Below are 241709 nucleotides of genomic sequence, written 5' to 3'. Positions count from 1 at the left end.
AAAGCGAGATGAGCACCGCAACCCCAGAGTTGTCTGTGACTGGACTTAACTGTCCTTTACCTTTACCTTTAAGATGGTATAGTATTGCATCCTAGCTGTATGTCTGACTAAGCCACCCAGAGTGGCTGGGGAAGCCCAGCCAGATGGGTGGGAAAAAAATAATAAAATTATCATTGTCATCATCATCATCATCATCCCCATTCCGTTCTGGTACATTTGAAGCCACTTTGTCTGGTGCATAGGTGAAAAGAATATTTTGATATTGTAATATACAATACAGCGATGCATGTAGATGTACAGCCCGTGGGAATCCTCTGCTTCCCCTGCAAATTACCAGTGCCTTTAGCAAAAACATCCAAAAGTTTTACTGATTTTAGTGCAGCTTCCAGCTGTTCTAAATGTTGGACTATACAACACCAGCAGAGGGCAGTAGATATCCAGACTTCGATCCTGCAGATGAAGGCATAAAACAGTTTTGTCTCTCTGGCGTGATTTTGCACTAAATCACTGCTATTGTAGTTTAAAAAGTTATTTCAGTATGGGTCTCTTTGCCTTTGGGAAAAGTGCTTGGTATCCCCAATGAAGAAAGTAAGAAGTCTTTATTGCAATTGCTCAGAAAGTGAAACTACCTTTAGCTTCATTCTTAATGCAGCTTTAACTTTGCAGAAGTATTCATGCACTAAAAAAGTGAAGTTTGTACAATTTCCTAAACTGCAATGAAGAGGCCAATTAGTTGGAAAGGTAGTTGTATTTTACATAAGCCCTTCTGGCTTCCACTCTTTCCAAACACTTGAGGAATGAAATTATCACCCCTCTTTTATTGTCCATTCCGAGTCGCCCAGCCACTGCCATAGAGTCCTTTCTCTTGGCAGATCAAGATGAGCAGGTGACAGCAAAGGTTGCAAGGTTTTTAGCTGGGAGAATCAGAATAAGATCCACAATTTGACTGTTGATTCATAACCCTAACATGTATTTTATATAATTGACTTTTTATTTCTGTTCTTTGTATATCGTATTGTTGTTTTATTGCTATGGCCGATGGCTGACGCAAATAAAGATTAATTCATCCATCCATCCATCCATCCATTCATTACATAAGCCTCTTTGCGGTGGAGAGGAGGAGTACGGTCTGAGTACAGTCTGTATTTCTATCGTTAAGAGCAGCAAAAAAACCCCTCCTTAATTGTGCTGTGCTTTTCGTGTTTCGACGTGTTGTGAAGTAACGTGTTGCGGCTTGCACGAGAATTGGTGGGGTAGATTGAGTTGTCACAACCCTCAGTATCTGGGCAAAGGGAGAGAGCGCCTGCGCGCCAACAAGATGCCCTGTGCGCTTCGACCGCCTCACAACAGCGACCCGCCAAGTCCCAAGCGCGCCTCGCGCGCCTCCTCGACTGCCGAGGCTCCAGAGCCAAGAGCGGGAGCGCGCGCGCACCGTGCGCCCTTCCCCCAGAGGGGCGGGGCCGGGGAAGGCGGAGGAAGCTGCTCGGGCCAGGTAAGCGGAAAGTGCGCTCGCGCGCTGCTACGTGCGCTGTTCCGGGTGGGAGGTTTGCAACGCCGGTGTGTTGCGGGGTCTCCCTGTCCCCGCCCCCCCATCCCTCCCTCCGGAAGCTGCTCCGGCCCTTTGTGGATGCCACCTCGGAGGAATGTGGCCCGCCGAACAGAGGAAGCTGCCTTATACCGGGTCTGAGCATAGGCCCATGTAATTTTGTGTTGTCCGCACGGTTTGCAAGCAGCTGTCCAGGGTTTGGGTCTCTCTCCCAGGTTTGCTGAGCCTGGGAATGGATCGTCTGCGTTCAGACGTCAGGGCTGTCGCCTATTTTTGTTTTGTTTTCCCTGGCAGGCTAAAGTGGGCTTGCCAAGGAGTTGTTTGAGAGGCAGAACTTCAAATATCCCCTGCCCCGAGCATGGAGATGCAATGGCTAAAATGACCAGAAGAAACAGAAATCAGGAAAACCAAAATGTTAATAAGGAATTGGGAAAATATATAACTTTTCTTAAAGACCACTGTAAACAGTTAAAATCGTTAGTAGGATTGGAATATCACTTGTAGTTTAATGGTGAATTTTGGATACAATGGAGAGATAAAAGATTTGGATTATTATAAAAGATGCAGGAGGAAATGATTAACAATAGGACTCACAAAGGGGAGGAGGGAAGTAAAAGAGATTCATTGGAATCTTGTTTTTATGTTGTATGTTGAATATGTGACTGTAAAATTTTAATCTGAAAAACCAAATAAATACATTTAAAGAACTTCTAATATTTTATCCCCGAGCATGGAGATACAGTGAGGGTGGAAGTTGCCACTGGTTGGCATTTGCCAACTAGTTTTCAGATGTTTGAAAGCTTCCCCATAGAAGTGGGAAACTTTTTCCTTTCTTTTCTTTCTAGCTTGAAGTTTAAGTCTCTGTGGAAGTCACACTGACACTGAAGAAGCCTTTCCCCCTGTGGGTATATGTGAATGAAAGAGTGACTTATGGATGCTAATAAATTGTGGCGGAAGGTACTCTGCACATTCTTAAGGGCCCTCTCTGCTTCACATTATGCAAGCAGAGTATTGGCAGCAGGCTCTGGAGCTCTGCTTTTGCTTGCACACACCCAATCTGTTCCCTCCATTTGACACTGCGAGCCTTGCTTTCTGTACAAGGAGCAAATGAAGAACAGCAATCTTTGAAGAGGTTCTAAATGTGACACGACTCAAGAATCACTATGTCTAAAAGTATTGAGGGACAAATGGTTTTCCTCTCAATGATTGTCATGCTTTTATTATGTTGGCAAGTGGCTTTACGGTCATTCAGTTTTTTACATGGGTGGAGTTAAGAATTCTGCAAACAGCATTTTGTAAAGTCTACCTGATAAAATGTAGGAGCCCCGGGATTCCATGTTTGTATAACTAGGATTCAGCACACCCTCGAATCACCGTTTGCTGGGTTTTTGTTGCCAAGCCCACTGTTTTTCTTCTTCCTATCAGCTGAACAGCTCCCATGAGATGCATTTTGCATTTGGTTGTGTTCTATGCTTGGTAGACAGTCTCTACTGTGGCCTTATGAAAGCTGAAATACCTATCACAGTATTCTGTGCTTAAAAGATATCACAGGGTGCAATTATTAACACTTCAATTACATAATGTACAGATGTTCTATGTTTACTTAAAGGTAAGCCCCAGTGAGCTCAGTGAGTGAATAAGATTACAAGCCCTTTTTATTTTATGTAGTTAAAAGGTTTGCACTCTGCATTTTTGCCCTTAAAGAACCACAGTGTGTTAATCACTATTGAAGGTGCAAACATTGCAATGACATTCGTATCTAGCGTTCTATGAAACATTTTATAGAATAGGTTTTGAGAAAGACCCTGTGTCATCTGAGAAATTATCTGAATCGGAGCTCTTCTGTTATACTTCTGCCCTTAATACAATTCTGTAGTGGCTGTAGAAAAGATGAATCTGCTTCTTTCATTACAGGATCTGAAATGTCTTACAAAAAAGTTTTCATGACTAGAGCTAATTGTATAGAAAACCTGCTCTCTGAAAAAAAATACGAAGATATTGGAAGTCATCTTGTGTATCTTGAAACTGTTGACATGACTGTAGACTGTCTACAGGAAACAGATATTGCCAAAGCTGTGTTTAGAATCCTCAAGAACTGTCCCTCTGTGGTACTGAAAAATAAGGCAAAGCATTTACTATCGAAGTGGAAAACACTTTATAAGCATCATTACAATCAATGCATACAAATTAAGCCAATATTACCTGATAATGCAAAAGAAGATTCTGATCCCCTTAACGTAGTCCTGGCGGATGCAAACACTTCTGGAAAACCGAATCAGCATGAGATGTTAGGCCCTGCCAGTTCCAAGAGTTGCCTGCTATCAGAAAACCATCCACAAGATACTGGAAGTAATGTGCAAAAAGACAACGCAATTCAGCCTGCACTTCAAGAGCATGTGAGTTCTGTTAGTGAAACAAGCCCATTTCAGGTTCATACTACAGCTATGAGATGCAAATGTATAGAGCTTCTTTATGAAGCTTTGATTGACTCAACAAGTAATGCAAGTGAAAAGCACCACAAGATTGCTGAAGAAGTTGAACAACATATCTTTGTACTTCATGCTAAAAACGACAGAAAATACAAAAACTGCATCCGAAGCAAAGTTTCTAACTTGAAGAATCCAAAAAATGCTCACTTAAAACGTAACTTGCTTCTAGGGACTTTGAATCCTAAGACATTTGCTGAGATGTCCACAATGGAAATGGCACATGATGAACTAAAGCAGCTCAGAGCTTCGTATACAGAATCATCTGTTCTGGAGCATCAGCTCCCCCAAAGCATCAGTGGGACACATACAGACAAAATAAAATGTAGACGCTGTGAAAAATTTGATTGCACTGTTACTGCAATTGCCAGGGGAGCTCTTTTCCTTCCTGGTTGGGTACGAAATGCAAATCCAGATGAACAAATGATGACTTATGTAATTTGTAATGAATGTGGAGAGCAGTGGTACCACAGCAGATGGATTTGTTTGTGATTATGCATCCTTTAATCCCTACATCTTCAGAGGAGATAAGTATTAAATATGAAATTACCAAAGTACAGCTATCTGAATAAGGAATATTTAAAGTGCTGTAATGTTTGGTAATGCAATAAAAAGTGGATGAGCGTTATGAAGCAAAATGGTTATAAAGCTATTTGAGAGATCAAAGTTTAAGTTGCCTTAAACTATGTTTAATATTAAGTAATATTGTGTTTTAATATTAATGTTGTGTTTTAATTGTTGTAAAAAGTAAATTGTTGTAACCTGCCCTGGAACCTTAGGGTGAAGGGCAGGTAAATAAATTGCAATATTAAATATTATTAATAAATCAGAATATGACTCAGTACTCCCCACTTCTTAATTAAGACTGATGTCACTATAATCATTTTCAAGCATATATTTGTTAAAACTTTTATCAAGACTGATTTTTAAAATCTAGCAAATCTGTACTCATTTTATGTAATACTGGACCAAAATACAGGAAGGAGTTTTATGAACTTTAGAAACACAAATTGAAGTCCTAACCCCTTAGCTTTTTTCCCCATGGAGTGGTAGCTCAAAGATGCAAAATAGAATAAGAAGCATTTGGGAGCAGGGATGGCGTCCTTGTAATGTGGCAAGACAAGGATCCTGTATTTTGCCAAAGTGGTGTGGTTGCCTTGACAATGGAGATATAACTTCCCCTCCATATCAGTTCAAACTGAGGACAAAGGAATGGCTTTGTCATGTAGCCAGAGTTTTTAAGTTATGTTGTGCTTCCTTGTTCACTACAGGATTGGTTGGGATCGCAATAAAGAAGGAAGCCTTTAAAATGGTATGGAAAGATCAAAAGTAAGAGAAAAGCAAAAGGAGCCCTGAAACTTCTGAGTGTGGAAATTCAGCACAGCACTTATTTTACATATTGTCAAGCTCTTATCTGGAGCATTTGTACTTTTGTGATGGATCTGAGAGACAGATTCCAGATTTTGCTGATATATCAACCATACCACTGTCCTTCAGTTTCCCTTCTAGAATTGGCAGAAGTAGTTTTGAGTACGGTGTTGGAAACTGCCAAAATTATTGTTCTGGAGGATCTCGACATTCTCACTGAGGCTGTCTTAGGACTTACTTCATGACCACTGTGACACTCATGGGTGTATTTTAGCCTGTTATACACACTCAGCAGGGTGTACTTTGGAGTTCATGTTTTTCAACTGATCAAGTTTTTTGTAATTTGAAGATTGAAGGGGGTTACTTTGAACCTATTGTCAAGGTCAGATCACTTCCTTGTGGGGCTTAGCCAACAAACCAGAATAAGAGACCTTGATTTTAAGAGGTTAGCATGGCATGGTTGGTGCTATGATTCAGCATCATGACTCAATTTCATAGCTACAGCTCTTGCTCCACATTCAAAGTTGGCTGCACCATTAGACGAGAGTGAATTTATTAAAAAAGGTAAAGGACCCCTAACAGTTATGTCCAGTCACAGATGACTCTGGGGTTGTGGCGCTCATCTCGCTTTACAGGCCGAGGGAGCTAGCGTTTGTCCGCAGTTTTTCTGAGTCACGTGGCCAGCATGACTAAGTCACTTCTGGCGAAACCAGAGCAGTGCACGGAAACGCCGTTTACGTTCTCGCCAGAGCAGTACCTATTTATCTACTTGCACTTTTTGGCGTGCTTTCAAACTGCTAGGTTGGCAGGAGCTGGGACCAAGCAACGGGAGCTCACCCCGTCGTGGGGATTTGAACCACTGACCTTCTGATCGGCAAGCCCAAGAGGCTCAGTGGTTTAGACCACAGCGCCACCTGCATCCCTTAAACAGAGTGCTTATAATGAAAAGTGGAAGGAGACAGTGTTAAGCTGTAAGCTTTCTTGCAGGACCAGCGCGGTGGATTTAGGGCACTGGAAGTGGTGTGTTTGCAAGGGCTGGGGAGGAGGGCATCGAATGGCCTCGCACAGGGCAGCATATTACCAATGGACACCCCTGCCTAGACATTTTAGCACCTGAGGTGAACCCACAAAATGCTGTGTCCCTCTTCCCACCAGGGAAGAAGGGGTGAGTGAAGATCTACAACAGGCCTTTGACTAATTAAACAACCAATGGCCAATGTGTGGGTTTTAATGTTTTTGTTTGTTACTGTGTTATGCATTTTTGTGTTTTGGTATTGTAAGCTGCCCTGAGATCCTTAGAGGAAGGGTGATATAGAAATCCAATAAATAATAAACAGGAACAAGGGAAAAATGAAGAGCTATATTGGAATATGCCACCCCTATAGATCCTGCCATCTCACCTTGCCTCATGGGTGGGCTGGCTCTGCATTCCTGTTATATAATAAGCAACAGAAGAGATGCTTTATGTTTTAACCAATGATGTGTCTAAATGTTTTTTCTTTGCCACGGTTGCTCTTACCATCTGAACCATGCACCCGAGAAGCATATGCTTTCGTCCTGAACTATGTTTTTTCACATCATTATTCCAGTGCTTAATCTTAGCAAAATAAATATGCACTGCTTAATATTCTCTAGCATGCTATGTCATGGAGCATAAGTGAATGTCCCAAATGTCTAACAAATGATGCTGCAAAGGGCATCTTACGTTCTTCAGAAAAAGGAACTGAGTGTCCTGTCCCTGATTCTTCTTCACAGCTCACTTACGCTCGTGCTGACTGGCATTCAACCTCCTGATGAATTGTAATTACATGAAACAGCTGAATTACAATTCATCAAGAGGTTCAGTGCTGTGACTTGTGGACTGAATAAAGACGTTAGATTATCACACTGCATATGTTAATTTGTTTTCTAGTGCCAGGACATCTGTGTTAACAGTAACCTTTTTGTGTGAATGGCCAGTGTTAGAATCATAGACCTTGTGGGCTGTCTAGTCCAGGGGTTGGCAAAGTTTGTGCGGCTTGGGCCAGTTCAGTCCCGCAGACGCAGCGGTGGGCCGGAGTGTGTGCATGCATGCACACGCAAATGCTATTTCCGGCGCAGAGGAATCGTGCACAGCTTCCCATTGGCTGCAGGAGCTTCCTGCAGCCAATGGGAAGCCAGCCAGCATCGCAGAAGGCAGTCCCCGCTCTGCTCCGTGCCGGTTTAGTGCGGCGCACAGGAGCCGACCGAGCAGGTGGCAGGGGTCCCCAAGCAAGCGGTGGGGGTCCATGGGCCAGTTAAACAACCCCATGGGGCGCTTGTGGCGCATGGGCCTTAGGTTGCCGACCCCTGGTCTAGTCCAACCCCCTGCAATGCAGGAATCTTGACTAAAGAAGCCATGGCTATTCAACCTCTGCTTAAAACCTGACCTGATGTTAGTCACATAATTCTCACCATATGTACTTTTCTGCATTTCATTTTCCTCTGACTTGACTGCTTACAATCCCTTTTCCTTTCTTTCTCTGTGTATACCTGCAACACAGGATGGCACTTTATATATTTGATGAAGTGGTCTGTAGTCCATGACAACTTCTGCTATAATAAATTGGTAGTCTCCACGGTGCCACAAAACCCTTTCAGCCATTGAGACATCATTATCACTATTTTGCAGATATGAACCTGAAATCGAAAGTGTGTTTTTACTTACTACTGCATATAAACGGTCATTAGCTTCTTGTAGTCATTATTTGAGGAAAGAAAATGTTAAGTCCATGTGAGTTCATTTAGGCTGCATCCCATTCCCAATTAATGTTTAAATTCAGTTGCGCTAACTAGAATTAATTTATTTGAACTCAGTTGATGGGAATCCAATTGGACAATATGACTAGGTAAACAAAGGGTTTCATCGTCAATTTGTAGGCATCCTTCCAAGGCTCTGAATGTAAACGTGAAGGGCAAATATTTGTTGAATATTTGAAAACAGACTTGAGGAACCCCAGTATTGCTTAATATTGTAAATAGATTATTCAGGTACTGCAAACAGGTAATTGGCAACAGGTTGTTGTTGCTTTTTTATAAAAAAAAATCCCCAGAAAGCAAAATCTGGATAAAATAGAGACAGTCATTTTGATACCAACTATGCCAAGTGGGGGGGGGGGGGGAATATTGCATGAGGAAACACCAATCTCACAATAAACAGTCATCTGCAAGCAGCCAGAAAGGGGGAAAGTTGAGAACTGCCTTTGGGGGAAAACTTTGAATGAGTGATCTGATGGGAGATGAACCAGGTAAGACCGCAGTTGTTGACATTTAAACCAAGAGGAAGTCAACAGTGCCAACAACTGCATAACACTGAAGGTGGATGAGGACAGACAGAGGAGAGGCCTTTTTCCAGCCCCGCAGCTTATGGGAAAAGGGGCAGCCCATTTCAAGTGCCACAGACAATACTACGGACAAATACGTTGCTGCTGCTAAGTGGCATTTCCCGTGAAATGGTGACTCTACCCCGGGGTGGGGCGTGAGAAGCAAGGGGGGGGAGGCCCCTCTCTCTCCCTAGCAACAGCCCCTCCCTAGCAACAGCCAGCCCGCCCGCTCCGGACGGAGTTGCGGCTGCCCTTCCCCTGGCGTCACGTGAACGCCAGGCCCCGCCCCCGTGGCGCAGCCTCCGCCATGTTGTTTTTTTCTCCTCCGAAGCGGCCCCTCCCCCACCACCCCTGGCACCTTTGCGAACGGCGGCTGCGGGTGACTCGGAGAGCCTCGTCCTCGCCCCTCGCCGCCTTCGTGGTAGGTAGGTGGGCGCGAGCGAGCGCCGGGCCCCTTTCCTCGGGGCGGCGGGTGGAAAGGAGGAGGAGGAGGAGGAAGACGGCTTTCGGGGGGACACGGGGGGCTTTACGGGACTGGGCTAGCAGCAGGCTCGTGCCTTGCTTGCTGGGGAGGGATGCTGCAGGGCTGCTCTGGTTCTGCTTCTGGGCTTTTGGGTGGCTGGGGTCTCCCCTTGTTGCAAAAAAGGGAGCGAGCGACTCCTCCCACCCCCCAAAAAAACCCCCGAGTGGTTGTTTTGCAGGGTAAGCAAGCCGAGTTTAAATCGCTTCCTCAGGCTACCCAGCCGTGCAATGGGTATATATGCTTCATTGATTTTAAGCCCGTGGTAGGACTGCGGTCCTAGAGAGGGGGGCGTTGTTGTTTTGTGGGGTGGTGTCGGGGTCCGCACCTTTCGCCATGGGCTCGTTTCCTGCGCAACGACGAGAGGGGCTTTTCCCTATAGAGGTGCTTCGTGAAACTTCCTCGGAGGAGGAGGGGGGGGCTGGGGTCTCAGGCGGCTGATGCTGCCCGCCTGTTTTCCTGCCTGACTTGCAAAAGGTGGCGTGATTAAAGGTCCCGTGATGGAGAGGCAGGCGGCGGCGGCTCGCTTGAGAAATAGCTGCTCTTCTATACTTATCGGCTGGCACATGACCAGTTTCTCCCTAGGGCAGTTTCTCAGAACTGATTAAAGTCACTGGACTGCTCAAAAGACAGCTCCGCTTTTTATGTATGTCCCCTTTGTCTGCCTTCATTTTTCTGGCGCTTTTCATGTGGAAAATCCCCGTACCTTCCCATTTGAGGATGATGTATGATACCATTTATTTGGCTGCTCTTCTGGTTTTTTGTGAACAAACTCTTCCTACCTGTGCATGAAAACAAAGAGCTTTTGCTTTATGCTTGTCCAGTGCCAAATGAGATGAAGTACTGGGTCTGTCTAGCTGTGTGGCAAATAACTGCTGTGGGTTGGTTTAAAACTGTTAAGATTTTTTTGGTTGTTTCTGTCATATGGAAGAACAGGGAAATGTAGGATGTTTGTCCTTAGCAAGGATAAGAGTTTCGAAACAGTTTTTTCCAGAACATTGCGTAAAAGTAATTCTTGATTGTGTTGGAAAGCCACTTGAATGAAGGTGAAACTTTGTGGTATGTAAAGGACTACCCTGAGTGCTGCTTAACTTCAAAATTCTTCAAGACACAATGGTCTGACTTAAGTTTCTCTAGCCCTGTTTTCTGAGCCTGTAACTGAACAGCTCTGGTTTCCTTGTGTCCGAGGAATAGTTGTCCTAGGGTGAAGAAGCTTTGTAGATAAACTTCATTATGCCAAAACTGCCAGTGAAGGATATCCTACTGTTTTCCTAGGCTGCTTAGTACATTGCCTCACTGTAACCTACAGTTAAAAAGTACTTCCTTATACTTAAGCTAACCTTGCCTGTCTGCAACTTAAATCTAAAATTGGAGGGAAAATATTTTATGTCAACTTCTAAAAAAATCTCTGAAAAGATCAAGCTGCGGGGGTGGGGGAAGATCCCACTTTAAAATTGCACAAATCACTAATGCAGGGGCGAGGTGGGGTGTCAGGAGGCCGACAAACCTATTGCTAAAGTTGTGTCATACAACCAGGAGTGGGGAGGTGCTTGTTTTCTTGAACACGTGACACTTAGTTCCTGCTGCTTAAAGAATGTTTATGTGTGTCTGCAGTATTCATTTGTGGATAGAATTTGTATTTGTTTAGTACATTTTTAGCCCACCTTCATTTCATCATGGAACTTATGGTGTCTTCCCATGGAGTTTCTAGGCACTGACCAGACCCAGACCTGCCTCGTTTCAGCAGGGTTGCCATATCATCTTTTCCCAGCTGTACATATTTTTAAATTGTATCTTACATATTTAGAAATTGCCGCACAACCAGAAGCTATTGAAGTGGTGTACAATAAGATAAAGTGAGTTAAAATACAAAAGATAGGCTCCAAAAAGACTAAACCTGATTCTACAATTGTAGAATTAATATTCCATAAAATGACTGAGTCATTTGTGGGAAAGCTTAAACTAAAACATCTTCAGTCCCTCCCCCACCTAAATATCAAGATGTTAGGCCACTTTCAAATTTCAGATGGTTACTGATTCCACTGGGCTGGAGCAGCAACACCACAGTGTGAGCAGGTCTGTGCCAGCCATTGTAATTTCACCAGTATTTTTATTGGAAGCTCTGACTCGTGGAATTCAGTCATGAGGAGGGAAAAGGAATCTAATAGTAGGCACAAAAGCTATTATAGATAAAATAGATTTGAAAAAATGCTTAAGCCTTTGGGGAAGCTTTGAGGAACAGGTTCTGATGTGTAAAGGGCTGCATCAAGTTTTGCTTAATTTCACCAGAAGGACAAAAACCTTCTGGTTTTAGATTTTTATGGTCCTATTTTCCGAGTCAGTGATTAAATAGCTTTAAATTCCTGTAATGTGTGCCGTTTGCTCTCCACGTCTAGTGTGTGTTTATACTGTGTGTTTATAGCTGGCCAAGGAGTTTGTGATATGGTACAGGTAGTATGTTGGGCCTTAACTTTCTAGTCCCTCTAAGTAGTGCTTCTTGAAAAACTAGTGCAGCTCTTCAGTTTTTAAGTTCCTCTGGAATAGCTTGATCCAGAAAAGAGGGAGATGATGGTGGTGAATGGGACCTTGTGATCTGATGAGGTAAGGTTACATGCTGCTGATAGGATTTTCTTATCTATGAGAGACCAGGCTTGCACCATGGGAATCTGTAAATCCAGCTTTCTTCTTGAAGCATGACTGGACGGTTTCAATTAGTGCTATCAGATTTGCCTATCAAGAAAAACACATAAGCTATAATCCTGCACATGTATGACTTAAGTTCCTCTTTAACTTCAGTGGGAACTTAGAAACCCAACAGACATCACTGTTTTAAATATTCCTATACACTCATGCGTGTTTCTAGCTTTATTTGGTATTAAATTAGACATTCATAAATAAATGGACCGAAACCCCAGATCTCACTTTAAAAAGAGTCCAGCACACCTGATAGCTGGTATTCTGAATTTCAAAGTAATCCTAACCCCTAGCTTTCAGTAGTCAAACATACTTGTTTACATACTTTACAGAACATGTGAAGTACAGTACTTTGACTGCCTTTAAAGTAAATCTCATTTAAAAAATAATTTGGTGCTACAGAATATATTGTTATAAGCTGAAATTACAAAGCACCCTTGAAGTGATTTGTAAGTAGTTAGATATTTTTTTTTACACCGGGGGTAAAATAATATAGTGGGTTAAAGTTAATTCCCCCAACACTGAATTACCTTTCATACCCCACACCCCTGCAAAGTGCCTTTCTACTACTACTGCATCTGGTTACTTGAACAAAGTTTGATAAGAGAAGCAATAAGGCTATAGACCTGAAACATGAACAGTCATACAGCCTAATCCTGTCAATGATTACTCAAGAAGTACTACGATTTTAATTAAACTGAGGCTGCAGTGCTGTGATTTGGTACGGCTTTCTTTTGGGAAGACATGTATAGATTTGTGTTTTTATTTCCAGGTATATAATCACTTACATTAAAAAGGCATAAGAACCAGACTATAAAGAATTAAATGCTTGGAATAACATGAAAACCAATAGTTTCTTCAGAAAGGTGGAGTGCAATATCTAAAAATAATAATGTATTTTTTTTAAAAAAACCTACCTTTAAAGGTAAAAACATCAGGGAGGTTGACAAAACATTAAATGGCTAAATTTATATGAAATGCGGTCAGCTCAAATGATGGCATTAAAATAACATTCCAAATCAAAATACAATATGATCCGTACTTTGGAGGGGACAGTCTAATATATGTAAATCTGTTGATGCTTATGCTAAAATTTACATATTTGCAGTGTAGCATGCGCTTTAAGTGAAATTGTAGAGCAGGGGTGGGGCTCCTATAGTCTTCCAGTTGTATCAGTCCCCCAAAACCATGGTCAGTGGTAGCAATGATGGGATCTGTAGGCCAGCAACTTCTGGAGGGCCAAAGTTTCCCCACCTGTTGTAGAGACTTGCTTGAACCTTTTTGGTTTATACTAAGAAGACACTTCTTCTGTTTGTGATTCTGTCCTGTGTGTCCAGTCTTTTTCATATCTGCCTTGCCCAGCACAAGAGCTCAGTGTCTGTGACTGGACTCCCAAAGCTGTTCAGTTTTGCCTGTGTAGTTGGCATTACCTATATAAGTCAATTCTTAAAATAATGCGCCCACATTTTTTTTTATATAGAAAATGCACCTCTTTCTGTTCTGTTCTGCTCTGCTTCCCCCAAACATCAACTTACTAGCATACAGTGAAAGCATACCTTGGTTTTCTGCTTCCTCTTTTCCATCTAGTTATTCTAAAAGCAGCATGTGAACGTTTCACTTCCTCAAAAAAAGGGGGGGGGGTTAAGATTACCATGATTACACAATAACTTATTATTTTCCAAGTAATCTTAAAGAGGGGGGGATATTCTGTGATCGAGCTACTGCCACTTCCTAAGCCCTGCTGGCTTGCTCTGGCCAGGGGGTGTGGGAGTTTGGCTTTTTTTGTTCTTCTCTAATTTTGACACTTAAAAAAAGTTTTCCTCCTAAAAACACAAATGGGAGGGGATATATAGGGCATGTTGGTGGAATGAAGGCTTTTTGGATCCCTGCAGATCCAGGGGCTTTTGTGATCTGCCCACTTTCAAGCTTTCCTACCAGAGATACACCTCCAATGTTATACCTGCACCTACTGAGCTTTCTGTGGGTGTACTAGGTGATCCTCCTGAGATGTACGTGTTTTCCTGTCTGCAGGCCTCTCCACTGGTAAGAGTGGCACACTACATCTAAAGGCACTTTTGCTGGTGTACGGACTTAGTAGTTGTTGAGGTTTTTTAAAGTGCATGGCATTACTGTGTCTAAAAGTGAATACAATGTCTCTCTTTTTTACAGGTGTTGGATTACAATGACTGAACAGTAAGGGTAGCTTATTTGGTAAGTGTTTCATATGCTTGTAATATTAGATGTCTTCTGCATTTCTAAAATTTCAAGTAGAGGAATGATTGAGGGGAGGAGGGTGTACCAGGAAATATGGCAGAGGTGGTTGCTTGGCAGAATACTGGTAAATCCCAGAAATTTCCCTTTAAACAGTTGTTAGGAACTGTTCATATTACCACTGTTTTCTGAGATGCTTCATGACGATGAGGTCAGTTCAAAAGCAGGATGGAGTTAGTTTAACAGTGGTCATGGTGGTTGTAAGATGTCTGAGTGAATGGAGAAGAGAGCAAGCCTGATCTTATACTGGCAGCCTGGCTGTTAGCATGCAGTCAGTTTGTATAGCATGATAATTTCTCATGCACAGAATGATTTTAGTATAATTAAAATCAATCTACTCCTGCCAACCTAGCAGTTCGAAAGCATGTCAAAGTGCAAGTAGATAAATAGGTACCGCTCTGACGGGAAGGTAAACGGCGTTTCCGTGCGCTGCTCTGGTTCGCCAGAAGTGGCTGAGTCATGCTGGCCACATGACCCGGAAGCTGTACGCTGGCTCCCTCGGCCAATAAAGCGAGATGGGCGCCGCAACCCCAGAGTTGGTCACGACTGGACCAAATGGTCAGGGGTCCCTTTACCTTTACCATTTGTGACTAAACTTTAGAAAGCAACTAAAGTGCCCTTGATTTAATCACTACCATTTACAGCAGGCCTTTAGAATATAGTAGAACAGCTTTATCTGTATATGTTGTTGCTTACAGTTATATTGCATTTTAATCTGTTATTTTTGAACTGATTTTAATGGATGAATTTGTGAATATTGCTAGCCTCGCCTCTTTTGTGAGGAAAGGCCAGTTATAATAAATAAGTAAACCCCATATCAAATAGATATTTGTGTAACAAGTTGGAATTTCTTTGTATGAACTAGATCTGTTCTATTTTGCAGAACTGGATATAAGAAAATATCTGTTCTTGAAGCAACAATGTCAGCAAAATCAACGCTTCTTAAAGTAATCCTCCTTGGTGATGGAGGAGTGGGCAAGAGTTCGATTATGAACAGATACGTCACTAACAAGTTTGACACAGAGCTGTTCCACACAATAGGTGTCGAGTTTTTAAATAAAGACCTGGAAGTGGATGGACACTTTGTCACAATGCAGATATGGGACACGGCTGGTCAAGAACGTTTTAGGAGCTTGCGGACTCCTTTCTATAGAGGTTCTGATTGCTGCCTTCTCACTTTCAGCGTAGATGACTCTCAGAGCTTCCAGAATCTGGGCAATTGGAAGAAAGAATTCATTTACTATGCAGATGTCAAAGAGCCTGAAACGTTTCCTTTTGTGATACTGGGAAACAAAGTTGATATTAGCGAGAGGCAAGTGTCTACAGAAGAAGTCCAGAACTGGTGCAGGAACAACGGCAACCATCCTTACTTTGAAACCAGTGCAAAAGATGCCATTAATGTTGCTGCAGCCTTTGAGGAAGCTGTTCGAAGAGTTCTTGCCACTGATGATAGGTCAGATCACTTGATTCAAACTGATACAGTAAACCTTCACCGGAAGCCCAAGCCTAGCTCATCATGCTGTTGACTATTTTGTTTTATTTTCCAGCCATATATAGTTCTAACTTAACTTGAAGTAATAATAGATCAAATATGATTCAGTGGGTGCCACTCTAATATATTAAAACTGTAACATTCTACTGCTTTATGTGTCGGCAGAGGAAAGCTTATTTTCAATAAGTCGCCTGTTACTATGTTAGTGGAGTCTGACATCTGGGAAGGTACCAGCTGAAGAGTTGATTTAATTTAAATGTGTCATTTGAAAATTAATAAATTATATAATAAAACTTGAAAGTTCTAGAAGCACTACTTGGGAGGACTTGTTCTGAACTTCAGATGCAGAATAGATTTTTTTATATGTACATATATATTTTTATGAGATCACCAGCCCATGTTTTGCTTCACTAAAACCCTTTTTTCATAAAGCAGTAATGGTAGGTGATAGGGTCTTGTTCTAGTTCTCATCTTTAAAGTGATTTTTCTTTTAAAAAAAAATCAAAGCTAATATAAGTATTTTAAGGGCTTTTGCTATTTGCCTAGTGTCACTGAATTGCCTGTAGATTTTATGTTAGGAAATAAACCTGCATACATGGAGCCTGCCTGGTTGTGTCTTCCTGCCCCTTTCATCTGTAATTGATTTCTATAAGGTTGGAGAACATATCAAGAGTTTTCAAAAGAAGGGGCTTAATGTCGCTCCTCATTGATACTAAAATTTCCCTTTGGCATGGTTTTAATCTTAATTATGTATTGTCAATCTTAAATAGTTGTTTATCCTGGCCCCAGTGGGCAGTTACTTGGATTGCAGGGTTTAAGGTTTTGAGTGAGAAAGCATTCAATAATTTTTTGTAGCAACATTTTTAAAAGTTAGAGCTGCAATCCTGTGCACACTTATCTTGAGAGTAATCTGTATTGGAAGCAATGTGACTAACTCTTGAGTAAACACAGGATTCTGCTGCAAGTTGCTTCAGTATGAGAGATGGTTGAAAGGTTCACAGCCTTTCTCATTGAGCAGTTTTCCATGGCATTATCTTAAGCAGCTGAAGTAGGTTTGAATACCACAATGTTTGATACCAGCGAAGCTGAACCTGTGCTCTCCAGAGGTTGTTGGACTACAACTCCCATCAGCCCTGCCCACACTGGCTGGGGCTGATGGGAGTTGAACTCAAACATCTGGAGAGCCAGATTCCCCACTCCAGGCACTCCCTTTTGTTAGATTGCTTTTTGGATGGATAACATCCATTCTCAGGCAGTTGTTGCAGCACAGTGCGAGAAAGGGCAGCTTGGACTTAGGATGAGAACTTTTCACTCATTCCTTATGCCTTAGGCAAATCTTCTCATAAGCATTAAAAGAGCAGTTGCCTTCAACTGCTTGCTCGTGACTTCATACAAATTATTTGATCTTGATCTATGGGGCTTTCTGTACTTTGATCAACTGAAAATAGAGCTGTGGCTGGAGATTTGGGCCATGCTTAATGGGCAGCATTAAAAAAGGGCATATGATCTGAACTACTCTCACACACATGCTAGACAAGTATGTGGCTGGATGGTTGAGTAGAGAAGTTATTTTGCTATACCACTTGTGTGGAAGCGCTATACTTTTTGCCGGGGTACTCACTATGCAAGATGCCTTATTGCCATTAGCTTTGTGAAGTTATTAAAAATGAATGCTGTTTAATGTGATAAACATCTCAGAGGGCCAATATGCTAATGTTATCAGTGAAAACAGAAACACAGCATAACTTGTGGGAGGGTGACACTTCCTCAGAAGGTTTCCTATCACCCACCCATCTGCCTAACATCAGTGCAGGAAGGATCCTACAGACCTTTGAGCTGCAGGTTGACAAGGAGCTCATGTACTTATTCCAGTGAAAATATTGTCAAAGTACAGGTTTGTGGACACTAGGCAGAATTCAGCAGAGGGGGTGAAAACTAGAGTGTGCTGGTATATGGCTGGGTGGAAAAGGAAACCATCTCTTTATCAGTAAATATGACCTACAGGGCTTCATTACTGTTCAGACTTATTTTAGTGTTTAAACTCGAGAGCATAAGTAATGACAGAAATGTGTGTGCGCGCGTACACACACTTTTGAAAAAAAATCGCTAACGTTCCTCAAATAAGATGTTTCCCAGAAAATAGTGACCCTACAAGTATGTGTTAACCTGGAGTGGTATTCAGTTAAGTTTTACTCAACACAGACCTATTGAAATCAATGGACCTAGCTTATAATTTCAGTGGGTCCACTCGAGTAAAATTTTGTTGAATACCACCCTCAGTCTTGTGCCCATTTATAATGGGCTGTACCCAGTGCTGCCATTTTGCTTGCACAACAGACTCTTGCTTGTAAAACAGCAACTTTCTCCTCTCCTGAAGCCCCTCATGCATTCTCCAAAATTGATCCAGCAGATTAGTGGGTAGTGGGGAGAGGAAGCAGAAGTTCTGTTGCATGAGCAGAGCACTGCCTGCACAGTTTTGGGTGCCAGCCATAGTGTGTGTTCTTGAACAACACAATGTCACAGAATCCTTGGGCCATATGGTTTTGTGACTTGTGTTACTGTAATTCAGAGAGCTCTGAAGTACAGTGGTGCCTCGCAAGACGAAATTAATTCATTCCGCGAGTTTTGTCGTCTTGCAATTTTTTCGTCTTGCGAAGCACGGTGTCGGAAAAGTTTTGGAAAAGCTTCAAAAATCACCAAAGTCTTCAAAAACCTCAAAAAAGGCTACCACACCGCGTGCTATGAGTTGCTCCTCGAAGTCAAGTCGCAACTGTATTAACGGTGTTAAGAAAAAGGAAACAAACTTGCAAGACGTTTCCGTCTTGCGAAGCAAGCCCATAGGGAAAATCGTCTTGCGAAGCAGCTCAAAAAACAAAAAACCCTTTCGTCTTGTGAGTTTTCCGTCTTGCGAGGCATTCGTCTTGCGAGGTACCACTGTATTATGACTTGTGCTAGTTATCCAAGGCTTTTTCTACATATACTAAAGAAAAGAGACCTACATGGTTAAAGACACAGCATACTCTGTACTGCTGAATACTTCCTCCTGTTAAATTACAACATACCCAAGACAGCAGTTAATATCAGAATAGTTTAATGAACTGAAAGACTTAATGACCCATTCAGAGAGCATCAATGCATATAATATTATAAATTTACATTTTATTTGGAATGTTAATTCAGAATCTCTGCAAATGAATCAAACATCACATATGTTATCCTATCACTTCAGTATGTTTATCGTGAAATGTAACCACTCAGTAGGAATGTAGCACAATGAAACTTCAACAGGCTTAAGCAAATTCTTAAGTAAAACATATAAATGAGTTATTTAATATAAGGCTTTAGTGAGAGCCAGACTACCTATAGATGTTTTTGGCTTTCTTCCTTACTCTTTTCCAGGCTAAGGCTATATGGTCTTTCATATATAGTACACATCACTGATGTCAAAGTTAGAGGATTAAGAATACAGGCTATTCAATCTACCTAGAATAGGACTGGATAGTGCTTAACTTGATTGGATTGTTCCCAATATAATATGCGTATTATAGAAAACAAAGTAGTGGGATTTAGTTCTGACCTTTTAAATTTCAGTTTAGTTGCTTGGTGTTAATACTTTGAGTAAAAACTTGAGCAGCAAGTTACTACAAATAAGTTTTACAGGCAAAACACATCACTGTCTTTGCATCCTGTTGCTTCATTCACATGTGCACGTGATAATGAAGTCACTTGTAAGCAAATAGTGTGTTTCTGCCCAACTATGTGCTCAATTATTCCAATAAAATGGTAGCAAGTTGAACTGAGGCGATTCACTTGAAACTATGTGTTTCGGGGTAGTTGTGTTTCTGTTCTGCTATCCACACCTTTTTCATTTCAACACACCATTCTGGTATCTGGTTAGTCTTAATACTGACATAGCCCTGAACTGAATGCTTTCACACTGATCAAAAAATCCTGAGGCCTGGCTTGCTTTAGTTATTAAAAAAAAACCTAGGTTCTTCATTTAACCTTTTGCCAAGCTAGCGGAGGTGCTGCTTTAAATATTTAATTTTAAAAATTAATTTTGATATATACAAATGTTTTATAGCTAGAGTGATCACCTATAATAAAGACATCTGTTAGGCTCCTGAAATTGGTTTTCATACAAGGTAATAGATAACCTTAAGTGGTTTGTTTTTTTTAAATATAGATTAGCCTTTATAGGTTCAGAAATGTCAGATATACAGCAGGCTATTTAGGTTCTAATACAGTTATAGTAACTCAACTTAAAAGATGCTTTTTCCCAAGAAACTGGACTTTTCTGTCAAATGCAGTTGATCGAATCTGAGAATTCTGTTCATAAAATGGATTCATCGCAAACTGAGGAAAGAAATTAACATAGTGAGAACATATTAGTAATTAAGACATGCCAAAAAAGGTCTAGGCTGAACCACTTTGAGTGGCTCAGTTCACACATACAGCTAAGCCAAATTACAGCCACTTTGCTCCTCTGCCATTCCTGCTGCTGTGAGCTAGGCCATAGTTTGGTTTAGTATGTTACCTGAATCCAGTCTTGTGATTTATCTTGCTCTAGACAAACTGCAAAGTATTGCTCTTTGCTTACAGCTCATGGTTTGTCTGGAGCAAGACAAACCATGAGCCCAGGTTTGCACATACTATGCCAAACCATGGCTTAGCGCACAACAGGAGGAGAATGGTTTTTGTTTAGTGTTGCTTGTGAATCAGGTAAATATAACTATTCAGTTGATGAGTTTTTTTTTAGAAAAGGAAAATTCAACACTGCATGAGGGTAATTCCTCTTCCAACTGAATATCTCCAAAATCTTCACAGTATTCCCCAAACCATGAAGCAGATTTTGGTGTACACAGGGGCTAGTGAGAGAAGTCCCACTATGCAAGCAAAAGTCTCTACTACAGGTGGGCACAACTATTTCCCTCTATGATCAACCATCTCCAAATACTTTTTAGACAGTAAGTTAATGTCAGGATCTACATGACTGCTCTAGCCATATGTAGCTGTCTGATACCACCCTAGTTTGTACTTCATATTAAACCATAGTTTAAAACAAACTATGGTGTAATGTGAACACACAGCATGCTGCTGCAGAGTTCTCCACTTCTCCCCTGCTTCTGTGCCACCATTGTGAAAAACTACAGGTTTGCTATGATATATGAACCCAGGCCTGTTTCTTTCCAAACAAACCATGAGCACAATCTAAGCTTTTCGGCAGCATGGACTGGCATGGTGTGCATTCACAAGTCATAGTTTAATGCAATGTGTGAAGTGAGCTATTGTATTCTTTCTGTCTTTGCTTCTTGTTACTGAAAAGCGAAGTAAGTGCAGATCATTTGTTTCTCCTGTGAAAACCTGGCAGGAAAGAAGGGGTGTGCATACAACTCCTTCCCTCCTATGACACATGTTGCTTCCTAGCATAAGTCACTGACACATTTCAGAAGAGGTCCAGCTTGCCTTCCTGTATTGTCAACACAACTTGTTATACCTGTGCTGTGGAATCTCCCTTTCCATCACTTTGGGGGCGGGGCAGGGGGCAGTCCTTGTAACATAAGCCTAAATATGTCATCCTTTATAATATAAACATGCTAAACAGCAATTTACACTTCCTTCTAAATGCGGTTCTGCTCATAGACTTGACAAGTAACTGCTAATTAACCTCCTCTAGGTAAAAATTGAATAAGATAGGGTGCCTTTTCCAGACCAAGAATCCCAATATTAGTACTGCATAGCTTCCTATATAGTGGTACCAAGGTTTGTGAACTTAATCTGTTCTGGAAGTCCATTCTTAAACTGAAACCGTTCTTAAACTGAGGCGCGCTTTGCCTAATGAGGCCTCCCGCTGCCGGTGCCCTTCCACTGTTCGGATTCCATTCTTAGACTGAGGTCAAGTTCGTAAACTAGGGCACTACTTCCGGTTTTGCAGAGTTCATAAACAGGGCGGTTCTTAAACCAAGGTACCACTGTATTAGCACAGATAAGAGTTGATCAATGAGGGAAGACATAGGGCTCTCCAGCTGTTGCTGGGTTACAACTCCCATCATCCCTGACCATTAGCTGTGGTTCTTGCGCTAATGGGAGCTGTAGTTCAACAACAGCCAGAGGGCACAATGCTAGCTACCTCTATTATGGATACTTACCTTTATATACAAGTCATAGACATCACTAAAGAAGTTTTTGATTCCATCTTCTTGCCTTACATCATGAAGCATTATAAATCTCATATGTAGAACAAATTAAGAAAATAACCACTTTTTTCACATTAGGGGCTGCCTAGGGGTTTTACCAACCACCCTTCCTTTATCCCTTTTGATTTCTTTCCTCTCACATCTTGCCCCCAGTCACACCCTGTACTCCCTGTCACTTATTGGGGGCAGCAGGTATGTGTGGATAAAGGGGAAGAAAGGCCACCACCCCCACTCCTGCCAGTAGCCCTAACTGGCTGTCACTCACTTCTATCAGGCATGCACACTAGATTATCATCATGAAGACAGACCAGTGCAAGTACAATATAGAGATAAAGGTACTAAGTCAGACTAAACCTGAGGGTCCCCTAATTTGATTCCTGAACTAAAAGGGAATTGCCTAGATTTGTAGTATGTGAAACAGATGGCAGACATAAGCCAAGTAAGAAGGTCAAGATGGCCTAAGCAAGTGGGCAATAACATTTGGAAATATGAAATCATACTTCCATTGGGTACAAATTGAAGGGCCGCTTGTGTGACCCAAAAACAACTTTTAATCCTCTCCAGATGGCACCATGTATTTCAGTTCATAGTTGCCTCCCATTCTCAAATGAATACACTCTGGTTCTGCATTAGCTCAAAATGAATCATATCCATTTATCCCTTTTATTAACTACAGAACAAAAAATGCTCTAAAACGGGTGGGGAACCTATTTGACTACAGCCAATTCCTTATTATCTGCCTTACTTATTGGCTTAAAAGGGGAGCACGGGGAGACTCACAAAGCCTTTTCTAGGTCTCCCCATGCTTCCTCTTTAAGCCTCTGAAATCAGGGACTGAAAGAGGAAGGGGAGAAACTTGCAAAAGGCTTTAAGAGCCTCCAGAAGGCTCAAAGAGGAGTGTAGGAGCTGTCACAAAACCTTTGCAAAAGGCTCTTTGAAGTATGGTAAATGAACAAGCTACTTCAAGGGACCTTTTTGCACAAGGCTTTGATCCAAATTCAGTTGATGAGCAGGGATTAAATCCTGCTTTCTTGGCTGTGCCATCTTGTTCCCTACTGGGAACAGAATCCTGCAGCTAAGGTAGGACACCATCAGTGATGTCAGCTGATGGACATGGTTTGGAGAAATTGGACCCCTTGGCAAATTGGACCTCTTGGCAGACCAAGACATGCCCACAAGTTGGAGGTTCCAGCAAAAAAGGATATGTCCTGCTGTGACAAAAGCAGAAACAAACCATTCATTAAACTTGTCCACAGTCTTCAGGTACATATTATTAGACAGCCACATGTTCTCATCTACTAGGTCAAGAGCAGCATGAGCTATGAACTGATTGAGATGGCGATGGTCATCCTGAAAAAAACAACAAAACTGAGTATGGCATATAATAACTTTCTGTGATGCACTGCAAAATGTAATATACATTTGGCCAGTAATGCATCAGATATGCAGACAGTATTCGTTCTGCCTCCATAAAATGTTAAGCCAGTGTATGACTAGATGCTGAATCAGCCTGATTTGGGGGGTGAAGTGGGGCTGGAGGGGAGGGAAAAGGGAGGAATCAAGCATCAATCAGATATATAGGCACTACCCCAACATAAGGACAGTAACATTTTCAGTGGCAGCAAATTTAATTAGAAACCAACTATTAACATCAAATTAATACAGACCTTGAGCTACCGGCTTTCTGGACTTAGACATGCTCATGACTATGTAAAAATTCAGTATTTATACAAAAATTTGCACCTTAGACTCTACTTTACCAGCTGGTAGAAATTCCATTTCAAACACTGGATTATCATGGTGACCCACAATTACAAAGTAGAAGCTTCCAGACATGATTAAGATATTCCTCCTGAAAAAGAGCATAGATAATACAGCTGAAGTCTGAAAAAGAGCATAGATGATACAGCTGAAGACTCAAGCTGGTCTTCCTCTCCATCCTTCTTTCCTAATTAGCTATGCTTTCCTCTGGACCACACTAGTGAGGCAAAGAGCGGAGTCTTGTTGTATGGGCAAGCCCAGAACCTCTGTTCACACTGCCCAGGCTTGCATCCTGTGGAGGTCACTTTAGTGCTGCAAACGCAGCAGTTAACTTCACCCCTGAAGGCACACTCCATTGTATCTCCAAGCAGACCGATACCAACAACAAAAAGAGAAGAGACTCTTGATTTCAGGGTCGTGAGTTCGAACCCCACATTGGCCTAAAAGATTCCTGCAAATCACAGGGGCTAGAATAGATGACCCTCGTGGTCCTTTCCAACTATGCAATTATATGATTCTATCATCCTGGCAGACATTCAGGCCTCAGGGTGAGTGGGCATGAACCGCACAGAACCTCAATGGGGAACCACCGGTGTCCCCCATTAATGCCTCTACCCTCGACCGTTCAGCAGGGACCAGTTTTACTATTTCCCAAACAGACGTTTTAACAGGAGTAGGAAGAAGAGGTTTTACCTGAGGTCCAGAAAGCAGATATAGGAAAAGGAGAAAACAGAAGGCAGCGAGGCGCTCCTCCCCAAAACATCCGGCGCAGAGTGATGTCGTCATAGAGACCAGCCCCTTTTATTGGTTGATTCTGATGGGTTGGTCTCTCAGCGGCGAGTTGTCGCGAGGGTTCTGGAATAGCGACGTGCTTGGCTGAGCGCTAGTAACCGCGGCAACGAGAGCGAGCGAGAGCCTTGAAGCGGCGGTTGGGAGCGAGTGGCCGTTGGGAATGGGGGCGGGACCTTGAGAAGCGCGTCTGCGCGAGGCCGTTGGAAGAAGCTCTCGTCGTGCGGCCGGCCGCCGCCTCCCTTTTTCTCGGTGTGTTTCCTGCCCGTGTCAGAAGTTCCCCGCTCTCCTCGCCACAAAATAGACCCTGAAACTCGGAAGGAGGAGCCGAGAAGGGCCCCGCCGCTTCGCCTCAGGAGCTGTGCCCGGCCGGGTTCCTGAAGCGCCTCTCCTTGACCAGAGAAGCGTAGCCGCTGCCTTTCGCAGCCGCCTTCGCGATACGACCAGGCGGGCGGGGAGCGGAGTGCGCTTCTCGAGGCCGGCCAGAAAGCAGGCGGGGCGCGAAAGGTCTAGCAAAGAGGTGGGCTAGTAGGAAGGGTCGTTTAAAAAAGAACACGGAAGAGAATGTGCTCTGGACTGCGCGCAACTCGCATTGTTATTATTGGTATTATTTATAAGGTGTCTGAAGTTTGCTAGGGACTACAACAAAGGTCGGGAGACTCAACCTGCAGACTAGCTTACTCCCTAGTTCGTTTCACAATTGAACAGCACTGCATTGGGGAATGTGTAGGAAACGGGAAAAACCCTGGCGTTGCCCACTGCTAACATGGCCTGTATTAAATTGGGTTGCATCTAGTAGTTAAATGAAATAGGCAGCTCGTATACTTGCAGCTGTGACAACAGCTCCTCCTCCAGGGCAAGAAGATGTATTTTCTTTCTCTTTATTTCCCCACTCCCCTTTTACAAGGGCAGTGGATGGCGATAACAGGGAGGCAAACTTCCTTACAGGATGAGCTGTTTGACAGAGGAGCATATTGTCTCAGGAGGTGGTGGTGCATGCACATAGCCAGGATTTATTGGGGGGGGGGGGTATACGTTAGGCGGCAGAATTAAGCTAGCTGTGATGTGATTGGTCAGTTAAGTATTTGTATTTTCTTGATTTAGGGGTAGCAGCTGCCTCTCCTTGGCTACGCCTATGGTGGTGATGAGTTCTTGTAGGTGTTTAAGTAGAGATGGCTGTCACAGGTGTTGTAATCCTTCATTCCTGATCTGGTGTTGAGCAGGTCTAGACGACATCTCAGATTCCTTTCAGTTCTGTTATTCTAGAATCTTAAAACAATTGTGTCACCACATACGTCAATTTTCTGTTGATTCTGAATGTTATACACAGGCAAAACAACCTGAGTCGGCCCTGGGAGGCTGGTCACAACAAATTCTCAATTACACCCACAGGCTTGCCAACTAGGATGAAAAGCAGTGCTTAGAAACAGATATGAAAGCTAGGAGATAAATGGCACCTTAAACCTAGGTTATGGGCACAACAACGGAATGTCTAGGCCTGCTTTTTAAAAAAAGAATACAAAGCTGAAAATGAATGAACTACAGCAAAAATAATTCTGTTCATTTTTCACATGGTGTCTTGTCCTTATCCTGCCAACCCCCCTAGTATTCTTAAGAGGGTCTCTCTTCCAGTCTTCAGAGAGTAGCTGGAAGTGGGGAGGCAGAAAAAAGTCCTCCTCTCCTTCCACTCTGCAGTTCTAATCTGAAATCCTAGGCACAGCACTGTGCCCAGAGCCCAGAAACTGCTTGCTCTAATGAATTTCCCTGTCACAAAATGTGCCTAGAACAATGGGAGTTTCTAACACTGATGAAAAGGGAGGTGGGGTTTTTGCTCTAAGCTGCCATAGCAGAGAGGCACAAATCAGCCCCTCTCCAGAGAGTGGATAGGACTAAGATCCAGTGAATCCTACCCCACCCCTTGTAGTGCCCATTTCAGGCCTCATGCTGGCTACTCTCTGGCAACACAACTGGCAGAAGCATTGCTATATTTACCACAGCTGTATAATGCAAGGGTTGACTTCGTTGTGACACTGGTCAACCCACCCATTGGGAATTGAGCCTATTATATCTGCTGTACTGGCCTAATCCCCACTTCTGTTTCTTGAGCATTTTAGAATGTGAAAGAATATTGGGTGGGGGGATGGAATGTTACGTACATTTTGTGCACAGTAAAAGTGAGCGTGTTTTAATGTATGGTCCTAAGTATATTTATTCAGAAGTCACTGAATTCTATGGGCCTTGTTCCTTGGTAAACACATATAGGACTGCATTCTTGTTCTATTTTAGGGGCATTCAAAGTGTGCTTTTGATGTATCGGTCGTTTCATTCATACAGAATATAACATTAAAGAATCATGTGCATTAAAGAAACAAAATAATTATAGAAAGTTCATTAGGCTGTTTCAGACTTCAATAAGGCACCCTTCTTTAATTATGATGTGTGCTTCAATCCTATCTTCAACCTTCCTTGCTTCTGTTACCCTTTATGCTGCCTCAATCCCTAGTCAATCTCCTTGCAAACCAATTTTAAAATTTCCATCCCATTGGGATCGAACCTATTCATATAATTTTGAGACCTGCATTTTTTTAAATGGACGAGTCTCCAGTTCTTTGCCATTGCAGTTTCAATGCTTTGAATAGAACAGCTGGCAACAGAAAAACATAGGAAAGTGTCTTAGGTATATAACTAATCATGTCTGTTTACTTCCTTTGTTGAATACTGTTTTTGTAAGTACCAGGATGTTTGTTGATGGTAAATGTGAGCTACACTTCATTGATAGCCCTGCATTTGCAACTCAAATAAACATGTTGATTTGATGCATGCTGCTAAGAATCACTTAAGATTTTGAAATTCGGGGTTTTGATATGCAATTATTAAAAGGCTGGCAACATTTCTGTTACCATGGCTTGTGTTTTTGGTTGTCTGCAAAAATAGCAATATTGTTTTCTCATGTTTTCAGATCCTAATGTCTTCAGATGAATTTCCAGCTCTGTCACAAGATGAACTCAGGAGAAGACTATATCAGACATTTAAGAGCCGAGGTGTTTTGGATTCACTTAAGGTATTTGATATAATTAAGCAATATTAAAATAAGGGTTTTAATTTATTAAGCAGTATTTATACCCTGCCTACTCACTGAAATTCTCAAGGCAGCTTTCAATATATTTAAAGCACAATAAAGTAGACATTGATACAGTAGTCACAACTGTAGGGCAAAGGTGTATGTATATAAGCCATGAAATTATGAGATATGTTGAAATAAATATTACTGCCAGATTTTCTCTTGATGTATTGCTTGACTGTTCAATGCGTAAAGCATTATACACACCAGTGTAACACAAGGTTTCAGTGCACTTAACATATCAAAGTCTTAAACTTTTTTCAATTTATTTAATGTTTCTTTTTCACTTTTTCTTCTAGAAATCCCAGATAACAATAATATAATTTTTTCTTTGTGCCAGACACAGCTTCGAAACCAGCTCATACATGATCTAATGAATCCCATTTTAAGTGGAAAAATTCAGCCACAAGCTGTTTCTAGTGAATGCAGTTCATTGTTAATTGGTGCTTCTAACAGTCTGGTGGCAGATCACCTGCGCAGATGTGGCTATGAATATTCACTGTCTGTCTTCTATCCAGAAAGTGGATTAGAAAAGGATAAGGTAAGTACCATCTTTTGAAGGATGTGTTAAATTATGCTCAGTATGTAAATGAAGTCCTGTTTATCCAGTGCAGTTATTACATTGTCTATCAACTTATCTAGACCATCTTTAGTCCAAAAATGCATTTGTCATTTTTTACTAAGTAAGTAAGTAAGTGTGGCCCAGTAGCAGATCCCAGCTATCTTGCTGAATACCAGTATACACACACACACACACACCGGGCCATGCACACATTGACCCCCTAGAATCCTCAAACAACACCACCACCCCAGAAGCATAATAGTGTGTGTGTGTGTGTGTGTGTGTGTACATTCATTTCATATGTAACTACAAACAGTCCAAAAGTGGGTGTGTGAAAGCCTGTTGACTTGCCAGCAGCAGGAGACAGAAGGATCTGTTTCTGCTAGGGTCAGGCCTTTAATTAGTCTTGGAAATCTCAGGAAGAAGACATTATGGGTATGTACAGCAGGATCAGGTTCATCTGTGTAGGGCAGGCACCCCCAAACTCGGCCCTCCAGATGTTTTGGGACTACAATTCCCATCACTCCTGACCACAGGTCCTATTAACGATGGATGATGGGAGCTGTAGTCCCAAAACTTCTGGAGGGTCGAGTTTGGGAATGCCTGATGTAGGGTCTTCTTTCCAGTGCCTACTGAAGGTCAAATGGTCCCACAAAACATCTAAAGTACAGAGAAGAAACCACTTCAGAATGAATGCTGCTGATTGCAAAGTTAATTACAGTTTGATCAGCCAGCTTAGAAGCAGTCTGAGGTATGTTATGGTAAATTCTAGGAAAGACTTTGTGCATGCATGACTGAGTGACTGTTTCTGAGCCTCTGAAGGTGAGACATTGTGTATGTGTGAACTACTGTGTGTTTGTGTATGATTATAAGACTCAATGCGAATCATTGTGAAACTGTGTTAACTTCTGAGTGCCTATGTGTTTGACTGCAAAAGTGTGTATGATGGCATGCAATAATTGACCTTGATACAAACAGTGAAGGTATATGTGACATCCCAATCATTATCTCATTTTGATTTTGTTGGCTTAGTTGTTTAACTTTTTGTTTTGACAATATGGATTGTCAAATGTATAATTGAGAATTATCCGGTTTCTTTATCTCCTTATAAAGGCGCTCACCATGCAAGATTTACTACAGCTGATAAGGATCAATCCAAAGACTGATCTTTACAAAGCACTGGTAAAATAATCTTATTTCTGGCAATTTTATTTTTTGTTAAGCATTGGGTAGATAAGAATGCAATCAAAATCCTCCACCTGTGCTGTGGAAGAGGGTTAGGATAAGGTGGTAGAGACCCTTTGCTGCACTGCTGCAAAGGCCCTACTGCGCTCTGTGGCGAGGGAAACTATTAGTGGTTGTTCTCTCATTGGCAGAAGCCTGCAGAAAAGCCCCAAAGGGAGTATTGTGGGATGCCGCCTGATCCTCAGACCCCTCTGGTGCACCTGCCTGGAATTCACACAGCAAAAAAGGGGGAAGGGTATGCCCCATAGCTTTTGCCCTGGCCAGTGGAAGTGGCAGGGCTTGGGACGTGGCAGCTACTTTGCAACTCTTCAGCTGGAGCTCGGGACTGCTGTATAAATTGACTAAATTATTTTTTTGTTTTTCCAGATTTCAGCTTCAGAAAAAGAGAATACAAAAGGTACATCTATAATGTACATATATCCTAAGTAAGTTCAGGTTGTAGGCCACAGTCCAAAGATATTGTGTGTGTTTAAAATTATGCACACGTGTTTAAACAATTTAATTAATTGTTTAAATAACAGTTAACTCAAAACTGGGTTTCACTCAAAACTTCCATGGTAGCTTATTTTTTTTTAATGTTAACAATAAAAGTACAGCAGTTAAAAACAGATGGAAACATTTGACATTAAAATAAGTGTCCAGTGGTTTCTTTGACATTTTCGCATAAGCAGATCCTGCTGCTGAAGAGGCAAGCTGCCGTTTGGAAGAGAGGAGTTTGAACAGCAACTTTGGATAGCATACATAAATATTTAGACAGAAAAGCAAAATAATTCACATTTTGTGGCCACCTGAAGCCTGTGTGCAGCAATATCAAAATATAATACAAATAGAAGAAAAAGTAGCATCAGTAGCCATCACAAACCTTGCTAAACTAAAATGTTTTCAGCATGTGCTGGAGTTGCCTCATTGTTGGCGCATGCCTTATTTCTAGGGATGACAATTTGGGAGAGTGGACACAGCCAGGGAAGGCCCTCTTCCTGGGTAGTCCAAGTGGATGTCTTCTGGCTGTGGCTTATCCCTGAGGGCCTCTGTAGGTGATGTTAGGGAATGGGCAGATTTGCATAGGTGAAGATGTTCACTTTGATAACCTGGTCCCAAATTGTTTAGGGCCTTATACGTTAATACCCAAAACTTGGTGCAGTAGCAAATTAGCCAGGGCAGATCCTTTAGAAATGGTGTTAGGTGTCTGTACCCACACATATCAATTAGTAACCTAACTGCTTCATTCCTCACAGCTTCTAGACCAATATTATGGCAGCCCCATGTAGAGAACATTGTATTAATAGAGTATTGAGGTTACCGGTGCTTGGGTCACTGCAGCAAGACTGTCTCTAGGAATGGCTGAAGCTGGTAGAAGACACTCATTTCCCCTGGAGCCACATGAGCTTCCAGTGTTAATGATGGATTCAGAAGCACCCCAATGTATGAACCAGCTATTGCAGAGCAAGTGCAACCTCATCTAGGCCAGGCAAAATGCCTAATTCCTGGACCTGGGGACCACCTACTCATAAGGCCTCCATCTTGCTGGGTTTGTTTATTGGCCCTCATCTAGTCCACCACTACTCTCAGTCACTGATTCTGAATTTGCACAGCTCCTGATTCAGATGTTACAGAGAAATAAGAAGCACTTAATGACCATTCCCCACAGCTTTATGTAGATGTTGAATAGTAGTGTGGACAAGATGGTTCCTTTCATAATTGCTAACAAACTTACCTAATGCTGTCTGTGGAACCAGCCCCACAAATAGTGGTAGCACTGCAGAAGATTGTCCCCTGCTCCCATCTTGCAAGGCCGAACCAGCAGGAAAGCATTGTTGATAGTATCAAAAGCAGCTGAGTGGTAGAGTAAGAGGGTTACACTCCCCTATCTCTCTCCTGATAAAGAGCAGGGTGATCAAGACCAATGGAGTCTCATAACCAGGCCTGAACCCAGACTAAAATGGGTCCAGATAACCTGCTTTCTCCAGGAGTACCTGGAACTGGGCAGCCAGCACACTCTCAATACCCATAATATGGGTGTTGGCAACCATATGTACATGTTCTATGTTTAAAATGTTTTACCTGTATTGAAATGTTTCAGATATTTTTAGTTGTTTTTTTAAAAAATATATTTTTATGTATTATTTGCTACCATAGGCTCTTTTTGAAGAAATTTTAAAAATAAGAGGGACGGCTTTTTTTCTTTAGAATTGTTCAACTTCCATTCTTTGGTACTCTTTTACTGTTGCAAAATAATATTTATTCCTTCTTGAGTTTGAAACTTGTCATTTGTTGGAAAAGAGATGTGTGATTAATGGCGTATCTCTAAGGCTTTCTTGTACAGATATTAACTGAACTGCTAGACCATAGCCTGCATAAGCAGATCTGCAACACAGAAACTCAGACCAGTCCCACACCTGGTAAAGAATCCCTTGGTAAGTGGAGTTACTGCAATTGCTTTATCCTCAGACTTTCTTAGCTATTTATATATTCAGCCTTAAGAAAGAGAATACTGTAGCATCTGTTCTGTAGCCTTGCTTTCATACTGCTTCTGACATAACTCCTTACTAACTGGAGTATATGTACAACTTTTTACCTTTAAAAAGCATATAATCCTTCAAAAAAGTTGGGAAAGCTTTTAGCTAAGAAGGAGTTGCACATATTTATATGTTGCAGTTTCTCAATGTGGATCAAAACATAATTATGGGTTCACATTTCAACACAATATGGTTGTGAGTTTTGTGCTTTGAGAGAAAACAGAAACATTGAAAATGGTGTCTTCCCTACAGAGAGTTCTCTGGAAAGATAGGTATGTGATTGCATAGGTATGTACTAGACTGGTCCAATGAATTTGCTACACCTAGCCAGCTGCACAAGTGTAGAACAAAAATAGCAGAATTATCCCCCCCCCCCCAAATAGTAATAATCTTGCAGGGTTAAAAAGTATACTAATGTATACACCAGTCACATCATCCTCTTCTACTTCCTGCACCTGCAGCCCAGGCATTCTCTCTATGGTTGTGGGAAATAGGTTATTTTCCATTTTAGCCATTGCAGAATACCCTTTATCATCACTGTACTGTATACTCCAAAACACTGCATAGGACAGAAAACATATTTCAGATGAACAGATCTAACACAAATGCAATACTAGCCCAAGCAATCTATTTATAGAATGGAAGTTAGGGTGGAATACAGATGCAATCTGGAGTACAGTGGCATCTATTTAAGCTGGACCATAGTTTCAGGCTGCTAGGCACCTGATTTATTTCTATATTGTTTTCTCTCTTTCATTTATTCCTTGGTGCTCTTTTTAGTAGAGGTTAGTCATAGCTTTATGCTTTCAGACCCTTTTCCCCCTCAGCAGAGGAAGGGGACCTATTAGTTTGGCCTTCCCTTGGAGGCTGATGGCTTCCAGGTAGCTCTTGGGGATTTTCCGACTCATATGACTGGTGCTTCTTTTGAGGCCCTGGCTAATTTGTGTAATATGTGAATGGTGCAGGCTGTTGACACAGTCAGTCACCATTGAGTGCCCTCTGTCACTTTTCAGTGGTTACTTCCTGCTTGTGGAATGCTCTCTAAAGGGACTTTTGTCTGGCGCAATATTTATCTGTTAGGCACCAGGCAAAGACTTTCTTTTAACCTAAGCTTTAGGTCATTAATTTGAAGATTTTGAAGTATTTGTGGGCTCTTTTGGGAGGGGGCAGGATCTGTAAGACATGTCTCTTATATCTATAGATGTGTGATTTGGGATGGGGGAGTTATTGATGGTGTTTATTGTAACTGGTTTTAGTATTTCTTCTTATGTTTCCATGAGTAAAGCAACCAATAAATATAAATCATCATTGGCATCATAGCATAATAAAATGAAGTAGGAGAGCTGGTCCCTCTAAAAATGTCAACAATGTAAATTTCTTTTGTTTAGTGTGATCACATTTAACGGAAAAATGCCTTTTATATATTTTTTCATAGCTGAGAAACTTCAACTGATTGATGAACAGTTTGCAGACATGTATCCTCAGTGCCACAAATCTGAATCGTTTGAAGTAAAACTTGCTGAATATAGAAAAGAGGTAGAACAGCAGCTTCAAGAGGAAATGTCTCAGAAGGTGAAGGGAAATGGGAGGAGAGGCAATGATGTTTTGTCAGTCTTAATGCAAATTTTCATGTGCCTATTTGATGCTTTTTTTAGTACAACAATTTACTTCTTCACAGAGTACACAAAATACATGAAGGAAAAGCAGAGGACAAACCTTTATTGAGCAAGACATGGCTGTTTACATTATGATTAGTTGGAGTAATCATAGGAATTAGTTGCAGGAACAACTAAATGCTCTGTCTCAGTTGCTTGCTCACTTAACGGCCAAACTTACATTAAACAGGAGATCTGTGATTAGATCACTTTGTCTTTAAAAACTATAGGAAGTGACTTGGATCAGGGCTATAATGTGGCTTAATCCTTGCATGCATCAGTGCTTGCTGCAAATGCCTGTTCACCCAACAGCTGCTTTTAGAAAAAAGAAAATTGGGAGATCTGATTAGTTGTAGAGCAGTGGATTTACCATGGTACTTTATCACATTCTTACACAGGAGGGATTTGCTAGTCACAAGAATTAGCCATCTACCTGTGATCTAATGTTTTTATGTGACAGTTGACACTTATAATTTTATTTTGAATGTCACAGTTGCAACACTTCAAAGAGGTTGAAATAGCCAAAATTAAGATGGACGAGAGAGCACAATCCCAGAAAGAGATTTCAGAGCTTCGTAAAGAATTTGAAAAAGTTCACAGAGCCAAGTCAGAGGCTCTAAGCTCTCGAGAAAGAAATGCTATTGAGAGGCTTCAGAAGCAGCAAGAGGTAATGTTTGAAAAAATTGAACTAAATAGAATGGAGGAGTTGGGAGGTTTTATCCTATATCAAGAGCCATACTGGGAAATATATTGGGAGTGACTATGTATTTTGCTTGTAGGTTACTTCTATGTATCTTCCATTGTGGTTTGTTCCTAATCTGCAATTTGTGCCGAAAAATGTGACCGCCTGCTATTAAAATGGACTGCATAAGTAATTGTGTGGGATGCTGTATTTGAAAAAGTGGAAATGCATCTTCCATGTCCTAATATTTGCGTCTTTTTCCCTTTGCACTGTTATCCACTGAAAAATAAAAAAATCATAGAACTCTTCCCATAACTCATAAGATACCTGCTTTACCTAGTTGTAGCTACTGCTAAGCCTTCTGGTAGTAACTAGTTTTATCAGCAAACTGCATAATGAAGTGCAGGCAGTTCCAGCAACCAGTTAACAATAGAATGCTAGTTGTGAATACAGCCTTCCAAATCTCATATAGAATATGCAGCTGTTGCTACATTTGGGGCTGCATATAATACAAATATGTTTTTTCCAATAGATTGATGCAAGGGAAATTTATCTGCAAAGGCAAAGCCTGCTGAAAGATATTGAAACAGTAAGATCCCGAGAGGCAGAACTGAAGCAGAGAATAGAAGCCTTTGAACTGTGAGTTGTTAAACATTCATATAACTTTAGTTGGGGGAAAACCGCATATTTTTCTTGGCCTTCTAAATGCTACAGTTAGTATGAAGCTTAATTTACTCTTATTTCATTAAATGTAATGTTACACCTCTAGAAACAGTATTATCCAGCTGCTTTTAGAGGCAGAATTGTTCCCTGTTAACTGAGTTTTATGGTGTTTCATGAAAAGTTGGCATTGCTTTGACAGTTTGTCTTGAAGTCAATACATTTTTTTGTTTTTTAATTAAACCATCTAGATACTGACAACAGTGCATGTTGATGTTTTGCCATTAGTCCTGATGTATATTTAGGAAAATATGGGTTTGTGAACTGCTTAGATGTTTTCCATCAAATAAGTATGTAACTTTAGTTAGTTAAATACATACAATAAATAATATTTAAGCATAGTTGCTCGGGAATCCATAATTAACTGATTAGGCAGTTTAAGTTTGTCGCCTTTTAATTCCCTTTCCCTCCCCTTCAGTTTAATGATAGATGAAAATCCCTCTGATTACCCAGAAGAGGGAGCTGGTGAACCTTTGAAATAGAGGAATAAGCTTCATCCTTGTAATTCCTTTACTTTCAGCATTTGCAGTCCTAAATAATTAGTTCGTGAGGCAGTGTTGTTCAAGATTTCCTGAAATCAGTAGTATATGTTCAACAGTAGGGTTGTCAGATTTAAGGCCTAATCTTTACCACAGCCCACATTTAAATCTGTCAGGGCTTGGTAACTATGCTGTAAACTATCTGACATACCAGTGATTGCTGCAGTATGCTTTAATACAGGTCTCTGTGCTCATGCTGTGCAGAGTGTGGAACTTGTAATTTGCCAGCATTTGCAGTCAAACTGGAATGGGTAATAGTGACCCTGGATTTATGGCAGAGTAGTTTAAGCTGCCAGGATGTTTTTTGTTTTGTTTTGACATAATGAAGAAATTTGGGGTGGGGAACAGTGCCATGTGGGAAGGAGATTAAGATTAAGATAAGTTTGGGATTGACTATGGGAAGTAGCATAGGTGCTGTTAAAAGTGGCTTTGCAAAGCACAGTGTGGGTGGAAGAGTTTGGATGGAGAGGGGTATTTGAAGAAGCTAACACCCAGCTTTACTGCTATTCTTGCTCTAAGCAACTGATTGGAAGGGTAGTTACAGAAGGGAACATTTGAATATGAAACTATTGTCCACATGATTAGCCATTGCTTTATAATATAATTATGGGAAATGTGGGGGTCTGAAGACTCATCTGAGTCACTTTAAACCTACCAAATAAAAACATAATAACAAATCAAATAGCAAACTTAGTTCATGTGTGGGTACTTAAGATGGCTGCATCCACATATGAGGGAGATGGTAGGAAGCTTGGTGAAAATTTCAAGGGTTGCAGGAGTACAAAAAAAGAGAGAACTTTTAAAAAAGAACTCTAATGGGGTGGCAGAATATCCATTTGCTTCTTATCTCAGCACCACCACTCCCCAAGAGGCCAGAATATTAATCCAATATTATTGTTCTGGCTGGCCAGGGTCTTGGACAAGAGTACTCCTAGGCACATGTTGAAGCATTTTGTTGTGAGTTCCACTGTAATAATAAGTTCCCCATCATGTTTCTGATGCTTCTGTCACGTGATTTGTTCTGTTAGGATTGTTTTATTGTGCATTTTCTTTCATTGCTTCAGAGCTCAAAACCTTCAAGAATCAAAAAATAAAACTGTAGAAGATGCACTTCGTCATCGAGAGGTAACTGTGAAGAACATTGAAGAGACTTACGACCAGAAACTAAAGAATGAACTCCTAAAGTAATTAATTTACCTGTCTCCTTCAGTGACTGCATATGATGCACATAGAAAAGTAGTCGCATAGTACAGACAGACATAATATACTAATAAGTGAAACATTTATGGAGCATTTTTATATACTAGGGATGTTTCTGTCAGTGTGATGGGAAGAGATGGAATTTGGAGCTCTTGCCCTATGGACAAGAGGAGAGTAATGGAAGCAGCAAGCCTATAGAGGTTTCTTGTTCATCCTCTTGCAATGACCTGAAACTCTACTAGGGCAGGGGTGACTAGTCCACAGGTCTTATTTGCTCCCCTATATTTTTTTGTACCGTACTTTTCCGTGTGTAAGATGCCCCCATGTATTAGATGCCCCCTATTTTGGAGGACTCAAATTTAAGAAAATGGGGGAGATGGCACAAAGTTGTTGAGCTTTTTGGGGGGGGCAGGATTACCCAGGGTTGTTGAGCTTTTTTTAATGCCAAAAATCGCTCACCCGCACGTACCTCTCGTCTGTTCCCTCGACAGCAGAAGCTGCCAATCGCCTGCCCAATTGCCGCAGCATTGGCCAGTAAACACCACCCATTGACACAGCAACCAGTAACATGCACAATAGCCACCTGACAGCCATGGCAGAAACCAGTCGAACGTACACCCTATGCACTCCCCTTGTATAAGATGACCCCCACTTTTTAGCATGATTTTTAAAGAGAAAAAGCTAGTCTACACAGAAAAGTACGGTACTTTACACATTGCCCATGCCCACCTCCATACTTCAGTCCCTGGAGTGCTGACCAAAGGGCAATGTGATCCTCTGCCTTAAAAAGGCTAGCAATTGCTGTTTTAGGGATTTAGATTTTAATTGGGAGATGCTCAAATATTCAATATTTAATCAGAAGATGCTCAGATGTTTGAACTCAGATTAAATTTTGTAGTGATGTCATGATTGAAGGAAATGCTGCTGGCCTCTTTCCTCCTGTGCCAAATTTGAACAAAAAGAAACCCAAGAGGGCCGTTTTAAGCAAGTTTCAATTGAGTTCATCTGCTTGGATTCAACTAGCTGTCAATTGTGTTTAGGACTATAATTTTATATATGGTTTCTACCTCTGATTTGTACCTGAAGATTGAACATGGTTAGTTATCCAGAATAAAGCTACTATGACTTCAGCTATAAAGACACATGGAATTGAAGCTGACAGTGCTTCAGTAATTTGGCAACACTTTGCAATGCTTTTTATTCCTAGGTATCAGCTTGAACTAAATGAAGAATACATAGCTAGAACCAAGAAAATTACTGAAGATGAGAAAAAAATTAAAGGTGTTTTTTATATCTATCTCTCTATTTTAAAAAACCCTACCACTCAAAAACAAATGTTTGACTTTTATTTAATGAAATATGTCTAATATAAAACTTTCCTGTTTTTGACCAGATAAAGCTATGCTTTTGCATGAAGAGACCATTTCCCTTAATTCAAAAAAGCAAGAATTTGAACATGCTATATCACATTCAAAAGAGCTTGAGGTAGCTAAGTTAAAATGTCTGTTTTAGCAATATATTTTTACTACCTTTATAATTCAGATAAATAAATTATCTAGTTATATCCTGTAAGAGGTCTACTAACCCCCCCCCCCTAATATGGTATTTATTTCCAGCTGGAAATAGATTCAGTCAAGGCTCAAGTTTTATTATTAAGCAAGCAAAATCAGTTGATGACAAAAAAACTGGAAGAAGTCTCAGATTATCCAACACTAAAAGAAGAGAAAATGGAACTTCAGGTGCAGAATAAGCTACTCAAACAACAGTTGGAAGAGGCGCGCAATGAAAACTTGGAACTCCGAGACAGTTAGTGTGAATCTAATATTCTTTGAAAAATTTTATTAGCAAGATTTGCAAAGAAAATACATTTTAGAAATGTAATATCATGTCTGCTCTTTTCATTGTTTCTCTGTGTTAAATGTCTATTTGTTTTTCTTTAGTGTTTCTGTCATAACTAAATGGGTTTTTCAGGGTTTTCATAGTGCTTCAGGAAGTAACTCCTAAAGTTCAAAACTACTTATCTGCACCTGTCTCTTTGCAAGACTGTCACTGGCACCTATTGAATAGTGACAATGACATCAATGGGCTTTCATTAAAATTGTGTTGCACAAGATATAAAATCTGTAGTAGCTAGCCAAAGGCTAAAGCATATGTGCTTTGCTGATTATATACAAATGACTGTGATTCAAGCAAGGAGCTAAAAAGATGACCTCAGATATAGAGGGACCTCCATGGGCTTGGTTATATGCCCTTATTATAAGTGGTGTATGTCAATGTGTATATTGTGTACTTGAGTGTTTTGATGCCCCAGAGGCTAAGATAGCCAAAAACACAGAACAAAGACTCAAGTTTTTGAAGAAGATTCACCAATAGGAGTTCATAAGGCCAAGTCCACTGTTTGCTCCTCTCCTTGGTTTGTTGTGCTGTGCTGTCCTCAGTATCCATTTTGATTTGTGCAAAACCCACATCATTGTTTTTATTATTATTGGATGGAATCTTATTAATCTTTTGTTAAGTCCTGATTAATGCTAAGAAGGATGTTCAGTGACTGCCTGCATCTAGGGCTTCCCAGGAGTTAAACCATTTGAATCATAGCATGGAACGCTAAAGAGTGTACAGTGGTACCTCTGGTTACGTACTTAATTCGTTCCAGAGGTCTGTTCTTAACCTGAAACTGTTCTTAACCTGAAGCACCACTTTAGCTAATGGGGCCCCCTGCTGCTGCTGCCACGCTGCCAGAGCACAATTTCTGTTCTCATCCTGAAGCAAAGTTCTTAACCCGAGGTACTATTTCTGGGTTAGCGGAGTCTGTAACCTGAAGCGTATGTAACCTGAGGTACCACTGTAGTTGGATGGTCTGCTACAGAGTATCTGTTTATCAGATGCAGTGTTTCCTGGCAAGATTAGATTTTAACTTATTCCTCCCTCCCCTCCTCTTTATAGAGTTGAGTCGGCCATCAGCTGAATATTTGGTCCTTGAGGCAGAGCTGAAAAGAGCAAAACATGCTAGGAAGCTTGAAGGTGAAGAATCTGACACTCATAAGCAGCTCTTGGAAAAACAGTTACAAAATGAGGTAAACTACCTTTTTGTTGTTGTTTACGCTAGTTCTTCTAAAAAACACTTTTTTTAACACAATATAATCACCATAAATTCATCAGCCACATTTTCCTCACTCCAAATTATTAAAGTCTAAAACCAATGTTAAAAAATACAGTCTGATCCTGCAAAAGTAGTGCACACCCTCTACACTTGTATTTGGTGCTGAATTGAGAACTCTTTGCATGACACTAAGTAAATTGTTAGTGTTGTAAATGCTTACTGCGCTAATATTATACTTGAGGAATTAGACAACTAAATCCTCCCAAATAAAGGCCAAGTGTAGACTCTACATTCATAGTCTTCATTTATCTAGATGAGGAACTGGTGCGCTCAAAATCAAAATATCTGTTTCTCTCTGTCTCCCTTCCACCAGTTCATTCATTTGAGACCTGGGGGGCTGATTGCTCATTTGTAACTATATGGATTAGTTGCTTCAGTGTGTTAAGAATGCTCTTGAATTAGTAAGGCATTTTGTCTCTGAAATCTTTTTAGATTGAACATTGTGTACAGCTGAAGACTCAGTTGTCGGAATGTGAAAATACTATCAGGAAGTTAAATGCCCAAATGGAAGACCTTAAGCTACAACTGAAACAGACACAGACAGGTTTGAAAAATCCTCTCCACTTTTGGGCTAACTCAATAAGATCAGGCTTTATTTAGAGCAATTTTATTTAAGCATTGGAGCAGATTGAAATAAAACACATGAAAAATGGCATGTATTGTTTTTTTTTGTAAAAGTCTGTTATTTGATATTGTGATTTTTTTAATTTAAAACATTTTTTATTATGGAGAAAGATCTTGACCCTATGTAGACAATATCTGACAGTTCAGAAACAGAATCAGCAAAGATTCTTGTGGCATCTTAAAGAATAACAGTTTATTATGGGTACAATTTCATGGACTAAAGGCTCCTTAATCAGAGCCAAGAAACGAAGAGAGTCCATGCAATTTTTAGCCAGAGACCTTCCATAACTATATTTTATTGCTCCCAACTCAGATTTTCTTATTTGCCCCCCTTCATTCCTTTCTGTTACACCATTCTTTGTTTGAAATCACAATTTCTGAAATCGAGTTAAGTCCAATTTAAATGTGGCTTTCTGTGTATTTGGTTGCCCCCCCCCCCCCCGCCTTGGGTACCTTACTATAGCTTTAAGAGACCTCATACTCCTCCTCAAATCTTGAAATGACTAGGCAAATACTTTCATTATACTTCTATATTTGGTTTTAAACATTTTATTCTTGTGTGTGTAACTGCCTTCTGCTGGTATAGGCAGCTCTTTGGATCTAACACTCTTCTTTTGTGGCTCTGACACTTTCAGCTTAATTTGAATATTTTCTGTGCATTTCGTTTGATCATACTAACTTTAAAAACCTGAAATAAACTTGAGGTTTTTTGCTATATTAAATCATGTTGGATTTGTGTGTAGAATAACTATATTAAAATGTAAGGTAAGTTCAGGTTTCATTTTTGCATGCTAATTATACAATGACCAAATCAAAATTTGTCTTAAATTGTTTTCTTTATCTCTATTAAATTCTTGCCTGTAGCATTAGAGAATGAAGTATATCGGAATCCAAAGCCCTCTTTGGTTGATCGTTCTGTCATTGACTTGTTTGGTGACAAGACTGTACCTCCTGATATTTATATAGATGGTGCTTTCCTGAAAACACAGCCAATGGCTGATTTTATTGGAATGGGAAATGGTACAAGCCCCAGACATCATCACCACGTGCTGAAATCTAACACTTCACAAGATTCTGATTTAGAATTTGTAGCTAATACAAAGGCTAGAATAAAAGAATTGGAGAGAGAAGCTGAATATTTAGAAGAGGCCTACAGGAGTTACCAATACAGAGCCATTCAAACCACAGCTGGCCCAGCAAAAACCACATTCTCTTCACCTATGGCAAGTAACTTTAACATGGCAACTCGCCAAAGACTTTGGTTTGCACAGGATGATCTATATTCCCAAGAAGTACCCTTTCACTGCCAAAAAAATAAAAGCTATAGATGGACACCAGGAAATGGGGATCACTTGAAAGATCATCTAACCCCTCCACGGAAGAAGTCTACTTCTAGACGTCTGTCTTCTACTCCTGTTTCCAAAGCAAAGAGAAATATTAGTAACAAGCTGTTTTCTGAAGGTAAGCAATCTGATATTCATGAATTATGAGTGAAGTTGTTGCTTTGTGTGGGTATCAGGAGCTACTGATATTAAGAGTTTTCTGCCGTGATGGTTCCTTCCCTTGGTCAATTTCTACTTGCTGCAAACATGGAAATGCTATTTTTCATTTAACCCCCTTTTAATGCCACACTATTTATCATTGAAACTGATAGTCTTTTACTTGCTGACTCTCTGTAGTCTGTGTGTGTGTGTGTGTGTGTGTGTGTGTGTACATACACACACACACACACACACGCACAGTATACTCTGATTGAACACACTCTTGCTCCTGCTATTTAATCAAAACATGGAGATAAACTTAAGTGAGAAGTACTGTGCAGATTTTTTTTTGTATTTTTTCCACAATGAACCAATTTTTTCTAATCTGAAAACCAGTGTTAGAGTACCAAGCCTATCTTTTAAGCACCCAAAGTCTTCCAATGTTCCTGTGTTTTTACCCCTCTTTAAAGTATTAAGTGTTTTGTTGCTTACAGTAGCTGTTCAGATACTATTGCACAGTAATATGTGGTTGCCTTCTGTTCTGCAGATACAGTTGCCTCATCTTTTGCTGCCCCTCATCAGAATGCAGACCAGCCTCTCTCCCCCATTCAAAGAACAGGCAACCTTTCATCTCCTGAACATGCTTCTAATATATCAGTTTCTTCTTCCCCAGCCTCCTGCAAACAAAAACTAAGGTAATGTTTATATAGGAGCGAAAGATCTTCAGCTATGTCATGTCCCATATTTGTGTGTTACCTGTTGATATCCGTAATCAAACGTTCTTCCAAGAGCATGGTTTATCCTCAGGCACTTCAGTAGTTACAGTATCTTTTTGTGTACTGCATTTTTAATACATTACAGAAACATGGAGCTATACCAAACATTTCCTAATCCCTTACACAAGCTGTGTGGTTTTTTTTGCTGCTGAAGGCTGTGCCCTTGCATTCAAAAAGAGATGGAGATAGTAGTGGGCCTCTAACATGCAGACTCGGGGGTAGTGGTGAGTGAGTAGAGGTTGCTTAACTTTTGTGGGTCTGTGGGTAAAACCTCAGTGCCTAGGACTTGCCGATCGTATGGTCGGCGGTTCGAATCCCGGCGGCGGGGTGAGCTCCCGTCGCTCTGTCCCAGCTCCTGCCCACCTAGCAGTTCGAAAGCACCCCTAAGTGCAAGTAGATAAATAGGGACCGCTTTATAGCGGGAAGGTAAACGGCATTTCCGTGCGCTGCGCTGGTGCTGGCTCGCCAGAGCAGCTTCGTCACGCTAACCACGTGACCCGGAAGTGTCTGCGGACAGCGCTGGCTCCCGGCCTCTTAAGCGAGATGAGCACGCAACCCCAGAGTCGGACACAACTGGCCCGTACGGGCAGGGGTACCTTTACCTTTATCCTGGCCATGTTCCACTTTGAGAGCTGTATCCCATAAGAGTTAGTGTGTTTGGTAATACTGCACCAAGAAGAAGGTAGAGAGTACTGTACAGTGGTATGCAAGTTGATAAAATGATGAGGCAACCTTGCTATTGTGAACATGAGATCATGATTTTAGATATTGGATGTTATGACTGAAATCTGAATTATTAGAACACTTGGACAGCATGGAAGCTGTCATCCAGACTGCAGAAAGGAACCTTGCTATGGTTTTCCCCCTCCATACAACCTTAACTCAGTTTTCTGATGGTTGATGCTGGCATAGGGAAGACTGTGCATAAACGCTCCTCCTACAAGAGCAAAACAAAGAGCTTTGATAAGCTTTTCTTGTAACTAATGTTCATGTCTTTGTATGTTATACCCATGGTGTGTTCTGCAGATGTGACATGGGACTATATTAACTTTACGTTTTAGAAACTTTTCTAAACTAAATATAATCATTTTCCTCCCATCTCCTTCCTTCCTTTTAGTCTTCAGCAGCAGCAAGGTCAAACTCAGGGTGTTAGTGACTCTGCAAAATCTGAGAGGCTCCTGTATAAAGACCTTGGAAATGATGACTCTGAGCTTGGAAATGATGAGACTGCCAGTAAATGTAAGTTTTTACTATATTTTTCAGAAAGAAGCAATGCAGATTTTTTTTTATCTGGGAGCCACCTTTTTTTTAAAGCCAGAAATTTCTTAAGTATGACTCTTGGGTTTTTTTTGGCTTTTCATAACTTCTCAACTTGTTCTAAGGAAATGGGGGTGCCTTTTAAGCCACCCCTTTTACCAGGCAACTGTGTAATGGTCTTAACATATAAAATGCATAGAACTGAAGCCTAGCCTAATCCTTGTGTATGTATGTGTGTAAATGTTAGTGGGAATGGTATTGGACATTGTATGACTTACACATTGGGCTTGGGAACCCACATTAGTAGAAAAGCAAAATATGCAGAAGCTGAAGCTGTACAGGTTATATTGGTTATATTGGTGAGGCCTTTGGGGAACTCTGGCACTCTTCTGATAGACATTTTAGTATATTTGATGTTTGCCACAACCTGGAAATGAAAAACTAGAGATAGTTTAAAACTGAGCTTTCCAAACTGTGTGTCGTAACACAGTGTGTTGGCTGCAGTGTGTAGTTGTGTCTCCTTGTGCTCCTTCCAGGGCTGGAAAGGGATTACTTTAACCTCCAGTTTGCTAGTAAAACTGAATTACTGTTTTGCAAAATGATGCATGTCTTAAATGTGTGTCACCAACATGAAAAGTTTGGAAAGCTCTGGTTTAAAACTTAGAAGATGTGATGTAAAATAATGAGATTTAATGAAAGTGAAAAATGTTTGAATTGGATAATGCACAGGGAAAACCAGTAAGTGCATGAAAGAGAGGGTTACAGCACTGGATATACAGTACAAACTATAATTTTGGTTGGACAGAACTATTGAGGGAGTGCAAATTAAAGCTTTGCCAAAAAAATAATAATATGCAACTATAACTTATTGGCTTGTGTTGCTTTCACACAGTTCCTTGTGTTGATTCTCTCAGTGTTTGTAGATGGATATGAAAGGATGGATGGGCACATGTGTACACATGTATACATTATCACTGGCATCAGAGGCTTGGCTGAGGGGGAGGGCATGGTATACAAAAAAATTGTAAGATGTGTGGCATGCTGCATGTGACAGGTACCTCAGACTAATCATCTGGATATTGAGCCTGTAAATTAGCCAGGTTATGTTTTGATATAATCTGTTTTGGGGATGGAGAACCTTTGGCACTTCAGATGGTGTTGGACTGTAACTCCCATAAGCCACAGCCTATGTGGCCATTGCTTATGGGTGATGACAGTTGTGGCCCTTCAGATGTTGCTGTTCCTTATAAAAACAAGATGTATATAATAACAGTAATGAAAAACCTGATATTAAAAGATAACAGACTGCTGCTTTCTGATAGAACCTGTTACAGTGATGTTTATGTATGGTGATAGAGGAATTGAAACAACTGGAGAGGGACATGATGCTTGCAAACCCTACCAAACACCAATAAACTCCAGCCTGAGAAGAGGCAAAACTATAGGAAACTTGAAAGTTTTGTTTTATGGAAGTGACTCAAATGCAACCAGCCCCCCCCCCCCCCATATTTTGCATTCATGCTTGTGTCTCATTGGTGGATTTTAATCCTACAAAGTCCACATTGAGTTGAAGCTGTTTTGACTCTTTGCTTAGGAAACATATTGTAAGAACTAGTTTCCAAGCCAGACAATCCCATGATTCTGATTAAAACAGCCCATTTGAAATTTCTTCATTCTTAGGGTAATGGTTGGCTTGGCCAAGAAGAGCACTTAATTAATGGCTTACACTTATGCATTCTGAACTCAGTCATTCCCACACTGTGTCCATTTCTTTGCCCTGCTTTGATAATTGCAGAATAATGAGGGCATTGTTCCTACTTCTCCTCTAGATCAAGAGGACATTCCAGAACAGCTCGAAAGCGATGTGTCACATCCATCTCACATTGTTAGTGGAAGCCATGTTCCGGCTACTGTGCCAGCAGCGGGCACTTCACAGCAGGACATAAGTGAGTTTTCAGTTCAAACAAGTGTGAATAGCCATTTTAGATGGCTTGTTTATCAAAGTATATGGAAACTGAAGCTTTTGCAGCATCTTGTCTGAAATACAGTAAATGGTATTATTTTAAACTGGCTACTGTCCATAACAGAATATCTTCATAATCTATATCAGTTTAGAGCTGCTTCTGTCAACTTAAGAACATAACTTTTAAGCTTCTCCATACCTGTAACAGGAAGGCACACAATTATGTTAGACATTTGAAAATAAGGCAACAAGGATAGAGGGCTTAACAGAGGAACCTAGGGGAACTCAAGATGGGTGGGGAGTGAGTCTGATAGTAACTATTCTCCCTGCATAGTGCACCACTTTCAACAATTTGTATGGAAAGATGGGGATTCCAGAGGGCAAATGTTGATAGAAACAGAAGCCCTATGAAGTAACATGTTTCTTGTTTGCATATTGGGGCAGTTGAAAGGGTAATATTTGTGACAGGGAGCCCTGCAGCAGTCCTCTTCTCAAGCCTGCTGTTTCTGTTAGACAGCTGAAACTGCTGTACTTGAAATTTTATTTTGCTTTGTGACATTTCAACAAAATGTACCCTAACTATTAATATATTTCTGTACCCTACTGCGCCATCATGATGACTAGGCACAGGTAGGTTTTCTGTAGCTTAGTGATCTTGCACAGTCTTATGTAGAGAGTTTATTGGGCAGCCATAGCGTTGGAAAATCATCAATATACAGTAAATGGAGGTAAAGGAAGCTGAATACAGTTTGTGCAGGACTTGACATATTCTGCTTCTCTGGATTATTAGTCTTTTCTATGCACTGTTAAGTACCTACAGTGGTGCCCCGCAAGACAAATGCCTCGCAAGACGAAAAACTCGCTAGACGAAAGGGTTTTCCGTTTTTTGAGTCGTTCCGCAAGACGAATTTCCCTATGGGCTTGCTTCGCAAGACGAAACGTCTTGCGAGTTCTTGCGAGTTTGTTTCCTTTTTCTTAAAGCCGCTAAGCCGTTAATAGCCGCTAAGCCGCTAATAGCCGTGCTTCACAAGACGAAAAAACCGCAAGACGAAGAGCTCGCGGAACGGATTAATTTCGTCTTGCGAGGCACCACTGTATCTGTTTGGAATAATATGGATCCATATACTTTAACTGTGTTTGATTTAATGCTTCAGAATACAAAACTGTCTTTCTTTGCTTAATACGTCCCTCTATGTATTAGGTGGAGCAGAAATAACAGCCCTGGAGAAACAAAAGCATCCTGAAGAACAGGAGGAAGAAGAAGGGGAGGAGGAGCAGGAGGAGCAAAAATGGGAAGAGAGGGAAGGAAAAAGGCAGCAAGAGAGGCAGGACACTTTGGAAAGAGAGCAAGGAGAACTGGAAAAAGCAAATGAAGAATTGGTAATGCATTTCAGAGTCTTGGTGATTTAAAATAGTTATTATAAACTAAAGAGTACTTTCTTTTTCTGGACTAGGCCTGTAGATATAGGCAGCCCCCCCCCCCCCATTTACATGCGTCCAGTATGTGTTTGATCTTGTAAATGCACATCACGCCGAACCCAAAAGTGACCTGGAAACGTCATAAAGACATCACTTAAAGGGTGGAATGGGGGTTTCAGTTATACGCAATTGAACCGATGAGCGCAGTGCCTTGGAACGTAACCCCTGTGTAAATGGGGGACTGCCTGTATAGACAACAGATTCTCAGAGGCAGTTTTGTGGAGTGGCCGTTGCCTGTAGTGTGCTGATAGAATTTCTGCAGAACTTGTTTTCCTTCCGGTGAACATTGATAGATCAGAAGCTATTTGCCACCTGCCATTTTAACACCATATTGATTTGCCAGGGATATGAGTAAGCTGCTGTAAAGCTGCATTAAATTGGGTTTTCCCTGCTCTATTATATCCCCACTATATCCCAACCACCCTGGTTGAACAGAAATCAAATTTATTATGTTGGATTATTCATAGTGCCTCAGTACTGGGAAAAGGAAAGTGTTTTACAAAAAAAGAACTGGACAACCTTTGAATACTTCCTTTTGGAAGAAGGAGATGGTTTATAGAGCAGCTATTTTTAAAGCTCTTTGTGCAGAATAGGAATTTTTATAAATGATCACTTCTGAGAGTATGCTGTCTTGGGGTGCTCTGATGATAGGAGGCTGCAGCCCTGCTACTTCTAACGGCAGGCTGGAGTCCTTCCCATCCAGTGGACTTCCTCATGAGGAACTAAGTGGTCAGCATTTCTTACCATTTCTGTAATAAAACCAAGATATGGCACATTAATCTGACACCACCAAAGATGGAAAGTAAACTGCATCAGTTGTTCTTAGTATATGTTCTGGGGAAAGAGGGACCAGTACAAACATTCTCTTGGAGAATTGACTTTTTAACAGTACTTTGCATTTAGCAAAGTTTTACTTTTTTATGCAAGTATTTCTAAACCACCATATAAAATATCTGGACTGTGTGTAACATTAAAGACATAAAACACCATTTGAGAAAGCAAAATACAGATAATGGTTAAGGTCACTGGCAAATCAAAAATTAAGCTGCTACAGTGAGCTTTCAACATTAATAAAAGGCCTTCAAGAGTCACCTGAAAGTCAATAGCAAGGGTGCCTGCTGAATCTGCTGGAAGAATGTTCTCTATAGCATGGGATTGCAACATCAAATGCCGAACTTCTGGTTGAGGCCAGTTGCACTTCTGTAAAATGGGGGATTTGATAATCAAATGTAGTTTAGTTCTGGTTGAAGTATGCCACTTCAAACAGAAGTGAAGATTTACCTTGTGTGTGAAGAGACATCATTATTGCAGGTAATTTGCTGCAACTAATTTTGTGCTGTTTCTTTTATAAGGATCTTAAAGGACTATATAAAAGTATAGGATGCTGAGTGTAGGTAGGATTATGTTACCAGTGAGCCACATTTAAGTGGAGCATTCCTTTCTTCTCTGTTAAAATGTTTTACGGCATTCATTCTTTGGTTTCATAAAAGTGTATGCAAGAGGCAGTGGAAACCAAGAAAAAGCATGAAGATGTGGCAGATTTGGAAACCATTATCTCAAAGTCTGAAGAGCATGGTGGTGATGCTATTCCTAATCCACTGGAAAAATACATGAAAATAATACAGCAGAATCGGGAGCAGGAGTTTGCAAATGAGGTGATGTTGTCCATTATTTTTACATCTAATGTCCTGGCTTTCTTCCATTATGGACCCCAAGGTGATATACATGTGGTTAATAGGAGGTATCCCATCTAGGTTCTGATCTGAACCAGATGTGCTTAGCGTCAGCAAGATGGTGGTTTAATGCACCTGAGATGTATCAGGTTTGGAACTCACATACTCCAATAACAATCTCAGTAGTTCCTTTGTCTTTTTCACACTGGACAAGCAAGCATGCAAGATAGCATGTACACAACCAACTAAAGAGTAGAACAAGATCCAATTAATTTAAAATGTTGAGGTCTAGCTTTTGTTGTATCAGAAACTTGGGATATAAAGTCTACCTAATGTTTACCCCACTTGAGATCATTTAATAGTGTATTGCCAAATTATTTCGGTTAATAACCAACAAAAATTTCCAACGTACTTGATTGTTGTTGCAAACCTTGTGGATATTTGCAGTTGAACTGATTCTTCTGCAGCTTGCTTTGCGGTTATCCAGAATTAACCATCTTCAGCTGAATTAATGATTAGCTTACAAGGACGGATTCCAAACCATCATACTTCCTTGATTACAGCTTTTTGGCTTAATGAGTCATGCTTCATGCATATACAATAAATTTCTAGTAGCCACACTTGAGTTCAGCTTGGCAAAACCTGCTGTTTATAGCTACACTTTTTTTGCTGTGTGATATCAAATTCAAAAAGGAACAGTAGAATGTTAGATCCTCTCTGTGCATCACAATATCTAGGACTGAATGCTGTAAGCGATCTGAACGAATCACTGGAAAGCGCTATCATTTGCTACTGTGGGGGTGGCTTACCTGTGGCCCTCCAGATGCTGTTGAACTCCCAACTCCTGGTCTGTGATAAGTAATAATAGGTATTTGTAGTACAGTAACAGTTGGAGGTTCCCCACATCTGTTCTACTGTTGATCTCTGTTAGCCATTTTGAATTGGTAATACGCAGTAATACCACTATAATTCCATCACGCTGCAGTACAGTGATCTCTACTTGGTCTTGTAACATACAAATTCTTGCATCAAACTACTTTCTTAATCTTTTATTCACTGATCACTTTTGACAAATACAAGATCATTTGAATTTGGCAATGATACTAGAAAAAATAGTGGGCAAATACTTAAGTGTGTACATTCTGGTTTAAAACAGTTTAAACATACAGGTTTCAGATTATCCACAGACCTATGGAGACCACAAAATTTTGTCTGGAAAAGGTCATACTATGGTAGAAAACCAATAACAGGACACGTGAAATATGCCAAACTAAAATTTCTGATAACAAATTCCATTACAAAGCTGTTCAGACATAAGCATGCTATTTCTGAAATAAAGACCAAAAAAACCCATTGCAGTCAATAAGATTGTGTCTCTATCAGTGGCTGTTTCAATTGGTTGAAAGCAGAGAGAAAAGACCACCAATTGCCATTTAGCACCTTCACTCCTAGAACTGACCCACTCCAGGAGCTATTCCACCTTGCCATGTACAAGCTAGAACATGAATGTGTGTGTTCGCCTTCATTCCCTCTCCCTTTTGCATTGTATCTGTTAGATGATAATGCATCGTGGCAGTGACCTGTCCTTTCTACTCTCTGTGTAGCACTTAGGGTAATTTTAAGTACCTATTCCTGTTTTTTTGAGTAGCAGTGGAATGTGGAGACCACACGAAAGCAACCAGTAACGACTTTCTTTTCTCTATTAGGACTTCAAGAAAGAAGCTGAAGTATTTTCTGAGAAACTCTCAGGTAGTGGAAAGGAGGACAGGTATGTATCTTGCTAGTGCTTGACATGTATGGTTCATATTTATTTTTGCTTTTTTATCAAGTGGGGCCTTTTTGCATTAAAACAAATCCTTTCCATTAAACACTTTTAATTGCATACTAATTACACTTGTCTGGTAATCTTTACTGTATTGCAGTTGAATTAAGATTTGTTAAAGTTTTAAAGCAAATGTCAAAAGAATGGATTGCATTCTAAGTTTATTTGAGCAGGTCTCTATTTATAGATTGTTTGTGATAGCAGATGTTGGGGAAGGAGATTTCACCACATCCCTATAAGTGTCCAAATTATCCCTCCCCCTAAAAAAACCTCCTCTAGATGATTGGGGGACTTATGATTTGATTTGTATGCTGTGTGAGGGAAGGGTAGATGAGAATCCTAAGAAGGAAGTGTATTAGACTGTTTCAAAATTCATTATTATCTGTGTTCCAGCTTTAGTGCTGCAGCCACTCTTCATGGAGAGCCTGATGATGATTTCTGGTGAATATCGATTAGCAGGGGCGACCTGACCAGAGAAGTGGACTTCTTTTTCATCAGAGGAAGCACCACAAACTAGGGTGAGATTCTGAACATTGGAATATTGCCATCTGCATAATTCAGGAAGAACATACTAAAAGTGAAACATTGCTGTTTGTTGGCACAAAGTTGCTATCAGTGCTACTGAAACAGTGTTTCAGAGAATTGCTTCCTACCTGAACAACCAATTTTACGTGTTTAAAATATGCCAGTACAATAAAGATAGCTTTTTATAGAGGCAGTGGGGGAAACAATCAAATCAGGTTGATTTACCTTGTTATACAAATGAATATTTTTTAAAAAATAAAGCGTCAGTCATAGAAAATTCTGTGTTTAAATCTATTTGAAATATTTTCTTCCAGAGTTTATATTACAGACTTTACAGATGATTGACCAGCTGTCTATATAAGCATAGCTCAGAGCTCTAGAATGAAAACAGTGTTTAGACATTTAAGTTTTGGGGTAATGTGCTTAAGCAGCTTTTGACTTTATTCAATAGTGATGCTACAATTTCCTGCTGCTGCACATCCTTTAGCTACTCTTTAAAAACAAACTAGGGCATCAGCAAGAGTTCAGTCAAGCACACTTTAAAAATTAAGTGCTTGTAATTGGGACTACTTCCTATTAAAAGTACATGGTATTGAAAATGATGATTTACACTATTATGACGTTTAAATTTTGGAAATGGTTGTCATAGTATGAAACTGGCCTGAAAAAGTGGGGCAACTGTGTCTGTACTCACTAAAATTGAATCATATTATCAACTCATTTTAGAGGAGAGTTCCTTGGGAAAGTGATGAAAGAATTAACCCACTTTACAAGCTTTGTAATTAGTGGGAAATGCTGGTACAGCTGAATCGATGGCACCTGATTTGTTGAAATGCCAGAGATTTTGGAAGTTGAAATATATCCTGGCTTCATGTAGTTTGACCACACTGCATTAAAATAATGAAACATAGTATAGATGGGAAACTTTTGCAGTGAGCTTATGAGAGACGCCAGGCATGCCTCAAGCAGTTCTCCTAAGACAAAGTTGAGCAAATAGTACTCTGATTCAAAATCAATTACTGAGAACAGGCCCTTACAGATGAGCATCTTTCAAAACACTTTTGCATATCTGTGTTTGCTAATTTGACTGCTCTCATTTCTTAAGAGACAGAAACTAACAAATTTATGTTTATGTCAAACTGTATCAAACCTGAACTGTGAAATACACTATTGTTGTTTTTTGCCCCAAAGGTAAACTAATAGTGGCAAATCCATATACCAAATAATGCGCACACTTTTTGAAAGTCAGACCCAGTCCAGAGGCACCCTAGCACTGAAGGATATCACATCTTGATAAGATGCAGGGAAAGATCTATCTTCCTATGTCCATTGGTTGCCATATTTTTCAGTAGATGCTAAAACTTCCAATTATGTGTCACCCAAACACTAGCTTTGGGATGGCTGTCTATACTGCTACAACTGTTTCAAAACCTTCTTAAAATAAGCATACACAAATATTGGTTCTATTATCTACAAATATTTATTGTAACACTTGGATATAACTACAGGAAGCCCTTGGCACTGATAGAAAATATTGATTCACGGTTAGGTTACAAAAATTTATACATAGCAAAATTTAATGCTCTTTACATAAAAAATATTAGACTACTTAAACAAAACTTCAAAAAACTCCCAGTAAATAGCTACATAGAATTAGAAAAGAATTAGGCTTTAAGACACTGTCCGTTACCTTTATGCAAACACTGGACTAGTAAGAACATCACCTGCATTGCTGTAGAAATTTGTTTCCTTCATGCAACAGGTAAAAACAAACACTAAGCTATTTTTTATCTGCTCTATATAGATTTTGCCTCTTTAAAAAGAAAGTCAGATTAGGCATGTAACAAACTCAAATGCAAGGTAATACCTGAAGTTTTTTCCACATTAATATTTTTTTCCTTTAAAAACTTTCTAAAGAAACATGTGCTTCCTTTATCTTTATACACTTCTGTATGAGCTACAGGAGCATGTTAATATTCAGCAAACGTTCAAAACTAATCAAACCACACATTAACATGGATGTATGACTTGACTTTTTTACTGATTTAAAACTCACTGATGTACTTAAAGTTTCTCCAACATTTATATAATTTTTTATTTTAAAAAAAGCACACCAAAGATACCATCACTAGTACTCAAGCTAGCACTGAATGTTTCTGAAAATGTTAGAAGGCAGATTTTGTGGGAAACACTTTTAAAATGGCACCCAATATTTTACTGAACACCAAATTTCTTAAAAGAGAAAACAAATAAGCACTGTCTATAAACGTGCTGAGCACCAAAATTGAGACGGGCGGTTGACCTGTGCTCTGTATGGCTATGGGTTTTTATGTTCTACAAATTGTTATCTGCTCACTTGAAACAATTATATCAGTATAATTTCAACAAGGTAACACTTTCTGCTTCGATAAAATACATGATAATGATCTCCCACTGCTATATAAATGCTTCAGACATTTATAGAAAATAAATATTAAGGCAAAGCTGACATTTATTTTCTGAGAAGGGGATCATTATCCTGATCCAAAGGTCTGTCTACATTCCATCAAATGGTATAAAATTAAAAGAAAACAAGCTCTGGGCAACAGTGCCCAGCTTACTCTGGTAAGTGCAGTAGAACAACAGTGGCTCATTACAGCATCAATAAAAAGGGAGTGGCTCAGAAAATAACACTTCTGGCATTTAGTCCACAAAATCCAGTTTTAATTTTGACAGAGACTGAATAAGATTATTTGTAACTTCCTGAAACCGTATCAAATAAGCACAACTATCAGTATTCAGAAGAAAGGGAATAACTAGTCATACTAGAATCTTAGTTACTTACATCTGTGTAATTATATACAGCCTTTAAAATCTTTTAGTCATTGCAGGGCTGGATACCAACTGTGGTAGCCTGTTTTGAAAGGAGCGTGTTCCTTCAATAATTCTTTTATAATTGCCAAGAGATATCCATAAAGATCCTTGACTTGGTAACATGTTTTTCTAAAGTGGCCTAGAGACAACCTCTCTCCCCTCCCCCCCCCCCCCCAATAAAACCCTCCAATCGCAGTGCTAAAGGAATGGAGGATATCCACTGCAAATTTTCCCTATGATCATGGCCCAGGAGCATGAATGTGAAGTTTTTATACTTCTGCATTTGCTTGGACATGCATCTGTTCTGCAGAGCAGCTGCTTGATGATTTGTCAGAGCTACAAAATTCTTCTGGCAAACATTTATGTGTAAGAATTGAGTTGCTCTTTGGACCGAGACTGGATATCCTGAAGCTCCTGTTCTTCTTTTGCTTTGATATCCTGGTAAGCCTGCATTTTGCTCGCATCCTTTAAGTAGGCCCAGTTAGAGGACAGTATCATGAGGAAGTGTATCTGGAAGAGAAGGGTGAGCATGATGGCTAGTGAGCATGTCAAGAGGCAAAGCAGGCAGCTAGTAAGATTAATTTTTAAAAGTTATTCTACATTATTAAATGTTAAAAAAGGCAAAGAGGCTTATTTCTAAAGATCTCTAGAATTTTGCATGCTTAATTCTACTAAGTAGGTACTGGCAAAAGTTAGTAGGAAATAGGAACAAAAGCAGTTAATGCGAAAGAACAACAGAAACGGAAAAGCTTTGAAAATACATTGCAAGTTTACATGCTAAAGCCTAGAAGAGCAACTCAAGATAAATCTGTGATCGTTTCTTCCTTTCCCTGTTTCTTCCCCCATCCTCTTGAGTAAAGGAAAATTGTAATGTGGAAATTTTATATAGTTATCCTCTTAGAAAAGTTGTGTCCCGCCATACTCACTGGGGCAAAAATAGTTTTATTTCTAAAATGCAGCTTTCTATATAAAAGGGTTTGCTTTGCGTGCTGCGTGGTTATACTTTGGAAGCTGATCACTGACAAATAAGTTAGTAGCACATAGCCTGTGCCACAAAAGTTGATCTTTTCTATTTCTCATAGGCCAGGGGTGCGGTGGAATGAACTTGTTTCCATGCTTTTGCTAGAGAACTGCATGGCTTTTGTTTCTTATTTTTTGGGGGGAAATGAAAATGTCAGCTAATGAAAAGAGTATTCTTCAATGAGCCTAATTAGTTGTCTCTCAAAACATTTGACCAGTAAAAACCCAAAGGGCTGGTGTTATACAGTAAAAATGAGAGGCAAATGTGTGGTACTTTAGAAGAGCACTTTGACAACAATCTAAAAGGTAGTCACTGACAGTTATCAAGAATCAAGCTTGTATCTTGTGTGTCATCTATTTGTAGAACAGATGCTTTATTATTTTTCAGATTAGTGAACAGCAGAGACAAAATAACTTATTACAGGCCCTTAATTGATCCAGTAATTATTTCAGAGATGATTGTTAGAAAAAAATATAGCTTGATGTTAAATGAAAGCCCTCCTTCCTTTAAAGGGATGATTTACAACATCACTGAAAATAACAATCTTCTCATAGTATAGAAAATAGCCAGCTCTCACCCACATCATTATTCATATACAAGAAATAAATTTGAATTAATCTAAAATGCTTAAAGATGCTTACTGAAGCTATTTACAATTTACTGTAACAAACTTCAAAAAAGCTAGACTCTTTAGTCTAGGGTGTCAGTGGTTTTTCAAGCTACACAGTGCAGCTCTTTACTGGGCTTATGCAATTTAGAATTTAGTGCAGCAATCTTCCCGACTCTTAAACTTCAAAACGGCATAGTTATATGTGGTAGCCATCATGTAGATCAGCTGGTGGAAGAGAACAAAACACAGCGTATAAGAGACAACAAATTCTACTGGCCTTTTAGGAAGTTCTTTGTGAAAATTTATACTGTGTCAGGCACGGATTTCAATGAGAGCTATGGCAAAAATGAATAGCTCTGCTTTACCCAAGCTATGTAAGGGCCCCTGGTTGTTTCAATGGGAAGTACATTGATAAATTATGACTTTAAATGAATTTGGCAACAGAAGATTGAAAGCAGGTTGCTGCAACAGTTCATTGACTATAAATGGGTCTTGTTTTTAATTAGACTAACTAGCTTCAGTACATTCAGGTACCTTTCATACTCCCCAAAAGACTTAAAGGAAGGAAAGACAGGAGTATTAATTAAAACTATTTTCAAAGGTAGGAAACCTCTGAAGTGTCCTGATGCCGGGAAGTTCTACATACTAATGGCAAAATAGCTATATCCAAAAATGCCATAAATTGGCCATGCAACAGGATGGAGGTAAACGAATAGCAAAAAACAACAAAACCAAAAGAACTATTTTAAAGCTTGCTTTGGTGCAAAGCTTTACTGGGAAATGTAAGCACTTGCCTGCTATTTGGAATATCCTGAGAAAACTACAATCAGGTGCCAACAAACACAAAAATTATTACTTAGTTTAAGTTAAACAATATTTTAAAGATTACATCTGAAAAGGGAATACGTGGTTATTTTATGAGAGAGAGGGGATGATGGTACTCACCAGGGCTATGACAGTAGCACCAGCTCCAGCACACGCCACAATGAACAGGTGGTAAGACAAATAGAACTATAACAGTAAAGAGGAAAATCATTGTCCTAGGAGCTCCATGGCACATTAACAAATATAACTCTCCGGAGGCTGCCTAGTGTGGAGGAAGGTCCGATTCCATGAGCCACTGCACCAACAAATATTTTTGAGGGGACGTAGTGAGTACTCTGCAAGTCCAATGTCAAAACCTATGGCACTTCAAGCTATTCAGACAAGGAGTCTGTGCCAGTGTTGCTGCAACATAACACTGCCAGTTGTACCTAAAGGTCAGGTTCCTTCACACAACTGTGAACACAGGTATGACATGATAGCATGGAAGAAGCCTAGTGGGAATCAGATTCTTCATACAAGAAACTTGCACTCATCTCTCTGATTGTGACTGGGGGGAAATGTTAGCCTCAGTAACTGGATGCTGGTCGCCTCATGTGCAGCTTATTCAGGGCAATTTTTATCCATGCCAGCCAAGAGAAAAGAATGAACAAATCCAAAATTATTATTCTGAGTGAGACTAGGGCCACCACCATGGCAGTTCCATCAGCACCACTCTATTAACATTATTCTAGCCCACAGTCGTAACTGAGGGATGCTCCACACATTTAAAAACCTGTGTACGCCCTGGTTTCCCACATGCATGGAATGACATGGAAGGCAGCATAATAAGGCAAACCTGCCCAACCTGCCTGGAATAGGTGCTTTTATAACTGGCAGCTGTGTGCTACTGCTTGTCACTGTAACTCAGTTGCAGTTAGAGAAACTGATCAGGAGGAGAGAGATGCTGTGGACCACAGCAGCCCAGTCAGCATGATGCCTTAGCAATAAAGATAGGAGACAGCCTATTCTGAGGGTACTATTTTTGCAGTTGTTCCTTATTCAAAGGAAGCCTGGCATATTAATTAAGCATTGATTACTTATCTATACGCTGTATCCTAGTGTTTACCATATTGATGTGTTTTATGCAAAATTGATGTGGCTTGATGAAATAATTTTTCAGCACTGTGTATTCCAGCTACTGAAGGGGTGGGAGGAGAAATACTGTTATCTCTTAACTGGCTATCCATAGAACCACTTAGCCTCACAAGTAGTGCAGACCTATATCCTCAGAATATTGTATCATTCATTCTGTATGATTAAGAAACCTTTTTTTTAAAAAAATAAATGGCATGAGCATTAATGTTTTTGCAGACCAATTGTTTATATTCCAGTTGTCAAGATATGCAAGACAAGCACCGGGTGTCGTAGTCTCGTTTACCTCAGGGGTGCTGCACATATCTGCTAATGCTGACCCACATGCCTTGCCAGGCACAGCATTCCAAGGGATGATACCTGAAGTTAAAATATCAAAAAGCCATTGTTAAAGCTGATAGCTGATGTCATTCTCCCTTCTGAAATCCATTTCCCTTCCCCACCTACACGCAAGTTGTGTTCCTTTAACAAGCACCCACACATTGACCAGTTCAATCTGGAGTTGGCACCAGCAAGTACAAAATCACTTAACAGTGTTCCCTTTCTACATCCAGGAGAGATTCTCCTTGCCAAGAGATGTTCTCAGATCTAGGATTCCCATATGGCGGACAAATGGTTGTTTTAGTCACTATGGACACTCTTCTTCTTTTTAATCACTGTCATATGCTGTGCTTCCTGACTCTATTGAATGGGCAAAGGGATTACTGAAAAGGGTGCTTGCATCTTTACAGGCTCTGCCTTAAACTTCGTGGATTGAGATTGCAATTGTGGTCAATTGCAGAGGAACTATTCAGAATTATCTCTGCAAGCCACTCTCCTCCTCCATTGCCTTATTAAAGCCTCTGTTCCTTTTCTTCATTACTGATCTTCAGGCCATTTTCTTCCTGGTGGAAGTATAGCATGTGACAGCAAAGTACCTCAACATATTGCACTATAGAAGATATTCATCAAATATATTCATCTTTGACCTTTTTGGGGGGTGGGGGGAGCTATACAGCAGTAGGTATGTGTATCAGAGTTATAAAACAATGGAGAAGTGTGTGGAGCACTAAGCCATGTGGAGTGAGAAAAACTATGAGCCAAGGTTTGGGCAACATGCCAACTCAACAGTCATGGCACAGCTCGCAGCAGCACAGAAGCAGCAGGACTAGAGGAGAACAGCTACTTTGTCTTGGAATCTCTATAAGTACTTCTATTGGCTTGTATCCAACTAAGTTGGATGAAAGTGAGTTGTGTCCATTAACTTCAATGGGTTTACTCTGAGAAGGACTAGCAGTGGATAAAAACCCCTTATTTCCCAGGCTCGCCTTTACTGTGCCCTCCCCACACATCTCATTTCCACCGGCCTTTCTGAAAGATTTGTATCCTTCTTTAGCCAATGCCAGAGGAAGTATGTTAGGAACCTTAAAATACCTGGAATCTGGATGGAACTTCTAGAAGTAAATTGACTCAACTTCTATTATGTGTTCAACTGCCCTGTGTTCTATTGCCCTTCCTTTTTGGAGGTGATCATGTCCCTCACTCCTAATCCCACACAAATAATCCCAGTCCCAGGGGAGGGTTGGGGCTAAACAGTATTTGTCACCAAATAAGCACTAATGATAGGAACAACTGCATAGTGTGTGTGATGTTAATCAGGTAAAAAAGATCTGGTCCCATAATGTGTGATTCTTGGGAGCACAAATCTAGACTCCTGTTCCTTCCTCACACTGTTCTGACAATGTATTTCCATTTCAAAACAAAAGGATAAATGAAACTGCTTTGCACAAGCACATACACAATTCACATTATTACAGAAATAGTAAGAATATGCAGATATATAGCTAAATTCAGGAGACTAGCATGGCAGGTTTTCAAACTATTTGGTGATGGGCTCAGGCTTGCTTAAGCAGTTTATTTTGCTGATTGTTTTATTATTAAGCCTGATAGCATAATGCGGATAACAGGCACAAAATCACTTTAGATAAATGACTTGCCAAATGCAGTTAAACTGGGTGCATCTGGAAAGAGGTCAGTGTAATCTGCATTAATTGAAAAAGTAATGACATGTTCAGAGACTCCACACTTGGTTGCTTTTTGGTTCATCTCATAAGGCTAAGACAAACCTGTTGAAGATAGGACAAGGAAAGAGGATAAAGCATTTAATCAGGATTAAAATAAGTACCGTATTGCCTGATATCCACACAGATCTGGTCTGCTGAAGCTGTCATATTTGCTGGGAGTGATCTGATGACTTCGCAAGTTGACCATATGTTATAGAACATGAAGACCGGCACAGCCGAGAAGCCAAAGACGCCAAGCCAGGCCACCCCCAGTACGTAGGTCAGGAAAACAAACTGAGGAGACAGGCACACATTTCTCACAGAAAACCCCTTTCTCATTAATTTAGGAAATCAAGGGTTAATCTCATTTACAGTACACACACTCCTGAATTTTAAAATCCAAGAGCATGTCACAGTCTCCATGTCTGATGTGAAGTCTCGGATTTTCACTCCATAGAGACGTTCCCTATAGCCCGTGTTGCGATGTTAAAAGCCTGACGTTTTAAGTAAGCAAAATAAAAAGCAGCCTGACTTTCCAAGCAGTAGTCATTCTGGGATGCTTTCTTTGTCATTGGAGTGGCACTTCATTACTGGGAACTGTGACTCCCTTACAGTATCTGTGGGTACCTCCCAATTCCTGCTGTACGCAATTAGGATAAGAGGGCATAGCTTCTAACAACAGGGAGTGCCAGCCTGCTGTCTCAGGTGAGCCAACTGAAAAGAATGTCATGCTTCAGCCAACTAAATTGGACCAAGAGATGGGGACAACTTAATTACATTTTGGTGGTGGTGGTGGGGGGGAATCTATAAAGTTAAAAATGAAGTGCTCTCAGTTAAGGGGGGGGAGAAATCCCCACCCCCCAAAAAAGCACAACCTGGCTGCCAAAAGCCCAACACTGGACAAAAACACACAATATATAATCGACATTTTTATGAATGGTGTTAATGAAAACTTTGACAGAACTGTGGCCCACTTAAAAGTTGTAATTTCTTGGAAGAATAAACTTGGTAAAAAAGAGGATTATGTCCAAATTATTTTTTCCTCATACCTCTCTCCAATAAAGTACTATTTGAGAGAGAAAAAGCAGGCAAAAAGCAGGGATAAGAAAACAAGCTAGAATTAATACCTAATTCTCTTGTGACCATTAAAGGGAGATGTATAGCCTCTGCTGTTTATGTGGATGACTAAGGTTCAACTGCTAGCATCTCTAGCTAGGGCTTTCTGAAAGCCTAGGACACTGCTTTCTTATCAAAGGCCAGCGTAAAGAGCTGGTGCAAACAACACTGTAGATAATGCTATGGACCACTGGAGTAGTGGCAATCCATATTCCTGCAATGGACTCACCATTCCACTGATGCAGCGGCCACAGATGGTTGTCTTGAATTCACCATGCAGCTCCTTCACAGCACTTGTTGTATAAAAGCCCTCCGCCAACAGGATAATTCCATACAAGAAAAAAAACGATGCAATGCCATAGATCACATACTGCATTAGTTTTATTCTGAGAAGGAAACAAACAGGGCAATCAGACTCTTGTCACTCTGAAATAAAGTCTCATTTCATAATCATCCGAGAGCACAAGGACAGAATGAACACCTTAGTGGTAAGTTCACAAGTGAGACCATTTACTAGTTGTGTAAAGAACCAGTGTAGTTGGTCATAATTTCCATCAGGTTGCAAGATTTGGCCTTGGACCATGCTCGTGGTTGAGGCTGAAAGGAATTCGTGTCTTCACCATATGGAGAGCAGCAGGTTGAGCAAGGCTGGTCTAGATTCTGATCCAGTTGCTCTTCTTTTAATGTTGACTTGTCAACTGGAACTGGTTAAGCTGTTGTAGATTTTAACCTCATCATATTCAAGAATAAAGGGAACCGGAGCAGATGGAGAAGCTGAATTTCACACACGAACTGAACTCGTCAGTCGAATCCTCAGATGAAAACATCTAGTATTTATTGCCCTTCTATACAGCTATTACACCATGGGTACGCCCGGGGGCCAGATCTGGCCCAATCGCTGCCTAAATCAGGCCTGCGGAAGGTCCAAGAATCAGCGTGTTTTTACATGAGTAGAATGTGTCCTTTTATTTAAAATGCATCTCTGGGTTATTTGTGGGGCACCCATCCAAAATATAGTCCGGCCCCCCACAAGGTCTGAGGGACAGTGGACCGGCCCCCTCCTGAAAAAGTTTGCTGACCCCTGTATTACACAGCCAAAGTTGACCACCAGTAACTTCAAAAATGCTTCAAAAATGCTGCGGCATCTGATGCTTACACATAATTAAATAGCCTCAAGCCCCACCCTCACCAGTCACTATAGAATATTTCTTACTGCAAACATCTTCCCTTACTGTATCCCAGAAGGAACCACAGCATACTTCTGCTGGGAAGGAAACTTTGTTCTTGCTTTGTTTTAGCAGCAAGAAAAACATTTAAAGGGGTGCCGCTCCTACTCAAGTAGACAAAATGAGCTCTGCTGCAAGGATGGAGACCCAGACCGACACACCTCTATGCCAACTAGCAACAAGAAGGGGCTTTCCCCTTTCGTCTCTTGTCAGTGTGTGCACTGCATCCACACAATATAAATTCCTCATAGTAGCAGTAGGGTACATTGCCCCCATCACTCAATATAATGCACCTTCTAGCTCTACCCATTCATTTGTGCAATTAACGTGCAGTTATTTCTCTTTTGTAACGGATCCAGCCATTCTTTTCCATTAAAAGTAATATGTAGCCACAATTTGTGAGTAATTTGCATTGTTCCCCTTTGCTGCTAAATTTGGTTTCTGGTCATCACCGCACCCCATGGTATCCTCACAACCACCCTGTAATGCAGGTTTTGTTTCCTGTTCCACATACAAAATGTCAGAATACCCTGCATCTAAGGCACTATGCAAAAGTGCATTCGTATGTAAACCATATTTGTTTGTTTCAGATTCAGTTTTATGCACCACAATTAAAAGAATTTTAGTTGATCCACTAGACATCCAGAAGATAAATCATAATGCCAAAGGAATTATGCAGCGCTGTCCTATAGAAGTGAAGTAAATGACGGCCACTAACAATTTTTTCAAAGATCTAGAACGTGAAAAGGAAGACAAACTCTATTCACCCAGGACAGAAGAGGCAACATGTCTTAAGCTTAAGTAATGTAGATGAGAGGTTAATAATTGAGGGGGAAATTTAACCATAAGAACAGTTCAGCAATGGGAGATCCTGTTGAGGAAAACTAGCATGCTTCAGACACAAACCAATATAGCCTATTTCAGTGGGAGGCAGAAGATTAGATTCATAGTCCATTACGCATCTACTATGGAGTTATGTGGCATGTGAGAGAAATGTCACGACTGCCTCAATTGCAGTGGTTAGTGATAACATTTATTATTTTATCCTTAGATTTAGCAGTATTGCTTTCCTGTGTACCTCTCCAGTATATTTTTAGTGGTCTGTCATCTCCTGGCAACAGCTATTTTTTCTTGCCTTCAGTTGCTATGGAGCTGAATAACTATGCTCTTTGGGAGATTTATCGCTACTCTTGTTTTCCTTCTCTCTGTTGAACTAGAATATACATTTGGGGGGGGATATATGCTGAATCCCTAACAGCAGCAGACTTCTGGTGCAAGTGTCGCAGATTCCCCAACCCACCCAACAAATTTCATAACTATATGCTGTATATAAAAACAGCCCCAATCCAAAAGATGTTTTGCTTGAGATGGACTCTCCAAATTCACTTCAAATTTTGAGTTTTGCCAGCCACTCTTGCCTCCTTGCTGGCTGAATTGGCATGCGCTCCTAGCTCTGATGTTATTAAAGTTATCATTGCAATTGCTTCGCAGAGTAAGAAAAGTGGTTTTGTACTTACACTTCAGATAACAAAGCATGGTCAGTAACATTTGTGGAAAAACGCTGTTCGAGGATCGATACGGTCCCGGCGAGAGCCACATGACCGCAGCCGCAGAACAATGCTACCCCAGAGAAGCAGAGAATAGTTGCCACAAGGGAAGCATATGGAACTCCTCCCAGGCACTTAATGCAACATTCAAAGCAACCTAAGCAGAAAAGAAAAGGGGGGGACACAAAGACAAGATTATTTAAGTACAAGAGCAAGTTATGAGAACAACATCATTTGGACTTCATGTGGTAAAACTAGTAAGAACAATTAGCAAAGTTACTTGTTCAAAGCTAATGGGTTGCACTTCCTACTTTCATCAGATGACCTTCCTTCTTTATGTCTGTCGCCTCAAAGTACAAGAGTGACAGCACACCAGATTCTATGAAAATCAAAGGCTGCAGATGAAGCAAGCTTGTGCAGGATGCTTTAGAAAAGAGTGTGTGTTCTCCACCGACACATCAAATTAACACTTCTATTTTAAGCACAGACAACAAAAATAAAGCTTTGAAACTGAGAGCACTATACTGTCCTTTCAGACATCTTTGCAGGGCAATGGGAGCCAGAAGCCCTCTAGTTAAAAGTCTCATCTGAGCCACAAATTCATTTGACAGCCTTAAGTAACCCACCCACACTCGGTAGCTTTATAAAACCTCAGGCCCCATTTGACAGCACACTGGTTCACCCAACGTGGATGTTAAAAAGTTTACTGGTGTGTGATGTACTCAAAAGGTTCTATATAAACACAGCTGAAAAGTTTGTGCTTTCTCTGAAGAACATACAGATATGTTCAAATACAGAACATCCCAAGCTTGTTAATTGACATTAAGGATGAAGAATCTGTGGACGACAGTTCCCATCACCTCAGGCCAGAATTGTATCTGGAGGGCAGCAGAATCTCCCTAGGGTAGATGAAATGCTACACACCTGCCGCGCTTAGAAGCACTACTGGTGCCCTTCCACTTTAGTACATGCCTAAAAGACTGATTATGGAAAAGGGGTGGCCCTTCAGGATGATCTTGTTACTACAATTTCCACCATTCCTGACCAGACTTCTGGCTGAGGCTGATGGGAGCTGGTGTCGAAAAATAACCCGGGGTGTGTGTCACAGGTTAGCCACTTGATTCAAAACCCAGCATGGGAACTAATTTCGCAGCGCAACACTACTCCAATGAAGGAATATGCCTTCAAGACTTCAGATGCAACTAAATTAGAATAATTCGCTCAAAGAGGAGTTTCAGATACTGGTGAGGTAAAAAGAAAAGAGTTAGGAGAAACAGTTCATATTGGTTTTAGGTGGTTAAAAATGGCAAATTTTACAGCATCACTGATACAGCAAGCATGCAAATGTATCATGAGAATAGAAAAGAAACATTCCAAAAGCCCATTTAGTTCCTTAAATTACATATGGGACACTGTTTCACTGGAGATTCTGTGCTGCAAACCCTCTGGATTTATTTGCATAGTTTGTTTGTCCTCAGTATCTGGAAATATTTCTGTGTCCTCTAGGGGATAGTTTTATATTCATTAGTAACATCAGAACTGCTAAGTCTAGTCTGCAGTGTAGTGAATGTCCAGTTTCAGATTCCACTTTGAGCTGCTAGCTTTGCACATGCACAAGGAGATTTGGGCATGGTGGAAGTTTAAAATGATCGAAACTCCCAGGTGCTTTCTGAAAAGACACAGACTGTGCCTCAACCACCCTGCTGATCTTATGAACTGGTGTTTCTAGAACAGTTGTTAACAACAAGCGGTGGCTGAAAAAGTACACAGCCTAAGATAAAAGGAATTGGCTATGAACTTGGAAAACTTGCGAGTCTGCTTCTCCAAATGCTCACAGTCACTCACTTGTTCAAGAGTAGAGGAAGCCATTGTGCTGATCGCCATACTAATAAACTATCTAGTTGCCCAAGACACCACTTAACCAAGTTCTTGTCCTAGAACTGCTATGCTATTCTCACTAGAGATGATGCCAGAATACATAGTCCCAAGCATTGCATTTTGAAATAGGGTGGCTTGGAACAGTTGTTTCAAATGCAAGGTAAGCACTACCTGTTCCACTTACGCGTTTGCCTCCAGCTCCCGTCAGGAATTCACGGCAACCAGGGTGCTAGGTGCTGACAAGAGAGAAACGTTATTCTCTGTGCCAGACCAGCAGTCCCAATGTGCATGGGTAATTGTGGGAGGGGGCAGTCTTGTGTACAAAGGTAGTGTTATGTGGCGGGGGGTTGGAGAATCAGAGTATTGGGAGAAATCTGCTTCATGTACCAAAGTCTCAGATTAAATGCAGATTGGTTTGGAATAAGCCCAGCACCATCCTGAGTCTATTTTATTTTTAAAAATTTAAAAGTTGGCTTAGCCAAGCCAATTTAAGGAGAATTGGGGAGCCAAGAGATGCACTCATCAGTACAACTCTGATGTATATATTATTTGCTACCCACCAAAAGCAAACATTACATGATGTCTTTGTACAGGTACACAGAAATTATTATAGTTGGGCACATCCATAGAGCAATAAAGTCCATGCAGCAGTTAAAGAGGAAGAAGTCTCGTAGCACCTTAAAAAGCTAACAAATGTATTGTGGCATAGGTTTTCATGGTCTGCTTCATCAGATGCTTGAAGTGTCATCTTAAATTGGCAAGCATATATGCACATTGGGAGAGAGATGTCAGAGGAGGAAGGAACAGTCAGGTTCCATTCCTTTCCCCTTTTTGCATGGGTCTCCTGTCCTCAGACCACTCTGTTTCAAGCATGGTATACAAATGTATAAAAGAAAAATGTTTATTATGTAGCTTTTTCGTATGAAAAATGTTTTTAAAAGTAAAATATTTTTTGGGCTTTAAAATAGATAAATAAGAGTGTCTGTAACAAAATAGCTATTATGGGATGGCATAACACAAAACTAGAGAGACAGTCACCCCTGACAACCTTATGCTTACAGTGGGAAGTCAGCTTTGTCCTGGTACCCATTGTGCAGATTTTACACACACACACACACACACAGAGAGAGAGAGAGAGAGAGAGAGTGTCTAATAGCAACAGTACCATAAAAAGTATAGAAGGCAATCCCACTACACTATCATTTCACAGAAATAACTTGCTTTTCAGAAGGACTCAATCCTTTTTTCTTTAATGATAGCTGAGAGTTTGGGGCACCTGTCCCAAGACACCAGTTAAAGCCTTCCCAGGCACCATGCACACCAGACTAGGGACACTTGTCCTAGCAACTCCAAGCAGCTATTACCAGTTGGAAAAAAGAAAAAATGTACAAGGCAGCTGACTCAAACTACCTCACAGAACTTCGTTGGGGTGGGTGGGTTCAAAGAAGTAGCTCAACCTGTCTGTACATTAACCCATGAAGGTGCAAGACCAGGTGAGTTTGCTCAAGATACAGACCTCCCAGATTCCTCCAGCACCCCTCATGTCAGAGGAAAATGATGTGTATAATGAACTGTGAAGGCTAGCTTGAAAACAAAATAGTCAACACTATTTTGCACTATATCACAGCAATGGTGATAACAAACACCCTGGCATTGACAAGCTAATTAACACATGAATTGCAATAAAACAGTTCAAGCCATACTTCAAGCCATAACTGAATTGCCTCATAAACTGTAATTCAGCACACTAGAGTTTCCCACTGAAGCTGCTTTGTTTAATTAGGGCCAGTTACAGAGTATCCTGAGAGGCAGAAAAGTTCTCCCACAGGCTTTTTGCAATTGCCATTTATGATATATTTGTGTCCCTTTGTTGCTTTGCAGAGACAGGCCTGTTGGTTCCATGCAGAATGCAGAAGAGCACACTGGCAGATGTTGGCATAACATTGGACAATGAGGGGTTTAATAAACTCCTGAAGTTGCGGCTGACAGTATGAGATCCTGTACTAGTGTTGTCTTGGTAGCTCAAGTCCACCCAAGGCTTGTGAGAAGGAAGTATCATTGTCCAGATTAAGCTGTAGATTACTGAGGACACATCAGTAGACTCATCCAAAGCTTGCTGTGACATGTTTGTGAGGAATTCGGAAGTTAAAATTGCTTGCATAAACCAGGATTTGGATTCCATCCTTGGAGCAGGTGATTCTGGTTAGGTGTCTGGTGATGTTGGAGGAGTTTCAGTTGGTGCAACCGGAGATCATGGGTAAGGTAGTTGAAGGTTAGTTTCCATCAGTTACCTGTGTCTTGAATGCTTGTCCTTCCTGATTTCTAAAATTGGGCAGGGAGGGGATTGTTGGTTGGGCTTCAAGAAGATGTTGGTCCCAGGTCGTGGTAGTAATACTACTCCTCAAGAAATTGTGGATAACTATGACGTGACAGGGATTAGATGGTTAGATGCACTACAGTGGTTAGATGCACTATAGCAACGTTAGAGGCGATACTCTCAATGGTATCTTTGTGGGAAATGTTAGTATAACGGCCTCAGCAGCCATAGTAGCTGGAATGGTGTTCCTGGGAGATTTTCAACAGGTTGTCATTTCCTTAGGATACTAATATTATCCTGTAGGAAACTTGGGAGTACTGGTCACACACAGTTTTGAGTACATGCATGTGTTCACTTTTCATGGGTGATGTGCATACTTTTCACAGCTGAAAGACAGAAGCCATGATGCAGCATATACCTCTGTGCACAATATCAAGACTTGCCTGAATTTTATTTTTTGTAGAGTATATCTGTGGTGTTCTTAAACTAGTAACACATCTAATCTAGATAAATAGATGTTTGTTATGTTTTCAACTCTGCATTTCATGACATAAAATGTTTTCTTTTGCTGAAAAATGGTTTATCTGCTGGTCTCATTCTCAAACAAACATAACCACACAATATTAATCATGTTGGCATGGAAGAAACTAAATGGCAACAGGAGGACAAACAGGAAACATTTCAGAATGGCCATATTAACAGAGTCAAAGAGATGAACTACTCTTGTCTTTATATAAATTCCGCTTTTTGAAAAGTGGAAAACCTTAACATCCCTTACAAAATATGGTGGAAGATGTTAAAAACAGAATTTGAAAGTATGCCGGGCATGTCCAATACTACCCTAACACACCAGAGTAAAGTAGTTTAAATATAAATTGTACAGATACACACATCAATGCAACTCACTTTCAATGGCCATTTTGTCTAAAGCATCACTAGAACCTTTTGTGCAGTTCAGAATAAAAACAATTTTTTGTCCTCAGGCTTGTGAGCAGCAGTTGCCATGGAAGCAGGTTAATAACAGCTCAGTGATTTGCCCAGAGCTAACGGTGAACCTGGCTGCAGATTTAACACACTCACAAAAGGAGGCCAACTAAAAAAAAAGAGAGAGAGAGGACTGAAAGTATTCTCTGGGGAAGGGTATAAAATGAAAGTGGATGTGTGCACACACACATGCACACACATTTTTTTTTTTTTATAAGGAATACAAATAGAAGAAAAAGAACAGGAACCAACTATGGTGCATAAAGCACTGGGAAAAACTCATGCTTTTCGAGCACGGGCAACCCCTGCACAAAGGGGAGCTGTCAATAGTATAAAACCCATACTTGGAGGTGTAAGACTTGTCAGTGTGGCAGCCCCTGTTCTGTGGGGCAGTATCCCTCTTGGAATACAACAGGCAACCATTATTTGTACTTTACAGAAACCACTGAAGACATTTTTTTGTTTCAATAAGCTTTACCAGCTGGGTGTATTGTTTTAGAACCTATCTTTTAAGTTGTTTGTTGTTTTGACTGTTTTCAAAGCTATTTTTAGTTATGCATGTCACCTGCAGATTCATGTGGATTCAAACAATAAATAAAAGTGATCCTGCACTATCGCCACCTACCGTACATGCTGTCTTAAGATGACTAGTGCTGTGAGTCTGATCTCAAACACTATCTATACTGGCACTTAGTAGAGCAGGGTATAAATAAATTGTCATTATTTATCATTGTGTCAACATAATAAAATGCAGAATGGATTTCCACATTCACCTACATACACACAGCCAAGTATTTATGGAGCATTCTTTACAAAGTGGGCAAAGCAACTTGCCCATACTCGCCTTATTACACAAAGCAACAAACATTGTTCAGGAGAGGGTGGCTAGCTTGTGACCCTCTAGATATAGATGCTGGATTGTTTGCAATTTTGGTTGTCTGCTTGTGTGTGTGTGTTTTCTGACTGTTTTTGTAATTGTTTGTTTTCTTATGCGAGAGCCAGTGTGGTGTAGTGGTTAAGAGCGGTAGTCTCGTAATCTGGTGAACCGGGTTCGCTTCCCCGCTCCTCCACATGCAGCTGCTGGGTGACCTTGGGCCAGTCACACTTCTCTGAAGTCTCTCAGCCCCACTCACCTCACAGAGTGTTTGTTGTGGGGGAGGAAGGGAAAGGAGAATGTTAGCCACTTTGAGACTCCTTTGGGTAGTGATAAAGCGGGATATCAAATCCAAACTCTTCTTATTATTATTTTTGTCTGGATTTAGATATTATAATATTATGCACTACCCTGGGAACCTTTGGGTCAAAGGGCGGAATGCAAATTCCACAAATATATAAATGCAACTCTCATAATCCCTGATGGGATGTTGGCTTTTCTGGCTGAAGCCCATGGGAGTTGGAAGTCCAACAGCATTAGGGGGACCAAAAGTTACAGCCATTGGCTGTAAAGAGATTTGCCATCCCAATTCTCCCAACACAGTTACACGGAGAACTATTTGGATCCTCTAAGCTACTATGGGTTGATTAGCATGTCAAGAAGAGTTCTAAATACCTCAGTCAAGATTGCTGCCCACCTCCACTGGGAAAACCTTGAGTTACGCTCTTGACATTTTCCAAACGTGTAAGAGCATTCAACAGATCACTACCACACACCAAAACAATAAATGTACTGCCACACCAGAACAATCACACGATCTATGGTTTTATTTTTATTTTTTAAAAAAGTTTGCAACATTCCTGCAGGTTAAGAAGAAGGTCTTAAAAATTCAAGAGCAAACAAAGCTTAATCTAACCAACAAATGGTTGGCCCTGAATGAATAGAAATACTGAGTTTTGAAGTTCTAACTGGAGAATTCTTGTTTCACAAGCTCCAATATAAATCTACAGTTTGTCATATGTGAAATTGTGTGTAGATTCTGTGGAACAGTGTATTAAACTACTGGCAGACCTTCAAACAGCTGGGAAAGGAGCTTTTCTCTAAGTTTAAATGAGAAGCTAGCCTTGGACTTGCCCTTGCCCCTTATGGAACACTATCTCTAGCCATGTATAAAATGTAATGCTTTAACTAGAAGTCTCTGTATTAAATAAAATAAATACTGTGAGCATGTGAATAAATGCTCTGCAGGGGTTTCAGATGGGAGATCAACTTCCAACTTTACAACATGTTGAGGCCTGGCAGGAGGTGGCCTCGGGATGACTGAACCTCTCTTATTCTTCCCATCCCCCTGAATCCCTTGCCTTCAATACACTTGCCAACTCAGCTCTCCAATTTTGTACCCAAGGATTAAGCCCTGTTCCTTCATCATTCCCAAATAATTGGTGCAGAACGGTTTGTGGCAGTATACTCAGAAAGACACTCAGAGGCAAAGGTAAAACAAGCAGTTTGTAAGAGCCATCAAGAACCAACTGGGCATTCATTATCAGTTTGCTTTAAGCTATTTTTAAAATTGTATTTTTAAATGGCTGCAACCTGCCCTGGGACCTTATGGTGAAGGGCAGATAAGAAACTGAATGCATAACAAATAATAAGCAATATTTTTCTGGTTTTGAGCTATGCTGTCAAACAACTTTGCCAGAAAGGGAGAACATCGGAAGGGCATCCTATATTATGGGCTCACATTAAGTTTCAAACATTGATATGGGGTAGCAAGTTCGTCCAAGGTGACAAACGAAGGATAATGGTTGGAGAAAAATAAATACAGTACTATACAGTTAAGGTCCTCATGATTAAATGAGCATGATTAATTGTAGGCTGTGGGAAGTTGGAAATCAGAAGTGATTGCTCACCATATACCTAAAGAAAATTTGTCTAGAAGCACAGGTGCTGCTAACAACAGTGGCCACAGAAGATGATTGCTTCATATTGGTGGACGCATACCAATTCATTTAGATTTTCAAGCTTGTTGCAGGCCAACGTTGTTGCAATTATCAGCTGTACACCTTCAAAACCAGTCATATCCATCTTTCCATTTTGATAGCAGCAATAATGCTTGTCTGCTGTCTCAAATCATGATAATGGGATCCTTCTTACAAACAGTAAAGCAGCAAACACTGAGCTACATGCTTTTCCTATTTAACCTTTTCAGATAAATTTAGTGTGCCATGAAGCTGGCAGTTGATGACAGAGAGGATTCTGTTATAATAAGCTGAGAGAGAGAAGGGCCTAGACTGGCCTGTAAAATGGAAGAAACTGATCTAATGTTTGACATCAACATTGGTTCAAGTCTAGCTGGTTTAGGTCATCAAAAGTGCTCAAAATACAGCACTTGAGACAACATAAGCAAGAAGAGACCTCTTGATCCATCTGCTTGAGATGAAAGTAGGACAATGTTACCCGTTCTGGGGTGGCAAGGCAAAGCTGAATAAGCCCTTCTGTGTTGTGTTTGAAAAGGTTAAATTATTTTGCAACACAAGGTACCGCGAAACATCAGGAGGAAATTTGCTGCTCAATTATCTTCCAACAAATTTATGTTTTCTGACATACTCCTTTCAAAAGGAACTCCTTTCAAAAGCTGCAGGTTTACTGTATTCTATAGAGCTCCCAAACGTTTATCTAAAGAACAGTAAATTCAACAGCATATCCCATTGCTATGGTTAGTTTGATCATCAGGAAATTAAGGATTTTGGGCCCCAAAGCACTGAAAGGTATGGGCCCCTAACTCGCCACCTGTAACATACGGAAACGATTTGCGAAGCCTCTTGAGCAGTTCTGTCCACACAGCTTGCCTCTCTGTCCTAATCACAATACAGTCTCTGGATCCAAACCAAGATCTCACCTCTGTATGGCTTGCTCATTCTATGCCACTCTAACACCATGTCCTGCTCCTCAACCTCCCTCCTCTGCATAGTACCTTCTTGCATACTCAGTGTTTCCTCACTAAACATGTTCCCCTATTTTGCTGCCTTCCTTTCTACTCCTTAAAGCCTTTAAAAAAACCAAAAGGGTTGGGATCCCATACCTGGCCAGTCCCACCCAAATTCCCATAACTTTCTCTCTTCCTCTACCATACACATCTCACAAATTCTGTTATTTCTCCCCTCACATGCTCCCCTTCCTCTCCCTGCCCCAATATTCACCCATGCCAGCTTCTAGCCCAATTATCCTCTCCACCATATCCTACAATTCCTGGTGTGCCTCCTATATTGTCCCCTCAGCCACTGTTAACAACTGACCTGTGCCAAACATCGTACCTAGCGCGGGCTACGGCTGTTGCAGCCCTATCTGTCCCTTAGGGCAGAAGGGAGATGCATAAATTGGTAGTGAAGCCATTCATACACTGCCACTTCCAGCACATACATTCAACATGGGTGCTGCTTCCATGGGGCAAAGGAATTGATAGAATAGTTCCATCAGGCATCCAGGTATTCTGTGCACAAAAAATATGCACATTTCTCTCTTTTTAAACTGGGACTGGGTGGGAGAGAAATAGGAATAGCCAACTGCTAGAGAAGGAAGAAATTATTATTATTGTTGTTTTTAAGAAAGGAAAGTCAACTCAGAGCATTAGGAAGACGTAGGCTAAGTAATCTGAAAAGCCTTGAGCTGAAAATATTACTTTCCTGGGCTATACCACATCCTTTTGTTCCTCCACATGAAATACTTCTGTAAGGAGAAAATGGAACAAGTTGCCTTAGGTAAGTTTGTGGCTGGTGAGCCCCCCCCCCCCCGAAATAGCAGTACTAAGACTTAAGATAGATTTAGATGAGGTGCTGGGCTAATATAAATTCCTTCTTTGTGTGCAATTCTACCATTAAAAGGATTCTGCTACCTAATACTTGCTCCAACATATGCAGTGTCCACACACCAGTGACGCATCTATGTCTGTATGGCCTGGAAGGGAGCTGGTTGAGCAACTGATATGCATGCAGAACATCCCAGGTTTAATCCCTGGCTAAGGCTGGGAAATATTCCTGTTTTCAACCCTGGAGAGCTTCTGCCTCTGGGTATAGACAAGATGAGCTCATAGTCTGACTCAGTTTAAGGCAGCTTCTTCCTATAGTCCACTGGCATGCAAATTCTGCATGCCTGAGTGCTGGTAGGCACATGGGTTAAGAAGCCCTTTAAAAGATGTGACAGCAGGCAGCCTGGAACCCTGGGTGGAGAGCTGCTGGAAGTGAACAGAACACCTTGTTTAATCAGGCCACATAACCCCAAACAATGATAATACAGTAGAACATCAAACTGGCTTTCTACCCACAGCTCTCAACTTCTTCAAAACACCTAATATTCACAGAATGCATGTCCTTTCAGAACCTGCTCCCACCAAAGAGAAATGCTTGAAATTGTGGGTTATGGAAACAACAACAACAACAATATTGCTTCAAATAGCACCAACACTTGAAGGGTTCAGACAACCAGGAACCACACACTAAGAAACTGCATGGCACTAGTAACCACATCCAGTCCATCATTAGCACCTCTCAGTCTTGGTTTCCCAGTGTTGCCCTGTCCTCTGTTTTTCTCCCAGTCATCTGTTGCAGTTGTCAGCATGTGACAGCAGCCACACCCTGAGAATGGCTTTGACTGGCCGGCTAAACCAGGTGAGTGTAGCCGATAGGTCTCAAACCCTCAGTGAGTTAGAGACATCCCCTGCATGCAAAGACAAGTTAGGGTGGATTGAGAGGACAAGACCAATCGTAATTCCAGTGGTCAAGAAGGCGGTTGTAGAGGGAAATGAGGAGCAAATGAGGGTTAGGGATTAGAGAGGGGCAGTGGGTGTGGCTTGGGGAAAGTCTCAGGCCAGATAGAGAATCCTGTTTTAAACTAGAAAAGGGAAGCAAATGGATTGTGGGATTCCTTCTCTCACACATGCTTAGGCATTGTATTTTATCATTATTTGCTGTTGGTTGTGTTTGATGGATAAGTCTGTCCTACCCAACTCCAGCCTTCCTAGCAAAGGACACAGAGACCATTCTAAGATCACAACAGTGTGCATTTCATGACAAAACATCAACACATTATCACAGAAGCCTCTCCCCCAACTGAAAGAGTAAGGTGAGTTAGCTCAGGGCTAGCTTCCAATTATCTTCATTACAGAAATTACTAATATATGTAAGCAACCACTTTTCTGTCTGGGATGCCCAACAGATTTCAAGTGCTTCCATATTTGTTTTTATTTTAAAAAGCCTATCAGCTCAGTTCACAATACACGCCATGCCAAACCTGTATTAAGCAATAGCATTACTAAAATAATACAAAACATATATCCATAATATAAAAATCTGCAAAGACTCTCCCCCCCCCACTTTCTTTTCTTTTTAAAGGATTTCCAATGTATTTGAACAGGAGAATTCACTCAGGGACACTTCACTACATTACTTTTAGAACATGTGAGCGCACTGGGTCTTTTAGGAAAGCCAGACTGTAACATGGGAAGAAATACACCAATCTCTGTCAGTAAGCAAAAACATTCAGAGCAATAAGGTAGAAGATTATCCAGAGGTCAACACAGATAAATGTGTGTGTATTCCCTTTCACAAGCTACACCTTCAAACTCATTAAGGCACAGATGTGTTTTAAATTACCTTCAAAATAAATCTGTATTTAAAACTGAGGGGTATTTTGCCTACTTTCCTTTCTTTGTAAGGATAGCTGACTATTATGTCAGTGTGGAAAAAAATGAAAAATACATTGACATGCGAGCCCTGCGCTCTGTTTCTAATCCATTCAAAAGTTTGTTTTTGAAAGAAGATCAAGGAGAAGATGACTCTGTGATGGAGACAATTTATTTAAGCCTAGCAAGAAACCCATCACATAAAAGAGATTGCTCACATTTGCAACTGAATGTTGAGTCTGAAAGAAAAAAGGAAGGAAATCTTTACAAGCTGAAGAATTTAAGAGACCCTGAATCAACAACTGTGTCAAGCATTTTGCAGTCAAGAGCATACATCTAAAACCACTTCAGAGCTATCTGCATCTGGAGTTGGACAGAGCTTGTTCACTGCCTTTGGCTACCATAACATAACATAAAGCAGCTCCTTTGCATAGCTGTCAATGTTTCCCTTTTTAAAAAGGGAAATTCCCTTATTCCGAATAGGATTCCTTGCAAGAAAAGGGAAAAGTTGACAGCTATGGCTCCTTGGAAGTCCATGGACAATAGGCATCAATGAAATAAACTAGTTAACAGTGAAAGACTTGGCCTGTATGAGGGGATAATTCATGAAGGGCAGATTCTATACAATCTATGAGTAAAATGTCTACCCTGTTGCCCAGCCTGGTATAAGTAGAGGTAGAGAGTGCTAGATAGAGTGGGAGCCCTAGCCAATGGGGGAAGAGAAAGGAGCTACTAGTAAGGAGCCCCCAGATGCCCTGCAAAGATCTGCCTACAGTTTCTCCCACCTGGAGCATGCATTGCTCCAGGTATGAAAAGAGGGAGGGCAAATAGGAAATTTGTGCAACTACCCAACCTTACTAATGGTAGGTGTTATGTACTGAAGTTCTCACCCTGGGTCAGCAGGGGGATACTGTAGATAGTTATGCAAATAAGGGATCGAAAGTGAAGTTCAGTGATTGGATAGTTTTAGAAAATTGTTGCAGTTACATGGTACTGGAGCTCTATATAAGCAGGCTGACTGAACCCTTCAGCTCAGTTCTGTCCTGGGAATGAACAAGAGCTGTTTGAAGAATCGCTGTGTCGTCTAATATGTTCACCCACAACTTAACAGTAGGGTTGTCATATTTTTTGGGCCAAAGTTGTTAAATTTTTATTGCAACATCTAAAAAAAAGAGAGACGGTGTTGAGCTAATTTTAAGGAAATTTGCCAGAAATCTAGGTTTCCAACATGGGTTTCCATACGTCCAGATTTTCCCGGACATTTAAGCAATTTCCGCCCAGACACTGTTTCTGACTGCCATATTCCAGCTATGTCAGGGAAATTCCAGATGTATGGCAGCCCTAACTAATGGACCTCAACACGATTTCAAAGGCAGATCTAGGGAATCGCCACTGGCTCAGTTGCACTGGGCGTGGAGCTTCTGGAATGCTGCAGCAGGAACCCCAACCATGAAATCCAATGGAAGGCAAGCGGCTGGTGGGTGGGGGCAGATTTTGGCGTTGGGCAGGCACCACTGAAATTTGAGACACCATGGTCCACCACTGATTCTTTGTTATAAGGAAAGCAAAGGGGAGCCAAATTCCAGTATTAGTTACCATCTATCCCTCCTGCAGTGGCTTTATAAGGTGCAACCCTGCTCCAGAGTATAACACCTACCCAGGGTAAGAACAGTGATTTTTACCAGCTGTTCCTCTCTGGTTCCTTCCTGAAGATATTTTTTGCCAATTGACAAAATCCTCTTGCATAGGAGATGAGTACCTAGGTTGGGAGAATGCAAAAGACAGGCTGGGACCCTACTTACTGTCAAGGGTTTCTTACCTCCAATTGTTTTAACAACTGTAACAATGGAAAGGCTTGTTGTTTTAATTGGGCTGCTGAAACAAAAAAAGCTTAGTGGAAAACCAGGTGTGCTTTTTTGTGTGAAAAGGCTGAGAATGAGAGCCCCGTTCTAGGTTATGCTGCTCCCTTTGACTACGTAAACACTTGGCTGTAGTTGGTAGATGAAAAGAAAAACAAGTATATCTCACAATACTGAAGTCTGTCCTCCACAATCTAGGATTTCTTTCTTATACAGTGGTGCCCCGCAAGACGAACGCCTCGCAAGACGAAAAACCCGCTAGACGAAAGGGTTTTCCGTTTTTGAGTTGCTTCGCAAGACGAATTTCCCTATGGGCTTGCTTCGCAAGACGAAAATGTCTTGCGAGTCTTGCGATTTTTTTCGCTCCCCCCCCCTTTTTCTAAGCCGCTAAGCCGCTAATAGCCGCTAAACCGCTAATAGCGCTAATCCGCTAAGCCGCTAATAGGGTTGCTTCGCAAGACGAAAAAACCGCTAGACGAAGAGACTCGCGGAACGGATTATTTTCGTCTTGCGAGGCACCACTGTATCTTTTCAGCTGAGGCAGTGATCTCACATATCTCAAAATGTACCCCAAAGCCATAATCAATAATAAAGCAAGCATAGACTGTGATGGAGCTATTTTTCTAGGCTTAAAAAATCTAGACCATCTGCTTTTTATTACTGATGGAAGAGACAGTTCGCAGATCCGTGTTATTTATCTGCGTCTGATTACTGACATCTCAGTACAAAATATCTACTGAACTGTACATCCAGTTGACCAATAGGCTACTGTAGCTTTTAAGCTGCCCAGAAAACAAGACTAAGCACAACAAAACTTCATTAGACGGTTAGTGACACACTGATATCATTTGTCTTCTCGTTTTGCTTTCTCAGATCCAGTTTAAAATTTATCCTTGCTATCTTACTATACATTCTTACTGGTTGCTTAAACTAAGACATTTTCATCCTCCAAGTTAAGGCACTGCTTAGAAATGCTAATAAGTGAGTGAAATAGAAATGCCTTAAATAAAATGAAATAAATAACACGTTTCATGCCAGCTGTAAAAAAATGATTGTAAAATATGAGTGCCATAGCAAATCAGCAGGCAGAGAACTTTATGCATTACTGCTAGAAAGCTTATATTCTGATCTTCAGGCCTGCTTGTCCACTAAGGATGATAAAAGAATCTGGAAGGGGGGAAATTATGAAAGAGCATATGGTGCAAATTAAATATGCAAGTTTGCTTTTAGCAAGGAGGAAGGCCATGGTCAAAAATGCCTTCAGATGAGACATTCAAAACCACTATATATTTTAAATATGGAACCTTTCCCAACCTGGTGCCCTGCAGCTGTTGTTGAAATATGGCTCCTATCGCCTATAATTGTTGGCTATGCTGACTGGGACTTATGGGCATTTGAGCCCAACAATGACAATAGGGAGCAGAGTTAGCGCTGGCTGCTATGAAGGATACCTAACTCACAACCTCTCCACAGAAACTACCAGTCACTGAACCAATGGGAAAACAGCCCAAAGAAACAAGTATGAGTGCAAATTAAGTCTAAGGTGTAAATAAAGTCTAAAGTAGGATATATTACTCTCCTGAGAACCACAGAAGTCAAATGTCTGGACTGCAAAGGATATGTGGAAGACCATTTGACTTCTTGTATATGGGCAGTTTTAAAGATTATTCTGAGCAGCCAGGTAAGTGATGCAAAAGATGTCTTACTCTGAAAAACAGTTCTGAACAAATGCTTTGAAACAGACAACAAAAAAACCTGTCAAGTGAGAATCAGAAAACATCAGCATATATATTTAGGAACATTTTTGCTACTGCTAGGACAATGACTATTCTCCAGTTAAGATATTAGACCCCCAGGCTTTTATTTACCTTGAATCCCCAAAGGACTAACATTGCCTCTCAATGCTGGCACATGATGGTACTGGTGTAGCCTTGAATTCCTGTACATCCATTGGTACCTGCCAATTTCCATTTCTGGTCTGGTGATCACTGCCAATTTTAGGTGGTAAAAAGTCAGTGTCTCCAGCAAAATTCAGTTTTACTTTAAGTACTTTTATTCAATTCAGATTTACTATAAAGAAAGCAGGAAAGGGAGCAAGAATGCAGAAATTTATGCTGAGATTTTGTAACAGAAGCCAGCCACACCCACACACCAATCAGAAGAAGGGGGAGAAATAACTAGCATTAGATTCTAGGGGCTGCAATTATTAGTAGAATTTAGGAAGCCTGCTAGATTCCTCAGATAACATATAAATTCGCATGTTGACATATCAGTAGCATCCAGTACTCTAGAGCAGTCTCCCCCAACCTGGTTCACTCCACACTTTTTGGATAACATCTCCCATCTGCTGCCTGGTTGGGGCTGATAGGAGTTGGAGGGCAAAAGGCTGGGGAAAGCTGTTCTCAAGTCATTTTTATGGCATTTCCACCCTTTATCACATGCATTCCTCTGTTCCCTTCTTTACTGGCAGCGAGCCATTCTATAGCTGATAGATTACAGCAAACTTTTCTATCCTAATTGTGGGAAACCACATTTACTATTTTTAACTTTTCACTAAACCCAGCAGAGCAAGATTATCATTCCCAGATGGAGTGAGGGGAAAAAAATATATCAAAGCACAATTTCAACTGTTGCAGTATTACACAGTTAGCATCTTGAGAAAACAAGTAGATAAGGCAAAGCTGTAGCATATTGTGCAAAATTGTTCGAGGTTACACTGGCAAGTTCCTTTGATAATTTGATAGCATGCTATTTATTAGAGTAATAGAAATTAGGGATGAAGAAATCTCTCTTTTTCATTCTTCCTGTCTTAAATTCAGTTCTTTACCTTTCTGAATCAGTTTAGAAATTCACCAGCACTTTAGTGCAAATTTCTCCTAATAAACACGTTTTTGTATGCAGTTTTAATATGCACGTTTATGCTAACAATTTCCCCATATATAATGCATATTTGTATGCTACGTTATTTGCAGAAATATATGCATTTTTATGTACGCTTTCCCTAACATGCATTTTTGTACACATTGCAAAATTCAGAAAAGTTATGTTTCAGTTCACATATTTGTTTGAGAGCATGAATTAGGTAGTTTCCCATTTAATGCTAACGAAATCAAATTTCTTCTCTTTCCCTAATAGCAATGAAATCAACAAAAAAATCATGAAATATAAATATTACAAAAAATCTAAATGCTGATTTAGAAGTTAAAAAATAATTTATGATTTACAAATTAAGCCAAAGTTTTATGCATTATCTTCAGCAAGTTCCTCTCTTCAACTCCTTGGAGTTGTCAAACAGTAACTAATAACATGCAGTACTTTATATTCTACTAGGAAGTAACATCTAAGTCTAAGTGCCCAGAACGTTGGGAAGATGCTTTTGATAAACACCACCAAGGCATTTCATTATCAGGTGTTTTTAATTGTGGAGAGATCAACACAAGATGGATCCTTTCCTCACATCCACTGTTGTTCTTTAGTATTTGGTTCCATATTCTTAAGACATTAAAATTTTATTAAGGAGCATGCAACAGGTTTTATGGAGAAATGGGACCAAAACTCTCCAAATGGTATTACTTCTGCACAATGTCTGTTCATTACTATGGGGTTTAAGTGGAAATCCCACTCAAATGAAAAAAGTTGTGAAATCACCAGTGCAGTGTTTATGGAGTATGCTTTAAATATTCTATTCAGGCTTTTCCAAGTCTTCTTGCAAATCAATCTTGAGTTCAGTTTGGTTTTGAGGCAACTAAACTGCTTCAGATTTCCCTGGAGAATAAAAAGCAAATCAACCCGGTTGCAGCTATATAACCACAAAATTAAAAGACATGTTTGTGGGTTTCAAGTAGAAGTGAATTCTTTTGCATCTGCACCCATTTCATAAAGCCAATGCTGATTCTATAAAGAACCTGAGTCCTTGCAGCAAAAATCTAAGGAGTTTAACCACCATGGACTAAGTTATTTTTGATCCATACACTTTTTATATCTGTCTAAGAAAAAGATCCTCTCTTAGATAGCTAATTATCAACATTTCCTTGAGCATATGTCTATGTTATTCAGCTGTGGCTGTTTCCGCTTAATGCACAATCAGTCTTCTGTCTTTAGGCCCACAATGGACGCCACAGCAGCTGACCATGATCTCAAAGAAGAAAATGGCTGATCATTCGCAGCATTTTAATTTTTTTTGCATATATGGGTTATGCAGTTGTCTCTCTGTGTGAGCTTTGTAAGTATGCTTCTTCAAACTGCTTCCACATTAGAGTCCTTTAGTATTACTGGGGCACTGCTTCTTCACAAATTGCTGGAGGAAGAATCAAAATGGAGGTTCCTCACAGGATTAAAACATAGCACTATGTTAACTAGCATTTCTATCACGCCTGCTCACAAGTAAGTTCCATTCAGCCCTGCCAGCTTTATATATAGTTTATTGCTCACAAGTTCAGCCTCTGTTATTGCTTCCTATTGATCCCAGCTGGGGGTTAGTGAGCAGTTACTCCTTGAATAGCCTCTCTGAATTGCCCTGATGTCAGTTTATGTTCCCACCAAAGGGGACACTTTAATTACTTATTTCCTTTCTCCTTTCATTTTTAATAGTGAAATGGTACTTATTCGTTTCTCGACGTGAACAGAAACTAACATTCAGAGCATCTATTCAACGGGCAATTACTCATTAAATCCTTCAGACTGGGATCAACAGGAAGCAATTATACAGGAAGAACCTAAAAAAATGAAGTGTTTAATTTAAAGGCGCAAAAGCCCTGGAAAAATCTTAATAATGCTTTGTGTATCTACACTTGATAGGCTGGAGCTGCCATTGCATTGTATTGCAGGAAAATTAGTCATAATTTATCAGATTGTGGAGCAGGAGACATAGGAGGAAAACATGGAGAACACTGCAGTGATCTAACAACAACCTGTGTTCTCTCTCTCTCTCTCTCTCTCTCTCACACACACACACACGGAATGGTCAAGCTTTGTTCACTCTTTTCTTTCTTTCTTTCTTTCTTTCTTTCTTTCTTTCTTTCTTTCTTTCTTTTTTACACAACATCCAGATTACGTTCAAACGTGAGTGAACAGCAGATAATAATCCCAGAGAAAAAGGGCTAACCATGGAAGCAACCTGCAGTTCCTTCCCTTTCTTAAAGACACTTTTATGGCCTGGAGAATTGTAGTTTTTCCTTGAGAAAACTAGTGACCAGTACAGCACAATTAAGAGGCATTACTCTTCTCTAGATGGGATGGGGTAATCTAAAGTGGAAACACGGTGTACTATTACTTAACCACCCTTGTACAGCTTTATTTTAAACAAATGATTTTTAATATGTTCTTGGCCTGTGGCAGGACATATGGGCAGACTCAGTGCTAGCACAAGGCTACACCTGCACCCTTCCATCACTTGCTGGGAAAAGACTCCTGCACCAGAGCAAGAAGATCATACTAGGTACGTCCATGAACAGGGGTCATGGAAGAGGAAGAGATGAAGGTGCCATTAACACAAACCTGTGCCCCACAGTCCTAGCCATGCTGGTAGACCAGATTTTGCACCTCTTGGGACCTGTTGCAAGGGCTTCTCTCTCTGTACATAAAGAGTAAATAAATGTCAAGTTTTAACAGCATGCCGCAGAGGGTTATGCTGCAACAGCTAAAGCCTTCCATAAGAATATTACTTAGATTATGTAAGCGTATTGACTTCATTAACATTTCCCTCTGCAAATTATTTGAGCCCCTCTGATCTAAGCAATCTCCTCTTGTATGACTGCTTTTCCGGATACAATCCATGCATGCAGAAAAGCAGCGATGCTTTGGGGAAGCTCAACTCTTATCACCAGGTGATGCCCCAGCATGGCTGAACAGATGGCTGACAGCACCAATCACATGTGATGGAAGGGGTCTGAATCCTTCTCCTGTCCTCCCAAACAGGTGCTTTGCACTGTCAAAGCAGACAAACACTAGCCATCTGTTTGGCAGAAGTGACCTTCGAGCATAGAAGCATGTGCAGACCACGACTGCACTCTCTAACGTTTGGCCCGTGTCTTTCTTCAGTCACCTCTAGAAGCGTGATCTGTGCATGAATACCCATTTCTACCTATCACCCTTGTTAGATCATGATGATGCCATTTTTACTGTCACCATTTTTGTCATTCCATGGCTCTGTGCCTACCTACATCATTGCAACTAGGTGCAACCTATCAATCATAGGCCCCTCTGACAGGTGCAGAGAAACAATGCATGATAAGTTGAAGTTATAAAGGTAAAGGTAAAGGGACTCCTGACCATTAGGTCCAGTCGTGACCGACTCTGGGGTTGCAGCGCTCATCTCGCTTTACTGGCCGAGGAAGCCGATGTACAGCTTCTGGGTCATGTGGCCAGCATGACTAAGCTGCTTCTGGCGAACCAGAGCAGCGCACGGAAACGCCGTTTACCTTCCCACCGGAGCGGTACCTATTTATCTACTTGCACTTTGACGTGCTTTCAAACTGCTAGGTTGGCAGGAGCAAGGACCGAGCAATGGGAGCTCACCCGGTCGTGGGGATTCAGACCGCCGACCTTCTGATCGGCAAGTCCTAGGCTCTGTGGTTTAACCCACAGCGCCACCCACGTCCCTTAAAGGTAAAGGGACCCCTGACCATAAGTTGAAGTTATAGCATCCCTCAAATCAAGAATTCTGTGTGAACCTGAATATGACTGGGGAGGTGTTCATTTCATTGGAGAGGGCAGATCCAGGTATCCATCAATTTGCACACACGGAGCTGTCCATAAAACTAAAATGAAGTGGCATAGCCTTTGCAGGGCATGGGAGCTGTGTTCATCAACGCTCACATGCCTGTGAATAATTGCTAAACCTGGAAGAATTCATTTTGATTTATTTATTTATTTTGCCATACTTGTACAAATTATGTAACTAATCCCATTCTCCAAAGATGAGCATTCACCAAGTTTATTAAACACTGTAAGGATCAGGTAAATTTGCAGTTTCTATCCCCGATCTAAACCATAGTTTCTGACATATCTGGCTTCCGTGCTGTCACACAATATGGCACAAATCCTAAGTAAGTATTGAAAGCTTAATAAACCTTAAAATACAAGTAACTTTATATGGTGCCAGTGACCTACAGTAAAATGTAAAACACATAGGAAGCCAACAGTATGACTGGGCATGAACAGTTTCCTACCTGTGACTGCTGGTGAACAGAAGTAGCTGGAGTTAATTCCAATATTGAAACTGATCTCAAATATACACACTTAAAAGTGCTTGTACTATGTAAGCCTACAATTTAGATTCCTGAAAACTCTGATTTTATTTCTTTTTTTCACCACCATTTCAGATTTTCCGTATTTTTAATGGCAATGCACCTTCCACTTGAAATCTCTCAGCAATTTCTCACAGGAAGGTCAATAGTCAAATGTTGAAGTCCTAATATGCATGTCTTCTCAGAAGTAAGTACCACTGAGTTCAATGGTGTGTACTCCCAAGGAAGTTATTATGACACTGCAGCCTAAAAGTGCATTTTGTGTGTTCAGGTTTTTCTTGCTTGCTGTAAAAAACAAGCATCATTTCATACATTACTCAAATATAGCAGTAGCACCTTAAAGACCAACTAAGTTAGTTCTTGGTATGAGCTTTCGTGTGCATGCACACTTCTTCAGATACATACCAAGAACTAACTTAGTTGGTCTTTAAGGTGCTACTGCAAGGAATTTTTTTTTGTTTTGACTATGGCAGACCAACACGGCTACCCATCTGTAACTCAAATATAGCAATTCTTTTGGAATTTGCTTTTTAAATCTACCATAACCTTATAGCCAGTTTGCTCTGGACATCTGCAATAAATCTTGTATGACATGTTTCTACTGTGCTTTACTTATTGGGATAGTATCCCCGCCCCAAATTAATACAAACATCTTGTCTGTGTTAATATGTATCTGGGTGTATTTCCTCCTTCTCTGCTGATATAAAATGGCATTCATTTTACCCATTTATTCCATCTCAGTAAATCCGCCTATCCCCATCCTCACTTTTTGATTTAATTTAATGCCTGCAAGATAAACCCTGTCATTTACAATAATTTATAAACCTTCAGCTTTAAATGCACTCAATCTGTCTTGCAGCCTGTAAAATATCTGCTCAACATTTCCACGGACAATGTTCATAGCCTATTCCTTTGATATTTGATAATCGGAATAAAGCAGCATATTAACAAGAGTGTCACACAGTTTCACCAATTAAAAGAACAGCAAATGCCACAATGGCTCCACTCCAGAGAAGCCTGAAGGATGCTGCAAATCACACTGTGTAGTTTTTTGGCTAATCTTTTTTCATACAGTTCTAGAGATTTATTGTATAAGACATACTTAGTTCGAAACGCATTTTAATTACACATTCACCAAAAACTAAACGTCAAGGACTCAAGTATTTAAAAACATTTTACAGTACATTAGAATGAAAAATTAGATGCACTATTGTGCCACTTCAGATGTAAACCACCATGGGCATATAACCATCATGTTAATGGCACCCAAGTCCCATTGATTTCAATGACACCTAAAGTTGGTCATAACTATAATTTCATGTTGATTTCAAGGGGACCAAAGTGTAAGTAACTTGCTCTGGTATCCGATGTATTCACTCTGTGTGCTAATCTTTACAGCTATGGATTCCTTTCTATGACAGTAGGTTATTGCTGTTCAACAATTCAAGAAAAGCATTATTATTTTTTGTAGAAACACTGATGTGCGTTTCTAGAATGTTACAAAAAGGATGATAGGTCAACTGCACTTTTTTTTTTTGAAAATCAATTGCAGAATCCTTATGGGTGTGGACAGAAGAAGATTTCACTCAAAATGTACCAACAATTATTTCAATCACCTCAACACTTGAATCTTTATTTGCATACAAGGGGATGTTTAAAATAATCAAAACGATATATTTTAACAGTGACAAGTGTGCGGATATTTCCTTGTTCAATATCTGACATTTCGATAACACACCAACAATTGCTTCATAGAGATGACCAATGAAAAAATATGCCACAATTTAAGACAGGTTTTCTCTTAAATGGAGGTAATTACATTTTTTAAAGTCATGTTATTAAGAAAACATTTGCATTACTTTTAAAAAAATCTAGGGATTCTGATATAGGTTTTAACAGTGTGAAAGGGTTTGTGTATTGAATTTTTTCTCCATATTAAGTTCCCATGGTGTGTCATACACCTGAAAGCAGTACAAAATTCTTATGTGTCTTGTAAATAATACTGCCAAGGGGATTGGAAAAACAACCCACAGTAATATCCATAAAGGTCCTTGGGTGTTAAATACTACAAACAAAATCTAAAACACCATCCAAAGAAATTATGCGTATCTAAATTCTATTCTAAAAAATTAAAGAGGAAAAAAACCTGACAGGATTTCAAAGCCTAGTAAAATGCTCACATCCTCTTAATTTCAGTAAGGAATGTCTCCGAAATAGCCATTTAGAAATGTAAATAATTTTTTAAAATAGTAATAATACCCAAAGCATAAATAGTGAGAGTCTGGTCTGAGTTTTAGGTGAGGGGAGCTATTCATATTTTATTTATCTTTGTAAACCTAACCCATTCTACAAAGGGGAACATCATAACGTGGGTGATTACTTTCTTTTAAAGACTTTATAAGCCGCACCCTTTACAGACGATCAAGGAAAAATGGTATACTTCCAAATAAGTCCATGCAATCTAGCAAACTAACTAAAGTCAGGATACAATAGCAAAATCAGAAGTGTCATCTTAAAGGTAGAACGATTCCGCAAGCTTAGGTGATGTTTAAAGGCACATACATGACACTAGTCCTGAAATGCTTCAGACATGGGCCATGATCAAAAAGACTATGAGCCTAAGGGGACTTCACACTTGTGTTTCTTAAACAGCAACACAACACCCATCCCAAGTTGCAGAGCAAACTGCTTCTGGAATACATAAAACTTTCAATGGGGGTTTGCGATATGGCACTGAGATATATAGATATAGTATAGATATGATTGATTGATAGATAGATAGATAGATAGATAGATAGATAGATAGATGATAGATAGATAGATGATAGATAGATAGATAGATAGATAGATAGATAGATAGATAGATAGATGATTGATAGATAGATAGATTATATCCATCCCATCAAACTGGTGTAAAGGCTAAGCAGTTCTTTAGATGCCACCAATTAACTTTCTTTGCAAGGGTGGTGTGGTGAAGGAAATAATGAATATACACCTTACATGCCATTCCTAAAGTTTCACTTATTTCAAAGACATTCATTCAAGTACAGTTCACTTCTTGGCCTGGAGGTACACAATTTTCTCTTCCGTTCACTTAACAAAGAGTGCTAATTGTATTTTTTGAAATGCAAAATGCAAAATGAAGCAATATTGAAAAAGGATCTGTACACACTTTGGAGGGCTCATTTTATAAGAAGCACCTTTTAAAAACAAGTTTATCCATTGAAACAACAACAAAAACAACCTTCTGGGGTGTTTGTCCCCATCATGGGCATGCTAGTGTTTTGATATGTTTTGATTCCTTAGCATTGTCATGTTTCAGGTAGAATATTCAGGCTATTATTTTATACAATGGCTGAACGGTTCACCAAATTTTACTTTATTGAAATTGAAGCTCTTATAGTATTGTATGTTTTAGATGTTTCACTGAGCAACACAATTAAAATTTGCGGAATATGTATCGCATCACTGTACATTTAACTAACAGATTCTTTTCCGGACACTCTAAACCATTAATTTAGAAGTATTCATTAGCAATTTAGGATGAAATACAAAGAAACCACTAGTAACAATATATATAACGCGTCCTGTAAGTTTTAGAATTTCTCAAACAAGATAAAATACTGGAACCAATCCTTTAGCGTGTGCTCATTCCCTTTCAAGTCAGTGGTTTTATACAAGTGCAAAGTTTCTAAATAACTACACTAGCCTGCTATAGAGAAGTGCAATCGAATGAAATAATGCAGGCTGTTAACTTTGTTTCATTGATCTTTAAGAATAACAACAACCAGCAACATTCAGATTTGATTTCTCTTGCCACGCTGCCATTTTCTGGTCTGTAAGTCTCTCAATTGGAATATTTGCCCCCAAACACTATTGTGCACTTTAATTATTTGCATAATATTACTGCCTCATTCTCTTCCCCCAAATATTATAGAAATGCAACACATAAGTGCTGCACAAGAAAGAAAAAGAAAACAAGCCATTATGTCTACACTGGCAGAAAGCTTCCTGTTACAGTAATACTGGATCACCCAAACCCCTACCATCAGACTCAAAATGTGTGAATAAGGCATGTATGTATGTACGTACACACACACACACACACACACACACAATTTTTCTCTAAACTGCAAAAAATGCAGTCCGGGTTTTTTCATGGGATTTGAGATGGCTGAAAACACCAACTTAGAGATGTTGGGAGAGATGGCTGTTCCATTAATCTGCTGTCAAGCCATACAGCATAAAAACCACTGGAAGCTAGAAGATGCCATAATGATAATTTAAGCACTGCTCTAAAGAGAGTGACAAACATAGCCTAAATCTTTTCACTTAAGGTTCTTAAAAAGATTTAAACAGTCTATTGTTCGGTCCTCTGGGTACCTTTTTTCTCTTGGCTTTGTTCTGTATTTTCCTCCGCTGCAGTTTCCATGGCTGGCTTTATACCATCCACCAAAAATGCTCTCGCTCCCCGCCCCCAGCAAAGAGTCTCTCTTCCTTCTTTCTTCCTTCCCTTCTGTCTCCTATTTACCGCCGCAGTGATTGAGTGGCTCTGTTCCTCACTACAGTAGATTACGCTCCTTTCCAAAATGCACAAAGTCGTGTCAGCTTTAGTTTCGATCTGCCTACTGGTCCATAAAGATCTCTGCCAGGAAACACTCAGCCATACGTCAGAGACCCCAGTTATAAAATAGCAGGTCTGTGCTCGATTGTCTCCCCACTCTCTCTGTGTTTGCAATGGGAGTGTGAAGGGGGGGATAAACCCAGCTAGCCTCCCTTTTTTCACATGGTCTCTACTTTCCTGTTCTCCCTATGAATGTTAATCAATTCTGTGGTGCAGAATAGATTAGTGACATCAGAAGAGGGGCTGCATCTGAGGGAGTGAGCAGAGCCCCCTCCTGTTGCATTACTCAGCGATGACACTCACCCCTCACCATCTCTAAGGAGAGCCCATGGCATCACATGACAACAAGACTCCCTTTCCCATGATGATCGCCTATTTATTATGCTTGGAATTTTTATTAATTCCACATGCCCCTAGTTCTTACAAAGAACATGCCTGTTTCCTTTGTAGTTTTAGGTTTTGACTTGAAGGATGCCTGGTTTGAACGCAGTTTAGAAAATAAATGCATATTTATGCCCATCAAATAACTATGTACCATGTGCTTATATGGTAGTGAGGAGGTTCTCACATCTCTGGGGCAGTTAAGCTATTATGACCAGTGAAGAGAGGAGGTGCTCAGGTGAGACGAATACTAAAGGTACATAAGATCTCAACTTTCCAAGTTCCAAAGTTAGATTCCTTCTATTTACGAAGGAGTGTCCTTATTGAAATAGAAGCTTAAAAAAAGAAGACAGGATGTCCTCATCCAGTCACAGGCAAATTTTTATCAGGAGATGACGGAGCATAGCACATCATTCGCCGAACCCATGTAATAGACGTTGGCTTGAAGATTTTTGCAAGTCAAACATTTTCTTTACCAGTTATTTTGTTTGTTTAGTACTGTGCACAGGGGATCTGAAGATTAAGATCTGAGGCAGATGTTACATTTGCACACAAACCGTATTCTCAAGTTTAATACAGATGATGAAAAACCAGATGAAATGTTTTATTTCATGGAGTGTGTTAGAAGGTATTTTTCAGAGTCATAAACTCCTAGCATCGGAGGAGAGTTGGGGAGCTTCTGTCATGCTAGATTTCCATGTGCAGGGGTTGCCTGCAGTGACCAACAGCATTCAGACATGTTTTCTTCCCACTCACCCCCTGCATTCTGAGCTGACAGTCCCATGAGCTTTTCCTTCAACGCTCAGATCTGTCCTCAGAGAACAGTAAACTAGACTACAAAGCTATCAAATACAAAGTCAAAAATCCCAGGTAAATACCAACCTGCTAAATTCAGCGCAAGAGACAGTTAGCATAAAGGAACAGCTAATTCAGCAAGAAGAACAACTGGATACCCTTTCCTACTTCATCACAACTACAATGGCTTCTGGGACTTCTCACGGGTCGTGTCCACTTATCTCCCCCTGTCTTCCAGGGTGTGGATGGGGGGGGGGGTTGAAGCATTCAACATGATTGAGATTACCTAACCCCATGGGTTCTTTTCCCCTTTCAATATACATGACTGGGGCCTTACTTTTGTGAACCCTGAGTAACATCGCTTTTCCGTTTCCAGAGTTTACCAAATGTGTGTATCCAGGAGCCTTGGAAATTGCATACATGGCAAAGCATTGCATTATCTGAACAGTGTGCTATGGCTTCACCCAATGGTCTTCCCTATGAAAACCCACTGAGATATAGCTAGATATTTACTGCTAAAACCCAACTCCATTTTTAAAAAGACATTTTCTAGCATCATATGGAGACTACCAAGACATGAACATCTAGTGTGAGATGCAACAGCTCTCTTTCAGTCATACAACACTGAAGAAGCAGCAGCAGCAGCAGCGTTTGGATTTGATATTCCGCTTTAACACTACCCTAAGGAGTCTCAAAGTGGCTAACATTCTCCTTTCCCTTCCTCCCCCACAACAAACACTCTGTGAGGTGAGTGGGGCTGAGAGACTTCAGAGAAGTGTGACTAGCCCAAGGTCACCCAGCAGCTGCATGTGGAGGAACGGAGACGCGAACCCGGTTCACCAGATTACGAGTCTACCACTCTTAGCCACTACACCACACTGGCGCTCAACCTTGTGTGATGCACCACTATATCTGCAGCTATACTTCTCCCCACACCACACTGTTAAAGAAGATCCCTACATTCTCCCTCCTTCAAACACTAACCCAGGGTTGGGGAACCTTTGACCCTTTGGATGTTGCTGAACAACAACTCCCATCAGCCCTAGCAAGCATGGCCAATGCCCAAGGATGACAGGAGTTGTCGTTCAGCAACATCTAGAAGGCCAAAGGTTCCCCACATCTGTGCTAGCCCATGGTAGATGGGATGGGTACTCGCAGGAACCAGTGCAAAGATATGTATCCTTAAAGATAAGATAACTCTTCACCCCCATAAATGCAAGAAACAATACCATCAGTGAACAATATCCAAACCACAGAAACCAGGAACACCAAATTGGAAGCGAGTGTGACACAATTCAGGAGAAATTTGGAAACAATAATATGACAAGGCTTGGGAGAGAATCAGTGACAAAAGAGAAGAAGCACAATTTTACATCCTTCAAAATTCAAAGTATTTTCGAAATGATCAGTGTGCATTACAGGAGGCTATTAAAGAATAACACAGATACAACCCAGCTAAATTTGTGAATTTTGTCATCAACAGAAAACCAATTTTCTTCTCTGACCACCACCCGACTTGGACTAGCAAGTCAAGACATTAGAGCAGATGTCTTTCAAATTTGCAGACGCATATCTACATTAATGAGCACAACTTAAATGTATATTAGATTATCAGCACTCATGCTCTCTGCCTAAATATTTTACATTGTCAGTACCAGCATCCAAAATTTTATATGACACAACTGACTGTGAGGATTGCTCCCTACACCTTGCTGCTTCAACATTAAAAACAAAAAATGTGTGTGGGGGGGGGGGGAGATAGTCTAAATCAACGTGTGTGGATTAGAAGGGAAATTATGACTGGCCCAGAATACTGACTCACTCACATAGGAAATGTAACTTTTGGCTAAAAGATAAAGGGAACAGGACATGCAGAAAATGGTACGGATTATCTGTCACCTGATAGTAACCAATTATTCATTCTCTCTCTCTCTCTCTCTCTCTCTCTCTCTCTCTCTCTCTCTCACACACACACACACACACACACACACACACACTTCAAAGGGCTTTCTTCCTTCATGCACCAGAATTTATTCTCCATTGTAGCCAGATGAGTCCAGCCCCAAAGAGTCTGTGCACAATTACGTCTGAAGACCAAGAGACATGACTCCGCCCTTTCCCATAACTTCAACAAGCCCTGATCCAACATTAGGGAGGGAGAGGGAAGCTGTTGTATTGTGAGACAGAAGAAGTAGCAAGTGCATTCTTTTCCAGCTACAACCATTTCATGGCAGTCCCATTGTGGGGTTTGTTTGTTTTTTAGCCATCCCTTCTTCCAAGGAGTTCAGGATGCCATTCATGATTCTTCCACCCCAATCTTATCATAGGAAGAGTCTGCTGCATGAAAACAGTGGCCCATCTAGTCCAGCATCCTCACAGTGGCCAGCCAGATGCCTATGGGAAGCCCCTAAGCAGGAAGTAAGCATAACAGCACTCTATCCACTTATGATTCCCAGCAACTGACAGTCGAAGTACAACACTGCCATCATGGCTGGTAACTCTTGATAGCCTATTCTACTGGAATGTGGCCTTGTCCTCTTCAAGCCATCCAAGTAGGTGGTCCTACTTCTTGTGGTAGCAAATTCCATAGATGAACTCTATTACTTCAAACTATAGCTTTATCACCACAACCACTTCAAGGGTTAGACAAGAGAGCACTATAGACTGGCCCAAAATCTCCCAGTGAGGGTCACAGCTGAGCAGAAACTTGAACTGGAGCTTTCACAGTCCTAGCCCAACTCATTAAGCACAACACCACATTGTCCCTCAATGCATGGGTGAAGCTGCAAACAACTTCAAAGCCTTGTTGATGTCATACTTTTGTATTGTTTTTAAGGATGCATTTAGTAATATTTGTGTGTGTCTGTGTGTGTGTGTGTGTGTGTGTGTGTGTGTGTGTGTGTGTGTGTATACAAGCGCATCTGCAGATAAATAACCATTCTTCCCACAGGATTAAATAATTTTAAATAATGCTTTTAAAGCCTCCCACTTCTCCCTCCAAGCACTCTGGCAAACAAAAAGGACTTTGAGGAGTGTGGGGATACTGCTCAGTGGCAGAGAGCTCTGGGCAAGAAGTGAAGCAACTATTTCTCTCCACTGTTGTTTCCTTATTCACACTTCTTTGCAAGTGAGATAGGACTCTGCCTCTCTTCCAAGCAGTCATCAGGGCTAATTTAGACCACGATTTATTGAAACATGCCTGTTTCATAAACCATTGTGAACCCACAGCATTTCTGGGTTCAGGCATAAAGTTAAACTGCATATAACCCAAAAGTAATTAAAAAAATATCTTCCATTCTTCTTGTGGCTTCACTGCAGGTGTAAAAGGGAGCATGTGAACCCAAGGTACACTCCAGTTCATTAATATAAACCATATTTTAAGATAACATCCAAACAAGGCCTTCATATTTGAATCCAGGAATATTACATATCCAGGACCTTAAAAGAAACAGATGGATGAAATCCAGCTATGCTGTCCTGCCCACTGAACAACTACTGATCCAGAGGCACCGATTCCAGCTTCTATGCTGACCTGTATGGTTCCTCTGCCGTCCATAAGTATTTTCAGGGGGTGTAAAGGGCTGCACTAGGATGTGAAAACTGGTGTAAGCATTAGCGGATGCCACCGCTGGATCGAAAGTGGGTCACCAGCATTGAATTTAATCCAGACGTCTGTTAGACTGATATCTGTACACAAGTACAGTTCACATTTTAATACTGTAAATATATTGGCAAACATTTTCTTCTGCTGTGCTCGTTTTGGGTTTCACCTTGGATCTGCTCCCTCTGCTTCTCTTTCCGAAATGGAGTGTGCAGCCTTCTAATCAAGTCTCATTTCATTAGATCACATACCAGTTTGCATAATTGATAACAGCTTACAATTTACTGCATTCACAGAGATCCTGTAGGGATTGCTTTTTTCTACATTGCAACCTTTTTTCTTTTTAACTCACAGCAAATTGAAGTCCTGACCTTGTGGAATTAAGTACTCAGAAATCCCAATTCCAGTCCTTCGTGTACCACTTTTAAAGAAGTGGATACGCTTTGGTTATCGTGATAAAGTGTCACAAGCCACCTATCGCATCTGAATGTGCACTGTACTTTCCCACCTTCAAATATTCTTCACGAATTCTCTTACTAAAATACTGGATTACAGAGCTCCCAATTTATCACATGCTCTCCACAACCTCTTCTAAGCTGCCATTCCCTCATACCTCGTGCATAAGAAACCCAGGCTCAAGTCGTGTCTTGATTGGACCCCTGTGTATGCATAAAAAATAACTCTTCTTTCTCCCCTTCACAATGCCCTAGAGAATGCAAATCAGGAGCAATCAATAATGACAGCTGAAGTCTAATAGTTCTCTTTCACTCACATCAACACTGTATCATACACTCAAGTAGAGCATGCTCTTCGAAACTACAGGTGATTTTTTTTTTTGTTAAGTCTACTTTAATATTGGACTACTTGAAGTGACAGAAGCTAAGAAATTTGCATGTTTAGTCTGGGACTATGCATTGCCAAATCTCAAAACAGTAGGGGATTTTATATACACAATGAACTACAACACAAAAGCACTGTAGGGTGAGTTGAGGACAAGAGTAGCAGCCTTGATTCTGCATCACCAGATTGGCTGTCTAGTAAATTGCCTTGCCAGAGTAGGATTATTGCCTACAGTATTTATTTCTAACATTTTGTCTACTCTAGACATGGGTTGTCAACGCTTTCCATGGGAAACTCAACATGAGTCCGAGAAAATGGGGGGGGGGGGCAGAAATCTGCATAAATATTACCTGCTTTTGTATCTTAAATGCAGTTGACCTCCCACTAAAACCAATGGCAAAATCATCACAGATTTGTATCCCCTGCCACACAAAATTCATGATCTGTGACTATTATTTTTCCATCCGCGCATCAGAGGTGGGACATGTTCAGGTAGGCAAGCAAGTCCATCAAAGGACTTCCTCAAATGGACTAGTTTTTCTCTTGTACTCAAAGTTCACGCATCACAAAATTCTTCATACTATGGTAACTGGCACTGAAATTCTATGCTTGTCTGCGCGGAAGTAAATTCTATTGTTTTTAGTGGGGCTTACTCACAAGGTAAATGTGAATAGGATTGCAGCCTGAAGCTCTAACTCTTAGAAAAATAATAATTCATTGATGGCAAACACAGCAGTCAGCACATCATTTCTGAGCATGGCGCCAAGATCACATTATTTTCTTCCTTGGGCTTCACTTCTCTTTGAAAATTACACATGTATTTATGAAGAGGTGGGCAGAGAAGATGGGCAAGACATGCCTGAAATTGTGCGGATATAGACGCAGAGACTCTCCTCTTTAAAAGACTGAAGAAAGAAGCTTGCCTGCTGGGGAACAAGGGTTCACAGATATGCATGAAGCAGCTTCTGCAGTCTCAAATCTCCAAAATTTGTGATCAAATCTGGATATACAACCTTTCCATTTCAGGTGTTGGTCTGACGCAGTAGAAATATATTTAAAAAATCTGAAGAAGTGTGCATGCACACGAAAGCTCATACTGAGAACAAACTTAGTTGGTCTCTAAGGTACTACTTGACAATTTTTTAATTTTTTATTTATATTTCTAACCTTTCCATTTGTTAGGAAAGCCCAAGGCCAATAAGCTGGCAGGCAGGGCTAGTCTCCTCTTTTGACTTTGCTCCCTCATAAACTTAACGAGTTAATTGTACATGGCCTTGTTGTACTTCAGGGAGGTGTGTAGCGGCCCCAGATATGGGATGCCTGAGAAGGGAAGATTTCCAGAAGAGCTGGCCGGGAAGGAGGCACAGACTGAGTCCATGAGAACCCACTCATCCCTGAGCAGCCAAGAGGCCATGGGTCTTCATGGGTGACTGAACTCTTCATCTCTATTCATCCCTTTTCTCAATGCATAACAACAAAACAGCAGTGCTCTCATAATACAGGCCTCTCCATTCTTTCCTCTTTTATCATCATTCATATCTCAACTATGACATGACTGAAAGGGATTCTGATGGGAAATGTGCTTCACATTAGCATATTTTCCCTCCATACAATAGCGGCATTAAGCTGCTGCATTTTCAAAGCCTAAACAAAAAGCAGCAAGACTTTTCGCAGCAGCAGTGTTTGAAGTTTAATTATCTGTCTGCCTTATCTCTAACCCATTTTTATTTCTTTTCTAAAACGAAAGAGGGACATATGTTTAGTTGGAAAGTTTGACTAACAGAAAACAGTAGGATGATAAACACTGATATTTTTTTTTAATGCAATGTCTTTAAGATGATTTTACTGACACGTGATGGTGTTAAAACTCATCTTTACTTCCTTGATAATTGTATTTCATGCTCAGAGCCACTTTGTGGTGATAGTTATTCTATTTTAGAATTAAAGAGATCAGTCTAGGCAACTCATTTTAATATTTACAGAAGTTTCTTTCTTAATGGTGGTATGCTGGCATTTTCTCATGCAAAAAGCTAGGCAGGCACAACACTGCTTAAGTACACAGCAAGACATCTACCCACCTTGTATTGTCAGTTGCAAGAGTCTGGAAGTGTACAAAACCTAATTATTTTAGAAGAGGGCATTAGACTTCAAATAATTAGGAGAGAATTTTTCAAAGAGAAGTGAAGCCCAAGGAAGAAAATCATTCCAACTGCATTAGTCAGTAGACACATGAAATGCAATTCACCTCACCCTGAACTGACGGCTGAATGGCTGACTAGTGTAGTTTTCAATGGGAAGTTCAACACAACTTGATCTGAAATAAAGCCAAAATAAAAAATATATCTATGGAATGTGGTTTAGAAAAGCTGCTGTTCTCCTTTCTTCTTCAATTTTATTTATATAAAAAGATTGGAATCTTCATTAACTTGAGGCCCCCTCAATGCCTGAAGGCTCTAGTTAGCAGAGGATGAAACAAGACGATAAACTGCAGCAATACAGAAACATCCTATTTTTCGGCTTAATTCGGGCAACCAAAGGATTTACCCTCATCTATAATACCCATGTGTCAAACTAGAACCCACAATTTCTCAATGACAAACAGAACTTCCTTGTCTGGGCTGTCCCTAAGCCACAGAGCCAGGGCAAGAAAATCTCTCTTTTTAGACAAGAGGACAATATACCTTAAGGGAGACTAAAATGACAGCAAGGCCAAGCTCCCAGTAACAATTCAAGGGAGAGCACCTCAGTAACAACTATGCCCCCAAAAGTACATGAGAAGCTGCTAAATTATTTGTGGATTAGAAAACTCAGACCGTTTTAGCAAGCAAACTGCCCCATAGATGTGCCAGCCAATTGTCTTTGCTGCTGCAGGCAACTGGCATATTCTGTCATCTGTGATCTGTGCTGGCTTTGCACAGATGTAAACATGCAGGGTTCAATCCAACTTTGGACCTGCTGAAACTGACGGACAAGTAGCTTCATCATGCTGATTTCAGTTGATTTACTCATAGAGTATGACTTAGTTGAGTATCACCTGCAAGTGCCATTGCATTTTCTACCTTTCACTCTACCTGTTCTATCTACATTATTCCTCACATTTAAACATGTACGTAGAAGGGCCAACTTTTAGTGGCATAGGTAGGGCTTGGTACTTTATTAGTTTATTGTTGGGTGAACATTTTATGTATCTTGTATTGTTAAGAGTTTTAAAATTTTTATCTGCTTTTGAATTTGACTATGCTGTATTTTATTTTTGTCAGGTTGCATTGACACTTTACTGTAAAAAAAATAATAATAATAGATTAGATAGATAGATAGATAGATAGATAGATAGATGATAGATATAGATGATTTATGCCCCGCCCATCTGGCTGGGTTTCCCCAGCCATTCTGGGTGGCTTCCGGCAGAATATAAAAACATAATAAAATGTCAAACATTAAAAACTTCCCGATACAGGGCTGCCTTCAGATGTTTTCTAAAAGTTGTGTGGTTATTTATCTCCTTGACATCTGATCAGAGAGAGTTCCACAGGGAGGGTGCCACTGCTGAGAAGGCCTTCTGTCTGGTTCCCTGTAACTTCACTTCTCGCAGTGAGGGAAATTATCGTTATTAATAGATTTGTAAACCACTCCCACCTCTCCTGCGCTACGATATGTGCAACAAAATCCACTATTTTGGGCAAATGTGTTTAATAAATTCATTTGGGGAAATGCAATCAATGCAATGAGACAAGAAGAAAGTAAAAAAATGGAAAAGTACTAAACAAAAACAACATAGAGTCCTACCAGAATCTGAACAATAAAAAAATGATAGCAAGAAAACAAGCTTAATATGAACCAAATGACTTGAAGAGGGTTCTCTCTCTTTTTTGTATGCCCTTAAAGCAGTGTCATTTAAATAGACGGTCACAGGCCATTTTTCTATCTTCCAGCTGGGTTATTTGTGGGTCTTATCTCCCCAGTTTCATATCACTCTGCTACACTTACAGGGCTATACATAATTAGCAACCCAAGTTACTGACTGAAATCAGTTGATTGTCAGACCTTAATTGGTCACATGCTTCTCATAACCTCAGAAAATCAAAGCCACGCTGCAGGCCAAGCCAATTCCAACACAGGAGACTTTTGTTGTTTTTGAAAAGCACTACAGTGAGTTTTTTGGGGGGTGTGGGGCGGGGCGGGGGCATCAATATAACCAATTAATATTAATTTGTAATGGAATGCAGTAAACTGTAGATACAATTTATCCACTATATAGAATTAAGGATGATCAATGTTAATAAAGTGCCAATTTTACTTGGTCCCAGGGTTTTATCTGAAGATGCAAGAACACAGGAAGCTTTTGTAAACCAAGCCAGACCATTGGTCCATCTAGCTCAGTCCTGGGCTTTCACCCCCTTCCTCTTGTCCTACTGCTTTTCCTTGGAGGAAATCGTTCTTTAGCACTCAATTGGAGCAAACAGCAATTCAGGTTCTTTCTGGATTGACGTTTGCTCTGATTCAGCACTAAAGAGCAGTTTCCTCCAGGAAATGAGGAAAGGAGGAAACCACTTGGCCTTGAGCCCAGAAAGAGCAGGACAAGAGGAAAACTGTGCTTTCTAGGCATGGGGCAAACAGAAGTGTGGACTGACTGTAAGTGGTTCTGCAGCTCTAACTGGAGATGATTGGGAATTGTACCTGGGACCTTTTGCAGGTAAAACAGGTGCTCTACCACAGCCCTTCCAGACACAGGTGACCTCCACCTGCAGAAGCCAAGCAGGTCTGGGTCTGGTCAGTGCATGGAGTGAAGGACTCCTAGTGATAATTCAAATACCACTCTGGAAGAAATGTGGGATATAAATGTAGCAAAAACATTGAAAATCTTTTATCCAGTGGGTTTTTTGAGGTGGGGGGACACACCAGCCTGCCCCTGACGTTTAAATTGGCACTGCAATAGTATCAAGGCAATGGTAGGGGTGCTGGATCTACTTTGTGTCCTCTAGCAAACCAATGAAGAAACAGTTGCTGCTGCTCTTGGTGCACAGATGTCACTTGGGGCCATAGCTGTCAACTTTTCCCTTTTCTTGCGAGGAATCCTATTCGGAATAAGGAAATTTCCTTTTAAAAAAGGGGAAAGGTGACAGCTATGCTTGGGGCTGGATGGGTGGTTTGGTTTAACTTGGGCCCCTGGCTTTTGCACTGCCTCACCCAGAAGCCAGCCTACACAATAAACAACCAGGCAGGCTCATAAAACCCAACCAAAGTGGCAGCCAAAGAAGTCTGGATGGGCAGTAGCACCTTGTTAGAGACAACTAGCAAAAATTCCCTGCTATGCAGGTGTCACATGCAAGGGATAAGCAACAAGAGATGTCTATCACCATCACCATACCCCTCATAAGTGCCTAGAGCAGGGAGAGGGAACCCCTTCAGATAATAGGCAGTATTCAACTAATACGTCCTCTCAATCCAAGGGTTTCCATTTGTGCGAATGGACTTTCCCCCTTCTTCACAGCACGTGCTCTCCCCTAGAACAGATTTAGGGGGCATGCAGGTAGAAGAGGAAGGAACATTCTATTGCAGCAGCAGAAATCCCTTGTACTGAGAGAACATTCACATAGTGCTATGCAGAATACAACCCTCAGTATGTGTTCTTTGGGGTTGGTCTAGCACGGCAATTTTCAAAGTGTTCTCATGCTGTCTTACAGCCATATGCCTAGAATGATGTTGACAAGTCTTGCATTGGGTAGGCTAGTGTTGATGTCATTTTGCCATACTGCTGTGACATTGCCAGAGTCGATTCAGCTGGCCTGGTTGGCTTGGAGAGTATCCTTCCCTCCGCCCCGACCATATTGTATATGTACCCCTACCCCACCCAAAGTTGCACATTTGCTGGTCCATGGAAAAGAAGGACCATTTCAGATAGAAGGAGATTTGATCAAAGATCAATATCATTTTGCTGTATTCATTGCATACCACAGGTGGCAAAAATAAAGGCTAAAGGACTAAACCCCAATGAATGATCCAAGAAAGGAAGCTGTGAATAAATATTCATGAACCTCGAATTCATTATAAAACATCATCACGAGGCAGTACACAATCTAAAAAACACAGGAAAACCATTTTTAAATGTCAAACATATCAGTAAAAGCTGGTTGCAAGTATATTAAAAAAAGTCTTGTCAGTTAAACACTGTCAATGAATATGTAAAAGCTTCAGTTAACATGATCTGCACATATGATTCTCCGCAACATAGGCCTCTTGGTATGACAATCTTCTCACACTCAGCACTCCTAGGAGAAAGCCCAGAGAAAGTCCTCTGTCCTTTTGTATTGTGCTGGCAAAGACAGATCATTGTATGCAACAGTGTCTTCATATCCCAGCTTGTTGACATTCTAAACCATTTCAATTCCTAAGTTCCTTTCGTCTCTTTGGACCATGCATCTAAATTGTCTTCACAGGCTTCTTGACTCTGCTATTCTGCTTGTTTGCACTTCCAGCAAGGTTTTTCCACTTAAGAGGATTGCTCTAGCTGTACATACACCCTGTATTTAAAATTCTGACAGGTCTTGAAACATAGTATTTCTTACCCACTCCTTGTTGCCAAGACAATCCCAGAGTGGGCTACATTAAAAGCAACACAAAATACATATTACAACAAGTAACAGAACAATCTAAAATCAACAAGATTAACAACCCAGCAGCCTTCTCCAAATGCCTCAATGAATAAATGAGACTTCAGCAGGTGCTGAAAACTCAAAGTTGCTACTAGCCATATCTGAGAGGAGATTTCTTAACTGAGGTGCCAGTACTGAGAAGGTTGGGGGTGGAATCCAATGCCTCCATTCCATTACCAAAATGATATGTGCTTGTGCAATGGAATTCTTCCCCTCTCACCACCCCCTGGCTGTGCATGCCCTATTCCCATCCCCCCCAATAGGCTCTGGAAAGTTAGGGGAACCCCCAAAACAGATTTAGGAGGGGTAGAGAGGGAGCAGTTCTATTGCACAAGCAGAACCAATGACTTAGTGCTACTTTGGACACAAATCTTACAGTTTACTGTATTTTGCGCCCCATAGGACGCACCTAGTTTTTTTGGGGGGGAAATAAAGAAAAAAAATTATTTCCCAGCCTGAGCTTCCCCCGACCCCAGCCCCCAGAACAGGCTGCTGTGCGCAAGCCGTGGGAGCCCTCCCGCGGCTTGCGCAGAGCTACCCAAAGTCCTGACGCGACTGCTGAGCGCACCGGTGCTTCGGGATAAGAGGCGGTTCTGCACAAGCCGGGGGAGCCCTCCCGCAGCTTGCGCAGAGCTACCCGAAGCCATGGCGCGACTGCTCAGCGCACCGGGGCTTCAGAATAAGAGGCAGCTCTGCGCAAGCCGGGGGAGCCCTCCCGCAGCTTGCGCAGAGCTACCCGAAGCCACGGCGCGACTGCCCAGTGCGCCGGGGCTTCGGGATAAGAGGCAGCGCTGTGCAAGCCGGGGGAGGGCTCCCACGGCTTGCGCGGAGCTACCCGAAGCCCTGGCGTGACTGCTCAGCGCGCCGGGGCTTCGGGATAAGAGGCAGCTCTGCGCAAGCTGGGGGAGGGCTCCCGCGGCTTGACCGGAGCTACCCGAAGCCCTGGCGCGACTGCCCAGTGTGCCGGGGCTTTGGGATAAGAGGCAGCTCTGCGCAAGCTGGGAGAGGGCTCCTGCGGCTTGCGCAGAGTTTCCTGAAGCCTGGAGAACTAGAGGGGTCGGTGCACACCAACCCCTCTCGCTCTCCAGACTTCAGCGAAAGCCTGCACTCACCCCATAGGACGCACACACATTTCCCCTTCCTTTTTGGAGGGGGAAAAGTGCGTCCTATAGGGCGAAAAATACGGTACTTGCTGTCTAAGCATGCAAGTTGATCTTGTGAAGGAAAGATATTGCAAACTGTGGGTGAATATTTAACATAAGGCTTTCTTGAAAGAAAAAAAGAGGAGGGAGTGCATTGACCCTGCATCCCAACATTGGCCTTGAGTTTATGGCTCTGCAACCACAACAATAATTTCCCAAGGATTAAGCCCCCTATCAGTCCATCAAAGTAGCGCCATTAAGTCCTTGTAAGGTGTTATATAGGAAACAGCTAATGTTACCTTAGGTCAGATGCATCCATATGACATATGATTTCGTATGCTGGGTTCCCAAACTAAGGATTCTCATTTTTATCAGAGTACAGCATTCCAGTTCAAGAAAACAATTGGCGCATCTCCTTATGTGACTAAGAAACGACATTTCACTTGGCAGGGTGCACTGCTGTTCTTTGGTCTTAAAAGAAGTCCATGAACGTAAAGAGTGTGAGACTGCACGAAGTGTGCTTTAAAGGCTCATTGGGAAGGAAATCAACATGTTATTCCTCTCTAAGAAAACCCCATGAAAATCAGTGGAAGGAACGGAATACCTTATCTACTGTATTGAGCTGATATATTGGCACTTTGCTTCTTGTCCCAAGACAGTGTTTAGGGTGGTCAGGAGGTTGTTCTGCTCTCCTAGCAACCAGGTGCACCTAACACTTTCTTCCACAAAGTCCTAGAATGAGCTCTTCATCTGGTTACTAGAGGAGGCAGAGAGAGGCATAAGTAGTGCAGAGTCCACAATTTCTACTCACCCCCTCCAAGAGGTGGGCGGGGTTTGTGACACCACGTGGGCTCACCTGGCCAGGTGCAACCCACCTTGCTGCAGGGTGGCCATCGGTCCACCCCCATCTTAGCAGGACAATGGCTGGGGGTGGGGGGTGGGACGAGAGCTGGGAAAAGGGCTGTTGCTCTTCGGCCCAGACTCACTTTGTTTCCTTTCCTTTTAATCAGAACACTCAGTAGCCAATGGCCACTTTAGACAATTTCATTTTAATCATTTATACGATAAAACCCAACAATCAGATACTTGTGTACTCAATAATGTCAAATCTCATGTACTTCTGTAAATGTAAAATGGTAGCTACAATTTCTGTTACATTGCTAAAATGCAGAAGGCCAGTCTTACTAGTTGTTGAGAAACATTTTGCATTAGGCATGAATTTCACCTTCCTATGGATAATCTGTGGACCTCTTGAAATACATCTGTTCTCATAGTTGCAGTAAGTCTTACACATGTAGCAAACCCAATTTGTCGCCATATTATCCAAACTGAGACATGCAATTAATCTTAAAAGCCCTGCACTGAGGATAGACAAAACACATAATTATGCATCTTGTTTACATGTAAAACTTCGTTTGCACTTGCTATTAGCATCACAGTATCCTGAAATATTACAATATAAATTACCAGTCACATATTAAATGCTTGGGGATTGGCAACTTCATATTGCCAGTCTCATTTAAAGTTCAAATTAGCCAAGCAGAGGCGCACATGATGACATTTGAACGTTTTGTTATTTTACCCTTCCCTTCCCTTCTCACAGCATGCTGATCTTGAAAGTTTACTTTTACATATAGTGTTCTGAAATCCTACCAAGATCACAGTAGAAAGAGGCATAAAAGATAATCAAAGGAAGCTACATAACCTCGAAACTACTGCTGGGGAACAAAGAAAAGTCCGTGGGACCCTGGGGAAAAAACAAACCGACAATTGTTTTGTCTAGTTGTTCTGTCAGACAAACTGTGTTGCATAGTCTTTCCAGACTAACTTCCAAGTTCTTGGGTTGGATCCAAAGAACCATAAGCTGAAGGGCAATGGCTCCCAGTTTTGTAACAAATGCTTGAGCAAGAGCTTGGCCGAATTCAGACCATTTGATTTAAGGTCTGAACAAACCATGGTTTATTGGGGGCCGAAAAACTGGGAAGCTTGTGCTAACTTTAATTTGCTGTTATCTCTGAATTCTCAGACCACTGAGAAACCTCAATATGCTGTTGTATTACTGAGATTAGAGAACTTCGGATGCTGAGCAGACCGGAAAGTGAAAACAGCTTTAAACCATACATTTGCATCCATGTTGACCAAGATTTACAGTTACATATTTAAGCAAGTTAAAATTACTTAACATGCAATCAACATGTGAAAGTGAAAACAGCTTTAAACCATACATTTGCATCCATGTTGACCAAGATTTACAGTTACATATTTAAGCAAGTTAAAATTACTTAACATGCAATCAACCACTCTTCCAAGCTGTAATGTCTCTATCTTACATCCTTATCTCAAGATCAATGGCCTTCTTCACATGTCACATTAAACCATTGTAATGTTTAACTATGGTTAATGTGAACAAATAGTGTTCACTTCACTCCTCCCCTGCACAAAGAGCAACAAACCTTGGCTTGTTGTGTTGTCCAAACCAGAGCTCATTGTTTGTTCCTTTCCAAACAAGTCATGAGTGGTAGTCAAGGTTTAGTGTTTGTGGCCTATTTGGGAAAAACAAAACACAAGCCCAGATTTGAATGACAGGATATGCCAAGGCTTGGGGTTAGTTGCCTGAGGCTATACCAGGAGCAGAAGAGAAGCAAGGTGGGGACTTTTAAGAACTGTGCACCTGTACACTGCTCTTTTGCATTAAACTATAGTTAAACTAGGTTTCGGGACGCGGGTGGCGCTGTGGGTAAAAGCCTCAGCGCCTAGGGCTTGCCGATCGAAAGGTCGGTGTTCGAATCCCCGCGGCGGGGTGCGCTCCCGTTGTTCGGTCCCAGCGCCTGCCAACCTAGCAGTTCGAAAGCACTCCTGGGTGCAAGTAAATAAATAGGGACCACTTACTAGCGGGAAGGTAAACGCCGTTTCCGTGTGCAGCTCTGGCTCGCCAAGTGACCCGGAACTGTCTCCGGAGAGCATTGGCCCCCGGCCTCTTGAGTGAGATGGGCGCACAACCCTAGAGTCTGTCAAGACTGGCCCGTACGGGCAGGGGTACCTTTACCTTTACCTTTAAACTAGGTTTCAAGTGATGTTCAAACCAGGCCAATGAAAAGTGCAAGTAAGACTTTTAAAACAGAACAAGGAAAAAAGGACTATGGGTTACCACCCCTCTCATCACACAGCTTGTATAGAAGATCAGGGTTCTTAATCACACAAGTACATTTTGGCTATGTTAATTGGCACTCACCTTTAAACTTTGGAAATGACTAAGTAAGCTCCACAGTACATTCAGACTATGTATCAATCCCATAATTGCTCACATGAGGACAGAACAATTTTCAAGTTGACAGATGTGTGAACTTTCTGAGAGTCATAAGACAACAATATCAACTCTTTTATGAGTGCTGTAGAAACCAGCTACTAAGCATTTGGCTTGGATCCTATTGGACTATTTAAAGAACTGGCTAGTCCTAAAAGGAGACAATTAATAGCAAAGACCAGTAGTTCTTACTCAGGTGTAAAACTGATGCAATATTTCTGCAAGTAGATAATATTTTATTTTCTAGCTGGCTGAAGAAAGGCCGACTTTTGTACTTCCTTCTATTTTTTCTACCAGTATTTGACATTTTCATGAAAAGGTTTATCTGTACAGGAAGACAATTGGCTGATAAAAGAACAATAATGGTGTATATTGAAATACAATAGACTTCTCTAGATATATATTTATATCTTGAGATATCAAATGAATGTGAAAGAAAATTCATTCTTTGGGTGCTAGCAAGCAGCAAATAGGATATTGATAAAGCAAAATTGCTTTAACAGAATTGTGTTAAAGCAAGGTGTTTAAAAAATCAGGACAGTGGGTAAAAAAACAAAACAAAAAATGAATACACCTGCTAGAACTGCTGTACAAGGTTTGGTTTAGGAAGTGCCTTTACCAACTTTCAAAAATGAATGAAAAAGATTTGATATTAGCACCCAAAATGAATGGCCATTAAAAATGTAGTTCATCCAGCAGAACAAAATGATTTAAAATCCAAGGAACTTATCTAATTGATGCCATTACAAAGGAGTAGCAGTTTTGTGCTGCATTGACCAGAGAATGTTATGATAGAAGAATGTCACTCTAGGGTCCTTGGGGGAAATAATGAGATACAAATGCAGCAAATAATTTTTAACAGTTGATTTGGCCCTCAAATAATTAAAACGAAATGTAACTGAGGTGCACTTTTTGGACACAATAAATTGGAAATGTCTCTTTTGCAAAATTCTGCTGGAAAGAACAGATGTTCCATAGCAGCACAACATGGCTAATTATGCATGTGCAATTCTGCATGCTTATTTTAAGGTTTCCTCCAGGACATATCATATGATTCCGGCTATAGCCTTTAACATAAAGAGTTCACACAAAGCAACATGAAGAGATATGCCTATGAGTTGTGCTATTTATAGTCTGTTCAGAGAACAAACGTCAATGCTTTCTCAATAGGTTTCCTTTTCCTTGCTTAAATTCATTTTTAGAACAAGGGGGGGGGAGGAAGAAAAGATTGCATTCAACATTCAAAATAGAAAGTGAGCAACAGCCACTGTTTGATAAGATATGGTAGGAGTTTCTAAGGCCATAATTTCAGAGCTGAAGGTATGACACTTATGTGGGCTTTGACCAAGGATTATATTGTACCCTTTGGCATCTGAAACTAAATCCTGCCAAGGTGTGAGCTGATGTATCACAACAAAAACACAGTCCTTTGAGAAACTATTGAAAAGTCATTTCACATTATGAATGGATTGATGAATGAACAGCCTTCTTGTGGAGGCAGGGGGAGGGAGCAGATATTTATTGTTTCCTTGGGTTCCAACTTAAACCACTACAAATGAGATCTGCAATAAAATGTTTCAGTGTGGAATGCTGTAGTTCAATATGTCAGCCAGTTAGCAAGACAGATTTCCAGGATAAAGGTAAAGGGACCCCTGACCATTAGGTCCAGTCGCGGACGGCTCTGGGGTTGCGGCGCTCATATCGCTTTATTGGCCGAGGGAGCCGGTGTACAGCCAGCATGTGGCCAGCATGACTAAGCCACTTCTGGCGAACCAGAGCAGCACACGGAAACGCCATTTACCTTCCCGCCGGAGCAGTACCTATTTATCTACTTGCACTCTGATGTGCTTTCGAACTGCTAGGTTGGCAGGAGCAGGGACCAAGCAACGGGAGCTCACCCCATCGTGGGGATTCGAACCGCTGACCTTCTGATCAGCAAGCCCTAGGCTCTGTGGTTTAACTCACAGCGCCACCCGTGTCCCTCCAGGATACATGTTTTCTAGGATACTCATGCCCAATTGTCAGAGTTATTTGGCGACTGAGCATGCTCAGTCCTCACTGTACAGCCTCGGAGTCTCAATCCCCTCAGATTTTTCTCCTAGGGATTGTTTGTACTTCTGTGAATCTTGGGGTTTGGCTGAGCCTGCTGGTACGTCCCCTCTTGGGTGTGTGTGGGCGGCATTTTCACTATGTGAAGACTCACACTTGGTGAATGAGTTCACCATTAGTATAGATTATGCCCTTCATAGCATGCTGATCAAAGAAATATCATGCAGTTGAACAGAAAGTAGTCCATTGCCCAGACTCTTCTAGCTAATGTCAAAACGTTAATTCCTTTTAATCCTTTAAGCTTCTTTCTGGATTGAACAACTGCTCCCAACTTGACTATTCCCCCCCCCCCCCAAAATGAGGCTTCCAGATTCAGCTAGCAAAGCAGTTAGACACTAGTATTAATATGCATATTGTAGAAGGGGAAAGATGCATTCTCCTTTAAAGAGGCATTTTCCTTTCAAAAGGTATGTTTAGCTTCATATACACTGTGCTTAGCTCCAACAGTGCCCTGCAACAAAGGAATCCTCTTCTCAATTTAGTGGGGGGTGGGGGCAGGTGAACGGAAATCCAGATATGCTGTTCTATTTGCACAAGCTTTTGTACCACCATTTGCACATTATCTTCCCTTCTGGATGTATAATGTTTTACTTTTTAGAACTTAAATCCCTTACTAATGTCCCAATGGCTAGAGGTGCATGGATGTTGCCACTGCAAAACACTTGCAAACGCAATGACATGAAATCCAAAGGGCAAAGAAAACAGTTAGGAGTGGAGGGCAGATGCGCCAGTCATAGCATGCTTTGCAATGAAGGAAGTGCATGCACCACATGTACGGCCCTGTAGCTGTGAAAAGTTTCCCACTAGGCATTGTGCGACAGTACTAATGGATTTACTCTTTCTGCTTCTACTTCTTTGGTGTGTCCACTCCACTGCCTTTGGGGCAGCCACAAGCCCACAGAAAATTAAGGACTACCCACAATATTTGATGCCACTGATTTCAGAAACAATAAAATTAATCCAGGTTTATATCCCAACATAAAAGAGTTGGCATAACTACATAAGAAACAAGCTTGGGGTCTCCAACTGTGGGGTGTGTGTGTGTGTGCGCGCAAGTGGATGAGAGATCCTTTTGATAATTGCTGCCAAAATGCATGAAGTTCTGAAGTTCGCTAAATGGAGCCTCTGTATTCAGAGACCACATTCTCCATCCAAGACTGGGATAAACATCTGGGCAGTGCTGCTCTCTTAATTCCTGACATGTGAAAGGGGATACAGCAGAGATACAGCATGAAGCATTGCATGATTCAAAAGCTATGCCAACTGTTCTTCAATTGAGTAGTCATTGCACTTGTCACACATGGTCTCTGGGAAATATAATGCTCTACAAAAAGGTTAATTGCAGCTTTGTGAAGTTAGGGTTGTTTTCCTTCCTTGACCTGAAACCAGTCTTGAGGCATTCTGAATTGGCTTCCATCCTTACATGAGATGACACAGAACTCTTGAAAGCCCCACTTGCTATTTCTATAATAAAGTGCATTTTTGCCAAAAATTAGGCAAAATCATTTTTGATAAGGCTATCAATGGCTATTAGCTGCTGTTAAAGGCAGTATACTTCCGAATACGAGTTTCTGGTAACTGCAAGTGAAGAGAGTGCTGTTGTGCTAAAGTCCTGCCTGTTGGCTTCCCATAAGCATCTGGCTGACCACTGCGAGAACAGGATGCTGCACTAGATGGGTCATGAGCCCAGTCCAGCAGGACTCTTCTTATGCCAATATATTCTTAAAACACACCTTAGTTTGCATAGTGCACATACTAAGCTTGTTTCAATAATGACTCGAACATGCGGTAGGCATGTTCCTTGAAAGGAGACAAGGCCATGTGAGGCCGCCAAACAAAATTTGGGTGTAGCACTTTGTCTTGCTGTCTTCCCTTATCCCTCCCTCCCTTCTCACTTTTCAGACTGGGGAGGGGGTCATGGAAAAGGAGTTAGAGAGCCACAGGTTGCCTACCAGTGACTTAACTGGAGACATATATACCAGAGGACGAGGTGGTTGGACAATGTTCTCGAAGCTACCAGCATGAGTTTGACCAAACTACGGGAGGCAGTGGAAGACAGGAGTGCCTGGCATGCTCTGGTCCGTGGGGTCATGAAGAGTCGGACACGACTAAACGACTAAACAACAGCAACAATATATACCAGCAATTCCGCAACTATGTTTTCAGTTCATCATTACCTTTAAATTAGCAAGGTTAAACTTTAACCAAACCACCATATTGGTGGTTGCTGTTGTTGTTGTTGTTTAGTCGTTTAGTTGTGTCCGACTCTTCGTGACCCCATGGACCAGAGCACGCCAGGCACTTCTGTCTTCCACTGTCTCCCGCAGTTTGGTCAGACTCATGTTTGTAGCTTCAAGAACACTGTCCAACCATCTCGTCCTCTGTCGTCCCCTTCTCCTTGTGCCCTCAATCTTTCCATATTGTTTAGATATCAATAAAGCCAATCTCTTTTTTCATTTTTTCCCATTTCTGCATGTTAAAACTGGGAACTAAACAAAGTGAATGCATTTCACAGAAAAACAGTATACAGTGGCAAATGTTAGAGAGTATTAATTGCAGCATTTTTTCAGCCTTTGATTGGGCTGCTAAAGTAGGTACCGAAATGTGTTTTCCGAAGCAAAACACTTTCATTTTGGAGCAAGGCTGGCCATTAAACAGCCTACAGGCCCCTGAAGAATCCATAGGCAGCCTACACACTTCATCCCACACACTTTCTTCCAACAGTCTTGAGAACACTAGGTATATTTTTACTCTCCCTCCCTCCCCTTTCGGAGGAGGAATTTTCCGGCTTTTGTGGCTGCAGAGACAAATGTGACAGCAATTTAATGTCATAATGAGTAGTGATGCAATTAGAAGGATGTTGACCCTTAGTATTTGTACAATTCTCTCCATTTCTAAAGCCCATAATCAGAATGGCTGGCTCAAGTGTGCCTGTGCTTGTTTGCAGCTCATAATTTCAGTGTGTTACCACCATCGGAATATAGGCAATGCTTTAGCCAGCAGCAGTGCTGGGTAAATCATTGCTATGATCTTCTCCGCACATGTATGGAGATATTTCTGGATGTGCAGCCCTTGCACCTCCACACTTTCCACACTATAGCTCCTTGAATACTCTTTCCACTTCTTCTCTGGCATGTGCCCCATTTGGTACCATGTAAACAGACTGTCGTTATCAAAAGCAAAGTGTACCCATTCTCTTCACAAATAAGCTTAATCCACTGCTTCCTGCAAGTCCAGCAAATGGGTACTGCATGTGCTTGAGCTCTACAGGATGAAACAGTGCAGGGTGGTGGGGAATGCAGGAACTAAAGAGTTCATTCGGTTGCATGCACTTGCAAATGGCATTTATAAAATTTTCTCTTTCTTGCACGTAACAAATTTGAGAAAACACTGGGTAGTCAACAACACATTCGGGAACACCACAAATTTAAAGATGCATGATAATCTAGTGGCTACACTTTTCACGAGCTGACGTGCTTCTGCTTCAGATCAAAAGCTCTCATTAAAGATGATCTAGTTGTTTACAGAGTCCAGGCAAAAATAAAATACAAATTTGCTTGTTTTTCACCACTACCATGAAAGCTGGGTTTGTGCGACCGGGATTCAAATAAGCAAGTATATGCAGTAGGCTATAGAAATTAGAGATACTTCAGTTGGCTGGTTATCAGCAGTGCCATGATATGGCCAAAATGCGTTCTGCAGGATTGGCCTGCGAGAACCACAATGATCTAGGTCAGTTTCTAAATCAGTGCTTGTTGCTTTTAGGGGCTTTGCATCTGGTTCAGGCTGGCGCTTTAGCGTATTGACACAGCCATTAGCCTTGGCTGCCAGCCAAGCGGCAGGATGATTGCCCTGTGCACCACAGGGAGTAGTGCCGTCTGTGCACACATGTTGTTCTGCAGCACAGGGCCTCCAAGCCATGTCACATCAAAACCCACTAGCAAAGACTCATAGATGCATTTCAGGCATTTGGTTATCTCTTTCGCAATATGGCAAAATCAGAAAGTGTCATTTAGCACATCTATGTGTGGGCTGATGCCGCTGAGTAATACAGCTATTTTAAAAGCTGCTGCTAAGCAACACCGATGAAGTTGCCATGGACGAGAACTTATTTTTTTGTCTTTTAGAGACACTCTATTTTAATACATGTTTATAAGTCATCTTTAAAGTTATTTATTCAACTTTTGCTTTCTATCCCACCCTGCTCTTAAAGATGCCAGGTTTAGTGAAAAATGCTTCTTTATCTCACTCATCTTCACAACAAAGTGGGATGGGGGAAAGCAAAATCATCATTAATTCCCATTTCACAGACAGTGAAGTGCAGCTTAAGGAGTATGGCTTACCCAAGCTGTTGAGTGTCCTGAGGTCACATCTTGAAGACGATGACAAGGATGACGAGGAAGAATAGGACTTTGGACCAGCGGTGGACCATTCCCCACCTGCGCCCAGTGCTGCCCAGCTGGACAGAACCTTGAGAAGGACACAACAGCTTAAGGAGCCCTCCCTGCAAGCCCAGTGCCACTCGCAGAAGCAGCACTGGGCTTGCAGGCACCAGGGTGCAGCCGGTTGAATCCTTCTCAGCCACCTTCCAGGTGGAGGTCAGCTAAAAAGGATGCAACAGCTCTTGATGGGGCACATCCCAAAAAACCTGCCCAGGGCAACAGCCCCCTCAGCTCCCACATGCTACACCCCTGGTTTGGAAAATTGGAGGAGGCTTATTTGGGGAAAGGCCCTATTGGATTGGGAGATGAGAATCTGGGACCCCAGAAAAAGTCTGGGCATCCCTGTGGTTTGAGTCTGGGTTTAGAGGAATGTACTTATGGGATGACAGAGGAGCATCCTGCTCTTGTGAAACTGAACCCTCACAAGTGCAATCTCACAAGCTGTAGAGGTGGCTCCCATGCCCTCCCCCTCAGTGAAGAGCACTCATTTTCTGTGGAGGTGCCTGGGGATAAGTCTGGCATTCAACTAACTCCATCTCCAAAGTTGCAGAGACAACAATAGCAGCATGAACAAACCCTGCATGCCCAGCCCTCTACAGAGGAGTACCTATTTGTTTGCCCAGTCCTAAGGATCAGAAAGTCAACTGTGCAAATAGCTGTGCCTGTCCTGCTTTTCAAAAGGAGAGCACAGGGTGGGCGTGTCAAGTGTTGGATTCAGGTCTTATCTCCAGCCTAGCCATGTGTCAAAGAGCTGTGCCATGTTGTATCCATTTGTAAGCTGTAGAACCATGTTGGGATGCTGTACTGGCTCGATCAATAAAACCTTTAGAACTTCCAAACATGGTGGTAGTTAGAGTTCTGAGTCTGGCAAGGAGAGCCAGGATACCAGCAATATCCAGCATCACTGTGAGTGAGTATCAATGCCAGTCATTGAGGTCTGGATTAAACAAGTCCCAGCTTTCTATGGTGTATGGGCACATTTGATTTGTCAAACGTGCCAAGTGAATTTTGGGTGGGTGGGTGGGTGCATGTGTTTTGAGGTAACAAGATTCTGATCTTCATAAAGCTTCTTCTGAGAATGCACTGCAAGACTGTAAATCTAATGGGGGGATCAAAACTTTGTTTAAGCAAGCTCACAAAAGCATCTCTCATAAAGTTCAAGTCCTGGACTGCGCCGTAATCTTAAACTACAGTGAAGAATTAATTTAAGGACAATTCTTACAGAAAAGTTGATTAATTGATAATGTAGTGAGAGCAGGCTTGGCATATGGTGATGAATCAGCCACGGAATTGCTTCGCTATATGCAGAACTTCACAACTGAGGACAAAACTGTATGAGATGCCATTCATGATATTAGCAACTCATGCAGTTAGCAGGTGGCCTCGCCAATCCAGATTAAGGCCCTGATAGTGATAGTTATGGTCCCTGTTATGGTCCCAATATAGATTGAGACCACTGCACCTGCCATTTACTTGTTAAAAAGCCATTCAACACAACTGATAATGGCACAAATAGCAGCATCTCCTAGCCTGGCCCAGAGTGCAAGAAACCAGAAGAACCTGGCAGACCAATAAAAGGTCTGCTTCTGTGGTTTGGCATCTTTACCACCAGGGGAAAGCCACAGCTCCTTTTACCCCGCCCCCCTCTGGAACCTACACCATGCCATCAACTGCAAGGGGCCAGAAGAGACTGCCATATACACATCCATGCTCCCCATATATATTGCACTGCATCTTTGGGGTGGATTTTCAAATTTGGTTTGAGAATTGCTTTGGGAGCTGAGCTATAAGGCATGGTAAAACATGGCTCAGATATCAAGCTGAGGTCATGCTGTAGTCAAATGACTCTGAGCTCTTAATCTTGAGTCAAACTGTGGTTACCAGTAGCCATCCACTAGTGCCACCTTCCTCTTGTCTGCAGTCAACAGACTGAGGGACCATGGATTTTTCTGTTGACGTCACTCATAAGTACAATTAAATGCTAGTGACATATGACAACTTCCTGTTCATCAAGGAAGAAGAAATGTTAAAGTCTAGCCTTTTTAAAGAATGCTAGAGTTGTTTGCTTTCCTTTATATATCTGAACTTTTTTCAAGACGTGAGATAACAAAAAAAGATTAAGAAGTCATTGTATACATATTCATTGAAACAATTGATACGACAGCACATGGAGGCTCTCCTATTGTTTGCTATAAGCTGCCCAATCATAATTCACTATTGTTGCCTTATGTGTGAGAATGTGTGTTTCAAAATCTTGCAAAAGAACCCAATGTTATACAAAGTTGTCCGTTTCTGTAGCATTTGATATCTGTGGGGGACAGTACAAGGGAATAATAATTCAGTGTTGCACGGCATTGTTTTGATGATAATCTATTTTGTCTCATTTATAGGGGATTCAGCACATTTTACGCAGATAGAAATGCTAAGAGTTAAGCACCACTAAATTAATAGGGAGCTCTGGGAGCAGGAAGGAATACAGAGCTTTCACTACGAAGCTATTGATATGTGATGTAGATCAATAGTGACTTTCAGATATTGCTGTCATGTAGTTACACATCACCAAATCAGCAGGGTGCCCATACTAAAAGACCATGTGAATAACTAGAAATGCAGACTAGAGACAGACTGTTTGCCCTGAAACATGAAGTCACAGTTTTTCAGGAATTTTCTCATCTTCAAGCTTTATGCTAAAAGAAAGTTACTTATATTTTAAAATATTTTAATTAACCTTTAAGCTTCCCCCAAAACTTTCAAATACCAGTGTGCAAACATTATTTCTACAATAGATAATCTGCTTTGCAATTTTTTCAACATGTACTATTATTTGAAATTGCTGAACCTGTTCCCAAGTAGAGCATTACTACTGAAGGTTTAGATTTTGTTGGAAAGGGGGTGAGAACCATTTAAGGATTCTTATTTATTTTTTTGTTTTTTTAAAAAACACCTTAGAGATAATTTCACAATTGCTCTCAGTGCTGCTCTGTTCATTTGCATATACATTCTAAAAGAAGCCAAAGCCCAGGCTCAGGTATTTTCTTAATTGGCAGAGACATTGTGAATCAAGGTAAGATGCCACTATGTGCTTAGTTTTCATGGGACTTCAGTTCTTACACCGGGCCGATTTTTCTCCTCAAATCTATGGGCAATTTGTATGAAAGGGGATTGCCAAATTATTTTTATTTATTTGCTCAGAGAATGCAAGATTCCCTTGGACTAAAACATGTGAACTTCTGTATTTAGCTAATTCAGGGACATGGCAAGATTAGGGATTTCCCAGTCATGTGCAGGTAGATGAAAATCCAACTGCCAAAGCCAAGGGAATCTGGGCCCCTAGCAGAGCTTGAATAGGGAGCTACCTGGGGACCTTTTGCAGGCCATTCTTAAACCGCTTGCTATGAGGTATAATAGCAAGGTATAATATGAGGGTATAATATGCAACTCATCTGAACATTCTGAGAGAGGTTTGGTATTCAGTTTTATAGGAATGTACAGGACTGTACAGAATGTAAGTTAAGTGAAACCTTGCAATAAAGAAGAGAAGAAGAATAGTTTGGATTTGATATCCCACTTTATCACTACCCTAAGCAGTCTCAAAGTGGCTAACAATCTCCTTTCCCTTCTTCCCCCACAACAAACACTCTGTGAGGTGAGTGAGGCTGAGAGACTTCAGAGAAGTGTGACTAGCCCAAGGTCACCCAGCAGCTGCATGTGAAGGAATGGGGAATCAAACCCAGTTCACCAGATTACGAGTCCACTGCTTTTAACCACTACACCACACTGTATTATGTATTTATAGTATTACGGTACATTTTAGAGATCGAACACTATTACGTTTTAGAGACCGAATATGTCCTTCAGCTGACATCATCACAAGTAATGGTTTCCACTAAGCCAAGGAGAGTCTGCAAAAAGACCCACATGCAATCCACTTTATAGAAATAATATGGCTCTCTGAAAAATGTGTTTTCTGTCTGAACAGACTAGGGTGGAATCTACACACATAAAAAAAACACCACTGACTTTAAAAAAAAAATGTTTTGAGAAATACATTGAGTTTGGCATAGCTTATGGTTGCCATCTAGTGTCACGTTTGTATATTGCACTTTACAACACATTTAAAATGTTTTATTTGCAGCTGTGTAGCAGAGTCCCCAGTCAGGTATGGGGTCTACCTGACCTTGCAGATGTTGCTGGACTCCCGCTCCCATCAGTATGACCAATGCTCAAGATCAGGGATGATGGGACTTGTAGTGCAAGAACATGCCGAAGGCCACAGGATTCGCACCCTGGGCTAGATGGATTGAGTACAAACATCATCATTTGGAATAACTCCACATCAGAACTGTCTTTTCTTCTCTTTTTAAATAGCTGAAGCTAGCAGCCAAAACTACACAGCAGCACTTATCATGAGATGACACTTATGAGTCATAGCACTCCAAGCCCAGGATGTGCATATGGTACTCAGCATCATCTACTTACGTTTGGAGAAAAATTAGAAATATATCACAGCAGGTAACCAAGTCTATCCTTATTAGAATTAAAAAAAGTTAACAAGCTAATATTTTTAAGATATCTTAAGATAGCACATAACAAAAAGTATATTAGGTCAGAGATGTAAAAATGTTATTTTTACCAAGCATCCTTGATTCAAGGAGCAAATGGTTTTAATCTTTCCAAGTGTAACTAAAAAAAAAAAAAAAGCCAAGATGTCTGGCAGAATTTACTCATGTCCCAGAAATAGATCAGGAGGATGAAAGGGGGAAAGGGTGTACGGACTCTGACCCACATGAGTCTAGGTCATGCTTTTAATTTTGCACCCTATGGAAGTTAAACTTACGGTGTGGGATAAGAACCCATTTCTATTGGGTAGAACATTGATAAGTACTTGAAGAATGAAGGTCTCAGACTGCATTTGTAAGCTCTACTGCATTAGACTGAAAGTCAACCATGCAGGGGTGAATCAGATGTCTACAGAAAGCCCACAAGCAAGTTGTTACCTTTAACAACCATCTCTCTCACTTGTTCCCCTGTAACTGGTATTCAGATGTATCCCGCAGCTGTTCCTAAAGGTAGTATACAGCCATGAATGCTAGAAGCCACTGGTAGCATTTTATTCTCCCACAGATTTGTCTAATCCTCTTCTAAAGTTGTATAAATTGGCAGCCATCACTATATCTTACTTAACATTGCACTGTGTGAAGAAGCCGTTTCCTTTGTCTGTCCTGAATCTTGAAGCATTAGTGGACCCTGCTTTCTGGCATGAGGACACCCCCATACATGTGACCCTCGGGGATGAATGCCTATCTCTGCATTAGTGAGATAGAAATTGCCTTACAGAAGCCATGCTGATTCTTTCTTCAGCAAGACTTGTTCTTCTATATGTGGGTTAAGCTTATCTTATTAACACTTTCAACCAGTGTCCCTGAAATGTATGTTCTAGTTAGCTAGCCTATACAATCCTCGAACCCTTTTGGAAGCTTGGTGCTACTTCGGTGGTGCAGAAGCCAATCTTAGAGATAAGCAATATATTTAGAAGGCTATTTGTCACTGTTCTTCAGACTCCCTTCCAGAAAAAGTCAGTGCAGGTATCTGCACTACATATTATGCAGTGAAGACAGCTACAAACCTATCAGGGTTTGAAACAAATAACTAGGTCTAGAACCAGCAGAGGGAAAACAGTAATTGCTGAGTTCCCTTAGTAAAGAGTTTGATAACTGTCTGAAAAAATCCTTTGTCTACATACATTTCAATTATTTTTTAACTGAAATGGAGTTCATTCTACTTTCTGAACATAGCTAAAAATTACTGCACACCACACAAAACAAGACACTTTTCAGAACAGTTTGGTAACACTGCTAATTCTCTCTAGCCTTGCCTTGAAATATCGCAACTGCATCAGAGCCTTTTACTGAGAACATTTTGTTTTGTAAGTCTGAGATGTAACCACAGAATGGATATTCTGTGAAGACAAGGGTGGCATTTCTTTACAGGCCTGACAGCTGCACTTTCCTATTAGTAAGGACGAAAATAATTTAGACATTTCTGCTCATAACACACACACCACTAAGAGAAGTTATTATCTGTACTAGAGGCTCCCAGTGAGAGTATGGACCATATTAAACAGATTTCAAAAATTCCTGGAGGATGGGAATGTCAAGATCCTGTTTGCAATTGTGACATATTGGACAGGACATAAGAAGAGCCAGCTGGATCAGGCCAATGGCCCATCAAGTCCAGCATTCTGCTCCCAAAGTGGCCAAACAGATGCCTGCGGAAAAACCACAAGCAGTTCATGAGCACAACCGTGCTGTTCGTTTTTGCGGTTTCTAGCAGCTGGTATTCAGAAGCATCACTGTCTCTGACCATGGAAGCCAAACCAAGCCATCATGGCTAGTAACCATTGATAGCCTTATTCTTCATGAATTTGTCTAATCTGTGAATTTGTCTTGCTACTTAACCAGCTGCTGATCCACAAGAGGAGCTCTTCTCTTATTCTATACCGGCTAAGGAGTCTTTGGTGAGGTACCTTGTCTAAAGCTTTTTGAAAATCCAAGCTCATTATGTCAACCAGATCATCTCTAGCTACAGTATGCTTGTTGACAGTCTCATACAATTCTATTAGGGTCATAAGACAAGACTTGCCCTTGCAGAAGCCACGCTGGCTCTGCTTCAGCAAGGCTTGCAGTTCTATATGCTTGGTTATTTTATCTTTAACAATACTTTCCACCAGGGGTCATCTGGAGTTTTGGAGTACGTTGTCAGCAATATGCTGATGACACATAGCTCCAATTCTCCTTTACGTCTGCAGGTGTGGCAGTAAATGTGCTAGACTGATGTCTTGCCTCAGTAACAGACTAGATGAGAGCCAACAAACTGAAGCTCAATCCAGATAAGACTGAGGCCCTGTTAGACCAGATGGATGGGAGGTTTCCTGTTCTTGATGGGGTTACACCCCCTCTGAATGAGTGGATATGCAGCTTGGAGGAGGACTTCTGGATCCATTGATGTTACTTGAGACTGAGGGGGCACAGAGTGCCTTTCATTAGCTTCGGCTGGTGGCTCAGCCATGCCCCTTCTGTTGCCTATGCTCAGGTAACCTCTAGATCTGATTTCTGCAATGTGTTACATGTGGGGCTGCCTCTAAAGATTGTTTGGAAACTTCAGCTGCTGCAGAATTCAGCGGCCAGGTTGCTACCAGGACAAGACAGTTTGAGCATATAACACCAGTCCTGGCCTGAATGCAGTGGCTAACAATTAGTTTCTGGGTTCAATTCAATTTTTTGACCTATAAAGCCTTATATGGCTCAGGACCACAATACCTCAAGAACCACCTCTCCCCATATGAACCAACACAGACCCTACAATCATCTCCTGAGGCCCTTCTTCATGTGCCTCCCCCATGAGAGGTCTGGAGGGTGGCAACATGGGAACAGGTCTTTTTTGGGGGGGTGGCTCCCCATATGTGGAATGCTTTTCACAGGGAGGCTTGACTGGCACCATCATACCATATATTCAGGTGCCAGGCAAAATTTTTCCTCTATAACCAGGCAATCGACCTTCAACTCTCTGTGGCCGTTTAGAAGGGGACAGAATGTTTTTTAATGTATTTCTCATTCCTCCTGGGTTTAAGGTATCTATGTGGGGTTTATTGTCTGTCTGTAAGTCTGGGGACACTGACCCAAATGTTCTAGGGCACAGTCATTTAGGGTATATGGAAATTTCACTGGAACACATACGTAGCCCATCTATGTGAGGGTAGCTGAAGTCACACATTACTACAACATTTCATCTTTTGAATGTTTACTTGATTTCATTCTTCTTCTCAGTATCTCTGGGAGACTTTTAGAAGTGGGGTGATAGCACATCCACAGTGGTAAATTACTCTTGGGGTCTGGTATCACCACCCACAAAAATTTTGTGTAGGAATCTGCTCCTTTGGGGATTTCTGCATTGCTGGACTCAATGATGTACAGGATGACACCACCTTCAGTACATCCTTCCCTGTCCTTCTAATCAAGTTTGTATCCCGACATAACCATGTCCCACTGGTTTTCTCTGTTTGCCAGGTTTCCATCGTGTCCTATGAAAAGGGTCTCGTATCTGAAGAATGACTCGTCAAAAGCAAACAGCCTTACTGAAGTCACAAGTGTAGCCTAACAATTTCTGGGCAATGGATCAGTAATGTCAGGTTTCTTTTCCCTACCACGGCTAGGGAAGTTCACAGTAACAGTTGCTCCTACATTCCTTCTCCCTGAAATCCTGCAATAACATCAGAAATAGTAGAAGGTGATGAGATGTCATCAGATATGCATTTACCAGAGCAGACAGTATGGTTTTTGAGTATGTGGTGCTCCTTTTCAATCACACACCCACCCCTCTCCCTCTGAAACATGTATTTTCAGGCAACAATGGCAGCACATACTTTGGATATTTGTGAGCGGAGAAAAATGGCCAGTGCATCCGAAGCACCCATTAATGATCCTTGTATCCCTTTCCCCATGAGTACTGAGTGGGAGGTAGTGCCATCTACTAAACTCAACAAGGGATTTTGCTCAGGAACAAGAAACATTCAGGCTCATCTCCCACAAACATCAGCAGCTATCAAACAAGATAGATGTGGTATCCAACCAAATGCTTTGGACCATCAACAAACTGGGAATGAATGGAAGGAGTTTTAGGAAGAAACAGAAGGAAACAAACGGTTGGACATATCGTGAATGTTCTAACAGGTTTCCTTCTTCAAGGAAGATCACTTTACCTTGGGTCCAATACTCTCTGATCAAGTTTAGGGCAAATAACACTAAGGTAACATGATTAACAAAGTTTCCAAGGCACTAAAATGTTTTCATTTCAGTCTAATTTGGATGATTTTATTGTTCTGTGATTTCAGTTACAGTTTTATCCACCAATGAAGAGATTTTTCAGAACCAAGATAAAATAAATAATCACATTGTGGAAGGCTAGATATGTCCTTCACTTTCAAAAGGTGTTTTAGAAGAGGAATTTGAAGAAATATTTAGATGACCAATATTGCATGGAAGGTTCCTCTCATGAGCAAGACAGTTTCCGCCCCCTGCCCCCCAGTAAAGAAGAAGTAAGTAATACCCATATCTCTGTACTTGTGCGCAAGGATGACAACCAAAACAATTATCAAGGCATAGCAAGTTTAGAAACAATGTTTTACTCAGGGCCAAGCTAGGCATGACATTGGGGAATCTGTGATCAGAGTTCCTGCAGTTTTTATTTGTTTAAAATAGCAACTGCAGGGAATCCAGCTGGGACTGCAGTATTGGGGGAGTGAGAGTTAAGCCTTTTCCCCACTCTGTTTTCTCCAATCAAAATTACTCCTCCCACAAAGCTGCTATTTGCACCATGGGGAAAAACACAGAGATGCCATATGTCACATCTAATCTGTTATTCTCAGAGGAAAAATGCAAACTATGGAGTTGGTAAATCTCCAGATCATTCCTCTTGCTTCACTAATCTGAGTGAATCCTCAGTTTCCTGGGAAGGTAAGCCTCACGAGGGTTACTTCTGAGTAGACATGTACAGAATTGCACTCTAAATTACTCAACTGTAAATCAATCTATTAAACTTTAATTAATCAGGCAAAAGAAAGCTTCCTCATCTAACAATTGCTATTTGAGCATGTACAGCAAGAGGTTAACGAAGATTGCAGAGATGCAAGAAAGCATCACTCTGTCCTCATGACATGGAACAAACAAATTTTAAAAGGCACCCAATCACAACACAATGAATTGGCATCTGACTGCCAACTAAAAAGAGAACAATGGACAATCTGAGCGGCTTCTGGTTTTACAATGCAGCCTTGTCAACTTCTAAAAGCAACATTTTCCACTTGCAATGTACTGTGCAAGTGTACATTCTCCATGCAAGCATCTATTTGAGTTGCATAGGTCATGCAGTTTTGGAACATTCAGTTTAAGGGTGAAAAATGGAGTTCTGTAATGTAAACAACTAGGTATTTTATGACTTCCATAAAATCTCAGAGAGATGAATGCAACACTTAATGTATTAATAAGGTTTGACATTTTTAGAACAAATGAATTATCATCTGGGCAGCTAATTATTAACAGTCAGCTGATAGCAAGCACTTAACAGCTCAGTTAATACTAGGACTGTTGGCAATTCCTAGCATTGTAGTAAATTTCTAGTATTTATAGTCATGTGCTTTATATATTTTCCAGAAATGACTGGAGCTGGAAGAAAACTAATAGCCAGATTAACTTTTTAAAACATCTCATGTGTTTTATTGCACATCAAATTGTGAATTCCAGGAGTACTGCTATATTGCTTAGGATTATAGTTCTTAGTTGGAGAAACGCCCGGTTCTCCAATGATCTATTATGCCATGGCGAAAGGAAACAGTGACAACCTTTGGAATTTGGGAGCATCTGATCTGGGTTTCCTGCCCACCAAAACAAAGAGTCAGGTGACAACATTTGAGTGAATGACAGCAAGTGAGGGAGTGAGAGATTACTGAGCAGCACAAGGCAAGCATTCAATGGAAGAGCAAAGTGCCACTGCATTTAGCCATACAGGTATCTTATTTGTCATCAGTGAGACTACAAAAAGAGTGAGGATGAAATGGAATGGAACAGCCTTAAGTACTTTGGCTCACACAATGATTATAAGATGTCAGGTCATAAGCCCAGAACAGCATGATTACTTTGAGGTCAAGCTTTACATCCATGTTTTCATTATTTCTAAGAGTTAAGCAGCAATTAGAAAAACATGAATGAGACAGTGGGGCCAAATACTGTATAAACACAGGATGCCAGGGCTGTGCAGCCCTAGCGGACAAGATTGTTCCTAAGATTGATGTAGGTTTCCCTTTAAGAGGAATCAGATGTATAAAAACTGCTTGGCCCACCTTAACATTCACAGAATATTGGGGTTTAGGTTGTGGGGGGGGGAGATAAGGGAGAATCACCACACAGCCAAATCCCTCATACTTGTTGCATGGCAGCCTCTAATTGGATTCTCTCCTTTGCCAGGTCCCAGCTGCATAAAGACAGAGACAAGCAGATGCACTCAATTACTGAGATGATACCTTAATGAGGCTTCTGAATACAGACCAATTCAATGTCCATTCGTGACAATGGATATATAGGCATGCCAAGTTATACTTGCACACGCAATGTCCAACATTGCTGATGCAATAAGGAAGGCCTAATTTCTGCCATCTGAATATAATGTGCATTTCAAACATAATTTTCTGAGTTCCTTAACTATGACACAGGGTATATATTTCAAAATGGGGCTCATTTCAGTGCAACATCCCCTTTTAAAATTTATGCAGTAGAAGAACAAAAGAGGGATGTATCAGCCTGGCCTAATTGTTTGGAGACTCTGAATTTTACAAAATACACCTTTTCCCACACTAGCTTAGCAAGAGAGGAGGATCACACATGTTTGAGGGGGGGGGGGGAATCATATTTATGGTTTGACATCTTCTTTTGTAAATATATTTCTGTTTTGTAAATATATTTCTGTTTTTAAAGACAAAACATATTTCCAGGAAGAAGAACCCTCCTGAGTTATATTTAAATCAGTACCTATGTCAGTTCAAATTGCCTCTATTACCTAACTTTTAAGAAAGAGTAAAAGGCAGCTAAACAGATGAAAAGCAGAGCACCAGACTCAGCTGTTTGCTTTGCAGAAAGCAGTGCTTTGCCACGGTTCTTTTGAAACAGTTATTTTGCAAATTTCACTTTTTGAAATGTTCAGCATAAATAAATCATGAGTTTTCTGAAAAGCAAACATCTTTCTACATTTATGAAAATGTCTTCCTACTTGCCAGTTTAAAGTAGGTGTCTGGGGGCCCCTACTGGTGCACCTTCACATATTACCAAGTTAGACACTGCATTTCATAAACATAATAGAGCTAAACAAATACTTTCACCAAGGTCAATATATGCCGATCCATACTGGGCTATAAGAGAAAACTGTGCCACACCAATGACTGGAGTGGAGCTGCAGGAATCCTCTAATACAGCACAACTTGTGATGCACCAAGCTGCACTTGTTGCCCACTTCTCTTGTATAAAGGTCTGTGTCATGGCCTCAATAAACCTCCTTGTTTTGCTGCCTGTCTGGGGCTGCAAAACAGGAATCCAAGATATTCCAGCAAAATCCTGGTGCAGTGAATGCTTTGTGGTTGGTCTCACTCAGTTCTATGCTAACATTAGCTTAGAAGTGAGGAACAACTGGAGGTATGGGTACAAAAATAATGCCTCACATTTCACTGGTGCTTAGTAGCCAACCATCATTTCTAGTAGCCAGCAAGGTGGACTTTCTTGCTCCCAGCTCCAAAAAACACACAAGTTGTGTCCCCTTTGCACCAGTTTCCTAGAAAGAGAGTTTTATAAAACAGAAACAATGAGCAAAGTGTGCATTCATATTAACTTTCCCCTTCAACTCTGTTTGACACTGCTGCTTGCTAGAGATGCTTTCTGCCTTCCTATCTTGCCAGAAGCTTTTAACAAAATGTTACTCCTGCAGTGGACAATTAGATTTCTGGGTGCCAATAATAGTGGAAACTGTGGACTCTTGGCAAAGAAAAGCCTTTTGTGGCAGCACTGGTCCCAGCGGAGCCCTACAGACATGGACATGAGACTACAGACATGGCCATGGACACGTGAGAAGTAGACTCTGAACCCATACTTCTTTTTTTGCTGTATTTGCACATAATTGCAGAGTACAACAGGCCTGAAGGCTGCTCACCCCATAGAATGCAGGTGGCTCTGGGTAAGCCGAGGATCCCCAAATACCTGGCAAAATGTCACATATCGCTATACTACAGAGGCATTCAACAGCTGCATACTTATACCTCAACAATATCTTTAATTGTCTAATATTTTCCACTGTGCTCTAAAACGTACAATATTCCATCTGCTAGGGGTTTACTTTGTGATTAACATTTCGAACATAGATGTTCTTTTTAGCCAGCATTGCAACGTTTTCTTCCTATTTTATATAAGTCCAGCCATCGTACTCAAAACAAACATTGATTAATGCTAAGGCTACTTTGTCTGAAAACAAATCTAATTATGTTTCACTGCACTCTCTTATATTGAATTCCAAACAGCTTATCACCTACCCTTAAAAAACCCTTTGGAAGTCTAAACTTGTAGCCCAATTTTCAGAAATACCACATGCCTCTCTGTTTCCTTTAATGTCAGTTCAGCTGCTAGCCATTACTCAAAATGTTTTTAAAAGCTTATTGTGCAAATACATTGGTTTAAAGCCTAATTCCTAACACTTCCCATGTTCTAATTATATCTACTGCCTTGTAATATGAACTGTCTTACCACAGAATTCTGCCAAATGAGTTTTGTCCCATTTTGTATAAGCTTTTACAAATTCTGAGATATCATTGCACCAAATAGCTTGGGGATGAAGGCATGAACTATGTCTATGGAAGAATAATGTGTCCAAGGCAATGAAAGCTATCATTTGGGATATTTTTCAAAGCCAGTGCATCTAAGGCAATAAATGACATGAAGATGCTCAAATCAGAGAGAGAACCAAAGGAGACTCATCACCCTTATCTCTGCATAGAAAGCTACTGGAAAGGCCAGAATTTGGCTATAACTGGGATAAATCAAGGGGTGAGATTTCATTGACTGCCAAATTTCTTCCAATATTTGCACATTGAAAATGATGCAAAACACTCTGAACTGCTTGCAGTCTGCAATCGACAAAGTGATGAATATTCATGGCTTCTTCTATCCTGAGATAGTCTTCCTACTACAGAATTCCCGTACTTTCTATATCTGCAATGGACCACGGCACTTTGTATCCACTTAATTCTGTGAATGCAACAGGAGTTACAGTGTCCAGGTAAAATATTACAAAACTCTACCCTGTTTTTCACGTTATAATAGTTGATGCCTGGAAATGAACTAAAACGTTTGAAATAAATGTGTTGGACATCTTGCATTTGGTGGCCCCATAGTCGGATCCACTGCCATCAACTTGCCAGCATTTGGGCACCCCTTCACTCAGCTGCCATGCCTTTCAGGTCCCTTTCCCACCAGGCTTTCAAGTCCTCCACCAGCATTCATCAGTGTCTGACTGAGCCTCTCCAATTTTCTCTCCCAGTCAACAACACACAAACCACCCTCTCCCTAGGCCCCAGTATGGCAACCTTCCTCTCTAACCTAACTTAAGTTTTCCACTTCCCTTACAGCGACTACACTGTTTATATTACAGGCAACTCTATATGACTCATTCTCCCTCTTTCAGCAATTAGAAGCACTTGTTCCATTCCATGCCATCATAGCAGTTAGACCAGTGGGTTGAAGGGAATTTCTTGCTGGGGGCAGGGAACAGCTTTTTATATAAAAGCAATAAATTGCCTTTTCGTTAATGTCAACCCAATCTCTCTCTCTCTCTCTCTCTCTCTCTCTCTCTCTCTCTCACACACACACACACACACACACACACACACACACACTGTCAGCTGGTCAGCAGTGGCTGCAAACTCTGCTTTTGGCAGGAATCAACTTTCCTTAGGAGCCCCTGAGTGGAACCAATGACAGTGGGCTTTTATTTGGCGCCAATCTCAGAAGGCACCAGCTACAAGCTCAGCTTGCAAAGGGACAATTTGAGAGTGCACTTTAAGGCTCCCAACTGCTCCTTTGTAGCTGCCTCTTTACCTGCCCCACATGGGACGTTGCATATGATGTCAGGTGGGTGTGACTTTAAGAAAAGGAACACACAGACCAAATTAGCCTCGCAGGCTGGAGGTTTTCCATAACTGGTATATAGTGACTAAGGTTTTGTCTACATTAGGTGCTACATTATATAAACAAACTTAGTATCTCTAATATTTAAAGTATTAAGGCAGGGGAGGGGAGAGAGAAGCTAAATCATCTACAGTGGTGCCTCGCAAGACGAAATTAATTCGTTCCGCAAGTTTTTTCTTCTTGCGAGTTTTTCATCTTGCGAAGCACGGTTTCCCATTGGAATGCATTGAAAATCAATTAATGCGTTCCTATGGAAACCAACTTCAGACCAGGTCCAGGGACAGTCTGTCCCCCGACCTCTTCTGAAGGCTGGGGGGGGGGGGACAAGGGCTTTTCTTCCCACCCCCAGCATTTTAAAAAACCCCGGGACAGCGGAGGGCTTCTCCGCTGTCCAGGGCGATCTTAAAATGCTGGCAGGTGGCATTTTAAGATCACCCCGGGACAGCGGAGGACTTCTCCGCTGTCCGGGGCGATTTAAAAGCCCCTGGGAAGGCAGGCAGGGGGGACAAAGACTTTTGCCCCCCGCCAGCCTTCAGAAGAGGTCCTGGACCTCTTCTGAAGGCGGGCAGGGGGCGAAAGTCTTTGCTCCCCCCCTGCCTTCAAAAGCCCTCCGGGACAGGCAGGCAGCGGGGAGCAAAGACTTTCGCCCCCCGCCCGCCTTCAGAAGAGGTCCAGGACCTCTTCTGAAGGCAGGCGGGGGGCGAAAGTCTTTGCTCCCCCCCTGCCTGCCTTCAAAAGCCCTCCGCTCTCCCGGGAAGGCAGGCAGGGGGGAGCAAAGCCTTTTGCCCCCCGCCCGCCTTCAGAAGAGGTCCAGGACCTCTTCTGAAGGCGGGCGGGGGGTGAAAGTCTTTGCTCCCCCCGCCTGCCTTCAAAAGCCCTCCGGGACAGCGGAGAAACGCGCCGCCCGGGGTGATTTTAAACCCGCTGTCCCGGGTTTTTTTAAATGCTGCCGGGCTGCAGCGCTGCCGCCCGGCAACATTTTAAAATTGCCCTGGACAGCGGAGAAGTCCCCCGCTGTCCCAGGGTTTTTAAAAAACCTCTCCGCCCCCCCCCCCCGCCAGGCTTCGGAGCAGCCTTCCGAAGCCTGGCGCGGGGAGAAGGTCTCTCCACCCATCCGCCAGGCTTTGGAGCAGCCTTCCGAAGCCTGGTGGCGAGAGGAGGTCTGAGGACAGTGGGGAAGACGCGCTGCGCTTCCCCGTTGTCCCGGAGATTTCCCTATGGGCTTTCGTCTTGCGAAGGAAGCCCATAGGGAAATTCGTTTTGCGAAGCGCCTCCAAAACGGAAAACCCTTTCGTCTAGCGGGTTTTCCGTCTTGCGAGGCGTTCGTCTTGCGGGGCACCACTGTACCTCATGGACACAGGGACTGTCGTATACAGAGCCAGACCACTGGCCCAGTAATGATTACAGTGGTACCTCAGGTTAAGTACTTAATTCGTTCCGGAGGTCCGTTCTTAACCTGAAACTATTCTTAACCTGAAGCACCACTTTAGCTAATGGGGCCTCCTGCTGCCGCCGGAGCACGATTTCTGTTCTCAACCTGAAGCAAAGTTCTTAACCTGAAGCACTATTTCTCGGTTAGTGGAGTCTGTAACCTGAAGCGTATGTAACCTGAAGTGTATGTAACCCGAGGTACTACTGTATTTTAACTGGCAGTGGCTGTCCATGGTCTCAGGGAGAAGTCTTTCCCAGGCCTGGTACAAAGGAAATTAAGAATTATGTTGCTGCCTAAGTGCTCTGCCACTGAAGTATATTGGGAGTGTACACACACTCCCAATATAAAGGAATTCCATGGCTGCGTATGACAAAATGTAACTTTATGCTTTCAAGTGCTATCAAAGGAGAGAAAAATAAGCTATCTGCTGATTTTCACCATGTTAAAATTAATGAAATGCTGTGATGATTGGAACAGAATGCACTATTCTGTCCCCCTCCCCTCGAAAAGAATAAGTTGAACAGAAAAATAAGATGAACAGGATGTGCCGCTTAACAGATTGCGTACACGGACGACAGACAGCTAACTCCCTCTGCTGCTATCTCAAAGGAGACAGCAGTTACTTATTCCCTCCCACATCATCCCTTTCCTAGCGAGAGTGAAATGCTGGAAACATAAGTGCGCATGCACATGCACATGAGGCTGCCATATAGTTTCAAGTTCATATTCCCTATGAAAGTCAAAATCAAAGAACATATAGCTCCGTTCAACTTGCTGTAGTGGGAAGTAAGTGTTTCCTTTAGGGTGGTACAAACTTGCTGAGCCAGCACAGCAGAAAAATAATTTATCGTACAGTACCAGCATTTACTATGATGTTACATCAGGGCTGCAGGCAGATCTTTTCAGCACAAATATTCGGACTCAGAATGACAAATGGGAATCTCATCCTTCCACATGGACGAGTTTTATATCTGCACTGCAATTCCTCTCCAAAGTACCACCACTGATCTTCCTGGCACTTCAATTAAAACTCCTGAAGCGAATCTACTGACCAGCATAAGAAACTGAAGTCTTATGTTATCCAAAAGGCTACTAGAAGGGAAGATAAATTTCACTCCTAGGCTAAATCCAAAGAGCTCTGAAGTCACATGTTTCTTCCTCAGACTAAAAGCTGTATACAGTGGTACCCCGCAAGACGAATGCCTCGCAAGACGGAAAACCCGCAAGACAAAAGGGTTTTCTGTTTTGGAGGCGCTTCGCAAGACGAATTTCCCTATGGGCTTGCTCCGCAAGACGAAAGCCCATAGGGAAATCTCCGGGGACCTGTTTTAAATTGCTGGCGGTCGGGAGCAAAGACTTTCGCCCACAGCCGGCCTTCAGAAGAGGTCCTGGACCTCTTCTGAAGGCTGGCGGGGGGCAAAAGTCTTTGCTCCCCCCCGCCTGCCTTCCCGGGACAGCGGAGACTTCTCCGCTGCCCCGGGCGATCTTAAAATGCTGGCGGGCGGGAGCGAACGCTTCGCTCCCGACCCCCAGCATTTTAAAATCTTTGGGCGAGTGTCTGCAAGCCTCGCGCGCCGGGCAGGAGGTCCCGCCGGGTGCGCGAGGCTTGGGGCGGCAGCCTGTCACCCGAAGCACGGGGAGCCCTCCGGAGGGCTTCCCCTGCTTCGGGCGAGTGTCTGCAAGCCTCGCGCACCCGGCAGGAGGTCCCGCCGGGTGGCAGCCTGTCACCCGAAGCACGGGGAGCCCTCCGGAGGGCTTCCGCTGCTTCGGGCGAGTGTCTGCAAGCCTCGCGCACCCGGCAGGAGGTCCCGCCGGGTGCGCGAGGCTTGGGGCGGCAGCCTGTCGCCCGAAGCACGGGGAGCCCTTCGGAGAGCTCCCCTTGCTTTGGGCGAGAAGTCTCTGCTGCCCCGGGCGATCTTAAAATGTTGGCGGGCGGGAGCGAAGCGTTCGCTCCCGCCCCCCAGCATTTTAAAATCTCCCCGGGACAGCAGAGACTTCGCTCCCGCCCGCCAGCATTTTAAAATCGCCCTGGGACAGCAGGGGCTTTTAAAATGCTGGCGGTCGGCAGCAAAGCCCTCCTGTCCCCGGAGCTTGCGGGGCGGGAGGTGGGAAGAAGGGCTTTTTTTCCCACCGCCAGCCTTCAGAACAGCCTTCTGAAGGCTGGCAGTGGGAAAAAAGCCCTTGTCCCCCCCCCCCCTTCAGAAGAGGTCGGGGAACAGACTGTCCCCGGACCTGGTCTGAAGGCGGTTTCCCTAGGAACGCATTAATTGATTTTCAATGCATTCCTATGGGAAACCGTGCATCGCAAGACGAAAAACTCGCAAGAAGAAAAAACTTGCGGAACGAATTAATTTCGTCTTGCGAGGCACCACTGTAGTAGTAGACACTGTGCATGTGCACTCAGTTGAATATGTGAAGCTCAACATCAAAAAAACGAAGATCATGGCCACTGGGCCCATCACCTCCTGGCAAATAGAAGGGGAAGAAATGGAGGCAGTGAGAGATTTCCATGATCACTGCAGATGGTGACAGCAGTCATGAAATTAAAAGACGCCTGCTTCTTGGGAGAAAAGCAATGACAAACCTAGACTGCATCTTAAAAAGCAGAGACATCACCTTGCCAACAAAGGTCCGTATAGTTAAAGCTATGGTTTTCCCAGTAGTGATATAAGGAAGTGAGAGCTGGACCATAAAGAAGGCTGATCGCCAAAGAATTGATGCTTTTGAATTATGGTGCTGGAGGAGACTCTTGAGAGTCCCATGGACTGCAAGAAGATCAAACCTATCCATTCTTCAGGAAATCAGTCCTGAGTGCTCACTGGAAGGACAGATAGTGAAGCTGAGACTCCAATACTTTGGCCACCTCATGAGAAGAGAAGACTCCCTGGAAAAGACCCTGGTGTTGGGAAAGATGGAGGGCACAAGGAGAAGGGGACGACAGAGGATGAGATGGTTGGATAGTGTTCTCGAAGCTACCAGCATGAGTTTGACCAAACTGCAGGAGGCAGTGGAAGACAGGAGTGCCTGGTGTGCTCTGGTCCATGGGGTCACGAAGAGTCGGACACGACTAAACGACTAAACAACAACAGCAAGGGACCATGTGCACAAGTGTAGCATACCATGGAGATAGGGAAGGGCATGGTTAACTTAACCCTCCAGCACCACTTTCCTGATCCAAATTTGCTCCTGTGGCTACTGCTGTTATTTTGATGCAGAAGATTCAGTTCAGAGATACCCTGCAGCATGTATAGTTTGCTCAACCCCTCCCTTCCACCCTGAAAGTGCTGTGCTTAAAATAAAGAATATAGTGGTGTAATATTACTGAAAGGGGGAGATGTTCAGGAAGGAAGCATTAGGATTAGTTGACTCTGCCAGTCTTCCAGGAGCACAATGGAGCTTGCTTTCAGCAGCGCAGGGCAAAGAGAAAGAGGGAGCATTTTCCTTCACCTTTTGCAGCAGCCCTTATGAAACTGTTTCCTTTGAAAAATATTGTATTCGAAGCAATATGGAACTTCTGCCTGTGAGTATATGCAAGGGATTTTTGATGTTGTAGGCGTCCAGGGAGGAACATGCTTCTATTTGCATTTCAAGGGAAGGATCCACTGAAGCCAATGGGAGGTTTCCCTTGAAATGCAAATACTAGTCACAGAGAGGTGATTCTTTGTCACTACTGTGCCAGAGAGAGGAATAAGCAGACCTGAGGCTGCTGTTTACATAACGACAGAAAAGCATATTAATTGTATTCACACAAGTACCCCACACACTTCTAGTTTGGTGTGGTTGAAGAGGTGCTGTGTCCGTTTTCAGTAGAGGAACTTCCCACTTCGCTACAGTGGGAGCATCTTTGCAAAAATGAGCAACTGAAGTAGTATAACAGGGAAATGTTACTCCTTGGTGACACTGGTCACAAATATGGATGTAGATAGATTAGTGATGTGAAGGAAGGCACAGTTGGGAAGGAAGGAACAGATAGAGCCTTGAAGGGCGATGAGCACAGCTTGAGGTGCAACTGCATGGGGGCATTTGTGGGTAGAACTGATCGATGCAGTACAATGCAACTGAAGATCTTCTTTATGCAACTAACAGAGACCAAAACAAACATTTTGCAGTCTCTTCCACCATTATATTCACCATATTATCCATACACACTCCAGCAATAGCAAAGATGATCAATTTTTTGGTCTCTCCAATACAGTGTTGCTGCTTTTAATTACTATTAAAGTTCCCATCCCAAATGAACTTGGAGCAAGTGAATCAGAGTCATGTCCTTCCATCATCAATACAGTAAGATACCGTTAGTAGTTCACACAGGTTTTTATTTGGAAATCATCAATTGCAATTACAGAATGAAACCATATGTGCATTTAATAAAATTCATTGTTTGCAAATGAAGCACACCCCCTGTCTGCAGCATTTTAAAAAGATGAAGAGGGTCTGCAGCATTTTAAAAAGATGAAGAGGATACAGCTAACAAGAAGAGATTCACACAGGCCATAGATCCAATTTGATCTAAGCTTTGATCTGCTATGTTGTGCCATAGCAGTTATTTTAGCTTTAGCAAAGAGAGAAAAATAAACTGGACTACCCTGATAGTTGGCTATCTATTTAATATTTCCCACTTGTTCTCCACTTATAAAAAGCTCTGGATGCAACTGAGCCACTGTATAACCACCACTACTTTTAAAACATTTAATAAGTGTCACTTAGCTCTATATCAGGGATTCCCAAACTTGGGTCTCCCAATGTTTTTGGACTACAACTCCTACCATCCCTACCTAGCAGGAGCAGTGGGGTCAAGGATGATGGGAATTGTAGTTCAAAAACGGCTGGAGACCCAAGTTTGGGAAACCCTGCTCTGTATGGTATCAGGTATGATAAACATGTGAGGATCCATGCTGATCAGACCAAAGGTTCTGTTTCTGCAGTGGCCAACCAGATGCCTATGGGGAAGTCCCAAAGTTTTCCTATGCGCTGTATTAATCTGTGGTCCTCCAGGTGTTGTTGGGCTACAACTCCTGTAACTCCTAACAGCTGGCCATGCTGACTGGTGCAGATAGAAGATGGGGAGCCAACAATATCTGGTCAAAGGCTCCCCACCACTTGCTATACATAACAGCGAAACTCCAAGTAACACTGAAAGATGATGGGAGAAGTCTGGATAGGCATTTCAATTAGCACTTGCAATAGGCAAGAGAAAAAGAAGAGACCACAGTGTCCTGGAAATACTTTCTAGAAGGAGGTTTCAAGGAAAGTACCACAGGACGACAGCGAGATTTGTGTTAACAGTGCAATCTGTGTAACTGTAAATGTATCTAAGGTTACCACGGATTCTTTGAGGAATGTTATGGGGATATTTTCTAAATATCTGGATAGGTAGGACACTTAACAAAAGAAAAGAAAAGAAAAAGCTGGCTAGAATTTATGAAAACTGAACATCCTGACCAATAGCTATCTAAACCAGGGGCTGGCAAGGTTTACCCCGCCTGGGCTGGTTCACTCCAGTGGAAATCCCTCCGTGGGCTGGATTGTGTGTGCGCGCGCTCGTGATTTCCGGCGTCTGCCGGTTTAGGCTTAGGCTGCCGACCCCTGATCTAAACAGACAAACAAATACCAGGTTTTTTTAAAAAAAAAGCTGGGGAGGATCTAAAGTGCAGTCCTATGCCTGAATACTCTAAAGTATGCCCCACTGAGTTCAATACTGTTTAGTCCCAAGTTAGCAGGTATAGGATTCAGTTTTTAAGGAACACCAGTCTAATACCAGTAGAATTTGAGCCCTATAAACGGACCACCATTATTTAAGGGTCCTTGCTTTGTTCGGATTAGGATTGTTACACCTCTGGAATATGTTTCAGTTTTGTTATGTTTTGTTTTTTGGTTCTAAAACCAAACTGCATTCATGAACATGGGGGTGGGGAGGGGTAGAGAGAGAAAAGGTCTGGTACTTTGGAATTCCCAAAGAGAACTTTCTAGAACTTTTCATGTACGTCTCTGAAGCATATGGCAAATTTTTTTTTGTGGAATAAGAGTTTAAAGGACAGCATAGTGCTTAGCAGATGACTGGAATGTGAGCTGGACGAAAACAATTGTATTGCAGTTTGAAAGAATAAAGCAAAGTTATTCAGATACTTTTTACAGCTTAGAAGCAAATAAGGAATTTAAGAATTATGCCTCCAACTTCTAACAGCTGCTGTGAAAGAATTCTCTCTCCCTGCTCCCCCCCCGTCTCTTTTCATTCCTTCTCTGCCCATTTTCTTCCTAGCAGCTGCTTTTTTATCCTCCTCCTCCTCCTCCCTGTCTCTTCAGCTACCAAAGTTGGGGGGTGGGAAGCATGGGGGTGCCAACGCACAAAGCGGTACTTGTTAAAAACTGAATATATCCAGGCAAACTGCCAAATTTCATTCCGAAGTTCCCCATCAGTTTCTCAGCACTAAAACAGAATATAGTAAGGCTGTATCCATTTCTAGCACAGAGTGTCTCCTATGCATCCTACTAGGAAAATATTAATTTCATCCAGGAAAGCAACATGGTTTTTTTTGCATCTTTAGGAACTAGAAACAAGATGGTAGACAGTGGAACATGGATTAGGCAAAGCTGGTTTCACAAATGCAGAAATGAGATAATATAGTACTGCCTTACAAAATGATAGATACGGATCTAGCCCAGTTCATACATGGGATCATGGCTTGATAGATAGTTACTTTAAAGTATATCATTGTGATGGCCTCATTTGATATTTCTTTAAGATTTTAAGTTATTTATTGGCTTCCCTCAGCACAGTAGCATAGGCAGAAAGTGTGTGTGTGTGTGTGTGTGTGTGTGTGTGTGTGTGTGTGTGTGTACACCCACCCACATACCCCAAAATGCAAGAACTTTGGCTTTAGCACGAGATGTTCAGTCCAGCCAGCTACTCATGATGGATGATAGTCTATTAGTATTAAAAAGGTAAAGGCACCCCTGCCCGTACGGGCCAGTCGTGTCCGACTCTAGCGTTGTGCGCCCATCTCACTTAAGAGGCAGGGGGCAGCGCTGTCCAGAGACACTTCCGGGTCACGTGGCCAGCGTGACAAAGCTGCATCTGGCGAGCCAGCTCAGCTCACGGAAACGCCATTTACCTTCCCGCCAGTAAGCGGTCCCTATTTATCTACTTGCACCCGGGGGTGCTTTCGAACTGCTAGGTTGGCAGGCGCTGGGACCGAGCAACGGGAGCGCACACCGCCGCGGGAATTCGAACCGCCAACCTTTCGATCGGCAAGTCCTAGGCACTGAGGCTTTTACCCACAGCGCCACCCATGTCCCTTATTAGTATTAGTCTGATCCTAAACGCACAATTACTTGGAAGTAAGAAACAATTCACACACATATTTTTCAGTGAAGTTTCTCAGCCTAAGTCAAATGTCTGTCTGCAACCAGAAAGTCTGAATGAACTTGTCCTAAAATCCATGAAGAGCAGCAGTCTACACATTCCCAAGACACGGAAAGATCAGTCTGTCTCAATATTGATTTCCATTACTGGGCCACAAGCAGCTAAGCATAATGAGAGCTCAACGTGCGAAAACCAGCAAAATGTGTACTAGTGTTGGGGTGGTGAGCTGAAGCAGATCCACAGAACAGTCATAGCAGTGGAAGCAGTTGCAGGCCAGGATCTGAGCTAAACAGCCAGACCAGAGAAAGGCAGAACAAAAAATGAATGGGAGCTGAAGGCAGGCAGATAGGGAAGGAAGCAGATGGGCAGGGAGATTAGATAAAAACAGAGGAAGATACTGAGAACAAGACTAGAGGCTGGAGAGGGAAGGGGGTTATTGAATAGGCAAAGGCCCAGCGGTCATGACCAGAAAACATGTCTAAATCGGAGAGTGGGAAATTGCATTCTTCTAGGAGGCCAATCCTGTCCCTTTTGTCTTCTTCCACTTTGCAGCCCTGAGCGGCTCACAGCAATAGATACAACAATGGACACTACCATACTCATCAACTGTCCTGATTTAATTGGGACATCCCTGATTTTGACCCCACAGCCCTCACCCTTGGAGGTGGTGGAGGCAGTGCTGCACTCCAGCAGGTACCGCCAAACTCCTCGGGACGCTGCTGGGGACCTGTGTTTCCTTGCATGTCAGCTGCCTCAGCATGGTAGTGAGGGCAGGCAGTGAGTGGAGAGGAGCGCGTGGTGGCGGAAACTGCATGCAGCTCTCCTGGCTGGGAGGCAAGTGGCTGAGAGAGAGCGCCTACAGTGGAGCCAGAGGTGGTGCTGCCTAGACAGCTGCTACCTCCATCCAACATTGGAGGAAGTGAAAGCAGGCTCCAGCTCCCTCCACCACTTCCTTCCTGCCTCCCGACTGGCTGCGTTCCTCACCGGAAGCCGGCTTTAAGGAGAGAAGGTATGTTCTTGGCCTCCAGGAAACCTGTCCTGCCAGAGTGAGTTGGTAATTTTGGCCTTACAAGGGGGTTAGTCAAGATGACCCTGAGGAGCCCGCCAAACTCTGAGTTCTCTTAGAGAGAGACACGTGCCATGTGACTCAACCCCGAAAGACGTGTGTCCCGATTTTCCTCTGCAGCATGTTGGACGTTATGCACTATTGTACAGACCAGAAAGTTCCTGAAGTTCAGTGTCCCTGCTTCCGACACTGGTTCACCAGCATTATCGCCTCCTCTTGGAAAAGAACCGATTGCTGACTCCAAACTAATTCCCATGGTGCAAATATCTCCAGTTCAGGGCTAAAACCATGTGCATGATTCCCACAGCTGCATCTTCCACATGCCTGGAAATTGGAATAGTAGATTCAGCTGCATAGACTCCCATTGTGTCCATTTCAGTGAACAGACAAGTCTGGGACATGGGTCCACTCTTCTGCCACTGACAGCTAACCGGCTCCAAGGTAGTGGTGAAGCTTAAACTAACGAGACAGGATTACATACCACATTACCTAAATAATGTGTCTGCTAAGTACATCACACTTAAAAGCTGTGATTTCCAAGCATTCTGGAGCTTGAGTGAACACGGAAAGCACTTGACACAACATGCTAAACCAGTTACCATTTTTGCCAGCAGAACTATGGGTGGGGTGGAAGGCCCAACCCACATGCAATGTACCATGCCCAGAAAATCCTGATGGCATCCCCGTGTGCATGAATTGTGCATGCCCTAAAAACATCCCCAGAGTCTCCCCATAACATGCTATGGGTTCCACAACAGACAAGTCAATGCAGAACAGGTCTTAGTTTGAAAGTCACAACCCTAATTAAAGCACATTGATAAGGGATAACCTCATTATAATTACCTGCAGTCCTCAGTCAATTACACCAATTCACTGGATCAGGATAGCTGCCTAGAAATCTATTTAAACCCAAATATATGTGGTGGACAAATTACAGCCCTCTTACTAGCTCTTTATATTTTACTATGCAGACTGTTTGCCAAAGAGGACATTTTTGAGCTAAAAATTACTGAGAGGCTGTTGACCCAATATTTTTTGTAATCCAATTACACAGAGTTATTTCAGACCTAAAATGTATTTTAAACTTTTCTTTAACACATACAGCCTTACATGCTTTTTGTTCCCGTCATGCAGACAACTCTAACTAAACTTCTTACTATCAAGGGGCATAGAAAGTTGCATCCATTCCAAGCCATTTTAGGTGCCAATCCAAAAAACTGGCAGTGCTAATGAAAAAAATCTGCATGTTTCAGAACAAGGCAGAGTTGAACTAAGGTCCTCTCTTGCTTCAAAACAGATATAAAACAAAGGGACTAATTGAAATGCAAGGAAGAACACAAGCAATGGAGTGTTTTAAATTTTCCCACCCTCTCTGAAATATAGTTTCTACTGATCACAGGAGAATGAAGTAGGGATTTGCTATATATCTTTCTAATAAGAAGTAAATCTTAGAAACCTCTTTGTAAATTTTGCAACTGGACGATTTTTTAATGTTAAAGCTGAGAGAGAGAGAGAGAGAGAGAGAGAGAGAGAGAGAGAGAGAGAGAGAGGGACTCTATTTACAAATATTAATATCGAAACTTGCTGTTGCAATGTTAACCAGAATTTTCTTGCACCTGATGAGCTGGTGGAACCCAATGTGAGGATAAGGAAGAGGGAAGCTTCTTCAGGCAAGAGATGGAAAGTCTTACTTCTTTGTATGTGGATTGAAGGTGATAGAAGGATACACATACATATATATTTCTGTTTGATTATGTTGTTGTCGTTTAGTCGTATCCGACTCTTCATGACCCCATGGACCAGAGCACGCCAGGCACTCCTGTCTTCCACCGCCTCCCGCAGTTTGGTCAGGCTCATGTTTGTAGCTTCGAGAACACTATCCAACCATCTCATCCTCTGTCGTCCCCTTCTCCTTGTGCCCTCCATCTTTCCCAACATCAGGGTCTTTTCCAGGGAGTCTTCTCTTCTCATGAGGTGGCCAAAGTATTGGAGCCTCAACTTCACGATCTGTCCTTCCAGTGAGCACTCAGGTCTGATTTCCTTAAGAATGGATGCGTTTGATCTTCTTGCAGTCCATGGGACTCTCAAGAGTCTCCTCCAGCACCATAATTCAAAAGCATCAATTCTTCGGCGATCAGCTTTCTTGATGGTCCAGCTCTCACTTCCATACATCACTACTGGGAAAATCATGGCTTTAACTATACGCTGTTTGATTATGATAGGGCTTATTCTTAACGTTCCTTATCTCTCTGCTTCCTCCTTTTCTTTTTTACTCTTTATCTTTTCTTGTTCTTTTCCCTTTCCTTTTTGTCTTTTTGATTCTATTCTAGATACTGTTTTACTGTATTGTGAAAACTTTCATAAAATATCGTTGGGGGAGGGGGGAGGAAAGGAAGGTGGAACCCTAGGCATCTCTTATGTCTTCCCAATGGCAACTTGCAAAATGTGTCAGATGATGTCGGCCTATTCACCACTTCCTTTGCCGCCCCGCAAGCAGCAGCAGCTAATGAACAGGGAAAGGGAAACATCAAACACAATGTTGTCTTTTCACACATTTCTTCTACAGATGTTACTGGAAGAGCCTATGGTTAGCAGCAAGCCTATGCTCCCCATAAAATATAGTCAGACCCTATGAAAGTGCATCCCACATAGGAAGCTGTCTTGCACCGGGTCACACTATTTGCCTGTCTAACTCAGTGCTGTCTACAAGGACTGGCAGCAGTTCTCCAGGGTTTCAGAAAAGATGCATTCCCAACCCAACCTGGAGATTCCAGGAATTGCATGCAAAGAAGGGGCTCTACCCTACTGAGCTGAGCTGAGTCTTACCCTTACTACCCCAGATAATGTATATGTTTGCATTGGTGTGAAGCTAGGGGCGGAAGGCTCAGTCCTTTCAATCTTTATTGCAGTTGATAATACAAGCAGCGGCCACATTTGGTGATGACAAGTCGTAATTGCTTGCAGTTCTCCCCCTTCTCACACTGCTATCTGATGACTTTGAAGTGAGGTCAGGGATTGCACGACTCTTCCCACTTCAGAAAATGCAATCACTTAGACAGATGCCATAATTTAATACAATTCATGTGTACATCTACAAATAAGGATTTAAGAAACTAAGCCAGGGTACTAATTTGGAATGATCACGGAATTATATCAGAGCAAGATACAAGTGGGGATATGGAACAATAGAGAGAACAGAAGGCGTCTGAAACAAACCACAGCTTACCACAAACAAGCAGGTTGCTAGTGTACACTGCTCAAATCATGCCTGTCACACCAGTCCTCTTGCCAAGGCAAGAAGAAACAAATCACAGCTCTGGCTTAGCACTACGTGTGAACTAACACTCATGGTTTCCCTCCAAACCAACCACTAGAAGCCGCCAGGGCAACATATTACGTATCACAATATTTAAAAAGAAATGTATCAGAAAATCTTGCTACTAGACTTCTATTTCATATGATTTTAGAAACCCCTACAAGTTCAGAGAGGAGAGAAACTGGCTCATACTTAGGGTATCCCAGCCCCCAACCTGATGTCTTATATTGCTGTCCTGACTTGTGGAACGAGAGATTTTATTCTGTGACCTCTAGGCATAGGGCGGTATAGAAATTCAATAAAATAAAAATAATAAAAATAAATAACAACCACAACAACTTTTCAAGAGTGGAGAAATGGCACTTTCCCCCCATTTTCCTAAACCAGGACTCCTTAAACCATGTGGATGAACTCCAAATCCCATCATTCCCAGCCAACAACATTTGGAGGGCCACAGGTTCCCTAAACAGTGTCTGAAATGGGAGGAGGAGAAGCAGGATGGTCAGGACAGACTCAGTCATGTTCACCAGAACAAAAGTGTGACAAGTTAAAGGTCCATATGAAAAGAAATGGAATGACATCCCAACTTCGAGCGCTGCCCCTAGATTATAGGAAACTACTTATATATACAACTCTCCTGATTTTCTTTCTCCCCCTGAGACTTGAAGTTATATATGGGCTTGGGAGTGAAAAGACAATCACCAAGGACAATCCATGGAACAGACTTCCCCAAATGAATTTCCCTTCTGTTTCAGAAGCCGGATCCAGGCAGGAAGCCGCTACATTGGGAACAGCAAGAACTTCCCACATCCAGTATAGGATGCCCTTGTGTGTGGCGAACCTGCTAAACAGATGACTGCTGTGAACGCAGCAGTAACAGGTTGTGGGTGGTATGGCGAAATCCCGAAACCCTTCTCTCTTGTTCAATAGGTTACCAGGAAGGAGAAAATCAATTCTGCTGGGGTTTATTTTGCTTCCTTGTTCTCTTGGACTCAGATGCTTTCCCCTATAGTTGGGAAGTGGAAAAGAGCAGGAGAAAGCAAACAAGCTGAAGGAAAAGTGCCTGGTGGCAGCAGTCCAGAGATTATTATGGAATATGAGAAATATTACCAAGTTCAACTGGATATCTCAGAGGTAAAAGTAAAGGACCCCTGGATAAGTCCAGTCAAATTCGACTATGGGGTGCGGTGCTCATCTCCGCTTTCAGGCCGAGGGAGCCGGCGTTTGTCTGCAGACAACTTTCCAGGTCATGTGGCCAGCAGGAGACTAAACTGCTTCTGGCGCAACAGAACACTCTGATGAGTGCCAGAGCGCACGGAAACGCAGTTTACCTTCCCACCCCAGTGGTACCCATTTATCTACTCATGGTAGTATACTTTTGAACTGATAGAAAGAAACAGTGACATTTGGGGGACCACTTTTTAAATCTCTCAAGGGTTCAGAGGTCACAATCTTGATTGTGACAGGAAATATTAGCCACATGTCAACTTCATCTAGTGCCTTTAAACTGAAATATTTTACAATGTAGAAAGGAGCTAAACTGAAGATGAGGATATTTGTTGTTATGGGAAAGCCCCACATCCTGTGGTCCTTTGAGGAAACAGTTATTAAGTGTGGGAGATGTTTTCTTACTGGCTTGTCTAAAGATAGTACGGGGAATGCACATCTGTAAATATAAGCAGCAATTATCGCTACTTTCTTTCTACAGAGAGCCAACTTCATCATACTATTGTACTGTTCAACAAATAATAAAAAATCAGAAAGACAAGACACGTCCTACCACAGTATTGTATTTCAGCACATTAAGAGGAAATGCACCGGCAAATCTTACAACAGAGTTCCTATTTCAGATGTGATTTTTTAAAAGATCATTTCTTGTAAGTTAGGGAACTGGATAGCAACCCTGCTTCATCTTACTTGTTTAAATTCCATCTCCTACAGAATTGGAATTCATGCCAATGTCAACTTCTTAACTACTGTGAAAACAAACAAACGCTGATTTAAAAAAGCAAACACGACATATGTTCTACTAGGCTGGAACATAGGGAGCACACGATTTCCCTACGCTGCTGGCACAGTGAACGGGCCCATTCATTTGGAAGCACGATGCAACACTGCTGGGAGTACAGCCTAGAAACCAATCAGCCCTGAAAAACAAAATGTATGTCTGGACTGGACAGGCTCCACAGAAACTAGGCAGTGTTAGAAACTGAGATATGAAAGCTAGGAGCTAAATGGAACCTTAAACCTAGGTTATGGGCACAACAACAGAATGTGGTTTTTTTTTAAGAATACAAAGCTGAAAATGAATGAACTGCAACCAAAATATTATGTTCATTTCCCACATGGTCTAGTGACTAGTCCTTCCCCTGCCTACCCCCCTAATATTCTCTTCTCCAGTCTTCAGAGAGTAGCTGGAAGTGTGGAGGCAGGAAAAGGTCCTCCTTTCCTTCCACTCTGCACTTTTAATCTGAAATCTTAGGCGCAGTGCTGTGCCCAGAGCTCAGAAAGTGCTCACGCACTCATGAAATTCCCTGTTGCAAAATGCACTTAGAACAATGGGAGTTTCGAACACTGATACTAGGTCTGCCTGTCTTCAACCTTAAAATAAGAAATGTCTGTATATCATCTCCTCCATGGTATTCTCTGTCCTCAGTTGAAGTTTCTCAAAGCTCCCTTGTGATTTGGTGGTGGTGGTGGTGGGCTTATTAGAGAAGGGCTGTGGCTCAAAGGGAAAATGAGTTAATGGAAGAGCACAAGATTTTCATGCAGAAATTCAATCCAAGCTTAGCATGTCCAAACCAATCCTCAGCGTGCCCAAACCAGGACAGGGAAAGACTCCTGCCTGAGTCCCTGGATAGCCACTGCCATTCAGTGTTGGCAATAGTCATTTAGAGAAATACATGAAGTGACTCAGTATAAGGCAACTTTCTATGTTCCTAAATCGCATGCATTTCAGTCCCACCTAGATGCTCAATATGCAGTTACAGGTAAGGATGGGGGTAGGCTGGGATTCAGCTAGGATGATGCTTTTCCTGAAACAATTGGGGGGAGGGGTAGATACACCACTTTGCCACATCCCCTTTAACAAAAATTCTGGTCAACACTGATCTGACTACTATAAATTTCCCTTCATCTCAGTTTCTTTCACTTCCGTTAAATATGCATTGTCAAAATCATGCCCCTCCACAGATTTCCCTACGCTGTCATTCAGCACAGACTTCTTGTCCTTACCTTCAAAACTCCTCATGACCATCTCCACCCTTATCTTTCTGTCCTCATTTCCCACTTTTTGCTCTTACAATTATACTACCTTTCTCTATCCAAGCCTCCCACCTCACTTAAATTACTCTATTTCCCAGTGCTAAGCCTTACATGCTCCTTCCAATAATTTTTGCTATTAGCCTCATCATTGTCCTCTATCTGAACTCAAAACCTGCCAGCTTTTGGCTTACCGGTAACTCTTTAGCCCTGATTTAAATGGCATCTAGGTACCAATAACTGCATTTGCTCATATTCAGCCCATTACCTCTGCCTCCCCCACTTCTCCCTCACAAACTGTCACTATTAAGACTTTACATTTTCAATAAAGGTACCACTTTGCCCATCTGATGTAATAATAAAGGAAGATCATATTCACTGCACAGCTTACTTTTCCTTTTAAAAATCAAGCAGTGCTGTAACTGCAACCAGCTAATTCCTGTATATTCTAGTCAAGAGAATTAAGGACTAATTTTAACTATGAGAAGATGACTGGATGGGAAAAGAATGTCTGAACAGGTATGGAACAATAGCCTGTTGGGCAGAATACCCAAAAGTAATTACCGTACGTGAAAAATGTTGAGCATATGTAATACAGCTTGTATGTCCAATAAAGAGATTCCAAGTTCATCAAAAGGGTCACAGGGTGCATGTTTGTTTCCATATAGAGCAACTTTTACAAAAGAAATTATCATTATACACACTGAGAAAATGCCAATTTTCATGGTACAGACTCACTATATGTTAAGGACCACTCACATTCTACGCTATTTACTTATTTTACTACCTGCCCTTCACTGTAAGGTTCCAGAGCGGGTTACAATCCTTTACAATTCATTAAACTTGTTGTGAAAGACTGAAGACATGCCAGTAAGTAGTAGATGTACTTAACTAACCGATTGACATATTATTGCTTGTTAACAGCCAACATATTTAAAACATTTTGCTCCCACTCTTCTGAAGGAAAAAAAAGTTCCCAAAGCATCTTACAAAAATCAAGAATCAGACAATCTTGCAAGGCACAAACAAAAGGCAAAGTGACTGGGAAGGAGAAGAGGGGAAAGCAAACTGAAGCAGTAGTTCCTAGTTACAAAGTTGTTATAATGGGGAGAATTCGAGAAGTAGAGGCTCTAAAAGTTGCTAGCCAAGCCAATGTGGAGATCCTGTAGTCCCATCTCTCCATCTACAATAGCCTGGTGGAATACTTGTTGCCAGATCACAGCAAATATTAGTTAGGTGCCCTCTATAGATTACATGGAATGGATAGAAGCCACAGTTCTGTAAATCTCACGAGTCTACTGCAACATTTTAAAGGACTGCAACTAAGGGGGAAAAGGGGCCGGTACTCATGATGAAGTTATTACATTAAGTGCCACACTTTAAACCTTTGGGGGGGGGGGTGGGAACTGTGTATCCCCCAGAAACAAAACACTGATTACATCTCTTACTCAGATTCTCAAATCTTTATTGGCATATGTACCATCTTAAGGCAGCCTTGTAAAGGAAAGTTTTCAATGTTTGATGTTTTATTATGTTTTTATATTTGTTGGAAGCTGCCCAGGGTGGCTGGGGCAAGCCAGTCAGATGGGCAGAGTATATTATTATTATTATTATTATTATTATTATTATTATTATTACTACTACTACTACTACTACAAGATTTCAATAGGGTTCAGTACAAAATAATAATAATCACTCAACAAAAACCTGCATCTAACACTTAAGTCAGTGTTGTATAACATTCACGACTCTTCATTGTGTGTTGCAGAAACCTGGCTACTATCTCCATCTTATCCCCATACTGAGTAAGCATAAGAAAGGCTACTTTACATTTGTCTGAATGCCACCTCCTACTAACAACCAACTGATTAATAAACTTATATCAATTTGTCTGATACCAGGGGCAGTGCAAAATAACGTGCACGCCTGATTCTATTATATACGCCTGACAGCATTTGGACCACTAGAAGATTTTCCAAGTGCTTCCATCCACACACAGCTAGATTTTATATCATCAATAAGATTGCTGCAATGCACATGTCTGTGTTATGGTTCTTCTTGGACATTTCCACAGCTCAGCGCTGAAACAATGGCAGTATTTCCACATAATGCTAAGCCAAGGATGTGGTGCACTGACCACACAGGCAAGCCTGATCACTTCAGCTTCAGTCCTTCTCCTGTATGAGTGGGGTACAAACCAGGAAAGGGATAGGCAGCTAAGTGCTACATTCAAACCTAGGATTATGGTTTCTCTCTCTCTCTCTCTCTCTCTCTCTCTCTCTCTCTCTCTCTCTCAAGTCACGACTGCTAGCCTATGGTTTTATGAAAAGTGAAAAAGAATCATTAAATGGGGGGCTAACAAAAAAAATGTCCAGCTGCTGAAATCATCAGCCAGTTGGAAATTTAAAAAGATTGCTCCCAGAAACAAGAATGAGAAGTCCTAAAAGCAGAAGGCATGAAGGAGGAAGTGGACGTGGGTGGGGCGTGGTGGGAGAAGGGTGGAGTTCAAGATAAACCAAGGAGAGAAATCAGGGTAAATGACCAACTATGTCTCCTCAATGGTGTCTTGTGACAGTACTTTCCCTCCTTTTCAGATGTTATTGTCCCGTAGTGAAAATCTGGGTTGTGCGAAGTTAGAGGTTCATCCAGAATTAGTGTAGGGACAATCCACATTAAGCAAAAGTATGGATGGACCCAAAGTGTGACCTAGCTCCACCCTCAATTCCACTGGCAACAATTGCACCATGGGATACAGTTTCCAGAGCTGCTCAAGCATAGCTAAGCCAACACAATTTTAACACAAGTTAAAACATCAGCCACATGAAGCGGGAATGAGCTATGCCTAAGTGTGAAAGTACGTCATTATCTGGCACTTCAGAAGAGGTGTTAGCAAGACATTTTACACCAGGATGGTAGCATTTGCAGGCAAAAGTTAGTCTGGTTTTTATGAGCAGTGATGAGTACACCCAGACTGCTCTGAAAAACAGTTAATACTTCGCTTCATGCTTTTCACTGACCATGTTTGGACTATTAGAGCATGACATAATAAGCTGAAATATGAACACGTCTTTCAGCTGCATACAAAGCTTCTTTGCTTTTCCCTTTGCACAAGTGAGCAAGCAAACAGGAGGTCCTCCGTTAACTATAAACCAGGGAATTATGGCCAACAACTTCAGAACAAGTCAGAATATTCAAACATTGAAGTCTATTCATTGCAAAGCTGTTAACCATAGTTTCCTGGTTCAGACAAAACAAGAAACTCTAGTTAAAAGATAAAAGAAGATTTCCTGGCTGGTTGGTTTACCCCTTCACACATGGGTGCTGCATATACAGCAAGGAGGCTTCTTCATATGTCAACTTACTAAGTCAAAATATGACCACCCAAACTCTCCCCAAAAATGGTACAATTAAGGACTGTCTTCTCTCAGCATTTTATGCAAGGGGCGTCAGCTGTGAGTCAATCGCCCAAGGAGGAAATCTGAATCCTACATTCTGTACTGCTGCCTCTGAAATGGACAGCTGCATTAGTACACTGTTTTAAAGGAAATCCATTTGACATACACAGAAACTAGCCTGCTCTTCTGAATTCAATATGCCTGTGTTGTGTAGATTAATACCATGCTCCAGCTGTGCTTATGTGTTTTTTCCCTCCATGGAATAATGCTGTTAAAACCACAGATCCCTTTGTTATATATCTTATGGGGATAATTCACAAGAGTAGTACTTGCCTAAACAGAGCTTCCATCAGCAGCTGTTCCCACCAATATTTATTTTCAATTTGTCACAAATATAAGAGTCACTGTGTCCATGGCTTAGGAAAATCTGGGTTCAAATCTCTATTTACCATCAAGCTGAATGGTTGACCTAGGCCAGTCACATGCTTTCAGGATTTTTGTGAGGTTAGAATAAGTGCAACCTCCATGCATGCGCATTGTTGTGAGCTGTTTGGAGGAAGGATGGAATGAAAATGTGAGATACAAATGATGCATATGAAGATGTGGCAATAATTATGGTATCTGATTGCAAGATCTAGTAATCATATATGGTAGGAATCATACTCTGTTTCCTATTCACAGCAGGGAACAACTCCCCAAAGACTAAAAACAGATTACTGCTTTTGGAATAAAATTTAGATATGGATTTGTGCACAACTGATGCCTTTCTACTGGCATCTTGTCAAGCTAGACAGAAGTTAATAGGTGTCAAACATCACAGGGAAGCAAAGCTTTAATTTCCTCAGATCAGCATTCCAGACAATGTTTACAGACAACTTTTTCGCAGAGGGTTATTCAAGTAGTTCCCACCCCCCTTATAAACATCGGCTGGCTGAAATCTAAGATTGGGGGGGGGGGCGGATTACTGCTAGGATTATACCAAACTCTGCATTTATTTCCCCAGAATCTCTTCCCCCTTTTTCAGCAAGCTCTCCAATATCAACAAGAACTCTCCAGACATCTGTGCTGTGGGTACAGTAGCCCCCGAAAGTTGGGTCACAAACATAACCTCAGTATAGCATCAGGCTGGTACATCCATGCTTCATCAGAATGTGCCACGATTTCCATTCCATTTTGCTGACTTGCTTTGATAAACAAGCAAAATTGCAACTTGGAGAGAGGGGCAGAGGAGGTGGGCAGGCAAGGGGGTGTATCTTTGAAAGTGTCAGTTGCAGACTTTTAAAATTTTTATTTCAGTTGTTTATACTGTGGGTTCCTCTAGTGGTACATAGTTACAAGTGAATAGACATTCCACTGAGTGCAACTTGGTGAAGAGACACGTCCATATCTAGATGTACATTCTGAACTGCTTTCTTACCAGCTATATTGACTGCCTGGTAAAGGTAGATCTGCAAGCATGCACATATAGACCATTCTGCCTTGACATTAAGATCCGTTTGAGAATCCCTGCATATAGGCCCACTGTAAGATCAAATTGGCTGGAAAACACAAGAGACAAGGCCTTCTCAGTTGTGACTTCTAGCTTATGGAACTCCCTCCCCACCAATCTCCATTTGGCCCAAAGTTTAAAAACTTACCTGTTTTGAGTGAGCTTCTCTAAAGTTCTTTAACGCTGCTGGTCTGGAATTGTTAAGCTGTTTTGACCATCTTTTAGAGATGTGGCATTGTTTGGAGAATAATCTGCTGGGTTAACTAATGTTTAAAACACTCTGGGCCATGTAAGCTTTTATGGTAAAGGTAAAGGGACCCCTGACCATTAGGTCCATTCGTGACCGACTCTGGGGTTGCGGCGCTCATCTCGCTTTATTGGCTGAGGGAGCTGGCATACAGCTTCCGGGTCATGTGGCCAGCATGACTAAGCCGCTTCTGGTGAACCAGAGAAGCGCACAGAAATGCCGTTTACCTTCCCGCCAGAGCGGTACCTATTTATCTACTTGCACTTTGACGTGTTTTTGAACTGCTAGGTTGGCAGGAGCAGGGACCAAGCAACGGGAGCTTACCCTGTTGAGGGGATTCAAACTGCCGACCTTCTGATCGGCAAGTCCTAGGCTCTGTGGTTTAACCCACAGAGCCACCCGCATCCCTTGTAAGCTTTTATGGTACTGCTCTCCAATTCTGAATCATCATTATGAATGTGTTGTTCTAATGCATTTTGTATGCTTTATTGGTGTTGTGAGCTATACCTGTATACCTGAAGGAGTGTCTCCACCCCCATCGTTCAGCCCGGACACTGAGGTCCAGCTCTGAGGGCCTTCTGGCAGTTCCCTCACTGTGAGAAGTGGGGTTACCGGGAACCAGGGAGAGGGCCTTCTTGGTAGTGGCACCTGCCCTGTGGAACGCCCTCCCCTCAGATGTCAAGGAAATAAGCAACTATTCTACTTTTAAAAGACATCTGAAGGCAGCCCTGATTAGGGAAGTATTTAATGTTTAATGCTGTACAGTGGTGCCTCGCAAGACGAAAATAATCCGTTCCGCGAGTCTCTTCGTCTAGCGGTTTTTTCGTCTTGCGAAGCAACCCTATTAGCGGCTTAGCAGATTAGCGCTATTAGCGGTTTAGTGGCTATTAAAGGCTTAGCAGCTAAAAGGCTATTAGCGGCTTAGAAAAAGGGGGGGCGAAAAAAAATCGCAAGGCCCATAGGGAAATTTGTCTTGCGAAGCAACTCAAAAACGGAAAACCCTTTCGTCTAGCGGGTTTTTCGTCTTGCAAGGCATTCATCTTGCGGGGCACCACTGTATTGTGTTTTTAATATTTGATTGGGTGCCGCCCATTATTATTATTATTAAGAATAACACAAATATAGATCAAATCAATGATATTAGGAGGATGGAACACTGGGACAGTGATACCTTTTAGTTATAGGGAGACACCTAAATACAAAGACGCTTTCATCCTTGCATACAACAGACCCATGTGGTGGAATTCAGAAGCAATTGTAGAATTCTCCTTCTTGTTATTTATCAGAGTGCAAAATGGAAGCAATGGAGGAACTTGCTGGAGAGTTGCACTTGGTGGAACAAGATGTGTAACCCTTTTCTTGTCTGCCACCACTTCTTGCCTGCAACACCCCCCCCCCCATCTGCTTTTCTTCATTTGATGAGCAGGTGGTGGAGTCCTTAGCTAGGGAAAAACCAGCATGGGGAAACTGCAGAGGATCCCTGCTCAAATCTCCTCACTGCTCAGTAGATGTGTGGCAAGCACAGGACTGGGAACTGCCACATTTTAATGAAGCACTACAGTAAGTCACTTTCTCTTATATTAAATTTTATGTTTTTCACCTTTCTGACTAAAGGTAGAAGGTGATAATATTCAATTCCATGGATGAACAGGTCACCTCTAATGAGGACATGCTCAGGAAGCCAACATATTCATAAATGAAAACTTTACTGAAGGTCACAATAAAGAGGAACTTATGAATCTGTTGGGTTTTTTTTTTGTTTTTTTTGTTTGAGAGATATTTATGTTTCTTTGTCTCTAGAGCAACTCCAATTTATATTCTGTTGAATCTTCATTGAAGACCACTGCTTGGGATATCTAGACTACAGACAATCTGATTGCCACTGTGACTGAACACTATAGCCTCCATTAAGTTAAGCAGTGGAGACAGTTCTACACTCTATTATTTTTTTCAGTGGTACAGTGTCCCTCATCATCCTTCCTTTTATTTTCTGTTTTGTCAGAGTAGTAACCAAAGTCATCTTTCTTGAGTCTTATTCAATAGCAGGTTGATATCTGGGTCAGCAACCTTTACGGTCGGTGGACACATCTGGAATTTTGAGAGCGCGCCATGGGCACCAGTCACAAAATGGCTGCCATGAGGTCTGTGGCATAACACAATAACTGCCACATCTGAAAGAGAGGCGGGATTACAACATGGTGTTGGATTGTCCCCACATCAGTGGAGAAAAGGCATTGCTCACTGCTCCACAACACTTTACAGCTAATCTCTATTCAGAGTAGGCGAGACCAATGTGGAAAAGTTTAATGCAGGAGCATCACAACTCAGAGTCAGGAGTGGAGCAAAAAAAACCCACCAGTCTTTTGTGTACCATGGATTTGCTGAGATCTTTCTCTGGCACCCTAGGCAGGCACTCACAGGCACAACGTTGGCCATCGCTGTTCTTTATCTACATTACTGTGCAAGTAAAAGGGCAACATTGATCCCAGCGTTAGGCAGGGAGTTCCTTGCGTGACCCGTTCTGACCATGCATAGATTAGATTAGATTTCAGAATTCAGAACAAGATGGGGACAACCTTCAAGGGTGTGTGTAAGGATGTGAACAGATGTTAGGAGAGGATATATTTATTAGATATTATCCTTCGTTCCTCACATTTGTGAGTTCAGCACAGTGCATCCCTTTGAAGTTTTAAAAGGTATCCCACAGTGTGGATGCTCATGTAACTGTGCTGGCTTGATATGTGAACTTAGATATCATGCATGAACTGCACACAATGGAATTTAGGCTCAGTTTAAGAACGTTAAAAAATGAAAGTGTGGAATTCTTTAGTACTTTAGAACAAGTGTTCACTATGATCTTCTGTTACATAAGCATGCAAAATAACCTAACAAAGTTAAGAGGGCAATGATATATATTAAAGTTAAAACAATCCAAAGTGTCAAATTCTGTCATCCGACTTGAACAGAGAACTTATTCAAGGAACCATTGATCAAAGCTAGTTCAAGATCTCTCATAATATTTTAAACAATACAGTCCAGTGTGTTTTCATGCTTAACTTTAAAAGCGTATTATGACTCACTACATTGTAAGAAAAGAATCAGTTGTGTGATAGTTCACATACAAAAACCACAGGCTTTTTTTTAAAAAAAAATGCTTGGTTCCCTTAGTTTATCATTCAAATGAGATCTGAAACAAACAAACAAAAACACAATAAAGTTTCAAGAACAATGGATTATTTATTTAGGTAAAGAGAGATAGCAATTAATATTTTTAAGTTCATCAGGGGGAAAGTATGCATATGAAAAGAAAGGATTTAAGTGTGGACTGGACCAAAGGATCCCACAATTGAAATGTAGCCAACTATAATGACCAATACTAATCAAATTTGACCATTACTGTGTCTCACAAAGGGTTTTTAATCCTGCCTGGACAAAATGTACAGTTGAATAGGAAGAAAGAGGGCTGCTTTTCTTTCAGGATTTGCCTCCAGCTGTTCAGAAGAAGAAAGCACAGTTTAAACACAAACAGATTTGTCTTTCTTTTCCCAGTTCAAATCGTACGTTGGAGCCCTAACTGCAGGTAGTTAAAAGTATGCTGTTCATGGAGTTTGTAACTAACATTACTTTTCAACAGTAGCAGTGTGGCCAAAGGTCTATCTAGTTGATTTTCTTGAAGTTACCTTTTCAAAAGTTTGCTGAAAAAATGTGTGCCATCTTCTCTCTCAAGCAAAAAGTGGCATTAGTCTTCCGAGAAGAGACGGAGATGCAGAGAGCTGATGTTTGTATAATCAACTTTTCTTTAGTATTCTCCAGCTATGTCCTTTAAAAGTGGGGGGAGGAACTGGCCTGCTCATTTCCTCTTCTCTTATGAAAACCCCAGTGTTCAAGACCCATTCAGCTTAGTCGGGTCTCACGCCAAGGAATCTGGCTACAAGATTGTTTCTCAGGCATGTAACAGGGTTTAGAGTGAAAAGGGAGGGGTTGGGATGGAAGTTAGTAACACATGGACAGTTAACAAGCAGCCAGATCCAACTATTCCTCTGGCACAAGATCTTCCTAAGCCTGCTTTAGAGGGAGGAGCTGTGCTGTACAATCCTCTGTCAGCAAAAGGTATTTGCATGCACAAGGCAGGTTTGCCAGTGTATCTATTGACACCAACGAGGTATATAACAAAACATCCTTCTCTTGAAATTTCCAAGTCCTTTTTGCTTTTAGCATGGCATTCATACCTAAGTTCTTCTTTTCATCCAAACCTCTGGGAGGCACAGCAAAAGTCTACAGGGAACAACCGAGGTGCAGCTCTGAAGTCTGGATGTTCCTTCAGCAGCAGTTCGGGGGAAACTGCTGGGCAATGCAGTAACTTGAAAAGGGTTGCCTACCCGCGACTCAAAGGCTACAATAACCCCAAAAGGGTATAGTGGCTTGCCTGATCTAGTATTCAAACAAGCAAGCATGAGAGTCAGAAAATCCATCTGATGTAGTTAAGTCTATAAGCCACTTAGGAAATTTCCTAATAATTCAAAATCTATCAAGAGGTAAACCAAGTGTCTGGACAGCTACCAAAAGCGTGAGGACCTGTCTGGAACTGAAGCTCCTGTTGAGGTGGCTAGTCTAATCCAGAGTGCTTTGAGAATGTCTTCACAACTCTAACTGCATTCTGAGGACCTGTTTAAAGATGGACAGAGTTCAGAGTCCTTCCCCCCCCCCCAATTGGTAACATCAGGCATCAAGTAACTACTTACCATAACTGGGCAGTTCCTGTTAGTTTGCTCATTCCTTAATGTGGTTTACTGATCAAAGCTTGTTCAGGTTCTCATTAATTATTGGCATCAATTACGCCAGCTAAGCACTGGTATTAGAAAACAGTATCTCATCCACCTCTCATGCCTCACTTCCCTGAGCTTACCTAGTGAAATCTATCCAACTCCCTTTGCACCAGAAGGGCAAGTCAATAGCCCAGGTAGATAAGAATATTGGAAAGAGTGTGACTTCTATAAGTTAGCTGCTGGGTGAAGCGCATTCAGAGCTCCATCGGGAGGAACACTGTTAGTTGCCCTTGTGTTACAGAGGCCTGATTGGAGTCCAATGGAAGTTGGGTATTTAGTGCCACCAGTCCTGTGCTGCGGAAGGAACATTCTTTCAGCAGAGATTTGGCAGGCAAAACCGCTTGGCTTTCAGGTGTATCTTGAATACCCTTTCATGCCAAGAGGCCTTAGTAGGTGTCTAAATTGATTAACAAGTCACTTTAATGATTTGCATTGTTTACAATGGTATTTTATGTTTTACAGCTGTGCACTACCCACCACCCATATTTTACGATACGGCTGTACAGAATAAACAAATGTTCTGATCGCAGCTAACAGTTTCAGGCAGGATGGAACATTTACAAACGTTTTAGAGTGGCCTTTGAGAAAAGAAGAACTTGCTGTTTTAAAACAAAGATCAAGACTGTTGCTTTAACAGCCCTGGCCAAAGCAACATTGTTTCTGGATGCTTCCAATCCTGCTCTGGACAACAGTCCTTTTGCTTATCTTCTTCACATGCTTGCTATTGCAAGCAAGACTCCAGTCTTGCCTCACAGTAGGTCACTGTCCCCAAATGCTGTTTATCGAGCCTAAAACTGTCAAAACAACACTAAGTCTCCAGGTCCAAATATCTGATGGTACACTTTACAGAACTGATCATACAGTACGTATCAGGTTTCTTCTTTTTTATCCTTTGTTGTTATCACGTTAAAATAATAGAAATGCAAACATACCCCCACCCCAGTTTAAGAGTCCATATCTTATTTAATTAGCTAAAAACCTGGGAGAAGAGGAATGTTTTTTGCCTGGCATATAAAGTTATGTAACAAAGGTGCCAGATGAGCCTCCCTGGGGAGAGCATTCCACAAATGGGGAGCCACCACAGAAAAGGCCCATTCTCATGTTGCCACCTCCAGAACTCTCACGGAGAAGGAACACACAAAGGAGAGCCTCAGATGATGAGCACAGGGTCGGGGTTGGTTCATATGGGTAGAGGCAGTCCTTGAGATATTGCTGTCCTGAGCCATTTAAGGATTTATGGGTCAAAACCAGCACTTTGAATTGCAGCAAACTAACCTAGAAGTTACCAGAGCATATACAACAGAAGATAGGCTATCCCTATTCACATAGGGGTGCAACTGGGTCGTCATCTGAAGCTGATGGAAGATACTCTGTGCCACTGAAGCCACCTGAGCCTTAGGTGACAGCAAAAAATCCAAAAGTACCTGTTCCTTCAGAGAGAGTGTGTGTAACCCCATCAAGAACAGGCAAGCCCCCATCCATCACGTTCTGGGGAACCGCCCACTAAAAGTGCCTCTGTCTTATCTAGATTGAGCTTCAGTTTGTTGGCTCTCATCCCGTCTGTTACTGAGGCTAGACCTCAGTCTAGCACATTTCCTGCCACACCTGCAGATGTAAAGGAGAATAAGAGCTATGGGTCATCAGCATATTGCTGACAATATTCTCCAAAACTCTGAATGACCCCACTAATGGTTTCATGTAGATGCTGTACAGCATGAGGGATAAAACTGAACCATGGGGCCAAATAGCACTCCCAAGCATCACCTTCTGGAAACAACTATCCAAATAAGACTTGGAGAGTCACTCCAAAAGGATACCATAGTCAATGGCATTGAAAGCCGCTGAGAGGTTGAGGAGAATGAACAGGGACACATTTTCCTCCTCTCTCTCACAAAAGAGGTCATCATACAGGGCAACCCAAGCAGTTTCTGTGCCAAAACAGGGCCTAACCCCCAATTGAAATAGATCTAGAAAATCTGTTTCCTCCAAGAGCACCTGAATATGACCCTTGCCCAAGAAAGGGAGATTGCCAACTGGCTGGTAATGATTTTTCTAATCTGGGGAGGTTCCCCCCCTTTATCAATGTTATAATACAGTGGTACCTCAGGTTAAGTACTTAATTTGTTCCGGAGGACCGTACTTAACTTGAAACTGTTCTTAACCTGAAGCACCACTTTAGCTAATGGGGCCTCCCGCTGTGCCGCTGGAGAACGATTTCTGTTCTCATTCTGAAGCAAAGTTCTTAACCTGAAGCACTATTTCTGGGTTAGCGGACTCTGTAACCTGAAGCGTATGTAACTTGAAGCGTATGTAACCTGAGGTACCACTGTAATACTTTAAAAACATCCTTTTTTACCACAAGTAATATTAAACATATAAATTGAAAACAAAGATATCTAAGATTCAATATCAGAACAAATGGCATCAATAATCAGGAAACATTTCACATCACTCTCTAACTCTTGCTTATCATTGTGATTGTACTCTTTATGGTCCTCTCCTCCCCCTTCCACATTTTAATCAATATTCTTCAATACTGCCCTAGTCTCGTGATTTAATTTAGTCAGTCAATAAATGTTTAAAGTCTTAATGTTTTACTGCATTACTGAATCTTAGTAGAAGAATGGCCTACCAAATTCCATAACAGTTAATCAGTTTCAAGTCATGTGTAGAAGCAATTAAGTAGATAGCACAGGATGCCAATAAAAAAATCATTCTGGAACCTTAATGGTTTGGCTACCATTTCAATTGCCAATCTTTCAATCTTAGGACTAAGAGGCGCATATCCTTGGATAGGTTGCAGTTGCTTAGCAGACCTGACCCGCTTCTGTACAATGAGTTCAATGTTTAATTTTGCTTTTCAACTCTTAACCACACAGCTTGATGAGACCTGTATCCAAGTTTATGTTTAGTGGCCCATTTCTGCTGCAAAGAGGCAAAACGATACAGATTGCTTGCAACCATATTTGATGAATGGGCAGAAACTAGTTTTAAAACTGCTTAGCGTGCTTTAAAAAAAGAAGTTAATAGGAGTACATTGTATCATTTTGGAATTGTGAAATGAACCGCGTGCACCCACATACACAAACAAAGCCAGTCTGTTTGAGCTCTTGTGCAAAATAAACTTCTGTGCACCCAACAAATGTATCCAATACCTGGATACATACATGTATCCATATCCACACTGCTCATCCAGGCCTGTTTGAACAGGCTGAATAAGTTTTTTTATATGCGAAAATCCACACACACATTACCCGTCCAGAAGCACTAAATTGTCTATAACCAAATCTGGATCAAGGCCAACACAAGTAGATTAATATAAATGGCACTTTCCCCATCAACTTCATTGGAGTGGAGAGTGAACTCCCTATCTGTCAAGGTTAAAAGGGACAGTTCTTCTTCTGCCTGCCCTTCCTCCCTTCTTTCAAAGTTAAGTAAGCACTGCAATTCAGGAGCCTAATCTTCATTCCCAATGTATAAGGAATTGTGGAAAACATAAAGCAGTTTGAGAATGTCAGCTAATTTGATGCTGTACATCCGCTTTGGCCAACCAAGACCATATAGACATATAATTTAAACTAAAACCAGATGCACGGCACAAACATCTGGATACTAACATAGGGATATGAGCTGATAAACAGCAGTCTTGCTCTGATAACCTTTCGTTGGGTCATATAAAGTCTAAAACTGAGCAACTTGGTCTTCTTTATCTGAAGCGTCAGCATTTTATAAAACTTCTGCTCTACCCAGGAGCCAAAGGAATTCATTTTAACCTTCCAAACCAAAAAAGCTTATTGTAAGCAAACTATACAATAGCTAGTCTGAGATTCATCTGTGTGCTGAATTTCAATTATTCCAATTATTAAGAGAACCAAGATATCCTGAACATATTAAAGTTTATAATTCCAAAATAGAATACTAGGGTCCCCTCCCTCAATTGTATCTGCAAAGACACAATGACAACCACAATCAAACAAGAACTCTGAAAAAGCCCTTCTGATTTCAGTTTTTACATCTTGTTTTTTAACTTACTGCTCTTATAAGTATTGCCACACTCCAGAAATTCCTTTAAAATTGGTCACAATTGAGTTCACAGTTGATTTTTTTTCTGTACATGTTTAGCTAGATCTTGCCTCTTTTTTTCTTTTTTCTTTTTTGAGCAGCCAGTATTAAAGACCGTCTCTAAATAAATATTTTTTTCTGCATAAATTCCTGTTAGGACACCTATAAAGTTTTGGTCATAAAAAATACACTGTGAATATACTCTACCACAATGGGGAAAAACTTTCTTGGCTATTTCTCCTGCCACTTCGGTGTTATCTCTAACCTAGTTTCTATACCTACTCTTCCTGATCAGTATGCCACACTTTCTCTACCTCTGCCCACCCCTCTGCAATAATGGGCCCTCACTAAATAAGGACTTCCTGCAATTAATTCAAGTCAGTCACCACACCTTCCATATGCTATGTACTATATACCTATTTATTTGATGACCACATAAGCAAAGCAGTGTCTCAGGAGTGCATTAGTACATTTATGCTGACTGCAAAATTATTACACGTGTCACAAAGAACTGATACTGTGCTTAATTCTCACAACTTCATCCAAAAAATAAATCCCTGAGATGACTTTTTTTTAAGCAGTCTACAGCTGGAATGCATTAGTGAAATCTTTGCCATATACTTTTAGCCATCAAGACTGAACTCCAGTGCATCGTTATTTCAATAACTCAAAAGAGCTTTAAAAGCAGTTAAATACCTTTTGCGGGGGATATGTAAAGTAAAAGGAGATGTAAAGAAGGGAGGGTTGTCATTTGCACAAAGATCGGGCAAAACCTTTCCCACAAGGACACCCGCTCGGTCCATGACTTTCAGAGTATATCTATTGATTGTGTTTAATGAAGCAGGCTTTAAAGTCATACAAGCCTAAACGAAGACACAAGCTGGGACTTATGACTTATAGCGTATAAATTCTCAGTTGGGCTGGGTGGACACACTTAATTCAAAAAAGCGAACACCGTAGCCAAGATCTGAAGAAGGTGAAACGGTTTGCTCATGCCTTTCCTCTAACCATCCCTTTCCAAAATCAGACTCCAACCCACCAGAGGCAGATTAGATCTGATTTGTTACCATTTTAAAAAGGGATATAGTAAGAGTGTGAGAGTCCATGAACTATATGCAGGGCAATATTGCAGTTTTAAAGTCATGTTACAGTTTTGAAGTCATGTACCAAAACAAAGCATGCATCTTAAGCTTGCTCCTGCACACTGCTTTGTGTCTGGTCAGAAGCTTTAAGAGAGCAGACAAAACTCCACTGCAGGGTGATCTGTAGCCAGCGGGGCTCTAACCTTACTGCAAAGTTAAAGGGAGAAGAGGGAGCCTCTTCCTGGTATCTCAGGGCTCCCTGGGCTGCATTTCGTCGCTTCCCCTTCCCTCCTCTCAGCATCCCGAGGAAGACCCAAGGATCTCCAAGGATCTCAACTTCTTCCCAGTGCTCAGCACCTCTCTCCCGCCTCCCCAAAGAAAGACCCGCGCGCACAAGAGCATGTGCAGAGCGCCTCTCCCATCCCAGCCAGTATCTGCAATGAGAGGAAAGGGGGCTTCTCCAGAGGGTAAAATGCAGGGGCGCTTAAGAGTTTGAGGTTCTCTCTGCTGCAAAAATTACCCAAGTTTGGGTCCCGCCCCCCTCACACCCGCCTGAAGGGGTCGAGGGGAAGGCAGTTCAAACCCCGGAGCCGTTTTCCAGGCAAGAGCCGAAGCAGCCCTTCTCTTACCCATGGCGTCTGGCAGGCGTGCAGGTGGCTCGGCTGGCGGCGGCAGTGGCGACTTCCCCGCTTGCCCTTCAAGGCTGGCTTTTCCCCGGCTGGCTGCGAGGAGACGAGCAAACTCCTCCCGGCGGCGTCCTCCTCTCTCGGAACGGGCGCCTCAGCTGCTGCTGCTCCTCCGCGCGCCGCTCCCGCCCTGGATGCGCTCTCGCGCCTGCTTGGCCGAAGGGGGCGGGGCCTGCGCGGAGCCGCCTCGGAGAAGAGACCCCGCCGCGGGTCGGCAGGCCCGGGAGGCGGGAAACTCTTCGCCTCAGACGCCTTTGTGAGGGGGGCAGCAAGGCAGGGCGAGGAGACGTCAGGTGCCTGGAGCTTCCCGGGCATTGTGTGGCTCTCTACATGCGCCTTGCACCCAACTCTCTCTCCTGGGGGAAGGATATCTCTCGAGTAACACCATTGGAGCTCTAAGGAATACACGCTTGTAGTGGTGCGCGCGCGTGCGCCCTCAGGTGCGCCCGGAGATAAGAAGGCGCCTGCTATTGAGCCGGCCCATTGGCCTATCTAGCTCCGCTTCTAGATGGCACCTGGGACCTTCTCCACGCCCAACAGAGGCTCCACCAATGAGCTACGACCTTCAGTGTTGTTGTTGTTGTTTAGTCGTTTAGTCGTGTCCGACTCTTCGTGACCCCATGGACCAGAGCACGCCAGGCACTCCTGTCTTCCACTGCCTCCCGCAGTTTAGTCAAACTCTGGCTGGTAGCTTCCAGAACACTGTCCAACCATCTCGTCTTCTGTCGTCCCCTTCTCCTTGTGCCCTCAATCTTTCCCAACATCAGGGTCTTTTCCAGGGAGTCTTCTCTTCTCATGAGGTGGCCAAAGTACTGGAGCCTCAGCTTCAGGATCTGTCCTTCCAGTGAGCACTCAGGGCTGATTTCCTTAAGAATGGAGAGGTTTGATCTTCTTGCAGTCCATGGGACTCTCAAGAGTCTCCTCCAGCACCATAATGCAAAAGCATCAATTCTTCGGTCACCAGCCTTCTCTATGGTCCAGCTCTCACTTCCATACATCACTACTGGGAAAACCATAGCTTTAACTATATGGACCTTTGTCAGCAAGGTGATGTCTCTGCTTTTTAAGATGCTGTCTAGGTTTGTCATTGCTTTTCTCCCAAGAAGCGGGCGTCTTTTAATTTTGTGACTGCTGTCACCATCTGCAGTGATCATGGAGCCCAAGAATGTGATGGGACCAGTGGCCCTGATCTTAGTTGAAATACCTAATGAAGTGGGTGTGGCCAAAGGTCCCTCAGGTGCAGCAGTGTGTCCTCCCTCCACCTGCAGCTTCCCCCATCTCTAGGCTTCGGAAAAAATCTGTGCTGGTTAAATTTCTGTTTGTCAGTACTTCAGTTATAAAAAAGCACAGGAGAGCAGCTAGGGGAAGTGTATCCCTTGAAGAAATTGCATCTATTGTAAAGGGGTGCAGTGGTTGGAGATTATCAGCACTGGAGATGGGCAGTTGAGGAGACTGAGATTCATAATCCCCACTTGCCCATAGAGTTTACCTTGGGTGAGCTAACCCTACTTCACCGGGATGTGAGGCTACAAAGGGTGAGAGGAGAACCACGGACAACCTTCGAGGAAAGGCAGAATATAACAGTAATATCATAAATGGGGTATTTGGTGCACCACTGTCAGACTGAGAAATACAAAGCAAACTAGGAAGACCCATCTGCACGTCACAATGTGACCCAGCGTCATACCATTTTAAACAGGCATGATGGCTTCCTCCAAAGAATCCTGGGAACTCTGGTTTCTTAAGGGTGAAGAGAGTTATTAGGAAACCGCACCTATTTCCCTCATAGAGCTACAATATTCAGAGTGCATTAACAGTCAGTCCCTCTTCCTAGGGAACTCTGAGAATTATGAACCCCTAACAACTCTCAGTTGAAATGTTGACAAGCTAATGTGCTAAATTATGGTACCAAACCAGTTCAAACCAGCTGGCACAGATTCTCCAATTAATATAGAAAAAAAATCTACTGTTTGATCTTATGGCCTTTCAAGTAAAGGCAAAAATTCCAGTAAGTGGCTAAGATGGATGTCTAAATGATGCTGCTAGGCTGGGGTCACTGATTCACCTTTTATTATTTTAGACCACATGGGGAGAAATCGTTCACATGCTGTTACACACACAAATTGTTATGTTTGCTTTGATAGTCAGAACATATTTCATTTTATTTTACCTTTTGAGATAATTGTTCACACTGTGGGTGATAATAGTCCTGAAGTTTCTACACCTGAATGTGTGATTTCCAATTACATTTTTCAGCTATTATGTTCTATCATTGTGTGTGTGCGCCATATCATAATATCAATTCAGATTATCGAGAGTGCCAGGGAAAGAGCAAGCCATCTTTGAGATTGATATTTACAAGGTTATTCCATTATGTTCCGAAAATTATCACTGCTGAGCTGAGCACTCGGGGGAAACTGGAAATAATGATCATAGATAGTGAAAGTGCACGATTCTTAACCAGATGTTAGCTTCATAGTGTATAAGAAGCAAAAACAAAAAAACCCAAAACCCTGGCAGGCAAAGGAATGCTGTGTTCTGTACAATTAGGAAAAAAGTAGCTCATTTTATATGGTTCATTGATTAATTTTATGGGGAGGCCAATGGAGCATGCAAGTTATTAAACAGAAGTGTGGTCCAGATCTTATAGATATCACTACACAGGCATCTTTACCTATTATTTAAAACATTCATAAAAATGGGTGATGGAGCAAAGTGGCTTTTAATGTGATTAAATTGAAAAGTCTTACTGCAGTTCCTTGGAAGATCATATGCTGGAATGGGTGTTGTGATTTCAAAGTGGATTAAAATGAAATAAAAAAAATATTTATTTAATACATTTGTTTAATTCCTTTCAATATAAGTATTTCCAGCAATAAAACAGAACAGCAAAAAACCCCATGCAATATTGACTCAGAGAATGAAACAGCAGCTAAAACCATTAAGACCTAGCCAATTAAAAGTATAGTGTGAGAAAATGGGGGTTGGTCTAAACAGCATAGAAGACGCCCCCCCCATAATCACTCTATGGTTACAAGTTTGGGGCTGCACTAAATATTGGGGTTTTGTTAAAGCAGCGTCAAAATCTTGTAACTGATAGTAGAAAGAAACTGCTAAAGCAGTCAAAGTGAATGGACATGCTTCGATTGGCAGATTCCTTTTCGTTGGGAAAATGTGTCTTTGCATAAGTAAGAACATGGTCAAGTACAGTATATGTGTGATGTGTTTCCACAGAAACAAATGGTGCTTCCATGCAGATGTTTATTGTGGAATTGGTGATATCCACGCACATGTTTAATGCATTGTCCACATGATGCTGTTGTCATCAAAATGCCAGCCTGTACTTTTTTATATACATTTAACCCAAATTTCCTCTTACGATGGAAAATCAATTAAGGAAAAAAGAACCCATTATACATCCACAATTAGTGCATTTTTTGGTTGTTGGTGGAGGGAAGTTGGTCTTGTCTGTGAGCACAACCTAGCCATTTCTTTCCAGTAGCCTGAAGTATAAGAACCTGTTTATTTCCGATTACCACATGCTGAAGGCACATTTTAATTTCTGCAATGCAGTTCAAAGGAGCTGTTTTCTTAAGATCTCAATATGGCAGACTATGTTGGAGACAGCAATTGCAGTGCTTACATTGAGGCTTGTGGGTTATTGACGGAAGGGGCCAGAATACACAGCATGGAAGCATTCCATCAAGGACCACCTACCAGTGTTGATGGGAAACACTTGCATAGTTATGAAAAGCAGAAGACTTAAACTGTGTATGTGAACCCTTATGTTCCAATCACATGCACAGAAAATCAGATCTCAAATTACTTATTTGAGAAATCTAGGTCCTAGCTTTAGAACCTCTGGAAGGGACGTATCTTTCTCCCCTTTCTTCCTTGGGTGGAGCTGGTATCGTCATAGTGCTGGTGGAAAAACAACAACCTAATAGGCTACGGGTGGGCAGAAGGTAAGACCATAAGAAGGATCTTGTTGGATCATACCAAAGACCCACCTACTCTGGCATCCTGTTCTCACAGTGGCCAAGTAGATGCCCAGGGGAGCCTTGCAAGCAGTAACATTCTCCAGACTTATGATCCCAGTAACTAGCATACAGGGTCATCCTGCCTCTGGCCGTGGAAACACCCATTGATGGCCTTGTTCTCCATTAATTTACCTAATCCTCTTTTAATAACATCCAAGTTGTCCATCGCTGCCTCATCTTTATGGGAATAGATTACACAAAGGAATAAGAACATTTTATTTATATGTATTTTCTCACACATCCCTTCCAGAGACATGCTTTTTAAAAACCTCTTAAAAGGGATGAATAAAGAACAGCTGTTCAAATATATATTGTTGTTCAACAAGCAAAGAGTCTTCCAAGTTTCAGACATAAAAAGCAAAAGCAGGGTTAGTGGAGCTCATTGTGGTACTGCCCACCTCTGAAGTGAAAATCTCTCAACGATGAATAAAGAAATCTAGAAGCATCAGGATTTCTCTTATAAGAAATAAGTCTGGCTTTGTCCTCCATTATTTTATTGTTCATCTGCTCTGGATTTACAGTTTTTGTATTTTAAAATTCAGTGGTGGTTGGTGCCCACTGGAACTGGTTGGGCAGAAGACAGGAAAGCAAACCGTAGGTGGAATCAGAGCCAATGACAGGAAGAGCCAACCAATTTTAGTTTTGTCTCCATCCTCCTCTCTGCTGAGTCCTGCAAGGGCATCACTGAGGCTGAGGAGGAGGAGGTTGATGATAGGCAGTGTCCTCCCATTGGTTGTAAGACAGCAGGAAGGTGGGGGTGGTTTTTTCTATGGAAATTAAAGCTGTTGCTTTGAGTTGCCTTTGGCAAGGAAAAGTGGTCCCTCAATTTAATAAGTTGTTGTTGTTGTTGTTGTTGTTGTTGTTGTTGTTGTTGTTGTTATTATTATTATTATTATTAGTGTTCTGGCTGATGCCATTTGGACTGTTCTCACGGAGCTCACATAACTGAGATTTCTTTTTAATTCTAGCCTTATAATTTGTTACACAGCAAGGTTTAAGCTGTGCATATAACATTAATTTAACTTCTGGTTATGCTTCATAATCACAAGGGTGGTTCCCTTCACACCACAGTTGTTACGCCTACACAACCATCTCCCATGAAGCATTCAGCATGAACACCACAACAGGATTTGGAATGGCAACTGCAGCTTGCCGCAAACAAGCCCTCTGTAGCCCACAGTTTTGCAGCTGACTTAAATTTTAAAACTGAAGTGGAGGCCCGTTAGATGAAAAGTGGACTGTCTACACCCTTTCCAGCAGATTCCCTTTCCCTGTACCCATGCTAGCTTAATGCATTGGCAGCTGTCCTTCCTTTGCAGTTCGTTCATTCATTCATTTGCTTATTTATTTATATGTATTTGTGCCCTACCTTTCCTTCAAAGAAGTCAAGGTGTGTACACAAGTTTCCTCCCTCCTGAGAGATTGTGTCTAATGCAAGGTCACCCAGTGAGGTTCAAGGCTAAGTGGGGATTAGAACCCTCAGTCCCCAGGTCTCTAACCCCTATGCCAAGCTGGCTCTCTGTATTACTTCTCAGGTTTTTGTTTTAGCAAGCCACAGAGAAACCACTTCAGCCAGAGGTACATAGCAATTTCATAATTTGATGAAGGCAGACATATGGTAAAAAAATGCAAGCAGCCCTAAGACACCATAAAGATATATTTTTCATGGCTACAGCCCATTCTCCAGAAGTTTTCAGTACAAGCTACTATGCCCCCAGGGCCACAAATAGAAGGGCAGAAGGGGTAGGATTTGGGAGAGCCAAGGCCAGCAAAAGTCCCAGACTATTAGCTTTCATTTAAGAAAAAGAATCAGACATTTCTGAAGGAAGCCACTGCTCAAAATGCAAACGTAGCTCAAATGATTCAGCACTCTTCAGGCAGTGTCATTGCTAAGAATTGATCACCTAATAACTGTTGCTAAGCAATATGATGAAGAAATGTTTACTCCTCCTCTTGGGACTCAGTAGAAGACCCATTTGAGATAAAGATTACTAATTCAGGCTCTCTGTTGACATCTGTACCTCTAACATGAGCTATCATACTTTGGATTCCAGCTGTTGGGTACATTTAGAACTTTTGGTTCCAACTGCTGGGTACCATTAAAATTTTAATTGACCTTAGAAAAATCATAATATTCATGTCAGATGTTCATCTAATAAATTCCTTAGTGGGCTGTCTTCACTATTACACCATCTATGAAAATAGCAGCCATATTTCAGAAATGAATTAAAAATAACACCATTTACACTACCACCTATTACATACCTACTCAGAAATGTCTGATCGGGACAAATGGGACCTACTCCCAGGTAGGTAGTTAGGTAGGTAGGTAGGTATGGGATTGCACCTTTAAGAACCATGTGGCAACAACACTGATTATTAAAATAATGAATCAAAGAACATAAGAACTGTCTTAGATTGCATTTCCCTCAATCATTTCTTAGTATGTAAATGTGAGCAGTGATTGCTTAAAATAATTATGGCTGCACATTAAACAGAGTGCATAATTCCCCCCTCCCCAATGAACCATAGTTAATTCTATCTGGAAATTAGTGAGTACCATTTCAGAGTTAATTACAGCATGCTAACTAGATTGTCACTAATAAGAGGCATGCCCTTATCTCTACAGACGGGAGCTAAAACAATGAATTTGTGACTCACGAGTGTCTAAAGAACACCTAAAAAGAAATCCATTTCTGTATCCTACATAAGACATACATATGGTCAACATAAGATTGCAGCCTAGGTAGACAAAACGGGTGCCAAAATTGGAGGTCTCGTGCTTTTTACGGATATGTCTCACTTTTGCCTCATGGGGGCTGGGGGGGGGGTGAAGGAGAAATGTAAAAGAACTGGAAACTGCTCTATACAATGGGCAGCTTCTAAGTCTATATGACTGGCTAAGAGCTCGTGGAAATGACTTGGTGAGGTGTCCAGTTGTGTAGGTGGTTCCCAATGAATCAGGTGCCAATTCCGTCAATGCAGTTGACACCTGCACATATCCTTGGGTCATTTAAACACGTGATGAAGCTGCTCACAGTTACAGGATTCCTACCAAAGCCTGGAGAATGTCTCCTAGACACCTGCAAGTGAGGAAAATGTGAGGAGAGTGATCCTTTATCCAACGTTCTTGGCTTTTTTTTGTGTGCCAGTTCTGGAAGGGAAAGCTAAAAAAAAACTTTCCCTCTCAATTCCTAATGATTTAATCCAATTCTCTTCTCCCCTGCCCAATCTTTACTGCTTTGCAAATTGTCAGGCACAAGCATTCCAATGGTAATTTTGGACTTGTAATCATCAGAAAACCAGAAGAACCACAGAGAGAGAGAGAGACATGGAAATATAGGAAATGTAATCAGCTAGAACTGAAAGCTGACTCAGCACCTCACTGGTGGATATGCCAGAGGAGTTTGCTAATGGTGTGTTTCAGCAGCCTTGATTGAACTGGGTTTGTAAAGGAAAAAAGCAGCTGCAAATTCTTTTATATTTAGTGTCTGCTTATTTTTCCCTATGCAAATAATATTACCTACCCTTCTGTTTTTGCTTAGTAGACAGCATTCCTTCCACTGAGTAAAAGGAAAAGATTTTTCTTCTTGTACCGGCCAATGCTTAAAATGCTGTTTCCACTGAAATGCATAACATTTCTGCTGCCTTTCATTTCTTTTGAAGACAGCACAGACCTGTCTCCATGTTAACTACACTGGAATTTGTGGTTTAAATGTTGTGCTCAAGATGAGGATAGCAAAACAACATTTAATGTCACAGGCCGTGGTACAAATGTGAGGGTTACTGAAAGGAAAACATGTTCATGGTTAAAGCTCTAGACTACAGCCAACTCCTTACCATTTTTGTTTATGCAGGAGTTATCCTCATTTAACTCAACGAGGAATTATTAGGATTGTACTGCTTGTGCATATGGGTTTAGCTTTATTGTTCAAGGACAAGGCCATCAAACCTCAAATGGTTTGGAGGGAATCCACAAAATGTCCCAAATAGTCTTTGTTGTGATGTAACTCTCAATGGAGTTATTTTATCCAGATTTGGGACAAACAAACAAACTTAAGAAGAGCCCTGTTGGATCAGGCCAAATTTCTGTCATAGTCCAGAATCCTTTTCTCACAGTTAGGGCTGCCACACGTCTGGGTTCCCCCCCAAAATGGCGTTTGGCCAGATTTCTGCTGAATTGGGTAAACCCGGATGTATGGCAAGTTGGGGTATTTGTTTATTTTTAAAAAATCTTTTAAAAAAGATAAGAAAAGCCCCAAAATGAATGTTTATTTGGTAGATGTTCCCAAGAAAAAACTCTGTTCAGATTTTCACTTTTCGGAATATGTCAAACCCTGTTCACAGTGGTTAATGAGATTAATATTGCCCACATGCAGGTGCCGAGTACAAAAGTACCACCCACACATGCAGTTCACAGTAAGTGGTATTCAGAGGCATATTGGCTTCAACAGAAAATAATAATGGCACCAGAAGTTTGAGTAGTTGCACAGGAACAGTGGATGTTTGAAAGGCCCATCTTGCTGAGCCTTGGACTAATGCAGTCCCTCCAAGTGTCCCTATTTTCCAAGGACAGTCCTGGATTTACAGAAGCCATCTTGGTTTCTGCTTTGATCCTAGAATGTCTCGCTTTTCCTCAGGGTGTCCCTATTTTCTTCAGAGGAATGTTGGAGGCTATGGAGTTATGCAAGCTAAGGAGATAAGTAACTATACAACCATTAGAAGACATCTCTGTATAGGGAAGTGTTTTTTTTAATGTTTAATGTTTTATTATGTTTTTATATATGTTGGAAGCTGCCCAGAGTGGCTAGGGCAACCCAGTCAGATGGGCGGGGAATAATAATAATAATAATAATAATAATAATAATAATACATCCATGTTTTTACTGGAGAAATGTTGGAGAGCATGCAGTCTTTATCTTGTGTCTATGAGTCCAGTGAATTGTCTATGTGTCCAGTGTCTATGAGTCCAGAGAGTGAATTAAGATTGAAGAAGTGAACAAGTGACAGACTGCTGAAGAAAGTCTGTCATCTTCTGCTTATGTTCTTGTGCTTGTGTCCTGTTCCTGCCGGTCAGCTTCCTCAAAGTATCTGGTTGGTTGCTGTGTAAATAGAATGTGGGACTAGATGAGGCTTTGGCCTGACCCAGAAGAGCTCTGCTTGTGTTTTTACCCAAACCTTAAGATCCTCTTTGGAAGCCTGCTTGGGTAACCTCACCAAATGAAGTGAGGTGGATGTCCATGAAGGAGAAGGCTTTTCCAGTGCTGGGATCTCAGCTATTGAACAGCTTCTCCAGAGAGGCTCCCCTAACACCTTCTCTATGGTCAGTTCAGCACCCAGGCATTTAAATTTAAGCCAATCTTGGTTTGTTCTGAGTGTAGTGCTATGAACAAAAGCTATTTTCTCTGAGTATTGTTGCTATACTAGTAACAAATATTGTTCAACAGAGAGTAAATGAAGAAAGTATCTTTTGCTTAATTAATTCATTTGTGGAAATTCAAAACCAGCAAGCTTTTGAAATTTTAGAGGGCTTTTCCTTTTTGCCTCAAAAGAACCTACATTTCTCCCAACAAGCTATCATCTTAACTTATTCTGTTGTTTTATGCTGGCTTTCTGTGTGTTGTGCTACTATAACCTAGCTAACCCACTGTATGCTAAAAACACAGCCTTATTTGACACTAATTTATTCCTTGGAGACTTCATCTTCAAGCCCACTTGATGTAATGTCAGATTTTGAAAAACATGGTGTGATGTCAGCTAATTTTACAAGTCAAATCTGTGTTGCATTAGTGATTTCATACATACTGGGTTGCAAAGCTGCTTTTCATCACTCCAAAATTACATACGTGGGATATTACAGCATTTCTGATTAAATCATGCCTTCTGGATCCATTCAGATTGTTCCATTTAACTGAAGATGGGCAGTTTTGCAATGCACGTTTTGGCCTATGATTTTGCTTAATTCTACCCAGCATCAATGAAGTATTGAAGAATTAACAATGGTGTTCTTGTGTAAAGAATTGATTTTGCTACATTTGCATGCCATAAAACTATTCAATTGTCTAAAACAGCGATAACAGGAGAAAATTGCTGCTATTGTGTCCCTCTCTTTCTAATAAGATTTAATTGCTTTGGACAACTAAGATAGAGTACCTTTCCCTCAGGACAGCTTCAGTACATCATCTGAGCTTTTTTTACCTTTCTTTAGAAACTAATTATTTAGAAGTTTTCTGTGGCAGATGTTCTGCAGTCAGAAGAAATGAGCTTATGCTGAACGGAGGTGAGTTGTGAGAGACTTTCACGATGGAACATTAAAACATTGCCAGACACTCCTTCCACTAATTATTTGCATTTCCTTTGCTGGGACCAAAGATGATGATGCAGACACAACTTTCCCTGCTAACAATGCAGCTGTTCTTGTGACTGGATCCTGCAGCGAATTCATCAGACAATGCTTATAAAGACCATTGTTAACGGGGGACTGCCATCAAATCACAAGTTCAGTTTTGACTTCCAGCACCCAAACAAGAGGCAACGACTTCAAAAATGTAGCTGCTCTGACAGTAGATAAGAGAAATAAAGAGAAACTGCAAAAAATAAAAATTCTCGACCAATTCCAAGGGAACCGGCTCCTTTTGAGCATACTCCTCAATGCTAAGGAATATGAATATAGATGTTAATCTGAAGCTTTTTTGGAGCAAGATGAGCAATTCTTTTAGGCTGGAATTGCAAATAAATAAATAAATAAATAAATAAATCTGTTGTTGGCAAGAGCCGTGGCAGAAGGAAGATGTTGTAGATTTGGGGAAGCAAATTTTATTCACCCCAAATCCAAGATAAACAATGGATTGAACGAGGTCTTTCTTGCCTAAGTGGGAAACAAGGCCGGTTCTATCATTAGGCAGACTGAGGTGGCCAGCTCAGGCCGGAGACGCCAAATCTTCTCTTGGCTCTTCCCTCCCTGCTGTTCTCGCCCTCTTGAGCTGAAACTCAAGCAGTATTCCTTGCTTGCTTGCTGCTGGTCTGAGTTGGCAATAGTGCCATTGGGAAAGTCCCGAGTGAGCAATCAGCCAACCAAGGCCACACCATTCCATCAGGCACCACCCATGCAATGTATGCAGGAGTTACTCCTGTGGCTGCATTGTAGCACTTGAACAGGCAGTGAGCAGCTGGCAGAGTGGTGAGCAGGAATTAGATATTGGATAGAGCTGTGTGGTCTACCCAGCCTATCCTGCACCCATGTGCTACCCTACTGGCCACAAGTATGCTGCCTGATGATGCTCCATTGGCAGCATTGAAGCCGATTCAGCTGCTGGTCCAATCCCCTTCTATAAATGGAATGGCGGTGGCAGCTTGTTCCTTTCAGCTAGCAGAATAAGCAGAATGACCCTTGATGTTGCCCAGATCTCAATATGCCCCTCCTCTCAACTCTATGCATGGTTCGTATTGATGTCAAAAGTCAGAAATACTGGATTGCATTCCTATATGTAAGAGCTAAGCTTGGGTTGAGAAACTCCCTCAGGAGTTGAGGCCAAGGAGATTTGACCCCAACCACCATGGACAGGCAAGGAAAAAAAAAGAAAGTAAAGACTGCTGTTGTAGTCAAGGGGAACTGATAAAGGAGAAGCACAGTCCACTTTAAGTTTGCTGTGCCTGGGGAGCAGAGCTAGGGTACGGAGGAAGGCGTCAAACTGAACTAAGAACTACAGTGGTACCTCAGGTTAAGTACCTAATTCGTTCCAGAGGTCTGTACTTAACCTGAAACTGTTCTTAACCTGAAGCAGCACTTTAGCTAATGGGGCCTCCTGCTGCCGCCGCGCCGCCGGAGCACGATTTCTGTTCTCATCATGAAGCAAAGTTCTTAACCTGAAGCACTATTTCTGGGTTAGCGGAGTCTGTAACCTGAAGCGTCTGTAACCTGAAGCATATGTAACCCAAGGTACCTCTGTAATGTGAGACTGAGCCCTGAACACTGAGTTTCCAAGTTCCCCTAAAGGTACGGGCCAGTCTTGACAGACTCTAGGGTTGCGTGCTCATCTCGCTCTAGAGGCCGTGAGCCGGCGCTGTCCGAAGACACTTCCGTGGCCAGCGTGACAAAGCTGCAGCTGGCGAGCCAGCACCAGCACCGCACACGGAAACGCCGTTTACCTTCCCGCTATAAAGCGGTCCCTATTTATCTACTTGCACTTAAGAGTGCTTTTGAACTGCTAGGTGGGCAGGAGCTGGGACCAAATGACGGGAGCTCACTCCGCCGCAGGAATTCAAACCGCCTACCATACGATCGGCAAGTCCTAGGCACTGAGGTTTTACCCACAGCGCCACCCACGTCCTCCAAGTTCCCCTACCATTCTGTATTAACAAACAATGTCTTATCAGTTGTTAGGATCCCTAGTGATTTTAATTTAATATTGAATTGTCTTCAGCCCCTCCCACTCCAAAATAAAAAATTCTGGAATTTCTTGGTTCTATTAAAACAAAGCGGTGGCCCAAACAAAAATTCTGCATTTGTAGAACTGTAGTTCAGACAAAGAATAATATGGAAAACCCTGGTCCTTGGGTGACTTGGTATGCTTTTTCTAATATGGTGGTTAATTTGAATTGATGAAGGTGTGCTTTTTGTCACATCTAAATATTATTACTGTCAGGGCTTTTTTCAGCGGCAACTTACCAGAACTTTCAGGTGGGCGCCATTGCCATTCTAAGAGAACGATGGAGGCGTTCATGGTGAGTTCCAGCACTTCTTTTTCTAAAAAATAGCACTGATTATTATTAATTATTAAATTGGTTAGTTGCTTGATCTTGCCCAGGGCAACCCAAAGCAACTTAAAGTAGCTTCTTACAATAGTGATCTAAGAGACTATTATGCTTCAGACACATAGATAAGGTGATACACAATAAGTGTGTGAAATGCGTATGTCTGCAGAAATAAATATATCAAAAACAACAAAAAGGATATTTGTGCTGCTGAGTAAATATTGGAAAATAATACTGTTTTCCCCAAACAAAGGAGTGAACTGTGGTGGAAAAGAAGCAGAGATTATTGTGACACATATTGTACCATGTCATCCATAAACATGTACGCCAAATACCACAGACATCAAACATGTTTACAAGTCTGGATTTGGATTACATTAAATATGCAAAGGATCTGTATGCAAAAAGCCAGAAAGAAAAAGTAAACAAAAAAAATATGTGTCATGAGACATCAAATGTATTTTTATTAGAATCCTTGCTGGCATAGTAATTACACAAATTAGCAAAAAAATGCATGCCTACAAAATGTTTACTAATATCCAGGGTGTGTTCTAACATGTTGGTTAACTGGTGCAAGTTGAACAGGAGGCAGGCTAATGCCTACTGAAGTTAATTACACACTAGCAAGTCCTGGAAGACATGGCTCTGGCCTGGATTTCAAACAATTCGTTTTGGAGGAATACTTTTCTACGGAGGGGTGTCTGAAATCTGTTAACACTTTTAGCGTGTGTTCATATTTTTGGCATGCACAAGACAGAACTGCAAATATATCCAAATAAACTCACGGCTAGGGATTCTTGAGGCATTTGTTTTTTGTAAATTCTGATATGAACTGACCTGATACATACCTCCCAGATTGATGGGTAAATCAAAATGTAAATTATAAACCAGAATTAGAACCCCTGCAAATTTGCGACGTGGTACAGTGGTACCTCAGGTTACAGATGCTTCAGGTTACAGACTCCACTAACCCAGAAATAGTACCTCGGGTTAAGAACTTTGCTTCAGGATGAGAACAGAAATCGCACGGCGGCAGTGGGAGGCCCCATTAGCTAAAGTCCTACCTCAGGTTAAGAACAGTTTCAGGTTAAGAACAGACCTCCAGAACGAATTAAGTTCTTAACCCGAGGTACAACTGTACTTCGTTTAAAAAGGCGTATTTTGTGTTTAGGAATGTCCCATGCAATGCAATTTTTCAGAGGCTGATCTTAAAAAAATGCAGGTGTAGAAATGTAGAATGTACTAGAATGGCCTTGGAGATAAACAGATTCAAAGTTGCCATGGACCGGAAGTAGACTGATCCCAGGATACGGTCTGAAGACACCAAATTGCTGAGATGAAGTCTGGGTTTGGTCAACGCCTGGATGGGAGACTGCTTGGGAACCATATACATGCTGCTTTGGGTTTCATCATGGAAGAAAGGTGGGATTTAAATATTACTCGATGGAACAATCTGTCCGTGTGTATGCATGGTAGACGGCGCCTCAGGTTCACAGGCTTAATTGTCTTCAGAGCTGTACCTCAGCTCCCTTGAACGCTTGGCAAGAAGAGTAGATTGGTGAGCCCCTAGCCAGAGTGGAGAGGCACAGTTCTTGTCCCCCCCTGAGCCTATGCCCTTGATTGACTTTTGAACTGTGGTCCTTGAGCATAGGAATCAGTTTTGAAATATTTATCCCCTCCCCCCTCCTGAGTATTAAGACCTTTTAAGATTGTCCTGCTTTTTGGTGAGGGAAATGCAATTTTGGAATGAGCTGGAAAACACACTTTTAATCTCATACTTCTTTATTACCTAATCATGTAACAAAAACAAACTGAAAGGAGAGGTGGGGGAAAGCTGTTCACACGTTTTCTTCTGAGGTGAAACATCACAGGCCAGGTTTCAGTGTCGAACAGAACTTTCTTCTACTGGTAGAATATCTGAGAAAAACCCTCAAATAGTTAAACTACAGTCATTTAATGTACTGTATCCTGGCCAATAGCTGCCTCCAGGGTATTGGTGGAAGTGACAGGAAAGAAGTCACATTTAAAATCTAGGGCAAACCTAAGATAACATTAAAAAAAAAAGTGTAAAATAATAATAATTCTGGATAGTCTCTAACCTTTTCCCCAGCACAGCTAAGTGAAAACAAATGCTACTCCTCATTTCCTGCAGGGCCAGGGCAAGCCAAAATCAAATTACTTGAAATATATTTTTATAGAGTATTTTCCCTATCCCCTACAGTACAAATGACTAATTCAGCTCTTCCTGTTGGGTTGGAATGGGCTCTGGAAACTGGCAGACAAATTCAAATAGAGTTGGAAAGAGGAAAGGAAAATAAGAAAGGGGGCTTTTGCTGACTCTTGATTCATTCACTGAATCCTTCTGCTCGGTCGAGCATCCATTTATGGAGCCCTGAGATTCCTAAAAGGAAAAAGGATGCAAACCTTAGAGTTTCAGGGGAATAATTGGCCAGTACTTAGGTTGCTTTTTATCACAGTTCCTATCAAAGTTGAGTTGCATGGTGGTCTCCATAGCTTGGATTTTGCTGGCACCCAAGCCATAGAGTTTCTTCATTTCAGCCCCTCTCCTTTCGCCGGGCTTCTCAGCTGGGGGCTGTGCCGATCGGCCTGTCGACAGGTGAAGGTCGTGGTCTGCTTCGACATACATGTCCTGGTGTTCTGCTTCAAGCTCCTGCTGTTTTCCTGTACAAAACACAAGACAGCTCCTTAAGCTGCTCCTCAGTTATGCCAGACAGGTTTAAGATAACACATGGGCCACATACGCGGACCTGAAGACATACATAGTGATGCCGGGCAGATTCCCCCCCCCCCCCCAGTTCTTAATTTTTCCATGGAATTCTCTCTCCCCTCCCCCCACTTCCTAAGTTCATTAGTAACAATGAACACATGCCAAATATTAGGCAAGCTTGGCGGTTTGGGAGCGTTTCGCTTTTGTCTGCTAAATACAAGTAAAATAAATGTGCTAAATTAGATCACTTTCCAGGGCACCAGATTATCTGACAATTTCCCTATTCAAAATTTTATGGGAAATACACATCACTGGGCATAACCTTTCAAACAAAGGCAATCCATATACTACTTGAGCCTTGCAAGTATGCTGGTTCCCGTTTCAACAAGCCTTGAAGCTGTAAGTATATTATCCCTTTCTTTTAAAGGTGCACTGCTTTGCCAATTTTTCTTTGGGCACATTTCACAGTGTTGGCAATTACCTGCACAGCAATAAATAGATTCAGGTAGGTAGCCATGTTGGTCTGGCGCAGTCGAAATAAAAAAAAAATTGTCCAGTAGTGCCTTAGAGACCAATTAAGTTTGTTCTGGGTATAAGCTTTCATGTGCATCCACACTTCTTCAGATACAGTGGTATCTCGGGTTACATACGCTTCAGGTTACAGACTCCGCTAACCCAGAAATAGTACCCCGGGTTAAGAACTTTGCTTCAGGATGAGAACAGAAATCGTGCTCCAGCGGTGTGGTAGCAGCAGGAGGCCCCAATAGCTAAAGTGGTGCTTCAGGTTAAGAACAGTTTCAGGTTAAGGATGGATCTCCGGAACAAATTAAGTGCTTAACCCGAGGTACCACTGTACATGCACACAAAACCCAGAACAAACTTAGTTGGTCTCTAAGGTGCTACTGGACAATTTTTTAGCAATAAATAGCTTGAGGCTAGGATACCCAAGGGACTGTCTTCTCCCAGGCCAGGACGTCTGCTTCCTAAGATCTGCTGAGGAGGTTGTGGCCCAATGGTGGCCAAAACAAGAACTGGCTACGATGCATGAGGAAGCTTCCTCTGTGGTTGCATCTAGTCTGTTGGAATTTGCCTGCTGGAATTTGGCCTCAACTCTCTGCTTTATGTCGCCTGGGGAAGACTATTGTTGTTCTCATCATCATGGCAGGCATTCGATCATCACAACCACCATTATTATGGCAGGCAATTGACCTGCCACGGTGAAAGTTCTTCTGTAGCTGCCCTTCATGGGTGCATCAGATAACAGAAATCTCCTGCCTTTTTTTATCTTCTTGATCATTTCATTGGCTTCAATGCTTTTAAAACTGCTACCCTGAACATGAACGGAGTGGTCTCCACAAACATGGATAAGGCACAAAGACAGACAATTTCTAAAGAAGGAAGACTACCAAAGACTTTCTTCGAGATGACGGAAAATATGGACTTGATTGACATCTGGAGAACTAGGAACCCTCTCGAGAGAGAGGGAACTTTTTTCTCGGAATCTAAAATGACATGGACAAGAATCGACCAAATCTGGGTATCTAGTGTGATGGCTACAAAGATAAAGAAAGTAGAAATCTGCCCAAAAACCTGCTCCGACCATAATGCAGTAAAGATGGAAATGAAAATGACAACAACTGGATCCTTCAGATGGAGAATGAATGACTCCCTATTTAGAGACGAACAATTTTGTAAAAAGGCCCTAAAGACACTGAAAGATTACTTTGAGATAAACTTGAGAACAGAAGTTGAAAAAAGAACAATTTGGGACGCGAGTAAAGCCGTGATGCGAGGCTTCCTGATACAACAGAATTCAATTAAGAGGAAAAAGCAAAATGAAAGGAAAGAAAGAATTTTAGAAAAAATGAAGGAAGGAGAAAAGAAACTGAGGTCTAAACCAAAGTCTCAAGAAATTTTGAGAGAAATAAAGTATTACCAGACGCAATACATGGAACTGACAAATCAAGAGATAGAATGGAAAATTAAACAAATGAGACAAAGGACTTTCGAGTCAGCAGACAAATGTGGGAAGCTCCTTGCATGGCAATTGAAAAAGAGGCAAAAATTGAATACAGTCACCTGTTTGGAGATAGAGGGAAAGAATATTCATAAGCCAAATGAGATAAGTAATTGTTTCCAAAGTTTTTTTAGGAAATTATACACACAAGGGCCAGTGAACGAACAAGAAATAGATGAATTCCTTAAAAATCATGGACTACCTAAAATTTCAGAACAGAGCAACTTGACTCTGAATGAGAAAATAACAGAACAAGAAATAGAGGAGGCCATTCAAAAAGCACAACTGGGAAAGTCTCCAGGACCAGATGGCTTGACGGCCAGATACTATAAAGCTTTGAAAGAATGTTTAGTGCAACCATTGAAAGAAGTTTGTAATGAAATACTGGAGGGGAAAAAGGCACCTGAAACGTGGAAAGAGGCTTTTATCTCACTTATACCAAAAACTGAGACTGAAAAGAATCAGGTTAAGAACTACCGCCCGATATCATTACTAAATGTGGATTACAAAATATTTGCAGACATTTTAGCAAAAAGATTGAAGAAAGTATTGATAGGTGAGATTCATAAGGACCAAGCTGGCTTTCTCCCGGGAAGACATATGTCTGACAATGTGAGGAATATAATAGACATTGTGGAACTGTTGGAAATGAACATTAATAGAAAAGCGGTTTTGATTTTTGTGGACGCGGAGAAAGCCTTTGACAACATTTGTTGGAGTTTTATGAAAAAGAATCTCCAAGGGATGGGGGTAGGCCAAGGTTTTGAAAATGGTATAGGTGCAATATACTCTGAGCAGAAGGCAAAGCTAATTGTGAATAATGTGGTAACGGAAGAGATAGCTATAGAGAAAGGAACACGACAGGGATGCCCTATCTCCCCTCTACTTTTTATACTGGTCCTGGAGGTTTTGTTAAATATGATTAGAAAGGACCAGTTGGTTAAAGGAATTCAGGTCGGAGTGAAAGAGTATAAACTAAGGGCATTTGCAGATGACCTAGTTTTGACTCCACAGCAGCCAAACACTAGTACAAAAAGAGTTTTAGAACTGATTGAGATATTTGGTCAAGTCGCAGGATTTAAATTGAATAAACAAAAAACTAAAGTGTTGGAGAAAAACCTAACAAATGAGGAAAAAGAGATATTTCAGAATGAAACAGGTTTGGGGATAGCAAAAAAAGTGAAGTACTTGGGGGTGAATTTGACAGCGAAAAATGTGAACTTATTTAAAGACAATTATGATAAATGTTGGACAGAAGTTAAGAAAGATTTAGACATATGGTCAAGGCTGAAACTTTCCTTGTTAGGCAGAATTGCTGTTATTAAAATGAATGTATTGCCTAGAATGTTATTTCTGTTTCAGACATTACAAATAATAGACAAGATGGACTGTTTCAAGAGGTGGCAGAAAGACATATCGAAATTTGTTTGGCAGGGCAAAAAGCCAAGAATAAAATTTAAGACATTAACAGATGCAAAAGATAGAGGGGGTTTTGCCCTGCCGGACTTAAGACTTTACTATGAATCAGCAGCGTTTTGCTGGTTGAAAGACTGGCTGCTCCTCGAGAATACAGACATTTTGGATCTTGAAGGATTTGATAACAGATTTGGTTGGCATGCATATATATGGTATGACAAGGTAAAAGTGCATAAAGGTTTTAAGAACCATATGGTGAGGAAAGCTTTGTATAATGTTTGGATAAGGTATAAAGATTTGTTTGAAAGTAGAACCCCTAGGTGGCTGTCACCAATGGAGGCAAAAGAGGTGAAAAAATTGAATATGGGTTCTAATTGGCCTAAATATTTTGAAATTATAGAACAAGATGGTGAAAAAGTAAAATTGCAGAGTTTCGAGAAACTGAAGTTTAAGGTGAGAGATTGGCTACATTATCGACAGATAAATGAAGTATTTAAACAGGACAGAAAGAAAGGCTTCCAAGTGGAGAAGTCAAAACTAGAAACAGAACTGTTAGAACCCAATACTAAAAACTTGTCAAGAATGTACAACTTGCTGTTGAAATGGAATACTCAAGATGAAATGGTGAAATCCAGTATGATTAAATGGGCACAGGATATGGGGCATGACATTGAGCTTGCTGACTGGGAGCAGTTATGGACCACTGGTGTTAAATTCACGGCATGTAATGCCTTAAGAGAAAACATTATGAAAATGATCTACAGGTGGTACATGACTCCGGCTAAGTTAGCAAAGATCTATCATCTGCCCAACAACAAGTGTTGGAAGTGTAATGAAACGGAGGGAACCTTCTATCACCTTTGGTGGACCTGCCCGAAGATTAAGGCTTTCTGGGAAATGATCTATAATGAAATTAAAAAAGTTCTGAAGAGAACCTTTATTAAAAAACCAGAAGCCTTTCTCTTGGGTATGGTGGGCCAAATGGTGTCAAAGAAGGATAGGATATTTTTTATGTACGCCACAACAGCAGCAAGAATTCTTCTAGCAAAGTATTGGAAGACACAAGATTTACCCACGTTGGAAGAATGGCAGACGAAGGTGATCGATTATATGGGACTGGCAGAGATGACTGGCAGAATTCGAGACCAGGGGAAAGAGGCGGTGGATGAAGATTGGAACAAATTTAAAGTTTATCTTAAAAACTGTTGTAATTTGGAAAATTAGGGGATCAGGGTAATAAGAGATAAAGAACTACAGTTGATTTAATAACTTATGGAAGTTAAATTTATGAAATATAAATAAGTTTATTATGAAAGGGTTGCTGAAAAATCTTGAAACAAGAATGCAGAAAAGGGGTGGTATGGGGAAGTCGATTTTGTGTTTGTTTATGTTTTTGCTTTGTTTCTTTTTTATTTATGAAAAATTAATAAAAATTTATTTAAAAAAAAAAACTGCTACCCTGAGCACTGCAAAGTAGTTCAAAATTAAAGTTAAGGAGGGGGAAGCTCTCACGCGAAAGTATGCAGGGGATGATGAGGACTATGACAAAGGGAATCAAAAGTGGACTGGGGGGGAAGGTAACATTTATTCCTGTTGTAAACCCTTTAAAAAAAGGAATAAGAGTGTGAACAAATTATTAGAGCAGATGTTGCACTGGAAAGAACAGACACGTCATACATGACAGAAGTTAAATTAAACTTGGTTCTCCCTCCCACCCGCCCCCAATAAAATGGGACCACCAGGCCTAAATTGTTTTGCAGCTGTGGCGATGAAATGATAGAACAGGACAGTGTAACTTTAGCCAAACCTCTGCTGGTGAAAACTGCTGACATTCTCCAGGGTAAGAGAAAGGACAAGCCTCAGCCTGCCACACATACCCGAGCTAAGCTGGTCTTGTGAGACCCAGCTGTTGGCATTGTCAATGCACCTGCCAAATTGACAACCTCCTGAATGCTCACACAGATGCACTTTGTTTTTCCCCCTATTAAACACTACCCAAGGTGGTAGCAGCAGAGTGATAAAGTATTAAACGAGAATTGCCAGTCTTCAAGCTGATGCACTCAATCCTGCGCTGCCTGAGCGAGTTTAATTTCTGGCTAAGACTGTTAAATATTTAAGCCTTGTGCACCCATGGAAATCGACGGTGGCCCAAATTTATCTGCAGATTAAAAAAGCAAATAATTTGGATCCACAAATCAGTCTTACTCTACGAAGCCAGTTGAAAGCTGATTTCAAAAAGGATGGCACTTTTACTTCTATTATAATAACAAGGGATGTCACACTGGAAAAGGGAGAAATTCTACCTAGCCATACAACTGAAAGCTATTTCTGATATAGCTTTAAAAGACTCAGCATATACACATTTTATAATCCCGTATTTTAAGTTTATGTGTGTACATCACTTAAAGGTTGCACGCTGATCTATTTTACTGCGGGGTGGTTTTTTTGCCAAAATGTGCGTCTTTGCAGGAAACAGCCAGCTGTGTAGATCTTCTTAAGCAACAGCTGTGTGCACCAAAAACCACACTGGAAACAGCCCATCTTTGTTCTGGCTTACTGTCTCCAACAGTGAACAGGAAAGATTGTTATCTTGCATGAGAAACAGGCTGATTTTATTTATTTTATTTTGAAAATTTCTACCCTGCTGTTCAGCCCAGAAGCTCTCCGACTGGCTAACAATAGATATTAAAAATACAATTTAAACAATGGAATGGGAAAAACAAAAACAAAAAAAACAGTCTGAGAAGTTTCAAAAATATGTTAGTGACGGCTTAGTCAATACACAAATCCAACACTTGCCTTTGTGTTTCTATCTACTTTTAATGATATTACGCATAAATCACATTGAGATAGTGGTTAAAAGGTGTTTAATAAAATAACGATAGTAATGATGGTCGTTGTTATCTATTTCATTTATGAATCGCTTCCTATGAAGCATTGTGAAATGGTTTCACAATGAAATAAAACTATACATTGAAGAATTGCATCTTTGAGAAACAGATAAAATAGCATGTATAAAAACAATTGCATAAATAAAAATAATTTTCAAATCCAATGCAGCTACAGACTCGGATAAAAATCTTTATCACATATAGAGAGAGAGATAAGGCTCCATTTAGAGGGTCACTGTGCGATCCACATGCACACACACCAGAACTCATCCAGATTTCACTCATCAGTGAAATCATCTGCAGATTGTATACCAAAATGAAGTGTTTTGCAATACCTGCTTTAAAACATCTGCAATATATTTTAAGGCTAGGGGAAGGGGGGAAAACTATTTCTGTGTGTAGCAGCTCACTGACAATCTGTCTGGTTCACAAGACAAATTATACCTCACTCATGGACAATAGATATTTAAACAGTACAATCTGGAACTTCAATTTCTGGATTCCTTTCTTTGCTGGGAAGCAACGCTCACAGACAGAAAGTCTTGCCTCGCCTCTAAATATTGCCATAATTTACTCTGTATCTCTCCACTATTGGCACAAACAAGCACAATTGTTTCTGGTGGTGGAAAAGCAGTTGAAGAGCATTTACATTTTCACCTCTTCCCCTTTGCTTTTATTACTGTGTCACAGCTTTTAACACAAGCCTCCCCAAACCAGAAAAGAATTCTCCGCCTAATAGCCCCCAGTACAATGTGCTTAAATAAATTTTGGATGGCTGAACACTGTTTTGTGCCAGGCCCAAGTTTGACGTCTAGACAGCACTGAGGTAAAAATGTATAGCATGTGTATCATAGTAAAGTCCTGAGCTTTCAAATGTCGATGGATGGCATGGTTTTTCCCCATATGCTGCTATTAGATATTTTAAGTATCTGTATTTTATAGTGTTCTACCAGTGTTTGCACTGGGGGCGCGGGTGGCACTGTGGGTTAAACCACAGAGCCTAGGACTCGCCGATCAGAAGGTCAGCGGTTCGAATCCCCGCGACGGGGTGAGCTCCCGTTGCTCGGTCCCTGCTCCTGCCAACCTAGCAGTTCGAAAGCATGTCAAAGTGCAAGTAGATAAATAGGTAAACGGCATTTCCTCCGGCCGTTTCTTCCGGTGGGAAGGTAAACAGCATTTCCGTGCACTGCTCTGGTTTGCCAGAAGCGGCTCCCTCGGCCAAAAAAGCGAGATGAGCACCACAACCCCAGAGTCGGTCCCGACTGGACCTAATGGTCCCTTTACCTTTACCTTACCAGCGTTTGCAAGCTGACTTGCAGGCTTTTATAGTAGACATGTGGTATAAGTTGTTTGAGCAAAGGTAACTATTCTGGGCAGGGACACACATTACTCTTAAGAAAAGCTCAGCTCTGTAAGCAGTACAACTTCTGCAAATTATAGAAATGCAACTATTTCTCGTTCTTTAGATTAAGTACACAAAGTTAACTGATGTGCCCAGAAGGGAACTGCGTGTCTCAGGGTAAAGATTTCACAACTCTAACCTAGGTGTTTAAACCTTAAAGGAATGTTGCCATTTTCTGTCCACAGTGGCTAAGAAGAAGTCAAATATTCTGCAAACTCCTACTTATTGCAGAGAAGGTGCCAGGTAGATTTGTAGCTGGTTGACTGACCAAACCAAAAGGGTGCTCACTAATGGTTCCTCCCCATCATGGAAAAAAGTGTGACAAGTGGGGGGGCGCAGGGTTCTGCCCTGAGCCCGTTGTTGTTCAATGTCTTTATAGCCCATTTGGATGAAGGAATTGAGGGGATGCTCATCAAATCTGCAGGTGACATCAAACAAGTAGGGATAGCTATTAGACAAGAGTTGAGATTCAAGAGGACCTGAACAGATTGGAGAACTGGGCCAGAACTAACAACATGAATTTCAATAGGGACAACTGTAAGGTTCTACACTTAGGCATGAAGAACCAACAGTACAAATATAAGATGAGGGACACTTGGATTGCCAGTAAAAAGATAAAGGTAAAGGACCCCTGACAGTTAAGTCCAGTCGCGAAAGACTCTGGGGTTGCGGCGCTCATCTCGCTTTACTGGCCAAGGGAGCCGGCGTTTGTCCACAGACAGTTTTTCTGGGTCATGTGGCCAGCATGACTAAGCTGCTTCCGGCAAACCACAGCAGCACACGGAAACGCCATTTACCTTCCCGCCGGAGCGGTACCTATTTATCTACTTGCGCTCTTTGGCGTGCTTTCGAACTGCTAGGTTGGCAGGAGCAGGGACCGAGCAACAGGAGCTCACCCCATCATGGGGATTCGAACCGCCGACCTTCCGATCGGCAAGCCCTAGGCTCAGTGGTTTAGACCACAGTGCCACCCGCGTGGCGGTAGTACATGTGAAAAAGATCTAGGGGTCTTAGTAGACCACAAGCTGAACATGAGTGAACTGGGTGATGCAACAGCAAAATAAATCTAATGCTATTCTAGGCTGCTTCCAAAGAAGTAATTGTACTACTCTATTCTGTCTTGGCCAGACCACACCCAGTTCTGGGCACCACAATTTAAGAAGGATATTGACAAGCTGGAACATGTGCTGAGGAGGGTGACCAAGATGATCAAGGGTCCAGAAACCAAGCCTAATGAGGAACAGTTGAGGGAGTTGGGTATGTTTAGCCCAGAGAAGAGAGGAGACATATCTTCAAATGTCTAAAGCACTGTCACATGGAAGAGGAAGCAAACTTGTTTTCTCCTGCTCCAGAGGGTGGGACCCAAACCAATGGATTCAGGTTACAAGAAAGGAGTTTCTGACTAAACATCAGGAAGAACTTTCTGAGTTGTTTGACAGTGGAACGGTTTCCCTCAGGAGGTGTTGGACTCTCCTTCCTTGAGATTAGTTGTGATTCCTGTATCTCAGGGGGTTGGACTAGAAGACTGACAGAGGTCCTTCAAACTCTACAATGCTATGATTCTATGAACAGCAGTTAGGGGACTTTTGGACTAGAGAATTTCCCCTGATGTTTATTTTTTTTGTCATTCCAGAAAATGTTTAAAATATACTCGGAGACAGGCTTTATTTCTAATCAACAGATACGAAACAGCCATTTGAACTATGCAGCGACATAAAAACAATCTTACAGCTTCTTGAAGACCATCGTTTATACAATGACTTCATTGTGGGCCAGTATTTCAAATTAAACAAACTGAAGTTCTGCCAACGCACACAAAATGAACCAACAAATTGGACGGCAGCGTTCATTAGTTTTAAGCTTTCAACCTAGAGCATTATTTACTCCACGCTTATGGAAGATTGCTGGCAACACAGGAATTAGAGCAAAGGATAACTCCGAAGCATGCCGTTTTTATTGGTTTCCCGAATGCCGAAACACATTGCAGCAAAGTGCATGACTTTAAAGAGCTCCATCCCTATCTAATTACAATTAGGAAGTGATTTTGTTTCCAGAAAGCATTATATGCACAAGGCATGTACAAGATCAGGTTTGGTGGGGTTACAAGAGAGGAATGTAGAGAACTGCTTTATAGAGACTCACACCGTTATTCCATCATTGCTGGCTGGTTGTGGGTATCCAGTGTTTCCGACAAGGGAGATTCCCAGTCCTGCCTGGAGATGCTGGGGATTGAACCAAGACCTTTTTGCTTTCAAAACATCTGCTCTACCACTGAGCTATAGCTCTGCCCTATATATTTCTAGTATTCTTTGTGTGCAAATCTCTACCACTTGAGAAGCACTTTTTATGGCTAGGTCCCACTTTTGTCCTTCCACCATCACAGAATCACAGAATTGCACAGCTGGAAGGGATCCTGTGGATCATCTAGTCCAATACCCTGCAATGCCCTGCAATATGTAGATGTCCCATATGGGGACGAAACCTACAACCTTGGCATTATCAGCACCATGCTCTAGCCCAGAGGTTTTCAACCTTTTGGAGTCCACGGCTCCCTTGACCAACTACATTCTTTCTGCAGCACCCCTGTGGGGCTCAGGAGCCCAGTTATGTCACCCCTTGCCTGCCGAGCTGGCAGCCTCTCACCCTTTTTCAAACACCCTCCTTTGTGGAGTGTTCCCTCAGCCTCCTCTTCTCTCCTCTCTCCTTGGGAGTCCTCCAGGCAGCTGCTTGCAACCAGCACCCCCTGGTCAGCTCCAGAAGCACCATTTGCCTGGGGAGCTTGTAGGCAGGGCTGCTGCAACAATCAGCTGTGCAAGCCTTTGGGAGGCAGAGATGCGAGAGGGCATCAGGGGAGGGAGGGAAGGAAAGAGGGACAGAGGCCAGTGTTGCCCACGGCACTCCTGACTATCATTCAGTGTGCCACAGCACACTTGTTGAAAATTACTACTCTAGCCAACTGAGATAACCAGGTGAAGACTTCCTGAATTTAGACAGGCCTTTTATATTGGGCCAACTGGATTTTTGTCTTTATTTATGGCTCATCTTAACATGTTTCATTGCGGCCTCTGCTGTTTTATTGATTTATTGGTTTTATCTGCTCTTCTTTAAAATCTTACCGTTAAATTGTTTTAAACTATTTTATTGTATTTTTATGCTATTAATTTGCAGATTTATAAACTGTGTTGCAAGCAAAGGTTACCAAAGTGTGTTCATTTTTATCGTCACTGGGTGCTATTGCGAAACTTGGTTCTTCTCAAAACCAGAATCACAATCCATGGTTCAATTAACAAATATTCCTGATTTGTTTGTTTGTGATATAATTGGGACCATTATGCATGTGAGCATTCGATGTCATGGGAAAGAGCACTGGATTTTAAGACCCTTAAAGCTTACTGTGATTTTAAGTCAATCACTCTCTCTTAATCCAGCCAATTTTACAGAACAATTGCTAGAATGACTTGGGCATGATGATGGGGCTGGAATTGCCCAGAAAATGATGGCTAAGAAAGGGACCATGCAACACCTGCTTACATCCCTCTGAGGTGAGTCTAATTGTTGAAAAGTATGGAGTCCAGTGAATTCTTGTGTGGGACAAACAGAAACATGACTGTGTGCTATGTGGCCCCTTCTTTGGTGCTTTCAAACATATTTCAGTATACCTGACACTAAATTATACTGCCAGCATGAGGATTTAATGATCTGTTAAATAGATGAGCTGTCCAGGATGGCAACGATACTGCAGTAGAAGCCAACTGCTATGAATAAGATAAAACTATCATAAGGATTACAAACACAGGCAACTTGCCATTCATAGACATGTCATTTCCTTTCCTTATAGATAAGGATGCATTTACACACAAATGGCCAAAATAACCATCAGTTTGGCATTGCAACACACTGTTCTTCCCAGGCAAAAAAAATTAAAAAATTCCAAACTAAAGGGGAAATGTCAAAATACAAAACAGAAATGTGTTGTGCTATAGAGCCTGCTAAGGTGCTGACAGAGTTTTACTGGACAAAGAAGAAAGGAGGAATTTCTAACAGTGGGCTACCCAACCTGCAAAAGGGGGAAGAGGTGTATGAGAAAATCCAATATGGCAGAAACCATATTTTCCAAGTCACGTGTATTCAATGCAACTACGGTATGCCTTTTAAGCTGAGGGACTCCTAGAGGAAAACACACAATTGAAACCACTGTGAGGAAAGCTGCTGTCAATAAGACATCAGCATAATGGCTGTTTCAATACAGGCAGAGTGGGAGAGGAATTGGAAATAACTGTGGATTGATCTGCAAAATTATTCTTTCTTTCCAACATCGTAGGGTCTTTAGAAAGAGTAATCAACTAATGGCCTTTTAAAGATCCTTGGATGAAAAACCAAAACCCTATGGAATCAAATCAAAAATTTTTCTTTTTAAAAACACACCGTATTTTCTTCTTTATAAATATATACAATAACTACTTTATTTAAGCTAGCTTGCTTGGCAGCATCGGGAGCAATGGTTTGTAAAACCAAGGAAGGCTTGGGTTCTGGTGCAAGAACAATACAGTCAGGGCACTTTTTAAAATTAGAATGCTAAAAGATTAGCAACCATACAGAAGTGTAAATAAAGAAAATAACTGAATTATCACCATTGAAATACTCATTCCAATGTGATATAAATAGAAAACCCTTTTTATGTAGTTGCTTGTTTCTGTTCCTTCCTTAGCATGTGAAGAATAAGCAAAATGTGTCCAAAATGGTTTTATACCAATTAGATGGAGTTGGTGACTGCAATTGTTTCTATGATGAAACAGTACCATAGCCTTCCGCTACCTGGTGTCCTCCAGATGTTGTTGGACTCCAACTCCTATTAATCAAAGCCAGAATGACCAGTTGCTCAAGGATGATGGGAGTTGTAGTCCAGCAACAGCTGGAGGACTCCAGGTGTTGGACGGCTGCAGTACAGATTCTGGCAGAGGTTACTGAACACACGATCACTTCCAAAGTACGCCATTTAAGATACTGCAAGAACAGAGTTTCTGAGTACAATACTAGGAATTTCATATCATTTTGACAGTTCTATCAGGGGACAGATATCAGCGGAACTGGGCTTTCGAAAAGGCTCTCTCAAGTGTTACATTAATATATATTTTTTTGCAATATTATCCCACAATCAGATCCGTTCATCATCAAATATACTTTCCCCAAAACCCCATTCCAATTTGTGCTTGAAATGTAATTTCCTCTTATTCATTGACAGAATCAAATAATATCATTTACTTACTAATCCTCTTGGCAAAGGGGGCAGTATGAGCTTTTCCGCAAAGGTTTCCCCATGTTTATTCTGGTATTTCTGAGACCTTGTAACATGTCTAATTTGAAGATAGTGAAACCAAATTGGCCCACTGCCTGCCATTTCTTGAAATGGAGAAGCATTGTCTTTCAAAAGATCTGTAATTTTAAATAGCTGAAACTGATACCAAGCAGGAAATCCCCCAGCAGTAAATCAGTATGATGGAATACTGATGTTAGTCAACCAACCTCTTCTCTTATCAAACCATTGTGAACTGACAAGTGGCATCTTCTTGTTCACGTTTTAATCTAAGATCAGCCAGTCAAATGTTGCTGCGAATCATAAAGCAAAGGGCTCTTTTCTGGTGCTTTCTGCTAACAGGTTGGGGCTGTGAAAATCCCAAGTATGAAGATTAACTGATTTGTGTAATTAAAGAGAACATTTTGATTTGATTCCATAGGGTTTTGGTGTTTTAATTAGGTGGAAATAGGCAAAGATCTGTGGACCTCAGAAGCCTTCCTTGTTCAGAAGGTGCTTGTAAGAGTGTACCTACCAGTGGATGTCATTGCTGAGAACAATGGGTGGAAACCCAACTAGTCTTGCTCAGAACAGAACCAGTGAAATGAATGAACATTACTAACTGAGGTTTGTTCACTTCAATGAGTCCACTCTGCTTAGGGCTAGCATTAGATACAACCCAGTGTTAGCCAAGTATCACCTTGGCAACTTAGACCTCATCCATCCAGATGGGGACAGGTGGAAGCACCTTAACCATGTCAAAGGCCCCAGCCTACCACCCATCAGTTCCACTGAGTGAACCCAGTTCTAGCATTTGAGAAAGATATTATCTCTGTCCACTTTTCCCACTGCAAGCCAATCCAGTCCAAATACAGTGGCACCTCGGGTTACATACGCTTCAGGTTACAGACTCCACTAATCCAGAAATAGTGCTTCAGGTTAAGAACTTTGCTTCAGAATGAGAACAGAAATTGTGCTCCGGCGGTGCGGCAGCAGCAGGAGGCCCCATTAGCTAAAGTGGTGCTTCAGGTTAAGAACATTTTCAGGTTAAGAACGGACCTCCGGAATGAATTAAGTACTTAACCTGAGGTACCACTGTAAGTTTATTGTACTAGCCATTGGCCATGACAAATCTGAATCAAAAATAAATACAAGCAAAAGGGGTGTCACACCACAAATAATGGTCTCTACAGTGGTACCTCAGGTTAAGAACTTAATTTGTTCTGGAGGTCCGTTTTTAACCTGACACTGTTCTTAACCTGAGGTACTACTTTAGCTAATGGGGCCTCCTGCTGCCGCCGTGCTGCCACCGCACGATTTCTGTTCTCATCCTGAAGCAAAGTTCTTAACCCAAGGTACTGTTTCTGGGTTAGCAGAGTCTGTAACCTAAAGTGTCTGTAACCTGAAGCGTCTGTAACCCGAGCTACCACTGTATTTAGATCTCTGCATGTCCAGGGTCTTCTTTCTGATCTTTGTGGCCGCCAAAGCAAAAAGGGTGACTTTATGAGTCACTGAAGAATTTAGGACCTTCTCTGTCGGGGAGAGACATCTTTCCTGCATGGACGGTCACATGAGAAATCGCCTCCTGGGTCCGATGTATAGTGGGCAATATACTAAATAGTGCAAGATGTCTTCCATCTACGGTTGCCCACATATACAAAGTCTGTCTTCATACAGTACCCTGTTATATCTTCCGTCTAGGACGTCGGAGGGCACAGCTTGAAAACACAGCTCAGTAAAAGCGAATCTAAGTGAGGCTGGCTGGAGATTCAACAGGTAACTGGCTCTAAAATTGACTACATTTGATTCTACTACTGCAAGCTTGATTATATAAACTCATGGACCTCCCCAGGCCAATACATTCCCCCCCACAAACTAAAAATTTCAAAAAAATTGAGCTTTTCCTTGGACAGTCAAGGGGTTGTTTCAGATTAGAAAGCGTATTAGAGAATAAAGAGCGGTGTGGTGTTGTGGTTAGAGTGTCAGACGTGGACCTGGGAGACGAGGGTTCGAATCCCCATTCTGCTATGAAGCTCACAGGGTGACCGTAGGCCACTCATTCAATGGCCTCTCAGCCTAACCTATCTCACAGGGTTGTTGTGGGGATTAAACATAAGCCACTGTGAGCTCCTTGGAGGAGAGGTGGGATAGAAATGGAAAATAACTAATAATAATAATAATAATAATAATAATAATAATAATAATAATGTTCCTGCTTGCCTCCATAAGGGCCAGAGAAGCATTGTCTGTCTTATGCTATGCCATTGGGAATTGTCTTCTTCAGTCCAGAAGCACACACACATTCAATTTACTTCAATACATCACAGATGCCACTATGAAATCTGTGGTCCGGTACATTCCAACTATTCCCTAATATTACCAAATAATAATAGTAATAATAATAATAGTGCAGGATCAGACATTGGCAGTTACTTTTAGAAAGGATCAAGTCTACAGCAATAAGATTACAAGCAGACCAGCTGACTCTGTTGCACTGTCTCCCCCCCCCCCCCGCAAGGCTCCAATCTGTCTCCGTCGACAGCTCTGATACCAGACGAAGCCAGTAGCTGCATTTAATGGAGGATTAAACTCAGCACATCTTGGTGTGTTTTTACTCACATACTTTGCACACAGTCTATTAGAATAATGCATTATCCTATTCTACTAGGATAATGCATCAATATACTGAAATCAAAATGACTGAAACCCAGAAACTATTTGGCCAGTAATCATATTTGCCTGCGCTTTAAGCAATAATAAGATTAATAAAGTATCAGTATAGTTGTAAATTCAATTATGAACGAAGAAGCTGATTTCAAGTAATTTTTAGTGGAATGTAATCCATAAGTAAATGTGACGGGTGGGTGTCACTTCAACATAAAACGAGACAATTGTTTTAGAAAGTATCTTTCCATCCTTTCAAAGACGTAAAACACACATGCACACAATGAAAGAAATTGAGTATTCTGGTGAAGCTAGGTTTAACAAAGCAGAACTGGGGGGGGGGGGATATAATGCCCACTATATTCTGTATTTCCCCAGTAAAAGATTCTAAGTGTTAAACACACTATGTGATTGTTAACTACTACTTCTTTAAATACAAACACACTACCGCCAGGAATAGTACCTCCAGCTGTCTAGCAGTTGTCTGAGTAACTATTGGTGCATAGACAAAGGATAACGTAAGTTCCACCGATCAGGATAAAGCTGGTCTCAGGAAGTAAAAAAATAAAATAAAATAAAATAGTTTCCATGCTTCTTGGCAACCCAGCCGGCCGCCTTGTCCATCAGTTTTGCAAAGGGGCCCTGAAGGGGGTAATAATTGAAGCACACAAGTTTGTGCAGTGAAATCCTATGTCCCCCTCCTCTCCCTCCCTTTTAGTCGTCCTTCATATTCTGTTTTTTTTTTTTTTTTTTGTTTTGCCATCAGATCACTCTTAACTAATAAGCCGTGTGAAGCTTCATATGGGTTTCATTTCTTTCTTTCAATCAATCTACACATTAATTAAAAGCCCTCAGGTTAAATCAATGGCACCCGCCACTCAACATGGGTGCATAGCCATTTACTCACACAGTAAATGTGTGACATGGAAGAGGAGGAATCCGGCCACAGGGATCTTCACGTGCCTGGATACTGTCCTACTGTCCTCAATTCTTCGTTTTGCTTCATCCTAGGAGGCAAGTCTGAAGACGGAGCTACAATCTCATTTTGCCATTAGGAGGTCTTAAGCAAAACACTCTCTCCAGACAAAAAAAATTCCTTCCAGTAGCACCTTAAAGACCAACTAAGTTAGTTCTTGGTATGAGCTTTCGTGTGCATGCACACTTCTTCAGATACACAGTGTGTATCTGAAGAAGTGTGCATGCACACGAAAGCTCATACCAAGAACTAACTTAGTTGGTCTTTAAGGTGCTACTGGAAGGAATTTTTTTTGTTTTGACTATGGCAGACCAACACGGCTACCCATCTGTAACTCTCTCCAGAGCCAGCCATAATACCAGGTGAAGAGAGATGTCTGCCTCCAGAAGCTGATTTTGGGTGTCACAAAAGGGCAGCCAAATGCTAATTATTTAATCTGTTTACTTGTGAATTATATTGTTAAGGCCAGTGAAGGGGAGAAGCGCTTCTGGGTTAATATTTATATCCCACTCAACCAACAACAAATGTTGAGGTCAAAGCCACTTGCAATAATCACAGTAGCATTTAAAAAAGCAACACATGTTGCAATCACTATAATATGAAACACAACAGCATATAAAGCAAACAACAACAACAAATCCATCAAAACAATTAATGCAACTTAACGAAGAAGTAGAAACTCATGCAATTCAACAAAGATGTAGAAACTCGCAGTATAGCCAGAGTGCTTCCTGCTGTCTGCTAGGAGGAGGTTCTGAGGGGGCAATTTTCAAGATTGCAAGTCTGAGGAGTGTTCTATATGAGGGATTTTTGACTTGAAAAGCCGACCCAGTCGACACTCCTACCCCTCTGCAATATTAATAGGAGAGTATTGCGTAAGGCTGTGTTGCATGACTCTGTAAGCTATACCTGCCTCTGCATACCTGCAAAAATAATGGGCCATTTTTATTTTTAAAAAACTAGTCAGTAAATAATAAATCACAAGAAATAAAATCTGAAAGGAAAAACAGCATGAACCCTCCTCTCTTTACTGCTGTTTTGTGTTTGGCTGTGGAAACGCCAGTGCTATGATAAAAGCCAGGATATCTCCACCGGTTATCTATGGAGAGTTTTCATAGAGTTCTCAAAGAATCACAGAATCGTAGATTTGGAAGGGACCATGAGGTCATCTAGTCCAACCCCCTGCAATGTAGGCATCTTTTTTGCCCAACGTGGGGCTCAAGCCCACAACCCTGAAGTTCAGAGTCTCGTAATCTGGTGAACCGGGTTCGCCTCTCTGGTCCTCCACTTGCAGCTGCTGGGTGACCTTGGGCCAGTCACACTTCTCTGAAGTCTCTTAGCCCCACTCACCTCACAGAGTGTTTGTTGTGGGGGAGGAAGGGAAAGGAGAATGTTAGCCGCTTTGAGACTCCATCGGGTAGTGATAAAGTGGGATATCAAATCCAAACTCTTCTTCTTCACAGGCACAGAAAAATCAAGGGTCATAGTCAACTGAGTTCTATTTGGAGGAGACACACTGAAAGGACCTACGTTAGTCAGGTCCGTTAATCTAATCCCTTCCAACGCTGGTGTTGCACGAGAGAGAGAGAAATGGTGCTTTTCTAAGGTAACAAGGGTCTGCAGACTATGAGATTCACCACCCCGATATACAGTATTGGGATTGTCTTCAGTGTTAGTTATACTCAGCGTAGACCCATTGTAATTAATGGGCAAAGGTCCATCAAGGAGAACCATCTTATCTGGGCCCCTCCTGGCCACTACTGTCCTATGACTCAGAGGATTAGCTTCCCACCCCTTTTCCCAGCCTCACAAATTGCAAAATAAGGCCAGGGTGTTTTAACTAGCCAGAGGTGGAACAAACCAGGGCTGCTTTGGAGCTGTCCAAGGTCCTGGCCTTGCCTGCTCTCTGACTGGACTTGACTTGGCCTGGCCATTTCCTGCTTCCTCTGCAACCCTCAAGCTCCTGAATCATCTGGAAAGACCCACAGCGAAGCCTGGAATCATTGAATTGCAGAGTTGGAAGGGATTCCGAGGATCATCTAGTCCAACCCTGTGCAATACAGGAATCTTCTGCCCAAAATGGGGGGGGGGGGATTACTGAGTTGTTCTTGTTTTTATTTTGATTATGTATTTCATGTTTATATAGTGTGATTTTATTAACTGCCCTGTGACCTGTGTGTATAGGGTGGTATACAAATTTAATAAACAACAACAACATGGGGCTCAAACCCACGACCCCGGGATTAAGAATCTCATGCTCTACCAACTGAGATGGTCCAGTAACAGTTGGCCACGTAACAGATGTTTGGTTTCAAGAGCCAACTGTGTCCTCCCATACATATTCAAGTAACACTATCATGACATTAGAGCAATATTTTACTGAAATGTATTATTTTTGTGATCATTGCACTATCCAAGAATCACACTTTATAACTATGGAGATTGAAAGGCTTTGAAGTTTGATAGACTGCAAGAACATCAGCTGAAATGTTATACTTGAAAGATCTTTCTATAAAAACAAACAAATAAGGGAATTGGTCAGAGTTTCTGAAATCTCCCTGGGAAAAACAAAGGACGAGAGTTCCCACCAAGTAGCACAACTGTTTCAACCTATACAATATAATTATGTCGCAGCATTTTACAATGGCAACATGAGCCTTCCAGCTGTGGAGCTATCCAGCTGCAGCATGAAGAGCAAATTATTCTAAGTGACATTTTTATCACTAAGTGGACAGTTTCGCTGATGCTTTGACCAAGTATTGCTAATGTGCTTTCACATGTCTGACTGATTTACTGGTCCCCAGCCACATTTCATCATAAAGTCTCCCTGAGCGACAAGTATCAATTCAGTCTCCCTCCCCTTTATCCAGGTGTGCTCAGACATACAGTCAGTCTTTAAATAACAGACAGGTTGACAAGAATGAATGAGGTGTCACACAAAAAACCAAAACAGGATCTGGAGTGAATAAAAGAAATATTAGCCTACAATGCCCACTGGAACCTGTCACTGAAAAAAATGTAACCACTACAAGCATGTCTTATTTTACTTCAGAAAGGCCTCTCAAAGACAATGAACACATTTCATTTTTTCTTCAGACAGAAGCCATGACAGAGAGACACACTAGACATGACAAATGTCTGCCCCGTTTACATATAAAGGGACGGCTTGGGGGAGGGGTTTTGCCCTTTGCACAAAATGGAGCACATAAGGGAGCAAAGCTCACATACAGCTTCGTTCACTTAGCGTGGGGGGAGCCAACAGCATGCCCTCCAGATGTTTCTCTGACTGCCATTAGCTTCAGTCAGCATGAGCCTTGGTCAGAGATGTTGGGAGTTGTAGTCTGGTAATTCCTTGAGGGTACCATGTTGGCTGCCCTGGAATAGTTCAAACTCTTGTGACCTTCCATGACATCACAGAAACCCAAGACACTCATTGAATTACCAGCACTGCACCCTTTAGCAAGCTCAGGACAATACAGAAGACTCTCCAACAGAACTGAGTGCTTCAGAAAAGAGCTTCTCTTCACACTAGTCTCTTAGTAGGGTACAGACATTGAAATGACTCCAGCCTAAAAACAGAATGCTGAGGAAACAAAATGATGGACTGTGAAAGGTCTTTGCTCTAATGTCCTCCCCCCTCTCCCCCAAGACCATGGACTGGTCCATATCAGCTGTTCTGTAACCTCCAGAAATTGCCTCCAGTAGCAGAGGTGATGATGGCATGTCAGAGCAGAAGCCCAATATTGAAAGTGCAATTATTTGCCTGGCAAAGTGAGGCCTCCCATCCTTAAGCTGCACCCTTGCAGAAGACGCCATAGTTGTCATATGCTCCGGTTCAAAGATCTCATAACATGCTAGGCAAGGGGAGCAGAGGCCGCTCAGTCTGGCGCCAGCAGCCATGGCTGAAGGACACCTTATCCTGTCTCCTTTGCTCCCCTGCTAAGTGGAACACCTTGAGTCCGGAGAATGTTGAAACACACAGCCGTGGTGATGGGAATGGAACACCTTCTCCTAAAACAGTCTGAAATGGCAGCCATTTCCCACATCCAGATGTAGAGTGTTGAACAAAGTGATAAGCCACTCTCAATGCTATGGGCTAGGAGCTGTCCTTATGTAGAAACAGCAATTTTTAAACTAGCCCTTAAACTTTTGGCTCAGCTACAAACTGACTGGACTACAGAAGGAACAGGTGTTTTCTCCTCTTTCAGTGTGTGTGTGTGTGTGTGTATTCTTTCCCTCCTGCTTCCCCATCAATCTCAATATGGAGCAAAAGTCCTCAGATGCCTGTGGCAAGGCAGCTCTGAATCATCTGGAACACATTTCCTAATAAACCTCAAACTACAACGTTTGACAGAATTAGATAAACATCATAATATCCATTACCGGCGCTATTTAATCCAATACAAAAACTCCGTTCAAATCTGAAGTTTAAGATTGGTTTCTAATTGTATTTGGCGACGCGCTGCAGCATTCTAAAACAATTAGCTACATTCAGAAAGTACATTAAACTTGGCAAGGGACTGAAGGCAAAAGTTGAAGGGCAAAGTTATGGTAGCGAGGAATGAATGTAACAGCTCTCTTTGGAGAAGTAAACACACACTCGCAAAATAAATCTGATTTGGGGAAGATCAGGCAGCTTCCTGTCTCAAATGCACCTTGCTGTCTCTTCTGCAAGGAAAGAGCCATTTTCACTGGAGAGGAAAGCAGTAATCACAGTGATATTTGTGACTGAATATATGCATGGACAGATCTTGGACTATATATGGCCCAAGGTCCAGTTCCCCACACAGCTATAACCTACACCGGGTGACCTTAGACTCAGCTTGCTTTAGTTGACTATTGTGAAAATGAAATAGAGGGGCACAAACAATGTGTGTTGTTTTATTTCCTTAAAAGAAGGGTGAGATTAAAAAGCTAACAAATATGGGGCTTATTACTATAATAATAATAGCGGGTGGCGCTGTGGTCTAAACTACAGAGCCTAGGGTTTGCCGACTGGAAGGTCAGCGGTTTGAATCTCCGCGACGGGGTGAACTCCTGTTGCTCGGTCCCTGCTCCTGCCCACCTAGCAGTTCAAAAGCACGTCAAAGTGCAAGTAGATAAATAGGTATCGCTCCAGTGGGAAGTTAAACGGTGTTTACGTGTGCTGCTCTGGTTTGCCAGAAGCGGCTTAGTCATGCTGGCCACAGGACCCAGAAGTTGTCTGTGGACAAACACTGGCTCCCTTGGCTTATAGAACGAGATGAGTGGTGCCGCAACCCCAGAGTCATTCACAACTGGAGCTAATGGTCAGGTGTACCTTTATCTTTACTATAAAGTGGAAGATTGTCACATATTTCTGATGAATTCTACCTTCAAAACTGATTTAGCTAATATCTGGCAAGATCTGATGTGGTTTAATCACATGGGATGGGCAGATCATAGGAGAAGTTTCAGTGAGAGCATGATTCAAATTTTAAACACATTTAAGAGTGCCATGAGACTTAGCCACTGGGCAGCATCTGTTGCAGAAAGATAGGTATTCAACAGGTTATCTTGTACAAAATGGCAGGTAACTAAAAGTCTGTATCCAGCCTCTGTTTCGCCCAGATCCCTAACCTTCTCTTCCTGTGTGTGCATGCAAAATGCTGAATCCACTGGTTAATACTGGTCTGACAGCAGGGCATGCCAGGTGTGATCTTTGCATTTTTGTATGTTTGCTTTGCTGTTGCTGTTCAGTTTTAAATTAATTATTTGTATTCTATGCATTGTGACCAATTGTGACGGCTTATAGTTTTTAGCAATAAAGATTTTATTCATTCATGCATTCATGCATCAGTTCTGCAGACAAGTTCCTATAAATACACAGCAAAGTTTATGCTAAGTGTACAAACCAGAAAAGCCCTGCTTCCTAGATTCCATGTTACATCTTCTGCCCAGGGGACAGAGGGGAGGACTTTTTATTTCTAACTCAAACCTGCTGCCTGGTGCTGAGGATATTTTGGTGTAGAGTTAAATTAACTGCCTCTCTAATCAGTTAACACAAGCATTAGAAGTCAGAATTCACATTTTCTCTGTTTATTTTTGGAGTGAAATTCTACGTTACATTTGCTCTGTGAATAAACTTAACTTTTTGGTTAAAGTAAACTGGCATGCTAATCTGGTTCTTCTTAGAACAGATTCTAATTTAAACTTGTCTGGAATCCAGGATCTGGCTTTTGAAGACTGCTGTTGCCTCCCACTTGTCTCTCCTGGAATCTGAAATGTCACTGTAACATCCAAATGCTTAATTTCTGGATTATATATAGCAGACTTCCAGAATTTGGAGTGTGGTTTAGTGCAGAAGCACATTTTGCTACACGATCGGATACCCTGGATGGCATTGTGACAGCATCACCTAATAGTGGGGGCATTAGATATATAACATTAGAGAAATCTAACATTAAAAGGTAAAGGGACCATTAGGTTCAGTCATGAATGACTCTGGGGTTGCAGCTCTCATCTCGCTTTACTGACCAAGGGAGCCGGCGTACAGCTTCCAGGTTGTGTGGCCAGCATGACTAAGCCGCTTCTGGCGAACCAGATCAGCGCATGGAAATGCCGTTTACCTTCCCGCCGGAGCGGTACCTATTTATATACTTGCACTTTGACGTGCTTTCAAACTGCTGGGTTGGCAGGAGCTGGGACCAAACAACGGGAGCTCATCCCCTCGTCGGGGGAGATATTAAAAATTAACATTAAATATATATGCTAACATCAGGGCTTGGATAGCTCAGTTGGTTAGAGTGTGGTGCTGATTACGCCAAGGTTGCAGGTTCGATCCCCGTTATGGGATGGCTGCATATTCCTGCATTGCAGGGGGTTGGACTAGATGGCCCTCAGGGTCCCTTCCTACTCTACGATTATATGATTAAAATATTTAACTTTAAAATGTAGAATCTCTCTCACTTACTCATTCTCAGACACATTTTTTTTCAAAATAAATGTCTCTTCTGAATGAGATAAAAACATAAGGAGGTATTCTTCCACATCTTGTAAAAATTGTTAGGCCACCAGGTCTTGGGGAGGGGATGGTGGTGAATAATTAATAATAATAATAATAATAATAATAATAATAATATATTTACACCCTGCCCATCTGATGAGGCCTGTTATCTGCCTCTTTATTTCTTCTCCTTTTTCAAGGCATCTATCATTTCCAAGCTTTTTAGCTCCATTTTTAAGAAAAGGCAATACATGACTATTTAAGAAAAGGAAGCATAAAATGTCTCATGATGCGAAGCAACAAATGAGAAACAGGCAATTGATATAATCTAATCTAGGATCTTAAATGTTTGGACCAAACAGAGTGCAAGTTCGATCTTCCTCTCATAAAAACCAAACCACAGTAAAATCAGCAGCTGGGAGAAAGCTGGACTTTCCTGGGAAAAGAGAAAGCACAGGAAACAGAAACAGGATTTCAAGGTTACGGGCCAAGTGTGGGGCTCTGACAAGAAATCTCAGAGGGAGGGAATGACTTTTCCTGAGAGGTGCTCCTGGCAGTAATATCACTTGCTCCCCTCGCCAACAGCTGTTCTTACAGGCTCCCCTGAAGGAAGATGGAAGGGAAGAAATATTACAGGAGGCCCTTAAGGCAGCTGCAGACACTAGCAGAGTAAATCCATAAAAAGGCCAAGCTTAGAAAAGACACTGATGGTGGGAAAGTCCAGAATCCTGAGGAGAACTGTCTACTGCTCTCTGCAAGGAGCCATCAACACGAAGCCCCCCTCAGTCCCTAAATATAGCATCTGCCCCAGCCATTTGCCAACCTGTTTAAATTACGTTTTTGCTTGTTTCAGAAATGACGCTTCCATGTATCTCAGCTCTGCAAAGCACAGCCAGTGGAATTTGTTCGCTGTCTCTTACATTAATTGGGTAGCCTGAGCCCAACACAGTATTTGGGGCCATGCTATTTCCTTACTTAAAATAAAGCGTGGTGAATTTCCTGCCAAACTATCTCTTGCCATTAACGCGCCCCCGCCCCCCGTGGTTGTTCATTGGCTTTGGTAGCAAAAAGTCATGTGCAAATTTTATTTATTTATTTTTTTTAAAGCAGATACCCGCATTGGCAGAAGTAACGGGCAGAAAAAATATTGAGAAGATCAAGAACAAATGCCACAGTGCTATGCACTGAAGAAAGGCAACATGATTTGCAAAAACTTTCTGCGTATCCCACTGTGTGATATGGTGAGGCAAGGCAAGGCCCAACTCGGGCGCAAGACAAAGCCAGGTTCAGCCTGGACACAAGGCAAGACAAGGATCAGATTGGATATACTGCAGGGCTCAGTTGTCCTGCAACCCACAGTTGCTCCAGAAAGGAACACAATGAAAAAAGTCCTTATGTAGCAGCAGCAGCAGCAAGTGATACCTAATTGTTAGCCCAACTCGCACGGCGAGGTGCTGCTGTACTAAAAAGGGTTAAACCACAGAGCCTAGGACTTGCCGATCAGAAGGTCGGCGGTTCAAATCCCCGCAACGGGGTGAGCTCCCGTTGCTCGGTCCCAGCTCCTGCCAACCTAGCAGTTTGAAAGCACGTCAAGTAGATAAATAGGTACCACTCCGGTGGGAAGGTAAACAGCGTTTCCGTGCGCTGCTCTGGTTCGCCAGAAGCGGCTTAGTCATGCTGGCCACATGACCCGGAAGCTGTACGCCGGCTCCCTCAGCCAATAAAGCAAGATGAGCGCTGGAACCCCAGAGTCAGCCACGACTGGACCTAATGGTCAGGGGTCCCTTTACCTTTACCTTACTGCAATGGAGCGGGGGAGCCTCAGGTCTTCTGTTCAGCAAATAAGCAGCCTTCTATTATGTTTTTGATTTTAATCTTGCTTGATTTAATATGCAGAAAAATCAAAGGCAAGGAAAATTCTTAGGTTGAGCATGGATGTGTTGAAAGTGAGGCCACCCATCATTAGAGAACTCTGCAAGCTTCTGCCAGTGTTTTATATTCCTTTCAGTTTTAAGAACTTCTCGGCAAATCTAAGAGGGCTATTTTGCTGTCTCGTGTTCTTTATAACCAGCATTTCTGAATAGCTTCACAACAGAATGCTGGATACATCTGACAGGTGCAATAACCCGGAAAAATGACTTCATGCTCTTCATAAACAGCCCCTGGGAAGTCATTTAAACACAACCACAAAAAGTCTCCTGCAGGTTAGAATTACCAGTTCTGCAAGGAACAATGAGAAAGAGTTGCCAATTTAAAGCAATAATGTAAGCTATTAAATAATTTTGAATACGGTGGTGGGAGGGAGAATCACTGGATGTAAAGTCTTATACTGCAATGCTATGTACATCGTCTACTTCGAAATCCTACTGAATTCTACTGGGATTACTCCCAGGTAAGTGTGTGCAAAACTGCAGCCTTATTTCCTTACTGGAAAAACAACAACAAGAAGAAGCAAATGGATGAGGTCTGCTGGGAAGGAATCATTTTGTAGCTTTCTAACAGTTGTTTCCACACTTTGCCTGCGGTATATGACTCTCTACAGTGCAATGATGTAAATAACTTGGCATATTGTAAAAGCTCAGCTAAGCACGGTTAGCACAGCTAGTTTTGGGGCCATCTAGGAGCCTAGCACATGATGTGAATTACAAAGGGTTGGAGAGCACTTGAGAAGAATTCAAAGAAAGAAAAGAAAAGCTGTTTGAAGAGAGAGGGAGAGAGAGAGGAAAAAGAGTGGGTTTGGTGGAGGGAGGGGGAGAGACACAACACATCCTTATTGGAGTGCTAAATCAGGCGCAGGGTTTCAGGAGTTGCCAGTTTAAAAAATGCTTCACTGTCAAAGTTGGGAGTCGAGGCAGCACACAGAACTGAGGCTGCAGTGTATAGAAGCCCACAGGCTGTCAGAATCTGAAGAGGTTCCTGGAGTGAGGGCGGAAAGCAGGAAGGAAGGAATGAAAAATATTTTAAGGCCAATTATTGTTCTTTTTTCTTTACCCTTGACTCCAAAGAATATGAAGTAGTTTTTTTTAATAAAAAGGATTATATTCGGTCTTGACCACACCTCTCAACCGCTTGGGATTTTCCAGAACATTCCATGGGCACAAACAGCAAACCATGTATTAAGTCATAACGCATCACTAGTAATGGGCAAACCCATCACATTCCCAATTAACTCTGATTGGGAATTAATTTGGAAGATAGTTTCCCCCCACTGTCTCCTGAAACCCCAAACGAGGTCCACAACCCTGGATTTGGTCTGGAGGTCTTGCTGCAGGGTGATGATGTCAAGGTCCACAGGCCTCAATACCTGTCAAAGCACCTTAAAATTTATGGACTGCCCTCACTTTGCACACATTACTAGGAAAGTGGGCAATGAGCAGTGGTAAGTTGCACAAAGAGGGTGGGGTAGATTTTAGGGATGCAAAATAACCAGAGTCATCCCAGCATTTGCCCTCATTGGGATTACAGATAGCTCCGCCCTGCCACAGGCTTCAACTTCAACTTTTGAACTAAGCACAGTTTCCCGCTATGTCCAAACTTAGGAGCTGCAGTTAGCTAACAAACTATGATTTCAAACCATGGCTTGATCACCATCACCTAACTGCACTTAGAACTAAAATTTCTGAGTTCTAATGCTATGAGGAACTGTGCTTAGTTCAGAAGCTAAAGTGCATTCTTTTAAGAGGAAACCATGGTTGGCTGAACCAGGCCAGTGCCAGTGTCCTACTAAAAATCAATGAATGATTGGAGGATGAAATTGATGGACTATGCAGAGGAACCAGAGACCAAATTGCAAACATGCGCTGGATTATGGAGAAAGCTAGAGAGTTCCAGAAAGACATCTACTTCTGCTTCATTGACTATGCAAAAGCCTTTGACTGTGTTGACCACAGCAAACTATGGCAAGTTCTTAAAGAAATGGGAGTGCCTGATCACCTCATCTGTCTCCTGAGAAATCTCTATGTGGGACAAGAAGCTACAGTTAGAACTGGATATGGAACAACTGATTGGTTCAAAATTGGGAAAGGAGTACGACAAGGCTGTATATTGTCCCCCTGCTTATTTAACTTATATGCAGAATTCATCATGCGAAAGGCTGGGCTGGATGAATCCCAAGCCGGAATTAAGATCGCCGGAAGAAATATCAACAACCTCAGATATGCAGATGACACAACCTTGATGGCAGAAAGTGAGGAGGAATTAAAGAACCTTTTAATGAGGGTGAAAGAGGAGAGCGCAAAATATGGTCTGAAGCTCAACATCAAAAAAACGAAGATCATGGCCACTGGTCCCATCACCTCCTGGCAAATAGAAGGGGAAGAAATGGAGGCAGTGAGAGATTTTATTTTCTTGGGCTCCATGATCACTGCAGATGGTGACAGCAGTCACGAAATTAAAAGACGCCTGCTCCTTGGGAGAAAGGCGATGGCAAATCTAGACAACATCTTAAAAAGTAGAGACATCACCTTACCAACAAAGGTCCGTATAGTTAAAGCCATGGTTTTCCCAGTAGTGATGTATGGAAGTGAGAGCTGGACCATAAAGAAGGCTGATCGCCGAAGAATTGATGCTTTTGAATTATGGTGCTGGAGGAGACTCTTGAGAGTCCCATGGACTGCAAGAAGATCAAACGCATCCATTCTTAAGGAAATCAGACCTGAGTGCTCACTGGAAGGACAGATCGTGAAGTTGAGGCTCCAATACTTTGGCCACCTCATGAGAAGAGAAGACTCCCTGGAAAAGACCCTGATGTTGGGAAAGATGGAGGGCACAAGGAGAAGGGGACGACAGAGGATGAGATGGCTGGATAGTGTTCTCGAAGCTACAAACATGAGCCTGACCAAACTGCGGGAGGCGGTGGAAGACAGGACTGCCTGGCGTGCTCTGGTCCATGGGGTCACGAAGAGTCGGACACGACTAAACAACAACAACAATGCAGAATTAGATAAACTAATAGGAAGAATTCGAAACCGGCAGGACCAGAGATTCACAGAAGACTGGTGTAAATTTATGGTCTATTTGAAAAGTAATTGTGATGACCAGATTACATTTGTAGGTTTGCAATAAGTTTTGTGAGGTGAATAATTTGAATTATTGCATAATTGGATAAAGAGGAGGATGTTAGTTTGGATAATTAAAGGCAATATAAATTTAAGAAATGATAAAAATGGGGGATCATCAGAGGTGCTCATGGAAGTCCAAAAAGATTGTATAAGATGTGAAGTTTTGTGGTCTGTATGACAATTAGTATGTTTAAAAATAAAAAAATTTAAAAAATTTAAAAATCAATGAATGCAGAGTGAAGAGGCTAGAGCTTGTGGTTTGAGACAGAAAAAAATAGGCTGAGGGCTTGAAAGAACAGGACAAACGGACAAACAGAAAGAGAAATACCCTCATTCTTATTGTTAAGTAAAGAAGTGGGGAAGGGCTCCATGGCCAGGTGCATTAAGCTCCACCCCCAGTTGCCATTCTCGTCACTCTCCATGAGTTTGGCTCCTGTGATCATAGAGGCTTCCTGCCTTTTTAGAACCTTTTCCAGGGTTATAAAACGTGCAAGGATTCCTCTACAAGCACAGGAGGTTCCCTGCTTCAGACTATCTCTCCCCCTCCCCCCGCCACCTCCTCCAGCCAATGAGCATGGGAGAACTGTAGATTACAGTGATGATGTCTGGCATTTTTCTTTCTTCTTTTTAAACAGTCTACAGTTTCGTCAATATCAATATATATTAGGAGGGGTTTTCTGCAGAGAATGAAAGACGAAGCACGATAATGCAGTTATCGCATTTGGCCTAATCAAATTCTGCCCTGAAATTTTGTTCTGCTTAAAAAACTGCACTCTGCAAAATCAATAGCTCTATGTAATTAAAGGCAGCGTTGGTGTATCTCTTCCACACACCCTGGTCTCAAGGGGCTGAGCGAGGGAACCACTTCTAGGCTATAATAGAGTTGGAAAGACACTCTTCCTCCTCCATCTCTGCTGTCATTCTTAATAGACACTCTAGTGGCTGCTGAGCAAGGGACTCTTGTTAGCTTAGGAAACAGGCGCTGCATTTTTGCGTATAAAACGCACAAGGGAATAATGATTTTCTTCACATGGTAAAACTACGCCAGTCAAATAAAATAAAAAAACTCTCCAAAGCCCTTTTAACCCCAAGGCATTTAAACAAACTATTACACAGAGAAGATGCTACTGATTTGTCTAAAGGCTTTCTCTCCCCAAATACAGCACAGTTCCGATTATGAAAGTGGAATATAGTTGGGTTGGAAAGAGAGAAAGCCAACTTCCTGCAGGACTCAGAGGTTAAAGATGTCCTGGAATCAAGCCAAAGGAAGAAAGAAAGAAAAGCAAATGGCTGATCCATATTATAGGTTACGTCAGGGCTTCCTCCAGACTTCCAACAACACAGCCAGGAATTTCCATTGGGCTGCTCCAACTATCTGCTAAACTTAACCATAAAAGTGCCAGATTCATATGTCTATACAGTGGTACCTCAGGTTATGAACTTAATTCATTCCGGAAGTCCGTTCTTAACCAGAGGCGTGCATTCCCTACACAGGCCTCCCATGGCCCCAGAAGCGGACTGCATTCGTATCCCGGGGCAATGTTCACAACCCGGAACACCTACTTCCGGGTCTGTGGAGTTCATAACCCAAAGAGTTCGTTAACAGGACTGTTCATAACCCGAGGTACCACTGTATTAAACAGTACACAGACAGCACCCTATGCCTTTCAGGCTCAGCCAAGAAGAGGGTTTTCTAGGAATGTTTCTGCCATGGTAAACAAACTGAAGAAGCAGTTCTGCAGGCAGCAAAAGGACATAAGGTAGATGGTGGGGTGGCATAACAAGGAAAAAAAAAAGAAATGAACTAACAGGGGGCTCCTTTTAGTGGTAGACTGATAGAGGTGCAGAAATTCAGATTCTGAATTTGTGCCATTAGATCAAAGACTTCAAGAAGGGGTGGAATTTCTTAATGGCAGGGTTTTTCCTCCCAGAAAAGCCCACTAGGCCAGCTCTGCCTCTCTCTGCTGCTTTCCTTTAACATGCCCTGCCCTGCATGTAAACCTAAACAAAGGTGCAGCTTTGTGTTGCAGATATAGGTCAACATCCGTGTGACACATTTAAAGGTGGGACAGGTGGTGCTGTGGGTTAAACCACAGAGCCTAGGACTTGCCGAGCAGAAGGTCGGTGGTTCGAATCCCCGCGATGGGGTGAGCTCCCATTGCTCTGTCCCTGCTCCTGCCAACCTAGCAGTTCGAAAGCACGTCAAAGTGCAAGTAGATAAATAGGTACTGCTCCAGTGGGAAGGTAAACGGTGTTTCCATGTGCTGCTCTGGTTCACCAGAAGCGGCTTAGTCATGCTGGCCACATGACCCGGAAGCTGTACGCCGGCTCCCTCGGCCAATAAAGCGAGATTAAAGCAGATAGGTACTTGCCAGGTGGTTAAAATAAGGATCAGCCAGAGACAGCAATTGGAGAATAAGAAGGTGAGGTTTATTGCCAGGCAATAAGGACCCAGTTGGAATCTCTTCCAAAGAACTGGGACCCCGATTGACAGAAATCCAGAGGTCTTTATACCTGAGCAAATCACAGCAAATCATAGATCATAAGACAATCATGAGGGATTCACAATATTGTCAGCGAGAATCAGCCAATCAGCAAGCTCTTGTCACGCTACCCGACCCTGGTCAAGCACTGGATTCTGGTTCTGCTTTCCGATGCTTGCAGTGACGCTCTGTCTAACCTTTCCCCTAGTTATGACAGGACAGGGAGCTTGGACATTTTGTGGTTTTGCTCTTCCTGTTCTGTGGATTAATTTAGCCTGTATCTGAGGGGAATTTGTACCAGAATCTCTGATTCACGTCTTTCCCCTTGTCCGGGGTACACAGATGTTTATAGGGGAAAGGTCGGTTCCTAACTTTGCTGTTTCAAGCAGTTTGCAGTTAGCTAAGGCACAGCTTCCCTTTGATTCAAAATGGATTATAATATACTGTAAGCCTTGATTATGTGCAACATATATGGATATATATTGAATATATAGATTACTGATTACTGATTATATGGATAGCATAGGGGTAGCCCTTCTTCCTTGCCTCAAGATGAGCGCCGCAACCCCAGAGTTGGTTACGACTGGACCTAATGGTCAGGGGTCCCTTTACCTTTACTTTAAAGGTTCTCCAAAAAACTCACAGCACTCTTAGCAAATGACCACTCCCAGGGTTCTTTGGGGGATGCTATGGGCAGCATTCAACTAACTGCTCCCGGCAGTTGTGGGAAAACACAGAGCAGATTTAGGGGTGCACACATGGGGAGAAGAGGGGGGCAGAATATTCACCTTAGTGCTACATTGAACGCCACCCAATGACTTGTTAAAAGTGCTTCGAAAGCACTTTGAATGTATGGTGTGTATATAACTACGATCTTGGTCTTGAATCCAACATTACTCGTACTTAGAGTAGACCAATTAAAATTAGGCCTATTCATTTCAGTGGGTGTACTCTGAGTAAAACCTAAGTGAGCTAGAACCCTTGGACCAGAGAGATCCGGATTCAAATTCTGTCACCCCAAGCTCCTCAGACAAGGTGGGATTTTGAAAGTATGCCCCTTGGACATGTTTGACCTGCTACTGAATTGCTCAATTTACTTAAAAAAATTATTCTGGGCTGAGCTGCTACTGGCGCTTTATTGTAATCTTGTTGTTATTTACTTTCCAGTGCTATTTTTCATTGTATTTTATTGAGATTTGCATTTTTCATCAAACATTGCCATGTTTATATTTTTTATGTGTGTAAGCTGGCTTGTGAGGGCTTGGTCCTAAAAGGCAGCCAAAAACTGATCACTAAATGTATGTATGTATATATGTATGTATGTTATAGATCAAAGAAAGAGAGAAGGGAGTAGCTGTATTAATAACATGGGGAACATGGTCGAAGGCACTTACGCAGCTCTTCCCGGTGCTTCTCTGTTTGCTCAAAATACTGGCGGAGCTCTTCTGTGATCTCCATGTTGCTCAAGTCACACTCGATATCCCCTTCGTCTTCGGAGTCTGTTTCGGAATCGCTTTCCATGACCCCTCTGCCTGCGGCATTACGAGGGGCATGTTGAGACCTGGGAGGGAGCCTGGGTTGGCTTCCTCGTGTGAAAGCAGAATAGGACCTGGTCCTCAGGGGCTCCCCTTCATCCCAATCAGAGTAGAGTCCACTGGGAAGACTTTCAGAAGGAGGAAATGGCAGATTGTACAAGGACTCCATGGCTTTCTTGTAAGCATTTCGGTGCCTGCTCATCCACTCCATGGCTTGGTTGTAATGCTTCCAGTATCTCGCATAGACATTTTGGGAATACCATGGTCCCTTCTCTTGAGGCACTGAATCCCCCTAAGAACATGGGCAAAGATTTAAAAAATCAATTATTTCTACAGCATGTCCTCCATCTCCCTATTAATTCATGCAACCCATTCCTGCCACTAATTCGGAAAGCGATGCAACTTTCTGTCCTACTATTAGCTTAGTTGCAAGCACATGGCTCTTAGGTGTTATCACATTAAGGAGGTTGGTAAAATATTTTGATTTATAAGGCACTGGCAGCTTTGCACCAATCCTAAGATCACCTAAGTTGACAGAAGTCCCCAGGAGCCTGAAATCAGGTAGCTCACTAGCTCCAAGTGGATAAGAGGCCACAGGTTGTGCTTGCTCTGTGTCTACTATAACTCTATCCTTAAAGTAAGGGAGAGCATTTCCCTTGATTCACCCAAGCCAGAAGAGAATCACTCATGTAACTAGAGTATCCTTTTGCTCCTTGGCCACCTTCTTCTGTTCAAGGCAACCTACAATTAAATCCAGCATTTGTTAACACAGAAGAATCAATCAGATGTGCAACCTTCTTTGCCCGTGGAGAAAAACATCTCTAATCAGCAAGATACAATGTGCAACAGTTCAATAAAGCATTAATCTCTCTCAGTCAACACACACTTGTGAACCTGGTTGCACAAACGCAACCCATTTGCTTAAGCCGAAAAGGATACTCAAATAGCTAAACAGCGGTGGGGCGAGAGCTAAATGGCATGCAGAGATCCCTCAAGCATTTAAGCTGACAAGAGATTTAGCAAGGCAGTCCCAGTTTATACGTTATCTAGTGTCTCTCCCCTCTACTATGCAGATGACCTGGGGGGTCTCTAACTGAAGAGACCCCCATGCAGACCATTGCTCTCTCCCTCTTTTTCAAAGGAGAGAAATCATGTGAACAGGACCTCAAAACTATTGGCGTTGGCATGGAAGACGACATGCCATGTCATCTGTGTGTGGGGTGTCCTGGTCCTCCATCAAGTGAAGGCAACATGAACCAAGGCACTGACACCCCCTCCCTACTAGGCACCCCCCCAAAACCCCAATTCACTACTATGGTGAGAAACATTGCACTCTTATTTCAACATGAAAAAGCTGTCAAGATTAACTTGAGGTCATGAAGCAGCCCCGAGTCTCCGTGCTTTATGAATATACATTTTGGAGGCAAAATCCTGAACACTTCAGAATTTGACAGAACTGACTTCTGCCGCGTGAGTATTCCACCCTAAACTATTAAGAATAAATGAATTCCAAAAGCCTAATTGTATTTACTCTTGCCATTCAGTTTTGACAATGAGTCTTAAGAGGTCAGTCTCCTTTTGTTTATGGCTAGTTTCACTTTCTGGTTCCCATGGACTAATAGGACGCACTTTTTTGTGTCAGACATACTTGAATACAAGTAGAAGTCTCCCCCTCCCCTCCCAGCCCATCTCTGAAAGGCTTCGGTGGGGGAGGGGCGGAGCCCTAACAATGGGCTTGATATGCATCCCACCGAAGTCAATGGCAACATTCCCATTATTTTAATGGCACTGGACTGCTCCCAATGGCCTTTGGAAACCAGCTTTTAAGAACAAGGGCAAATAGCTCCAAATTATTTTTATATGCAACTTTTAAAATTAAAAAGTTCACGCATTCACAATTTTATATATATTTAAAATTTCAGAAAATGATATTGGGAACATCAGGACTTACAGTGCAGTCGTAACCATGCCAACTCTTGTTTAATTTAATGGGGCTTACTTCCTTGTTATGATTGCAGCCTTAGCTGTAGAAGCCCTATTTATTTCAGTGGGTCTACTCTTAAGTATTACCAAGTCTGGATCTAACCGAATCAATTCGGTTCAGGGTTTTGTATACCACATTCCGGATCAAAATAAAATGCCAGGTGGTGATTCTACCATTCAGAGCATATTGGTAGAATTGCCTCCCAGAACTTTATCATCTCAAAAAGTACATGGATCGCTGTGCATTTGAAAGTGACCCACATCGAATGTCCTTTAGCTTAACCTTTTCCCTAACATGCTACCTTTACCTATGCAGCTCTGAATTCGTCACATAGCCAAGTCAAGACTGTATCCATTTTGAAAGCAACTGCACTATATTTTAATAAGGTTTGTTAGCTTTACTCACTGAATTTTTAAGGATACATCACCAATAGTTCTAACAGTTTTGAGTGGCTGTTTACTTACTTACTTACTTACTTACTTACTTACTTACACACACACACACACACACACACTCCCGCTCCGCTGCAAGGCAATGCTGAAGTGCAAAATATTATCAGCTGTTCTTTTTAACCAAACTGTTTCTCAAGCGGATCTTGGTGGCGACTGCAGCAAAGAAAGCGGAATACAGCTGGCTGATTTGCCTAGCTGTTGTTAATTTAGGAGAGGAACACAAAGGATCGTTTCAAGTAGTCAGAATTGTGATTCTGATGCTTAGCCAAATACTTCTTTTAGGGGGAATGAGGGGAGGAGGAGGAAGGGGAGGAGGAGAAGGGGTAGAAGTGACCCTGGGAAACCTCAGAATGCTGCAGGGAATGTTAAGAAGAAGCCTAGGTGTTTGAAAACATTTAAAAGGAGGAGGGGAGAGAGAGAGAGAGAGAGAGAGAGAGAGAGAGAGAGAGAGAGAGAACTATAAAGCCCAGTTGAATCAATTGTATTATACATTGCATCAGTTGAAACAATTGTATTACACATCACCACCATCATCAGGCTGTTTCCAATTGGGTCTCTCCACTGGCTCTGTAACCCAGATGAGGTTTCTGTTACTGGAAAGTGATTTTCACTTTCCCCCGCTTTCCTCTGCAGTTCCCTCTCAAAATCCGCTCCAGAAGGTTGGGGAACAGTATAGCAGGTGGCACAGAGAAAGGGGCACTATGCAGAAACCGGCTCCCTCTCTCCTTTTGGCGCACAGAAGCCTCCACTGGATCAAAGAGCCTTCCATCAGTGGAGGAACTCAATTGGACACAACCCAAATCATCATCATCACCACCACCATCTTCTTCATCACAACATATGGCCTTCCTGAGCTGTATACAGTGGTACCTCGGAAGTCCAACAGAATCCATTCTGAAAGTCCGTTCGACTTCCAAAACCAAGGAAGCTCCTGCAGCCAATCGGAAGCCAGGGAGAACGTTCGGGTGCCAAAGAACGTTCGCAAACCGGAACACTCACTTCTGGGTTTGCAGCATTTGAGAGCCAAAACGTTCAACTTGCAAGGGGTTCGGCATCCAAGGTAATACTGTGTATTATGCTTGCAGTGCTACCTTTCACAGACCTCTTCTCTCGAGAATCTCATGTCTTAAGATGTATGCAACATAACACTCATGGTTTTAGGTCTGTGCATTTATTATGCCCAAAATAGCATTTTGCTCCCACTCCTATTCCCAGCTGCTTCCTTATTTACCCTTCAAGAAGCGGCCAAGTGTCATTTAGGGGGACACATGAATACGTGGAACAGAGCTGCAAACAAACAAGTGTTTGCAAACACAGTTACTAATTTCTAATAGGCGTTGGCTGCAGCTTCTTGTCAATTCTACACTGGGGGCAAACCTGCGAAATGGCCCCAATGGAGTGAAGGGAGAGGAAGATTCCTCAGTTAGGGCTTCCGAGGTTTGGGCTTCCTCAGGTCTGCCTGAGCTCAGCTTCTCCTTGATAATATAGGAGGGGGCTTTATCCATCCTCAGAGTTTTTCCTCCTATATTTCTGATCCCTCTACATACAGATACGCCACCTACATGACTCAACTGTTTTCAGCAGCACATGCACTTCTTCACATAGAAGAACATGGACTCTATAACCAACTGCTATCCATGTACTGCAACTATTCGCTGCAAGCTGCCCAGAGGCATTTGTGTTTTGCAGCACCACTCAAATGCTGTAGGGATAAACAGAGACAGAATCCAACAAATGTTTGTTGGGTCCCAAAGGCCCACCCGCCTCACGCCCCATTTCTCTTTCCTCCAAATCTGCCATGATGCCCTCTTTATGCTTAGCCATTCTAAGCAATCTGAGCACATGTCTTTATTATGAGACAAAGCTTTAAAATGCTCGTTTGTTAAGGAAGGACTCACTGGCCAACCCTTTTCCCCATTAAACACACACACACACACACACACACACACACACACACACACACACCGTCTCTCAATTTAAAATGTGCCTGTGATCCCCCACAAAAATAAAAACAATACTCTACAAAATTATTCATATATATATATGGTCCCAATGAGTTCAAAGGTGCTTACGACCAGGCAAGCAAGTGCAACACAAAATAATATGCCACTGGGGTTCAAAAGCAACAACTTGTGCTTGAAGTAGCTGCCTTCTATGCTTGTCATCGGCTAATTAGCAGCTGAGATAGATGCTCCTGCCTGCTCATTTCATGCCTGCCTCCTCAATCAGGTTATCTTGACAGGCTGCTCTGTTGTGTGTCTCTCCCCATCACCTCCTTTGCACAAGGCGGTATGATTTGTAAGTAGCCCTATGGCGGTATTGGGCAAGAGATCAGCCAACTTGGCCAGAGCTACTGAGAGCTGTGTGGTAGAAGGATCCCACCCAGGCTATTCTGGCTCCTTCCCCTTTCTCACACTTCAGAGGGCCTTTGACAAGGTAGCCTATACATATGTGAATATCAATTTTAGTAACAATGGATTCTAAATACAGAAGTTCTCCTGTGTTTTAACCTTTCGTAAGGTGCTTTGAGAGGTTTTGTAAAAAGTGTTGAACGAACAACAACAATATATTAATGTGGATTTAGGTACCGCAGCACACAATTTGAATACCAAACTGATACATGCCAAAGACCATCAACAAATAGAAAGGATCTTACCATGATCTATGGGAATGTGCACCAGCGACCGATACAAACTAAAAGACAAGAGGAAAATGAAAAGGTGAAGAAATCAAATGTTTACATAGAGAGGAGTACAAAATTAAGCCTGTAGCCAGTTAGGTTTTCAGATTCAACTCAAGGTGCTTGTTTTGATCTTTAAAATGCAAGAAGGTTCAAGGCTAAGTGGTGGACTTTGGTAATATGGAGCCCTGAATGAGGACAAGATTTGATGCCCTCCCCATTCTGGCCTTCTGTTCTGCACATACTCTCAAGTGCACTACGGCGTAGTTGGGGCAACTCAAATCGCCCAACTGACCAGGGCCTAACTCTGAGTAGGTGCCCATATATACAAACAATGAGGGGTGTGCAATACTGGCCACATGGGGTGCAAGCAGGTACTCCAATTATCTTTTGCAGCAAGATTTTTTCCATTGCTAAAGCCCAGTGGATCTGAATGAAAGGAGATGAGTGATATCAGGATTGCGTCCATTCATCTGAAATGCAAATTAGGACACCACTACAAGGCAGCACAAAGGCACAGCTAGCACAATTGTACAGCTGAGAAAGAGCGAGCGAGAGAGAAAGAAAGAAAGAAAGAGAGAGAGAGAGAGAGAGAATGATCATTACTCACTCACCCTTTGCCGCAAAAGGTGTTGGAAGTTCATACACCCTTGCCGACAGACTACTACTCGCATGGGAAAAGATCTGAAATTTCTCAGGCCCAAAGATGCTAAGGAGATGGAATTTACAGTCATTCTCCCTAGTTTTCAAGGGAAGCAGAAAAAACCTACAGGAATACTAAGCTGGCGGTGATTATTAACAGAAGACTGCAGAGATTCTGCTGTACTCTGAGCCTGCAGATCTGTAGCACATTAAGCTCCAGTTCCATTTTGTATGTCCCAAACCGTTCTGTTTCCCATGCTCCAGCTCTTTTAAAGTTTGTCCATGTCTCTCATAGTTTATACATGCTCATTGAATTTCTTTAATATGACACATCTGGTCTCTGGCAAGGTCGCTGTTATAAGTATAACAAGGTTCCTTTCCCACATTTAGGATACAGAGTCTTTTGTATTTGCCTTTCCTGTTTCCTGACTATTCTTAGGGTGGCATTCAACTAAGTTTGACTCAGAGTAGACCGACTGAAGTTAATGAACACTAAATTACGTCCATTGATTTCAATGGGTTCTACTCTGAGTAAAGCTTAGCTGACGACCCACCAAACATCTTTATTAATAGACTGACTGCCTAAATCTAAACGAATCACCTCTGAACTGTCCCAGTTATATGCAGAGCTGTTTCAGACAAGGGCAAATGTTTTCCACTTTTCATTTTGCATTTTGACAAACTGGCAGCTTGACGGGAGCCAACATACCTGTGGACTCAAAAGTTCAATTTGTGAACAGCTGCTGGTTGTTGAAGCCACTGTGTGTTGATTTCCGTCACAAGGTGGCACCAAAACTGTATGAACTGGGGTTGCTGCTTGTCTGAGTTTATTTTATAAATCCAGGGTGGGAGCTGATAGAATCCAACAACACCCTAATGTAAATGAAAATATTATCTGGTCCCATGTGGATTCTTATTATTATGTATTAAATTTCTTTACTGCCCTTCACTGGAAGATCACAATATATAAAACTGCAGTATAAAAAAACCACAAAAAATACATAGCGTAACAACAAACAAAAACTAAAACCCTCACAGTTTAAAAGGCCATAGATTGTTTAATTAGCCAAAGGCCTGGGAGAAGAGGAATAATAATGATAATAATTTATTATTTATACCCTGTCCATTTTGTTGGGTTTCCCCAGCCACCCTGGGCGGCTCCCAACAAAATATTAAAAACACAATAAAACATCAAACATTAAAAGCTTCCCGATACAGGGTTGCCTTCAGAGATCTTCTAGTCAGATTGTTTTTTATTTCCTTGACATCTGAGGGGAGGGCGTTCCACAGGGTGGGCGCCACTACCGAGAAGGCCCTCTGCCTGGTTCCCTGTAACTTCGCTTTTCGCAGGGAGGAAACCGCCAGAAAGTCTCAGCGCTGAACCTCAGTGTCCGGGCAGAATGATGGGGGTGGAGACGCTCCTTCAGGTATACTGGACTACTCACAAAATGTTTCTGCCTGGCACCTAAAGGTATGTAACTAAGGCACCAGGTGAGCCTCTCAGGGGAGAGTATTCCACAAACGGAGAGCCACTGCAGAAAAGGCCTGTTTTCGTATTGCCGCCCTCTGGACCACTCGTGGAGGCACACAAAGGGCCTTAGATGATGACTGCAGGGATATGCACCTCACAGAAGACCAGATCAATGAGTTTCCTATAGTAGTGGATCCCAAACTTCCCATCTGTCGCCGCCCCGCCCCCCGCCAGTTGCTGAGGCTGTTTTTTGTTTTTACCTGTGGTAGGTATTGTAGTACATTGTGCTAGATGCTGTATGATTTTAATTGCATTTCTACACAGATGCTGTGGGCTACCTGAATGAAGCTTGCGGACAACTGGTGGTCTATGGAATTCTGTTTGGGAATCCCTGTCCTAGAGTATCCTCCTCAAGTTCAGACAGACAAAAAGGTGATACAGGGCCATAAAGGCAAGAAGCTGATAAGGGCAGTTTTTGTCCACTCTTGGTGGCTGAAGCCAGGATACCTCACAAAATATTAAGGGAATCTGCTCTGCCAGAACACTTTAATACACGTGCAATTAACCCAGTGGCAAAAGTTCTCAGTGTTTTACACACTTAATCCTTCCTCTAAGCAACATTTCCTTCATCCCAGCTGACTGCCACTGTTGCAAAACCATAAACACCAACATGGGGCCTCTCAGGAATTCATGACCCTGGCAAGGGAACGTGTTCTGTAGCTTTATGGGGAAACCACCACATTCCTGAGAAGTGGAATTGTGGGTTACGAAGTCTTGGCTGTGCTTAACGGGGATGGAGAAAGGGTTCAGATTGCTAATCTGTTTCAGCCACCATGAGGAGAACAAGGGATTTGGTTTAAGAAAAGAGGAACAAATTTGTAACAAATTGGAAGAACTCCTCCAGCATAAACTGCAGAAAGTAGCATTTTACTAGTAAACAAAGTCACTAAGGCAATTTAAAAGCTCTATCTACTCTAGATTATGCAGACATCAGAAGTCTCTGACCTTTTTCCTCAGACTAGAGAAGTGGACTTCCTCACCCAAATGTCAACTTTTTGTTGACATAAAAACAGAAAAACCACACAGAGTGGTGGACTTTCATTCACCATTATGATTTCTATAATTGCTAGCATTGCTAGAAAAATCTGATTCATCTTCTAAGTGGTTGCTGTATGTTAATGCTTGGGATTTAAATCTAAAGGAATGGAGGCTCTAAGAAACTCTGTTCTGCCTCAACATTCAGCCTTACCCTGCATTTCTGCACAAGTTAATTCTGATGGTAAATGTAATCAATTATCGCATGCATGCAAATCCCCAAGCGTGCATGAGTGGCTGGCTCTGAAACTGCTACGTCCAACAGCTGCGCCAATTTAAACCCTGTACAGCTTTAAATCCTGTACAGATTTCATTTACTGTGTCAGAAAAGTTAACTCTGTTCATCTCAGCATGACATGACTGCACATAACATGTATTTAAAAGGAAAACCAGGACCAAAGTGACCCAAATTTTGCATAAAGAAAAGTTGAACCATGCAATATGTCACACACTTTTTGGGAGGGAGGGGCAAGTGTGCAGATATGTATTTGGGTAACTCATTTTGCTTGTTAGCTTTGAGGAGGGGCAAGTAGTTCAGGCTACTGAAACACTGGCACTGGAAATCTGACTCACACAAGCACAATCCTATGTATGTCTACTCAGAAGTAAGCCCTGGTGTGTTCAACAGGATTTATTCACAGGAAATTGGGTACTGGAGTGCAGCCTAAAGGATGAACTGTAGCGACGAACACCTCAAAAGACTGGCAGATATCTGATTAGTAAATGTAGTTAGGTTGGTTGCATTGTCTTCTAGGATATTACCATATTTATGGTCATTTGCTTGTCTTTCATTTTTGAAAGACATAAAAGAGGAAGGGTAGGACAGACAGAATGCAATGCTTTCTTAACTGGAAATTAAAATGTTACCTAGACCCCATATTTCTTTGATATGTGGGCTTATCAGCAATAAAGACCAGAAAGAGGATACAGTGGTACCTCTGGTTATGAACTTAATTCATTCTGGAGGTCTGTTCGTAAGCTGAAACTGTTCTTATCCTGAGGCGCGCTTTCGCTAATGGGGCCTCCAGCATGTGATTTCCGTTCGCATCCTGGGGCAAAGTTTGCAACCCGAGGTAAAGTTCATAACCCGAGGTAAAGGTAAAGGGACCCCTGACCATTAGGTCCAGACATGACTGACTCTAGGGTTGCGACGCTCATTTCGCTTTATTGGCCGAGGGAGCCGGTGTACAGCTTCAGGGTCATGTGGCCAGCATGACTAAGCCGCTTCTGGAGAACCAGAGCGAACTTTCCCGCCAGAGCGGTACTTATTTATCTACTTGCACTTTGACGAGCTTTTGAACTGCTAGGTTGGCAGGAGCAGGGACCGAGCAACGGGAGCTCACCCCGTCGTGGGAATTCGAACTGCTGACCTTCTGATCGGCAAGTCCCAGGCTCTGTGGTTTAACCCACAGCGCCACCTGTGTCCCAATTGTACAGTGGTACCTGAGGTACCACTGTACAATTGTTCCTAGCCAAAATCTCTCACTTTAAAAAAATAGCAGTTGCCCCATGTCAGCTTCACTCTATTTTCTCACCACCTAAGTTAGTGATTTATATTTAATTATTGCATTTATATGGCGCTTTCCCTCAGAGGAGCTCAAGGCATGATTCCCCCCCCCTTCCCATTTTATCTTTACAACAACCCTGTGAGGTAGGTCAACCAAAGCGACTGTGACTGGCCCAGGGTCACCCAAGTGAGCTTCATGGCTGAGTGGGGATTTGAACCCTGGTCTCCCAGGTCCTAATCCAACCCTCTAACCACTACAGCAGAGTTATTATGCCAAGGCCAAGACATAAATGTGCGTATGAATGGAAAAGATGTATTATGCCACCCGCAATAAATATACCACACACCATTTCCTGAATTCTGGATTTCTAAATAAACAAACAAGCAACCCCTGCCCTGGAAACTAACCATAACTAGTTCTGCTCAATATATGGGATGTTTACATAAACAAAAGTAGCACAATAAAGCAAGCACCTCAGTTTTAAAGATTTGTCACTTACAGTAGACTTGCCAGACTCCATGCCCCACAACACCTCTGATTTTATTTTTCATTTCATCTACTTACGGTAATTGCATTTTTAACCCACCCTTCCACCAGGGTGGCTTGCAACAGTTCATTCCTCACCCATTTTATATGTAACTTCGCCCAATGAGCTTCAGGGCTGAATACAAATTTGAACCTGGCTCTCCAGTCTCAGTTCTGTAATCTAGCCACGGCATCACACGTTGTTCTCAATATATGCCAGCAATAAATTAACAGCTGCCTAGGAGGCAGACGTCCACCAGGGGTAGCTTTCTCCTAGCCAAGCAAGTCTTCAGGAGAATCGGTATCATATACAGTGGGCTGCTTAATTTTTTTAAAAATAATAATAATAATACAGCACTTCTGTTTATAAACCAGCTGCCCAACCTTAATCCCCTTCACCTTGAAGAGCAGAAGGCAATAAGGCCTCAGGAGCATCCTTGATATATTCTGCAAGTATTTTGAGGGCAGCAGCCCAGAACAGACCACCTCTCCTCAACTGGGTACCCTTAGCCATGGCTCAAAACATCTTGGTTGGGAAAGGCTGGTGTGGCCAAAGTTAGAGATTAGACGCCCAAATGGTCTGGCTGGGTCTCAGGAAAGCTTCCTCACCTCGCCCCTCCAGATGTTTTTGGCCTACAACTCCCATGATCCCTAGCTAGCAGCACCAGTGGTCAGGGATGATGGGAATTGTAGTCTCAAAACATCTGGAGGGCCGAGGTTGAGGAAGCCTGCTCTAAGGCATTGCGTGCCCTCCCATTAACTCGGGGAAGCGAATTCCCACGGGGCGATGGGAACAGGATGAGGGAAAGAGCAGGATCCGATCCCTCCCCTCGGCAAGAGCCGCGTGGGCAGCAAGGCACCTGCCCTTGGGAACTCCTGGTCTATTTCTCTGCTGGAGAGGCTTCAGGAGCGGCACCGGCAAAGCCCCCCCCCCCCGCCCCCCCAGGAAGCAAAAGTAACCGGCTGGGATCGGGGTAAACATACTTCGAGCGCAGGGCGCGCAGCAAGAACCGAAGACCGCGCCGCGCCCGGCTCTTCCTTCCTGCAGGCGGGGAAAGGGAAGAGGTGGAGCCTCGCTGATACGGAGAAGCCAAGCGCCTGAGCTGCGTTTCTTTCGCGGGCCGAGGGCGGCATCTGCTGGATTGGCAGCGAGTAACGCTGTGCCCGGAAAGAGAATGGGCTGTCTATGGTTCGTGCTTTAAAAGCACGTCCAACGCAGGCGCCCACCCACCCCACGTCCTGGGAACTGTAGTTTGCTCAGGGTGCTGGGAATTGCAGCTCGGGAAAATTACAGTTCCGGGGTGTGTGGGTGTGTGTGTGCTTTTAATACATTGTGTTTTAATGCCCTAACCCGCCTTAACAGTGAAAGGCAGGTAATTAATAATAATAGTAATAATCAGCTCCAGTAAGCATGACCTACAGGCAGGGATTTGTAGTCTCAACATCTGGAAGGCCAGAGGTTCCCAGCCCAATGGTCAGGCTTGGCGTCTGTGTGCACACACACTGAAAAGTGTCATCGTGTGCCATAACTTACAAGCTATGACTCCCAGAGGACAATAACTTGAAAAGAATGCACACACACACCAAAGCAAACAACAACATTGAGCTTTGTCCAAAGTTTCAAGGAAGCTCAGAAAGACTGAGCCAAACAGGAATGGGGATGAAGGTGTCTCACCTATCACCAGTGCTTTTTCCTGGGGGTACACAGGGGTACCCATACCCCTAAACATTTTGTGAATCTTAAGTTAGGCCTCATTACAGGGCAGTATTTCAATGTGAGTAGGAAAATGAGAGTAACCCTAAACAATATTTTTTTTTAAAAAAAAAAGCACTGCCCATCACTATGACAAAAGGCAATCCTCACCATTGCCACACTTCACAAAGCTGTGCATAGGAATGAGAGAGGAGTTCTGTTCCATAACTGTTCAGAGATTCCTGCACAACCGGGGTCCTATGTGACACCAAACATGAGACAAGTGGTTGTGGCTTGGGAAAACCACTTTGTGAGCCGAATTAGGATCCCTGATGGGCCTAATTAGGACTGGGCTGGAGGTTCCTCACTCCTGATTTAATATATGCAACATTTGTACAATTTTAAACTGCTCTTGGGGTGGTATTCTCTGATGAACTGGAAAATTAACCTATGGCTAATTTCATGTGTATAATGAGGAGGGGGAGAAAAGGAATCACACACAAACACAGAGAAACAGAGAAGGGGCACATCATCCATTCTTGGTTCTGACTCCACCCACTACCAGCATGTGCCCCTTGACAGATTAACCCCCAAGGTACTGTGGACCTACCCACTCCTGTTTTAGTCTAGTTAGTGAGTTTATGTTTGCTTTGGTGCATTTTATAGCCTTGGCATGCCTTGGTGTGTTGTCAGCTGCCTTTTGAATGCTTATCCTCAAAGCCAGTGTAATTTATAAATAAATAAATAGGAATACTTTGTACACGCTGGCAATCTTTGCATCTTTGGGTAAAATACATATATAATATTGCTTGACCACCCCATTAGCTTTTGACCTTGAATGCTGGTGGGAGGATGAGAGTTTAAATCCAACAGCTAAGTTGGAGAAGGCAGACCTGCTGCATAAGTAAGCACATTTGTTGAGAGTCCTACTGACCTAAAGCTGAATGTTTGTATATTTCTGATGATGTTTTCATTGCTGCTGACATTTCAAGCTAATACAGACAGCATTTGCTTGCAGCCGAATGGTCTCCAAGCAATTACAGAAGTGGAATTGCATGCAAACTGAAAAGAAATCTTTGATCTCTACAGGCCTGGCAGCCGCTCTGCTTTCTTTAATAGAGTATTGAACAAAGTCTATCATTACGGTCTTGTTTTAATTGGTTCTATAGTTTCCATCAACCCTCTTCAGCCTGATAGACAGGAGGCAGTATAACATCAAGGAACTGGAGAGTTGGCTTTCACAGACTGTTAATAGCTCTGCAAAATGACACTACTTTAAAACAAAAGGGGGGGTGGACTAATGACCCCCAAACACCTTCATTTAATAGTCATGAGTTTAGGAGATGATTATTTACAACAAGCTATCAATAACAATTGTCTCCTGGACAAACAGACTCAGGAGTGTAACAAAAAGACTCATATATAATGCAGAATATCATTCTGCATAAGGAATGCGGGTGGCACTGTGGGTTAAACCACAGAGCCTAGGGCTTGCCAATCAGAAGGTCAGCGGTTCGAATCCCCACGATGGGGTGAGCTCCCGTTGCTCGGTCCCTGCTCCTGCCTACCTAGCAGTTCGAAAGCACATCAAAGTGCAAGTAGATAAATAGGTACCGCTCTGGCGGGAAGGTAAACAGCGTTTCCGTGCGCTGCTCTGGTTCGCCAGAAGCGGCTTAGTCATGCTGGCCACATGACCCGGAAGCTGTACACCGGCTCCCTCAGCCAGTAAAGCGAGATGAGCGCCGCAACCCCAGAGTCAGCCACGACTGGACCTAATGGTCAGGGGTCCTTTACCTATCATTCTGTATTTATAACTGCAGTACTGTAGGGAGGGAACAGGGAGAGAAGAGAGAGTAATGAAGGAAAGAAGCAGAAAAGAAAGAATGAAAAAAACTGTTAGAGAAACCATTTTGTCTGTGTTCAAGCATTCTGTGCTCTCTTTACCAGGAAATCAGCTATGAAAAAAATGGGGTCTCTTTATTGTTTTCAGAGAACTGGTGGGAAGCAGGCTTACATCAAAAGTGCAGATTGTGGTTTCTTTTATTAAAGGAAAACAACTGACAAAAATGAGACATTTATGCGTACATTTACTCCAGCTCCAATTACTAAATCTGTGTTCCAAAAGTAAAAAAGGATTACACCTTTCAAATACATGCCTGGTTCTAAACTTCAAAACCATCTTTCAGTGGAACAAGAAATACTTAAACAGAGTCTTAAGCTATTTGAGACACAACCAGGCTATTGTCAGTTCTAAAGGTTTATTTTTAAGACATCACCAGCTTAAGCTAACTGACATGTTTCCGCCTTCAAACAGCCATGTTAGTTCTCCATTGTTCAGCAGAAAATTCAGATACTGGTTTGGGATTTTAGCCCTTTCCCCACTTCCTCCAAAACTCCAGGAAGCCTTGATTATTTGCAATGAGTTTCTGCTGGTAGAGCGGAAGGACATGTACATTAAGTGATCTTCCTTGTCACTACATCAATACTTGCTGTTTTTGAACTTCCTGGGAGCTATCATTTCTGCCTTGCAACTCCAGTCCAATGTGACTGGGTCATGGCATCCAACTTCTCCATATCACGGCAGCAACGCTGCTTTTGCGGAAGGGGTGTAGCTCAGTGGAAGAGCTTCTGCTTTGCATGCGGAATGCCCCAAGCTTGATCCCCACATCTCCAGAAAGGCAAGGAAAGACTCCTGCCCCAAACCCTTCAGAACTGCTTCCGGTCAGTATAGACAATGGTGAACAAGATGGTACTAGGAAAGTGGTACATACTCCAGCTCTGCTTCATGCCTTTGAGTCTGTGGTGTGCCTCAATAGTAGGCTATTCTGTCCACATTGCTCTTTAGCACCTACATGAAACTGCTGGGAGAAGTCACCTGGAGGTTGGGGTTTCAGTGTCATGCAGACAACGCCCACTCCTGCCTCTCATTTCATTCATAAAGCATGGAGATGCTGTGGAACCCCTGAACAGGTGCATTGACATAGTTTTGGAGCAGATGAGGGTGAGCAATAGCCATTCAAAAATCCATAACTTTTAAGAGACCCTGTACTACAAAAGGGAGAGAGTTCCACAGTCTGGGAGCCAGTGCAGAAAAGGCCCTGTCTCTTGTGCCTTGAAACTGGATTGATTTCACATGATTTCACTGGATTGATTTCACACGAGCAGGGCCTCTGAGGCAGGTGCTTCAAATAGCCCAGTCCCCACCTGTTTGCGTAGGCCCTTAAATGTTGAAAGCAGCACTTCAAAATGTACCTGGTAATAACAAGTTTAACTGGTGTGGAATTGCTCCCACCAGCAACCAAGCAGCAACATTCAACACTATCTTCAGAGGCAGCTATATGTGCAGTGTGTTCAGGTAAGTCTAACTTGGATTTGACTGGATGTGCATGGTTTATTGACCCATGCTCGAGCTGACCGTAGCTGATAAATCAGTGATGTGTGGGCAATTCTATCCATTTTGGGGGTTTTTATAAACACAATTATGCCTAATATACATGATTGTATAATGTATTTTGTATGTTATTGTTACTAATATATACATTTGTATGCACACTAGAGTAAGAAACGGCATTACAAAATCTGGGGAAGTATGAATTTTTGAAGGGTGGCTGCTGTCAGGGGCTCAGGAGCAGAGGCACAGGGGAGAGAGGAAATGGAGAGCGAAGGGGAAGAATCCGAGGGCAGCGGAGGGGAGAATGACAGTGACCCGAGAGATTCCATGAGCCTCTCCAGTGAATCAGAAGATTCCCAGAAGGGGGCGCCGATGGTCAGGGCAAGGGGGGTCCCAGGGGGGACGCACCAGAAGCAAGGGGCCAGCGGGGACTCCCAAAGCAGCAGCTGGAGATCAGGACCAGCTTCCCCACCAGAGCGTAGTGGGGTGGAAGAGTCCCATGTGTCAGGGCCAGCGTCTCCTCCAGCAGGGAGGGAAGAGGAGTCAGGGCTGACCACGCCTCTATCGGAGAGTGGGGGAACAGAGGGGAGGTCAGACCCAGATAGCCTCCCCAAAGGGGGAAGCAGTGACAGGAGCAGTGTAACGGTCAGGAGGAAGGTGGCCGGCTGGGCGCGCGCGCCAAGTTCAAATGTACAGGCACGCGGGACAGCAGAAAGCCCGGATTGGAAACCAGGTCCTAAAGCCCGCCGGAGGGAGGGGGAGGACTCAGGAGACTCAGCGTCAGAAGAGTCTAGGAGTGGCGAGACCCCAGCGGACAGGTGGGCCCAGAGGAGAAGAGAGCAGAGGAAGAGGTGGAGCAAGGCTAGAGTCTTAAACTGGTGTCTGGGGGGAGGAGACTCAGACGGAGCTTCGGCGGTCTAGAGTTTGAGACGTAGAGCTGCGCGCCGCGGATGTAAAAGCTAAACTGAGCTTCAATAAAGACTGTTTTATATAACAACGAACTGGCGGTCCTTTGTGAGCTGCGTTTCAGTTTAAGTGTTGTTTCAGAAACTGCACATTTGATATGTTTGCCTTTAAATCCAAATTGAATTGAGTTTTTTCGCCATCCCTAGTGCAGCCTAGGCTGCTAAAAGGCACTCTTAGCCACAGTCTCCAAGCAGCACTTCCACAGACAGAATGATTGACAGTTAAACCACTCAGAACTGCAACTCTGTGAAGGGAACAGGGGTCTTAATAAACTACAGTTCCCAATATTTTTTTTTTTGGGGGGGGGGATGGCAGTTTAAAGTGGCATGATACTGCTTTAAATGTATAGTGCAGATGAGGCCTGAGCAGGACCAGCACCAATTGCAGCCCTATATTTTCCACCTACAGTCTCGATAAACCCTACTATGCTGCTGTTTTATTTCTTATCTCTGCTTGATAAAGAAGCATTTGCTCTGCTTTCCTTCTTAGTTGTTCTCATTTCTGATAACAAACCTGGAAACCAAGCTCACATGATTTCATTAACTATTCCTTCTCCTATTCTCTCTTTGTTAATGTCTGTACATGAACACACCTCTGCTCGTCTTCCTTGCTTTTGGAATTTTTCTGCCTGTTTATTTGTTCATTGTATTAATTTCTGTCCTGCACCATATGCCCTCCCAGGATAGACTGCAAGTTTTTAAAGAAAGAAAGAGAAGAGCAACGAAAGCAGCTAGAAAATCATAAAATAATGCACCGCAGTAAAGTAGCAGATAAGGCACAATGGATTATAAATGCACACACAGCTGATAAGATGCAGCTTCCAAAATGGCTTTAAAGGGTTTTTTTAAAATAAAAATTAGGATAAGAATGTGCTTTCCACAGGGAATCTGAATATAACTTTTAAATGTTAAGATTTTAAACTTAGTATGCAGCCTTTGTTTATATCTGAACAAATGGGGGACAGAGATTAAATGTTTCTCTATAAAGTACAGAGCATTTTCCCTTAGACCACACCTGGAATAATACTGTGTCCAATTTTGGGTACAGTGGTACCTCGGGTTAAGAACTTAATTTGTTCCGGAGGTCCGTTCTTAGCATGAAACCATTCTTAACCTGAGGTACCACTTTAGCTAATGGGGTCTCCCACTGCTGCCGCGCGATTTCTGTTCTCATCCTGAGGTAAAGTTCTTAACCCGAGGTACTACTTCCAGGTTAGCGGAGTCTGTAACCTGAAGCGTTTGTAACCCGAAGAGTTTGTAACCCGAGGTACCACTGTACCACAATTTAGGAAGGTTGTTGAAAAGCTGGAGTGTGTGCAGACAAGGGCAACCAAGATGATCAAGGGTCTGGAAACCAAACCTTATGAGGAACGGTTGAAGGAGTTAGGAATGTTTAGGCTGGATAAGAGGAGACTGAGGAGATATGATACCCACCTTCAGATATCTAAAGGACTGTCACTTGAAGCGGCACAAGCTTGTTTCCCCTTCTCCAGAGGCTAGGATCCAAACCAGTGGTTACAAGAAAGGAGATGATAAGTAAACATTAGAAAGAACTTTCTGGCAGTAAGAGCTTTTTGACAGTGAAACAGACTCCATCAGAAGGTGGTGGACTCCCCTTCCTTGGAGGCTTTTAAGCAGAGGCTAGATAGTCATCTGTTGTGGATGGTTTAGCTGAGATTTGTTGGACAAGTTGACCCCCTGGGGTCCCTTCCAACAATTCTATGATTCTATGAGTGGTTCTGGATCAAAAGTATCCTGTTTTGGTCAACAGATGGCAGCACTGTCAACATTAACTTGGTAGCTTGGCGGCTGTGTATCATAGGAGACCTTTTGGGTTTTGTTGCTATGAGGAGAAACGTGTGTGTTTGTGTGTGTGTGTTCAGGAAAATAAAAGGAACAAATGTGGCTCAAACACCCTTGAAATGTTTTGCCTTATACGATTTCAGGGATAAGGCTCAAGGATCGGAAGAAAAATGTTTAAAAGGCTGAGCAGGTTCTCAGCCACGGAGGCTGGCCCATTAGTCTGAATGCGGCCACACCAAGCTCAGCTAGGCCTCAGCTAGGCACCATCCGCCTGCATTGTTGTGGGTGGAGCTGCCTGTCAGATTCCTCCTCCTCCTCCTCTTCAGTCTCAGTGTCACCTTTGTGGAACTCAACAGGAACAGACGCCAGAATTAGTTGGCTTTCCTTCTCATTGGTCTCTGCCTTCACCAGCCACTATAGCCCCTCAGAAGGGATTTGTGAGGCTGAAAGGTGAGAATGAAACTTCTCAAGTTGGGTGATATGTTGCCTGAACGGTGCTTCCTACCCTATGTTAAAACTTGAGGGGAGGATTCCAGGAGTCACAAGCGGCATTCAGCATTTTTTAAAAAAAGGATTGGGCTGGTAGGATTACTTCTATCTTTCTCCAAAGCGGAACTCTGTTTGGAAAAAGGGCTGTGTGTAGAAAAAGGGCTACGTAAAAGTCCTTGAGAGGAAAAAGCCATCATAGTTGAGTAGCAAAACATCTGCTGTGCATGCAGAAGGGTCTAAGTTCTACCCACAACATCACCAGGTAGAGTTGGAAGAGAACCATGTCCGAAATCCTGGAGGGCTGCCAGTCAGTGTAGACAATATTGAGGTAGCTGGGCCCAAGGGTCTGATTTTGTATAAGGCAGCTTCCTAGATTTCTAAGCACATCATATACTTTCAGCAATTCTAGCAACAGCCTTGTAATAGCCCATTGTTAGTCATGTATTATAGACATCAAAACATGATGGGACATGATGAGCTGAGCTGAAATATGCATCTGGGGTTTCAAGTAGCAATTTGTTCTCATCTCTCAGCTTACTCTCTCTGTTATGTACTGAAGTCCTCACCCTGGGCCAGCAGGGGGATACTGTAGATAGTTATGCAAATGAAGGATCGAAAGTGACGTTCAGTGATTGGATAGTTTTAGAAAGTTGTTACAGTAACGTTGTAGTGAAGCTCTATATAAGCAGGCTGACTGAACCCTTCAGTTCTCTTCTGGCCTGTGAATAAACAAGAGCTGTTTGAAGAATCGCTGTGTCGTCTTTTCACCCACAACTTAACACTCTCGGCCAGCCTCTCTCCCAGCCTGGTGCTGTCCAGACGTTTTGGACTACAACTCCCATTAGCTACAACCTGCTAGCTCTCACACAGTTGTTCAATAAAAACTACATAATTTCAAAGCCAAGACTAGGCTCTCTATACAGTATTTGGGTGCTATTTCAAAGCCAATACACACCCACCCACATTTTTGACATTGTGAGCTGCGGTCATCTATCAGCTAAACACAAGCCGCTGTTAGACGCACCAGAAAATACGCAGACAAAGCAAATGACATTTACAGACACACACAAACATGTTTACTGCGGTGAAAGAGAATAACCTTGCAATAAATGCATTATGCATGTTCACAAATTTCAATCAATTTGCCTATTTTGAATGTCAATGGTTGCTCTGCTTTGCTTAATGTTAAAACTATCGATTGGGCTGATTTCCCCTGAGCAGTTATGCCAGTAGTATAGCTTCAACCAGAGTGTTCCTTCAGTTTATAGGTTTTGGTTAAAATGCTGATGATTTGTCACACGGACCCTGACTCTCATATCTCGGGAACTAGTGTAGCAGCTGGCCACAATTAGTGTGACCATCTACTTTCCCTGACATTTTAAAGTACTGAGAGTGGAAATTGCAGGTGGGATTTTTTTAATGTCACTCAGAGTCTGGATAAGATGTGAGAGGCAGAGGAGACAGCTTCAGTGCTGGATTTGCAAACCAAAAATGCCAGACCAAAACTTTACTGAAATTCAAAACCTTTGCGGATGGGGCCCTTTCTACTTCTTCTAAATGGCATATGAGTACATGTTTGGGGCCAATTATTGGTAGTCTGCCCCAGAGCTGAATTGTTGCATTCTCAGGAAGCTTCTCCTCAAGCACAGGAGTGGAAAATCTGTGGCCTTCCAGATGTGGTTGGACCCTCCTTTCAACATCAGCCCCAACAGCCTGGCCAATCCAACAACAGCTTTATGAACAGATTCCCTATCCCTGCTCTATTGACTGGCACTCACTGATATTGGAAATAACAACTTAAATGGGCTCTTACCTGCATATTTTCCTAACGTTTCTGAACTCTTGAAGATTGCAATATACATTAAAACAAAACTAAGAATGTAAAAGCTTGCCAGATCAGGCCAATGGCCAGTGTGGTGTAGTGGTTAGAGCGGTGGACTCGTAATCTGGTGAACCGGGTTCGCTTCCCTGCTCCTCCACATGCAGCTGCTGGCTGACCTTGGACTAGTCACACTTCTCCGAAGTCTCTCGGCCTCACTCACCTCACAGAGTGAGTGTTGTGGGGGAAGAAGGGAAAGGAGATTGTTAGCCTCTTTGAGACTCCTTAGGGTAGTGATAAAGCGGGATATCAAATCCAAACTCTCTCGAGTCCAGTATCCTGTTCTCAAAGTAGTCAACCAGATGCCTGTGGAAAACTCACATGAAGGATCTGAGCGCAAGAGCAGTCTCCCCTCCTGTGGTCTCTAGCAACTGGTACTCAGAAACATTGCTGCCTCCAGACTGAGATTCTCTGGGTTATCTGAAAGGACTGAACACCACCTTTCCTGTTTAACAAACACAAACTAGAAGATGTTGCTGAGTTTCAGAAGTGGTACACCACGGGGCAGAGTTGCTGTGCTAGCTGAGCAGCAGGAGCAGGTAGTTTGCTGTTGTTGTTGGGCAAGGCAGTGGGGAGGTTGTCATGGTGCAGACTCACTGGTGGAACCAATCCAGTGCTTCTGCCAATGTGTTTGCATCATGCCAACCACTCTCTCCTTATAAGCAACCCACCCACCAGGAAGCTAGTATAATAGCTCTACCTCACCCAGCAAGACACTTCTGCTAAACTTTGCAATTCCTTGGCTTGCAGCACTTAGGGTGAGGCTCTTATTTGGTTTGGATTAAACTTCCTCTTCTCCTTCCTATCCATCAACCCACATACCTGACAGTGTTTTGTCCCAAGTTGGGTCTCAGCTAGATGGTGATTCAGCTCAAGAAGGGGGTTCTAGACAAGAGTTTGGGTTCTACCAAGGAAAAGTCACACAACAGAAAGCTCAGCTTCTGGGAAGGCGAAGGTCAGGTTCTAGTAAGGCAAAATTAAGGAAGGCAACGCTCAAGTTCCAAGTTGAACCCCAGATTGTTCTGGAGATTCATGCCAGCAGGCTCAAATGTTAATGCCATAACATGACAGCTTCAGGTGGATACCAAAATAGGCCTTCAGTTTGTTCTGGGTGCCTAGCCCTGCCTCTGTTGGGAGAAGACTTGCGGCTTCACCAGCTATTGGCTCTAACAGTGCAGTGCAGTTCATGTTTTCTGGGCCAGAGTAGTTGGACCCAGAGGATAGCAGCATGACTTTTACAGGCTCAGGAAGTGGTAGCAAGATGGGCTTATGGTGAAGAGGGGGTTCTGAGAAAGTGGAATCATCTGGGATTGGTGAAAAGGGCAATTCCCCCACCCGATGCTTCCTCCAAATCCTTGACCTCATGATCCTCAGAGCAACGACAGGGTTTTGTTCCAGCAGTGATGACTATCCCGTCCCCTTCGGGAATTCTGGAAATGGTTGAAGAGGAGGCAGAGAGAGACAAGAGAGGCTTCCTCCCTTTCATCCCTTGCCATGTGGCCAAAGCAGCCATTTTAAAGGAGGGAAAGGGAGAGGACACAGCACGGCCATTGCTACTGAAGGTTTGTGGCTCAGGAATGGTGTAGTGGGAGAAGCCGCTGCCTGAAACATTACAGTGAGCTGCTGCCACTCAGCTGTACTGGGCTGGGTTAGATGGACCAATGGTGTGACTCAATGGGGTTTGGAGGCTCGATTGATTGGTGTGTGGTTTTTTTAAAAAACCTAACCAAAACTTCTACAGCTCTTGAGAAAGAAAAAAGACATTTTACCCAAGTGTCTCCACTTTGGCTTGCAATTACTAGTCCCAAGGCTAAGCGAGCTTACCCATTTAGATACCAATTTGAAGGGGATCTACAAAACACAGAAGCGTGAAAACCAGAAAGCATGTTTTCTTTCTCAAGTACTTGAAATTAACTAGAAGTGACATGAGTTCCCAGAGCATTAATTAGATATTGCAGCAGCGTCCATCTCCTGGTAATTTGCATGATTGTTCAAGGTTTTAGCATTTTTATTTCCTGAGCTTTGATTTTTCTTTAAAAAAACACAACCCACCCGTGTAACAATAATCCACAACAAAGAAAGAAAATGCCTTTTCTAAAAGCAGCAGATAAGTGTTCTTTTCATCACCCCAAAACTAAGCGTCAGCTCATTTTCTGAGTATAATTATGCTATAAGAAAATTGACTGGGTAGGGGAATAAATATGCTAGTTCTTAGGCCACTGTTTGGGTAAGTGTCCTTATTATAGAATCATAGAGTTGGAAGAGATCCTGAGGCTCATTTAACTTAGCCCCCTGCAATGCAGAAAGCTCAACTAAAGCCATGACAGGTGGCCATCCAATCTCTGCTTAAAAACCGCCCGTGAAGGAGAATCTACAACATCCCAAGGGAGTCTGTTCCACTGTCAAACAGCTCTTACTGTCAGAAAGTGCTTCCTGATGTTTAGTCAGAATCTGCTTTCCTGTAATTTTGTCATATTTGTTTTCTCCCTTTGGTGAGCCATTCATGAGATCTGCTGTCCCTCATTGCTTTTGGGGGTTTTGCAGTAGTGGGCCAAAAGCACAATCTTGCTATGGAGGTAGATGGTCATGGCCTGTTTGACATGGGCTGACAACAGTAGGAGCCAGCATAGAAAAAATCTTTCTCAAAGGGTATGTGCCCAGATAAGATCTCAGGTAAGTCATCATGATGAAAACAGATCACCTGTTGCACATAGTGTAAGGGAACTACCAGGCTGAGCACTCTTCCTAATATTTTCATGGTTATATTGCCAGCTAGTAGAGGATATCCTGCATTTTCCTTTGCAATATCCTATCATTTATCAGACTTTTTGTAGCTTCTAGAAGACTGAAGTGCAGCAATGACAACCAAATTGTGTGCGAATAAGTAAACTGGAAGTGTGCTATGGGTGGTTAGATTTGTTTGTGAACCAGATGTGGCATGTGATTTGTTGAAAAATTCTCTGAGAGCCATTTATATAAGCAAACAAGAAATTCACAGTGATTGTGGCAGGAAGTAAAAGATCAGCTGCAAACGAATACATGGACTTTCCCCCTCAGCTCCTATTGGTTAGGGGAGAGGAGCAGGACAGGTGGTTACTCCCAGAGTGGTTTAACAGTCAATTCCTCTCCTCAGAAAACTCTGGGAATCTTTGAACAATTTTCAGCACCTTTAGCAAACTGTACTTCCCAGGATTCTTTGGAGGGAAGCCATGATACTACTTTAAATGTATAGTGCAGATGGTTCTTATTTATTAAAATTTGTACATTGCTTGATTGAAATTTTGTTTTTCATAAAGTGGTTAAAAACCCCCACGAAATGCTTATAAAGTAGAGATTTTTCTATGCAATTGATAGGGTTATTAACTTCCATTCCCATGGTGGTGTCTTTAATAGATGCTTGCCTAAGAAAGGAAATTTCAGTAGGCATTTCGATGTGCACAAATGACTTAATAGCACTGAAATAAGGAGACCGTTGCTACTGTGTTGTTTGAAATGTTACTCATGAACTACGTTAACTTGTGCATTTAAAATATGCTTGCTGGCAACGTTATCCATTGTTTTAAAATAGATGAACTCTGCTTTTATTCCCTTCAAGCTTTCCCTGGCCTATGGAGGAAATGTTTTTGTTAGCAAAAATAACTGTGGTTTGCTGACTTTTCTTTTGAGAATAATGTCAAGATGCCTTAAGAAAACAACAATTTGAGGGGAGGAAAAAATGTTAAGTAGACAGATGCTCTCCTTGGCAGAATCCTTGACCTCAAAAGCAACAAGGTCTCATGAATATTGGTTGCCCATAGCCAAAGTGGTTAAATGGAGCTCATTGCTCTTCAGGCATTGTTTGCTAATGAACTTTTAAGACCTGTTGTGTTCTGGATAGGCAGTTTTGCAGGTGATGGGTATGAAAGTGGTCCTTTCTCATAATGCCTAGGTGACCTTTGAACTCTTCCTTCTCCAATATTCTGTTCTAATCATCTCCAGTCTTAAACATTTCTTGAGCTTTTAATATAAAACCAGGTGTCATAAGAATGAATTTCCATGGGGTATCTAAGATTTTAAACATTATCCTCAATCCATTTAACTTTTAATAGGCTTCAGTTTGAAGAAAAGTTTTATAAGGTAGTTTCCTTTATGCAGGCCAATCTTAGACGAGAGAGAGACAGAGAGAGAAAGAACACAAGCAGCTTCACATTTGAATTAAGTATTATTTCAGGTGGATACTATCCAGACCTAGTGATTTGCTTCATATTTAATTTGTTAATGAAATTTAGAACTTAATCTCTTGCCACAACTGTTCCCCTCAGTCCAGCTACCCCCTCCATCTGTTTCCTACTTCTGTTATATCTAAGGATGTTGTTGTTAAAATATGCTTTTAGTGATGTGCTCCTCAAATTCCTTTCTTGCTTTCCTCATTTAAGCAAGACCTTCATTTTTTAAAGGAAGGCCTTTTGCCTCTAATAGCTTCCTTGACTCTATTAATAATCCTGACATTCTCTCAGATTTGGTGGTACCAGTCCTAATTTGTACAGTGGTACCTCGGGTTAAGAACTTAATTCGTTCCGGAGGTCTGTTCTTAACCTGAAACTGTTCTTAACCTGAAGCACCGCTTTAGCTAATGGGGCCTCCTGCTGCTGCCATGCCGCCGGAGCACGATTTCTGTTCTCATCCTGAAGCAAAGTTCTTAACCCAAGGTACTATTTCTGGGTTAGCGGAGTCTGTAACATGAAGCGTATGCAACCCGAGGTACCACTATATATTATATTTACCCCCAAGTATTCTGGAGAGATTTCATCCTCTTGACTTTCCTTTTTACCAATCCCTTCATTTATTTTATTTTATTTTTTTAGAAGTCCCCTATTTTGGAGTAAAATATGATGGCTGTGTTGGACTTTCCCGGCCGTTATACACTGACATACATGTCAAATTTGAAAGCCCCTGGAGTTGAGAGTGCTCTTGTGTTCAGGTCCATAGCCATCTGGTTGGCTACTGAGAGAGTAGGATGCTGGAACTAGCTGGAGCATTGGCCTTATCCCACAGGCTCTTCTTGCATTCTTAAAGTGCAGTGGAAACCATTTCCAATCAATGTAGGAACACAGAAGTCTCCCACAAGGTAGTGAGCACCACTTAAGATTAAATCCAGGCTCACCTTCCTTCTTGGTAGTTTCCCATATGTTCTAGACATTTTATTGTTACCAAAACATGCACTTTCCCCTGTCTAAGCGGAGCTAATTGAAGCCTGTGCTTTCTCCCTCAACTGCTTCTAATGAGCTCCATCCTGAGATCATTTAGAGCATTTGGGTTAGAGGGTAGACAGTTGCATGCCTGTAGTACTAAATTACTTTTGGGACTTTCAATTGCCACCTACAGAAATTCTGCAGAGAAGTCTGCTTCATAATGGTACATATATATATATATGAAATCATTGATGATGAGATGTGGACCATTCATTAACTTTTGGAGTACACTAATTGGTCAACAGTATGCTTATACTAATATGCATAGGATTCCCCAATGTCCAGTCTTCTGTCCTTTTGCTTAATCTTAATGATTTTCTCTAATTTTATTGTTGCCAATTTATAACAAAACAATTCTATTTTGTTATTTTATAAAGGATTCTTACTCTAAGCTGCATTGGTTTTGGTTTATAAATAGAAGTCATTAAGTTCAGATACATTGACATACTTTAGATACTTTAATAAATAAAAGCAGTACCTAAACATTTTCAACCACCATGTAAATAAACACCATCATAAGAGGAATATTAAGAGCATCAAGGGAAAGACAAAAGCACTGAACGCTGAAAATAAATTATATAAAGCTTTCCATCCAACGCTTATGTAAATTCCATCGCTCCCATTCTGATTGCATAATCATTCCTACCATCACCACCCCCTCTTCAGTTTTATTGTCCACTGAGAATTTTAGTTGAACTTTCTGTACTTTAATAAGATTTTGCATTTTCCAGAAGCCTTAAGGAATTGTAGCTACTGTATCATCATATAATCGCAACCTCTTTCTCGAACAGATTTCGTAAAAGCTCCTGTGATTTCACTCATTTGTGTTAAGCTTTCTTCTTTGTATGCCTTTCAGTTTTTGGTGCGCTAGTGGCAAAACAATGAATGAAGGCATTCACACTCGGAATGCATAAGCATGCTTTCTCAATGTAATCTATGAAGGCCACATTTTGATGTAATATTAAAAAGCACATCCATATTTGATTGCCACTCCTAAAACCAAGGCTTAGAATGGCACACCAGTATAGTGACAAGGCATTGCTTTACACCAGGGTTGCAAGATTATTGCACTAGCAATATTACATTTTTTAATTGCATTTATGTACCACCTTTCATCTTAGGAGCTCAATGGTAGTGTATACATTTATCTATAGATCTATAGATTCATATTATCCCCACAAAAACCCTGTGAGGCAGATTAGCCTGAGAGCTGGTGGCTTAAGGTCACCCAGTGGCTTTCATGACGAAGTGGCATTTTGATCCTTGGTCTTCCAGGTCCTAGTCTGTCACTCTGCCCACTTAGAACACAATAACATAAGATGAGCCTCCTAGGTCAGGCCAATGGACAATCTAGTCCAGCATCCTGTCCTCATAGTGGTCAACTAGATGCCTGTGTGAAGCAGGACCTGGGCACAACAGTACTCTGCATGCCTGCAATTCCCGGTAACTGGTATTCAGAGGTATACTGCCTCTGACATTAGAGATGGAACAGAGCCTTATCCTCCACGAATTTGTCTCTTTAAAGCCATCCAAGTTGGTGGCCATCACTGCCTCCCATTGGAATGAGTTCCCATAGTTTAACTATGGAAGTACAGTGGTACCTCGGGTTACATACGCTTCAGGTTACAGACTCCGCTAACCCAGAAATAGTGCTTCAGGTTAAGAACTTTGCTTCAGGATAGGAACAGTAATCATGCTCCGGCGGCGCGGCGGCAGCAGGAGGCCCCATTAGCTAAAGTGGTGCTTCAGGTTAAGAACAGTTTCAGGTTAAGAACGGACCTCTGGAACGAATTAAGTACTTAACCCAAGGTACCACTGTACTTCCTTTTACCTGTCTTGATTCTTACAACATTATGTTTCGTTGTATGTCCGCAAGTCCTACTATTTTCATGAGAGAGGAAGAAAAGAAACCCTCTATCCATTTTCTCTGAGTCATGTATAAATTCCTGCCATGTCACCTCTTACTGGCCCTTTCCCCTAAACTAAAAAAGTCCCACATGCGGCAACATTTCCTTATAAAAGAGTTTCTTCACCCCCTAGATCAGTCTGCTTGCCTATTTCTGAATTGTTTCCAACACTATAATAAACTTTTTGAGGGGAGGCGATCAGAACGGTGCACAGTATTCCAAATGCGGTCTCAGTATAAGGTAAAGCTAAAGGGACCCCTGACCATTAGGTCCAGTCGTGGCCGACTCTGGGGTTGCGGCGCTCATCTCGCTTTATTGGCCGAGGGAGCTGGTGTACAGCTTCCGGGTCACGTGGCCAGCATGACTAAGCCGCTTCTGGAGAACCAGAGCAGCGCACGGAAACGCCGTTTACCTTCCCACTGGAGCGGTACCTATTTATCTACTTGCACTTTGACGTGCTTTCGAACTGCTAGGTTGGCAGGAGCTGGGACTGAGCAACAGGAGCTCACCCCGTCACAGGGATTCGAACCGCCGGCCTTCTGATTGGCAAGTCCTAGGCTCTGTGGTTTAACCCACAGTGCCACCCATGTCCGGTCTCAGTATAGATTTGTATAAATGCATTTTATTTTCAAATCCTTTGCTAATGACCCCTATCATGGAATTTACCTTATCCACAGCTGCCACATGATGGGTCAAAGCAACTGGATGCTCCTTACCCTCTCCTTTCACATCTGCTTACCTCAACACTTTGTCAGCTAACACGGAGGCACTTTGTTAACTGGAGCTTCCTTGTACCTCATAAAGCGGCAAATTCCACTATACCACACTGGTTCAGTGCTGAATACAAACCCGTCTCGACACTTGATATGATGTGGGCATTGGCTAGTTATTCACAGGAAGCTCCTAATGTAAGGAACATAATTTAGTTTTGGGGCTGCCGATATCCCCTTAGGCCTCACACTTGAGGATCCTGGAGCTACTCACACCTGAAGAATTGGAATTGCATCAGCCCAAGCCTTCCCTACTTTAGAGTTTCCCTAAATGAATATATGAAAAGCAGGTTTTGTCTAAATTCCAGAGTGTATAAATATTTAAGTAAATATGAATATATGAAACCGTGCAAAGTGCAGATTTTTTTTTAATTTTTATTTTTTGCCGTAGCAAGAAGAATATTGTTGGAAAATATGTAAGATGTACTGCTTATAAAATATTGAAGATGAACAACAAAACAGTGAAATAGTTATATTGTATGACATTATACAAATGAGCGAACTATGCTTGTTTTTCACCTGATCGAGAGTTTGCATATTTATTGCAGCTCACACAGAGTTTCTGTATCTCCAGATACCCTCATTTATTTAAATGAATGAACTGATGAGATTATTAGTCATGTTAACGACTATATAGAGTTTTCAACCTGAATAGCAAGAGGAAGCTATTGTCTTCAAGCCCTGCTTGCTGGCACCCCAGAGGGAACCATTTGCAGAGTGCTGAACTAGATGGAAATATGGTCAATTCCCCAGGACTCTGCATAGTTTGAGTCATTCAGCCACTGTGTAGGCATGGAACGGTCTCATCTACTGAAATGATTGGGGAAGTCATTTTGGACTGAGGAGCTTCATGCCTGTGCTGGCACAATGGGAAAGTACAATGGAGTGGTTTTAGGTGTGGCCGTTTTGTGAAACATGTGTCCACTGGGTTGTATTCAAGCCTTTTAGTCCTTAAAGCTGAGAGTGAGCGCCATATAGTTGTGGAGGGAAATGCAGAGGAGCACAGCTCCATGGTGTTTTCCAGAGCTGGAGCAATGGCGTCATCTGCTGGAGCACCAGGGTCTTTGATGGACCCCCCCCCCCTCATAGGCCAATGAATGTGGTGATAATGAGACTTTTAACTTCATTGGTGATGGGTTGGCATAGAGCAGGGTAGGGACCTGTGGTCCTCCAGATATTGCTGGATAATCACCCTTGATCTTTGGCCGTGTTGGTTGGGGATGATGGGATCTATGAGCTGATGGGCTGGAGTCCAATGACATCTGGAAGGCTACAGGGTTCCCCACCCCTGGTGTGGAGAACATCAGAGAATGAGGGAAACCATCAAGCAGGGGCTGGAAACTTATTTCATTTTCTTTGACCAGGTTCTTACATTATTCTAGCTGCATTTTAGTTGGCTGAAGAACTATTTTGCCAAAGCTCAGTGTGCTTTACAAGTTGATCTTGTGTGGTCAGAAGTAAGCAGCACTGAGATCAATGGGTAGAACAATACCAGGAAACTATGCATGGAATTGCAGCTACGTTGCTCCTAATAAATGAGTATTGTACTATGCATTGCTGCTAGGTAGATAGATAAATGGGATAATGGATCAACACAACTGCCTGCACTTTTGGACTCTCCTTGGAGATGTTGGTATGGGGGTTGTCAAGATGATCTCTTGCAGGCTAAAATTTACCACTATACCACTGACTCCATAACTCAAAATGGGTTCTAGAAAACACCCACTTGTTGTAGACAGAGTGATGGATCTGTTGGGTCTTGGATGGTTTGAGCTAGTATGGCTAACAGCTCTTGTCATTGCCTTTCCTTCATTTCCTTGTTTGTAGTGCAAACCTATGCAATTAGCACTTCAATATATCCAAATATCTGATTAATCTGAAAGCAATGGGTTTTCCCTCAGGCTAGTCAAATAAATGAGCATGCACTTCAGATCTAAAACAGACATTAAATATATCTAAGTATTGCATCCATAATAAAATCTATTATAGATCTATAGATTTTCTAAAACTCATACCCTTTCTCCGTTATGAATTTTGAACATTTTATTTCAAGCTTGCAAAAAAAATAATAATCCTGTATTTTTAATTGTTATTTTTCTATGTATTCACTTTAGTCTTTCAAATAGTAAGGCCAAATGTCCTATTAACCTTGTCAATCTGACAGTTTTTGGAAAGAGTTAGACGTCAAGGGCAGTACAGCTGATTTGAATCACAATGGAACATGCAAAACAGCCCATCAATAATGGTAATTTCTACAAGTTATCAGTCATGTAACCTTGCAAGCCCTTTGGCTATAAAATATGGAAACAATTATCTTCACGGAGAGTTTTCTTGACCAAGATAACCTTGTGTTTCAGCAGCATGTCAGTAATAACCCTACATCATTTTAATTATAGTTTACATGCATCAGAGAAGAACTGGAGTTGTTTACAATAAGACCCTTTAAAAAAGCTGTATTTGCATCCTGGTCCTAAACATTTGCATTGATGTAGCATCATTGCAAAATTATTGGCATGCCCCATCACAAACATTTTTTTCCTTTTTGCCTGCACAAACGTTTTTTAAAAATCAGGCTGTTGATTTAAATTTTAGCTTCTGTAGCAAATTATTCATATTTTATTTCTATTTCTATTTGATCATGGGAAAGTAAAGACAATTTCCTTTTTGCTCTCAAAGAGATTGCATCAGGAATCATGTTAGAATTGAAGAGGTATTGTATCAACCACTGACTGGTGCCACATGCCATCATGGTTTTCCTAAATAGTGGGGGATGAACTGGTATGCTTATCATGGCACAGTCAAGACATGTATCAAAATGAACCCGAGAGGCTAAGGAAGTTATTCCTTCCTTAGAAATTCTACACACTTCCTAATGGGATTCCAACTTCATGCTGAAAGGTTTTCAGTGCAAACAAAAATGTGATATTTTCAAGTTGTGGCTATTTAGTAGTTATAGGGCTAGTTCAGTGGCTGCTCTTAGGCAGCAGGGAAGGATGGTCAATGTAAGATAAGGCTTACCTCTTGCTCTGCTCTGCTGCCTTCTGCCAGGGAAAACTGCTCTTTAACACTCAGTTGGAGCAAACAATGGGTTTTCCCTTGGAAAGGAGTGTGGCATGGGGGAAACCACTTGGACCTGTGCCTAGAAAATGTGGGTCAAACAGAAAACTGCTTGGACTCATGCTTTCAAGGCATGCCACAAGTGGACGTCTGGACAAGCCCATATAAACATGGCCCTGCAAATTCCACTTTTCTGATGCTTTGGAAGAGAGATTGGAGCACGACAGGATAGTACTACATGATCTAGATGTAGATGTATTTTTTACACTGTAGTTTGATTACATCTTTTCTTTATCATTGGAAGGACATTCAACCAATGAATTCAACCACACATTGTCCTTCAAACATCACTATAAAGATATGTCAAATTTGCTGTAGCCATGCAAACATAAAGTCACTTTGTGCTGGTCCGGGGGGGAAAGGTCACCAAGAGGCGAGGTCAGGGTCCTGGGTCGAGGGTCTGTAGACTGACCTCCAAGGGCGGAGCAGGGTCCGAAGTGAGGAGCCGGGCAAGGACAGGAACTCTGGAGGAACAGGTCTGGGTGCTGGCCGAAACAGCTCTTCAACGACGTTGCTCCTGCAACCTGGGACCCGCCTCTCCTGGCCTTAAGGCAAGCACTCCTCCTGGGAGAAACCAGTTCCCTCCGCCTCTCTGCCCTGAGCCTCTGCAGCTCAGGAGAGGCTGGAGGGTTACTGGACCCAGGGGGAGACTCACCTTCCCCTGACAGGGCTGGGAGAGGCGCACCTGTAGGCACTGTGTCCTCAATCACCTCCGGAGCCTGAGTGGAATCACCTGTGCCTGCTCCTGAGGATCCGGCACAGGTGCAGGTGCTTCAGATCCAAGGCCCTGCCCCAGCTCAGCCGGCTCTGGAGGCGGGGACTCCTGTGCAGGCTGGGGTTCCTCCGGTTCAGCCTCTGAATCGGATTCCCAGGCCATCACACACTTCTTGTAATGGAATTGAATAAAGCATGTTGTCTAGTAATGCCCCCAACCTAACTCCAGGATACGTAGGGTGGATGTTTTGATTAACCGGGTCCATAAAGCATAACTGTGCCAGTGAATCGAGTGGTTCAGTTTATGCTCACAAAAGAAAGGTGGTTGGTCCATTTGTCAAGGTGAACATCACATCTAGACTGGACGTCTCTATACAAGTTATCCACTGTATCTGTTGATATCTTTACCTCGAAGAAGGTTTGCTACATTCAGGTTTTATAGGTATGAAGGGTTGTGGAGGATAAATGTTTGAATTGGGTTGGGGAACCTGTGGCTCTCCAGATATTGTTGGACTCAAATTTCCATGTGGTCAATAGTCAAGGATAATGGGAGTTGTATTCCAACAACATCTGAAGGATGAACCATTCCCCATTTCTGGTTTAGAGTAATTCTGTTTCTTGTCCCAAGTAATTCCTAAAACAACAATATGTGAAATAATATTTTCAATGTGATAATTTTCCTACAATACAAAAGAGGGGATATAACAACAGGTAGGAGCTCAAGTTTTTCAGAAGGGATCCCAGGCCACTGTTGTAACAGTAATACCCTGCTGTTGAGCTTCAGCTGATAGTGATGTACTCTAGTTGAAAGAGTATGCCATGTGTGTTGACATTTCAGTCGAAACCTCTGAAGCGGCAACCTTTGAGGAGGACACGATCAGCATGAAGGTTGACCTGCTCAAATACCCGACCTTTCCTCCAGCTGATCTCTTGGCACCTTTCAATAGAGTTATCAACCTTCAAACAACATTTCTCCTACTCATGATGTGTAAATCTCTCTCTTCATTTGAGCGAAGTAAACTACAGCCAACTATACTGAAAAATTTCCATGTGAATCCTATTCTTCTCTCTCTCAACCTGCTGTGAATCTGGGGCATTGTCCATAGATTTCCAGATATGAAGAAGAGTGCAGTAGAAGAATTTGGAGGTGCTATTTTGTATTGCTTCAGAATTCATATTGGGAATATATTTCTGAATGCTCTTTCCATGTAAAAACAAACAAGCATAAAACACCACAAACTTGCCAGCAAGTAAAGATCTAGCAGAGCAGGAGGAAAGTGTTCAGCCCAATTATATTACTATACTTTTCTACTCACAGAGGTTTGGTTTTTTTTTAATGCAAGGGAGCATTCAAAGATGTGCAGTGTGTCATTGTGTGAGTCATTCTACCACCCCAGCACACCATCATCACATTTCCATCTCATTCTGTTGCAGGTGTAGAGCATTGTCCCCCACTGGAGAAGGGAGCAGCGGTCAAAATAAGACACCCAAACAACCATTGCTAAGAAGTTGAGCATACAAGGGATTGGAAGGACAACTATGAACAAGTAAGGTGACCTCTTCTCATAAAAGCTTTCTCCAACATAGTATTTTATATCCACAAACTAC

General features: G+C 42.0%; 6 protein-coding genes across 18 annotated transcripts; 3 read left to right on the top strand and 3 right to left on the bottom strand.

The window, feature by feature from the left end:
* Nucleotides 1-1418: 1418 nt before the first annotated feature.
* On the top strand, nt 1419-4864 carry TCEANC (transcription elongation factor A N-terminal and central domain containing). 2 transcript variants are annotated; one of them, XM_028727678.2, is made up of 2 exons: nt 1419-1492; nt 3461-4864. In XM_028727678.2, exon 2 carries the CDS (start codon nt 3469-3471, stop codon nt 4522-4524), a length of 1056 nt encoding a protein of 351 aa, XP_028583511.2. In that variant the 5' UTR covers nt 1419-1492; nt 3461-3468; the 3' UTR covers nt 4525-4864. The 2 variants fall into 2 exon arrangements, with proteins under 2 accessions (XP_028583511.2, XP_077783626.1); XM_077927500.1 differs by lacking the exon at nt 1419-1492 and adding an exon at nt 1538-1679.
* RAB9A (RAB9A, member RAS oncogene family) lies at nt 1469-16318 on the top strand. Of its 3 annotated transcripts, none has more exons than XM_077927502.1 (3): nt 1469-1492; nt 14125-14166; nt 15110-16318. In XM_077927502.1, the coding sequence occupies exon 3, from the start codon at nt 15147-15149 to the stop codon at nt 15750-15752; it is 606 nt and encodes a 201-aa protein (XP_077783628.1). In that variant the 5' UTR covers nt 1469-1492; nt 14125-14166; nt 15110-15146; the 3' UTR covers nt 15753-16318. The 3 variants fall into 3 exon arrangements, with proteins under 3 accessions (XP_077783628.1, XP_028583518.1, XP_028583519.1); XM_028727685.2 differs by lacking the exon at nt 1469-1492 and adding an exon at nt 9013-9162; XM_028727686.2 differs by lacking the exon at nt 1469-1492 and adding an exon at nt 9015-9166.
* Nucleotides 16319-18792: 2474 nt separating this feature from the next.
* On the bottom strand, nt 18793-24490 carry TRAPPC2 (trafficking protein particle complex subunit 2). Its single transcript, XM_077927503.1, has 5 exons — nt 24370-24490; nt 23659-23767; nt 23123-23265; nt 21868-21955; nt 18793-20074 (listed from the first exon to the last, which is right to left on the bottom strand). Exons 2-5 carry the CDS (start codon nt 23749-23751, stop codon nt 19976-19978), a joined length of 423 nt encoding a protein of 140 aa, XP_077783629.1. The 5' UTR covers nt 23752-23767; nt 24370-24490; the 3' UTR covers nt 18793-19975.
* Nucleotides 24491-24557: 67 nt separating this feature from the next.
* Nucleotides 24558-51742, top strand: OFD1 (OFD1 centriole and centriolar satellite protein). Of its 4 annotated transcripts, none has more exons than XM_077927498.1 (23): nt 24558-24717; nt 27425-27526; nt 27927-28127; nt 29262-29330; nt 29760-29790; nt 31703-31807; nt 33345-33481; nt 34058-34231; nt 34779-34885; nt 36570-36689; nt 37913-37986; nt 38099-38190; nt 38322-38511; nt 39649-39779; nt 40298-40409; nt 41456-41950; nt 42518-42665; nt 43864-43985; nt 45833-45949; nt 47168-47346; nt 48936-49100; nt 50825-50886; nt 51334-51742. In XM_077927498.1, exons 2-23 carry the CDS (start codon nt 27431-27433, stop codon nt 51383-51385), a joined length of 2979 nt encoding a protein of 992 aa, XP_077783624.1. In that variant the 5' UTR covers nt 24558-24717; nt 27425-27430; the 3' UTR covers nt 51386-51742. The 4 variants fall into 4 exon arrangements, with proteins under 4 accessions (XP_077783624.1, XP_077783625.1, XP_028583502.2 ...); XM_028727669.2 differs by having other exon boundaries at nt 24559-24717; nt 41354-41950; XM_028727667.2 differs by lacking the exon at nt 24558-24717 and adding an exon at nt 24724-24985 and having other exon boundaries at nt 41354-41950.
* A 1184-nt stretch (nt 51743-52926) lies between these two features.
* On the bottom strand, nt 52927-159850 carry GPM6B (glycoprotein M6B). 6 transcript variants are annotated; one of them, XM_028727681.2, is made up of 9 exons: nt 89056-89252; nt 79294-79413; nt 63807-63993; nt 61293-61449; nt 60070-60241; nt 58192-58265; nt 56895-56960; nt 56744-56769; nt 52927-54828 (listed from the first exon to the last, which is right to left on the bottom strand). In XM_028727681.2, the coding sequence occupies exons 1-9, from the start codon at nt 89102-89104 to the stop codon at nt 54813-54815; spliced, it is 867 nt and encodes a 288-aa protein (XP_028583514.1). In that variant the 5' UTR covers nt 89105-89252; the 3' UTR covers nt 52927-54812. The 6 variants fall into 6 exon arrangements, with proteins under 6 accessions (XP_028583514.1, XP_028583513.1, XP_028583517.1 ...); XM_028727680.2 differs by lacking the exons at nt 56744-56769; nt 89056-89252 and adding an exon at nt 159506-159850; XM_028727684.2 differs by lacking the exon at nt 56744-56769 and having other exon boundaries at nt 89056-89476.
* Nucleotides 159851-174120: 14270 nt separating this feature from the next.
* Nucleotides 174121-219291, bottom strand: GEMIN8 (gem nuclear organelle associated protein 8). Of its 2 annotated transcripts, XM_028727666.2 has the most exons (4): nt 219127-219211; nt 212878-212915; nt 207645-208077; nt 174121-175038 (listed from the first exon to the last, which is right to left on the bottom strand). In XM_028727666.2, exons 2-4 carry the CDS (start codon nt 212878-212880, stop codon nt 174782-174784), a joined length of 693 nt encoding a protein of 230 aa, XP_028583499.2. In that variant the 5' UTR covers nt 212881-212915; nt 219127-219211; the 3' UTR covers nt 174121-174781. The 2 variants fall into 2 exon arrangements, with proteins under 2 accessions (XP_028583499.2, XP_028583498.2); XM_028727665.2 differs by lacking the exon at nt 212878-212915 and having other exon boundaries at nt 219127-219291.
* Nucleotides 219292-241709: the final 22418 nt, after the last annotated feature.

The sequence above is a fragment of the Podarcis muralis genome, chromosome 4 (genome assembly GCF_964188315.1).
Source record: "Podarcis muralis chromosome 4, rPodMur119.hap1.1, whole genome shotgun sequence".
Lineage (NCBI taxonomy): Eukaryota > Metazoa > Chordata > Lepidosauria > Squamata > Lacertidae > Podarcis > Podarcis muralis.
This window is presented reverse-complemented; position numbering and strand designations above follow the sequence as displayed.

Bases quoted from the DNA above. Each gene is read 5' to 3' on its own strand.
- RAB9A (XM_077927502.1), top strand. From the start codon at position 15,147: ATGTCAGCAAAATCAACGCTTCTTAAAGTAATCCTCCTTGGTGATGGA.
- OFD1 (XM_028727669.2), top strand. From the start codon at position 27,431: ATGTCTTCAGATGAATTTCCAGCTCTGTCACAAGATGAACTCAGGAGA. The intron at 28,128-29,261 runs GTAAGTACCATC...CTCCTTATAAAG, and splicing joins GTGGATTAGAAAAGGATAAG to GCGCTCACCATGCAAGATTT. The intron at 37,987-38,098 runs GTGTTTTTTATA...GTTTTTGACCAG, and splicing joins AGATGAGAAAAAAATTAAAG to ATAAAGCTATGCTTTTGCAT.
- GPM6B (XM_028727684.2), bottom strand. From the start codon at position 89,104: ATGGAAACTGCAGCGGAGGAAAATACAGAACAAAGCCAAGAGAAAAAA. The intron at 79,414-89,055 runs GTACCCAGAGGA...TAAAATTGGCAG, and splicing joins ACAAAGCCAAGAGAAAAAAG to TGATCACCAGACCAGAAATG. The intron at 56,961-58,191 runs GTAAACGAGACT...TTACTGTTATAG, and splicing joins ATATGTGCAGCACCCCTGAG to TTCTATTTGTCTTACCACCT.
- TCEANC (XM_077927500.1), top strand. From the start codon at position 1,628: ATGCCACCTCGGAGGAATGTGGCCCGCCGAACAGAGGAAGCTGCCTTA. The intron at 1,680-3,460 runs GGGTCTGAGCAT...CTTTCATTACAG, and splicing joins AGAGGAAGCTGCCTTATACC to GATCTGAAATGTCTTACAAA.
- TRAPPC2 (XM_077927503.1), bottom strand. From the start codon at position 23,751: ATGTCTGGAAGCTTCTACTTTGTAATTGTGGGTCACCATGATAATCCA. The intron at 21,956-23,122 runs ACATATCCTTTT...TTAATTTGTTCT, and splicing joins TCTGCTTTTGTCACAGCAGG to ACATATGAGATTTATAATGC. The intron at 20,075-21,867 runs GTAAGTATCCAT...TTCTTTCCTCAG, and splicing joins TCTATGACTTGTATATAAAG to TTTGCGATGAATCCATTTTA.
- GEMIN8 (XM_028727665.2), bottom strand. From the start codon at position 219,276: ATGCCGCCCTCGGCCCGCGAAAGAAACGCAGCTCAGGCGCTTGGCTTC. The intron at 208,078-219,126 runs GTATGTTTACCC...CCATGTTCTTAG, and splicing joins CTGCGCGCCCTGCGCTCGAA to GGGGATTCAGTGCCTCAAGA. The intron at 175,039-207,644 runs GTAAGTGCCTTC...TGTTTTGTACAG, and splicing joins GAAGCACCGGGAAGAGCTGC to GAAAACAGCAGGAGCTTGAA.